Source organism: Podarcis filfolensis (genome assembly GCF_964270895.1).
Source record: "Podarcis filfolensis genome assembly, chromosome: 6".
NCBI lineage: Eukaryota > Metazoa > Chordata > Lepidosauria > Squamata > Lacertidae > Podarcis > Podarcis filfolensis.
Window position 1 is genome coordinate 2,564,028 of NC_139609.1, and position 214,544 is coordinate 2,778,571.

Sequence of the window (214,544 nt, forward strand, 5' to 3'; positions counted from 1 at the left end):
TTTTGGACCATGCCCCACCTAAGCATCTCTAAATCCTGATGCCTCCCCCCCCCCACTGTGACATATAATTCTTATTATTCAAAAAGTGAAATCCTATTCACATGGAGGCAGCCTAAAAGGCCATTCACTGTTAATTAAAAAAAAAAAGTTAAAGGACCCCTAACAGTTAAGTCCAGTCATGAACAACTCTGGGGTTGTGGCGCTCATCTCACTTTACTGGCCGAGGGAGCCGGTGTTTGTCCACAGGCAGTTTTTCCGGATCATGTGGCAGACAGGACTAAGCCGCTTCTGGTGCAATGGAACACCGAAACCAGAGCAGTGCACGGAAATGCCGTTTACCTTCCCGCCAGAGGTGGGATGTGCTTTCGAACTGCTAGGTGGGCAGGAGCAGGGACCGAGCAATGGGAGCTCACTCCATCGCAGGGATTCGAACCGCCGACCTTCTGATCCGCAAGTCCTAGGCTCAGTGGTTTAACCCACAGCGCCACCCGCGTCCTCTCACTGTTAATAACTCACTCTCAAATTGCCCCCCTGTGGGGCGTGTGCCCAGAGCTGTAGGTAGGTGATCTTGCACCCCTGGCAGAACAGTCCAGATTGTGCCCCCTAGCTACAGACAAATTAGCTCTTCTTTCCGCCTCTCCTTCAAAGCCCCCCATTCAATTCACCCTCTATGTAAAACCATTTCTTATGAGGCAATAATCAATATTTATGGACATATTTTTAGCCTATTTTACACACACACCCATCGCCTGCACCCTGGCGGGGCCCCACCTCACCCCCCCCCCCAGCTACGGCCCTGTGTGGGCCCCACCTTGGGAACCATGGCAGTAAACTATTCTCTGACTACATTGTTACAACACAGAGATCACCCTCACAATTAAACAATAATTGGAAAATAAAGACTTCACATTTATCCAGTCAAACTACATGCTAAGTTTATAATATCATTTCCCCAAGTCTACGGGACCCACAAAATACAAGAACAGCTCCAGTGCGTGTGCCTGACTCTCTGCACATGGCTTCTCTGGGTCATGAGTAATTTTTCAAGACTGGTGTGACCAGGCATTGTGAACAATGCTTAACCCACTAAACATGAGACGAATTTAATACACTCCATCCATTTGTTCTTGGTAGCCATGCAGGAGGTGGGTATTTAAGAATGATCAAGGCAGCCCCCAGAAATATGGGCAGGGCAAGGGCTTTAAGCCAGTGGGGAACTGTAGCAGGTCGGGGAGAGTCTTCTACGACCCGTGTCTTCAGGGGCTTTAGAACTCGGTCCCACTGGGTCAGGATTGCACCTCTGGCTTCCCTCCACTTTCCAGGTCCAGTCAGGCGGTACTGATAAGAAGTGCAGGGGCCAAAGAAGACCATCCAGGCTAGTTTGGGGTCTGATAGGAAAAGCAATGGCACATTGGGCTTCACACCTAGGCAAGCAGCAATTTCATCCATGTAGGAGACGAATCTTATCCTGGTTTTGTCTTTCTTGCTGGAAATATCAGTAATACCCCTAAAGTGGAAAAGAAATGGGAAGAGTGTCAAGCTTCTAAGGCCCAGTAAGCACAATTCACCTGTCTTGTAGCCCCCCCCCCCCCCCGCGGAGGTGACTGTAGTACTACACAGTCTGATCACGTGAGCCTGCAAGATACCTAGGGGGTGGGGGGGTGCATGGACCAGCTCTGCCCCCTTGTATCCTGCGCACCAGGTAGGCCCTCTCCTCTCCTCTGATGCTTCCTTGCTTTAGTGTGGAGGCTGGAGGCAGTTTGAAGCCTACTCAAGACTGGGAACTTGGGTAATGTAACACAAAGGCTTCTAACTATTTAGCCAAATGTGGTTAGAAGCCCCTTTTAGACTTTTGAGCCAAACACCGGAATGTTGGGGGCAGAAGAGGCAGGGCACAGTGTCATGGGGGGCTGGAGGTGGGGGCAACATGCTGGAGAACCTTACTTGTCATTTTTTCTAGTAGTTAGGCTGAAAGGAGCAACTTGCCCATTGCCTTGATGGCTGAGGAAATGATTTGAACCCAGGTGCTCACCAACAAATTTCAACAGCCTAGCATTATGCCAAGTATTTTCCAATTTGACCTTTGTCTCAAAAATAGCAATTTTAGAAGGCTGTTTTTTCAGCCTATGCTGTTGCTTCAATGACTGCTATCTCTCTTTATCATTCCTTCTCTAGTTATCCTAGTTAATCAGAGACCACTGCTAAATGTAATCATGTTAGGATGCCATGGAGCTAATCAGACATGCTGCTGATATCATAGAATCAAAAAAGGATGAAAACACTGGCATCAAATGGAACCCAGAGGTCCACCAGTTTATTGAATTCTTTTCTAATTCAATGGGGTAAGTAAAGCCCATTAGCGCAGGGGCAATGCTGAAGCCCCTGGCTTGCTTTTGATGAAGCTTTTTTTTTTACCTCCCTCTTTTGGTTCTGCAGTATTCCAGCTGCTCACCCAGTGAGCTTCCTGGCCTCTCAGGTCCTAGTCCAACACTCTAACCACGACAGCACACTGGCTCCGTACAGTACTTCTGCTATGAGGCAGCTATATAAATTAAGTAGGTAAATAAATACAGGGAAAGCAAAATGTCTCTTGGAGAAGGATCTGAAAGATTTTCCTTGAAGCTTGAATTTGTTTTATACTGGATTGTTTTATTTGATGCTCTAATGTATTAAATGTGCATAAACTTTGAGATTTTTTCTTTAAAATATAAAGCGGTATAGAAATGAAATTATTATTTTTATTATTAGTAGTAGTAGTAGTGGTGGTGGTGGTAGTAGTAACCCTCCATGGTAAGAAAACTGGGGGGGGGACGGGATGCTTTAAGTAAGTCAGAAATTAGATCATCATAACAAAAGAAAGAAATCTCTATGGAAAACCGTGTTTTAAAATTTTCTGCTCTCTGGTGCCATCTGGTGTAGTATGTTTATAGCACATTCAAATCACTGTATCTTTACTAATGTAGGTGAGTCCCAGGTCACATAAGCAAATACTCAGAATATTGCTCAGAAGTATAGTGCGAAGGGCTGGGGCAGGTTTAACAGAGCTGCCCAGACTGTCCCAGTGGCCCAGTTTGTGAGGGTGCAGCTTGAATGCCTTTCTGATATATGTCTGAACAGCAAATGAACTTCTTCCTGTTTGATGCCAAATGTAGTTCACTGCATTAGGTTCAGCATCTGTGTTCAGGTGAGAAGTCTGGTCATCTGTTTCTTGGAATGGAATAATGGAATTATTGATAATGCTGCCATTCCCCCATTTCTCACCCACAACATTTTAGCATAAAGGAATCGAAAAAGGAAAGGAGAGGAGAGGAGAGGAGAGGAGAGGAGAGGAGAGGAGAGGAGAGGAAGACCATTTGTACAATCTGCTCTTTTTTCTCATCTTGCTCCTGACAAAAAAATTACTGCTCCTTATGGCGAAATCCGGCACAAGGATGATAATGATGACCATGTATTTTCTGCTCAGTGGTCGGACAAAGACTGGGAATTCAAGTGTGGTGGAAACTCTTCTTTAACCACACGATGGCACTATTTTCATGGATGAAAAACTTCTAGAGAGCAGCCAATCAGAGCAGGAGCAGCAAAAAGTGAAGGAGGTCTCCTTAACCACCTGAAGGTTTCTAAAAATTTAACCCATGTTGTATGGGACCATAGCATGTTGTTTCTGAAAATGGGTAAATGGGGTAGCAGCAAATATCTGGGGAGGAAGGTGCCTGATATCCTTCACTACTCATAGAATCATAGAATCCTAGAGTTGGAAGAGACCACAAGGGCCATCGAGTCCAACCCCCTGCCAAGCAGGAAACACCATCAGAGCACTCCTGACATATGGTTGTCAAGCCTCTGCTTAAAGACCTCCAAAGAAGGAGACTCCACCACACTCCTTGGCAGCAAATTCCACTGTCAAACAGCTCTTACTGTCAGGAAGTTCTTCCTAATGTTTAGGTGGAATCTTCTTTCTTGTAGTTTGGATCCATTGCTCCGTGTCCGCTTCTCTGGAGCAGCAGAAAACAACCTTTCTCCCTCCTCTATGTGACATCCTTTTATATATTTGAACATGGCTATCATATCACGCCTTAACCTCCTCTTCTCCAGGCTAAACATGCCCAGCTCCCTTAGCCGTTCCTCATAAGGCATCGTTTCCAGGCCTTTGACCATTTTGGTTGACTCTTTGAAGTCATCTCTGAACCTGCCAAAAGCATGAGCAAAGCACTCCACAGGCTTATGGCATCTTCTTCTTTTCTGCCATTAAATTATCAGTTCTGTATATTTCCCCCCGCTCAGGGCTCTTCTAGAGTGCTGCTGTTTTTTTATTCAGACACATATCAGCAAATTCAGGTAGTGCAATTAAAGTTGATTGGGAAACAAACAAGTCTTTCTCCACTCCCAAAATCAAGCCATTGTTTTAAGGTGTGCCATTCTTAGATTTTGTTAGATTTGCAAGTTAAAGTGTTCATTATGTGCATATTGCCTCTGATGGGTTATGGATCCAAAAAATGGACTATGACATAGAGAAACATGAGCAGCTTAAGAACAACACAGCAGGCCATGGTTTTGTGCAATGGTAGGAATATCATTAAAAGGTAGAAAAACTAGTAATTGGATACAACAAAAATCAAAAGTTATAGATGTAGGGGCCAATGGAATAAAGCAATGTTAGTTTGGAGGCTCTACAATTTTAAAAGACCAAGGGGATGACCACTTTTGTGGTCCACTTGCCTTTCCTCCACTCTTTCCAGGCCTGCAAAAACCTGCTCTTTAAAGCTCAATTGGAGCAAACAGCAATCCATGGAAAACCCAGATTGACGTTTGCCCTGATTCAGCTTTAAAGAGCAGGTTTTTTTGGGGGGGGGAGGAAAACGCTTGCACGCAGAGCATTAAAGCATGGACCTTTGTGTGGAAAAAGCACAGCAAAAGGTAAGTGTGGATAAGCCCTGAATGATTACAGTCATACAACATGCACAATAATATATAGCATTTCATACTTTTTAAGGAGTGCGTTCTTCCTTTTAGCAACTTCACTGATCAGTCTGCTCATTGGAGGGAGCTCACTTGACCCTGAGTATGAGAAAGAAAATGACAAATATGAACTTCTGTATTTCAGCCAATAAAAGGAAAGTACACTTGCTGCTTTGATTCAAGTTGCCTTTAGTGAGAGATGGCCTGTCAGGCTTGAGGAATCTAAAGTCCACACTGGGATGGTTGTGTAACTCTGAGATGAATCCTAATTAGATGTTGTGGTAGCATAAAGTCCATATATGACATCATCCACACACATGCAAAAAAAATTGTCTGCAGCTCTGAGGGGAACCCAAGGTTTGCAGAAGTACAAACAAATTAGACGGGGGGTGGGATTCAAAATGCCTTTCTGGCCACCACAACTCCCAACCCCAGTCTAGCAAATTTTAGAAACTCTTCAAAAGACTTTGAAGAAATTCTGTTCTATAGGAGGAATGCAACCTAACTTTTGAAAAACTGCTGAAGCCTTATATACTGTAACTTTTGGTGACAGTGTTGTGCATGGAGATGAAAAGGACTGATCTATGCTCTACCCCTGTACCAGTTGCTGTTGCACCCAGGTCCTACCTGTGAGCTTCTCGTGGGCGTCTGGTTGGCCACTGTGGGAACAGGATGTTGGACCAGATGAGTCCTTGGTTCAACCCAGCAGGGTTCTTATTTGAGTTTGAGTTTTTAATCTGGCACACATGAAACTATTTAAAGGCCAAATTACTCCAATTAATACCCCTATGTCTACCCCATCCTTATGCAAAGCAGGAGGGGTGCCCGATCTGATGTTCGCCTCAGCAGGTCACAGCGTAGGAGGAGTGCCAACCATTTCCTCTCCTTCGTTCCTTCTTACAATTGCTGTTTCATTGTTAAATGTTGTTGTGCTTCCCCTTGGTGTAAACTGGAAAATGACAATAAAATTATTCATTCATACCATTAAATACCCTTGTGATCCAACGTGCCTGAAGTTCCACTGCTGGCAGAATGGGTCCAGCTAATGCTATAAAGCCAACGAAAGCCAACGTGGGCTTTTCTAGGTGAGGAGGAAAGATGTGCTTATACAGAGATGTGCTGCTCCTGCAAGCATCACGCAGAGACTCTTCCAGGAAGGGAAATGTGGCAGAGTAGCCAGTTGTAAAGATGACCGTGTCTATATTCTCTTCTACTGTTTCATCTTCAAAGATGGCAGAGGTGTCCGTAAACCTCTTCACATTTGCTTTTACTGTCACAGTTCCACAAAGGATACAGCTAGGCAGCTCCTCATTCAAAATTAAAGATGTCCCTGAATTGCTAAATAGCGGAAAGTGGAAAGAAACACCATTAGTCCATATGTGACTACCAGCTGTCCCTCTTTACCAAGGACAATTCCTACTATGCCACTGAGATATGATAGGCATGCCTGTTAAATATGTTGTTGGTGTGTACAAGCATTCTTCTGGTTTCCTCCCTACCCCTGACCTCTACAAGTTGAATCTCTCATACCCTCCAACATTTATCCAAAAAAATAGGGACATCCTAAGGAAAAGTGTGACATTCTGGGACCCAATCAGAAACCAGGACGGCTTCTCTAAATCAGGGATGTCTCCGGGAAATATGGACACTTGGAGGGTCTGATCTCTGAGAAGGAAGGAGCAGATACATGGAATTTATTTATTTCTTTGTTAGAATTGCATATCACCCTTTATCTGAAGATCGCAGGGCGGCTCACAGCATAAAAATACAAAATGAGAATACAAAAGATATAATAAAACAAAATAAACCAATAGTGCCCCACAAACATATTTAAAGACCATAGATTGTCTAGTCAGCTCAAGGCCTGGTTATGGGGAGCCAGAGGGACATTGATGCTGCTGCCGTGTGTACAGTAGAAGGACCTGCTCCCTGCTGCAAGGTCCATTTCCCCCTGGCCTGGAGGGTGGGGCCCACACGTATCCTGAACAGCCCAAAGAGGCTCCTGGGAAGCCAGAGGGACATTGCTGGAACAACTTGGGTTGGAGCAATTTGGCTAAAATGTTTTAAACAGTTTTAATTTGGGGTCCTGTTTGGGTTGGGGTTGGTTAAATGTTTAGTTGGGGTTGGCAGTTATTTTAATTTGGGCCTAACTGTAAACTGTTGTTGTTATTATTATTATAGATGAATGTTTTCACCTCCCGCCTTAAGATATATGATGCAGCCGCCAGGCAACTGGGTGGAAGAGGTGAATGCCCGTAGTCGATAAGTTCTCATAAAACCTGAATTGGTGGGAGCTCTCGGCAGCCAGCCAAGCTGAGGTCAGCGTCTATTTGGGCTTTTGGCAGCATCTTGTTCCATTGCTCAGCCTACTGAGATTTAAGTGTAAGTGTTTGTGTTAATTAGCTGTATAAGATAGTGTTTCTTGTTTTCTTACCTTCTGAGCCATTTTTATCTGTGTAATTATTTGAAGTTTTCTCTCTTGTATAGTTTTGTTTTTTGTAAAGTGTGTGTATGATTTTATGAAATTTGTTCTGGTCTGAGTTCCTGGACCCTTTAATTTTAGCCCCGCCTTTCGGAGCAAGGGTCATCCACCACAGCAGGTATCCCTGTTTGGGATTTGATGGTTCAGTAGAGGCAGATGCTGCCAGGCCGCCACCTTCCCCAGTTACCATAAATATTTTGATAGTAAAACTGCCTGACACTTTTTGCTAAATGCTGCTGCTTGGACCTGCTTTGTGAAGCACTTTACATTCTTCGACTCACTGTTGGACTTTCCTTGGAGTGATACTTGCGGGAAAGAAAGGACTGGTAAGCACTCTGTGGTACCTTCATGAGAACATGGAGGGGAAAGACTCATTCTAAGGGGTTGGAGGAAAGGCTGTGCCTGTGCCTGAGGCGGGGTCCTCTGCATGCCTTTCTCACGGCTTACAAGAAGCCAGTGCTCCTTTCGCACTGGCTCTAACACTCATTCTTGACCTATGAAGCTTTGCTGGATTTTCGTGTCCAAGGCACTGAAGGGTACTTCAACGCCTTAGACACGAAAATCCAGCAAAGCTTCGTATGACAAGAATCACACTCTAGCGTATAGATAGTTACGGTGCACTGTTGCAGTTACAGTGAGCTTTCAGCAAAATGATCTTCTTTGTAGAAGTAACTCATAGAAACAAGAAGTGAGCTCCTTGACAATATGTATGTGCCTTGACAACTGTGGCTAGTGATGCTGAAGAAGAGAAATTTGCTCAAAATGCATTGGGAAATGAATCCCCCCTCCCAATAGATACTGTCCACCCATTGAGGTTAATTACTACTTAAGAATGCTAATCTCAAAAACTTCAGTTTCTGTAAGCAGGCCATTCTTGTCTGCACATTCTTAATTCAGAAGATTACCTTTTAACAGGGATCAAGCCATAGTTCTCATGGTTAAACCATCGATTCATCTTCTTTGCCATTAGCTTGTTTATGGTGCCTTCTGGAAGCAGCTTTTCAATTAACCCATAAAAGCGAGTTGTCCAGGCCATGTCAACGGGCCAGCCAGCTTCTGAAATGCGACTCACCACCCATGCTCCGCTTCTGGTGCTGAGGAAGACCTGCAGGGGATTCAAAGTGAAGAAGCATATCCTTAGGGTGCTGCCGACTGCCTGGCAGATGATTTGAGAGCGTGTGAGAACTGGTCTGATGGAGTGGCAAAGAGACCAAGGCCCAAAGGCTGGCCAGCTCCTTTTGATATTGCTCACACAATATCATTACCTTAACAGCAAAAGTAACTCCTCAGGAAATAGCCATGAGATGATGAAGCAGGAGACCAAGATCATACCAAGAGCCATTCCATATGTTCTTTTCATTGTGCATTCATGAGTGTTTGTGCTCCTGATAGTATGGGGCAGTTATATGTCATCCTGCTTTCAATACTGTTTGTTCCTGAAGAAGTTTCAGGGTGGAAAACCACATTTCCAATCAGTGCATGTCCCGTAATTTCCTGCTGAAATCCTTCAACTTTTTATAGCACAAATGTTGAAATGCAAATGCCCCTCTAGAGGGCAATAATGCAACAACATTGGCACTAAAAGTGGAAGGGTGTGCAGACTAGGGAATGCAACAAATGGGCTCTCTACAGACCCCTTAAAGTGGCAGAAGCACCAGAGGGCTGGGGAGAGGCTCAGAGACCACCTTTCTCCTCTTAGCTACCCCACCAACAAAAATCAAGCCAAGAGCACATTCCATCTGGCCTCTGTGAGGAGAAGCATCACATCTGGTGCTTCCTGACATGATACTTAAGGACAGTGGTGGAAGCAGTACCAGAGTGCAGAAGATCATGTCCCACCACCAAGACCCTTCCAGAGTTGTGTATGAATTGCATACTCTGCTGTAAGCTGATCAACATCCCATACCCTTTTAAAATGTGGATCTTTTGGGGGAGGTATTATTGGGTTATTGTTTTTATTTTATATACTGTGATATTTTTATGTGAACTGCCCTGATACCTTTGGGTATAGGGCAGTATATAATTTCTAACAACAACAAGCTGCCTTGAAGATCATTTAGATCAGCCATCCCCAACTTAGTGACCTCCAGCCAACATTTGCACCATACAAGAAAAGCACATGGCTCCCCACAAAGGATCCTGGGAACTGTAGCTTCACAGAGCTATGATTCCCAGCACCCTTAAGAAACAAGCTGTGGTGTGGACATGGCCACTGGTCATAGTGGCTGGTCTGAAGGGAGTTGTAGTCCATAATACCTGGAAGGCACTAAGCTGGGGGAGGCTGATCAAGATCAAAATACAGAGTGTAAGGGCCAAGGGAAACTCCATTTCCTTATGTGAACACTATTAACAAGTACTTTTAAAAAGGATGTAAATAGCTCTAGGGTTGGGTTGGAAGTTTGAGATGGACCACAGGGAATGGGGAGGGAGAGATTAATCCTCCCCTCCCCCATGCTATGTTCCAAATGAAAATTTCCCTCCCCAGCTTCTATCTACATCAGCTGAGAGGTAAAAAAGTTAAAGATTAAGTGGTGTCATCCCATCACACAGATCTGAACTGGCAAGCTCAAGAGGCTTGGTGACTTAGACTACAGCGCCACCTGCATCTTATCAGCTGAGAAGCTTCCATTGGCACCAATGCAAGCTTCCCTCCCAATGCAGTTTCTGGGTGGGGACAGGATGGGACAAATATTTCTCAATGGGAAAGGGCTGAATTTGCCATAATCATAACAAGCCTTGGCCCCGAGTGGTAGTGATGACTAAAATTTGAAGTATATGCACATTCCGGACAATGCAATGGTTGGCTGTGAAGCACAGTGGCTAAGAGATGGGAACCGTCATGAATCAAGGAGTCCCTGGTTAAAATCTTGCCTTTACCACAAACCCACTAAGTAGACTTAAGCAAGCTGCTTCTTTCAACCTCAACACACCTATTCCCATTTGTAACGTGGGAATAATAATAATAATGATCTACCTTACAAGGCTGTTAGTTAGTCCCCCCCCCTAAAATTTCTACAGCACTTGATTGTAAAAACAACTACCACCACCACCGCCCTCAAAGCAGTTTACAAAAACACAAAAACAACAAAATTATTGGTAAAAATAATTAAAAACCACCTTAAAAGGGCTGTTGTAAGGGCTAAACTTGAAAGCACTCTATAAATACGTTATTCTTGTTATTGCTCCAGGGTGATGATGTGATTTATCTCCCACTCAAGACTGAAATAAGCTCAGCACTTATTTGTCCATAAAGGATGGTGGTACCTTTGCAGCTGTGCGGCTGATCTCCACCGCAAGGTCCCCTCCAGTGTTGCCAGCACCAACTACAAGGACTTTTTGCCCTTCAAACCCTTTTTGATCTCTGTATTCCCAGCTATGGAAGTAGCGACCTTTGAAGTTTTCAATCCCTGAGGGGGGAAAGAAGGAAATGATTTTATACCCTTATATCGCAAGAGATTTCCCACTGGATAATAGGTCCCCCCCCCCTCTCCTTAGCTGCTGCTCAGCACAGTGCCGGATGTATACTGCCATCTTATTATATCCTTGTATCAAAGGCTGTCAGCTGTGAGAGCTAAGGGGAAACTCCAAGGCAAAATACCTCTGAGTACCATCTGAATTCAACTATCCAGATTTTTGGGCTGATGGAACAAGGAGATTCTCAAGTTCTCATAGAGGATTTAAAAAAAAAAAAAAACAATCCACGGTCTGTCAATAGCTATCGTCCATAAAAGCTAAATGGAACCTTCATGTTCAGATGCAGTATAACTCGGACTGCTGCATGCTGGGGATAAAAAAAGGGTTAGGAAATACTGTATTACAGTATTTTAATATTTTTTTGGGAAGCTGCCCAGAGTGGCTGGGGAAGCCCAGCCAGCAGATGGGTGGGGTATAAATAATAAATTATTTATTATTATTATTATTATTATTATTATTATTATTACTTTAAGCTCATGCCCTGTTTGTGAGTTTTTCAGAGACTGTTGGAAACAATAGAAACATTTTCAAATTTACCAACAGAAACATCAAATCTTCTCAGATGTAATGGGGAGTCTTAATTCAAATGGCAACTTTCTCCTTGCAATTGCAATGACCAGCTGTTTGTGATTATTTCATTGGGGCTTGTATGGGAGAACTTCCCTGTTGATGGTGCCCTGTGGGTCAGGTGTGCCTTCTGTTCTGCCACCCTTCATGGCCTTCAAATTCCACTGCCTGGTAACAGGCCAACCACTGGTACCAATCAGACATGGCAACTCTTGTCTATCAGTGATTTAAGATAAAAGTTTCATGGCACGGTTAATTCCTTTGACTGAAGGTACCAGATATTCTGAGATTTTAGTACACATCTCTTTTGCCTGAGGAGAGAGGGAACACAATCATGCTAGCTTATGTGCTGTTTCAGGTAATGCATTCAAAACGCACCTGGGAAAGAATCCAGTGGAAGATCGATCTCTGCATAGTGGCCACTGCAAACCATTACGCCATCAAAGATTTCTGATGTCTGCCCCCCATTAGTCTCAGTATGAACCACCCATTGTCCAGTGGCTGTGAAATGGGGGTGTTTTCTGATGCTGCATACGGTGGTCTTGTAAAAGCAAAAAAACAACAACAACACACAACAGAATAAAGCAACTCAAATGACACACGCTAGGCTTGTCCACACTTTTGCTTGTTCTGTGCCTAGAAAGCACGGGTCAAAGTGGTTTTCCTCTTGAAGTGTGGTGTTGTGATAGCTTGCATGGCATTAAATCACTAACAGATAATTACATATGAAGGAAGGAGGGAGGGAGCAGTCAATGATTTGAAGTTCTATATTTGTTGTGCAATTCTATCTATGTGATAATTCTTGTAAAATGAGAAAATTAAAAAGAAAATTTAAAAAGAAAACAGGGTGCAAAAACAATCTGTTTTATGTAAGCACAGAATCAAGATTAGAACTGTAGAGTTGGAAGGGTTAAATGCGATACTGTATATAGAAACCAAAAAGCTAAAATCATAATAAATAATGAGTTATCCGAAATGTTTATTATTTCTAAAGACACCAGGCAAGGATGTCTGCTATCACCGCTTCTATTTATTACAATACTGGAAACATTATTAAAAGCAACTAGAGAGGAGTCAAAAATAAAAGGAATTAGGTTGAGCAGCAGATCTTACCAATTAAAAGCTTTTGCTGATGATTTAATCATAACGACAGAAAACCCAACAGAAAGTATAATAGAAACACTGGTAAAATTAAGCGAATTTGGTCAGGTCTTAGGTTTTAAATTAAACAAAGATAAAATCAAATTATTAGTGAAAAATATGGCAGAACAAGAAAGACTAGAGTTAGAAAAGATGACAGGGTGAAAAATAACAAACAAAGCAAAATATCTAGGAATCTGGATTACAGCAAAGAATATAAACTTATACAACAATAATTATACCAAAACATGGAAGGAAATAAAAAAAGAATTAGAAATTTGGGGGAGGCTAAATTTGTCCTTATGGGGAAGAATAGCCACAATTAAGATGACCATGATGCCAAAAATGTTGTACCTCTTTCAAACAATATCAATAATAAATGGGTTAAATTGTTTGAAAGATTGGCAGAAAGATCTGGCAAGATTTATTTGGCAGGGTAAAAAGCTGAGGATTAAGTTTAAATTGTTAACGGAAGTAAAAGATAGAGGAGGGTTCACTCTGCCAGACCTTAAATTATATTACGTGGCTGCATGTCTAGTATGGCTCAAAGAATGGATAATATTAAAAACTGCCAATATACTAGACATTGAAAACTGGGACAATAGGTTTGGCTGGCATGGTTATTTAGGATACGATAAAGTCAAAATGCATAGAGGATTCCTTAACCATATAATAAGGAGATCGCTTTTTGCAGTATGGAAAAGAAATAAAAAACTATTAGAACCAAAAACCCCTTGGTGGTTGTCTCTCTTAGAGGCAATTGCAGTGAAAAAGAAAAATATGGAAACTAATTGGCCTACCTATAAAAAAATAATAGAAGAAGAAAATAACCAATTAAAACTTTTACCACCTAAATGAAATACCGTATTTTTTGCTCTATAAGACTCACTTTTTCCCTCCTAAAATGTAAGGGGAAATGTGTGTGCGTCTTATGGAGCGAATGCAGGCTGCACAGCTATCCCAGAAGCCAGAACAGCAAGAGGGATTGCTGCTTTCACTGCCCAGCGATCCCTCTTGCTGTTCTGGCTTCTGAGATTCAGAATATTTTTTTTCTTGTTTTCCTCCTCCCAAAACTAGGTGCATTTTGTGGTCTGGTGCGTCTTATAGAGCAAAAAATACGGTAATTAAATCTGATTAAAAAATAAATGGATTGGATACAAAGATAACAGATCTAGAAAAAGAATTAATATTAAATAATAGAAAGACACGATCAAAAACATAGACTATTATTAGATTGGAATCTGAAAGATGAATAAGTAAAGGAAGTGATGGTGAAATGGGCTCAATATTTTGGCTACCCAACTGAAATAGAAAAATGGGCAGAATTATGGCAAAAAGATTTAAAATTTACAGCGTTCTATCTGATTAAAGAGAACTTTATGTAAATGACCCCATCCAAATTAGCTAAAATCAATAAAAATAATAACAAGTGTTGGAGGTTTAAACAAAATATAGGAACCTTCTTCCACATGTGGTGAACTTGTCCTCAAATTAAACAATTTTGGGACATTATATATGAAGAACTAAAAAAAAATGCTAAAACAAATGTTTCTAAAGAAACCAGAACCATTTTTATTAGGCATTTTAACAGTAAACATTCCAAAAGAAAATAAAAGAGTGCAACAACACTCTTTATGCAACAACAGCAGCCAGAATATTAATAGCTAAATATTGGAAAAATGAGTCAATATCAACTAAAAACGAAGGGCAAATTAAGCTGTGTGAATACCTTGAATTGGCCAAGATGACAGACTTAATAAGAAACCACTTGGGAGATAAGGTCAAAAAAGAATGGGACTGTTTTAAAAATATAAAATATGGTTTGTAGTCCAGAAATGATTCTGTGTAATGGAAAAATATTTGTTGTTTGTGTTTTTTCTTTATTTCTTTTCTTTTTCTCTCTTTTCTCTTTTTTTCTTTCCTTTGTCATTTTTTTGTGGAGCTTATATTTTTATTTTCCATTATTTATATTTGTTTTGGTTATGGATTTTTTTTATTTGTAAAATGAATAAAGCAATTTAAATTAAAAAAAGAAAAGGAAGGGACCCAAGGGTCATCTAGTCCAACCCCCTGCAATGCAGGAGGAGAGCCTTAGAACAGATGGAGCACTCTCTGGCCCTGTGCCTTGCAAAATGTCTGCCTGTTAGTTTCCCCCTCACCTGGAAGCGTATGCAGTCAAGAAGGCAGAAATGCTTCGCATACGCCCTGAGGTACTCCAGGAGCGCAGAGTGGCGCAGGTAGTTGGGGCAATCCTCCGGGAACGGAAAATCACTGAAGCAGGTCATTTCCTTGGAGGTGTTGGTCATAACCGATCTATAAACACCAATTCTTCCCTTTTGAGGCGTTTCCTGTGTGGCAGTAGCAGTTACTCAGTAAGTAAGATGCCAGAGTAAATCATTTACACTGCGAAATTACACTGGTTTCAACACTAACTTTACAAGGGGAAGGGTCAGAGAATAGTGGCCGTCTGCTTTGCCTACAGAAGGCCTGACATCTGAGAACTGTTGCCAATCTCTGCAGAAAATACTGACATAGATGGACCAAGGTTCTCACTTTGTATAAAGCAGCTTCCTAGGCTCTTAGTATCAACCAAAAAACCCACCTTCTGTGGGTGATAGTTTTGACAGGGTGTTGATAACTTTCTGTTAGCAATCCTTGGCTATAAGGTGGGTCAGTGATGCCACCAGATTACGATACAATACGATACGATACAATATCTTTATTGTCATTGTCCCATGCAGAACAATGAAATTGAAAAACCAGTGGCGTAGCGTGGGGGGTGCAGGGGGGGCCGGCTGCACCGGGTGCAACATCTGGGGGGGCGCTCGCACTCGCAGCTCTCTAGTGGAAGAGACTCGAGTGCTAAAATCCACGGGTTAGGGGGCGCAAATTACTTGCCTTGCCCCGGGTGCTGACAACCCACGCTACGCCACTGTGAAAAACTACATAAAACTACATAAAAACTGCAAAAAACTACTACATAACTACATAAAACTACCACAAAACTATATAAAACATTCAAAAACCACTAAAAACTCTGAAACCCCATTTTAAAATACACTATACTGTAGAGAGGGACGCGGGTGGTGCTGTGGGTTAAACCACAGAGCCTAGGACTTGCCGATCAGAAGGTCGGCAGTTCGAATCCCCGCGACGGGGTGAACTCCGGTTGCTCGGTCCCTGCTCCTGCCAACTTAGCAGTTCGAAAGCACGTCAAAGTGCAAGTAGATAAATAGGTACCGCTCCAGCGGGAAGGTAAACGGCGTTTCCGTGCACTGCTCTGGTTCGCCACATGCTGGCCACATGACCCGGAAGCTGTACGCCGGCTCCCTTGGCCAATAAAGCGAGATGAGTGCCGCAACCCTAGAGTTGGTCACGACTGGACCTAATGGTCAGGGGTCCCTTTACCCTTTATACTATAGAGACCCCTTATGCTGCATTTAGAACCAGAATTGCATTTGCATAGAAACTGTTTCTCAGGCGGCTAGTCCTGGCCTTTATAACCCTATACCTTCTTCCAGAAGGCAGAAGCTGAAAGAGATCATTTCCGGGATGCGTACTGTCCTGCGCTATCTCTGCCACTTTCTTATGGCACCTGGCAGCATAGATTTGATCTAAGGTGGGAAGAGTGCACCCAGTTATTCTCTCTGCAGTCTTTACAACCCTGGATAGCATTGTTTTTCCCCTGACCCTGCAACTCCCAAACCACACACACCATAAGTTAATACGCTCTCCACAGTGCAATGGTAAAATGCCATCAACAGGTCCTTTGAGAGATTGTTTTTCCAGAGGATTCTCAGAAAATATAACCTCTATTCCAACTTGTTAGGACTTTGCAAAGCCAGTGTCTGCTGAAAGGAAGCACAAAACAGGATTCCTCTGATTCTGGTGGAGAACAAAAGATTGTACATGCATTTTCATGCATTCAAAATGTGTAGCTGAATGAAGTTTGGGTGGGGGAGGAAGCAGGGTTATTCAAACTGTTCTTGCCCCTAATTTGCACATTCGGGGTGTCAATAGAACTTACGCAAGTACAACTATTCTTTTACAGAGTTCCCAGCTGTGTGGAAAGTACCGGTAACTTACCAGCACTCTCCGTTCTGACCTTCAGATGAATGCATGTAAATGAAAGGTGGGAACTGTGCATACAGTCCAGTTTCCCCACATGGTCAGTCTACACAGGGGGAGAGTATGAAAAGCCTAATGTCAAAACAAAATGTGGAAACATGCTTCCACAGCAGGTTTACCACACTAGTGATGCACACCTGTACCCACTTTGAAGCAAGGCCACTGTCTCTTGCCTGGCTTTGGGCATGCATTTCAGCAGCAGAATGCCATCACTTTCTTTAAAGCTTTAAATTGAGTTTATGCCACTTACTGTGAATTGCCACAGTCCTCCGATGCCATCACTCTTCTCAAAGCAGGTTGGCTCCAGCCCTTCATCCAGGCAGCATTTGATGGAGGCCAGTCCACTCACACCTGCTCCAACAATCGCCACTCTTCGCACCATGACTCAGTCTGGTGTCTGGAAATAAACTTCTCGACACACTTACTTCTACAGGAGGAAGTTAGCTAGCAAGTTATTTCTTCCGCATACAAGGAAAGTGCAAAGGTCATGCTTCCTGTAAATCACAGGGTTGTTGCATAAGCTGGTATTTCCCAATCCCAGTAACTGTTCCCACGTGTATGTATTTGTCAATCCTGGTAGTGAAGTTAACAAAGCAGCAGCATTCACTTTGGTGTGCTTGAGTGCTGTGTATTTCCCATTGCTACCAAGCAATCTGACTCTTCCCTTCCCCCAGAATGTTCACACTACTCACTGTGACTGAGCAACACACTTCCATAAATTATGAGACATGAGGAATAACGAATATTCAGCAAAATATATCAAGCAGTTAAAATAAGCACAAGCAAATAACATTCATGTCCCAAAGTATGCATTTCTATGCCTAGCTCTTCTATGCCTACCAAAGGGGAAGACAAAAAAGAGGCTTTTTGTTAAGTTGTGGGTGAACATATCAGACGACACAGCGATTCTTCAAACAGCTCTTGCTTATTCACAGGCCAGAACAGAACTGAAGTGAAGGGTTCAGCCAACCAGCTTATATAGAGCTCAACTACAAAGCAACAGTAACCATTTTCTTTAACTATCCAATCACTGAACGTCACTTTCAATTCCTTATTTGCATATGCAGACCTGAGTGAAAACTATCTACAGTATCCCCCTGCTGGCCCAGGGTGAGAACTTCAGTACATAACACTTTTTGCTGTGGTTATTACTGTTTCCAAGAAAATGTACTCGCAACAGTGGAAAGTTTGGAAATGTCCTGAATGCAGCTGAGAGCAGGCGCCTTCCGGAGGCGGCGCCAGACTTCCGGAGGCGGCGCCATCGGTAATGGCGGATTCCCTCTGACTGGGAGGGAGAAGCCCCGCAGAAATCGGGTCCACCGCTACAGCGAAGCGGGGGACCCTTTTGAAAACCCACAAGCGGGAGAAGCCTGCGGCCGTGGGACTCGGCGGGCACTTTTTGCGCCCCCCCGAACTGTCAAAGGAGCCCTGTAAGGGGCTTCGGAGCGGGACGGGAGAGCGCTGTGCTGAGAGTCGATCGCTACTTCTGCGGAGCGAAGCTGCACAGCAGTTACTGGAGAGCGCTGACCTTTTTCCTGTGAAACTTCGATTGGAAACATCTACCCGTGAGTAGGAACTTGGGAAAGACTGAAAGGATCAAAGGAATAAGACCTTGATTGACTGGTATTTGAACTTGAATTTGGCACTTTGATCGATACTTTGAACTTGAATTCGGACCTGAAACGGTAAGGCGCAAACAGGAAGTCCGCCTTTCCGGTCTTGTAAATAGAAAGAAAGCAAAGACTAAAGGAACTGTGAACTGTAAAAAACGACTTTAAAGGATCTAAATTTCACTGTCAAATAGAAAAACCCTCTCCTAAGTTGTGGAGGGGGGAGAAAAACCATCGCTCAATCCTTGATGTCGGACTGCTTTAAACAACATAAAGGGCACAGTAAGTGACGCATCGCCTAAAGATATTGTAATCTTTTGTGATCTCTGTAAGGAAAATGGTAACTTTTTAAGGAAACCCTCAAGTTTGCTACAGTTTCTTACTACTGAAGTAATTGGAAAGGTTGTGGGTTTGTGAGATACTTTCAGAAAATAAGTACTGTTGAAATAATTTGAAACAAATTGCTACTCTGCTCCCCTAGAGGAACATTGTGTTATAACTGGGGACTTTCCACTGCAGCTGTTATTTTTCACTGCAAAACAAACTTGAAACTTTGAGGTGACCTTGGTTCTCAGAGGCAAAGTAATGGATCAAGACAAACCGCAAGATAAACCCCAGGAAAAATCAACAAGGATCAAAACCAGACAACAGCAGCAATTGCAGCAACAGCAGCAATTGCCACAACGAAGACCGTCACTGGCAGCCCTACCTGCCCCACTAGCCCCAGAAAGGGAAGAAATAAAAGGAACAGACTCTGCAACATTAGACAAAATACTTGCAGCTTTACAAAATCTGACAGTCAAAATTGATGTAAATACTACAACTGTAAATGACCTGGGGCAGAAAGTAAATTCTAATACTCAGGCTATCGATAGGTTGCTGCAGGAATCTAAAGAGACAAAAAAGACTGCAGAGGAAGTGAAGGAGAGGGTATTGGCGGTAGAAGAAAGGATACCACCAATTAATAAACAACTTGAGGACTATAGGTCACAATTTTCTATGATCGAACTTAAGGAAAAACAGGCTAATCTGAGAGTCAGAGTGGTACCAGAATCGGAAGAAGGGGATTTGAGGACTTTTGGGATCTTGATCCAGGAAAACAAGAATTTAAGATAGTGAGTGCCTTCCGACTTGGAAGAGTCAGAAGGAAAAACAGAGTGAGAGACTGCTTGATTGCTTTTAAGTCAAAAGAGGAGAGAGACAAAATATTGAGTCTCCATTACCAGAAAGCACTGGAAATAGAGGGTTCAAGAATTGAAATTTTTAAAGATATCCCTAAACATCTATTGGATCTCAGGGCTAACTACGGAGACCTAGTGGGCCTGTTAAGAAGAAACAATATTTTATTCAGGTGGGAATTTCCTCAGGGTCTGTCGTTCACATTCAGAGGGAAAAAAGTAAAGATAAGATCAGAGGAAGATAAATTGAGATTCCTGAGAGACCACGAGGAAGACCTGCAAAAAGAGACCGAAACAAAAGAACTGAAAGCATCGAGATCGGGAGCACCAGACCCAGGAAGATACCCCTTGGGATTGGATAAACCAGAGAAAGAGACACTGCCGTCAGAACAGGAACAGCTTCAGGGAGCAGTCGGAGGGATTGCAAAATAATCACAACATGTCTCTGCAGATATTAACTTGGAATATTAGGGGTCTAAACTCCCCGGACAAGAGGAAAAGAGTCTTTCATTTATTGAAAAAGGAACAATTGGACCTGATTTGTTTGCAAGAAACCCATGTAACCAGACTTCACAGGAAAGTATTGATAAATAAAAGGTTAGGCCAAGAATTTATCTCATCAGACAAAGTTAAAAAGAGAGGGGTTGTGATCTATGCAAAAGAAAAACTATCACCAAAATTTATCTTTAAAGATGAACAGGGACGATTTGTGGCAATTGAAATACAATTTCAAGGAGAGAGACTTCTGATAGTAGGAGTCTATGCACCAAATGAGGGGAAATCGGAATTTTACAAGAAACTGCATGAGACATTGTTGGATTTTATGGACTATAATATCATTTTGATGGGAGATATGAATGGCGTAGTGTCGACAAACATGGATAAATCTGAAAGACAGGTAGTGACAAAAGATGGAAGACTACCGAAAACCTTTTTTGAAATGACAGACAATATGGACTTAATTGATACTTGGAGAACTAAGAACCCCCTAGGTAGAGAGGGGACTTTCTTCTCTGAAGCTAAAATGACTTGGACAAGAATTGGCCAAATCTGGATAACCAGAGGAATGACTCCTAAGATTCAAAAAGTGGAAATTTGCCCTAAAACTTGCTCCGACCATAACCCTGTGAAAATGGAAATGAAATTAACACAGATTGGTTCCTTCAGATGGAGGATGAATGACACCTTGTTTAGAGATCCGGGAATTACCAAGAAGGCCCAAAAAATTATGAAAGATTACTTTGAAATAAATTTGAAGACTACAGTGGAAAAGAGAGTAATCTGGGACGCAAGCAAAGCTGTAATGAGAGGATTTTTGATTCAACAGAATGCAATAAAAAGGAGAATTCAAGGGGAGAAAAAAGAAAAGATTTTGGAGAAAATTAGAGAAGGAGAGAAGAAGCTTAGAACTAAACCAAAGTCACAGGAAATCCTGAGAGAAATTAAGTTATATCAAGTACAATATACTAAAATGATAAATCAGGACATAGAATGGAAGATTAAACAGATGAGACAAAAAACTTTCGAATCAGCCAATAAATGTGGAAAGCTGCTAGCATGGCAGTTGAAGAAGAGACAAAAACTAAATACTGTTACAAACCTTGAAGTGGATGGCAAGAATATACAGAATCCACAGGAAATCAAAAGCTGCTTCCAGAGATATTTTAAACAATTGTATGCACAAGGGCCACAGAATGAGACCAAGATCAACCAATTTTTGGAAATCAATGGATTACAAAAAATTTCACAAGAAAATAAATTATTATTGAATTACAAAATATCTGAACAAGAGGTGGAAGGTGCCATTCAGAATATGCAATTGGGCAAGTCTCCAGGGCCGGATGGGTTAACCTCCAAATATTACAGAACTATGAAAGACTATTTAATTCAACCGTTAAAGGAGGTTTGTAATGAAATTTTGGAGGGGAAAAAAGCGCCAGAGTCGTGGAAAGAAGCCTTCATCACACTTATACCGAAAAATGAGTCTGAAAAGACACAACTTAGAAACTACCGCCCCATATCCCTGCTTAATGTGGATTATAAAATTTTTGCTGATATTTTAGCGAAGAGATTGAAAAAAGTATTGGCAGAGATGATACATAAAGACCAAGCTGGCTTTCTCCCTGGTAGACATCTATCAGACAATACAAGGAATATAATTAATATTTTGGAAAAGCTACAAGTGAATATAAATTCAAAAGCAGTTTTGATATTTATAGATGCAGAGAAAGCTTTCGACAACATTTCTTGGAATTTTATGAAGAAGAATCTTCAGGGGATGGGAGTGGGGGGAAAATTTGAAAATGGTATAGGTGTGATTTATTCAGAACAAAAGGCTAAATTAATAGTTAATAATGTGGTGACAGAAGAGGTTAAAATTGAGAAAGGGACACGACAAGGCTGCCCAATTTCCCCATTGCTTTTTATTTCGGTCCTGGAGGTGTTGCTGAATATGATTAGAAGGGACCAACAGATCCAAGGTATCCAGGTCGGAGAGAAACAATATAAACTTAAAGCTTTTGCAGATGACCTAGTTTTGACATTGCAGGAGCCAGTTTCTAGCACTAAAAGGGCCTTGGAATTGATCCAGGAATTTGGTCAGGTAGCAGGCTTTAAACTGAATAAGTTAAAAACTAAGGTCTTGGAAAAAAATTTAACGCCAATTGAGAAAGAGAAGTTTCTGAAGGAGACAGATTTATTATTGGTAAAGAAAGTAAAATACCTGGGGGTGAATATGACTTCTAAAAATGTTAACTTGTTTAAAGATAATTATGAGAAGTGTTGGACAGAAGTGAAAAAAGATCTTGAAATTTGGTCAAATTTGAAGCTTTCCTTACTGGGCCGAATTGCAGTCATTAAGATGAATGTATTGCCGAGAATGTTGTTTTTGTTTCAATCATTGCAGATCATAGACAAGTTGGACTGTTTCAAGAGGTGGCAAAGAGATATTTCTAGATTTGTCTGGCAGGGCAAAAAACCCAGAATAAAATTTAAGATACTTACGGACACAAAAGATAGAGGGGGATTTGCCCTGCCGGACTTTAAGTTGTACTATGAAGCAGCAGCTTTTTGCTGGCTGAAAGAATGGCTACTTCTTGAGAACACGGATATTCTAGATTTGGAAGGGTATAATAATGTATTTGGGTGGCATGCATACTTGTGGTATGGTAAGGTTAAAGCACATAAGGCATTTAAAAATCATATTGTCAGGAAAGCATTATTTAATGTCTGGATTAAATATAAAGATCTATTGGAGAATAAAACTCCAAGGTGGTTATCGCCTATGGAAGCAAAGGCCCTGAAAAGACTTAACATGGAGACTAATTGGCCAAAATATTGGGAAATTTTGGAGCAGGAGGGTGATAAATTGAAATTGCAGAGTTATGAGAAACTTAAAGATAAGGTGCGAGATTGGTTACATTACTTTCAAGTAAGAGAGGCCTATAACTTGGATAAAAAAATTGGATTCCAGGTGGAAAAATCAAAATTAGAAACAGAACTGTTAGAACCCAATGCCAAGATACTGTCAAGAATGTATAACTTGTTGTTGAAATGGAATACTGAGGATGAAACGGTAAAATCTGCTATGATAAAATGGGCACAAGATGTCGGACATAACATTATGTTTGCTGACTGGGAACAGTTATAGACCACTGGAATTAAATTTACGGCATGTAATGCCTTAAGAGAGAATATTATGAAAATGATGTACAGGTGGTACATGACCCCAGTCAAGCTTGCAAAAATTTATCATTTGCCCGATAATAAATGTTGGAAATGTAAAGAAACTGAAGGTACATTTTTTCACCTTTGGTGGACGTGGCCAAGGATTAAGGCCTTCTGGGAGATGATTTATAATGAAATGAAAAAGGTATTTAAGTATACCTTCCTGAAGAAACCAGAGGCTTTCCTCCTGGGCATGGTCGACCAATTGGTGTTAAAAAAGGATAGGACTTTCTTTATGTACGCCACAGCAGCAGCAAGAATACTTATTGCAAAGCATTGGAAGACACAAGATCTACCCACCTTGGAAGAATGGCAGATGCAAGTAATGGACTACATGGAAATGGCAGAAATGACTGGCAGAATACGAGATCAAGGAGAAGAGCGGGTGGAGGAGGACTGGATGAAGTTTAAAATCTATTTACAAAAACACTGTAAAATCCTTGAATGCTGATGACATTGAAATGAAATGAAGGGGTTCTAGTAAATAAGGATTGGGAAAGTATAATACGTGAGGGAAATTGTTTAAGGATAAAACTAATAAGAATGAATTTGCTGATCAATTTTAAAGTGGAATACAAGAAAGGGAGGCGGGTGGAAGTCAGGAAAATAAGGTAATGAATGATAAGAATTTGAAAAGAGGTCTTTTTCTTCTTCTTTTTTTTCCTTCTTTCTTTTTTGTTAAATTTTTTAATATCCTTTTTCTTTTTAATTGTTGGTATTTGTTGATGTTTTAATATGTATTGTTCTTTTTTGTATGGCTTTTTTATTTTTTCCTGTAAAATTTAATAAAATATTTATATATATATATATATATATATATATATATATATATATATATATAACATCCCTGTTTAATTCCTCCGTCTCCTGCTCATCAGTCTACAGCTCTTTAGTTGGCTCTAAGGTTACAACATTTGTGGCTTTTTAAGTTGAGTAAAACAAAAAGGAAGTGGGGACATGGTAGAGGTCTATTAAATTATGTGCTATTCTCCCAACAATGATCTATCTGCTGTGCATTTTAGGTGACTTTGACACAGGTGGGAGTGTCACCGCAAATTCCTTCTCTAGCTCCCTGCCCTCCCAAAGGGTAAGGAGAGGTCATGGACAGCGTGTGGTCTGATTTGTGTGTCTGAGGTTTTGATAATCTCTCCTCATGTTGCAGGTGGGAGCCTTCTGGGTTGTGGGTGGGCAGGCAAGGGAGATGGGAGCAGAGCAGGGCTATCTATGAGTCGGGGGGAGAGAGTATTTGTGAGTGGACTAAAGCTCCTCTCACTTGCTGCTTTAATCCTGACTGCAGGGAGAGGGGCAATCTGAATCTAAGGGAACTTCAGCTCAGGCCTAAAAGAGGTACCTGATAATCTTGAATCAGTGCTTGACGTTAGTGGTTTCTTTTCTTTTTCTTTTTCCCCTCTCTCTAAAAAAAGTGAGGCCGTCTGCTTTGGAATCTGTGCTGTTTAACCCTAAGCATGTGGGGACAGGTTGCAGCTGTTGGTGAGCAGAGGAATAGACTCTGCACATGCTTAGGTGCTGCTATCCTTACTGCCTAAATTTCAAGCCCTGCTGTTGAATGTGTGGCACGTCTGTGTATGTGGCACCCTTGTGTGTTTGCATCTGGGTGTGTGTTTCCACGTGTGATACCTGGGTGTCATGACCTGGCCCAGGAAGTATGTCAGAACCCGTAGAACGCACCCCTATGCTCTCACCCTCTGTCAAAGACATGTTTCTGATACACAGCCTGCTAAGTGCTGAGTCTGCATAAACATGTTCTCACAGTAACAACCACAAAGTGTCTGTGTCATTGTCCTGTATAAAAGCAGATACCTAGCTAACCAGAGCTTTTTAATGCAATTGTTTTACACACTTAACCTAATGCTCGTTAAGTCCCAAAGCCAGAAATGTCCAGAATCAATCAGATAATCTCTGTCAAGTGAGTCAGGGAAGGATTGTGACCCCATTTGTGTTCTTACACTGTAGAGTCAGAAACACAGACTTGGAAGTTTAAACTATTTTTCTCTTCTCCGTGCACCCCCACCTATGAATAGAAGATGCATTTTTGTATTTTGCTAGCAAGCAGAGCCTCTCTTATCAGCTTTGCATAGCAGAAAGAAAGTGGCCTTGAAGAGACTAATGTTCCAAAGAATACTCAGACTGACCGCTTCATGTAACAGACTACCCAAAATGCAACACTTTGCAGGAGACAGAAGAATGGATGGATTTATAGCTTCATTTTAAAATTATGTGTTGTTATAATAGTGTATAATAGGTAGAAGCACATTTTTGTAGACCAATGAAAAGTAAGCACAGGGTGTTCTCAAGCTGTCCATGCAGCTAGGCGGGGCCAGGCTTCACGGTGGTTGTTGGGCTTCTTGGGGGCTGCCCATGGGCAAAGCCACTGGGTGTTCCCCAAAATGCTGGTCCTCCCCAGACGCCAGCAGGGGTTGCTATGCCGCTGTCCTTGGAAAAGATCGTTCACGAGCTAATCATGTAAAGAGAATGTTATAAAAGTGTCTTGAATTTTGTATTTGGGGTCCATAATTTGGAGAATTCCTCTGGACCATTTTATGCTTTCTGCAGACTGCAATAAATATATAAATATATAACAGGTGTCCCTACCCCGACATTCATCCCTCTCATGCCACTGTGACAGAGCATAGGATATGTTGTAACTCAAAACCTTAACAAAGCACACTCGCACCCAGAGTCTATAAAGAACAGGAAGAACTTAACACCGAAAATAGGGTGTGTTGTCTGGGTTCATATCTCTCATGCACATCTAGAGATCACAAGTGGAAACTTGTGATGGGAAGTTATGAAGAAAGGGCACAGAACATAAGGGGGGCACTAGGACACAGCATCATAGCACTCCTAGGAGCTTGAGCATATTGCTAACACTTCTCCATGTAGAACCCTCACCATATCAAACACTCAACACCAAACCACATCCCAGATCACTCCACACCACACAAGTAAGGAACAGTGAGGGTACACATCTTGTTATATATAACTGCAGAAACTGGTAAGGAAAATTTGGCTTTGGCTTTTACAGCCCAACTCCCCATCAAGGGACTCTGTGTCCCGGACTTCCGGGGTGGCGCCATCGGAAAATGGCTGATTCCCCTTAAACGGAGGGGACTGGCTCCGCGGAAACTGGGGTTCTTACCGCTACGGCGCAGCGGGGACCCGTAAAAACCACAGGCGGGTGAAGCCTGTGGCCGTGGGACTCGGCAGGCACCTTTTTGCGCCCCCCCAATTGGCAAAGGAGCCCAGTTTTGGGTCCCGGAGCTGAGCGGGGAATTGGCGCTGTGCTGTGAGTCGTCTGCTTGTTCCGTGGAGTGAAGCCGCTAAGCCGTTGCCGGAGAGCGCTGCCTTCTTCCTTGAAAATTGAAACCAAGACCAACGATCCGTGAGTAGGTCTAATTCGGCAATTAAAGGAATTGATTTGAAAGACTTGGCACCGAAGGCGGAGAGGTATAAAAAGGAAGTCTGCCTCCCGTTTTTTGTAAAGAAGTAAAGCAATGAAGTTGTAAACAGGAACTTCAAAGGACGTTGTTAAAGTTTACAATCCGAACATTAAACAAGTTTCAGCCCCCCTCTGATGCAGGGGGAGGAGGGGGGAAAGATTTGAACAGTTTTTCCCTGTAAAAAGAAAGAAAAAAGCAGCTAAATCCACTGCTCAAACCCCTGAGACCGGTTGCTGTGAACTGCAAATATTGCTTGGGGAAGTGTGTTGTCGCTGAAAGTATCTCTTCCTTGCAACAATTAACTCTGCATTTGAGGATACAACTAAGATACATTTTTATTGACTGGTTTCTCCTGATTTTAAAGTAACATTTAACAAATAAATTGAAACAAAAAAGCGTTGCCTTTTGGAGACCGGGGGATGAAAAGGAAAGTAAGTGACTTTAAAAACATTATTGGCTGCTGTTAACATTGTGTCCCCCTAGAGGAACTTTGAATTTGCTGCAACTGCAGCTGGATTAAGGGAATTTTCCATTTCAAAATAAGCTTTGTTTCTGAGTGTGGGACTGACCTTGATAGACTCTGACCCTGATTTTGAATGCGTAACTGACCTTGGCTTCTATTTGGAGGTTATGGCTGATGGGAAAGACAAATTAGAGTCTCAACAAGCAACCAGATCTGGGAAAGTATTGCGTACAGATATTGGACTGCAAAGGAGAGGCTCGGTACCCAGTTCCTCTGGTTTGCCAACAACAACAACAATCCCATTGGCACAATCTAAACCTAAAGGTATGGCAGCTGATGATGCCTTGGCTCAGGCTCTGAGTAAAATAAATGAGTCTTTGGACAAAATAAGTAGACAACTCGCTGAAACATCGAATAAAATTGATCAGAACACCACAAGTATTAATCAGAATACTACAAGTATTAATAACTTGGGTCAGAAAGTAAATATCAATACCGAGACCATCCAGAGATTAGTTCAGGAATCATCTTCAATACGAAAGACAGCTGATGAGGCAAAAGAAATTGCAACCTACACAGCTACTGTGGTAGAAGAGAAGATACCACCAATACATAGACAATTACAGGATCATAAATCAACTCTTTCTATGTTTGAACTGAGAGAGAAAAAGACAAATTTAAGGGCCAGGGCGATCCCTGAATTGGAGAAGAATAATTTGATTGAATTCCTTACAAAAGAATTTGCAGATTTTTGGAATCCAGATTTAGAGAAGGACAGTTTCAAGATAGTGAGTGCTTTCAGACTGGGGAAAGGAGGGAGAAAGAACAAAGTAAGAGACTGCCTGATTACCCTTCGAACTAAAGAGGAGCGGGATAAAATTTTGAGCCTGCACGTCCAGAAAACCTTGGAAATACATCAGTCAAGAGTGGAACTATTCAAGGATATTCCGAAACATCTTTTGGACCTTAGGTCCAATTATAAAGACCTGACTGCTCTGCTGAGAAGTAACGGAATCTTCTTTAGGTGGGAATTTCCTCAAGGTCTGTCTTTCAGTTATAAAGGCAAGAAGATAAGAATAAAATCAGAGGACGACAAAACAAAATTTTGGAGAGACCACGGAGAAGACCTGCAGAAGAAAGCTCAAGGAGAGCTAAGAACACTTGTAAGTGAAACCTTGGATATACCAGATCTCCCTCCTGAATTAAAAGAGCGGCTGAAGAAGGTGATACAACCAACAGAACAGGAACAGGCACTGGGTGCAGTTGGAGGATGGAGTACCTACATCATGGCTCTGCAACTATTAAGTTGGAATTGCAATGGTCTAAACTCCCCTCAGAAGAGGAGATCTGTGTTTCATTTATTTAAAAAGGAGCAATTGGATTTGATTTATCTACAAGAAACCCATATAACAAGATCACACAGGAAATTATTGGTTAACAAAAGACTTGGTCAGGAGTTTATTTCATCGGATAAAGTGAAAAAAAGAGGAGTTGTTATATATGTAAAAGAAAGATTGCAACCGAAATTTATATTTAAAGATGACCAAGGAAGAATTCTCGCAGTCGAAATTCAAATACAGGGAGAGAAATTTTTGATAGTAGGTATTTATGCTCCAAATGAGGGGAAATCTGAATTTTTTAAAAGGTTGCACAAGACCCTGATGGACTATATGGATTACAATCTCGTTTTGCTGGGAGACATGAATGGAGTGGTATCTACACATATGGACAAGGCACAAAAACAGGTAGTCACCAAGGATGGTAGACTACCGAAGACCTTTTTTGAGATGACAGACAACTTGGATTTAGTGGACATTTGGAGAATAAGGAACCCCTTGGCTAAGGAGGGAACCTTCTTTTCTGAAGCCAAAATGACATGGACTAGAATTGACCAAATATGGGTAACTAGAGGTATGGCACCAAAGATTAAGAAAGTGGAAATCTGCCCTAAAACCTGCTCTGACCATAATGCTGTTAAGATGGAGATGAAATTGATATTAACTGGCTCCTTCAGATGGAGGATGAATGACACCTTGTTTAGAGATGAAGAAATCTTAAAGAAGGCCCAAAAAACCTTGAGAGACTATTTTGAGATAAATATGAATACTGATGTGGAAAAAAGAGTAATCTGGGATGCTAGCAAGGCGGTGATGAGAGGGTTCTTGATACAACAGAATGCACTAAAAAAGAGAATCCAGAATGAGAAGAGGGAAAAAATTTTGGAGAAAATAAAAGAAGGCGAAAAAAATTTGAGAGCTAAACCCAAGTCGCAGGAGATATTGAGAGAAATAAAGTTATACCAAGTGGAACTCATGAAAATGATGAATCAAGAGATTGAATGGAAAATTAAACAAATGAGACAAAAGACATTTGAGTCAGCCAATAAGTGTGGGAAACTCCTGGCTTGGCAAATGAAAAAAAGACAAAAACAAAACACAATTACAAACTTAGAAGTGGAAGGAAGGAATATACAGAACCCAGCTGAAATTAGAAATTGCTTCCAGAGGTATTTTAAACAATTATATACACAAGGGCCACAGAGAGAAACTGATTTAGACCAATTTTTGGTGAAAAATGGATTACAAAAAATCTCTCAAGAAAATAAACTAATGTTGAGTGATAAAATAACTGAACAGGAGATAGAAGGTGCCATCCAGAATATGCAATTGGGCAAATCTCCAGGACCGGATGGACTGACTTCTAGATACTACAGATCTTTAAAGGAATGGTTAGTGCAACCTCTGAAAGAAGTCTGTAATGAAATAATGCAGGGGAAAATGGCACCAGAGTCGTGGAAAGAAGCATATATTACACTTGTACCGAAAACAGAGACTGAAAAGACTCAGCTCAAGAACTACCGTCCCATATCACTGCTTAATGTGGATTATAAAATATTTGCTGACATTCTAGCAAAAAGACTAAAAAAGGTGTTAGGGGAAGTGATACATAAAGATCAAGCAGGCTTTCTCCCAGGAAGACATCTTTCTGATAATGTGAGAAACATAATTAACATCATAGAGAAACTGCAAGAGAATATAAACACTAAGGCAGTTTTGATATTTGTAGATGCGGAGAAAGCCTTTGACAATATTTCTTGGACTTTTATGAAAAAGAACCTACAGGGTATGGGGGTAGGCCAGGGTTTTGAAAATGGTATAAGTGCAATATATTTAGAACAAAAGGCAAAATTAATTGTGAATAATGTGGTGACGGAAGAATTTAAAATAGAAAAAGGGACACGACAAGGTTGCCCAATCTCCCCATTGCTTTTTATATCGGTTCTAGAGGTTTTGCTGAATATGATCAGAAGGGATCAGTTGGTTAAAGGTATACAGGTCGGAGTTAGACAGTACAAACTGAGAGCATTCGCAGATGACCTGTTTTGACTCTACTGGAGCCAGAATCTAGTGCTAAAAGGGTTTTAGAGTTGATACAAGAATTTGGTCAGGTTGCAGGGTTTAAACTGAACAAGTCAAAAACCAAGGTTTTAGAGAAAAATTTAACACAAACCGAGAGAGAGAGGTTTCAGAATATGACAGGTTTAACAGTGGTTAAGAAAGTTAAATACCTGGGGATCAATATGACAGCAAAAAATGGGAATTTATTTAAAGATAACTATGAAAAATGCTGGGGTGAAGTGAAAAAAGATCTAGAAATATGGTCAAATTTGAAACTTTCTTTGCTGGGCCGTATCGCAGCTATAAAAATGAATGTATTGCCGAGAATGCTGTTTTTGTTTCAGGCATTGCAAATTGTGGACAAGATGGATTGTTTCAAGAAGTGGCAGAGAGATATTTCAAGATTTGTCTGGCAGGGCAAGAAGCCTAGAATAAAATTTAAAATATTAACGGATGCAAAGGAAAGAGGCGGATTTGCCCTGCCGGACTTTAAACTTTATTATGAATCAGCAGCTTTCTGCTGGTTGAAAGAATGGCTACTTCTTGAAAACACAGACATTTTGGATTTGGAAGGGTTCAATAATGTATTTGGATGGCATGCATATCTGTGGTATGATAAGGTCAAAGCGCATAAAGCATTTAAAAACCATATTGTTAGGAAAGCATTATTTAATGTTTGGATAAGGTATAAAGATCTATTGGAAAATAAAACCCCAAGGTGGTTGTCACCGATGGAAGCAAAAGCTCAGAAAAAGCTCAATATGGAGGCTAAATGGCCGAAATATTGGGAAATTTTGGAACAAGATGGAGACAGATTAAAATTGCAGAGTTTTGAGAAACTAAAGAATAAAGTGCAAGATTGGCTCCATTATTACCAGATAATGGAGGCATATAATTTGGACAAGAAAATTGGCTTCCAGGTGGAAAAATCAAAATTAGAAACAGAATTGCTAGACCCCAAAATTAAGGTACTTTCAAGAATGTATAACTTGCTGTTAAAATGGAATACGCAGGATGAAACGGTTAAATCTGCAATGATCAAATGGGCACAAGATGTTGGACATGACATAATGTTTGCTGACTGGGAACAGTTGTGGACCACAGGTATGAAATTCACGGCATGTAGTGCCTTAAGAGAGAATATTATGAAAATGATTTATAGGTGGTACATGACCCCGGTCAAGCTTGCGAAAATTTATCATTTGCCCGATAATAAATGTTGGAAATGTAAAGAAAATGAAGGCACATTCTTTCACCTTTGGTGGACGTGCCCAAGGATTAAGGCTTTCTGGGAGACGATATATAATGAATTGAAAAAAGTATTTAAATATACCTTCTTGAAGAAACCAGAGGCCTTTCTTCTGGGCATAGTTGATCAATCGGTGTTAAAGAAGGATAGAACTTTCTTTATGTACGCCACAACAGCAGCAAGAATACTTATTGCAAAATATTGGAAGACACAAGATTTACCCACTTTGGAAGAATGGCAGATGAAGGTGATGGACTATATGGAACTGGCAGAAATGACCGGCAGGATCCGAGACCAGGGGGAAGAGTCAGTGGAAAAAGATTGGAAGAAATTTAAAGAGTATCTACAGAGACATTGTAAAATTAATGAAATTTAGAATAATGTTGGATTAAAATTAAGAGGTTTCTAGCTGTAATGGGTTAAAAGAATATGAAAAAAAATGGGTTTATCAAAGCAAAATATTAAGAACACAACAATTTAAGAATGAAGATTTGGGTAGAATAAAGAGGGAAACAAATTGCTGAGCTAATAAATTGAATTGGAATACGAAAAAGAGAGGTATGAGGAGGTCCAAGAAACAAGTAAATGAAAAATAATGTGATGGAAAGATTTTTTTTTTCTTTTTCTGTTTGTTTTTATTTTTTGTAATGTAAAAATCTTAATAAAAATCTTATAAAAAAAAAGGGACTCTGTGTCCCTTAAGTCCATTACTGGTCAGAGAAGAATTCATGGAGGCAGGAACCAGTCAAAGCAAGTCAAGTCTTTATTTTTCTGTTGCAGCAGAGTCCTTCCCCCTTCCCGTCTTGCATGGAGGTGAGGACCCAGAAAAAGTATGTAAGAAATTGCCCAACCCACCCCCCACCAAAGGCCATCTTACAAGCATCATACCAGCATCACAGAAAGAGGAGGTCTACAACAGAAATGTGAAAGAGTGGCTTCCCTCCTGCCTGTCAAGATACCTGATAATGCTTGCTGGTCACCTTATCCTGGTCTGTCTGGGTCATTCTTTTGAAATAGTAAATACCTTAGTTCTTGAATCCATTGTCCCAGATCTCCCCTATTCATTTGAGGTCTATGGAGAGTCATGATGGCTTCAGGATGTACTTATGTATGTGCACTTATGAACATTCATTTCATTTATGACACCTTGGCATTCTAATAACACAACCAGCTCTCTTGTGTCCTGATAGTATTCCCTTTGCCATGTCTGAACACCGCACATACTGCTCTGACACTCTTCTCCTGGACAGCCAGGGAGCAGGGCACGGGGGAAGGCAGGAAGGAACTAATTTCTACTGTTTTCCACTAGATCTTCTTCTGTATTCTTTCTCCCTCATTCCTCATGAGCCATATCCAGCACCACCTCCTTGCCCTTACTTTTCAAGCTGCCTCAGGTGCAGCCGAGAGGTCCACAAAGTGATGGAAACCTCTTGGATCCGCCTTGTGAATTCAGCCCTCCTGTTTAGAGGCGCGCAGCAGCACAGCCCCGCTGCCGTTCCCGAGGCGCCCCGTAGGTGGCGCCGCCGCACTCCCAGCTCTGGCGTCTGCAAGGGAAGGCGGGCGGCGGCGGCCAGAGCGCCGAAGCCCCAGGGTCACGTGGGGCTGGCCGCCGCGTGCGTGCGCGGTGAGGTCAGACGCTCGCGAGGCGCCGCCGGCTTGGCTACCCGCCCGCCATCTTGGCCCCGCTGTGTGTGGAGGCGACGGCAGGCGCTTGCTTCGGCCTCGGTGAGTGCGCGCCTGAGGCGGCTCCGCGCGGGGCTAACGGGAGGCGGGGAGGGGGCGCGGGGCCGGAGGGCGACGCCGGGGAGGAGCGGGCGCGTCAAGCCGGCGGCCGTGGGAGGCTTCGCCCTCAGCACCCGGCGCGGGGAGGCCGCCGCCGCATGAGGGGGCAGTTGCGGGGCCTGAGGCGAGGGCGGCGGGCCGGAGTGAGAGAAAGAGGAGCGGCTCGGGTCTCCTCCTCCTCCTCCCGCTTCTGAATGGGGCAGGGATGCCGCTGCGCTTGGTGGCGGAGGAACGAGGAGAGGGGGCGCGGGGGGGGCGGAGGAATTGGGGCCGCGGCCTTGTTTTATTTCCCCGTCTCTTGCGCATCCTGCCCTTTCCCACTTTGAAGGCTTTCCGGCGCCATTCTTTCGTCCCCGCTTCCCTTTTCACGCGTAAGCTTCCGGCGCGTCCCTTTCCCCTCGCCCTCCTCCTCTTCCCCAGATTCCTTCCCTGGGTGAGGAAAAATGAATAACTTTCTCCTGACTAATCCAGGCCTAGGCTGCTGCGGATCCTTTATTACGTGGGGATGCACCACCACCGCCCGATTTAATTCGTTTCGTCAGGCAGGGTGAGATTTTGCAGCAGCCCCCTCGGGGATACATTTAGCTGGCTGGTGGTTGTAAAAAAATGTCCACCCCAGCCTACCCCCTGAAGGGCTCTGCAGGGCGGCTAGCAGTCTATAAAACCTGATGAAAACCCTATCTGGTAATTGAAATCTCAGCAATAAAACCGGTAATGCCTAAAAGTACCTTCCGCTTCCAGAGGCCTAGACAAATACGAACGCCTTCAGAATTTGCCGGAACGTGGCTAAGGAAGGGCCTGCCTGACCTCCCGCTCAAGGGAGTTCCATCAGAGGTGGAGAAAGGCCTCTCTCCCACTTTCACCCTCAACTGCACTCTAAAGTGTTGGTTGGGCTGTATGGAGAAAGGTGCACCTTCAAGTACTTTGGTCCCAGAACCATGAGATGGTGGATGCCAGTGTAGGGGGGTTGATTGGGGAAGAAAAAGTGATTTATTTGCCATCTGAGGATAGCACCTCAGTGGGCTCCAATTCACAGTTACCTACTCTCCTACCAGCCTTCCTAAACATGGGAGTTCTTCACTGGAGTCATTGTGCTGAGAAAATATAAACTTACTCATTGGTTCACATGTTTGCAATATTTCTAGCAACTTGAAGACACAAGAACTGGTACAAATTAGTTATTGACATTTGCAGGCTGGTAATCATTGTCATATATTAAAGTTGGGGCATCTTCCCTAGGAGAGACTATGGTTGTATTGCCATTGTTTGGCTACCACACATTTGGTGGTGTTTAAGGAGAGGAAGGCTGTTTAAGCCTAGTCTATATGACAGTATGAAATTGGTGAGGAAGAGGAAAAACTTGGGCGGGGGAGATAAAGTGAATAAGTCCCATACAGGCCATTGCTTGATATAAATAGCCACCATCCTAGCCTCTTTAAACCATCTTGTATTAGCTTAAAATATGTCCTAATGGTGTTCCTGCAACAAATTTTTGCTTGCTTTGGTGGCCAAGCTGGATATTGTGGTCTTTGGGACCCTGTCACTCCCCTTGTCACTGACCTCAAGCTGCACCTCTGTGTTCCGGACAATCCTTGGATCCTCTCTCCACTACCAAGTTTGGAGCTAGAAATGATTCCCTTCATCAGTCCAGGGGGTCTCATCAATGCAGTTTCCAATAAGGCCTCTGCCACCTTTCCTGCTCTGGAGAAGCTGAGTGGACTGGTGGAGAAGCAACCAAGTGCCCCATTCCTCATTTACACTCACCATAGAAAGCAAGCAAGCTGCTATAGGAGGGAACTCCAGCATTCAAAATCTGCCAAGTGCATTTTGCACCTGACTATTGGCCGCTTGTGACCATGTGAAGATGGCCAGGCACCAGGATGGCGCCTGACGTTTCCACCATCTAAAGGTTCATGCCTGAGGATCCTTGCCTGTTTTCACACACTATCCATTGTATTTTATCTGCACACTCAGGATGAATTTCAGGAACCAAAAAATCATATTGAAAAATACGACTTTTGAGCTGTCTGGCCCCAAAATGGCAACTAGGCATTCTGCTTTGGTGACTAACCTGACTTAAGGAGCCATTTGGTGCCTAGCTTATATATCTGAGTTTTTAACACTGCAAGATGGGCTAGACATATTTTTCAATACATCTTTTTGGTTAAAAAATATAACTGATAGAATTCTACAGGATGTGCAGTTCCAAAGTTGCCTGCTGTGGGTTACCATGCATACCAGAGGGCAGTGTCATGGCATGTATGAAAAGCAAAATGTGGAATTCTGGTCAAATAATAAAGGTAGCTGTACTTGAGGTTGGGGAAAGTATGGTCTGGAGTTCAGCTTGTCCAGCTACCATGCTGGCTGGGACTGGTAGAAGTTGGAGAACTACAGGGTCTCCTTCCTACTTTTAAGTCAATTCTGAAATTTTTAAAGTAAGATCACAGCCATTTCTTATTTCTTTACCTATACAGTGGGACCTCGGGTTACATACGCTTCAGGTTACGGACTCCACTAACCCAGAAATAGTACCTCAGGTTAAGAACTTTGCTTCAAGATGAGAACAGAAATTGTGCTGCGGCAGCAGGAAGCCCCATTAGCTAAAGTGGTACCTCAGGTTAAGAAATGTTTCAGGTTAAGAACAGACCTCCAGAACGAATTAAGTTCTTAACCAGAGGTACCACTGTACTTCTGTCTTGTCAGGATTCAACCTCAATCTATTAGCAGCCATCCATCCTCCAACCACCACCAGACACTCACACAGGACCTTCACTGCCTTCACTGGTTCCAATTTAAAGGAGAGGTAGTGCTGGGTATCATCCGCATACTGGTGAACACCCAGCCCAAACCTCTTGGTGATCTATCACAATGGCTTCATAAAGATGTTGAAAAGCATGAGGGAGAGGATAGAGCCCTGAAGCACCCCACAAGTGAGAGCCCAGAGGTCTGAACACTCCTCCAACACCACTCTCTGGACACGGCCCAGGAGGAAGGAGTGGAACCACTGCATAACGGGGCCCCCAGCTCCCAAGTCCTCTGGGCAATCCTCCCCATAGCAGTCCCCCAACTTTGGGCAATCCTTCCCTTCCACCCACACTCCACCTCCCTCCAATGACAATGGGTAGATCACTGCCAGTTTTTTTATACTGGGAGTAGAGCACAGTCTCTTGGGAGTTGGATGTGCCTGATTTAAATCATTAGGAAAGGAAACCAACTCAAATGATAGCTTTAAATGGACTTATTCATTTATATTATTCATATTTTTACAAAACAATGTTGCTCATCTGACCAGACCAGAAGCCGTGTTAATTCATAACTACATAAGAGTATTATTATTAATACTGTTATTTCATTCTTACATCAAAAGCTTACATCTTTGTCGCATATTATTTTGATGTCACATTTTGCATATTTTCTTTTTTTACCTATAGAGGGAATCAGTGTTAGAAACTCAGATATACAAGCTAGGGGTCAAATGGCTCCTGAAACCAAAGTTACAGTCTCCGAAACGGAATGTCTAGTTCCCTTTTTTGGGCAAGTCTTATTTTTCAAATGATGGACTGATTGTGATAGATTATCAGTTAAACATTTGGATAGTTCAGATGATAACATTGAGCTATGTTAAGAATTGTGAGAAATTAAAGAAGAAAAGTCACTTTATCCAGGGATACAGTGATCCCCCATGCATGCACCTCCAGATGGAGATGTCAGGCACCACCTTGCCTCCCAGACATCTTCACTTGGTCGCAAGTGGCCTGCTAAATGTGCCTGCTAATTTCAAACACTGGAGAGAATGTCTTTAAAATATCCTCATATAAGGTTAGTCTGGCCAGCAGCTCTCACAGTTTCTGAGGCCAAGCATGGGATTATAGGAACCTGCACACAGCACAGTTTTGTCAAATTTCCAATGTTGCTTCACTCTGCCATGGTGTAGCCAAAGCATCACAAAAGAAAGCGGCAAACAAAATGAAATTCCAATGACCAATAGGAATAAGATCTGATCGTTAGTTGGGAAACTAGAAATGTATTTTATCAGCGTTTTATTTTATCAGTATTTTATTTACATGAAAAGATTTGCATAATTACAATAAAGCCGTACACAATAAATAAAACACAACAAAAAGTACACAACAAAATTGAACACTTTCTACATATTTCTAAATATAGTGGAACCTTGGTTTTTGAATGTAATCAGTTCTGGAAGTCTGTTCGACTTGCAAAACGTTTGAAAACAGAAAATCAAAGGGCTTGTCAGCAAAGTGAATGGTGAAAATGGAAAAATGCGCTGTGGAAGCTGTTTGACTTCTGAGGCGTGTTCAAAAATGGAAGCATTCACTTCAGGGTTTTCGGCGTTCAGCAGCTGTGACATTCGAAAACCAAGGTTTGACTGTATAAAGATAGAAAATAATATCAATAACAGCCAAACACCCCTCCATACAATACCCCAGTCCAAGAGCCTGTTCAGGAGCCTCAGCTTTTATAGCTGGAGTCAATCAGCTACATAATTTATATCCAAATGATTTAATATTTATCTAGTTATTATTTAAGAGAAATTTCTATTTACCATGTCATGTTGTCCGAACCCAACAAACCGTAGTTTATCTAAAAAGGAAACTTCCAATCTCAGTCCCCCACCTTCCGCTAGTGGAAGAGATGAACAAGTAGGCACTGCTAGCCTCACTATTCCTTAGCCAGGGAATGCCATGAGGTTGCTAGCTCTTCCCTTCCTTTAGGATAGAGAACAGAATTCCACATCTGTCATCGGTCTGGCAAATGCACCAAGGTTTACTGGCTGTGTAGTCTTTCTACTTAGTTTTCTGAACTGCCCGAAAGACAAGAGAACTGTAATTCATTGCAATGTGGTATACAGTCATGCCTTGGATCTCAAACATCTTTGCTCCTAAACAAATCGGTCCAGAGCAATCGAAACCCAGAAGTAAGTGTTCTGGTTTTTGAATGATTTTCAGAACTCAACATCCAGCGCGGCTTCCAGTTGGCTGCAGGACATTTCTGCAGCCAGTCAGAAGCCACACCTTGGTTTTCGAATGGTTCCAAGAGTCTAACGACTCCCAGAACGCATTGTGTTTAAGAGCCAAGGTATATTGGCTTTATATTGATAGAACATTTTTTAAAACTGGAAATGTTAATGTATTGAGCTGTCAGTAACTGGATTCCCCTGGCTGGTTTAAAAAATACATTTTACCTAGTAACCATCATCCCGGTAAACTTCTTGACCGCAAGCCAGGCATACTGGCAGATGTGGAAACCTATTTCTTTCATTTTCCTATGCTTTGATGAGAGTATGAATGATTCAGCAGATGCTGACATATGCCATTTGTAATCTGGCATATATTGATAGTCAGAACTGTTACATCTCCTCTTTAGTTTGTGATTACATACCACTTGAAACCAGGTAACAGTTGACTCTGCATACCATATACAGCTGTGGCCTTTTTTGCATTATTGGAATCAGAAGGGGGGGGCAATTTTTTTTTATTTTTTTTTTAGTGTTGGGCCTTCACAACATCACAGATGTCATATGCAGCTAGTATAGAATGTGGTCGCTAGCTTGCTTGTGAGTGAATACTACTGCCACCAAACCCCAATGTAAGATGTGATGATACTGTACTTGGAGCATAATTGTATTACAAAAAGTGAAAATCCTGTTTGATTGACTACATATAGGCTGCACAGTCTATAGATGTATGTGATGGTTTACTGAGAAAAATGTTGTAGAAAACAAAAGAATATGGAAGCAATATTTCAGCAAGTGATGTTAGTGGGAGTTTTTTAGAAACTTTGAATTGGATTTTTTCCAGTAAATTTTTGACTCCCTTAAGTTAACAGAGTTCTGATTTAGTATGTTTAATTTATATTTAGTAAACAAAACTTCTAAAAGTATTGTTATGAGGTGTTAACTTTTCAAATATTGATACAGAATAGAAGAATTTCTCAGTAGTCAAAAATAACAGAACACAATTTTTTTTACTACGTCAGCAAAGTATGTGATGTTACTCAAAGAGTTAAATTCTTTTAAAATGCCTGTAAATATTTTAAGGTATCATAATTCATAGAATACATTTCTCTTTCATTATTTAGATTTTAATGTGATGTGGTGAAGACACTGAAAACTGTTAACATAACAAGTTTTGCATACCTGTAGAGTTGTTTGCATAAATATATTGACTTCCTAGGGATCAGCAATTATAGCTTTGATTTTGTTTTCCATTCTAGCCATAAGGTTTGCTATTTCCTTTATTTAATATTGCTCTTCAAAAAATTATAGAACTTGAGCGATTCAGTGGAAAATGTAACATGACATGACATGATCTTAGCTAAGAATGCAGTTTGGGATGACTGTTGTTAGTATTAGTACATCTGAGCAGCAAGCCATATGATCTTGTGCAGATTAGATTTGTGTGGTGGTAGTTTTTGGTGGAAGACAAACTGCAACAGGAAACATGCCATATTTCCTCAGCAACACATTGGTGTTTCAGTTGTGTCCATGGAACTTGTATATTTGTTTGACTGCAGGGCATGTATAATATACCCGAGGAATGATCAGTTCCCTTAATTTGCCCTGTGATGGTCAGTTTCTTTAACATGCCTACCAGGCCTTCCCGTTTGGCCCACAAGTCAGATGTGGGGCAGATAAAGACATGGCTCAACTGTAAGGAGTTTTTCAAGCTTATTGGCAGCACCTCCAAAACCCTGTGCAAAGGGGTTCCACAGGATCTAACTTATCAGCTGATTTTCTGGTCATGTGGAGTACTTTGCTTTGGACTGCATGAGACCCAACAGGCAGCTGAAAGTTTTGCAGGCTGTTCATTCATTTGCCTGTACATGCAGGCAAAAAAGGGTCACCTGATGTCATTGTGATGTCAAGTGATAGGTGGCTGTCCCAATTCATCTCTCACATTTGGTCCATGGCAGTGGAGAGCCAGATCCAGCTTCCCACCCCGATTTAAATATAACATTTAAATCACATAAAGTGTTTTACTGAATTATTTTTCTTTTCACATACTTCAGGTCAAATACCTTTAGCTGTTGGGGAAACACAACACGGAAAATTAACCTGACATACTTTTTGGATTTAGTTTAATTTACTAAATATGTTAACATCCTAACTAATTTCCGGGGGAAATCAGAACAAAAAAAGTTCTAAATTTTCTGGAAAATCAATATCATGGATTGTGAAATTGTTTTAATGACGAATGCATGTCAGCATCTCAACAACAGTCTTTCAGCAGCATTGTTTCAATGCAGTGTTGCAGTTCATCTGACCACTGCCTGTGCTGTGGCAGTATCTTGAGCCAAGTATTCCTATACTCTGGTAGGAGAGCCCATCCTGTTACATTATCCATTGTAATATGCAATAGGCAGAGCTACAACATTTGCAGCAGCACCTTTCTTTCTGAGTGCCTCTTTTCTCAAAGAAGCTATGTCACTTTCACTGGTTAACATGTCTATTTATTTATTGTCTAATGAGTTTTCCTTTCATTTTGAGGGGGTGAGCAAGGAGGCTCTAGCTCAATGAACTGAAATGTCTGAAAAGTCAGGACAGAACACAAAAGCAAAGGATGGAAAAACCAAGTATGCAACACTTAGTCTGTTTAATACTTATAAAGGAAAGACTCTGGAAACACAGAAAGCTACAGGTATGTAAAGTAATATGAGCGGCTACTGCTTGAGAAATACTCATTGCTGATAGCTTTGTTTGCATTATTAAAGTATCTCATCTAAATTTAATAAGCTGTTTATAGTTGGCTACCATTTTGAGTTATATCAATGATGTCCACCCACTTGCGCAAGAGGACTGCTGATTCTCTCCGCCTCCAGTCCCTCCCATGCTCTCCAGATCTGCTCTGGAGGGTCCTGGATGCCCTTGGAGGAGGAAGGCAGGATATGAATTTAACAAATAAATAAATCTAAATAATGTGTTTAGTTTACTACTGTTGAACACACTATTGAGGGAGGCCTATCTTGCATTCTTTCTTTAGGCCTTCTGTGAGCCTAAAGAGCCTGTATTTCTCTTTTGGCAGGCATTTTGCCTACTAAGTAGTGTACTTGTTTCAGACTTCCCTAGCATTTTATCCTTAACTTGTTGTCTGCCATCTATGATTGTTTTGTGCATTTTGAATTTTATTTTTTTATTAGGCTGTTAGTGTGCTTGAACCTTTTTTAAATAGAACCATAGAATTGTAGAGATGGGAGCAACCCGAAGGGTTATCTCGTCCAACCACCTGCAATTCAGGAATTACAGCTAAAAGGCGGGAATCACATCTAAAATATCAGAAGCCCCACTCCACAGTCATTCAGAGTAGGGTCTTCAGTGTGGCTGCCCCTCTCCTGTGGAACAAAATGAAGGAACCCACTGTGTGAAAGCATGCACCAATAGAAAAAACAGATTCAGGCCAAAATATAAAAACACAATACGTAACAAACAAAGTTCAACGAATATATTCATCACAATGCACTCGCTATTACAAGGCATACGATACATACAAAGTGGTACTCCAATACGAGTGGAGAAAAAATCCTTCAGCCTGTAAGTTAACAAAGTCCCACACCAGGTACAAGTTGAAGCTTCTGCTGTATACTGGCTAGAGCCAGTTCGCTTTGATACTGGGATCACCAGGCTGCAGTCCTGATTACTACAGCTGCTCCATCACTTTCAATAATTTCTTTGCATTGGAGATAAGAAAATACATCATTAATTGTAACTCTATTCACTTCGATGTTTTTGGAGTACCGCTTGTATGTCTTGTATGCCTTGTAATAGCGGGTACATTGTGACGAATACATTCATTGTACTTTGTTTGCTACATACTGTGTTTTTATATTTTGGCCTGAACCCTTGTTTTTTCTATTGATGCATCCTCTCCTGTGGAACAGCATCCTGGTTGAGATATGAGAGGCACCCATTTTATGGAAACAATGGAAGTCATATTTGTCTCAATAGAAGGACAGGGTACACATAGAATACATACCAAAGCAATCCTAACTTGGGATCTAGGAGCAATGGATTCGCAGATCTTCCAAGTTCTACTTAGAATCATATTTCTTTGATAAATCTGTACATTTCTATGACAGTCAGCTGTTAAAAATGTCTTTTCTTGATGCAGTTACAACACGCCATGGATTACAGAGTCTTGGGAAAGTTGCCATTTCACGAAGGATGCCGCCTCCTGCTAATCTCCCCAGTCTTAAGGCAGAAAACAAAGGCAATGATCCTAATATAAACATTGTGCCTAAGGATGGCACAGGGTGGGCTTCTAAACAAGAGCAACACGAGGAAGAAAAGTAAGTTAAAGGTCATACTGTAAATTCTCATTAAGCATAGTGGTATAAAGTTTTGGCATATGCCACAAGAGCACTTTGCAAGATCCATGGCAAACACTTTATTTAATGATCCAAGAGTCTGAATTCTCTGTCTTCTATAAGTAACATCCTCTTTCAACCCCTGCTAAAACATTTGTGCTAACAGGATTGCTTCTTCACATTTCTTATGGTTTCAGACCGCCGGAAGTGCCACAGACCCAGCCAAAGCCTGCAGTTCCTGCTCCTCAAGAAGCGCCTCCCGTTGCCAAATCATGGGCCAATACCAAGCAAGGTGGGCAGGGTGATGGTAAGTGGAGGTGGGCCGGCCTTGTTGGGCTAGCGGTTCCGCTTTGCATTGCCATCTTAGGACAGTTGGTCTTAATTTTTTGAGGCAGCCAAAATTGATAGCAATGTAGAAGCATTGTTCTTGGCTGTACTGTGCTTTCATTCAAGGAAACCTCATGTCTTTTGCAGTTTTATTCTGATGAGAAATTTAGCATAGATCACTTGATAGAAAAGTGAGTAATGATTTTATATCGTAAAACATTTTAGAGAAAACAAAAGCCCTAAACATCTAGTTTCCCCAAAAGTTTAAATCTTCTGTCATCCATTTCTTTCTCTCTCTCTCTCTCTCTCTCTCTCTCTCTCTCTCTCTCTCTGTGTGTGTGTGTGTGTGTGTGTGTTTGTAGTTTAAATTAATAGCTTTGAAGGTTGAGTGGTATGATTCATGTCAGCTCTCTCATAAGATACTGATAGGCTTCTTTTGGGCCTTTTTACTGCTTTCATTAAGGATTTTCATTCCAGTCTGGTAAACATCCTCTGCTTCTTGCATTTGTCTTCTCCTATTAGACTCTTCTTCAGTTTCACAGAAGCCCCACTTTTGATAAGCCTTGTCATTGTAGGTTGTTGCACATCAGAGTCTACCATCTTCCCTCCCATCTGCAGTACATTCTGAGTATTCCTTCTCCAGAAAAATAAAGGGGAAGTAGCATCGCTCACCATCTGCAGTTCCTCCAGTGGCTGTCAAAACTGCTTTTTGTGCTTTTACCTCTCCCAAATCCTTATTTAATAGGGATGACAGTTCTAGAGAATTTAACTCCTCCAAAGTTCTTTCCTTTTCCTCCTTTTGGCTTCTGAAACACTCTCCATCTTCAATGTGAGACTGGTTCTTCAGAGTCAATGAAGATCTGACCTGCTACCACATGGGTTCCAGTTGAATGCTCTTTCACCTGTTCCTCAGAAGGCAAGGCTGTCTTTGATTCAAAAGGCTCCTCTTGAATTCCTTCTTCATCAGCAGCAACAAGGCCCAGAGCCTCTAACAACAGCGCCACTGTGGCCCACAGTAGTAGCAGTCACCGCGGCACAACCCGCCTGGCCTGCTCTATCCCTGTTGCCCAGGGTTCCTTCCCCTGCCGCAAGAAGAGACACCAACACCCAAGTAAATGCAGCTGAAAATGATAGCTTTACATAAGGTTGGGTCAGTAGTGGGTGTTTTATATGTGGGAGATTTCTTATCCATTATGTGTCACAGCTATCCTACCTGTAAGGGACTAACTGTACAGTTACTTTTAACTACACATCTGCCAACTATTTCTGGTCAGCTTGGCTAGACATTTTGTTGGGCCTCTTACATAAAACCCATACTGGTCAGTGCCCAAACTCAAGTTACAGCAATATTCCCTCATAACTTTGAGCTGTACTTTGAGCTGCTCATGGTGCAACTTCAAAATGATAGTGCTGTTCTTAATAATTGGAGTGGGGAGAGAATTGGTGTTGCACAGGGCATCTTGCTCTGGCCATATGCATATGCATACCACTTAGCAGCAGGATATTTTGAGATTCATTTCAGCCTGCCTCACAACGCACACTTTGTGAATTACAGTATTACAGGGCTGAGAGGTTCTAAAATGTCACTGCAGATCAGTTGATTTCAGCGTTCTTCGTTGCAGTGTTTTTCTTAGACATCTCCAATTAATTTCAGTAACTGAATAGAATTTGGGTTTAATAACTTATATCATAATGTCATCTGGGTCATATTAATTAATTAATTAATCAATCAATCAATCTTAATAGTTGCTTGTCATCCAAAGGTCTCCAAGCAACCTATAGCAATACATTATGCACACATGCTTAATACCATAAGGAAAGACGGGGGGGGGCTGTCATACAAATTCATCAATATATTAGCTAACATAACATGTAAAAACAAAAACAACACATCTACCATATAAATAATAACGAAAGGCATAACTATACACTAATAATAAACAAAGAAGATTCCCACCACTAATTAGATAACTATTCTCCCACTCTCTTTTTGGACCACCCTGCCCAAAAGTCTGCTTTCAAGTCAGCTGTCACAAGTCCATTGTCCTCCAGGGATGGTCTGGCATCACTCCTCCTTTCGGGGGAGTTGTAGCAGGCAAAGCAGGAAGATGATAGCATAAGTTTTACCTGCTTTGCACTTGATTTGGCTACTGCTCCTCTTCTGCTGCTGGTGGTAGGGGTGCAAGACAAGCTTCATAGAAGCTAGGTCTTAATGCTTTCGTGGGACAAATAGTGTTGGGGTGGCAATGCCTGATTTTGTTGTTACTCTGATTTTCCCCTCAATTCTTAAAGAGAAGAATTTCACTTCCAGCGTTAGAACTAAAAAACGTTTTCTTCTGACAAATTTATTATAATTAATTGAATTTGTTTACCGCTTGGTCTACAGAGAGTTGAAGGATATATCTATCTATCTATCTATCTATCTATCTATCTATCTATCTATCTATCTCCCCATCCAACTAATTATTTCAAGGTGCATTTAGAGTATACCTGATGACAGCTGTCAGCTTCCATGACTTTCATGGAACCTGGTCCATAGATGGATATAATAAACTTGGACTAAGTGGGCACTGGCATAGTGGAACACGCAGTTATTTAAACATGTTGTTTGGGAAAGCTTCTGTTGCAGTAGTGAGCTGCCTTAAGCCTTGCATGGTCTGTTATTTACCAGAACATCAATGCTTCACCCTCAAACTCTATTTCTTTTCTTTTTTTTTTTTTGCAGTTAAGGCAAGGTGGTCCAACGCATGGCCCAAGCACCATGTGTGCCCCTCATGGCATTTTTTGGCAGCCCTCAGCAACATTTGACTCCCCACCCCAGTCTTTGCACTGCCTTCCCAAAGTTGGGTAAGCAAGGTGCTAGGCTTTGGAAAGGAGGCATAAGGGCTCTGACAGGGTCCTATAATTCTTCCACCTACTTCTTAAAGCTTAGTTAGCATTTTTCCAGCTTTGGGAAGGTGTAGGAAGGGCTCTAGGATCCTGCTTGAGCCTGCCGCCTCTTTCTCAAAGCCTGGCCCCTTGCTTACCTGGCTTTGGGAAGACAGGGCTGGAATGAGGGCACCAGATTTTGGCTTTGCTCCCCATCCATGTGGGACAATGCAGTGTTGTGGCCCATGTGTTCCATGGTGAAGTACTCTTGTGGCCCACTTAATGTGAAAAGTTGGGCCACCCTGAGTTAAGGTATAGCAAATGTAGCTTATGTGATCTTCAGTTTGCCCTTTTGTTTAGGAACATAAGAAGGATCTTGTGGAATAAGAACAAGGCCCATCAGTAATCAGCAAACACTACATGGTCCTACATGAACATTAGCTGGTGACCTGCTTATGTACAGTGTTTCTATACTCAGCCCATCCTTGATCTGTTGCTTGGATTACCCAGCTGCTTATGCTTGGGGTTTCCTGTTTAAAGTGTGCCTGCAACTCTTTCCCACTTACTGGGAAAAATGAAGTAATTATTTTTGCATGGCTTATTTTGTACATCCTTTCAACACTTCTGATGGCATTTCTCTGACAGGGCATCTTAACCCACCCCTTATTTATTTTGCCCTTTTTACACAACATTCTTCTAGATATCATTTTGGCCATTATTTTTTAAATAAAATACAAATCCAAAAATCATAAAACGAAAGCAGTTTAACGTAAGGGGATTTTATGTATTATGTGTTTTGGATGCTTCCAAATTACATTCTGAAACCCATCCTGGCTTTTAATGTACAAATGCTAGACAGCAGTTTTCTTTTTTCTTCTTCTTTTTTAAATAAGTTTTTATTGTTAAAATAGTTCATCATTAATACACATATACAAGCATACAAACATACATTTCATACAATTCTTAAAAGTGTTCAAACATACTTACACTCAATCCCACAAATAATTCCTTTCCCCATCCCCATCCACCACCCCTCACCCCACCTTTGTGTTTGACTTCCAATCTACTCAATTACAATTTCTTTCCACTTCTATTACTTTTCTTTCACACACCTTTAGCCTAATTTCATACTTCTTTTTCTATTACACATTGTTATCTATCTTATTTGATATTTCAGTATTTGAAACGGAACTTGTTTATTCTAATAGGAGTTCTGATTTTTCGATATGATTTTGCAAGTATCTTTTAAACACCTTCCAGTCCCTATCTATCTTTTCTTTTGAAATCCTTCCAATTTCTTCCATTCTTTTGGATATATTGTAATACTCCAATAATTTGGCAAGCCACTCTGTTTTTGTCGGTATTATACCACTTTTCCAGTTTTTCGCAATCAATAGCCTTGCTGCTACTGTTGTGTATAAATATAAGGTCAGCAGTTTTCATTGTGTGAAAAGTTTATGATCAAAAGGATGTCCAAAGGTGCATGTATAAGAAAATTGATCTAGAATATTTTTCTCCCTAATATCTGACCCTCCTGATGCTTCTGGACTACAGCTCCCATTATCCCTGACCACTGGCCATGCTGCTTTGAGCTGAAAGGAGTTGGAGTACATGGTCATATTGGGTTGTTCCTCACCAGCAGAGCTGGACTGGGCAGGACAATTCTGCTTCATTCAAAGCCTCTCGAGCGTGGCAGGTTGAGGGTTTAGATTGCTCTATTGTACAATTGTTAATATTATCACAGAAGAACCAAAAACTATCTTCTGGCATCATTTATGTAGTGTGTTCTTAAAGCAGGTTTCTAGGCTATGTTCAAATGAGCCTCTGGTTATGTTAAAGCTAGTGATCACAAGTCGCTGCCATTATAGTTCTGGAAAACCTTTCTATAAGTAAGATATTCATATGCTATATATTTAAACAGAGCAGACTACTCTTTGCTCCTTGGTATAGCTTCTTACCATAAGGAAGGCAATTGATCCAGTAGTGGTACTTGAAGTACCAGAATCTCTTATGGAAGAAGTATTTCTTATTTGAAATTGGAGACTAAAATAAAAACTTATTACGTTCCACATTGCAGATTTGGATTTTCTGAACTCTTAATTACTGACTTGCATTTTTTACAACTATCTCAGGTCCTGGAGTTCAAATAAATAGCTATTTCCAGCAAGAGTTTCCTAGTCTGCAGGCAGCTGGTGATCAGGAGAAGACTAAAGAGAAGGATGCAGCTGAAGAGCCTTATGGTCCTGGGCCCAGTTTACGACCACAAAGTAAGTATACATAAAATGTAATAATAGTTTTGAATACAGTTTTAATTAGATTTTAGCCCATGTTACCATTCCTAAAGTAATATGCAAATGAATTCTACCAGCTCTTGAAGAAACACTTGTTCACGTAGACATTTGCTTGATCTCTTGACCTAAATTAAATATTAGTCAATGAAGCTGACAATAAGCACAGACTCAGATGCTCTAGCTTCCTCCTCTGCATCAGATGTAATTGGAAAAAAGCATTTTTTTCCGGTTTTATATCCAAACCGAGCCCAGTAGTTTGCCCTTCTTCTACAAATAACATAAAAATTCTGACATGGTTTGCATTCATGGTAGTTGAGATCAGGGACGGGAAACTTGTGGCTCTCTGGATGTTGTTAGACAACAACTTCCATCCTTGGCCATGTTGGCCAGGGCTGATGTGAGTTTGAGTCCAACAGCACCTGCAAGGCCACTAGTTCCTCATTCAAACCCACAATCAAATCATGACTGCTGCTTGTCTACAGTCATTTTCCACCTGATCTGTTATCCAGGCTGTAGCCTTTAGAAATGGAGCAAGTGGTGTAACTGGAATGTCCGTTAATACATAATGCCAACCATAATTAGCACAAACTACAGTTTGCAAACCCACTTCAAAATGTGGTTTCTGATTGGGTTTTGCCAGACGGTTGCATATTGTGGTTAACCAATTCAAACACTACATTAAACTTTAATTCAGCTTCTTTAACCACTGTTTAGTATAGTGCCTTAATTGAGCCAGTGATAGCCCTATATAAAACAGCAACTGCTGAATGTTCTCGGTTATAGAGAGCTTGAATTGATCAAGTTAAACAATTTCTCTGGCTAAAGTGGACTAATTCTTGGTGGTGTCACAGCTCAAGTAGGCTGAGATGACAGTTTTGTCACTGAAGGTCCTTTTTGGGGTGTGTGGGGTGGATGAAGCTGGTGAGAAATATACCAAGCACTTTTTGCACAACACAAAATAAATGGTGTTCAGAAATCTGTTTAGAATATAACCTCCCCTATCCCATTGCAGATGTTGCTAGCTGGCGAGAAGGTGGAGGCAGGAATCTGAACTCTCCAAATTCTCCAACTGATCAAGAAGCAAAACCTGTTGCTCAAGAAGACGCTAATGTGCCTGGACCAGTAGAACAGAGTGATGGCCCCAAAGTACCAGAGAAGAGGGATATAAGGATAGCACTGCCACCTGCTCCCAAGCTTAATGGTCAGCAACAGCCTGGGATCATATCTCAGTACAGAGCAATGATACCACCCTATGTAAGTCATGTCCATAAATATCTTGTAGACTTCTTTCTCTTGAGGGATCTGAAGGGAGGGAAACTTTCCTTTGAAGTGGAATTGCTAAGCTTTTTGCAGCTATGCTGTTTATATTCCTGTTGCTGTTAATTGCTAACTGAGAGCCCTTTTCTCCTAGCAAGTGATGTGATTGAGAAATCATAGAGCACCAAGGGACTTGCAAAAAGGCACACACCTAAATAACTTAACTGTATAAAGTTGTCAATTTAAGAGTTTGTTAATTTTAGGTAGACTTCAGTTTTTATTTATGGTATATTATATAAACGCTCACTTTCCAATTTATGATTTTGGCATTTAATTAAAATACAATGTTTACATAGATGGTGTTTTGTTTTCTCCTTAGATGTTTAACCAGTACCCCAAATTGGCATATCCTCAAATGCCAGGTCCCAGCAGGTTCCCTGCTCCATCTGAGGCTTCCAGGTAAAAATACCAATTACATGCATGATTTGATTACTGCTCTTAAAACCTTTTGATATCACAACTATATTTGCATAATGTGTATATAGTCTTATTTAACATAATTTTAAAACCATGATTATTTTAAACTTTAAAGAGGATGCAACAATGCAAAGCATAAAATTACTAAAGCAGCAGTGGTGCATAGTCCAATGTTAGCAAAACATCAGTAGTCAACCTACAGGTGCATGTTTTTGCAGTTTTCCCTTATTCATAACATTGGACCCTGTACCGTTGATATTTTTGTATAGCTTTTAAAACTCTGTTGTCCATTGATGATATATATTGTTGTGTGTCTTTGGTATATATTAAATTGTCTCTGTATTCTTTCAGCAGCACTGGGGAAACCTCAGACACCCAAGCACTTAAAATGTCAGCACCTAGAACTTTTTTCCTTTCTGATTCTTTAACATTTGATTCTGACATCTAGTAACTGAAAATAGTTCCCTTTGTTAATTAAACTTGCTGTTTGTAAACAAGTATCTACTTTTTTCAGTATTGAGCTTAAACTAATCTTAAGTCTCTTCAGTAACTTAACTGTGAAATACTGATATATAAACCCTACATGATAGATTGCTTTCTTTTTCTAGAGGACCAAGGGGTAGAGGGCCCTCTTCATGGAGCTCAGAAACTGTAGAACGCCCAGCCATCCTAAGTGCGAATGAGCTCAAAGAACTTGACAAGTTTGATAATTTGGATGCTGAAGCTGATGAAGGCTGGGCTGGTAAGAACATTAATATCAGTGAACATTTAACTGGTTGCATGTAGAAAAGTGTTTTGCAGTGCTGACCTACAATTCTTTATTATTCTAGGAGCCCAGAGTGAGGTAGATTATACTGAACAGTTGAACTTCAGTGATGATGATGACCAAGGAAGTAACCAGAAAGAACAGTATAGCAGGTGATTTATAAAACACACACACACACACAAAATATTCATGTTTAGAAATTTGAAACAATCAGCTAGTATTTGTACTACATTTGTAAAATGCCCTCGAGAGACTGAGAGTTATGTAGTAGCTAGAGTTTTGGATGTGGGAAACACAGCTATAAATTGCATATAAATTGCAACTTGAGAAGATTAACATAATCTTCATAATTAACATAAAAAGCATGTTTGATGTAAAAAGGGTGGTATGCAAAATATGACCTTTTATGATCCCCTTCATGCAGTAATGAACCTACAAAAGATGTGGAGAAGAAAGATTCAGAAGAACATAAATCATCTGCTCCTTTGCAGTCAGTTGGTTCCAAAGTGCCATATAATAAAAGCAACTACTTTGATCAGGTATTTTTATCTAATCACTTTTCTCTCCTGATGTATAAGTTACAATTTAGGTGTGCATTATCCAGATACTATTGTGATAGAACTAGTTAAGTGCTGGCATGCCTCTCCAACCAGTGTTAATGAAAGTGTAAATGAAGTAATGAAACATGCTTTGGAGGGGACTTTACATAAAATAAGGGTGTTGTGTTGGGTTTTTTAGGGTTTTTTACCCCAATTACTCTTATCATAGCTTCCCTTCTGACTGAGCTGCATTTTGCATCCCAACAAGTTATAGCCTCTCTTTTTGAGGTAACCACTTGGTGTATTGAATTGGTTAGTACCTTTTAAACCTATCATTGATTAAGTGGGGTTAAAGGTGATGGAATCCAACAGTACAGTGGTTCCTTGGGGTACAGATGCTTCAGGTTACAGACGTCACTAAACCAGAAATAGTACCTTGGGTTAAGAACTTTGCTTCAGGGTGGGAACAGAAATCGCGGGGGGGGGGCGGCGCAGCAGCAGCGGGAGGCCCCATTAGCTAAAGTGCTACCTCAGGTTAAGAACAGCTTCAGGTTAAGAACGGACCTCCAGAACGAATTAAGTTCTTAACCCGAGGTAACACTGTAGTCAAAAGACCTAGTCTGTCCATTTCCATTTGGAACATTCTGCACATATCTGATCTGCCATATATGTGATTGTTGACAAAACAAAGGGTTTTTTGGATGAACTGAAAAAAGACTTTCTTTCTGAGATAGCAAGCCTGTGTTTATGTGTTCATGTAATTGAATGCTCATGCAGATTGAAAGATTCTTTCTAAATAGAGAATTAGCATTATTTAACTTTCTGTGCAGCTAAGTGCTCCTGCAAAAGACAGGTACCTAGTCTCTGTGCTGACATGGAAACTGACTGGAGACTGCATGCCCCTTACGTTGGCACTGAGATGTTTTGAGACCGTTGTAGTCTGAAGCCTTTAGCACATTTGAACTCCAGTTATCAGAGACACTGAGCAGATTTGTGGTTTGGCTGATTTAAGAATGTTTGATTCTGTCGCTGGGTATTTTGGGGATTTTAGTGTTGGCATAGAAGGATGAATCCTAACCCAGGACCCTGGCCTTGGGGATGATGGAAGTGCTGGAGCCAAATCCTTGCCAGCTTCTGTTGGCCAGGACAGGAAGGTCACATTTTTTGTTCTGGTTTGCATATTGTTATGCTGCACCATGTTGCTGCAACAGAAAGGCCTGGATCAAGCCCCTGGCCTGTCACTGGGCCCGTTTAGGATCCAGCAGCTCCCTGGCTGACACTATTCCACCCACTCAAAACAACCCTTTTGGGGGTGTTGTGCCAGCCACTGCCAGTGGGAACATGGCTGGTGTTAACTCCCAAACAGTGCCACACCTTCAGTGACCACATTGCCATCAATAGCCAGCAGCACCTCTGCCCTTTTTCCCTTCAGGAGCACGAAGATGTGTGTGTTAAGAATGATTCCTAAGTGAGTAATTACATGTTGTGTACATCATACTGAGTACATCCAACTGAAAGGGAACTAGTAAAGGATTAAATCAACAGCATTCGGTTTGTTTCACAAGAATATTTACAGTTGTGCTTTTTAATCCAATAGGAACGCAGTCTGACACCAGCCCAGTCTTTAGTGCTTGAGAGGGGCAGTTCTGGGCTTCAGCCAAAATCTGTTCAGGTATGAGCAAAATTCACCTCTGGGCCCATCCTTAACTTTCTCTCTTTAAAGGTAAAGGTAAAGGTACCCCTGCCTGTACGGGCCAGTCTTGACAGACTCTAGGGTTGTGCGCTCATCTCACTCTAGAGGCCGGGAGCCAGCGCTGTCCGCAGACACTTCCAGGTCACGTGGCCAGCGTGACGAAGCTGCTCTGGTGAGCCGGCACCAGCGCAGCACACGGAAACGCCGTTTACCTTCCCACTATAAAGCGGTACCTATTTATCTACTTGCACTTAAGGGTGCTTTTGAACTGCTAGGTGGGCAGGAGCTGGGACCGAAAGACGGGAGCTCACCCCGCCGCGGGGATTCGAACCGCCGACCATACGATCGGCAAGTCCTAGGCGCTGAGGTTTTACCCACAGCGCCACCCGCGTCCCTGTTCTCTCTTTAATTTTTTAGTAAAATGTAAGATTATGCTTTGCATAGTAGTCATGCAGTGCACATTGTAATACATGGAAGACCAGCTGATTTTTTCATTCCGTTGTTTTTTCCTTTAAATGACTTTGTAGAATTCAAAGAGGCCTTTGGATGTGTAGCAATGCATGTCCAGGGAGTGATTTCCCCCTTCAAGCTACAGTCCCACACATCACATCAAATGCTGCTCCAAGGGCCTGATCCTTAGCAGTGCCATAGTAAGGCAGAGGAGGTATATGCTCTGTATGGAAGGGAATAAATCCCTGGTGCCTATGTTTAATACCTATGCACAATCTTCTGGATCCCGGCTGCAATACTTTGCAGTAAATTACTTTCAGTTGAGAGATTAAAACAGGCTTCTCCACTCCTTACAATACACATTTTTAAAATGTAGTAATTCCATAAAATACAGCACAGGGAATTGAACTGTGGTCTGCAAACTTCATTCAGGTGGCCCACAGCATGTCTTTGAAGAGCATGTAACAATTTTAATTCTGTGGAATTCAAATTGTGATGACTCAGCTTACACTTGAGTTACACTTGAGACACAGGTGACTCAGCTGACACTTGAGTTACATTCCGGGGATAACACCTAAAACCAAAATGACGTATGGTCGAAACACATTAGGTTCAGTGGGCGGGTGCGATTGCCAAAGTCTTTCCCCCCAGACACTCACCACCTTTCCATCCCTTTTAAAATCTTAAAAGAAATTTTGCCAGGTGCATAAAGCTGAATGCGCAAAAGTTAAATGTGCACAAGTTACAATTAACATGTGCAATAAAATACCTATAAACAGTGTTAGAAACTCAAATATATAAACTAATTGCCAGGTCGCAACTTAAACCTAGGTTATGGATGCCACAACGGAATGTCTAGGAGCCCTTTTTCCCAATGAAATTTAGTAGTGGTAGTATTCATTTCATTTCTATACTGCTTTATATTTTAATGAAAAAATCTCAAAGCTTTTACAGCATTAAAACATCAAATTAAATAATACAGAATAAAACAAGTTCAAGCCTCAAGGAAAATGTTTCAGATTCTTCTCCAATTGACATTTTGCTTCCCCCTTATTTATTTACCCACTTAATTTATATAGCTTGCCCCATAGCAGAAGTACTGTAGGGAGCCAGCAGTGTGGTATAGTGGTTAGAGTATTGGACTTGGACCTTGGAGGACAGGGTCAAATCCCCACTCAGTCATGAAGCTCACTGGGTGACCTTGGGCCAGTCACAGCCTCTTAACCTATGTCACAGGGTCATTGTAGGGATTAACTGAGGAGGAGGGTGATCCATGTACTCCTTGGAGAAAAAGGTGGGATATAAACACAATAAATAAGTTCTTCTGCTTAGCTTCTTAAGGACCCAACCAGATGGGGATGTCATTTGCCAGCCCGGCATACAGAGATCTCCACATGGTTGCAGTTGGGAATTTCTAACACTGCATATAAGAAATAAAAGAAGCAATAATATATTTAAAAATTCTGCAGCACCCTGCACAGCGCATTACAATTGCTACAACAGGCAGAAAAATAATTAAGTGTTCTGCCAAGACCCTTTGCAATTTTCCAAGTGGTCCATGGGTGGGAGGAGTTTGGAAACCACTGTTGGCAAATATTTATTGCAGCTTTTTCTTTATTCTTTGCTTGTCAGTTTACAACAAATTGAAAAGATGCTTTTAGAGTAGTAGGTGTTTGCAGTGCCTTTAGCCCTGGCATTATTCTCTGTTAAGATAAAGTTTTCTTCCTCCTTACAACTTTTAATTGAGGCCCATTCTTCTGCACAGCTGCCCAACTAGGGGGAAATAAATAGAACTCAGGGATTTCTAGCAGAATTGCACATTTCTAGTTTGCATTGCTTGTGATCAGCACTTCACTTGTTAGGCCTAACTTTAGTGTGAGACCTTCTGACAGCTCATAGATTGAAGACCCCTGTTTCAGAGTTGCTAAAAGAACCATAGAATCACTTTGCATATACACTTCTGTAGTGGGTCTAAAACTGCCTTTGTTTGAGACTTTTGCACTTTTTTATTTCAAAAAACATAGCATCCACTTCCAGATCGCTTGGCAGGGCCAGGAAAGCAAGGTCCCTTTCCTCCTAGGCCAACACCAGATGAGGATGAGATTTGGAAACAGAGGCGAAGACAGCAAGCAGAAGTATCTGCAGCTGTAGAACGAGCCCGTAAAAGGCGAGAGGAAGAGGAGCGAAGAATGGAAGAGCAAAGAAAAGCAGCATGTGCCGAAAAGCTAAAACGGTTAAATGAGAAATTTGGCTGTGTAACAAAACCACCCCGAGAAGACCCACTGAAAGAAAAAGAAAAGGAAAAGGAAAAGGAGAAGGAGAAGGATACTGATAAGGAGAGGGGAAAAGTAAGTGAAAAGGAAAAAGAGACAGTGATAGAAAAGGAAAAGGAAGAAAAAGAAAACCAAGAGAGAGAAAAGGAAGCCGAGAAGGAAAGGGAAAAAGTGGAGAGGGAAGAAGCAGAAGAGAAACCAAAAGCTGAAGTGTCTGAACCTCAAGAGCCAATCACTCCATCTGTTACAGTTGAAAAGCCACAAGAAAGTGAAAGCAGCAGTAAAGAGGAGAGAGGTTTGTACCAGTTACTTTGTTTGTTTAAAGTAAGCAACCTGCTGTCTGTAACTAGAATCCTAACTATAGCACTGCCTAAGAACTGTACAGTGGTACCTCGGGTTACAAACACTTTGGGTTACAAACACCTCGGGTTACAGACTCAGCTAACCTGGAAGTAGTACCTCGGGTTAAGAACTTTACCTCAGAATGAGAACAGAAATTGCGCGGCCGCGGGAGGCCCCATTAGCTAAAGTGGTACCTCAGGTTAAGAACAGTTTCAGGTTAAGAACGGACCTCCGGAACAAATTAAGTTCGTAACCAGAGGTACCACTGTACTACTTTTAGTTTTGGATATATTGAAGGAAATGTCGTAAATTGTTTCAGAATGCCTCATGGGAAGCAATTCATAAATGAGATAAATAGCAACTGCATTCAGCATCTTGTAAACTAAGGCTAGAAGACAAAGCTTACTTGGTTGTGATTACATGTGCCTAGATCAGTGATTTTCAACCAGTGTGTCATGGCACACTGTGGTGCCTTGAATTATGGGTCAGGGGTGCTGCAGGCAACACTGGCCTCTGTCCCTCTTTCCTTCCCTCCCTCCCTCCCTCCTCTGGTGCCCTCTCAAGTCTCTGCCTCCTAAAGGCTTTCACAGCTGTTTGTTGCAGCAGCGCTGACTACAAGCTCTCCAGGTGAATGGTGCCACTGGTGGCCAGGGGGTGCTGGTTGCCAGGAGCTGAGGCGGCCTTGGAATAAGCAAGCAAGTGGGCAAGGGAAGCCAGCCAGCCAGCCAGTCCTCCCCAGCCCTTGCTGTTGAGAATAGACAAACAAGTGGGAGTCTGGGCAGGCAGGCACTGCGCTCGCCTTTCTGGTGCTTGCTGTGTGCAAGGCCTGCCTAGAAGCTGAGTGCCTAGTGCTGATAGGGAGCCTTTCCACCATGCAGGCCCTGCAGCACCCACTGCTGCTTCCCCTGTGGGGCAGTGTGAGGAGGCACCTCTCCTTGGGGCAGGGTGGTGCAGATCGGAGACCAGGACCAGCAGCAGCAACTGCCTGGATGACTCTCAAGGAGAGGAGAGAAGAAAGGAGGCTGCGGGAACACTCCACGAGAGACGGTGTTCGAAAAAGGATGAGAGGCTGCCAGCTCTGCAGACAAGGGGTGACATAACTGGGCTCCTGAACCCCACAGGGTGCTGCAGAAATAATGTAGTTGGTCAAGGAAGCCGTGAACTCAAAAAGGTTGAAAACCTCTGGCCTAGATTATAAAGTAGCATTTGTAATATCTGAAATAATAAGTCTTCTGACAGAAAATTTATAAGGTGGGTTTAAAACAAACCATCCTGATGAATGCCCGAAAGGTCAGGAGCAGGATGCATTTGCAAGTTTTGTCTAATCAATTTTGAACAGTATGTGCCACAGTGCAGATAAATATGTGTATTAAAAACATTGCTTCAATCCTGCATGCGTTAAAGTTAATGGGGTTTTAGTTGCATGACTGTCACCAGGATTGCGGCCAATGTACACATTGCTAAAAAAGCAAGCTGTCACTTACGTTTATTAACAGAGTGCTTAATTTGCAGTGGGAGCTGCTTCAGTGACAGCTTCCAAAAAGCCTCTAAAAACACATGGTTTTAATCTGCACATCTATTCCAGATTTATGGAGATGGAATTCTTGTTTAAGGTGAGATTTCTAAACCGTTTGTAGATCAGGAGCATAATAGGTAACGGCCTCTGTTTATTACAAGGTGTCCTGAACTGTGGTCTGTGCACTTTCCATAGCTTACATACCTATTTCCATGGGGTGTGCTTTCAAGGTAACATTTTCTTACCTGTGCCACATTTGTGTAGTTCCTGCCTCTCCTATTCCCCTGTTTCAGCATTGCTTTGTCATGATGTCCAATAAGTCTTTTAAAAAACCCACCTACATTAATAGCCCTGTTCAGGGAAGTTTTTAACGTGTGATATTTTAGTGTATTTTTGGTTTCTATGGAAGCCGCCCAGAGTGGCTGGGGAGGCCCAGCCAGATGGCCGGGGTATAAATAATAAATTATTATTATTATTATTTAAGATAATTGGAGTGGTTTTTGAGTTTGAACTTGTTATCATCCATGGTGCTAATGTTATTTTTCTCTTGCATTCCCCACCCCTGGACAGTGTGTCAAGCTATTTCCACCACTCAAGAAAGCAATCATAGTGAAAGAGAAAGTTCTCACGAAAGCGAGACTGATTCTGGTGCTCAGCCTCGTCCTGCTATTTCTTCTGGCTATTCAAAACAGTTTCAGAAATCATTGCCACCAAGGTTTCAGAGACAACAGGTAAAAGGATAGCACTTTGAGATTAATACATATAGTTATTAAATTGTGGGAGATGAAGTTATGGGTTGGTTTGGTGTTTTCCCCTTGCTTTTATTATGTATTTATTTACTTTGCATTTCTGCACTTTGAACTGCTGTGAGATCTTCAAATGAAGGATGGTATACAAAATTAATTAATTAATAGTATAAATTTGCATTCTCAAGGTGAATAATCTTAAAACTTTTTTTGGGGGGGGGAATTGTGATTTGTGGTTAAGGGGAGACACCAGACAAGTAACTAAACTTTAAGATGTGGGTAACATGCAGTAGTTGGCAAGTAATAACTTCCCGTATTCATAAGTGTTTTGTAACCTTTGCTGTTATTCCATGATCTGTCAGCCATAGCTTGCCATCTATCATATTTAAGATTTGCAAATGTTACCATGCATTCAAATTACTGTGCCAGATGATTCATCCACAGTGCTAAGATAGGCTTGTCTTCCCCATCCAGGTTTTTCCAATAATGGTCCTCCTTGTTTCCTTCTTTTTGTCCTCAGCGACCTAGTACAGTCATAATACTTCCAAATGCTAATCCCTCCTGTCCTTATTATTAACCATGGCTAAGGTTTATGTCTGTTGTCTTGGCCATATCTAGCAAACATTAATCTCATAATCAGAGCTTGAAGCTTAAGAGCATTATGTGTGTACCAATGAATTATTGGGTTCAATTGGAATTGGAGCATCACCAAAAAAGCTCTGAAATAAGGTGCCTAAAACATTTTTAGAGGAAAAACTTGTTTAAAAGCAATTTGCTATAGCTTATCAAAATTTTCATATTTTCTCTTGCTTTATAGGAGCAGATGAAACAGCAACAGTGGCAGCAGCAGCAGCAAGGGGTCCTACCACAGTCTACACCTTCTCAGCCTTCTGCTGGCCCTGTTCCCCCACCACAACATAGACCGCTCTATCAGCCCATGCAGCCACACCCCCCACATTTGGCTTCTATGGGCTTTGATCCACGGTGGCTCATGATGCAATCTTATGTGGATCCACGAATGATGTCAGGAAGGCCTGCTATGGATATGCCACCCATGCATCCAGGTACAAATCTCACCTATACTAAAGGTGTTTAGTTGGCTCTCAATTTGTTGCTCGACACAATTCAGAGTGCTTCTTTAGAGTTCTAAAGCCCTAAATGGTTTGGGACGAAGGTCCCTAATGGTTTGCCTACTCTAATGTGAATCGGTATGGCAATTGAGATCCTCCTTTGGTTGGCTCATTTTAGACTGATGGCTACTGAAGAAGTTGCTTCTGTATTTGCATCCAGCTAGTGGAACTCCTTCTTAAAAGAGATGCATCTTACACCTTTGTTATATCCTAGCAAAACCTGTTCTGTTTGTGTGGAATTATGGTACTCTAATTTTGGCGACTTAATTTATTGTCGTATGTGGTGTGTTTCACTACAATTGGCTGCCCAGTTTATTTAGTAGATGTTTACTGACTGCTAAATTAGAGAGTTGCTGTATTGTTGCTGTTTTCAAAAGGGGTGGTTTATGTCTGTTTGCTGTTATCCCAGTGGTCCAAACATATTTTCTTCTATGACTACATGATGGCTGATCTCTAGGGATACCTCCTACCTCCCTAAAGTCTTTTCTCCTGCCTTTATAGTGAACGAGTTCCAAGTCTGCACTGTTCTGCTGATTTTTATCTGATTTGTGCAAGGTTCCTCTTTTGTAGGCAAGGGAGAGAAAGGAGACAGCAGTAGTGAACACTGTTCTTTCCAGGCTGAGCTTATTCCTGGCCCACAGTTCTTAGGACTGTGAGCAAGCCTCACAGCTGCGTTTCATTCCCCTTCCCCTTTGCAAATAATTCAACAGAGGCAGGAGGGGTGGATAAGTGCATTTAGGCTTGCTTTTACAACCTTTGTTCAGGCTCATTGAGCTCTTCAATGCAGGGTGTGGGTCCCAGTCCCTGCTACCTTTTTTCATCTGATCTTTTCCTCCTCTTGGGGTTTCTGCATGTTTATTTCTCCTCCGTCAGCTGAACCCATTCTTTGAGGGGCATATAGGATTAAGTGTGGGCAAAGTCCCATTATACATTCCTTTGAAATGTTTTTTCGGTGATGCACAGTGGAATCCTACTACCTGACCTGTTCCTGGCATGATTAAGATACAGTGGTACCTTGGTAGTCGATTGCCTTAGTTGTCAGGGAAAAATCGGCTCCCAAGCGTTGCAAACGCAGAAGTGAGTGTTCTGGTTTGCAAATGTTTTTTGGAAGTCGAACATATGATGTGGCTTCCTATTGAGTGCGGGAAGCTCCTGCAGCCAATTGGAAGCCGCACCTTGGTTTTTGAACTGTTCCGGGAGTCGAATGGACTCCTGGAACAGATTAAATTCAAGAAACAAGGTACCACTGTAATTCCAGAGGCTTCTTCCTGTTCCCAACCCCTCTCTGTGGGCTTAAGGCACTTTATTGGGGTTCTATCCAGCTTAGGAAAGCTCTCTAGAAATTGCATTGTCCTTGGGCACAGTCTATCAAGAAAATTGCTATGTAAGTTTTACTTGTGATGGCATAGTTGTTGCTCATTTCAGAGGAGTTTGGCTAAGATATCTCTTTGACAGACAGCAGAAAGCTGCAGGTGCTTTTTTGTTTTTGTTTTATTTTAAGCTCTGTTACAAATAGGAAATTGCTGAATACCAGCATCAGTAATTAGTAACATTACTAAACATTACATCAAATGCTGCCAGTTGTACTCTGTTACCTTTAGGCCTTTTCTTTCCACGGAACATATTCAAAAGTCAGGATATGCCATGGTGAAGAGGCGAGGGATCTTAAGAGGCTTTCAAAATGTGCTGCTATGTTTTTTAATGGGCAAGCAGGAAGGTTCTAGCCTTTGTAGAGTTTTGTGCTAGGCACAGATTCTAAGTACTGTGATGTTGTATGCTAGTGAGTCTGTCACAGTACTTCATGAAGAAAACTTTACAAGCTTTAGAAAAGTCACTCCACAACAAAATTTCTTTGTGAGAGGAATTTTTTTATTAACAGCTTCTAAATTTAAAAATTCCATTTGTAAGATCATCTTGATGCGTAGGGTTCTGACACAACGGAACAATGTGACGAGTGCCAGAGTGCACGGAAACTCCATTTACCTTCCCATAGCAGCGGTATGCTTTCAAACTGCTAGGCTGGCAGAAGCTGGGACAGAGCAATGGGAACTCACCTCGTCACATAGATTTGAACCACTGACCTTTCAGTTACTTTTTTGAGCTGTATGGTTTAACTTCTTAATTTCAATATCTCCGTTATAGGAATAATACCTCCTAAGCCACTTCTAAGAAGGGACCAGATGGAAGGGGCAGGAACTGCTGCGGACTCTTTTGATCATGTCACTCGATCAGCAAGGGAGCATGCTATTCCTCTGTCAGAACCACGCATGGTGTGGGGGTCAGAACCATATCCTCTTGCAGAGCCTCAGCAGACTAGCAATCCCCCCAAAATCCTAGAAGACACTGAAGATCTAAGGTAAGCTTTGGGATTCTCTTACTGTATTCTGTTTATCTTTTTCTGCATTATCCTATTGCATCTTGTGCATTTCACATACCGTAAAACAGGCCTAGGGAATATCTGGCTCATGGGCCAAGTTAGATCCATCTAGGGTTCTAATTTGGCCCACAAGATCGTTTCCCCAAACCACTTCCTGTTGCCTAATACCAGACATATGTGATGCCAGTTGATGTATAGGTAAGGATGCAGCTGCAAAGGAACAATTATGAGCTTAAAATGGGCTCCCACTTGTTCTTTTACAAGGATAGCTCACTGTTAAGGAATCTCACTGGGATGTGTTGCACTAGGGAGTTCTTGATGGGTGCACCTGAGGGGTCTGAAGCTGAAAGCAAGACCTTTGAATGTGTACTTTCAGCTGTTTGGTGTTCACAGTGCAAAGGGACTCACTTTCAGTGTGGCCTTTTGAAGTTGTTACCTGATGTCAGCTGTCAAAGTGGCCTTTGGGGGAGGTTGGGATCTGGCCTGCGGACAAAGCTTATGATAGTCCAAGCGTGTTGAGCATAAAATCCAGTAACCAATTGCAAGGGGCAATGCTGTTGTGTGCAAATAACAAATGCCTTGCTTCAAGTTGTAAGACTATATTAGGGACACATTTGGGGGCACAAAAGATATTTCTCAAATGGGTAGTTTGTGTTCTCTCTCTAGGGATTCATTAATCCACAGTATGCAAGGTTGGACTCTGACCATAATCTTGGTAACTGCTCTGGCTTTGTACACTTTCAAATATGAAGGTATACAGCGAGCTGAGTTTTTTGCATGGTAGACCTTCAGTAATACAGCTAGAATGTTCAGTGTACCTCATATATTTTATTGAATCTGAAGTGACCGGCAGAATGATTCTTCCTAATTGGCTGCTTCAGGGGTTTGTTAGTGCAATTTGGGGGTGGGTGGTGGGCACGGACACCATTGGCATGGCCAATTGTCAGGGCAGGGGTGATGAGAGTTGTAATCTAGCAACATCTGGAGGCCAAAGGCTAGCCACCTCTGTTTTAGCCTTGTCCCTCACCACAAGTTCATTGGCTAAAATGCTCTCCAGAAATGATTTTCTGTCTCTTGTGAACATTGTATGGGCTAATCCTACAGCAGTTGTCCTGCATTCTTTTTATCATGTTTAATATATAGAGACTTCGATAGGAATTCAACTTAAATTGTGGCTTCCTTCTTTTAGGCCTGAGGCACTTCTGGATCAAGAACACATAGCTGTTCAAGAGGTTTACGCAGCAGAACAGATTCATTTGGACTCTCAGACAAAGGTGGACTTCTTCAAAGAACCCAGTGAAATGAGTGTACAGAAGACTTCAGTCAGGACTTTAGAAGATGCTCAGCCTCACCAAACTGACACACCTGCTCCCGCGCTGAGTTTTGAAGTAAATGCAGAAAATGTCTCCCAGATCTCCAAGGAAGAAGAAATGCTTGTAGAAGAGAGCAATACTTCCCTGAAGAGCATTTCTCATGGGTCAAGCCATTCTCTGAAATCTGAAGACCAAGCAAATGATTCACAATCAAATGTTTCCAAAGTCAGCAGCAGACACATTGAGCCAAAAGAACCAGTTCTTGAAAGAATAGATAGTAAACTGAAAAAAGAAGTGTTTGTAACTAATAGGCTGTCTGAAGGACCAAAGCCTGAAAAACCCTTTAAGCCTAAATCTGAAACTAGGTGGGGTCCAAGACCAGGTTATGGGAGAAGAGAGGAAGGTAGTGATAGGCCAGTGAGAAGGTCTGGTCCTATTAAAAAGCCTATCCTTCGAGATATGAAAGAAGAGCGTGAGCAAAGAGAAGAGCGTGAACAAAAGAAGGAAAGGGAAGGAGAAAAACTGACAAATGAGAGAGCTAGCAAGATTGAGAAAAAGGAACAGTCTCAGGTTCCACCTCCCAGGCTAGAACCAGAGAAGACCATCACTGGTGGTAAAAAGGCATTGCAAAGCACACCACAAGCTTCAGACTGCGCAGATGCTCCTGTGCAGTCCACAGTTACACCTGCTGTGCAGCAGCCTCTCATTGTCCAGCAGCCTGCAATCGTACCACCAGTGTCTCAGCAGCCACCTGCAGTACAGACATCTCCACCCATAGCTCCACAACTGCCTAGTCCACAAATTACTGTTGAGCTTCCATCCCTTACTATCCAGCAGCTACCAGTTCAGCAGCCTGTCAGCACAACAAAGGAAGAAAAGCAGCCAGAGAAAGTAATCAACAAAGAACGAACTGTAGAGAGACCTCGTATGGAAACTAGACCTGTGAAAAGAGAACCTGGTTTGCCTCCCAGAACATACTGGAAAGAAGCTAGGGATAGGGACTGGTTTCCAGACCAAGGATACAGAGGCAGAGGACGTGGAGAATATTATTCTAGAGGACGAAGCTACAGAGGTTCTTATGGAGGCAGGGGTCGAGGTGGGAGAGGCCACAATAGAGACTATCCACATTACAGAGACACTAAGCCTCGTGTGGAGCACGTGCCTTCTGGTCCTCTTAGGCAGAGAGAAGAGAGTGAAACCCGTAGTGAGAGCTCTGATTTTGAAGTAGTTCCAAAACGGCGAAGACAGAGAGGCTCAGAAACTGACTCTGACAGTGAAGTGCATGAAAGTGCAAGTGACACCCTTCTTTCAGACAAGGACAGCTTAAGCAAAGGCAGACACCCAAAGAGAGAAGAAAAGACAGATGTCAAAAAGCCTGCAAAAGCCATATTGTCTTATAAACCTGAACATAATATCCGAGGGGACAATAGGGTTTTAGACAAAACTTACGGGAGGGAAGATGAGAATAAACCCAAACCAGGATTTCTTCCTAAAGGAGAACCTTCTAGACGTGGCAGGGGGGGCATGTTCAGACGTGGGGGTAGAGATCCAGTTGGCCGTCCACCTCGGCCATCTACTCTTAGGAAACCAGGATACAGAGAGAATCAGTGGAACCCGAGGCAGATGGAACCCCCCAAACTTGAAGATGGGGAGCCCCCACAAAGGCATGACCATTATGGTTCTATGTCACTGGATAAAAGGCCACCTGCGAAGTTTGAGAGAAAATTTGATCCTACTCGGGAAAGGCCTCGTAGGCAAAGACCTGCACGACCTCCCAGGCAAGATAAGCCACCACGCTTTAGGCGTCTAAAAGAGAGAGAGGCAGCATCAAAAATAAGTGAAGCCACAACCAGCTCATCATCAAGTGCTGCAATGAGTAGCGCAGTTAATGAACAGCCAAGCACTACTTTGGAGGTGTCAGGAAGTAAGACACCAGACTTGTCCAATCAGAACTCCTCAGACCAAGCAAATGAAGAGTGGGAAACTGCTTCAGAAAGTAGTGATTTCAATGAGAGGCGTGAGAGGGATGAAAAAAAAATAGCAGATGTTACAGCACAGGTAGCTGTTAAGAGTGGGGAAAGCACGCTAGCCCCAAAAAGGGAAATAGCCAAGAGAAGTTTTTCCAGTCAGCGGCCTGGGATTGATCGGCAAAATCGTCGTGGAAATTGTGGACCACCCAAATCTGGACGGAACTTCTCAGGGCCAAGAAATGAAAGGAGAAGTGGCCCTCCAACAAGAACTGGGAAAAGGGGGTAAGTGTGTTTGCCACTGGAAGATTGATGCAGAAAGTCCATTCAATTACTGAGTTCACTGGAAACTTAAAAATAGATTCACTTAACCAAATTGGTTTAAAGAGCTATGACCTTTCAGTGGGTAGTGTTTCGAGTTAACTAGCTTTGATAAGTGGTATCTAATGATTGCAAAATAAATGGAAAATTGAGGTGATAATTATGGATAGAGACAGAAAGCTGTGAGAACAAACCACCATCCAGCAATGATGCTTGCCCCAAATTATTCTTGTCTCCGGCAGCTGTAACCCCAACTGCTTTTTACCTTTTTAAAGTTTATTTCCTCATATACAAGTTGTGGAATTGACTCACTTACTCTTTTGTGTTAAAGTCTGGTGAGGAAGTATAATTTTCTGCACCAGTTCCAGGAGTTTTCCCAAACACCTTACTAAAACAGAATCTCTTTAGCTAACCAAATTGAACCTTGATCAGTCCTTGTAGCTCAGTGTAGGCAGAGGAAAAACAAATTTGTGGGTCATATCCAATTAAATTATACTCAGATTAGACCCACTGAAATTAATAGTTCTAAACCATTCATAGTCAAATTATTCAGAGTAGGACTAGCACTGCCTACAACCCTGAAACAGCAACTCCTCCAGTAGGTGTTTCAAGCATCTACAAATTTGCCTTTAGAAGTTGTTGGGAGAAGTGTTTCATCAGATACTTTTTCCTATACTGTATCTGAATCAAAACATCTAGAGATCCCTTTCTTGCCGTTAAAATAGGCTATGCTCAAAACAAATGTATACGTCTGTAGGGACAAAGATACCTGTCTTATGCAGAGTCAGACTGTTGGTCCATCTAACCTAAACAGACAGACAGCTGCTCCAAGGCTTTTAGGCGGGACTCTTGCACAGCTGTATCTACCAGGACATGTCAGGGCATGCAAGTCATGTATTCTACCACCAGGTTTGTGCCCCCCCCCCCCCGGTAAAATCCCCACTTTTGGTATTTTCAGGGAAATATCAGTAGCACTCCTGTAGTTAAGTTCTACCTCTAAATTATTGTTGAACAATTTCACCCACTTAAGTTTTGAACTAGACCAAATGCAACTCCCATTAGTTTTTCTTCTACAACTTGGTTATAGGCTCTTTGCCATCTTTCTATTTCCTTTGTCATTTCTCAGTATCTTTTCTGAATTCATTGTGATGCACAGAATGGAGCGTGTTAGCTTCAACTAAAGTCTTATTAAAGTTCTATGTAGCTCTGCCTCTCCCTTCTCCTCCACCTTTTGCTATACAAAGCTATCTCATTTTGTGTTTATGATACAGACCATTTGAAGAACAAGCTGCAGTTGTGATTAGTGCTGAAACAGTTGGGAGCAGTTTACATCCAGAAGAAAGTGGGAACAGCGCTGCTGCCCTGAAAGGTTCCAAAGATCCCAACATCAAGAAGCGAGAAGAGCCCAAAGCTGGTCCAAAGAAACCGAAAGAGAAAGTGGATGCAATTTCTCAATTTGACCTTAACAACTATGCAAGTATGTACTGGAAGTTCCTCTTCAGAATCTTAAATGTATTACAGGCGCGCGTGCACACACACACACTTACATGGGGGTTATGTTCCGAGGCACTGCACACATCAGTGAAATTGTGTATATTTGAAACACCATTGGAAAAAGCCTGCAAACCCCCCATTCCACCACGCCCTACTCTGCCTCTTGTGTGACTTTTTGGATCACTTCCGGGTTTGGCGTATGCACACATACTGAACGTGCATAAATGGGTCTGCAGTATAATAGTATTTTATTTTGTTTTTTTCTGCCATTTGAATCAACCCCAGAGATGATGGCTTCATTTATTTGAATAGGGGTTAATTTTAACTAAATTTCGGACGTTCATTACAGGTGTTGTGATTATTGATGACCACCCTGAAGTGACAGTAGTTGAAGATTCCCAGTCCAATTTGAACAATGATGGTTTTACTGAAGTGGTATCAAAAAAGCAACAAAAACGCCTGCAAGATGAAGAACGCAGGAAGAAGGAAGAGCAAACAGTGCAGGTTTAGTATCATATGTATCATCTCTCTCTGTCCCAGGCATCTTTTTTGTACACATTATTTAATATGTGCATATGCAGTGCATTCCTGCCCTCCATTGTGAGCTCACACTTGCATGAGTAACTCAGTAGCAAGAGTTCTCTAAAAGCATTGTTCACTTGAGCTGGTTACTTTCTGAAATAGTCTTACTCCATGGTGTCAGCCTGTCAGGCTACCCACAAGCTCCAGTTCTCACAGAAGGATGCTGAGTTGCTCAGTTTTGTATGATGCAGTTATTTATTTATTTTTTAATGTAGTGAATTTCTTATTTATTTGACAGGAACCCTGATTTATTTATTTATTTATTTATTTATTTGCTGGCCCTTTGGTGGAGACTGAAACAGAATAAATAAATAAACTTTCTTCAAAAATGTCAAAACCTGTGGTGGAATTTGTAAACCTAACCTTTCATGGCAACACATTTCAGTCTTTATTCTTGCTTACCCATATTCATTGGTCTTATTTGGGAAGTCGCTTAAATTCCAGTTAGCTCTAACAGTGCTTCCTGATAGTCATTGAAGGTCTGGCGTTCCAGCTCTGAGCAACACGTGCTGCTTGCAGTTCATGGCAGATTTCTCAATACAGCTCTAAGATCAAATCCTTTGCTTGAGCAGCTGAGTGTTCTCTGGACTGAGGGCTTCTCCACACTTCCTCTTATCCTGCTGCTTTCCCATGTAGAAAACCTCAAACAGTCCTTTGGCACTAAAATGGAGCAAACGACAATTTGGGGTTTCTCCGATTTAGCACTAAAAACTGGGTTTTCCCTGGGAAAAGGAGCAGGGCAAAAAGATATTTCTAAATATATTTGGCAAGGGAAAAAACCGAACATAAAATATAAAATATTGATGCAAAAGAGAGAGGAGGTTGTTCCCTGCCGGATATGAGACTATACTGTGAAGCATCTTACCTTTGTTGGTTGAAGGATTGGATGACATTAGAGAATTCATGCATTCTAGACTTAGAAGGTCATGATAGTATTTTTGGTTGGCACACTTATTTATGATATGAAAAGTGAAAGTACATAAAGGATTTACAAATTATATAATTAGGAAAAATATGTGTAGAGTATGGGATAAATGCAAAAATCTATTAGAGGTTAAAACACCACTTTGGCTCTCACTGTTGGAAGCTATAGCGGTAAAGAAAAAATATGATAGAAGAGTGGACAACTTATAGAAATTTATTAAAATGAGGGAGGAGAGTATCAATTAAAAGAATTTAAGAAATTATTAGGAAAATTAACAGCATGGATACAATATCATCATTTGAATGATGTATTTAAGAAAGATAGGATACGAGGGTTTGGGGAACAAATATTACAACTGGAGAGTGACCTGATGGAATGTAATGTAAAAGTGCTGTCTAAAATGTATAAGATATTATTGGAATGGGAGCCAAAGGATGAGCAAGTAAAATCCTTAATGATAAATTGAGCAATAGATATTGGTCACAATATAGATATGGAGCAAGGGAACAATTGTGGAATATGGATATAAAATTTACAGCATGTTATGTCTAAGAGAAAATTGTATGAAAATGATATATTGATGGTACCTAACACCGAGTAGACTGGCAAAAATGTATAAATCTCAATCAAATAAGTGCTGAAAATGTAAAGCGAAAGAAGGTTCTTTTTATCATATGTGGTGGTTTTGTAGTAAGATTAAAGCTTACTGGGAAATGATATATAATGAATTGAAAAGGATGTTTTAAATCGGGGGTCGGCAACCTTAGGCCCATGGGCCGGAAGCGGCCCACGGAGGCCGTTTAACTGGCCCATGAGCTGCCTCCGAACCGAGCCGCCTGCTCAGCGAGTCCCCACGCATTGCGCTAAACCGGCACAGCACAGCATGGGGACTCTCTTCCGTGGCTCCGGAATTCGCTTCTGCGCATGTCCGCAGCACTGGAAATCGCTTCTGAGCAGGTGCACTTTTTGGCATCTGGGCAGGCACAGAAGGGATTTCTGGCGTCGCACTGCGCCGATAAGCCTTGCCGACCCCTGCTTTAAATAATGTTTGTTTAAAAAAAGCAGAAGCTTTCTTTTTGGGAATTATAGGGACAGAACTACCCAAACTATATTGAAATTTATTCATGTATGTGACTACAGCTGCAAGAATGTTACTTGCCCAAAAATGGAAAGAAGTCCCAGCAAAAGAAGAATGGATACAAAAACTTACCGGAAAAACATGAAAATGGAAATAGTTTGTTGAATATTTACAAACAAACTGTAAACAGATACGAACATTGGCAGAATTATTGTAATAACCCGCAGTTTTATAAGAGTATATATTTAAGGGAGATGAATAAATGAACAAATTAAGTTAATTTAGATATGCAGAAAATATAAAAAATAAATTTAAAGAACTGCAGAAAGAGAAAGAAGGAAGTCAAGTTTTGATATGTTAAAATGGCTGTAAAATTATTGAAATGTACAAAATTGAAAACCAGAAATAATATATATATAAAGGAAAGGAACAGGACAAGGGGAAAACCACTCAGACCTGTGCTTTCTAAGCAAGGGACGAGTGGAAGTGTGGACGAACCCTGACTGACCACCAGAGTGCCTCAGGAGTTCACAATCAGGATATTATGAGAATTGAGCCCACTGCTATATTGGCACTGAAAATAAGGAATCAGTTTTGCAACTAGTACTAGCCAATTGATGTAATGTCATCCATGAGTTCATCCAATCTTTAATTTAGAGTGCCTTAATGCTAGTGGATACCATATCAGTGGCAATAAGTTCCATAGGTTAAATTGTATATTGTTTGCAAAAAGTACTTCACCTTGAATGTGCTTCTTGTCAATTTTAGTGGATGGCCATTTTATATTGAGTGTAAATCAGTGTTCCTGCATACTTTCTCCATATGTCTTGTGATTTAATAAACCTTTCATAAAACCTTCATTTTCCCTATTGTAGCTTAAAAAAGCCCAACTGATGTATATGGGAAAACAAAATATCTAACAGTTCTTTGGAGCAGAGTTTCCATTTCAGTTGTTCTGGGCAGGTAAACTGCAAGCTCTCTTAACAATCTTACATATTTTTAGGTCTGGACCAAAAAGAGTTCAAATGAAAAAGGAAGGTGTCCAAATTCCAAACTACCACCCAGGTTTGCCAAAAAGCAACAGCAGGCGACAGCAGCAGCCGCAGCTGCCACTCAGCAGGTTCAGGCTCAACCGCAACTCCCTCTGCAGTGTGTGTCTCAGATTCCAAGTCCACAGACTTCAGTTCAGCTGCAACCACAGGCAACCTGTGCAGCAAACAGCAGCACCGAGTATACAGCAACAAGCAAAACTCTTCAGAACACACCATCTCATAACGCTGTAGGAACCGAATTATGGGATAATAAAGTGCCACCTACAACAGTCCTCAATGACATCTCAAAAAAATGTAAGCAAGCCATTTTTTTCCCTCCTGGTAAGACATGCAAGAAAAAAAAAGTGTGCTTGAAATCTTGAGTAACAGACAGCCTTTCCTGGGCACCTCAGTTACTCTTGGGTTGATGCTTTGGAACCTCCACGTAGATAAGCTGTCCTGTGAAGTGATTTATAATGATGGAGAGCTCCAAGGCTTGTCCGCATATACCCATTCTCAGTCCTCCTTTCTCTGACCTCACTGTTCTTATGTATGGGTAGGACTACCCATTTACTGCCTGCCATTTGCCTTTCATGTGGACACTTTTTAAAAGGGAATTGTTGAGAATTATTTACTGCTTTGACATATCTTTGTTCATTTGCATTGCAGGGGGTTGGACTAGATTACCCTCAGAGTCCTTTGCAACTCTACAATTCTATGAGCTTTTTTTTTACCTAGGCTAATGCCAGTAGGTATTTTTAGGCATTTCAGCTTTAACCAAAAATGAAAAGCTTATTTGATCTTCCCACACATGCCATCCACCTGAACTTTTGATTTATTTTCATTGGCCTCTACTACTTGAGAGGAGGATGTAGATAATATAGAAATCAATCTAGAAGCAATAGAATTGCTGAACTCCTAGCACACACTTTATTAATGTGTTCTTTGTGAGCAGATAACTGGGATACTTTGTCCTGAATGTTCTCTTACCATTTCATGCAAAGTGTTAAAATATTTTGAATTCTTAGCAAGCAGCATGCTGCCTTGCACTAATTTTATGTAAGGGGGGGAAATCATAGTTAGTTTTCAATTAGCACTTATACTATCAAATTTTGTTCTAATTCCACCTTGTTCTCTGGACTTTTAGTGGGACCCATTAGCCCTCCCCAGCCTCCTTCAGTCAGTGCATGGAACAAGCCTTTGACATCATTTGGATCAGCTCCATCTCCAGAGGTAATGAACAGACATGTTCTCATCTATTGTTAGCTGTGTTCTAATTTGTCAGTGGCTAGAAGTGAAAAGGCAAAACACATTATCCATTTTGTCAAATGGGTAACTAGTTTTCACAGGTAAAACAGCCATTACTCGTTAGTAGGTAGCTAGCTTACAGGTGTTAACATCTTCAAACCAATATCTGATAGCTTAAATAAAACCTGATTGATATGAAATATAATCTTTAATGGTTATAATATAAATTTGCTGTTAACATTAGAGCTATGGTGAATTACTTAATTGAATGTTGCAGTATGGAACAAAAGTGTGCCTGTGTTAAACTAAACTTTCTGGGATCCTTACTAGGGAACAACAGTTGGGCAAGAAAGTGGAATTGATTTGGGAATAGAAACTATTCAGTTTGGTGCTCCAGCATCTAGTGGGAGTGACAGTGAAGTTGGCCCAGTTTCAGAGAAGACCTCAGAGAAGCTTCTTGAACCAAAGGAGCAAAGGCAAAAGCAGCCCCGGGCAGGACCTATAAAAGCACAGAAGGTAAGTGAAACCCTCCAACTTTCATGAACTACAGAAGCATTTTAGAAGCTGCATTTTTGTGCCCATGTGTTCCAGCAAGAGGAAATCTAATCAAACTTCTATGATTATGTATCCTGGTTAACATATTTCTGATTATTTGGGGGGGGGAGAGAATTGAATATTTATGTGGGATGCTCACAAAATCAACTGCCACATGTTAAAAACTGCTGTGATTGCTTGTTGATATAACTGAAACAAATTAACTCACTCCAAAGTCTATACATTTATCTAGGAGAATCAAAAATACAACTTAAGACACTGGAGCATCAAGAATACCTAAATAAGTAATTAATAGAAGAAGAAAAATAGACAATAATTAAAAATTTATAAGGCACCAGAGATTGCTGCATTTCCAGGATAATAAAAATTGAAACATACTTTCTTACATTGTTTATTGGAATAATGAATTGCAATCCAGTACTTCACTCCTGGAAAAAATGAATTATAACAATTCCCAAAACTAGCAAAAAACGTAGGATATGTGGATTCCTGTAGATCCCAGTGCAAATCTGACCTAACAGAGGTACAGATACATAGCTCCACCTACCATGTGGCAGTGGCAAAGAGATCACTGAATGCCCAGCAGAGCTTTATAGAATAGTAAATTGACTGGTCCAGGCCGGTATTGTTTCATTAACCATTCAATAGCTTACTGTGAGAGATTTGTGAATCCCTTTTTGGGCGAAATCACTCGGATCTATGTCAGACTTTATGCCAGAGCACCATCATGTTACAGCCTGTGGGATAAGTTTCTGTTGTTGTAGCCTGAGGACATGGACAGGACACAGTAGTGAGGTTGATTGTGTGCCCTCTTGATCTCTGCCCGTGACTGGTAAAATCTAGTAGCAGGGATTGACTAGACTGGGGGAGTGGTCAAAGCCTTCCCCCAAAGGGAATTATGTGAAGCATCTTGAAAGAGGCAGTGGTGCAACCCTTTTTAAACCTTCCTGGATCCAGAAGCTTTAGAAACTACCACCCAGTCTCTTCATATTCCATTCATGGCAAGGTGACTTAAGAGAGTCACCCTCACCTTGCCGTGCTGACCAGCCAGCTGCAGTTTGACTAGAGGAAGCAGTTATAGAGATCTAATGGTGTCTGGTTTCAGGCCCACTTGTAGTTGTAACTAAAGTTTATACTTTAGTTTTAACTGTATTTTCTCATGTTTGTGTTTGCCGCCCATTGCTGCCTTGGGAGAAAGCAATGCTATTTTTCTAGAAAAAGAGGTGCCAGAGCTCACCAGGAACACTTCCCTTGTTCTCTTTTAATGGTAATGTGGTGGTGCCCACCTGAGATGTGCTAGAACTGTGTTCTGGCAAGTTCTGGCTGAAAAAAAGCCGAGGGAGGAAGGATGGAATATAGGTTATATAATAACAAACATAATAAACGAAGAGGCAATAATCTTTTAATACATTGCATAGCTTTCAGATTTGAGTCCAGTAGAAAACAAAGAGTACAAGCCTGGTCCCATTGGGAAAGAACGGTCATTAAAGAACAAGAAAGTAAAAGAGGCTCAGCAAGGGGACCCTGAGGGGCAAGAGAAATCAAGCCCTACTGCAGTCAGAAGTCCAGACCCTGTTACTTCTAAAGAAGGCAAAGCAGCTGCTGAACTTGGTACTGAAATAGGAACAATGATATCCGTGACTGCTTCAGATTTTGGAGCAACCCAAAAGGTAAGAATCAAATGGAATGGCTACTTAAGTTAACTAATCAGTGCTGAATGGGTGGAATTTAGATATACCTGAGTGGAATATTTATAAATACGATAAATATTCATATATAGTGCATATTCATAAATATGGAGAAGCTGGCTTCAGTAGAGCTCTTTCTATGGCCTTCGTCCTAGAAGTTTGCAGTACCCATTTTTAAAAAATGGCTATGAGTAAGTGAAGGCATCCAAGCATTAGGTTCTTGCTCAGATATTGCGCCATGCAGCTTTTATGGAGATTTGCTTTAGTAGAAAAGTAACAATAGCTACAAGTTTCTGAAATAAGCGGAAACAGCTTAAAGCTTTGTTTCCTCATACTTTTCCTAGTTCCAGAATGAAGTAATAGGGTAGAAACATCAGCATAAGACAAAGAACAGGGTTGTGTTTTCTGCATTGCTTTCGCTCAGTTTCCTTTGTTTTTTATTTGAAGACTTTTAAAGAACTGTCCAAAATGTATGGTTTCATAGGCTCATGGATTCTGGTACACACAAAAATGAAGCCAAACCATGGCTAAGCATGAATGATTGAACATGTGGGTACATGGAGAGAAAAATGTGGATGCTTTGCTCCTCCCATAGTCATGTTGCTGCCATGCTCCCCAAAGCTAAGCCATTGTTTCACCTAGCATTGCATCCAAACCTAATGACAGGGCCAAAGTTTCCCCACCTCTGCTCCATATGGGAGAAGTCCTCTTACTTTCTTCTCAGTTGATGCATGTGGAAATATTCTTTCAGGCAATGTCTTGCCTTACAATAATCAAGTATTTGAGCATCAGTTAGTCATGTAGCTAATGTTTCCTAAACCTATTCAACTGATCAAGGAAAACAGCCTGGAACTTCAAAGCATGTTGTTGTTGTTGTTGTTGTTGTTGTTGTTGTTGTTAATAATAATAATAATACCCCGCCCATCTGGCTGGGCTTCCCCAGCCACTCTGGGCGGCTTCCAAAAAATATTAAAATACTATAATACATCAAACATTATAAACTTCCCTAAACAGGGCTGCCTTCAGATGTCTTCTGAAAGTCTGGTAGTTGTTATTCTCTTTGACATCTGGTGGGAGGGCGTTCCACAGGGAAGGCGCCACTACCGAGAAGGCCCTCTGCCTGGTTCCCTGTAACTTGGCTTCTCGCAGTGAGGGAGCCGCCAGAAGGCCCTCGGTGCTGGACCTCAGTGTCCGGGTATGTTCCATGTCATGTTGTTTTAAATATTTTAGTATTTTCCCAAATAGTCTTGTTCGGACTTCAGAAGAAGAAGAAGAAAAATTGGCTTTTAACAGTCACCTCTATCCACCCTTGGAAAGTCAATACACATTTGTATGTTTAAACTAAAATATTAAAGGAGGCCATTTTAGATCCTATGGCTTCGGACAATTATTGTCCACTTTCATATTGGCTATTTTGGGTCATGGTGTTGGAGTGGAATGTGGTATATCAACTCCAGGTAGCTTAGGAAGATGCTGATTATTTGGATCCACCCCAGTTACTATTATTTGTTTGTTTATTAAATTTGTATACCACCATTCATGTGAATATCCCAGTTCAGCTTCAGCCTGGATTTGGGACAGAAACAACCTTGATTGGCCTAGTGAATAGCTTATGCCAAACAATGTTCTGGATCTTTCAAATTTTATGGTCTGTTTTAGTGCTCAGCGATTTTTCAATATATTGGCCAAAATCTCTTTTGAAATCGCACCGCAATCACGATTTTGACCTGGCAATACACAGCAATATATTGCTCCTCATACGAGGGAGAACAGGACAGCCAATTTCAAGGGACCGCCAATATCACATGATGATCTCACCCTACCTGCGCGATCTCCATGGCTGCTCCTTCCCTCATCCCCACGCCTGATCTCCAATTTCAGACATTGTGATATATCAGAATATCGTGATGTTTAGCTGCTGATATATCACTATGTTAAAAACCAGGTATCACTCAGCCCTGGTCTGTTTTTTTCAGTATCCCTAAAATCCTTTGCTTATTAGGGACTACCCCACATTTTGTTCAGAACATTGCTTTGCAGAGGTAACTACCATAGAGTTATCAAAATTTTCAAAAGTAGGGGGTTCGTGGCTTGGCTTTTGAAAAATAGGGGGCACTCAGTAATTCGTAATTAAACATTTCCAGTTCCTCCTTGAGGAGCATTTTCAGAAGGTGGTTGAGGAGGACTTCCAGTTCTCCCCATGGTGCCTTGTGGAGTGCCTCAAGGGTCTGTCTTGTCCCCCATGCTTTTTACCATCTGCATAAAACTGCTGGGGGACATCAGCTGGATGTTTTGGCAGCAATGTCTAGCTTGCAGATGACACTCAAATCTACCCCTCCTTTTTGTCCTCTGATTTCAGGGGGGCTGTAGAGTTCCTAAACTGGTATCTAGATGCTTTCTTTGGACTGATGGGGGTAAACAAGCTAAAATTAAATTCAGATAAGATTGAAATCTGTAGGTAGGAAGATCACATGCTCCTTACAACTGATCTTAGATGGAGTTGCCCTCCCACTAAAGAACCAAGTACACACTTTCTGAGTTCTTGTGTACTATACACTAACAGGCAAAGCACAGGTGATGGTGGCCAGGAGCTCATTTTATCAGCTTCAGCTGGTGTACCTATTAGAGAGGTCAAATGTGGCCACAGTTATTAATGCTCTAGTCACATCCAGGCTGGACTCCTTGTGGGGTTTCCTTTAAAGACAGTTTTAAAATTTCAACTGGTTTAGCATGCAACTGTCAGTGTCTTGATGGGAGCTAGGTGGTCAGTCCATGTGAAGCTTTGAAACTGCACTTGGTTGCTAGTGTGTTTCTGAGCCTAATTTAAAGTGCTGCTGGTGACATTTAAAAGAACCATTGGCCCTCCAGATGTTGCCGGTCCACAATTTGCATCATTGCTGGCCATTTGCCATCCATGCAGGGGCTGATGAGAGTTATAGTTCAGCAACAGCTGGAGGGCCAATGGTTGGATTTGAGGTTTTTGGTGTGTTTTTTAAAGGCCTGCCCCCATACCAGTCTGCCCATACTTCCAGTGTTGGCAATGGAGGCCATCTTACCTGCCAACCTTCAAGAAAATTGGCAGGCATTTTCTGTAGTACCTTCATGGTTCTGGATTTCAGTACCAGTAGGGCTTTGTCCAGCCACATCTCCTTAGGTCCTTAGGGAGGCATTAAGAGCTTGCCTGGTTTTGATGGCCTTCACTTGAATGTTGTTTTAATCCATTTGCTGCTGATGCTTTAGGTTATAGCTATATTGGGGGGGCTGGATATTTGCTTATTACTGCTGGTTTCATTAATGTTTGGTATTCTGAAAGTATTGCATTGTTCTATTATTGTGGAAATTACCTTGAGAGAGTTTGGTCTTTAAGGTGGCCTATAATTTATCTTAAGTAAAAAGAAGTGTATTCATGTACCTTTTTTGTGGATTATGAAGTTATGTAAAGTTATTTATGATGCTTTATTGTTATGACAGTTTAGTGAATGAAGTTGTGAATGGAGAGATTATTTTAGCTTTTTCATCTCTTTAAAGCTCTCTTTTTTACAGGGTATTGTTATTGTATAGGTCAGCTTCTTCAACTTCTTTTCTTTACAGGAGTCTGTAACAGACTATACAGCACCTTCTTCTCACTCCAGTACAGTGGCTACAAGCAGTGCAAAGATGGAAGAGGCTTTAGTGACAAATGTAAGCTTATTAGTTACTTTAAGCATAGCTTTAAACATAACTCTTATTTTTCATGGCATTTAAAGCTAAAACTCTGCTATACAGATCTTCTGTAATTTTTATTTTGTAGTAATAATGCAAAAATAATGTTAGAGACCTTGTAGATAAAGGCTAGTGGAACATGGGTGATTCATCTTAATGGAATTTTGAGAAGCTTTCAAGAATTGTGGAAAAAATAGTGGTTTGAGCAATCAGTGCTAGCTAGGCTATAGGGTTACAGTGGTACCTCGGGTTACATATGCTTCAGGTTACAGACTCCACTAACCCAAAAATAGTACCTTGGGTTAAGAACTTTGCTTCAGGATAAGAGCAGAAATTGTGCTCCGGCAGCGCGGCAGCAGCTGGAGGCCCCATTAGCTAAAGTGGTGCTTCAGGTTAAGAACAGTTTCAGGTTAAGAACAGACTTCCGAAATGAATTAAGTACTTAACCCGAGGTACCACTATATTAGCATATTTTGTGTGCAGTACCATGTGGTAAGGAAATGCATATTGTTATGGCAATTGAGATTTTCACAAAATAGTTAATTCTAGGTTCATTAAGGCTCTCACTACACATTCAGAAGGATTACTTGGTGTCATCTCTCTTGGGCTTGTCTGATTTCAGAATATACAATACAGGTGAGGTTTGCATAAAATCACCCTCCACACTAAAAATAAACACACACCTCCCTTCCTGTAGAAAGCTGTGTGTTGAGAAGAAATCTGGCCTAGCTCTTCTTTCCAAAGTGCTACCTTCCCAGCTGTAGGTGGGAGAGCATTCAGTCATGACATCTCCAATACGCCAGGAGGGATTTACTTACATAACCCTTTCCACTGCATCATCTGCATGCAGGTTCCGTTCTCCAAACACAATGCATTCCCAGGAAACTGTTTGTGATGTGAGCGTTCGCATAATGAGCTGATGATTTCCATTACTTCCTATGGGAACATTTCTAATTCATGATTTATCCATTCTTCCTCCATGCTTTCTGCCTGAAACTGTTGCAGCCAGTCAGCAAAAGCCAAACAAAGGAAAAATTATTTCTTTGATCTCTCCTGCTCCCTGATTTGTCTGATCTCCCTCCCTCCATCACTTAATGGTTTCTGTCTGAAACTGCTGCAGCTAATCAGCAAAAGCCAAACAAAAGAAAAATTATTTCTTTGATCTCTCCTGCTCCCTGATTTGTCTGATCTCCCTCCATGCTTTGTGCCTGAAATGGCTGCTGCTGTCCAGCAAAACACAACCAAGTAAGGAAATGGGCAAACTTTGACTGTTTGGGTATCTGAATTGGCATCTATGTACCAAGGTTTGGGCATAATTCTTTGTGTTCAGATAACTGAGATTTTGTATAATGAGCATTCCAATAGCAGCACCTGCACATACTTCAGTTTTACTAGAATTTATTTCTATATCAAAATTTCCAATCTGCTATATAACATGAAGTGAACATGTTGAAAAATATGACTCATCACACATGCAGGAAGAATTTTGTTAAGGGTAACTACATCTATATTGCGCAATCCTGAAGATCATATTTGCAATCGTAATATAGTAATAGGGTTTACTCAAGTAATTACTTCGTTGTCTTTCACACACACCCTTCCCACCGTAGCCTTGACATCGGCTTTTTGTGTTATGCTAGTAGGCATTACTCTGGACAAGCATGTAAGTGACAAAACAGACTTTTTGTGCAAGAATATCACTTGCAGAGTAAATTCATATGCCATGGAGCCAGTTGGAGTATCCATTTATGATCACACACTTCTTCCTCTTCTCTACTCCCCCACCCCCATGATTAGTCTGCTCCTTCACCTTCTCTTTCACTGTTTGAGATTACTGTAACAGCTGACAGCTAAATTGGATAATTCAGGTTAGCAGTAACCATAGTGTGTCTGCAAAGTGGAGATTGGAGCCATGCTTTGAAGTGGGTCTAAGTCCCTGGTTTGGACTGATGGCCTGCCCAATTAAAACATTGTGGGAAATTATTTTTCTCTCAAACTCTGAAAAGGATGGAGAAGGCATGCACAAGTTTGAGGGGTGAAAGCATGATACCATGAAGTTGCTTCTGGCTGCCAAATCATGGCTCTGTGAGATATCTCTCTTTAGCCACAGCTACAAGAGGGAAGGCAAGTTTCTGTTCATCTTATAAGGGCTTGAAAAAGCAAAAGCAACACACACAAAATTGAGAAGTGTGTGGGTGATGACCTCTAAATAACGTGGCATACAATGTGAATTGTAACCATTCTGTTTGTGTGTTAGTCTCGTGTTTCTCGGCAAAGTGGTACAGGTCCTCTACAAATGGTTCTTCTGACTAGTATCTTATTTCCTACTGCAATATGTGGACACCTAAATATTCTGTGAATAACTCCGGAAACCATTTGTGGATGCCAAATAAGAGCGAAGCAACCTAGAACTTTAAGAGCAGAATAATGGCAGTGGTTATTGAATTTAAATGCTTTTATCCAATGTACTTTTATTTTTATTTGGTAAGTCTGCAAAGGCTTTGGTTTTGCGTTCTTTGATTGATGGTAAACCTTGGCAAATGCTGTCTGGCAACAGAAAGTGTCCCCTTATGGAATCCTGGTACTTATTATTTTGTTGCTTTGCGACTCCATCTCTGGCGTAACCATGTTGCTTGTGTTTGAAGGAGAGCAGGATTTGAACGACTCTCTAAGAGAGTTTCCAGTTAGTGAATTGTTTCCTATTAAGTATACTTTATGGCGGTGTTTGTGGCTTTCTTTGTCATCCCTTTTGTTCATAAAGTTTTGAAATGTTTGAGGTTGATTATTATGTCCATGATGGAGTACCGTGTAATTCTTGGGTGCTGATGACTTTTGTGTACAGTATTTTTGGAGTTCGATTTACTCCTGGATGTGTGGTTTGAAAATTTCATCTACCTTCATTCTTTAAACTAGCTTAATTCCATTCTGTGGCAGTATCTTGTAAGAATGATTGTAAGAGCACTGATAATGGCCAAGAGTAAGAGAGCATCAATGTCTTTGTTTTGTCTATATTTGAGTCTTCAGGAAAATCTATTGATTGCACTTAGTTAAGTTCAAGTAAAATTGTACTATTCCTGCAGTAGTTTAGTTTTTGTGCACCTGTGACACTATGAAAGGAGGATATTTCTCAACGTTTGAGGACCATCATTCTACTTCTTTAATGAGTCCTGTGAGAATCAGTGTAGGGGAATTACAATAACCTGAATTTAATTTTTGGAATTAAATCCAAAAGGAAATGGTCAACAAGCCATGACTATGAACCAGAAAGTCTTTTCCCCCCACCTGTCAGATCTTTTTTTGTCCTTTTTATGTTAAAGCTTCCCTGCTAAATGCTTGCACCTGAAAGACAATTTAGTTCAGCGGCATTGCTTGAGCTCTTGCTTTTCTTGGGGCTTTTGTTATAGACCTAGCTAGAATGTGATGTGTGTTGCCTGCCTTTCAGGTGCCCCTGCCCCACACCCTTCCCCTCCCTAGGAGGGAGGCTCTACAACAGAGCTCCAGCCTAACTCCAGTTTCTCCCGCTACCGTGGACCTCACCCTCAAGGTATGTACCACATCCCTCTAAGGGTCATTTTCTTGCATGCAGGGGAAAGACTTCATCAAGATCTTGCTGGCAAACTTCAGTGGAGAGACCAAAAAGGCAGTTTTTGCTTTTTAGACCACTAGAACAACAGTTTCTAAGGGGGTTCATTACATTTCTTTGACCCCACTTTGTAACTAACAGCAATTGGCTGACTCTTGCCACCCAAATCCTAGGATACACATCAGAATATCAGATAGGACTTACTAGGGTGATTGTGATTTCCCCCTCCTATAGAGAGTATATGGGAAATGAGCTATGTATAGATAGGTGGTTCCAGATGCCTTTCTGTGAAATAGCTTGTATTGTTTTGAGCAATTATTGTTGAGGTTAGCAATATGTAATGTATATTGGCTGGCTGATGCAGCACACTTTGTGCAGGAGACTGGCAGTGTTAGAATTTACTGATAGCTTAATATTTTCTATTAAGTGTTAACTGGTGTGACCTTTTTAGTGATGGTGTGAGGTATGTGTGTGAAGGCAGCCAGGTAGTGTTCATAGGTGACAGTGTTCATTTGGACTATATTGTGCATCTCATGCTGCAAAGTGAGTCTCAGTAGCATTATTTACAGATTGATTCCAGTTCTTCTCAGTTCTGCAAAGTGGTAGAACATGTGTTTGCATAACTCAGTTAAATAGAGCTTTTGTGAGAGAGGTTCCAAATAGGAACATGCCTCCTATGATTACAGATTTTAGAGGGTGTTTCTTGTCTTATTGACATACATCATATGTATATACTAGTAACTCTCTTAATCAGCTGAGACTAGACTGGATTTTTGAAGACCTGGCCCACATTTCAAAATACTTATGAAAATTGTCCAACAGACATAGCACTGGGCTGAAAGCAACTTGTAAAGTAAATGTGCACAACAGAGCTTACACTCAACAATTATTGCAGTTGTTGCTTAGATTGACATGGCTGTGCTGCCTTTTTCCTCTCTGATCTGTTTCATGTTGACGTATCATTTAAGCTTCACTATTGTGCCTCTGTGGATGTATTCAGCTGAAAGCATTTCTGTGATAAAATAATGTACCTTTTTGTTCTGTTTAGTCTGAGGAACTATTTGGGTATTTGGTATAAAGTTTGCATGTAATTTGTTGTTGTGAATGTGGACAGGCAGGACGATAGGAAGGTAGATAAAGGCACGTGCCATGTTCTTATACAGCACTTGTATTATGAACAGCATCTAATGTCTTGTTATGGATTCTTATCATGCTATTGTCTTCGTTAAAATAGGTTTTACATTTGAACCTTTTGTGTTCTGCAATGAAGATTTGATATTTCTGTGCAGTATTTGGAATATTTTACACCTAGGGATATAATTTTATATTAAACTTAATGGGGGGGGAGGCTTCAAATGCCATAAAATACGCTTAATAACCAGTACATAGTTTTGTCTGGGTTAATTTCCAGTAAGATGCTAATTTGAAGCATGCATTGTAGCTGAAAACAGTTGCATTAGAAAATAGGGTTGATTTTAAACGGATACATATAATACATAATCGCGTGATCAAAAGTGGTTATCCATAAAAATTGTCTAGCATAGACAACTACAAGTCCTGTGGCATCTGAAGACTGACTTATTGTTACTTTTCTGAAAGCCATAGCAGGGATAAGCAACATTTTCCCCTGAGGACCACACACTAGTGGGCAAAAATGTTTCCTACAGTTTGTGGGGGGCAAAACCAGCATGCCTCTCATAACACACAATAATCTTGGCTATCTTGGCACAATAATCTTGGCTGGATTGTTGCAATTGCCAGGTTGCAGGGCGTGGTTACACATACAATGGGTTGTCTTCAGTATTCTCCTAATTGTCCTATGCAGGTTTGAAGAGCATGCTGTATTTTGAAATTGCACTCTCTGTCTGCATATCCTACTGGTGTTAGAAGGATTGTTGGGGCAATGGCAAGGGTTATCAGGACAGGACAGGCTGTAGCTCAAAGGCAGGCAAGAGGCCACAGTTGTGGGTGACCTGCCATTTTCTGCACCAAACTCAACCATCCTCTCTCACTAAAAGGAAGAGCAGTGGTGGCAGTCATTCAGTACTCACTGTGTGGCACAAGAGCGCAAAGCAGATGATTAAACACCAGGAAGGAAGGAAGTAAATACCAGGGTTTTTTAGGCTGAACTTTTAAGCTGAAATTGATAGTCAGCAGGGTAATTTTGGCAGCTGCTCGAAGCAACCAACTGATCGCATGGGAGAAGGGTGAGGGCAACATACAGGGCATGGGTTGCCTTTAAGTGCCATAACATCTTGGAAGTGATTCAAAGAAGGCAACGGTAATGAAGATCAAGCTATATTTCTTCCATAATTTAAGAAGCACAGTATACAGTTGCAATCAAAATTATTCAACCCCCGTTGCAAATCAGGTTTATTATCAAAATTTACAGACTTTCAGCTGTTTGCAATAAGCAAATCAAACAAAAGCAATTGAAATAGCTCAACACAATGGATGCTGCAAGTGGTTTCTCCAAATTCAGCTCAAATTGCAACTTATACTGGCTTCTCCCATCTCACTATTATTCAACCCCCCTGAATAGAATCCTTCACAACAGCACAAATACAACAGGTGTTGTCTCAAGCACACCTTATGTAGCTGAACAAGGGCTTCATTAGTTGCAACAGGTGTGCTTGAGCCAAAACACATGAAATACCTGAGCTGGCTAGGTGTTTGCTGAGTGTCAAATTTGGCTGCATGTTAGAAATAGGTCATGTTAGAAATATGAATTTCTTGGAGAATGGTCCAAGAAGATAAGAGAGGATACCATCGCCCTTCACAAACAAGGAGCAAGATTCAAGAAGATAGCAAAAGCACTGCATGTTCCCAGAAACACTGTTGAAAGCATAATTCACAAGTTAAAAGTTAAAAGGAACAGTGGTTACACTACTTGGACAGGGCAGAAAATGGAAGCTATCTGAGGCAGCAACCACAATACCAAGAAGGCAGGCTGGGAGAAACCTTCAAGTGACTGCAAAAGAGCTGCAGTAAGTCTTGATGACAGCAGGCACTGATGTTTCAGTGAGCACAGTAAGGCGCCTTACTAAGTGCAGAAGGTTTTCATGCCAGAACTCCAAGACGTTCACCACTACTGAACCAAAAGCACAAGAAAACTCAGCTCCAGTATACTCAAAATCATACAAATAAGCCACAGAAGTTTTGGGATACTGTTCTGTGGAGTGATGAAACAGAATTGGAACTTTTTGGCCCCATGGATCAGCACTATGTCTGGAGGAAGAAGAATGAAAAGACCACTCTGCTCTGGGGCTGCTTTGCATCCTCTGACACTTGCAGCATGTGGAAGGCAGGATGGATTCATTGAAGTATCAGGAAATCTTAGAAGAAAACATGCTGTCCGTGAGGAAGCTGGAGCCAGGGCATCACTGGACCTTCCCACAGGATAATGATCCCAAGCACACCTCAAATTCCACCAAGGCTTGGTTGCAGAAGTAGTCCTGGAAGGTTCTACAGTGGCCATCACAGTTACCTGACTTGAACCCCATAGAAAACCTCTGGTGGATTTGAAGAAGGCGGTTGCAGCACACAACCCCAAGAGGATTACTGAAGTGGAGACCATTGCTCATAGGAATGGGCTAAGATTCCTCAGGAACACTGCCAGAAGCTGCTGTCTGGCTATGCATCTCATTTGCAGCAGGACATAGCATTAAAAGGCTGCTCTACTAAGATGCTTGCCATGAAGGGGTTGGATAATAGTGAGACTGGAGAAGCCAGTATAAGCTGCAATGTGAGCTGAATTTGGAGAAACCACTTGAAGCATCCATTGTGTTGAGCTATTTCAATTGCTTTTGTTTGATTTGCTCATTGCAAACAGCTGAAAGTCTGTAAATTTTGATAATAAACCTGATTTGCAACGGGGGTTGAATAATTTTGATTGCAACTGTATATTTTCATCACCTGTTTCTGTATTCAATCACTGCAAAAATATAATACAACTTCCAGAGAAGTAACAATCTGTTCAATTTTATGATGCCTCATTAGGTATAAGTACTATTAATATGGTGGTTTATGCATTTTTCAGGACTGCTCAGAGATGCTGAGGTGGTAGGTTCAATATAGAACCATGAAGAGTTGACACGTGTCTTGGGCACATTTTTATACTTGAAAGCAAGCCCAGTGATAGCAGTTAATGAAAATGTAGTTGCAAATCTCTTCTTTGACTTTTTCCACTATAGCCCAGCTTACTTAAACCTATTTAATCCTGGTTTTGGTTACTGGCAAATTCTAAACTGTGGTATAAAAAGCAAACGTTTCGCCGGGGTTTTCAAAAACTGTATTATGGTCAATGTGCAGGATTGTGCTACATTTGGCTTAGTTCATATTGCATACTTGTGGGTCCCTGAGATTCAGATCTAGAGTGTAAAACGTGTTAGATTAATGGTGCCATTAATGTAATTTTAATATGTGGATTAAATAGCTGGGGAATACTTCTAAAAGGTTTTCTTGAGAAAAGATTTTTTTAATGTATCAAAGCTAGTAATGATTCACACTTGGCTCTAACCTTTGCTGTATGCTTGCCCCATGTTTTTTGAAAATGTTAAACAATTTATACCTCTAATATTCTAAAACAATTCAGTTTCCCTGGCAGCTAACTAGAGGAGTATGGATGCTATCTAGAGAGAGAAAGTGAAAATAAGACACTGTGAAAATTAAATGGGCTAAATTTGTATTTCAAAGTGGAACCATTTCCTTTTTCTGACTAGATGGAGTCTGCTCGCAAAGCATGGGAGAATTCACCAAATGTCGGGGAGAAGAATTCACCAGCTACATCATCAGCATCTCCAGTAGGCGGTAGTAGTGGTAGCAGCAGTGGCAGCGGAAGCAGCAGCAGTAGCAGTGGACCAACCAGTGGTACATACAGCTCTTTCTCAAGTGCATCAATGCCTCCCATTCCTGTGGCTTCAGTTACACCTACAACTTCATTGTCAGGTATAAACTTTTGGACTACAGCCTTGTTGTTGTTGTTGTTGTTGTTGTTGTTGTTGTTGTTGTTGTTGTTGTTGTTACGCAGTCTGTCTGACTGGGTTGCACCAGCCACTCTAGGTGGCTTCCAACATATATAAAAGCATAATTAAACATTATAAAGCTTCCCGATACAGGGCTGCTTTCAGATGTCTTCTAAAGGTTATATAGTTACTCATCTCCTTGAACGTTTCATAGTCCTTCAGTCTAAAAGACTGCCAGAACGGCTTGCGTACAGTCCTTTGAAACAAGGCAAGACAGCCCCTGGCCACAGTCTAAAAGACATGACACTAAAGGGATAGGGAGGGAAGAGGGTAAAAGCAAACTCAGGTTCCAGTTCTGTTTAACTCTCTGCATTATTCAACTCTATTCTAAAAGCAACACACATAGCTAGCTTGTTCTCAGCTTGTCTGCTCTGGTTAGTTTACCTTGACTATAGAGATATCGTAATTAAACCATAATACAGGTGGCAACCATTTTGCACGTGTTCACATTACACGCAATCACCGATGAGCATGTCATTTTGAACCTGGAAGAGGGTGGGGGATAGTAGGGTGGGCTGACAGGCGCTCCACTGACCCGTGTGAATGCCTGGAATGCAAACAGAGAGTTGCCTGGAACTGAAAGTTTCCAAGATTTCCTCCTCCGCCTAAGACGCTCAGATAAGGTTTTACTACAGTACATGAATTTCACTGGAAAGCCCATTAATTATGGATCAAGCTTTAATACAACTGAATGTTGGGGAAGAAAATCAGTATTTAGTTTCAAGCGCGTCTACAAATCTAGCACAGGGGTTCAGGTAGCTCTTTGGCACTTGAAGTAGTATTTGTCCAGTAGATTGTTGGTCAATTTTTAAGAAAGTTTAACACGTGATGTGTAATTTTAAGCACATAAGAACATTGGTATATTCAGAAGGAAACAACTGTGAACATGCTACTTAATCCAGAACAGGGATGGGAAGGGGCAGGGCTAAAATGATCGCACAAAATTGTCGTAGCCTGTACATCAGAGTCCAAATCACTCACTCTGGATGCTGTTTATGCCTGTTCATTGACCGAATAAAGCCTCCTTGAAGTGGCATAATGGAGTGAAAGATGAGAGGACTTACATTTTCATGACATACTTCACCCCTTCTCAAGTACAAAAGTGTCTCCCAGGAAACATTTAAAGAATCATTGCTCTAAAGCAGTTGATGATACTGAAAAAAGTTAACTGCAGTCTAAAAGAGTGGTTTAAAACTCATGTCAGGGAATTATGCATGTAACCAGGGCTTGCTTGATTTTTACTAGTGCAACTCCCACAACAGCTGAGACTGCTTCTTCATTCAGGGAGCGGGGAGGGAAACAATTTGCTCCCTCATTTATAGAAGAAGCAGTCCTGAAAACTGCAAAGGAAACTCTGGCTATATGTATCATTCTCTTGTATATGTCCTATGGTGGTGTATCATTTTTATCATCATCATCATCATTTTTAATTTGTTTACAATCTTTCACCCTCATGTTCCTGGGTGGGACACTATGTGTGAATATTATACTGACCCTAATGATGGCATAGAATGCCAGCTGAGTAAAGGGACCTTGTGAGACTTCAAAAGATGCTAGTCCTTAGCAAGTCTCCAGGAAATGTGACCCTATAAGAATGAGCGGCCACCATTATTACCAACACATCCCTCTGTTATACAGACTTGGGGGCCAACTAGGGCCATCACATACAGGAAGAAGTAATCTGTGAAGCTACTTTAGGCAAATCCTCCTGTAGGCACCCTTCAGTTGGCATGGAAGGTCCTGTTAGTGTTGTTCTGTCTGGGTGTTGCCTGGTTGGCGATGATCCATGACAAGACCTCCCAAGCATTTGATGACTGAAATATACTGTTCTCGGCAACCTTGAAAGTATTACCTGTAAGAATACATTAACTGTGTTTGAATGTTTCTAGGTGTTCTTAATGTTTTTAAAATTTTTGATGATATTTTGCTGCTTTGTTGTTAGCTTTCCTGGTCTTCTTTGGAAAGAAGGTTGGGACAGAAATTAATTAAATAAATAAATAATACAGAAGTAGAATGTTTGAATAAAGTACTGCAGTACTTAGCAACTTGCATTTTTACTTAGGGTACACCAAATTTATGACTAGCTTACTGAAGCATGTTAGATTTTAGTAACTATTAAAGCAGTGTTTTGCTGGTTGTAATTTTAGGAGCTGGAACATACACTACCTCTTCACTGAGTACAAAAACAACCACAACCTCTGATCCACCCAACATTTGTAAAGTGAAGCCACAGCAGTTACAGACAAGTAATTTGGCATCTGCTGGTCACTTTTCCCAGCTAAGCTGTATGCCATCGCTAATTGCTCAGCAGCAGCAGAGTCCACAGGTCTATGTGTCTCAGTCGGCAGCAGGTAATATACGAGGTAGTCTCTTTGCATTGTATCTGGGTATAAATGGTTCCTCTTTCTATTTAAAGGTAGGGGTGACTAAATTTAAGCTCAGTGTTTCTTAAATCTTCTGGTTACTTTCATGATTGCAACTTTGTAGTCTATTCATTTCTCCCAACAATTGTATTGAATGTTGTAGTATTTGTAAACAAAACACAAATGCTCTTTTTGAAAGTTTACATCAGTCTTTTTTTCTTGCCTTTGAAATGTGCCCCCCTCCAAGCATTTGTTTAGCAGCTAGGCATATCAATTACCTTTACTTTTTAGTTAACTCATGCGCCGTCCTACTGATTTTTTTCTCTTATGACTATGTAGCTCAAATTCCGGCTTTCTACATGGATACAAGCCATCTCTTTGGTACCCAGCATGCACGACTGGCTCCTCCATCACTGGCCCAACAGCAGGGATTTCAGCCAGGGCTCTCACAGGTACTATGGGGATTGACTGGGTGGCATATTTGCTTTTTAATAACAATACAAATGTTGACTCTTGTATTCCAAATCAGAGTTCAACCATTCTCCATTTTGAATGTCCTTGTCCAGCTAAACCATTGAGTTGTGGTCACAGCTGGTGGCTCATACTGGAACATTTTTAACTGTGTATTCAAAGAGGAGAGGCATCCTACTCTGAAAGATTATGCTCATCAGCTGCAAGAACTGGGGTACCTTCTGTAATCTGCAGTTCCTGCAAGCCAAATGTCTTGCACAGAATCTGTAGGTACTTCCCACTCCTTTGATATTTTTAGCAGCTAGTGAGATGCACACACCATTATTAGTTCAGGTATCATAGGTCAGTGTCAGAGCACTTTGTGAGTAAAAACTCCCAGTTTCAATCCACAGCATCTATAGTTAAAGGATTTCAAGAAGCAGGTTGAAAAGGCATCCTTTTAACTGAGAACTTTGAGAGCCACCTCAAGAGAATAGAATTGCTAGACGGACTGAGCACAAGGCAGTTTCTGATGTTTGTTTGCTTGCTTGGATATCTAATTAATTATATTCCTTACAGCCTACATCAGTTCAGCAGATACCAATCCCTATATATGCACCTCTGCAAGGGCAGCATCAAGCTCAGTTGGGTTTAGGAGCAGCACCTGCTGTTTCCCAAGCCCAGGAATTGTTTAATTCATCATTGCAGCCTTATAGGTAAGTAGAAAGCAACACCTCTTGGTTAACATTTTGTTTCTAGTTCTAGTCTCTTAACTATGTCACACATTTTTTCCATTTGTATTCATTGGTGTAAGAATTGTGAAAACTGCACTGTTTTATGAAATGTTCTGAAAATGTCCAGAAAATGTTCTGAAATTAAACAGTCCACATTAAAATTTAAAAATTTATGCAAAGTAAGTTCATTCATTTTTAAATTTTTGTGTGCTTTAGGGATAAGTGTAGAAAATGTTAGACTAAAAGGAGGCTTAGAATTTCTGAGGTGGGAGTAGGATAGATGTGGTATGTGAAGTATCATTTCTCTGCCTGTTCAGAATCTTGCCAGTCCTTTGTGTTTGTCCAGTTTAGGTTTCCTCTGCAATTCTGAGCAGAATTGCTTGAAATATTGTAAATTTGATGCTCTTACAACTTGTGTGGTGCATTTTTGTGCTAGATTTTGAAATAATCTGTTTCTCTGGCTATGACACTTTTATTCAACTGCTGGCGAAGTGGCTTTAAGTCATGTGTTACAGTTTCTAGAAAGAACCATTCTTACAGTTCTGTAAACAAGAACAAAAAAAGTCTAAAATTAATGTCAATTTTGAGTATTTGCATGGATTCCCCCCTTAGTAATCTTTTTCTTGTAATAAGGGGGTGTATGATATGTTTGAGTGTTTCTCCTTGTTTTATGCCTAGTGCACATTAAAACTTTAATCATGAAACCAGTTTTTGTAGTTTAACGTTTTATTAACTTAACTAATTCAGGGCACTATTGTTTTATAGATCCCAGCAGGCATTTATGCAAAGTGGCCTGTCTCAGCCGTCACCAGTGGTTCTTTCTGGCACAGCCTTACACAACTTCCCAGCAGTGCAGCATCAGGAACTTGCCAAGGCACAGTCAAGCCTTGCATTTCAGCAGACATCTAATACTCAACCTATTCCTATCTTGTATGAGCATCAACTGAGTCAAGCTTCAGGACTAGGAGGCTCCCAGCTTATTGATACGCATCTTCTCCAGGTCAGAGTCAGACCTCCCCAGAAAAGTAACTGAAGAGTTGGAATCGCCTCTTTAATACAACAAAATGGAATGGTTGTGCTGCTTCTGAGTGTATATAAAAGGGAAATTAATCTGCATTATGAGACAATGAGTACCTGGCTCTGCAGGCGCAAGGGGTGACATAACTGGACTTCTGAGGCTCAGAATGTGTTTCCCCACAGGAGAGCCACAGAAAGCATGTAGTTGGTCAAGGGAGCCGTGAACTCAAAAAGGTTGAAAACCTCTGAGCTACAGGGTAATGTTACCCTTTCTGTCACAGGCACTCGCTGCCCTATCATGCAAACAGCCTTCCCAGTTTTTGTGATGTGCATTTATTTAATTGTGCCCTGTCATCTGAGTGTTGGAAGCTGCCTTCTACTGAGTCAGGCCAGTGGTTCACTATCTGGCAGCGGCTCTGCAGCATTTCAGATTCCGACAGGGGTCTCTCCCAGCCCCACTGGAGGATGCCAGGGATTGAACTTGGAATCTTCTGCGTGCAAAGCAGATTCTCTGCCACTGAGCTACAGCCCAACTCGTGTGTATTATTATACATAGTGCTTCAGTTGTTTGAGGCACCATACTGTTGAACACTTGCTGTACTGGGCTGGTGTCAACAGCCAGCATTCCCATGCAGCTGGGTCTGCAGCCTTTGTTTCATTTACACACAGTGACGCTCCAGGACGTTGTGAGTAATTAATGGTAGGTGACTCATAGACACCTGGGACAGATCACAATGTTACCCACACTTGAAGGGACCCCATCAAACCCTGGATATGATTCCCCAAATACACCTCTTCTCCCCACCCCCTTCTTTCCAAACTGTAGCAGGGAGGAAGGAAAACTGGAACAGAGAGATAGCGTGCAGGTTTCAGGTAATTTCAGACCGATGTATGGAAGAGTCCTGCACACCCTGATGCAGTCCTGATTCACCCATTAAAACTTACACTTTTTATAGAACCTTGTTCCCATATTTGGCAGTGATGTATTTCAGCTGTTTTGAATATAGATTATACATAGCAGCAGTTATGTGTCCAATTAAATCTGGGACATATTTTATCCACGCTTGCTGCTTTTCCAAATGTGGAAATGTTTATAGCAGGAGTGGAGAACCTGTGACCCTCCAGGTGTCCTTGGACTTCAGCTCTCACCATTGGGCATGCTGGCTGGGGCTGATGGGAATTAAAGTTCAGCAACATTCCTGCTGCAGCGTACAGAGAAGAGTAAATCTAAAATGAAATGGTCATACAACTGTTCTGTTCTTCAGATTAAATTAACCTTGCGTAGCTAGTCACCTAGAAAATGTTAACCTCTCTCTTCTCAGGCCAGAGCTACTCTTACCCAGGCCTCAAATTTGTATTCTGGACAGGTTCAGCAACCAGGTCAGACTAGCTTCTATAACACTGCGCCGTCTCCCAGTGCTCTCCAGCAGGTAAACTATGGCACGGTAAATTGCTTTCAATTATATTTAATATGTGTTTGTTTGTGTGCTTGTGGTGCATGTAGTACCATTGTCTCCTGACAGGAGAATGTTCTTTTGAGAACATAGTTTGTGTTCTTTTATAGAGAAGTTGCTGTCTCTCTCAATATAGCAGTCCAAAACAGTTCTAACACAAAACTTTCTTTTTTAAAAAACAATATAGTGCTCTTTTTCTTTTTTTCTTCAGAAGTGTTGCTCTAAAAAAATCAAGCCACCTTTTGTCTAGAGATGACTGTGATGTTTACTGTGGTCCTTACCCTACTCCAGTTAAACTTCTTATGATCCTAGAGTCAACAACTAGGAAGTTGATCTTCCATTATGCAAAACCATAATGTGGTTTCCGAGAATAGTTTTCTCCAAGATCAGGTGATAAATACTCAAGACCATAGTGCTTCTGCTGGGGATTTGTTAGAAAAATCCTGTGCATGCTGTTCATGGCATCTAAACATTAGCAAGATGGTGCAGATCTGTAAACTACATAGGCATTTCTTCTACATAGAGTACATAGAAATGAATAGGAGCACTAGATAAATGTCTGCACACAATTCCCATTCAGTTCAGTTTGTTCAGTGATGTGCTGATCTTCTATAGAGGCGAACATCCTAAAAGTATTTCATAAGCTTGCCTCTTTTGAATAATGGCTACTTGGTATATTACATTAGATCATACTGCGGTATGACCCCAAACCATGGCTCAGCAGTCAATGGTGGCATTGGAGGCCAGCACTGTTGCTAGGCAAGAGGTAAATCTTTAAATTAGGCTGGTGGGACAATAATAAAAAAGAGGTCATCCCTTTTGGATCAAGAATGGAGGCTCTATTTTATTGCAGAGTTGCAAGGGGAATTGGGCATAGTATGTATGTTTACCAGAATTTCCCTGCTCTAAAGACAGAAGTCTCTACATGAGAGCAGAGAATGGTTGCTTCTGAGTAAGAAAGGTAATATCAGAATAAGGTATTTAGATAAGGTCTGCAACTGGAGTGGATAAATTAAGAACTACGCTTGTGCCTGTTGTAGCCAGGAGCAATTTCCCCTTCATGTTATGTGATATTTTGGTATATTGTTTGGTGGAGGGTGTAGTTTGTCTTCTAACTATGTTGCCACTGATACTGCTATCTTATTTTATGCACATAGCACTTTAAATTTTGGTATTTTGTATCTAATTGTCTAGTTATCCAGTGAGGACACCATCACTGAAGTCATTACAGACACACAAGAGAGGTTGCAATGGGGGCTGGACAGAACAGATGAGGGGTTAGAAATATACTGCTAAGCCTCTTCTCAGTCCTTCCCTTTGAATGTGTGGACCCTAGATGCCACACCAATTTAATAGTGGATTTTCAGCATCCATAGTGAGCTCATCTTTGGTGTCTCAGGACTTCACGGCTACTATGACAACAATAGAGCTGTCACAATATGTTATGATCCCACCCTGAGGCAGGTAACACTCTGGATCGGAACAGGGTATAGGTTTGGTGCTTTAGATGAGGAGATTTTTTTAAATAGCGCACTTGTCTTAAGCTCATTTCCTGGTGAGATTTACATTTCTCGCGTTCCTGTTTCTCTGCACAGAGTAGGGGACACATTAAGATGGTCTCCCACCACAGAAGCTGATGGATTCATATGGATTCTTGAGAGTTCTTGGAACATTTCCAGTCGATATGGCTGGTGTTCCTATTGGTGCTCTGGCCACTTGGTGGAACCTGTTTGACACAATCCCTAAGTGTACTCTCCCTAGGTAGAGTCCATATACCTCCGTGGCTTACTTGAGGATTAGGGGCAGAGAAATGGCTGGGCCATGATTAAAACACCAGGTGGGGGGTGTGTGGAATTTTAGCAAATCTACCCCGCACAAATAAGATGGCTATAAAGAAACTACATCTCTTCCACTATTGTGTCCTCACAGTGTTGTCCTTTTGAGCCTGTATGGGGCATGTCTTCTCCATCAGGGCCAAGAAATAAATGCTTTCAGTTACTGCTTTCTGCACCACAAAACCCAATTCCTGCTTCTGAAACCTCAGTTTTACAGGGAATAATGAGGGAGATAGGGAAAACATAAGTTACAGGAGAAGGACAGGGAGGGAATTCTGTTTACTAAGAACCATGTCCTACTCTGGCTTGCTTTCTGAATCATCACATGCTGCCCATATGTTTTCAGGTTTATAACTCCAAACGATAAAAATGTGTATATTCTTTCTGTTCAGATGCACTAAAGGTACAAATTATATTAGCTGTACATAGAGAGCAACACATGTATATTTCTCGACAGTATTCAGAAGTGGCAATTTAATCATGATGCACTTTAGCTATTGAAGCATCTGTGTGTCTAAATCATTCTTGCGTTTTTCTCCAGGTGACAGTACCTATACCAGGATCACAACTTTCTTTGCCCAACTTTGGATCAGCAGGCCAGCCTTTAATTGCTCTTCCACAGTCCCTTCAGCCTCCTTTACAGCACACACCACCACAGCCTCAGACTCAGAATCTGAGTCGGCCAGCACAAGTCGGCCAGCCTTTCAGAGGACTAATTCCAGCTGGAGCTCAACACAGCATTATAACTGGGAAGGTAAATGTGACTGTGTCTTAAATCTTGCTGAATGGCAGCAGGAAAGCATGAACAAATGCACATCATATCCAGGCATGTCATGGTTATTGTATAGCAATCATTCCAAAGGGATAACTGTTGAATCAAGCCTTGTCGGTCAGAGGAATTTAGCACTCTCCAGGTGCCCGGCTTTGATTCCATGTTGACCTCCCCGTCAGCGACTCCCGGCAAGACAAGGCGAGGTCTTTATCGGCCGATTCTCCTCAACGTGAGAAGAACACAACCATCCCTCCTCCCTCACTCCCAGGGAGGGGAGAGAGACAGACAGAAATGTATTTACATGCCTTTATTTCTGTCTTTCCAGTAGTGCAGAGAAACGTGTCTGCACCCTCTCACATCAGCAGCCAGAGAGAGAAAAAAACTCCACCCATGTACTTCCAGTACAGGGTCATGTGACACTCTGAGCTAACATCCGGTGCTCAGTGCACATAATAGACTGTCCTTTGTTGCCACGGTACAGTCCCATAACATCAACATCCTGTTTGGCTTTCCAGCCATCTGGAGCACTCAGCAGCATTGCTCCTTTTTCGTAACTTAGTCCTTATAGCACCATAACCAGTTTATGAGGAAATAGCAAATGGAAGAGATTGAACATGGATGGAATTGGTTTAGAATTAAACTAATTCAACCAAAGTTCCCCGGCACATACCCTGCAGGGAAACACCCTGGCAAAACAGCAGCCAGAAGCATTGAACTCTCTCTCCCCATCAGCTGACATCACCCAGTGTTGTCAGCTGGTGGACAAGTGAGTAGTTTGAGGGAAATAGCCTCATGGGCCAAATTGGACCCCCTGGTAAGCTAAGGTTGGCGCACAGGCTGGAGGTTTTGTATCCTATGGTGGTTCACATTCACAGTCAAATGCTTGACTTTTGGCTACTTAGTGAGTGTACCTCCCCCAAGCATCCTTATACTCTGAACCACAGTTGTGTTGTTTCTCCAGCTGTGAGGCAATGGCATCACTGAGTAGCACTAAAAATAGTAGACCCATAAGCAAAAAAGGGAAGAAAGATCATGTTTCCAAAGGGGTGGGGATGGCGTGTTAGAAACTTCTGTTCTTTTTATACTACTGAAAATTACCTGGGAGTACTAGAGGAAGCCCACTTTGGAAAATAGTGGAGGAAAGTGTTTGGTGAGGTCACTATTTTTTATTTTTAAAAAGCCACTGATTTTCCACTGAATTGTTGGGGCTCCCTATAGACCACCGAAAATCTTGGTGTGCAATATGCAAGTCTCGGGTTTGCCACCCACGCTCTGCACAGCTGACTGAGGTAGGCTGAGCAGACAGAGTTTGTGCTCAGGGGCTCATGTTGTGCACATAGCTTTCTGGAGGACTCAGCCAAATACTGGAACACCATAGCAATACATTTACTTAGACCATTTGACACTATCCAGTAAGTGCTTCTGAGTCCCATAGAGACCAAGCAAATGCTCAGTGACTCCTTCATCTGTTACGCATAAGTCTTTTGGTGAGATTCACTGAGTATTGGTAGAGAGTGCTTAAGAACTTTCAGTTTGCCTAGCTGAGGATTTTAATTATTTATGTCACATGGAATATGAGAGTATGAACCGTAACATGTCAACAGCTCCCCCCCCCCCCAAGAGATTTTGGAGTAGGTGTGGAACTTGTTTCCTAGCTCCTATTGCCATTGTAAAGATGATTAAATGAGTATGGCAGGGTCCTTCATGAAAGTAAAGGTAAAGGGGCCCCTGACCATTAGTTCCAGTCGTGGCCGACTCTGGGGTTGCGGCGCTCATCTCGCTTTATTGGCCGAGGGAGCCAGCGTACAGCTTCCAGGTCATGTGGCCAGCATGACTAAGCCGCTTCTGGCGAACCAGAGCAGCACACGGAAACGCCATTTACCTTCCCGCTGGAGCGGTACCTATTTATCTACTTGCACTTTTGACGTGCTTTCGAACTGCAAGGTGGGCAGGAGCAGGGACCAAGCAACAGGAGCTCACCCCGTCGCAGGGATTCGAGCCGCCAACCTTCTGATCAGCAAGCCCTAGGTTCAGTGGTTTAGACCACAGCGCCACCCGTGTCCCATGAAAGTATTAGTGTGTAATTTTGTGTCCTTTGTAAGTTGGTTGGGTTTCTTTGCTTCAGATGTCAGAAATGGACCTGAAAGCTTTTGGAAGTGGCATTGATGTTAAACCAGGCACACCTCCAGTCACCGGACGAAGCACCACTCCAACGTCTAGTCCCTTCCGGTAAGCAAGTCTTTACAAACAAGTTAGCAGCATAGATTTGTGATGAAGCCCACTTACAGAAATAGTACTTATTAAGCATTAGTGTAAGGGTGCCACTCTGGTAGCCAGCTGTGAAGTGGCATAGAAATGTTTAATAAATAAATAAGGGCTAATGCAGTTTGGAGAAAGATATGTGCAGAACATTGACTTGGGACATGATATTTTATATGGACATGCTTCTAACAACACAGAATATGGACCACGCCTCCCATCTTAAAACTGCTAAAATATTGTTATATTTTATATTTTATTTTATTTTTTTAAAGTGAATGTAATAAATGGGGTTATGTGGGAATGGGTTGGCTGGCATGGAATATTTATGTTTTAATTAAGCCATTAACAGGCATTCTGGCCTCTTTTTGCAGTCAGTCATTTCAGATTGCTTTTTGGTATTTCCTCTACTTTGTAGTAAGGAGACAGTGTCAGTAATTGTGTGGCTGGAGGGCTCAACTAACTGAGCTGCTCAGGACTGAGATGAAAAAGGAAACATATTTGGAAACAGGGCAATTTATTTTGCAGGAAATATGAAGACAGAATGACTGCATACTTGCCCAATTCCCATTTATTTCAGCAGAGCTTGCACAGGTGTGTTTCCATAGGATTGTGTTTCATATATATATGACAACAATCAATATGACTATGATTTGGATACTGTACTCATGTCAGTGAATACTGCTATTTGATTAAATGTTCTGAATTTTATGAAGAGTGCTCCTTAGAATTTATTTTCATTTCCTTGTACATTTTTCTGCATAGCCCCAATATTATCTATGCAATAATAGGGATTCAGCAATAACAGAGCAAGAAGAAATACTTTTTATTAGTGCCATGTAGTTTTTGGTCTTCAGTTGGAGAAGGAAGAACTTGCAGATTTGAGCTACAGCCAGCACTTAGGGTTTCAAATTACTCAAAAGTCACTCATATTACTCAAATTGAAAAGTAAGGTGACTTGTAAGAAGACTCTTTTTAGTATTATTTTGAATGCTTAGTTGAAGAACACAAATTGAGAGGCGAGATCAAAACATAGAAGGCTGGGGACCAAATATAGGCTTCGGCTCACGCAATAAGCTTGCACTCGTCCGTTAGAATGTTTTTTCCCCTTTGAAATGCTGACCACCGTACCAAACCACTGAAATTCTCCTCAGCTTTAAAAGCAGGTTCCCATTCAGGTTTTTCCCTCTCAGTTTGGAGGGCTAACACAACTCACTTCATAGTACATTGGATCCTGATCAGAGCTGGAGATTGATTTTGAAAGCAGTACTGAGCACAAAATCAGTGGAAGTCTAAACAAGATGATTTGGAAAGCTAAATTTTGTGCTTCCCTTAAAATAAAGCCCCCAGCTGAGAGCTATTTGGGAGTTTCCCAAAATCTGAAGACATGTTTTTAATAGAAGCATTTAGCCATAATGATTACCCCAGTCAGGTGTGGCAGCAGCTCAGGAGATTAAACGACCAGTATCACATAGGAATGTTTGCTGGGTGCCAGAAGAAAGCAAAGGTCTCATGGTTCTGTTTGAAAGAACAGAACAGTGTTAAATCCTCCTGCTGTATTACAGGGTTTCTAAAGACATTGTGCACTGCCTATTGAATTCAGAATACCACAATTTATAGTTAATCTTAATTTCTCCCTTTGTGTGGGGTGGTGGTAGTAAATTAAGCTTTAATTTTAGCATCTCTCTTATTTCATATTACTGTACAATAAACTCCTGTTTCCTTGTGTTCGCTACAAACAGCATTTACTAAATAATGGCCAGTTTTCTTCTGGATTCAAGGTAGCACATGAAAAGTGTAATAAAAGGTTTCTCTGGTGCTTATGATATCCAATATATTAACTTACTTAAAATGTTTTCTCTCTAAGGGTTGCTTCCACAAGTCCGAACAGTCAGGCCAATAAAATGAATACCATCGTCTACCAGAAGCAGTTTCAGTCGGCAGCTGTGAGAATGACGCAACCATTTCCTCCTCAGTTTGCACCCCAGGTGGGCAGCAGCTGCTATACTGCCAGTGGTCTGAGATTTTCTATCTTCAGCTTATTTCAAATGGAAGAACCCCTATATGCAGGAATATCTATCAAATATTTCCTTAAATAATTTATAAATCAAATATATATAAACATTCTGTATCTTGCTTTCAGTAACATCTGTGCTCCTAAAGTTGAGAGATTGGACAGCTCTAATGCAGGCAGGTGACCACAGGCTTCTCCGCACAGCTCTTGCTACATTTGAGTGTTAAACATTTAAAGGGAGAGGGGAAAATAGTGTCTGAGAGAAGGGTCCCAGTGTGCGGCTTAAAGCAGACATCATCAAGTGCACAATACAACAGGAATGTCTCTTGTGCTGGCTCTGCTGAGAATTGCATATGCCTCCACCTCTACTCATTTTATTGGTGCTTGTGCAGAAATTCCTGGTGAATTGTGTGCTCTTAGCCACTTACCTGAAATGCAGCTGTAAAGCAGTCTTCCAAACAGTCAGCTACAAATAAAAAACTGAGCATCCTTTAAAAGGGGGAGTACTTTCAGAGTGCTGTTGCTATAAAGTATATGATATGGAGACATGTGGTGTGTACTTTTGATTCTAAAAATGTCTTGTATATTGCACTTCAAATTTGAAATTGCCAGATTCTGTTTGAATACATAAACCTATCTGTTGCCAATCCCTGCATCTTGACATATATTTTGAGGAACCCCTTCCCCCTTTTGGTTTTCAAATGTGCTAAGACAATTTTTAAGCACACTTCCTACCTTAAATCCCCCCCCCTTAGAATTCTCCAAACATGGCCAATCTTAATAGAAAAAATGCACCCACTACAAGGCACTGATTGGTGGCGGAGGCGGGCTCTCTGCAGAGAAGCCACCATGTGATCAGGTTGGCATTATGCTAACAGCTAAATGTCTCTCTTTTTGTTGTTGTTTTTCCCCCACTTAGATCCTCTCTCAGCCTAACCTGGTCCCTCCATTGGTAAGAGCCCCACATACTAACACCTTCCCAGCGCCTGTTCAGAGGCCGCCAGTGGCACTGGCTAGTCAGATGCCACCTCAGATGACCACAGGCCTTATGAGCCACCCTCGTTTGCCACATATGGCCAGGGGTCCTTGTGGATCACTCTCTGGAGTCAGAGGCAATCAGGCCCAGACTGCGATGAAGGCTGAACAAGACATGAAGGTTAGTATTTTTGGATGGCCATGCTGTGTTAACCACAGTTCAGTCTTAACAGCTTGCAAGGCAAAATACTACTATTAAAATGCCTCTCGATCCTTCAGATACCCCTTTCTGCAGTGGCCACAGAGAATAGAAACCCAAATATTGATTTCAGGTAGCACATGTTAGTAAAAGCACAATCCCAGGGAATGTGATTTCAACGCTTAAGGGTTTGCCTGCTTTTATTGCAGTCCGCTGCCTGGTGGATTGCACCCATTCCCTTTGCCTTTCTCTTATTTTAAATGTACAAAACCGTTACTAAATAGCTAGAATCTCCCATCAATAGCTGCATTTCACTGCATGACATTATTTGAAGAGCACTTGGAGACCCTTCTGAATGAAACAAGACACTTTCCTTTCGATGTGAGCTGTGTGGGGATACCATAAGATTAAATGAACTCAGAAATCAGTGCACCCAATCAATTGTTAAAAAGGACAGAAGTTCCTTATTATTTTCAGTTGTGTACAAGGACAAAAGAGTGGTTCCCTGAGACAATCTACAGGGTTTTTGTGATTTTCAAATGGTTTGGTCAGTATAATAGGCAATGCCTCTGATAAATGAGTTCTGCTATTGGTACAAATTATGGTTGGCTGCCTTGAGGGTGGATGGGAGGAGTGCATATGTTGTTAAGTTTTAATATTAAAATTAAAACTTATCAGGCAACTTACAAGAAAAAACAGTATCAAATCCCAATAGAACTAAATTACTAAATCAGTAGGACCAGTAAAAACATGACAGACTAATTAAACTAGAATCAGTATAAATTTCCAGTTAAAAACATCTTCAATCACATATTGGAAGGCTTGGGCAAATAAAAATATATTTGCCTGACATTGGATTTGGAGTCCCCCATTTTAGACAACACAGTCACAAAGTCACCTCTCTTGGAGGAGGACCTCTGAGAAAGACTCAAGGTGGTTCTTTAGATAACCTGTGTCCCAGATCATGTAGGGCAAATATACTGCAGATGGTAGTGAACATCCACCTGAATTATTTTGCTCTCATTGCTGTCCTTTTTCTGTCCCAAGGCAAGTAGCAGCTTTCTCAGCCAAAGTTTTCATTATTACATTTGGAGAAAATGTTTAAAAATATATATTTGACTTGAGGAAGGCTAACAACAGGCATAGGCAAACTCGGCCCTCCAGATGTTTTGGGACTACAACTCCCATCATCCCTAGCTAACAGGACCATGATCAGGGATGATGGGAATTGTAGTCCCCAAACATCTGGAGGGCTGAGTTTGCCTATGCAGGGCCAACAATAACCAGGTGTAATGATACCTAGAATAAAGCCTTTCCCGTTGCCATGTTACCATCTATCATTTTGTTTAAAAGAAGAAGACATTGTTATACCATTTGGAAAGTTTGTGCTACAAAAAGATACTTTGAATTGTTACAGGCATGCATGCTTTTTCAATTCCAGTTACCATTTCCGATGATAGCGCTCAGGGATCCCATATCCCATCTTGAAAAATTGTGGAAATGCACAGTTGAATTGTGAAGAGGAAATGGCACTTTCAGTTGTTGTCCACCCCTTCTTCTCCTTAATTTCCAGGTCTATACAATGAACTGGATGCCTGTTTCATGGAAGCAGAATCCTTTTCTCTTGAGTAAAATTATTTGCAGGGTCTGATTGTGCAGAATTTTTTATGGTGCTTGTGACTAACTGCAGCTTAATCACACAACCTTTGGGTGGAAGGGTATGAGAAGAGACTTTCCTCTTGGCAAGCCCTGATGGTATTATAATAATTCTTCTCAGGCGGTTTGCTTGTAATTCTGACTTCTCTTTAAACTCAAACGGTATGTTTAAATTTTCTACCTTTTAGTAACGTCAGCCTAGTGGCTACAGTTCCAAGAAAGTGTTTGCAATATTTATACAAGCATGTGAGAAAAATGGATTTTGACCCTTGCAAAATCACGAATATTACAATGTGCAACCCAATAATCAAATGTTACTCCTGTGAAAAAGATGTTGCACATTTTTGCAGATGGAAGATAGCAACAAGTGTGATACATTGAGCTCATGCATATACCATGTTTACTCAAATCTATCGCTTCTCGGCCTTTTGGCTAAGATCAAGTGCATATTTATTCAAATCTAATACCCACCTTTTTTGGCCAAATTGCGTTGCAAAAATTAGGGTGTACATTAGTTTCTGTGGCGCATTACATCCAAGTAAATAGGGTAGTTTTGCAGGCCATCGGCCTCCTGCAGCTTGACTTCCTCCAGGAGGCTTGTGTTCCCCCCCAGCTCCCCCTGCTACCCAAAGTCCACTGGCACCAAGCCACTTTCTGTTGTGTTTTTCTCGCGAGGCAGTGACTCTTGAGCCCTAGCAGTAGAGGGCTGCTCGCACGGAAGAGGCAGCAGTGGGATGCCAGTGGTAGGCGCCTGATCCTCAGACATTGTGGTTGCTGCCAAGGTGCCCCAAGACCCTCTAACCCCCTGCTGCTGCCACCGCGGCCACCTTCTCCTCCCTTCCTCCCTCTTGTCAGACGAAACTGCCCCGCCACCAGATTTGCTGCTTCGTCTTTCGGCAGCCTCCCTCTTGCTCAGAGCTCCATGAGCTGCAATCGGCTGTGGCCAACAGTAGCCCTCTCTCACATGCAGACTTCCCTCCTTGCATTCCCAGCCTCAAACCCCCAAAAAAGTGAGTGTGAGAGAGAGAGAGAGAGAGAGAGAGAGAAAAGAAGAAGAAGAAGAAGAAGAAGAAGAAGAAGAAGAAGAAGAAGAAGAAGAAGAAGATTGGTTCCCTCATGCCCCTTAGCCAAGCCAGCCTTCCTTCCCCAGTCCTAGAGCAGCTGCTGCCGGGCGCTCATCCTTTCCCTTCAAGGCAAAGAAAGCAGCACACAAATCCTGGCTGCTTTGCCTCATCACTCAGCACATTGCAAAAAGAAGCGTCTTTTTAAAAAAAGAAAGACGGAAATGAACTACTCGGTCTGTGTTCTCTTCCTCCAACCTCCTTAGTTAAAAGGAGGTGGAACGGTCATCAGTAGTGGGCAGCAGCTGCAAAATGCAACACTGCCTGCTCACTAAAGAAAGCGTCTTTTATCTCAATAAGCCAGCTCCCAGAAGCCTAAGACCAGGAGAGAGTTGCTAGTCATTCATCCTTACAAACCATGCTTTGGAGAAACAGAACTTTGTGGGAAATAGTCTTTAAACTTCTATAAGTGGTAAATGTTACTTGCAAAAATGTTTTTACTGGAAATGAAAAACGAAATAAAGAAGTGCCTCTTCTTAGGGACACCCCATTTTTTGTCACTTTTATTGGCAGCGAGGACGGGGGGGAGGCAGTAAACAGCATCCTCCAAGCCCCGTCCTGCTACTCCTAGGGCTGTCCCTATTGGCTGTGAGGGCTGGGGCGTCCAAGCTCTAGCCCAGAGAGAAATACACCTATGCATGATTTTGGAAATGCCTTTAAGACTGTTTAGTTAAATGTCCCCGCTTTTGGCTTCCTCACTAACACACACAGTCTTTCTCTCTCTGCGTGTCACTGGAGGCAAGCTGTTCCTTGCCATCAGAGAACATTTGTAGAGGGGAAACACTGAGGGACACTGAAGTCAGGTTTGTGTGAACTGTACACTCAAGGTGAGTGTGTCTGCCATCAGTTGTGTAGGCCTGTATTGTGTTAGTTGTTGTGCTAGAAAATTAGATGTATTATGAAGGAAAGGGGGTGCAGGGAGAATCCAGAGCCTGTCTGCAGAGTGGAAGGAAAGGAGGACCTTTTTCTGCCTCCCCACTTCCAGCCATTCCCTGAAGACTGGAGAAGGGGCCCACATAAGAGTGCTAGGAGGGCAGGCAGGGGAAGCATGGCTTTGCTTTTTCGGTCTTCTGATGTGGATGAGACCATATGAAAAATGAACATAAGGTTTTAGCTGCTGTTCATTCATTTTCAGCTTTGTGTTCTTGTTATAAAGAGTCCAGATTGTTGTAAAGAGTGCACTTTTTGCTGATGCACATTAAATTTGTGAGCAAATACCTTTTTTTGGTTTCAACGTTTTGAAAATTGAGGTGCGCATTAAATTCAATAGCACGTTAGACTCAGAAATACGGTAGAACTTCTGTACAAGAACATATGCCGCTGAGGAAATCTGACCAAGCCAAAACATGTTTGGCATTTGAAGGGTCTATAGAACTTCACTGAAGAATATTGATTATTTTCTTGATTGCACTGAGTTTTTACACATGCTGACATACTACTATTATTTATAGTTTATGAAGTCAGCATCTGAAGTTTTTGACTTGTATGCAAAGCTGTACTTTTATACTTCTGTATCCTTGCTTTTAATCTTTGTACTTGTCAGGTCACATTCCATTCTTACCACATGCTTGTATAAATTTTGATGACATGTTTTTGGCACTGTAGCCTTTAGGTTGACTTTATAAAAAGGTGGAAATACAGTGTATTCCTTGACTTTTGTGGTGTTTGTAGCCTTTCTGCTTACCACAAACTGGAATGTGTTTGAGAGGAAGAAGCATGGTCATGGCTTGCGCAAGGAGACTGACCTAAATGTCACTCCGGCTCCTTTTAATTCCTGTAGTACTACTAGTAGGCTCCAGGTTAGGGAGTTGAGTGACAACTCCTAGCAACATCTGGAGAACTGCAGGTTCGCTGGATCTCCAGAGAAATGCAAAGTGCCAAGCATGACAGGAAGTGATTTTGTCTTGGCATTCAAACGACAATGTGGAAGAAATTTCAAGGTGTGTGAGTCACTATTGTAGGCGCTAACAGGAGAACTCTGAATCCCTCAGATCCTGAACACACAGAATAAGCAGTTTCTTTCAGGCCTGTGCTCTTATTTAACTCACTTTCTTTCTTATTAAGGCAAAGCAGAGAGCAGAAGTCCTTCAGTCAACACAGAGATTCTTCTCTGAACAGCAGCAGGCCAAGCCACCTGGAAGCAAAATGCAGAAAGTGAGTGACGGTGGGAGTAAAGCGGCTGAGGCAATGGCAGACTCCTCTCCAGGAGTATGTCAGGACAAAGTGGTGGAGAAACCAAGCCCTGCACCTACAACAGCCCCCAAGCCTGTTAGAACTGGACCAATCAAACCTCAGGCTATCAAGACAGAGGAAACAAAATCCTAAGTGTGGTGCCCATCTCTTTCAATTGGGGAGTGAAATGCCACTGGCAAAACCTGTAGCCAAAGGGCAAAGCATGTCCCTTCAAGGCTGTGAATGGCATAAATAGACACAGTTGCTAATTAGCCTTGGCAGACATGAATGGTAACATGCTTTAAAGGTCTGGAGATCTTGGGGCTTGTAGCTTCCAGGCCACCACATGAATTGAGCGTAATCTGTCTGTATAGGGGGGCACCTGTTTTTCTGAGGATGCAAAATGAAAAATAATGCTGCTGAAGCATGTTATTAACCAGTGGTAAATGCTCTTCTGTTTGCTGTTTCATTTTGAAAAGAAAGGCAGATTGAAGAAGGCTATGCTGGACAGAAATGAAATTGGTTTTATGTTGCTCAGGGTCCTAAGAGGATGCTGTTATTTAATAATGAAACAAGAGAATTTAAGGCAATTGAGAAGTCACACGGAGCAACTTACCCTCAGCCTTCCTCATTTTCCCCACCAACACACACTTCATTCTGTGATGCTCTACATCAGATAGCCCTAAAAGGCAGGCTATAGCTGCTCCTATGGTTTGATATGGTGCTGAATTAACTGGGGAAGATGCGAATTGACTCCCATGTTCATACCAAAAGTGCAGAGTTTAGAATACTCCCATTTAGGAGTTGTATTGCCAGTCACATTGAGCTCTGGCTCAGTAGTACTTGGGGGAACGAATCCTTTGGCCTTCAAACTGTTTTCAGCTTATGTCTGTACAGAGCAACAAGCACGTAACCTGCTGCAAGACAGCATCCTCTGAAACAATGCATTCTTATATCAAAGCTACTCCTTCCTGCTCACTGTGTGCTGGGAAATAGAATCAAGTCAAATAATGCCTTCTTAATTGTATCCTTCTAGTAGTATAGCTGTAGGAGAGTACTGTATGATAACTTCTGTGAATGTAAAATACTCCATACCTGCTTATATGTAGTTGTGACTGTGCTATAGTAGAGCTGTTTTAATGACGTTACTGAAGACTTTTTCAGGCAATGATTGGAAGTTAATAAGAGAGCACCACGTACCATAGCAATTGCAGAATTGACTGTTTTCTCTGAGAATTTCTTCTTCCCCTTCCCAACATTTTTTTGGAACGAAGAGTGAGCTAAAAGTCTAATGTGTATAATTTTGTTCAGATGACAGCAGAAGCTGGAAAAGTCTGTTGCTGCTATTGATGCCTAGTGAAATGCTATTGGTTATCTTTTTATATAAATATTATAATTTGAATTTTTGGAAACTTAGCTGTGATGTCAGCTTTGGGGGAAAGATATCCACTTGTACTGTGAGTTGGCATTGTACAGAAATTAACAGCCATATTGGTCTAGAAATGTTTAAACTTTTTTTTCATTTGTACAGGGGTAACACTGTATTAAATATGTAAGGTCTTATTTACATGGGTTTGATTACAGAAACTAATAAAAAATATTCTCTACATAAAGTGTCTGGGAATGCCATGCTTTGCCACCCACCGCACCTTTAAAGAATGGCCTCTATTGAAGAACTTAGAACACCATCAGGTTCATATGGAGACAAGTACCCCTTCGGGTCCCCTAATCCCAAGCCAAAAAATGCTTTAAAGATTAAAACCTGCACCCTGAATTGAGGCTTGGAAACTAACGAGGACCCAGGGCAGCTGGAATTCTCTAGTTGCTTCTGAGGCAGCTGGAGGAGACTGTCCTGAGTTAAGTCTGCATTGCAGGTGCTAAAGTTGGAAGTGTTGCTTGGCTACCTAGAATAGGAGTTTGGGTTGAAAGCAGCACCTGGCACCTCCTTTAATGTATCAGAGCTATAATGTGCTAGTTAGATACAAACAGAGCAATTTAGTACAATTTCAGACTGAGATGAAAACAATAAGGGGAAACTGCTGAAGATGGAAGTTACTCATCTCTTTCAAGATTGAACTCTTCAGCTAGAGTTGTTAGATGTGTTCTTGGGCTCTTTTAAGTTGGAAAAGCAGCTTGTGGTTGCTGCACAAAGAAACCTCAGGCTGTACAACGTTCATTTGACTTTGGCCACTGGGAGCAAATAGCATTTCAGTTTTAATTTAGAAGCCTTTCAGGTTCTTTCCTGTTTGATGTAAAGTTATGAAATATGGTCCATAAAAAGAAGCCAGAATACCAGTCCTCAACATATTGATTAAAAATAGTGGTTCTTAACTCACAACAACTTGCACTAAATTAATTTGCAGTTATTCGAGAGTACTGTAGAAGAACTAGATCAGCAAATTTATCCATGATAAATGCTGTAAGAAATTACTATTGCAAGTCAGCTCACCCACCTATATTGTAAGAGGAGGTGCATTCTGCAGCTCCAGAATCCATCTCTGCAGTGATGTTGCTCAGACATACAAAGCAGAAGAGAGGCGTGACAAAAGCCAAGGTCACAGGAAGAGGGGAAGGAAATATGAAAAGACCAAGAAAGAGATCTAATGCAATGACCATTAATTTATGATGCCCTGGAAAGGCCAGCCCTGTTCAAACTTGGCACACATTCCTATTACCCAGAAAAGGCAAGGTAGCTGTCTGGAATAGCAGGTGTGGGAGTCCGGTCAATTTGGGCTAGCTGTTCCACATGAGGTGGGGAACCTTGTTCCCTTGGATACACAGCAACAAGAACTGGTGGCACATTATTAGAGAATCGGTGGCCACCTTCATTTTGCAAATAGCTCGAGGAAACAGGTGATGAGTAAATGATATAATGCATTGGAAGAGAAGGAGCACAGCATCCATGTTGGCATGTCGGGTTCAGACTTCTTGTATCAAGGGAGTAGACAGCACAGCTTCCAGGTGTCGGTTGATGCTCTGCTAGATCAGTTGCTTTGCACACAGGGTCTTTGGAGTGCGCAGCCCAGCTGCCTACAAGAGGTGGTGTGCCACTCCCATCTATCCGGCATGTAAGCCACAATGGGGGAGAACAGAGACATCTTTCAGGACAGGTGATGTTTCGACTTCTTCGTGCACAGGCTGGAGAGCTTGGGTTAATGAGGCTCTGGTCATTGGTGGAAAATACCCAGTTGTCTGAGAGCTGCTGCATGCAGCCCTGTCTGAGACAGCATGGAAGACCTTGGCGAAACGTTGCAGAGTGGCACTGGCATCTGCAGGGTTGTTCCCCTGGCTCAGGAGGGGATGAGTTGTGGACATTTCTGGGGGAAGCAGGAGAGGCATCTAAAAAGCAGGGACTTAATGGAGCCATGCAAAAACATCTCACATCCATCCCTCTGTGCTGCTGGGTGATAGTCCATTGATGCCTGACCTGTGGAGTGGGAAACGAGTCATTCAAGCGGCTGGAACTTGAGCTTAGCTGCTTTGCCAAAACACAAGTGTTACTTGAGTTAGGCCAGTGCCAAGGCACCCTGCCCAGTTTGGCGTACTGAACAGTCACATGCTAGTTTTTATAGCAATTTCTATAGATTTTGTGTGTATATAGTAATTATCTTATTGGAATTTGCACTTACAAATACTCTAGTCAATTCACTTTACAGGCTGGGTACTAACTAAAATTTGGCCAAGCTAGCCCGGGATTTGAACCCCCGTTTCATCAGTTCAAGAGCCTGTCCTCTGCTGTGCCACACTGTCTCTCCTAAGTCTACCTAAGTAAACCTGCACTGCGTGGCCCCTGCTTCTAGAGACCTGCACAGGAGTCCTGGCAGGCCATGGCCATGGCTTTGACTCTCAGGGTGATTTTGACCATTTCAGGGCATCCCACATCTGCAGCCTCCTCTCACAGTATAGGCATATCTGCCTGTTAAATGAAGTTTAGAACCTAAAATGGATGATTATGATTACTGTAAATAAAGACATGCTTAACTGCTGTAAGTAGAAAACACCTGCTCCAAAGACAGCAAATCAGAGCAGGATACAGTTCTCACATCCAGTTGCCTTTCTGCTGAGGATGTCTGTCATTCCAGGCACAGTACAAACACATCCTTGTATTCAGAACCCTCCCTGAATTTGTCCCTTGCCCCTTTCTCGACACCCTCTCATCCAAAACTATTTATCCAGCGTCATCCTGAGACATCTGCAAGGATCTTTTGTCCCTTGTGCCTAGAAGTCCCCTTGTTCGCTTCCTTCAAATCCCTCTTCAAAACTTGTTTCCATGGGGCCTTTGGTCAAGCACATTTCACACACACAGAGAGAGAAACTAAACAGAAGGCTGCGTGACTGAACCACTTTACTGTAGTCAAAGCTCAACAGCTTTGCAACACCCCCCCAAAAAAAAAAAATAGGCCAACAACTTTAGTGTTCGGATTTTCACTTTTTGAAATATGGCACCTCTAAAACAAATTGACCCCCAACTCACTGCAGTGTCAAAATTCTGTCACAGGTGGACTGTTGTTGGATGCCCTTTAAATCCACCATCACATCACGTCGCTGTAGTTCAGATGTTAAATTCTATTAACTTCAGCAGAGAGGCTTCAGAGCAGACCTGGTGTCCATCCTGATCCATTATGTGTGGATTTGTCATCAGTCTTTCAATCTGATTGGATAAGTAGGAGTCCTTGATGATGTCACGCTTGTGTAATAAGCCCTCTTAGTTTTTATGAAGGCGTTGCCAGGTTAATTCCATCAGAACAAAAGCATATTAATGCTCTCTTGCTATAAGTATTAAAGAAAGGAGTGTCAGATATCCTAGGGCAGTGAGATGCTGAGATTCAGAAGAGCCTAGGAGCAAAAAGGTGCTGCCAGGCAGATCAGGGATTGGAGGCGAGTGGTAAATACATGGTGTGGGCAGATGAGTGGAAGGACAAATGGCAAAAACTCTCATCACCCCTAGTTGCAAGGAGCTGTTTCTTTCAAAACCTGTGATGTGGCACAAAGAAGACAACATTCCTGTCCTCATAGGGACACTTAGTTAAATCAAATGCAGGACAGCAGCACAGTAACTGCCAGAGTATCAACAGAGTGGCAAGAGCAGGGTTTACAGTGCACACTGTTGACATATGGCATGTGCCAAATGTGTGCAGCCCTCCAAGCGTGTAGCTTCGTGGCAGTGCATCTTGTGCTGGAAGAAATACAGTCAGACTCCAACTTTTCACTCAGTTCCATCCTTTACTGACAGGTCCAAAGCATTACGGCAGTTTCACTATATACATAAAGTACAGGCTTCCACCAGATCCCTAGCAGGCTTCAAATGCAAAGCATACATACAGCACAGAGTTCAGTGATTTGTCTGTCCTTTTGCTTGGTCTCTATATGTTCAGATGCCTCTTAGGATATCATCACCAAATTTGACGCAATAGTTACCAAGGTGGGATGTCAGACTACGTCATTATTTGGATGCTAGGCATGACTTTGAATGAAGATGGCAAACCAAAACATCACTTTGGCATGACTTGGCACATTTTTTGACATAGGTTCAACTGGCACTCTAGATATCATTGCTAAACTCAGCATGAGGGTTCCTGAGGTTGGGGTGGGGGTGTCTCTGTTGATGTCTGGATGCCAAGAGCCATTTTGAATTAATATGGCAGGCTGAAATGTGAGTTTGGTGTGACTTCACCCAATTTTTGTTGTGATGGGTCTCAAACCACAAATTGCACTATTTATTTAAAAAGAACCTTTTTTGTTGTTTCTAAGAAGTCCCAGGCAGTGCCAGGCACACCCCATTAATTTTTTGGGGGAAGGGCTGTATAGCAAATAGAGTGCCTCAAGAAACATTGCAGAAAAGAAATGACTGCACCGATAAGACTGGTTGGAGGGTTAATTGTTTATTGACTTCCATACAGGAGTCTCCTGCTGCTGCTGCTGCAACCAGCTCCCTTCACCCCTGGTATCCTAGAACACGCAGAGCAATGAAACAGGCAGAGGAGAGGTGCCGTGGTGCGCAGATGCAGCCTGACATTGTGTGGGAAAGACCCTGGAGATGAGAAGTCCTAGTGGGCACTGGGAAGGCAGGGACCTTCAGTCCTCGCAACTGACCTCCTAGAAAGAGTTGCCGAGGCCACTGGGCAAGAGCTGCGGTTTGTTTCCTTCACTGGCCTCAGATGATTTATTGTTTTGTTGCTGACCTCTTCCTGTCTCCAGCCCTGACCATCAGGGATGATGGGAGCTGCATGTCCAAAAACATCTAGAGGGTCACAGGTTCCCCAGTCTCAACAGACCTTGCAAAGCCTAAATGGAATTTAGACTGCAAGCCTGCAGGCAGGGACTGCTCTGAATTTTTATTCACTTACTGCACTTCTTAGATTTATAATTCTGACAAATTCTACTCCTCTGAAATGTCTCTCAATTGCTTTTACTACACCAGTACACTGGACCCCTGTTTGTTTCTAACACACACAGAAAACTTCAACCTGGAACTTTGACCTGCCAGGAGGAAGCAGTTTAAGACAAGCTTCAGGCAAAAATAAGTGGGCGAGAAAGGGTTAAGCAGCCCCTTCCCCACCACAAAGTGGTGCTAAGTTCTCTGCAGTGAAGAGGCAGCCACCAGGCTGTTATAGGCAAGCTGGGCTTTACAATGAAGCCAAATATAATAAAGGCAACTTTACACTTATGTAATGAATGCACCATTGTCAGGTCCACAGAAGAGAGCGAAAGAGATTACTTCAGTCCTGCTTGTCAACCAGCAGTGCTGAATCCTTTGGCCAGGCTAAGCAGAGAGCTCCAGAGGCAATGGGTCTGTGTCATTTTGAAGGCTGCATGCATTTGTGTTCCAGGTCTAATTAGGAAAGACTACCCTGTGCAGAGACATTTGGAGCAAATGGCAGTGGCTGCCCATCAAGGGCAGTGAACTGGGGTACAATCCATGGGAAGTTCTCCTTCCTAAACTCCACTGAAATGAATAGCAGCTGCACAAGAGCACAGCCACTAAGCACAGGGGTGAGCTTGCACACAGCTCCTGTTCCCTCAGTAGAGCTTGGTCAGGAGAACTTTGGCATGATTTGTGTGCCCCATATTGTAGCTAGTCAAAGTAATGGTGGTTATGTGGACTTCCTGCTCCAAGCCTCCCTTGGAAATGAGCCTCGCTGGCAGGTGGCATCTTCTCACTCTCTCCAAGTAGATCACATATTGGAAAGCTTGATATCATAGGCAACCATATTGAAGTTGTCCCAAGCCAAGAGTTTTCTTTCTGTGGGATTGTAATCTACCATGCTGCTGTATCTGTAGCGGTTCTCAAAGCGGATGTTCAGTGGTGCACTCGTTCCTGTCTTAGTGGAGTAGATGAAATTCACAGTGGCCTCAGGGGATGAGTAGCTGCTGATGGTGTACAAGGAGCCACAAATCATGAAGGCGTTTGCCACTGACTGCTTGCGGATGTTGGTTTCCCATGTTTGTTCAATCTCTATGGTCTCTGGGTCCAGTTTAGAAAGCACAATGGCCCCCTTTACCTTTTCAGTGCTGTAAATTACCCACAGCCCCATCTCATCAACTGCAAAGTCAATGTCTGTATATCCACCCCATGAGTAGGGAAACTGTCCGTGGTAGCCGGCATTGGGTAGCTCCTTTTGGACCGTAATAACTTCTGTCTTCAGGTCATATTTTGCCATTATTCTAGACTTGCGCATCTGAAAGTAGAGGGAACCCCGATAAACAACAGCTCCAGTGCTCTCCATGGATCGGGGCAGCACATGTACTTTGGAAGGGTGGCCTTTGGTGAACTGATCCACATTGTTGTACTCAAAGACTTGGCGGACATCTGAACCAACGGTATCAACTCTCCAAGTTGTCTCTCGGCTGTAGGGAGAGATGGGTTCTGGGTCCCTCATCCACACGCCATACTTGCCAGCAATGGTCTCTGCCCTGCGGAAGGTCACTGGTTCACCAACTGATATGAGCACTCCACAGCCTGTTCCAGGAAATAAGTAAGCCAGTTACTTCACCCCACGGCAGAATTTGAACTTGAGATTGGGGGGGGAGGGGGACTACTCTTCAAATATGCTATTTTACAGTGTGCCCCAATCCAAAAAAAAAAAAAAATTACCTCAACTTTCTAAGCATCTGAGCAGGCTTCACTAACAGGAATGTTGTAGGAAGGGGGTTCCAAAGTGCAGGTGCTGCCACACTCAACAATCACATTCTTACCAATGGGGAAGAGGTGCTACGTGTCAATTCCACTGATCGAAGCCATCAAGTGGGAGCATGTGGGGGAAGCTAATCTCGTAGGTAAACTGCTCCCTTAGCATTCAAGGGCTTTATATGCTGATAATACCTTGAACTTGGCCCAGCAGCAAATCGGTAACCGGTGCAGAGCTCTGAGCCAGCTGGGTGTGATGCTGACCAGGCCTCACTCCTCTTGGTAATTGGGCTGAAGAATTCTGCCCCAGCTGTAGCTTGGGGGCCAGACCCACAAAGAGAGCATTTTGCCAACCTCTGGCTGTGCCTCTCTACCAGACGGCATCCACAGGTGATCACTCTAACTTGGAAGGCAGTCATCTTTTTACCAGTGGAGAGCATGAATGGATGTCTATAGTTGCCTTAGACCAACCTGGGTGGGTTATCTATTAAATGGCTTAATATTTCAAGAATCTCCATGTTTAAACATCATTAAAACAAATACTGGTTTTTTTAAAAAAATATATTCTACTTTCACGGCCAGCAGCTTTCCAAAGCCTCTTTCTCATTCCTGCTACTTAAAAATGTATGCAAAAGCCTGGATATAAATTCCCCCAAAATACAAAAAATAATAATTAGAGAGTTGGGAAAGGCTGAATCTGGGAATTTCTGCCTCTTGCCGCTGATTATTCTACTTAGCAATGGGATGGAGAATGAGGAATAAGAGATAAGTTCCCCTAGGTTTTGAAACTGCATGAGAAAGCTGTGTCTCAAAATCAAAACCTTTTCATTTTAAAAGTTCTGAATAAATTTGTAGTGGTGTCAGTTGGAGGTGGCTGCCTCTAATTTAGTGAATATCCTTCAATTTTGCTTCCACTTCCCCCACAAAAAATGGTTTGGGACTTTGTATATCAGCTTTCTTGTTCTTGTTCTTAAATGGGTGTAACATTTCAACATTTTGTTCTGATGAAGAATAGCCATAATTATTTTCTGGCTATGTGTCCTCCAACTTTCTAAGGAGACTCAAAATAGATGCTCACTCTGATTTTGGGTTCCATGTAGTGTTCCACACACAGGCCAGGTTTGTTTATAAAGGAAGGAAACAGGTAATATATGGGAGTCTGGCAGTCAGAGGTGGTTTTTCAGGACTAGCTGGCACTTCTGAAGGGGCAAACTGACAAGGGAGAGTTTCACTTTGGACTGGTGGAAAGCTGGCTGAAAGGGAGGCTGTCCCAAACAAGGTGTTTTGGGCGAGATTCTTTCACTAGTGCTACAAAGATGGGCAGGAGCCAGCACTGAGCAAAGCAAGGGAAACCAGCACCTGCCCAAGAGAGCTCTGTACCTGATTCTTCCCCCTCTGCGCTGGGGAGGCCAGGCGAGGGGCTTCCCTGAAAGAGGCGGGATGCAGGAACCTCCACCAGCTCCGATTTGAGCTCTTGGTAGTCCAGAGTGTCTGTGTTCCCCTTCGACTCTGCAGAGGAAAGCAGGGAAGGAGAGAGCAAGAAGAAAAATTAACACCCTGAAGGCCAAGGGGACGGAAAGGAGGAGTCTGCCATGAAGGAGCTTTGAAACAAAGGTTTTCCTGATGATAACATTGCATGTAAAGAATATAGGAAACGAAGAGAAAATTTAGGGGAGCAGCCCCCCTTAGCCCCCCTCCAGCTATAGGCCTACAGGGCTGGGGGAGGAGAGGAGAGAGAAGGGAAGAGAAGTTCTCTGAGCAGTCAAAAGTCCTTGTGGGTCACTGAAGTTATTCAAGGGGAGATTAAATTATGTCAGCTATTTACTGAACATTGCTTCTGATTTGTGAGGCATTGAATCAAACAAGTGGTGTCCTACCACTTTCCTTGGCCAGATTCATTTAAAGCAGTCTTTCTCCACTTTAAAGGGACTAGCAGGGGGTTCAAGCAACCAATTTATTTCTTACTGCCAAGGTAAGAAAAAGGAGAGGTGAAGCCTTGCTGCTTCCTGAAATGTGGAAGCTCAGAAAGGCCACTTGGTGTTGATGAAATTTTAAGCTTGTGTCCAATATAGCATTAATTTTTTTGTTAGTGCATAAATCCTTGCACTCATATAGTGAGGGCATTGGATACCAGCCACTCTCCAAATGCGCTCAGATGTACTTCATATCTCTCTCTCTCTCTCTCTCTCTCTCTCTCTCTCTCTCTCTCTCTCTCTCTCTCTCTTTTCCTGCTATTAATAAATCCCTTATTAGAGATTTCATTCATTTTTTACTTCAATTAAACAAAATCAGCAGCGGTTGAAGTTCCAGTGGTTTCATTGTCATTTCAGTTATCCCCTCACCCCGAATAATAATAAAAATAGAAGTGTAGCATTGGAAGGGATCACGAGGGTCATCTAGTCTAACCCCCGGCAATGCGGGCTCAAACCCACAACCCTGAAATTAAGAGTCTCACTGAGCTATCTGCTCTTCTGGAAACTACCCCCAGAACCAAACAAAAAGGCTAGCTGGGCCTCTCTTTTCTTTCTGTAGTCATTGGCATGTCTCCTAATCTCAGGTACCCTTCCTCCGAGGAGCCATAAGCTTTTTGGCCTGATGGAAACTGTTGCTCATGAGTAGCATAATTATTTTCCAGCTTGCTGACTGATATGTCCTGAAATGCTAATGATGCTCTACTTTTGCTCCGGAGGCATCCCACTCTAAAAATATTCCCTGACAGACACCAGATCCCAGCTTCTATATTCATTCCACCCCCACCCCCCTATTTCTGCCGCCCTGTGATAGGGGCAACGGTGCAAAGGCCTGTAAAAAGCCCAGCCTTGTGCTAAGCAGGTCTGTGCTAAGCAAACCTGGAAAGAGGCCCATGAGAAGCATTCAGCCTCATTCAGATACCTTCTTGAGGTCACCCATGGAATACTCTGCCACTGGGGGAACATGACTCAATGGGACAGGCCTTTCTGCAAAGCACAGGGCATTTAGCAGCACCAACAGGGTGACACACTGCTGGCAGGTAGCCTTTAATGCTTGGGGCTGCTGCTATTCCATTCGTGAGATGGGAATGTTCATTGATGCTCCCTGGCATTTCGTCTGTTGAAAGAAGTGGAGACAAGTGGGAAGGGCATGGCTCTGTGCCAGGGACAGGCGAGAAGCACCTAGGCCCCACGATTTCTCATCTCTAAGTAACCATCACTCACATTTTGTATAGATGTCTGTCACTGCAGTAAACATACTCCATCCAGGACTAGACCAGGAGGTCTGACTGCAGAGGCTCAGGAAGAGTTGAGAAACAGATTGAACACAAAACAACATGCCATAAAAACCTCAGATGAAATGCGATTGAGGCTAGGCAGGCCTGGTTACCTCCCCTCCCCTCCAGCTCACAAAATGGCATCCCACTGCAGTTGGGAAAGGTCAATTAAAATTACGAAGGGTTTCAAGCTTCCTTCCTTCCTATGAGGAAAGGCTAAAAGGCACGCATTTTGATTTAGGAAAAAAGGGTGACTGAGCGGGGGGGGGGGGCTTTAATTTCTACAGTACCTTGAAGGGAGTCCCTGCTGGGTGCCTCTCCAGCCTGGGGACAGTGGCTGACTCTCAGCCGCTCCACCTCCCGCATGGTGTTCTCCAACCTCCTTCCCAGCTCATTCCTCTCTTCCTCCAGCCACTTCTTATCTTCTTGCAAGTCAGACTTGTCTTGGAGCAGGTTGCTGATGGTGTACTCCAACCTGCTGACCTGTGTGTCCCTCTGGGCTTGTTCTCTCTTCAGACTCTCTACCTCTTTTTGAAGCAAACTCACCACAGAGAAGGAGGAACTCCTTGCTGCTTGGTTTCCATGCAGCTGGCTGACCAGGGTCTCCAGGAGACTGAGCCTTGCTTTGGAGGACTCCAGTTCCAGGCGCTGGCTGTTGCTTTCCCTCTGGAGATCCCTGATAATGGCCATCACTTCCCCAGGGTCAGTGCAGCTGGCTTCATTTGCACTGGGGACTGTGAAGGAATAGATGCATCTGCCATCCTGGTTGTTTGCTTTGTGGAGGCGAGCAGTGCTCCCGGCTGCTTCCCATACCATCCAAGCTGAGAGCAACCAAGTCACCAGCTCCTTCATGGCTTCACTGCTGCCTCCAAGCCCACACAGCCTTCCTGAGAAGCACAGTGTGCAAGTAGCATTCACCAGCTCTCACTCGTTCTGAAACTGAGCTCCCAGTGACCTCAATTTTATACAGCTGAGAACCAGGGAGGTGCAGGAGAGGGTCGCTTTGCCAGAAGCTACGGCGGCAGCAGCAGCACAGACTTAATGGGAATCAACTCTCTTAAAGGGATCGTGTTTCATTTACGATTCCATGGGAATATGAACCCAGTGCCCATTCTTGGGATCCTTATTCTCAACACATACAAAATGCGTAGAGGCAGATCTGCCGCCCGTGTGTGTCTGCGGAGGGCATGGCTTTATGAGTCTGTGCATCCGGCAGTGGGGCAAGTTCAGGGTCAGGGAAGCAATTGCTCTGGAGCAGTGAAGTTTTAAAAGTTTGCCTGCCAAAGATAGTTGGGATTCTACACCATAAATATGCAACCATTCAACCATTTAGAAATGTGTTATTATGGAAATAAGTACTACAAAATATTATGTTAAGGGTTATGCCCACTCATGATTTAGTCTGGAATGTGAGGCATGGGTGTTTTGTTCACTCACTCCTTACAGAGCCTAAGGGTATACACACATTATTGCCTACTCCACATCCAGTGTGCTCCCTCTTCTAGTTTTTGAAACTGCATACGTATGATGTTAGCCACAATCCATATCCATCCTGTAGTTTCTTGAGGAAAATCTGCCTTTAGATGCATTTTTTCCTCAACCCAGCTACAATCCAACTAAATTTTTTTAGCTGCATTCACTTTGTACCTGAACCAGGTTTGAGACAGTCAGAGCAGATGACCGCTTCCTGACTAGGGGTGGGTTGCAGGGGAAGGGAAACCCAAAAGGTCTTATGTGTCAGCTGAAGAAGCCCTCACACCCCTCTCTGATGAGGACAGCACTGCAAAGTGCAGTGGGCAGGTTGGGGGGGGGCAAAGGCTTTGCTGTATTTCAAGCTCCTGTTTGCATACCCTAAATTTCATTGTTTTCCAGGGTGTTTACACATCTTCCCATAAGTTAACTGTTCATCCCACATTTTTCAATGTACTTCCCTGCCACTTTGCAAACTGCAAAAAATTGTGGCTCCCCATCCCTGGTCATCCCATGGATTTATTGCACTAGGGTGACAGGCACTTAACTCACTTTAAATGTTCAAGTCTAAAGTTCCAACATGCACTTGAATCCCTCCTGCAAAATAGTGACAGTCTGAAGGCACTCTAAATATTCTATTCAGTGAAAGGAAGAATGTTCCTAAATTCTGTTCCTAAAGCCCATTGAGACTTAGGCTGTTGGCACCTTTTCCCCTCCGCAGAGACGGGGGACCTATTAGGAAGCTCCTCCCTTGGAGGCTGATGGATCCAGTGGGATTACAAATGGCTCTAGGACCTCTGGAACATCTGAATGTTTGCCCCTGAGCACTCTCACCAACTTTGTGGAGCCCGACTGGCCCCCCTGGTATACTCCAGAGCTTAGGGCGAGGAAACAAGCTGGGAGACGGCTTGAATGCAAGTGGAGGAAAGATCCAAATGAATGCAACCAAACACTGGTAAGAGCTCATTATGGAGCCTCCCTAGTGGCAGTGAAGACAGCAAAATAGCCTCCATTGCATCCTCATCATGTCGTCCGGCAGAACTTTTCCAGACTGGACGGGGCCTTTTCCAGGCTGGCCCAGAGGAGGTGGCGGGACCAACAGTAGCTGATGTGAATTGTTTGCAAAACATTTTGAGGATAAAATTGCTTGCATCCACCAAGACCTTGACTCTGCTGTTATAGGGGATGAATCCCATGGGGTGTCCAGAGCACAGTCTAGTCCTGTTGTGGTGGATGAGTTTCAGTTGGTAAGGCTCAACGATATGGACAAGGTGCTGCGACCACTTGCACTCCAGACCCTTGCCCCTCTTGGCTGATAAAAACCAGCAGGGAGGGAACAGCTGGCTGGGCCAGGGAGGTGATCAGTGCCTCTTTACGAGAGGGGTGGTCCCTGCCTGTTTGAAGGAGGCAGTGGTAAAACCACTCCTTAAGAAACCTTCCCTGGACTCAGAAAATCCAACTAACTACTGGCCAGTTGCTAATCTCCTTTTCCTGGGCAAGGTTCTGGAGTGAGTAGTCGCAGACCAGATCCAGGCACTTTTGGAAGAAACTGATTTTCTGGATCCATTTCAATCAGGGTTTAGGCCCGGTTTTGGGCACAGAAACTGCTTTGGTCACCCTGTATGATGACCTCTGTCGAGACAGAGACAGGGGAAATGTGCCCCTGTTAATTCTCCTCAACCTGTCAGCCAGTGGCGTAGCGTGGGTTGTCAGCACCCGGGGCAAGGCAAGTAATTTGCGCCCCCTAACCCGTGGATTTGCGCCCCCTAACCTGTGGATTTGCGCCCCCTAACCCTAACGCCCAGATGTTGCGCCCGGTGCGGCTGGCCCCCCCTGCACCCCCCACGCTACGCCACTGCTGTCAGCGGCTTTTGACCACTGACCATGGTATCCTTCTGGAGCAGCTGTCTGAGTTAGGGGTGGGTGGCACCACTTTGCAGTGGTTCTGGGCCTACTTGAGTGGTCGTTCCCTGAGGGTCAGTCCTGTGGAACCTTCAGTGTGGAGTTCCTCAGGGCTCAATCCTATCCCCTATGCTGTTCAACATCTACAGGAAACCACTGGGTGGGGTTATTCAGAGATTTGGAGTACGTTGTCAGCGGTATGCTGATGACACTCAGCCCTACTTCTCCTTTACATCTGCAGGTGAGGCAGTGGAAATGCTGGACTTGATAATGGACTGGATGAGAGCCAACACTGAAGCTCAATCCAGATCAGACTGAGGCACTGTTAGTGGGTGGTTCCCTAGACCGGATGGGCTGAAAGGCTGTCTGCTCTTGATGGGGTTACACTTCCTCTGAAGGGGCAGGTTCACAGCTTGGGGGTACACCTTGATCCTTTTGCTGTCGCTTGAGGCTGAGGTCTCAGTGGCCTGGAGTGCCTTCCATCAGCTTCGGCTGGTGGCCCAGCTACGTCCTTATCTGGACAGAGATAGCCTAACTACTGTTGTATATGCTCTGGTAACCTCAAGGTTAGATTACTGCAATGTGTTATATGTAGGGCTGCCTCTGATTATTGTTCAAAAACTTCAGGTAGTGCAGAATTCAGCGGCCAGGTTGCTCATTGGAGCAAGACGGTTTGAGAATATTTCACTGATTCTGGTCAGACTGCACTGACTACCAATTAGTTTCCAGGCCCAATTCAAAGTGCTGGCTTTGACCTATAAAGCCTTAGATGGCTCAGGAGTACAATACCTCAAGGACCTCCTCTTCCCACATGAACCTACCCGGACCCTGAGATCATCTTCTGAGGCCCTTCTTTGTGTGCCTCCTCCTCAAGAGGTCCGGAGGGTGGCAACACAAGAACGGGCCTTCTCTGTAGTGGCTCCCCGTCTGTGGAATGCTCTCCCCTGGCACTTTCATTATATACCTTTTAAAGCTGGCCATTGGTTGATTTGATTGACATCCTATGCCCTTTTAAAATATCTCCTGGGGGGTGTTATTGGGTTGTTTTTATTTTGATTATATTTTTTGTGGTTTTATATTTTGATTTTGTTCTGTGAACTGCCCTGAGACCTCCAGGTATAGGGCAATACAGTGGTACCTCAGGTTACATACGCGTCAGGTTACATACGCTTCAGGTTACAGGCTCCGCTAACCCAGAAATAGTACAAGGAAATAACTGCTCACTTGCTTGCATCCCCTTTCTAGGTTTGGCTGTTCAAGCAGAAGCCCGAGTTGCTGGACCCCCTGGTGAAATTTCACAGCTGCACCACATTATTTGGGAAGAACTACGTTGAGATCCGCAAGGTAAGTAGACCCCTTCGTGTGCATTGTGTTGTCACGAGTACAGTGGTACCTCAGGTTACATACGCTTCAGGTTATAGACTCCACTAACCCAGAAATAGTGCTTCAGGTTAAGAACTTTGCTTCAGGATGAGAACAGAAATCGTGCAGCAGCAGTGCAGTGGCAGCAGGAGGCCCCATTAGCTAAAGTGGTGCTTCAGGTTAAGAACAGTTTCAGGTTAAGAACAGACCTCCAGAATGAATTAAGTTCTTAACCCGAGGTACCACTGTATATAAATTCAACTATTATTATTATTATTATTAGTTCCCAATTCAAAATCTAGTTCCTGCTAACATAGGGCCCCTGGACACTGCGGGCCATGCAGTCGGGGGCCCAGTGTAACTACTGTACCTGCCAAGCCTCAAAGCTCTGGGGCCTGAGTTGCCTCCTCAACTGAATGGAAGCTATTCAGGGATGTTGAATGCAAGGCCTGACATGCTTTATTCTGAGCCACTTGGAATTCCAGATATTTCCCTAGAAATCCCATCCATCCCAAAGGCTGCAGTCTGCTAGTCTACCACACTAACCTAAAATGCTGGTTTTGCCTTCTCCTATAACCTCCACACAGCTCCATTACCAGACACTGCTTGCTACACACCATGTAAATAATCACCTACACAACACACTCCATACGTGATGCACCAATGTTTTCAAGATTATCCACAAAAAATTAAAGTTCTTGCCACACTCACGTCACATCAGTAAATGGTATCACAGAAAGTTTATTGTTAATTTATAGCCAAATCTGCAAGTCCCCATTTGCTGAAATCAGTAGCAGAAATCAGACACTTCCAGGAATGACTTCAATAAATGAAGAGCTGCTCATTCTCTTTCTCTCACTCACTCATACACACACACTCATAAACATAATCTGCCATATATATATGATTGTATCTTTAGCAGCGTTTCACTGTTATCTTTTTGCTACTCAGTATTCTGATCACAAGAATACCAAATTATACAAATTACAGCAGTGCACAGAATAATCATTTATTATTTCTCTCTTTCCCTTTCAGAAATGGACAGGACTTGGCTGTTTTCACACCAGTCCTTTACTGGGGATATAATCTGCCACACAGCACTTGTCCAAGGCAACACAATGGCCGTGGCTCAGTGGCCAAGCTCATGCATGGAGCAGGTAGGAAGATCCAGGCTCAATCCCTGGTGGCCCAGGTAGGAAGGCTGGGAAAGACCCGTGTCTGGAGACCTTGGAGAGCTTCTGCCAGCCAGAGTGAACAATACTGGACACTATTCAGACTGATATGCTCCCATGGAGGGAGTGTCAACAGGCCACGGATTGGATTCCAATACTATTACGCCACTCTTTCCCAAAGAGGAAAAAGTAAAGAACCAAGGGCTTTTACATTTAGAGGGAACAAACTATGAGGGGTTTAGAGAAGCAGTGGGGAACTTTCAGTCCTGGGCCACATTTAGCCAGGCCCACCCTATCTTGGCCCACAAGGCTGTTTTCCCCAAACTACACTCACCTGCCCTACACCTGACATAACAGGTGGCATCAAGTGTGGGGACAGTGGAGAAGCGGCTGATTGGGCCGTGCAACCAACTTCCCCATGGAGAACTTGACCACACAGCCAATCCCTGCAGAAAGCAGGGCTGAAGTCACCCCACACCAGCTGATAAAATTATATTATCATGCAGTGTGGAGAGTGTGAACAGCTTCACATTTTTAAAGCAACTTTGTTACATCAGTTCTTAGTATAACTGAAAGTATAGCTCATTGACAGAAGACAAATTCAGGATGTAAAACCAGCTCCAAAAATAAATAATTACATAAACAACATTTTGCATTATTGTTATTTGCAGGCGTGTTAATCTCTCTATACTTATTGCCTGCAAAATACAGGGGCAATATTTCTTTTCTAGGATTTAGTATAGAGAACAAATTTCAGCTATAGAAACCCACAAAGAGGATCGATGTGACTTCTCTTCTTTTTCTAACTTCTGTTCATCTGTACTGTACTTGGGAAAACAGACTGTTGCCTGATTCCCTATGCACAATATGCACAATAATATACACAATATTCATATGCACAAAAGGAAGGATTTGAAACACTCCACTACTAATTACTGTTTCCTCTTCATAGTGAAATTATTTGCACATTTGGCTTCAGAATTTCAATTTTAAAAAGCAGAAAGGTGACAAAGTCCTCAAGTTACAGTTGTGCTTGGAAGTTAATTCCACTTAAACCAGATTTTTTTTCTCAGTAGAAAGCCAGAATTGGGTCATGCTGTGCTACCTGGAGACTGTACTACTTACGCCAAAATGGGTGGCTTTATTTCTTCTTCTTTTAAGACTGCAAGTACAAATTACCACTCAACAACAAGTGCTTCAAAGGCCAGTGGAAACAATGCTCCACCTTTTGTACAACTGTCCCAGCTTGAGTTGGCAGCTTTCCTGAAGCTCAGCCCCACGTGCAGGTGCCTTGGTGTGGGGCCTGGTGAATGGCATCAGAGGGCGGACCAAACGGCTAATGCTCTTAAGTCAAGCAGAAAATAGGCTGCCACCCAGGTCCTGAGATTTGTACTCCTTCCCCTTAAACAGTTTGCAACACTAACCTCTCTGCCAGGAAAGGCAAGAAGGTGGTCACATGGGAATGGGCCTTTTCAGTGGTGACTCCCCATTTCGAGAATGCTCTCTCCAGGGAAACATGCCTGGCAACATCACTGTTTCTAATGTCAGGCAAAAGCCAGGCTTTGGGGCTTTATTTTTCTGCTAATTTTTTGTGGAGTGGGCTGAGCTGGATCTGCTCTTTTGTACATATTATCATTGCTTTCATTCTTGTTTCTACACTTGTTCCTAATGCTTGTTTCTAAAGTTGCTTGAAGTTCACCTTTGTGGAAAAGCAACTAATAAATATAACATTAGCTCTCCCAGAGAATTCTCACAAAACTGCAAATCTCTAGGTAGTGTAGAAGCCCCTGTGACAGCTCATTTTTGCAGAGCAGCCTGCAAGATACAAAAATCAAAAGGTAAAACGATTCATTAGCCTAATTTCTTTTGGCGAAAAACTGTAAAAAATATAAAAATATTTTAACACCAATTGTTTTTAAAACTGAAGTTCCATGCACACTTACTTGGAAAAAGGTGTTACTGAACTTAGTTGTGCTTAGTTCTGTGCTTAGGCTGCATAGGCACGCACAGACTCAACTTGTAGCAAACATTTGTTTAACAAAGGCTCTTCTTCAGCCAGCTAAAATGCAATCTGTAGCTTTTGCCTAGAAATGCAAATAATATTGAAAAGAAGTGTCACCACATAAAGAACCAGTCTCAAGTAGTTCCTCAAAGAGAAGGCATGGTTCTTTTCTTCACCCTGCTTTATTTCACGGGTATTCAGTCCCCTGGAATTCAAGCTAGTAATTTAAAATGTTGTAAGTGCATTGTTGCAAAAAGGCTGCAGACTGAACAAAAAGCTCAATCTCCATACCTCACCTGTCTTAAAGCCAGAAGCCCTGCTTAGTCTGACCTTAGTTAAACCTAAGCTGCACTGTCCTAGGCAATGGTATCCCTCCCTTTTTGCTCCTGCACTAACTGATGACTAACATTGGCAATGTATCATCATCTGCTGCCCTGATCTTGCATCTGGTGGGCTGAAGCCTGACCCAAGGGGGGGTCACAACAGGAGCACCACCCCCATGCAAATACATGGCAAGAGATTAAGAAATGGGTCCTCAAATGCATGTTCGGGTTAAAAGTGGATTGTGGGTCTGGAAACATTGAACATACCAGGGCACCTGAGGGCAGCAGGCTAGTCTGTGGTGTGACACACACAGCGCCATCGCCACATCTTGCTGCTGCTCCCCACTGCCTTGCACCTGCATCATTGGCAGGGAGGTCCTAATACTACCAGGTGGGATGGGTGTGGGTGCATTTTATAATTAAGTAGTGTGCGTGTGTATGTGCATCTATATTATCTATATCTGTATCTGTATCTATATCTATTCAAATAAATAAATAAATAAATAAATACCCAGAGGAGTAGATGTGAACAGACACTTATTATGTTATAGTAACATAATTTATAACCTGTCTTTATGTAGTCATTTTGGTGCAGTTGTCCTGTGACTAAAACGAAAAGAAAAACTTGAAGTCCCTGGAAGTCTCAAAGCTGCTCCTCACGTTTTGGTAAAAAGTCAGACCAGATGTAGGGTGAATGAAGTTTAAATGTGAACCTCCTCACATATTCTTAACCTGAACTTACTTGCATCTGACTAGCCAAGTATACTAAGGTATAGGTAGGAGACTATTTTTTTTTTCTAAAAATGGTTGAAACGTAAATAGCCTGACCCCTTTTTTTAAAAGGAGGCATGTAAACTTGCTTACTCTTAATTATTTGGCAGCAAAACACATGCATGGTTTGGGTTGCACTTGCACAGACCAAAAGGTGTCTCCTTTTCTTTTGTGTGTCTTCATTCAAGTAAACAGTGTTTCCTTTTCTTCAATAATTTACTAGGAGCTACATAGTTACAGTTAAAAATAGTTTTTTTACTGGAATGCTTTTATGTCACATCCATAAGCAACAGCGAGAACATGGAGCTTCTGGGTCCCTTAACAAGTACAGAAAGTCTCCTTGCAAAATCGTGGTTTTTTAAATATGAGAAAGTGGCATCTTCACAGTTATTCATCTAAATATGTCTCTAAACAATGATATAGAGTTTATACACTGCATCCCTCCCTTATTCTTCCTCCATTGTCCTCTGTCAGAAGTAATAAGAAATTCTGTAAATTATAAATAACATCATTACCAGTTAGCAATAAGTATCTGACTCCAAACTGAGCTTCCTTCCAGGGAGCAACAATGGGGGTTTGGGTTAGATATTGACACTAGAATGAGTTCTTGGCTGAAAAGGATGATTTGCTGGATCCTCTGAATGCTCTTTCTGGAGCTAGTCTGGTGCCTCCAAGGGAGAAGGGGGGACACACTTCAAAGCTATATACATATTGTGTTCCACAGAAGTCACACAGCTGCCTCCTATGCTGTCATCCTGAAGCCACCACAATATCCACCAGCAAGTCAAGTGTGGTATTTGAGGATGAGGGGAACTGTAAAAGACAGAAAAGAGGCATCTTTAAAAACACACACAAAATGAATTGCCAACCAACCAGCTTGGGCTCTACATATTTAAGACTCTTGTCTCAGCAGTGACCCAGCACCAATCTCAATCCACAACACCCTTCTAAGAATGCCATTTGTGCAACAAATGTATCACTGACGCCTGGGTGGGTGAGAAAGGGGCTTTGGTCTCACCCAGCAGGGGGTACTCAGCACAGCATCAGGGTGGACCTGAGGGTGGGGATGGGGAGTTGTGTCCTTCCTAATTCTCCCTGACCTCTCAGTGACCTTCAGTGCCAATGAACATGGAGCGGAGGTCCAAGTTATGGGTGGCATCACTTTACGCTGTTTCCGGTCCTACTTGTAGGGACATGTCCAGAGGGTGATGCTTGGGCCCTGTGGGGCCTTCAGTGTGGGGTTCCTCAGGGCTTGGTTTTATCCCCCATGCCGTCTAACATCTACATGAAACCGCTGAGTGGGGTCATCCAGAGTTTTGGAGTACATTGTCAACAATATGTTGATGACACTCAGCTCTACTCCTTTACACCTGCAGATGTAGCAGTGGATGTGCTAGACTGTGGTCTTACCTCAGTAATGGACTGGATGAGGGCCAATGAACTGAAGCTCAATCCAAGTAAGACTGAAGCACTCTTAGTGGACGATTCCCAAGACCGGGCGTATGGGAGGATGCCTCCTCTTCAGAGGGGTTCACTCCCTCTGAAGGAGCAGGATCTAGCTTGGGGAAACTTCTGGATTCCTTGCGGTCACTTGAGGCTCATTTGGCCTCAGAGGCACAGAGTGCCTTGCATCAGCTTCAGCTGGTGGTCCAGCTGCACCTCTATCTGGACAGGAATAGCCTAACTTCTGTTGTCTATACTCTGGTAACCTCTAGGCTGGATTACTGCAATGCTTTGTACATATGGCTGATTCTGCCCTAGACCCTGCCCTTCTTCAAGAGCCTCCATGGGAGGGCCTTTTCTGCAGTGGCTCCCCATTTGTGAATTGCTCTCCCCAAGGTTGCTTATGTGGTGCCTTTGTTACATATCTCTAGGCACCAGGAAAAAACATTCCTCTTATCCCAGCCTTTGATTTTTTAATTGTTTCTTGTTTCTTAATATGTTATGTATTTTTATGTTTTTTATATTGTAAATCCCCCTGTGATCCTCAGCTGAAGGGTAGTACAGACATGTAAAAAATAAAGATAAAAATAAAGTGACTGACTGACTGAATAAATAAATAAAATAGCTAACTAGGTTAACACAATCCCTGGTATTCCTCAGCATTCAAAGCCCAGCCCCTAAGTTTTGGCACAACATATGCATTTCCCAAATAGTGATCCAACTGGGACAGGACAACTAAGTGGATAGGACAACTATTTTTGCAGTAATATAAAGTTTTCATAATAGGCTCGGTTTTTAAGAACATTATCTATTCCCTTGAAAGGAAAAATACTTACCATCTCAGCTGGAGTCTGGAAGGGGGAAAGTTTATTTCCCGTCAAAATTGCTTTACTGAACATCCTGTTTCCATCTCTTTCCAATCCTCAAGTCAAAGCAGATGGGATTTTCCACGAATATCATCTCTCAGTTATCCCACTTTTAAGAAGAGCAGGCATGTCTTCCAGCTCACACCCTTCAAGTACATGTGAGCAGGAAGCAAGAAACTCCCTTGACAGTGTGTGGCTGATCTTTTGGGAAAGCTATGTTTGCTGCGTGCACAGACACCAAATGCATCTGGCTTCTGGAATGTCATGAATGGGACAACTTCTGGCCCTACTCTCGTCATGCACCTCAGTAGCAAACCTGGCTCAAAGTCAGGCTGCCGGGTTAAGCTGCAATTCCCTTCATCCTTTCCCTGGATCCTTCTCCAAAATGGTTACACTGGCCACCTTCCAGTCCTTGGATACAAAGACACATGCATATTTTTAGAAGATTGAGCAATTTCTCAGTTTGATACCAGCCAGTGTTAATTTTTAATTTGTTGATAATTTGCTAATCAGCATAATTTGTCTCAGTTCTTCAGAATGCCTTCCTGCAGTATGCTCCTCAAATTAGTTTTTTGCATTGCTTCTTCTTAGGTTGCATTTTCTTTGCAAAGTTTGTGTTTCTTTTTGCTATCATTTGGGAAAGACTTCCATTTTCTTATGGAGGTTTTCTGGTATCCAAAAGCACCGCCAACTTCCAGAAGCATGGTGATTGCTTTTTTCACATTGTGCTGAGATGGAAAATAATGTCCTATTTTCAGGACTTGAACTTGGCTCCCATTCTTGAGATGATAAAATCAACTCATCCCTAATTGGAAAATGCATAGAGTCCCATGTCGAATTATGTTTTGAGTCTTCCACGTTTTGGATTCATAAACAACAGAAAGCCATCCTACCTAGTCTATCCATTCCTTTATCCTCCCACAGACAGGGAGCTAGCTCCCAATCTCCATCACATCAACAACACTTTCAAGTTTTCCTATAGGTGTGCATAAAGTACAACACTCTTGTGACAAAGGAATTGCCACCATGTTCTAAACTATAAAGAATTACTGAGTTCCTGTTTAAATCTCTCCAATTAAAATCAATCTTAGAAATGCTCAATTTTGGCTAGATTATATTGATTTCTTCTTTAAAAGGACCCACAAACATTAAAGCTATTTCAATCCCACAATCCTCTAGTACTAGGGGCACTCAAAAGTTAATGGCAATATTCTGGGCAACTCCTAAGCTAACAACTCAATAGTACGTCATCCATTAGCCCAAGCAAGAAGACCTGAAGTAGTGTATGTGTCAGAGACCAGGCTGAGGAGTTCTGCTCTGATGAGGAATGGTGAGAGCCTCTCCCTCCCCCTGCTCCTGACCAGGATCCTGAAGCTGCCCAGAAGCAGTGGAGCAGTATAGATTTGGAACAGTGGTTTGCAGAGTGGCATAGTTCTGAAGACAAAAGTTGGGGTGAAGAAGAACTGGAAGAGAGAGAGCTAACAGACTCACTCTCGCTGGAAACCATCCAGCCTATCGGTCCAAGGTCACGGAGAGCAGAAAAGTTGGCTACACAAAAAGCACCGTGGTGTGGAAATGAATAGGGGGGAAGTGGGTGGAAACGTTAATTGGGAACACCTTCATTCCGAGAATGGCTGCTCTGCTCTTTTGCTGTGGTGATTAAAGCCTCTTTAAATCAGGGGTCAGCAAACTTTTTCAGCAGGGGGCCGGTCCACTGTCCCTCAGACCTGGTTGGGGGCTGGACTATATATTTTTTTTTGGGGGGGTGAATGAATTCCTATGCCCCACAAATAACCCAGAGATGCATTTTAAATAAAAGGACACCTTCTACTCATGTAAAAACATGCTGATTCCTGGACCGTCTGCGGGCCTGATTTAGAAGGCGATTGGGCCGGATCTGGCCCCCGGGCCTTAGTTTGCCTACCCATGCTTTAAATGGTAAGCGACTCTTTTTGCTTTTTGCTGCTTATCCTAGGCTGAAGGGGAGGAGGAAGCAGAGTCCCCGAAGCCTGACAGTATGATTTCTCTTAAGGCTGCAATTCAAGGATGTCTATTTGTTCTACATCTTGCCACTTCACAGAATTTTTACAACAAAGAACTTCAGAAAGCACTTACCAATAATCACTAGCAGGACACCAACAGCAACCAAAGCCACAATTACCTTCATCTGCAGAAGGAAACACAAGTCAAGCCAAGACATTACTTCCTTATTGCCTACAGAGACTTATTTAAACCAAGCTAGTATGACTCCTTTCTTCACAATAATGGTGAAAGCTTGCAGAATCAGCTGAACAATTCAAAATGCCTCCAGTCATGTCTTCCATCCACATTTTCAAAATACGGGCATAACGTGGACACTGTAGCAGAGTGGGTAAAGAATTTGGAGGTCATTCAGCCATGAAGCTCATCAAACTTTTTTACTGGAGTAAAAACACCAGTCTTCAGAGTGTGCACCCACACCCACACATGTCCCCATAGATACCAACCTACATTGATTTGATCCAGGCACGTCCAACTCCCAAGAAACTGTGATCTACTCCCAGTATAAAAAAACTGGCAATGATCTACCTGTTGTCATTGGAGGGACGAGGATCTTGCGTGGTGTGGTGTGTGGAAGGTGGAGGCAAAGGGAGCCACGCAGATCCCAATCATGCCTGCCCTCCCTCCGCCCCCCCGGCGCCACGAAGACCCGGCGGGTGACATTCTTTGCGCTTGCTGCCTGTTCCGACCGTCCCGGCGGCAGGACTCAGTGTGGCGGGGGGGGGGGGCGCGACATTCCTTGTGTTTGCTGCCTGGCCTTCCCAGCGGTGTCAGAGGAACCCAGTGCTGGGGCCTCCGCTGCAGCAGTGAAGGCTGGGCAACAAGTGCAAGAAATGTCACCCAACCCTGCCTTCCCAGCGGCTGCGGAGGGATCCAGCAGCGGGGCTGCCCTTGCAGCAGTGAAGGCTGGGCCAGACAACATTCCTTGCGCTTGCCGCTCAGCCCAGCCTTCCCTGCGGCGACATTCCTTGCCCACTTTATTTAATGCTGTGATCGATCAGGATCACTCTGGTGATCGACCGGTTGATTGCGGTCGACCAGTTGAACATGTCTGATCTAATCTGATTACTTTGGAAAAAGGATAGAAGAAAGAATCTGGCCTCCTGTGGCAAACACAGCCCATTCTTAACTGCCGTGTGGGGGAAAGTGTTAGCACTCAGTTCCCAATATTGTGTATACACTTCATGTTTACACACGTTCACTCTGCCCTTGTGACCTTAATAGGCCTGCTTTTTTAAAAAGTCAACAAATAAATTCCTCTCTGGGACCTCACCTTGCAGCCTCGCCACCACATTTGCCGTCGGAGCTGTTTGGATCGGCTGCTAAAAGCTGTTGCATTGTCAGATAAGCTCTCTGTGCCAGAAAGAGAACATTTATTTTTATTATTCATCACATTTATATCCCGCCTTTTCCTCCAAGAAGCTCAATGGTGTCCCCCTCCTCACCTAATCCCTTTGACAACCCTGTGAGGCAGGTTAGGCTGAGAGGCAGTGACTGGCCCAAGGTTACCCAGTGAACTTAATGGCCAAGTGGAGATTTGATCCCTTCCGTCTCCTAGATCCTAGTCCAACACTCTAACCACAACGCGACACTGGCTCCCTCATGAACTGAACCTGCTGCAATACATGTGAGAAAGCTTTCCATCCTAGCATGCATGTCTGTATTTATACATGCAAGCATATGCAAAGAGGTAATGATCAGGTATTCTTGCAGAGGTACAGTGAATTCCATGTGATTTGTTTCTAAAAGAAGAACATTAGGAATGCAGCCAACATTGTGGTTCATACAAATTCCACCCACATAATTACTTAAGTTTTCTAACTGTGTTTGGAAATTGTAATACAATATGTTCATTAAGAAATGAGCCCGTGCTGTGCAGGAAGAAGCAAACATAAAAGTGGCAGAAGTACAAATGATACAAGTTATCTAGCCTACTGCACTCTGCTATGAAGGGACAGGAAATGGTCCTCTGATGTACATCCAAGCCAGGATATGCAAGCCTATATCTCTGCATAACTAGGCAGATTCTGATCACACAAGAGGGCCTGTGTACACGACCTGCCTCTTTATCTTCTCCATGCATGCAATGGCAAAGACTCAGTTAACAAGAGTAAGCAATGGGATGAAAAAAGGCTGGGAACATCATTCAAGTGACATAATGTACATCCTCATGGGCGGGAGGCTCTGCCTATAGACCACATCTACCACATCATTAAGACAGTAACATTTTGAGGTAAAAATGACAGCAGTGCTTGGGAACTTTCAAAACATTCGTAAAGGGCAGTCAAGTACTTTGCTATTAAGATTTAAACCACACACTGGGTGAGTTAAGATGCAATGGTAAACTAGTTTGGCTTACAAGGCTATTTTTCCCAAACTACTTCCACATGCCTCCTACCTAATGTAATATGAAATAACAGGTGTGGGACAAGTTAGAACTGCAGAGGTCAACATGAGAGAGCAATTGTTCATTTGCAAGCAGGGCTCACCAGCAGCAAGAACCATTAAAGGTGTGCTATCAGCACCAATCAACTGTTTGGTGTTAAAAGTGCACCTTCAAAGGCACTAGCATTCAGTGAAAAGCCATTTGATAAGCACTGACAGCAGGCCCCTTTGAACTTATCACCCAATGGCAAAATGGCCCATGGGTGGGAGAGAAAGGCTGGGATTTAGTTTGCCAGCTGGAAAAGTTTCCTCACCCATCACTTAATGTCATGTGAATGTGCTTTGGGCTCATGTACTCCCCAGTGGAGCCATGAGGAGAGCCAAAACCTTTTAAAACTAACCAGGGTTCTGTGTTTTATCTGAACTTGGGGAAACTGGTTAGATTAAAATTATAGTCAGTGAATAAGCCAGGATAATAAACTATAGTTCAATCCTGGCTTGTTTGGACTAAGCTTTCCTGAGTTTGGTAGTAACAAGGAACTCTGGTTATTATAAAAGCAGAAGCTTTTGATTTCCATCTCATGGCTGTGCCAGAGAACAGTGGTCTGGGAATGAACAAGATTGAAACTTATTTATGTTACATCTAAAAAGGACTATTGCATTAGTAAGTAAATATATATATTGGGACTGTATGTACATACAAAAGAGACTAAATTCAATATTAGGAATACAATTATAAAGACTAAGGAAAAGGGATGTACTTATTTTGTACAATTAATTATTCTAAGATTGAATGGTTTAGAAATATTTTTGGTAAGGATGGATTCTGTATGCAGGACAGCAAGAACCTTTTAAATCTCTAGTTGCCAGAACATTTTAGGAGTCTGTTTCAGGTTTGTGTTCTAGGCAGGGGATGCCAACGTGGTGCCCACAGGCACAATGAGACCCTTGATATCCTTCCCTGGCACCAACAAAGCACCTGAGTCACACACAAACCGTCATGAAGTGGCTGCTACCTTCTCCCTTGCAGAGCAGATAGCAGGTCTCTCCTACTTCTTTTCAAGGGTCAGATTAATTCTACTCAATCCAACGTTTTCTCAGATCCCTGGAAAAAGTGCAGCATGTATGCATACTCTTTCTCTCTTCTCTTAAGAGGGATTGGCACCCACAGCACTCCCTCAAAAATCCAAAATGTTAGGCAACTCCTGGCATAGGGGGGAAAGCAAACACTCATAGGTGATCATGTTTGGGATATTCTCAGACTATGCACAGAGCTCACAACACACTGGATTTAGTACTCTTGAGGACCCTCTTCTGAGGCTGCAAGGGAAAAAAAGAGGCCCAACTGTTCCTACCTGACTTATCCTGCAAGTCATCTAGTCGTTCTCCCCTTTCTATCACCTTGGTGATGTTTTCTTGCATGACATCAATAACTTCATCAACCTGGTTTTGGACACTGGAAAACAGAGCAGGGTGTGGAGGAAGAATCATATTACCCAATGATTTGTCACGAGTGGCAGCAAATGCAGTTGATTATTGGATTCAAAAAAATATGATTTTCTTAAGAATGAAGTGTTCATGTATGGTTTTCCAAATATTTTTTTCAAGAACTGGGTTGCCCAAGGCTACCCAGGAAGTAATGGCTAAGGCAAGACTTGAATTGACAGTAGCAGTCTTATGCATGCAAACTTTACATCTCAATTAATTGACTGTGAAACTTCTAAGTAAACATGAATAGAGCATACATCAAAATATTGGTCTCAAAACCCAAAGTACACTAATTGGCTGTCATTTTTATGCCACATTTATATCCTCACAGACTTTATAACATGGCTTTGGGTCAGACTGCATTCTGAATTTAAGAGTTACTGGAAGCTCTACCACACTGAAGAATTCCAGAAAAATTGCAACACAATTTTAAATGAAAACTTGAGAAAGTTGTGGCATCAAAGTCACTGAGAACACACTCTCCACCCCCGCTTTGCATTCATACCCACCTAGTACATGAAGAACAGGCAGCTTTCAAACAAAATGAGACACAGAATTGAGGGAAATGGATGTATTCCTACCAGTCGCACTCTGTGTGTGTGTGTAAAACATTTTTAAAAATACCAATTAAAATATGAAACTAGCAAACAAGTTATTAAAACATTTAAAATTTAAAATGAAAGCAATAATGTTAAAAATGCTTTACTTGCTAAAACTACATGCCTGGGTAGGCTGTGCTTTAACAAAAACATTTTAGCAGGTGTCAAAAACAAGTCAAGGAGAAAGGAGAGTAACCAGGAGGAAAAGTATTTTGAAGGAAAGAAACAGGTAAAGGGAGGAAAGTGACCAGGGAGAGAAGGGCAGAATGTGTATCTTGCAGTTCCTAATTTCTTTCTTTCTTTGAGATAAGGGGGGGAAGGTCTTTGTTTTGTTTCCCACTCTCTCAGAAAGCTTGGGGCCCTGACTTCGAATCTAAACTTCAGTTCATGGCTTGTTCTAATCCTGGAAATCCCACACAGTACCAGATTTTTCTCCAATACAAACAGCTCTTTAATAAGAGTAGGCTTTTAAAGAGAAGCCAAAGCAAGCTCAATTTTCCAGCTAATTACATACCCAAAGGTTTAAGCTAGAAAAGGGAAGGAAAGGGAAATTTCTATGATTTTTTTTGGAGCAGGTGTTGTTTTTGTTATCTGCCCTAAGCCAGGGACTGGCTGTGCAGTCTAAATAACATGAAGTAATGAGGCAATGACAGCCTTGACTTGCATACTGCTCTCAAAAGGTGTTCCGTCAAACATTTAGCCATCATGAGTAAGTAGAGCACATAAAGGGAATGATAATACCGACCTACTTTACAGGGGTGTTGGAAAGATTATATGCTTTGAACCTACTTGCATCTTAGGGAGTTAGGAAGGTCCACTCCCCTTGCTCTTTCTTACTTCTTCCCTCCCCACTCCTTTTTTCCTTCTGTAAAGGTGCTCATCTTGCTTTATTGGCCGAGGGAGCCGGCATACAGCTTCCGGGTCATGTGGCCAGCATGACTAAGCCGCTTCTGGCGAACCAAAGCAGCGCACGGAAACGCCGTTTACCTTCCCGATGGAGTGGTACCTATTTATCTCCTTGCACTTGACGTGCTTTCGAACTGTTAGGTTGGCAGGAGCAGGGACCGAGCAACGGGAGCTCACCCCGTCGCAGGGATCTGAACCACCGACCTCCTGATCGGCAAGTCCTAGGCTCTGTGGTTTAACCCACAGCGCCACCCTTTTGTACCATGTCTCAAATTGTAACCCACTCATTATTATGAAGTCTACGGCTTCTGCAGTGCTTAGGCAGAAGGCAGCATCAGGGATGTGGAACTTGTGGCCCTTCCAGATGTTGTTGGACTCAAATTCCCATCAGCCCCAGCCAGTGTGGCTGGAGGTCAGGGACAAGGGGTCCTGCAGACCAACAGCACCTGGAGGACCACAGGTTCCCAATTCCTGCAATACAGAAATGCTAGTTGTATTCTTATATGCCCTATTAAATGATGACCTAGTTTTCCTCATGGAGATGGTCAACCTATAGATCATCCAGATTCACTTCAGACTGCAGGTGGATGCTCACATGATAGAATGTTCCTCCTTTAAAAAAAAAACCCAACAACCTAGGCATGCCTAGCTTAGCCTTAATATGTTAAGTTTACTATGAGCAGGGGTTTTGAAAAACATTTTTTAAGGAAGTGGTTTGGCATAGTTTATCTTGTGGCAACTAGGCCAAAATGTGCCACTGTTTAGGGTTGCAGCATTCCAAGTGACTTCATTTCAATGGAAGCCAAATTGCAAAGCCATTTATCCTCTCACCCCCAGCAGTGATTAGACCAAACAAAGGAAATGGATGTACACCCTGTTAATTAGGATTACAATTAATCTCCAGTGCCCCAATTACACTAAAGTTGTTATGACAGGCTGTCAAGCTGGAAGATTGGGGAAAGAGCCTGAGAGGTTGCAGGGCAGTGGGAGGAGAAATACAGGTCTGGCGCAGTCGTCCGCTTTGATCCTTGTCCTTCAACAGCTATGTACATGGGAGCACATGTCAAGAAGTCATTTCCTTTGCCTTGTCTGAGGACTACAGTGGGCATGGGGCTAAGATGGAAACAAAGAAGTTATTGTGGTTTTGCAGTCTTGATATGATGGACAATCCTCACTTCCTGCTCTTGTTACACTTCCTCTACACTTCTTCCACTCTTCCTCTAAAGTCGCGTTTCCGAACCTTTTTCTGACCTTGTTTCCTCCTTCACCACTGTCGCTGAAATGGCGGGTCTGTTTGTGTCCTTGGGAGGAGCGTCCTGGGTGGGCTTGGCTTTGGCGTGGGGCGGGGTGGCTCTCCCCTCCCTGCGACCCGCCTTTGGGAGAAGCTATGGCACGGGGACGTCCCCGACCGGCGAGAAAGTTACGCACACGGGACAGGTTTTTGAGGAAACTGACTACAGGCGGGCTCGGTTTTCTGGTCGACAGAAAGAGGTGAATGAAAGCTTCGCAATCGATTTGATCGCTCAGCAGCCTGTGAGTGAAGTTGAAACCAGAGTGATATCCTGCGATGGTGGCGGCGGAGCTCTGGGACACCCTAAAGTGTATATAAACTTGGACAAAGATACAAAAACAGGAACATGTGGCTACTGTGGACTCCAGTTTAAGCGCAGCACCATCACTGAAAATTTTCTTTATTATACTATGTTATAGTATTAAATATATATTTAAAAGACAAAAACAAAAACAACAAAAAAACAGATTCATACAGACAAACCCCCAAGGGAGGGAGACCGAGGCGTTATTTGTTTAGTCATGGGTATGTTGATCTTTGATTCGTATGACTACTGAAAGAAACTTTGCCACGGCCACTGTGATATCATTGGACTTGTCGTCCAGAAGATACACACAAATAAAATAAGCAGGTAAAAGAAAAGGAAAATGAAGGAAGAAACCCATACCAACTAAAACATTACCCCCAACCTCAATAAAACAATCAACAAACAGGATAAAATCTGACACACAACCAGCATAATGGTGGCGCCAGAGTGTGCCAATGCCCATATCCCTACCCCAACAAACCAATAATGTTGTTAGTAACACTGACAACACTACTTATAAACCTTATACCCAACACATGCATCACAAATGTGCTTAACACCATCTCATTGACCACTCCCTATCCAAAATGACTGGGAGGACAGGCTGTTCCCAAACAAGGTCCTCCATGCCAGCTGAGACCCAGGACCAACCAGCTGAAGGCCAGATTATCCTGGGTACCCCAAATAAACACCTATAGGCTACTTTCTGTAATCCACTCCCCACTCTTTAACCCAAATCTAATTCTAAACCCCCTCTTCCCCCACCCATCACACGTTATGTCAGCGCAACTTAATAAGTTTGATAGACAACATAAGGTGAGAAACTCAGGACAACCCAGACGGGTTGGCAGGGAATGATCCTATAAAGCAGATAAGCAGAATTGGGACGGATTGGGAACGGACACCTATATAACTACATATAGGCTACTTTCTGTCATCCACTCCCCACTCTTTAACCCAAATCTAATTCTAAACCCCCTCTTCCCCCACCCATCACACGTTATGTCAGCGCAACTTAATAAGTTTGATAGACAACATAAGGTGAGAGACTCAGGACAACCCAGACGGGTTGGCAGGGAATGATCCTATAAAGCAGATAAGCAGAATGACGGATTGGGAAACCCTATCAAAAGAAAATGCATCACCTAATATGTAAACACCATGACACCACACATTGCCTTCCTACAAGAAATACACAATCCACCCAAAGGAAGCAAACTCCTGAGCAAACCCCACTTCAGTCAACAATGGGTTGTACCTGGCTCAGGAAAGGCCCATGGAGCAACCATAATACTTAGCAGAGACCTGAACTTCAAAGCCACGGCAGTGCTAAAGAGGCAGATTAATTTTCACTAAAGGGACACTGAGTGGCAAAACTAAACAGACCATTGGCTCCATATATGCCCCAAACTCGAAACAACTAGAGTTCATCCAGAAAACACTAAATTAGTTCCTCTCCTTCTCTGAAGGCGAAGCAATTCTGGGAAGTAACTTCAACCTAAATATGAGAGGCATATACCTGAAAGACATCCACCCTACAACCCCATGGGCAACCTTCCATGGAAGGAAACCCCAAATAATTAAGAACTCTTACAAATTGCTAAAAATGCTTAAAAACAGAGGTCCCTATGACATATGGAGCAAAGAAAACCTGGGAGACACCAGCCACACATTCCAGTCCGGGAGCTATGGCACAGTGTCCAGACTAGATAGCATTCTGCTCACACAAGGTCTGATACCCTTGGTTGAATCAACGAACATAGGTAGGATTAAAATCGCAGAAGAAATGTGAACTACCCCCTCATGGTCCTTCAGTCCCATCCTAACCACAAATAAACTAATTAGAGAGTCTCACAAAGACTCTCCAAAACACTGCAAAGAAAATGATGTAGACAATACAGTGGTACCTTGGTTTACAACCATAATCCATTCTGGAGGTCCGTTTGTAAACTAAAACAGGTTGTAACCCAAGGTGTGCTTTCGCCAATGCCCCCCTCCCCACAAAAGGGTTGTAATCCAAAAAAAGTTTGCAAACCGGGACATATACTTCCAGGTTTGACATGTTTGTAATCCAAAATGTATGCAAACCAGGCTGTTTGTAAACCAAGGTACCACCTGTACAAAAAAAACCCCTCCTTTGGGACACAATGAAGGCGGTCACCAGAGGAGCTTGCATAAAAGAGAAAGCATCCCTTAAAAAATAAAGCTCCTCAAAAATTAGCAAAATAGAACAAGACATCACAGCACTCTCATCACACTACAAACAAACAGGAGCTGAAAAACTCCTTAAACTTATAGAATAAAAAAGGAAGGAACTAGACTCACTAGAAATCAACAAAACAATGATCAACATTCTATACTCAAAACAATGCTTCTACAAGTACGGGGGAAAATCACTCAAAACAAGAATAAACTGCATCAACAAAAAAGACGGCAACATAATCTTCTCCAAAGAAATAACCTCAGAATTTGTTGAATTTTACACTGACCTATACACCTCCAGCAACCCACCTGAACAGGAAATCAGAAAATTCCTAGCTGAACTGACCTTTCCAACCTTAACTGATGAGGAACAGGAATTCCTGGACAGTCCTATCACCCTGGAGAAAATAGATACGCTCCTCAAAAACCTGAAACCACTAAAAGCCCAGACAGCTTTACAGCAGAATTCTATAAGAAATTCAAGGAATCCCAGATGACGCCTATTCAACCACATCATAAAAGGGGGCCCCATTCCTAAAACCTGGACCTCCTCCAAGATAGTCTCTACAGTGGTACCTCGGTTTAAGAACAGTCCTGTTTAAGAACGATTCAGTTTACGAACTCCGTAAAACCAGAAATAAGTGTCCCAGTTTGAGAACCTTACCTCAGTCTAAGAACGGAATCTGAACGGAGGAAGGGCACCAGCGGCAGGAAGCCTCGTTAGCACCTCGGTTTAAGAATGGTTAAGAATGGTGGGGGGCCACCAGGTGGCGCATTGGAAGATGGCCGACAATAACATCTCTCCGACCCACACGAGGTAATTAAGAGGCTGCTATGGAAAGTATGCAGTCTTCCCCCCCCCCAAGGATATGGGGGGGACTGCCTTGCCAGCGGTGGCTACAATGCACCCCCAGATTCGAGAGATGATGGGAGTTGCAGTCCCAAAACATCTGGAGGGCCGAGTTTGCCTATGCCTACTCTAAAGGACACAGATGGGATAGTGTTTGGTTCCTGGATGGTCTCCACAACTATATTTGCACACACACTTTTGTCAGTACTGTCTAAACACAGCTTTAGATCACATCATTTTTAAAAATCATTATTTTGCTCTCCTAACAGAAGTGTGTTTAGGGGTAGTCATAACTGGTTTCTGTTCCATTTTACTCATGGCTCTGTTGTCTGCCAGTTTTCTAAGATAATTTCACACAGGAATGCAAGTAAAACAAAACAAGAGAATCTTATGACTGTTCACCTCACCCTGACCACCTCCCCTTGACAGCCTTGTCTCCAAAGTGTTGGCTTTAGCAAAAACAAGTCTCAGCCAAGCCATACCAACAAGCAAGGTCACTGGCCCCTTAATCAAATTAATAATGATTTTTGTACTTGAGGTGCTGCCCTTCTGATGATACACCAAGATTTCCTCCCCTTCACAGGAACACTCAGGAAAAATATTCCTACCAGGTTGATTACAGTGTTTCCAATGTAAAGGACCCTTAAGCAAGCCACCCAGATCCATGCAACCTGCACCCCATTTGCTACAGCATAAGTGTGCAGGAGAGGTTATTACTTCATATGGCAAAATCACTTAATCCATCTCACTCCCACCGTCTACCCTGGAATACTCAACTCTGGATTGCACTGCTGCCTCCTTGCTCTCCTAGAACGCAGTGACATCAGCACATGGCAGAGAGAAGTGTGTGAAAAGGTCTCTCTCTACCACTTGCTATGAGTACAAAGGGCTACTTTCTTAATGTCTGGCCAGTGTTCAAAACTTCCCATTGTTCTAGGTGCATTTTGCGACAGGGAGTTTGATTAGCATGAGCAGTTTGAGCTCTGGGTGCAGTACTGTGCCTAAGATTTCAGATTAAAACTGCAAAGTGGAAGGAAAGGAGGACTTTTTTCTGCTTCTCCACTTCCAGCTACTCTCTGTAGAAAAGACCCTCTTAAGAATATTGGGGGGGGGGGACAGGGGAAGGACTAGACCATGTGAAAAATGAAACATAATATTTAGCTGCAGTTCATTCATTTTCAGCTTTGTACTCTTGTTATAAAAAAGGACGTCTAGACATTCCGTTGTTGCGTCCATAACCTAGGTTTAAGGTGCCCTTTAGCTCCTAGCTTTCATATATCAGATTCTAACAGTGTCTGACATGAACTTCTCAAGAGCCAAAGCTTGCACTTAAAGAAAAAACAAAGGTGCCCAGTCTGCTTTCAACTACCACTGATCACAAGAACAATCAACAAGTTAGGAAAAAACCTGAAAAATGTTCTATAGTTCATAACTAACTAAATTCGCTACCACAATGTGTGTTGAAGGCCACTAGCACAGATGTGCTTAGAAAGTGATTAGGCAAATTCATGGAGAATAATCTATCAACTGGTATTCGCCACAATAACTAGATAGCAACTCTGTCAAGAGGCTATATATTTCTGTACCAAATGTTGGGACCTAAAAATGGGGATGGCTTTTTCTTTGCAAGTTTCCATAAGCACTTAGATGGCTGTTAGAAACAGAATGGTCAACAAAATGCCCTCAGTTAGAAGAACTTAAGAACTACACTTCTCAAGGAACAGTAGTCAGGGTCTCAGTTGTAGCAAACTTTCAACATATCATAGCCGTTTCCTGCGTAAGAAGGTGGATGACCATGAACTTCACATCCCAACAGATTTCAAGCCTAGAATTTGCAGACATAAACGCTGCTTGCCTCTGTGCCCCAGAGAAGAGGAGCATGATGACATGGTTATCAGGTAGCCGCAAGACCCCAGACCTAAATACAGAGCTGACAGAGCCTCAGGAAGTGAGCAATTTCCTCACTGGCTGCCCTGACTTAGCAGACAATTCCAAGAAAGAATTTAAAGGCATACCAAAAGTCAAGCTGGAAAGAAATGCTGTCCTCAACTTTAAGCTCTCCAAACATTCCAATTACAGACTTCCAAAAACTGTTCTACAGTTTCTTTCCAACTTTCTATAATCTGCCATTTTATATTGGTATTTCAATCCAGGGTGGATCACTTTACTGTGTCTGCAAGGAATAAACTCATACACAGCTTCCCCCAGCAAATAGTCAGCCTCTACTAATCAGTTCTAGAGACTACAATAATAATCTCTATCCCTCCCCATAAATGAGCACTAATTTTGAGTTCTTTTAAAGGCTTTTTGTAGTTCAAGACATGAGCGCCTATTATTCGTTCCTCTCCAAATGAATGTTTCAACTGATAGAAAATCACATAGTCCCAGTATTCAAACTGCAACCATTGCTGGGAAAATGACATTCTTTCTAAACCTTACTATTACTATTTGCACAGCTGCCTGCAGTAGTTCTGGGAGAGTATAGCTGTTGGGTTTTTTTTTTGGTGCACTTCTGCTCTACCCCAGTCCCCCTTTGCAGACTGAGCAGGTGCCTCACCTCTTGCCTATAACAGCACACAACTTTTAACAGAGAGAACAGAGCCGGACAGCTGCTCCCTTATTTCAACTGCAGCAAGGATTCCTACCTACAATCCTACCCAGTTTGCATGTGTCAGAGCTACCCTAGGTCCCAGCTCACAAAGGACCAACGCTGCTTCGTTGTTAAGTATAAAAGTCTTTATTGAAGTTCAGTTTCACTTCCAGAGCCGCAGCGCGCAGCCCCACGTCTAAAGTGTCAGACCACTGATGCTCCGTCTGAGTCTCCTCCCCCTTGACACCAATTTAAGATTCTAGCCTTGCTCCACCTTCTCCGCTGCTCCTTCCTCCTCTGGGTCCGCCTGCCCGCCGGGGTTCCGCCCTTTCTAGCCTCTTCTCCCGCTGATTCCCCTGAGCCTTCTCCCTCCCTCCGGCGGGCTTTAGGAGCTGGTTCCCCATCCGGGTCTCCTGCTGTTCCGCGCGCCTGCACATTTGAACTTGGCGCGCGCGCGCAGCCAGCAGCTTTCCTCCTGACCGTTCCACTGCTGCTGTCACTGCTTCCCCCATCGGGGGGGCTAGTTGCAACTGACCTCCCCTCCGTTGGAGGCGTGGTCAGCCCTGACTCCCTCTCTGGAGGAGACACTTCCCCTGACACATGTGACTCCTCCCCCCCACTACGCTCTGGTGGGGAAACTGGTCCCGATCCTCCACTGCTGCTTTGGGGTTCCCCTCTGGCTCCTTGTTTCTGGTGCGTCCTCCCTGGGACCCCCCTTGCCCTGACCATCGGCGCCCCCTTCTGGGAATCTTCTGATTCGCTGGAGAAGCTCATGGAATCTCTCGGGCCACTGTCATACTCCCCTACGCTGCCCTCGGATTCTTCCCCTTCGCTCTCCCAATTCTCTCTCCCCAGTGCTCCTGCTCCTGATTCCCTGACAGCATGTGATATGCCTTTGAATGGAACACTATTCCACAAATGCTTCTGGGGTAGACACACTCTTTGAATTGAACCTCCAAGCAGAATGCTTTTGAACAACAGAAGATGAACTTTAGAGCTTCAGAACATATTCAGATACATCAAGACACACACATCGCTTTTCTTTTGGTGATATATGTAATAAATGATGAAAGAAAAGAATTACACATGGTGCAGTAAAATTTCAGAGAGATGGACACAAAACAGACAAGTGTACAGGTTTGACCATCCTAATAAAATCCTAGGATACAAGTTTCCAACCCACAGTCAATTGCTATGATGAGCTGCCTCCAAAGTTCTTGTCCTGAAAGCCAACACTAATAAACTGAGGGGATCTATTTCTTTAGGATTAATGCTTCTGTACTGGAATGTGGGGTATATGCAGGATCACCATGGGTTTTAAGCAAGTTAACTGAACTGAACTGGTATCTGAGTGAAGAAGGGGGTTGCCTCCTCCTCCTCCTCCTCCAGGGAACCATTGGATAAGGATGTCAAAGCTAGAGCTTAAGCCTCTTAGTACAAATTGCTCCTGGAAGGTGTCCAAGGTTTGTCTTCTTTCCTATTGTTTTGGTACAGTTGGTGATTACTAGCCAAGTTTTAATTGCTTCCAATTTGCTCAGTGGCTTTGAACCTAATTCTGCTCTCCAGGAGGTCTTACAAATCTCTAGGCTGTCAACATGGTGGAAGATGGATCATTTCGCCCACAGTACAGAAAAATCAAAACACAGCAATGACGTTTACTGGTCTATAGCAAAAGGTCTTAGTGCCTTGGAAACAACTACAGTGCTAGATTCAACACAAATGCTGCAAAAACCTTAACTAAGACTGCGGCAATTTTATATGAAAAAGAAACACAAGCCAAGGAAAGACCCATTTTCAAATGCCACAAAATACTTACTGCCTGATCTTGTCATTCTTGGGTCCAAACCTTGGACCTGATGGCCCTCTCCTGGAAAGACATAACACAAGCTTATTAACAGATCAAACCTGAGGACACAGTTGCTATTCATCTACTTGAGTGAATGAGCGGCATCACATGGCAGATTAACAGGGAGATATTTGGAGGCTGAAAGTATTACACCAGGCATAGGCAAACTTGGCCCTCCAGATGTTTTGGGACTACAACTCCCATCATCCCTAGCTAATAGGACCAGTGGTCAGGGATGATAGGAGTTGTAGTCCCAAAACATCTGGAGGGCCAAGTTTGCCTATGCCTGTTACACAATACATTGATGGCAAAAATACTTCAAGAAGACTAGTACAGCCCCCAAGGCTGAAGGAAGGGGCTGGCAAGGCGAGTCCTCAATCTTACACTGCAAAGTTCACAGGAGGTGCTGTTGGCAAGGGTTCCAGTGAATCTTGCAATACTTCACCTTGCTTTGAAGCTGAACACCTGATATTGTATCACGTTACATTGGCAAAGCCAGTGCTATACACAACAGAGGTGGGGCCCCATACCGGAGAAGGGAAGAGCAAGCATTAAGAGATCCTCCCCAAAGGTTGTTCAGGTATCCCTGCTTCAGTCTTAGAGATACTTACAAGAAAAAGTCCTCCTCTTCATCTGAATCTTCCTCTAGGAGGTTCCTCTGCAAACATAAAAGATAGATAAGCTCAACAAGAAATACATGTCTTTCTTGTCCACCGCTAGAAGGCGGCTAGGTCTTTCTTGAGATGCATCTTGTTAGCTGCAATCAGCACACCAGTTCTGCTTTAAGTTCTCTGGAGTCCAAATTAAAAGAAAATTTAACAACAAATCCATAATTCATAAAGGAAACAAGCACTTCTGAAAAATGGAAGATTGCTCATCATTCACACATCTCAATGAAGTACCTCACAGACACCCACGTTCTCTTATTCAGTGCAAGGAGGGATCAACATTCTTATGTCCTCACCCCCCAAAAAGACAAAATTGTGCTCAAGATAGCCACCAAGTCAACCTCCTAAAACTGAGCCTTCTTCACAGTGTTCTATCTCATACTTGGGAATATAGTCCTGGAACATCCATTACCTAATTATGTATAAGAATATTTATAGGCTTGGGGACATCAGTTTCATCTTAATATGATCTTGACTCAAAAACATGGGAAAGGAGGACACAAACAGGCACAGAGACCCTTCTCAGGGCTAGTTCAAGAATTTCCTTATCCACTTCTCTGTATCATGCTAAATATAGAGCCACGTGTAAAATGCTTGCCTTAAACTTTCCAGAGGTTGGCAGCAGAAACCTACCCTGGGAATCATGAAGACAAGAGAGAATCAATTTGATCTGGAAAACCAAGAGAGTATATCTAAAAGGGGCACTGCCACAAAAAGTCCTATCACACATACAACTTTCCATAGGCTTGAAACCACAGAGAAGTGAGACTCTGGCCCTCACGCCTCACTCTGCAAAAACCTAACATGCCCACCAGTGTGGCTACTTCTTATTTTTAACAAAACTACTACAGGTAACTTACATCTTACGCTTATTATACTAACAATATTATATTATACTTATATATTATACTTATGCAATTGCAACTTTACATGACAGGTGGCAATAAACAAACAAACAAAGAGCCAGAAAAACCTGCCATGGACAATCTGAGGGTCCTGCTCCTGCCTCACTCCGTCGGGCCTAGGGCATGGCAAGAAAGGCTACAAAAGGACTGCCCAGCAGAGAACACTGTTTTAAAGCTGCTGTTAATTGTTTTAATAATTTTAAATTGGTTTTGTAAGGGTGCTTTGGGGGATGTGCCTAGGGGGAGAAGAGTGGGGGAGAACAAGGGGGAGCCCAATAACAGTGGTTCAGGGTAGCAGGAGGTATGGCATGGGACATGGGGCACACCAGGTAAGGGGCACATGGCACAGGCCAAGGCAACAAAGGAGTGGCTCAAGAAGAAGCACATTAAGGTCCTGGAGTGGCCTAGCCAGTCTCCAGACCTTAATCCCATCGAAAATCTGTGGAAGGAGCTAAAGGTTTGAGTAGCTACACATCAGCCTTGAAATCTTACTGACTTGGAGAAGATCTGCAAAGAGGAGTAGGACAAAATACCTCCTGAGATGTGTGCAAACCTGGTGGCCACCTACAAGAAACGTCTTGACCTCTGTAATTGCCAATACTAAGTCATCTTTTGCAGAGGGATCAAGTACTTATTTCACTCATAATAATGCACATCAATCTCTGACTTTTGCCTTCTGGGTTCCTGGGGTTTCCCCTGTTGCTGTTCTGTCTCTCACAGCCACAATAAACCTACCATTAAAATAATGGACTGGTCATTTCTTCATCAGAGGGCAAACGGGCAAATTTAGCAGGGGATCAAATACTTTTCCCCCTCACTGTATCTCTATCTCCAGGCTCTGTCCAGTCAGAGGGGAATCAAGAGTGTGTCCTCCTAGTTTGCCACCTGCCTCACTGCCCAGCAGTGTCCCTGTCTGAGCTGACAGAGCTGTTGGGGTCTTTAACATCCATGCCGAGGCAACTGGCTCTGGGGCAGCTCAGGACATTGTGGCCACCGTGACAGCCATGGGGCTGTCCCAACATGTTACTGATGTCAGGGACTGACTGGATGAGGAAGACTGGTGGCAGCCAGTAGTCCAGGAGGCACCTGAGGGGCAAGGGGACTTTGAATCAAGTTCAGACTGGTGGGACAGGGAGGAATCATCCGCAGAGGGTGAGGATGAAGGAGAGAGGCTTGAGGTAGCCACAGACGCTGAGAGAGAAGGAGCAGGGGCTGTGTCTCCTGCTCTGCAATGCAGCCCTGATTCCACCCCTTCCCCTCCCCCACTCTCAGTGCAGGAAAGAAGGGTTGAGAAAAGGCTAGAACAATTAAGAAACACTGAATCACAGCAAAAAAAATGCACGGAGGGAGGTATAAATAAGGCGGAGGGGACAGAACTTTAGCTTCTGCAACTGATGTGCCAGGTACTGACTTCCTGATTACTGAGCAATGAAGTTTGCAAGTACTGTGCCGGATTCTGTTTACGTGTTGGACAACAGATGGAGGGGCTTTTCTGACAGCCTGACACCCAACACACATGGCAGGCTATATTCTGGACCTTCCTTTCTCAACTAGGCAGGAAGAGGGTGATTTGAAAGTGAGTGGGGGACAGTGACATTAGTCCCTTGTCATGGTCAAATCACTTTCTGTTGAGGCTAATCTCCCTTTCCTAGGCAAGACTCTAGGGTGGGTGGTCGTAGACCAGATCCAGGCGCTTTTGGAAGAAACTGATTTTCTGGATCTATTTCAATTGGGGTTTAGGCCCGGTTTTGGCACATAAACTGCTCTGATCACCCTGTATGATGACCTCTGTTGAGACAGAGATAGGGGAAATGTGTCCCTGATAATTCTCCTCAACCTGTCAGCGGCTTTTGACCACTGACCATGGTATCCTTCTGGAGCAGCTGTCTTGAGTTAGGGGTGGGTGGCACCACTTTGCAGTGGTTCTGGGCCTACTTGAGTGGTCGTTCCCTGAGGGTCAGTCCTGTGGAACCTTCAACGTGGAGTTCCTCAGGGCTCAATCCTATTCCCTATGCTGTTCAACATCTACATGAAACTGCTGGGTGGGGTTATTCAGAGCTTTGGAGTACGTTGTCAGCGGTATGCTGATGACACTCAGCCCTACTTCTCCTTTACATCTGTGGGTGAGGCAGTGGAAATGCCTTGATAATGGACTGGATGAGAGCCAACAAACTTAAACTCAATCCAGATCAGATTGAGTCACTGTTAGTGGGTGGTTCCCTAGAGCGGATGGGCTGGAAGGCTGTCTGCTCTTGATGGGGTTACACTTCCTCTGAAGGAGCAGGTTCGTAGCTTGGGGGTACTCATAGCTTAGATCCTTTTCTGTCGCTCGAGGCTCAGGTGGCCTCAGTGCCCTGGTGTGCCTTCCAACAGCTTTGGCTGGTCATCCAGCTACGCCCTTATCTGGATACTGCTGCCTATGCTCTGGTAACCTTTAGGTTAGATTATGTGGGGATGCCTCTGAAGATTGTTTGAAAACTTCAGTTAGCGCAGAATTCAGTGGCCAGGTTGCTCACCAGGGCAAGACGGTTTGAGCATATTACACCGATCCTGGTCTAACTGTACTGGCTACCAATTAGTTTCTGGACCCAATTCAAAGTGCTGGTTCTGACCTACAAAGCCTTAGATGGCTCAGGACCACAATACCTCAAGGACCACCTCCTTCCACTTGATCCTACCCAGACCCTGAGATCATCTTCTGAGGCCCTTCTTTGTGTGCCTCCTCCATGGGAGGTCGGAAGGTGGCAACATGAGCATGGGCTTTTTCTGCAGTAGCTCCCCATTTGTGGATGCTCTCCACAAGGAGGTTTGCCTGGCGCCTTCATTACACACCTCTAGGTGCTAGGCAAAAACATTCTTCTTTAACCAGGCCTTTGGTTGACTGACATTCAATGCCCTTTTGAAATGGGGGGGTGGGGCGTTATTGGGTTGTTCTTATTTTTTGAATATGTATTCTGTGCTTTTATATCCTATATCCTGTGAACCGCCCTCAGACCCGCAGGTAGAGGGTGGAATACAAATTTAATAATACTAATAAATAGCCTCTTACTGGTCTCTGGGAAGGTTGCATAAGGGCCCTGGGGCCAGCTAGCAGAGCAGAGGGCTCGAAAAGCTCTTTCCACAGGGGATTTTCCCTGCTCTCCATTTGTATTTTCCTGCTACCTGCAGTAAAATATGTCACAGAAAACTATTCCTGGACAAAGTCTGATAGTACTGAGCACAGGCATACTGGCGAAATGACCAGTTAAGTATTGGTAAACATGCCTGATGGACTTGACAACTTTTTCTTGCAAGTCACCAAGATTATGGCGATGGTTTCATTGTGCAACTGCCTATGGAGTTTGGACTGGTCTAATAAACATTCCAGAATATATCATTGATTAATGTACATTTAAGGATATATACTTAGACGATTATTGCCAATATCTTTACAATATTAGCTGAAGAAAACCTGTTCTATAATATGGAGAGAAAACTCCATATTGTAAAGATATTGGCAAATAATCATCTAAGTATATATCCTTAAATGTACATTAATCAATGATATATTCTGGAATGTTTATTAGACCAGTCCAAACTCCATAGGCAGTTGCACAATGAAACCATCACCATAATCTTGGTGACTTGCAAGAAAAAGTTGTCAAGTCCATCAGACATGTTTACCATCTTATCTTTTTATACTATAGCCTGTTCTTCTCTGGGAAAACTAAGAGTATTTTACATGGGACTATCATGCAGCTTCCCATCCATCTACTAACAAGAGCTAAACCATGACATAATAGCACCATATAACTTCACCCTCAGTGACTTAAAAGCAATTATTCTACAGATGGATTTGAACATGCAAAGAAAGCCATTGCCCTCAAGCACTTACCCTCTCACTTTTTACTGACCCAGTAACATCATCATCATTGAGGTGGCGCTTGAATTTTGGAGGCATATTTTCATAAACGTGTTGCTTTTACTTGCCCAATACAAGGAGATGAGGGGAGCCCCACTTCCTAGGAAGAGAGATGGGGTGAAAAAAAATCAATTTCGTTGGGGTTCCATTCTCAGTCACAAAGACTGGCCACAGTGATGCCTGTATGGAAAATAATACAAATCATTAGAATTGTCCAATGCCTTTTATAACACTATGTTATAATCTCTACTCTGCATGCATTATTTTGTATTTGAGCCCATTGCACAAAAATGCTCAAGACAGGCTTTTAAAATGCATCCTTCTTTCAACCACATTATCAAAAGGGGTGTGCTTGGGCTTTTGAAATTCTCCCAGTTCATTAAAGCCAACCTTAAAAGCCAAGGTTTTTTAAGGTGGCAAAGAGGATTTAGGATTTTTACTATTATCGGAATTGGTCATAAGACTGGCAAAGGAACAGGTAAAGGTATTTAAATACTATAACTACAGTCATACCTCGGGTTACAGACGCTTCAGGTTGTGTTTTTTCAGGTTACAAATGCGCCGAAACCCAGAAGTACCGGAAAGGATTACTTCCGGGGTTTGGCGGTCGCACATGCGCAGAAGCGGTAAATCGTGCTTTGCACATGCACAGAAGGGCCGAATCGCAACCCGTGTGTGCACAGATGCGCCGCTGCGGGTTGCGAGCATGCATCCCGCACGGATCACGTTCGCAACCCGAGCGTCCACTGTATTATCCCATAAAGAAGGTAATGAGCAGCAATTCCTTTTTAATCATTGACATTTCTAGAAAGGTGGCTAAAAAGAATGGCCACAATCCCACAATTTCAAAAACCTAAAACAGCAAGATCTATTTGAGTAGAACCCTTGGGGTTGTATCCAATGGTGTAGCTAAACTAATGGGTCCCCCAACCCTCCAGAGCATGTCTGAGGATGGGAAGAGCATGGGGCTGTGGGTGGGAAGAAGAATTGATAGATTCCTTCCTATCAGCTGGGTAACAGTGTTGGACAGAACCCACTGTTACTTCTGTACCCACAAATATTTGAAGCTTCCAAGAACAAGAGCAGTGCTTTTTGACCATGGATTCCTCTGCCCCAGCACTCCATTTCCAGCATACGTCCAGGAAGACCCCAAGCAAGGCATGAGAGTCACAACCCTCCTGCCCAATTACTGATGTGCCCTCAGCAATAAATATTCAGAAGATTATTCCTTTGAACCTAGTACAGTCAAACCTTGGTTTTCGAACATCTTGGCTGCCGAATGTTTCATAAGTTGAACGCAAAAACCCCGGAAGTGAATGCTTCTGTTTTCGAAGGCGCCTCAGAAGCTGAATGGCTTCCAAGGCGCATTTCTTCATTTTTTCAGAGGATTTTGCTGCCAGCCCTTTGATCCTTGGTTTTCAAACCTTTTGGAAATTGAACAGACTTCCAGAACCGAGTACGTTCGAAAACCGAGGTTTCACTGTAATGAAACTCCCAGGTCCTCCTTTCAGGCTTCCCAGAGGCATCTGGTTGGTCACTGTAAGAACAGGATGCTGAACTGAATGGGCCTTCAGCCTGATTCAGCAGGCTCTTCTTACATTCTTAAATGTATTCCAACACATTAACCACATATGTTAGGGGCGGAGAACATTTGCTTTGCCTTCTGGATAACCTTCTGGGAGCTGCATGCCAGTTATGGGCATGGCCAGAGGAAAAAAAGGGGTGGAATAATGGATGTGACTCTTAGTAGTTTAAGTAGGTGAACTACATACCACAACCTTCCTCAACCTACACTCTTCAGAGGACTTCTAAACCATTCCCCTTCTACACACACCTTTCTCGTCCTATATCACCCACTTCATCTCCCTTTTATGCAATCTCAAAGAATCCCATTTCCCTATTTAAATAGGAGGACTGCCCGTCTTTGACTGATTCAAGGGCCTCACAGCACCTCTTCTTTCAACAGCTTGTTTATTTACTGCATTTCTATTCCACCTGTCCTTCAAGGAGCTCAACATGGCTCTATCCTCACAACAGCCCTGGGAGGTAGGTTAGGCTAAGAGGCAGTGAATGGCCCAAGGTTGCCCAGTGAGCTTCATGGGGTGCCAAGTGGGGAGATTTGAAGCCCAGTCTCTCCCAGGTCCTAGTACAACACTAACCACTGCACCAAACCCACCTCCCGTTCCCAAGTCACCTACAGCCTTGCTTTTAACTCTTTTCCCATTTCCCTAATCGTTGATTTTTTTAAAAAAAGGGTCCCTGTTGTAAAACTTCAAATAGGGCAGCTGCAGCAGAATTGGCACTACTACAGGTGCCCCTTCAACTTGATCTCATTTAGTGTGGCACTGCCTGCACTCTGGAACTCCCTGCCAATTGAAAAAACATTCCTGTTTATACAAGAACTACCCAGATGCTTAGAAAGTCGAAGTGATTCTAATCTGTTTCAGCATTTTAAACTCTTGTATGCTTTTAAAGTAGGGCTGCGGATTTTACTGTAAACCAATTTTTGTGTGAAGCGCTGAGGCTTTCCCCCCTTTTCTTCCTTTCCAGTCAAGTGGTGTACATATTTCGCAAAACAAACCAATAAAGAAGGCGTGGGGTTTTTTGTTATTGACGTTTTCAGTTGCGACTGTCGGGTGACGGACGGTGTACAAATGCAATAAATAATAAAGCAGCGTTTCCCCTCCCCTCGCTAGGGATGGCCGAGCGCTTCTCCCCCGGCGCCGGCAGGCCCCTCATCCCGCCCGGCTCCGCCAACGGCCCTCGCCTCGCCGCCGCCTCCTCTTCGGAGGGTTTACCTCAGCGCCCCTTCCCATCCTTCCTCGCAGAGCCTCCTCCCTCAGAGGCCCCGCAGGCCTCCCCAGCCCCACGACGCCCCTGCCCGCTTCTCACCTGCTTCCTTTCCAGGGCCGGCGCGGAAATGACCGCGAGGAGGAGGAGGAGGAGGAGGAGGAGGAGGAGGAGGAAGAAGCGCCGTCAGGGGCTGTCCCATCGAGCAACTCGGCGCTCCTGACACGGGCGGGGAGCCGAGCGCCGAGCACGTCGTTGGAAAACAACTGCCGCAGCGGGGCGTTTGGACCCTGCCGGCTGCCGTACCCGCCCATCCCCGCCCCCAGCACGTCGGGTTCCCAGGGCGGGGGCGGGGCCAGTGCCCAAGGGGGCGGAGCCCTTGAGAAAGGCTTGCTCGTTCCTGCTTCAGGTATTAGTCCGATTTCTCTGTTTTTTTTTCTTTTTTGAATAAATTTTTATTAAATTTTCCACCGTAATAACACAAACTACAAAGCAAAATGATACACAAAACCAGAATTTTTTCTATTGTAATCTTTCTGTGTCGTTGCAAATGTGTTGTGGGTTACTAGTTTGTCTTCTTCTTGCTCTTGTTTTTTATTATGCATTTTATGTTTTCCTTTTGTATCTTTTTCCTGTGAACCGCCCTGTGATTCTCCAGTGAAGCCATCCTCGCTTAGCTAAATAAAACAGATAAGTAGATAAGCAAACGCTGGGCTTCCCCGTTATTTTACTGTTTTGCTCTCACGCCTAAGGGGAGCAAATTGCCTCCTGGCCTTCTCTTTCTCCCCTGTCTGTCTCCTCGCTCTGAAACCATCCTCTCCCGAAGACCAAGGTTGGTTTCTGATTCCCAGCTCCCTTCTGGAAAAGCCAGGCATGCCTCCAACCATTGGAGATGCTGGCCAAACACCTGCAAACGTCTCTGCCTTCCCTTGGGAGGAATGGTGCCTGGCTTGGCACCATCTGTGAGTTTCAGAGCCAGTTCTTTTCTTTTGGCTGAGATGGATTCAAAGGGAGGTTTAGACCACATTCTAGTCCATGGGGTGAAGCTAATCTCATAGCCTATGTCGTCCTCCCATTGTTTTTTGATTGCGCCGAGGGGTTTTATGGGGTTTTGCAATAGTATTTTGTATATTGATGTGAATATCTTGTAGTCTTGGTTTATCAATGAGATTGGGCGGGATGATTCTTCTATGAGATGGAGACTATTTTGGAAGAGCAGGGTGAGGAGGGAAGGCCTCTCCGCCTCCCTTCCCAAGTTAAAAAAAAAAGGTTTGTTCAGGACACAGCCACACAGGGCTCAGACACTGCTTCCCGGCCCAAAGCTCACCCTGCCCACTTGCGGGAGGCACTCACCCAGTTGCTTGCTGGTGCCAGAGCAGCCCTCCAATGGTGCGCTCCTAGTCAGCTGGGCTTCACTAGGATGCTGTTCCACTTTCGCGGGTCCTGGCCTCTGCCACATAGCTATCTGGCTCCGGCGGCCTCTGTGGTCCCTCCTGGCTTTCTCCTAGCAGCAGCAGTGGCAGGGATGTCGCCACATTGCCGCACTGGAAATTCCAGAATTCTCCTTTTATCATACCATATTTGTTTTTCCTTTTACCAAGTAAAAGCTTGCACATGCCCCAAACATGGGCATTACACACTATTGCTTCTCAGTTTTGTGACAGTGCTGCTTCTGCCTGGGCTGGTGAAATAATTCTGGAAGAGTTGGCAGAATGAGTAACAGACACATGGAATAGTTGTATACAAGTTGTTAAGTCTTCTTTTGTTTACTTGATAATAGCGGGGAGGTGATTATTCCCTGAATGCCTTCATACTTAAAACAGTAGGTGGGATTCAGTGTTTACTCTGACCCATTGAAATAATCAACCAAAGTTTGTCAAAACCATTAATTTCAATGGGTCTACTCTGAGTAAAATCTAGTTGAATCTAACCCAGTATCTGAAAAGGGGAGCCTACACTCCTTTAATATGTTGCACTGAGCATGCAGGTATTAGGTGCTTGATCTCAGGATAGGCGTCAGCTTGGGTGTTTAGCCTACACGTTGGTGACTTTGTGAACAGGACTAGTGTGTTGTGTGTGCCCGTGTTGTAGAAAAGAAAGCTATTGGCAGTTTGACTGTAGGGAGGAGGGTGACAGAATTGGGAGTAAGCTGGGCATTAAGCAGGGGCTAGCTAAACTAGAAGCAACCGTGTAGGGTTCTGAGAGGTGTGCGCTGCTCTTTATGGTTCAACTTTCCCTGCTTGCAGGCCAATTACATAGAAAAAGGGATACTGAGTAAGATTACCTCTACTGTCAGACTAAAGGTCATTGTGATTCCCTGTCCCCACTATGCACTCTGGAAGTACCTACCTACTTGCTGTGTACTTTATTAATTTTCTTTGCATTAATTATATTTTTGCATGAGTTAATTATTAATTTACCACAGCAGATTTATTATTATTAACAACTTAAGGAAGCTGAGTCTACTTCTGTTCATTATAGAGTAGTTGCAGGCTATTCATTCATTGCTAGGTGGTTACCAGAGGTGGCGAGTGCAGGGTCATATTGTCTCTTTGTGTGTGCATTTACACACAAGATAGAACAAGCTGTGATATTTATCTTCTGGAGATCTGGGCAGAAGGCTGAAGCATAAGGAATTCTAGTGCACGTGTGTCTAGTGCATTTTAAACCTCTCCCCTGAGGGAGGCAGGGTAGAAGGTCTTCCTCATGGGCAAAACATGGACAGGAGCTAGAAGAGAAGTACAGAAGCCAGGGCAATTGAAGCATATGAAAGTTTCTCTGTTTACCTAATTGTGATGAAGCAGATATTAGAAAACCTGTGTGAACCTCTCACTTTCATTTCATGAAAACAAGATTCTATAGAGGGGCTACCTCGGGAATTTTCTAAATTGGGGAAAAATTGCTGAGTATATTTTTGTAATGGCATTATAGAAAATGATATCAACTGATTAAGTTATTGCTTTTAACATATGGTTGGTAACTGGGTTCTCCACAGGATTGCCTGCTTCATAATCTTCCCATTTTGTTTTCTTATAACATTGACAAAATAATTCTGTTCTTGGAAAGAAAACATAGCTATGGAGGGAAGGATTAATGTAGGATTAGGGACTCTGTGAACCTCTTAAGTGAGCTATGCAAAAATCCAAGTGGAGATTTGCAGCCTGGGTAGGATTCAGTGTGTTCTCTGTTCCCAACAAAACAACCTGGAGCAGCAGGAGTTCATTATTACCCATTATTACCCATTAGCTGACATTTATGGCATGAGGTTGCAACATTGTTTTGACTTGGGTCACTAGCAGCTTTCTACAAGGATGTATGAAAATATATTGAATTTCCCCTCTTCTAGTTTTTCTCTACAAGTAAACACCATAGTCCGTGCTTCATGAAGTTAGGAAGAGTTTTGTAGAGTGTCTGGGGAAATCTCATGTTGGATCTAGGAGTCCTGGTTTGAAGACTGTAGACTCAGAGGTTCCCAACCCCCTTTTGTAGCAGATTTATTGTGAGTCTGTGGGCAAGTTACTACAGGTCATTTTTGCTTTTCTTGCTCTTCATGGGAATAATTTAGTGCCCCTCCTCACAGAGTGGTTATGAGAGCAAATGTAATCATGCTTAAACTATTGGTAGCTGTTTACAGATAAGTAGCCATGTTGGTCTGCCGTAGTTGAAACAAAATTTAAAAAATCCTCCCAGTGGCACCTTAGGGACCAACTAAGTTTGTTAACTAAGTCGTGTGCATGCACACTTCTTCTTCTTCTTCTGGTATCTGAAGAAGTGTGCATGCACACGAAAGCTCATACCAATAACAAACTTAGTTGGTCTCTACGGTGCTACTGGAAGGATTTTTTTTATTGATAGCTGCGTTGCTTCAGCAGAGCAAAAAGAGAGAGAAAAATGGATTAATATGTACTTTAAATCAGAAGTGCTCAGGTACAGAGCAAGGGCTTCAACAGACCAGCACTGACAACGGTAACTTCTTCTTTTTTCAATTTTTTTTATTGATTTTCCAAAATTTAAAACAGACAAACAAACAAACATACATACATCCTGTTTAAATCTTGGTAACATTATTAAGTGACTTCCTCAAATCCCCTTGGTTGAATTTCATTATATATCATTTCAACCGTTTTCCAAAATGACAACAGTAACTTCTGGTTCAGTGATGGGGAACCTGTGACCTTCTGGATGTTGAAGTAGAACTTCCCATCTATCCCTGACCAGTCACTGGGCCATGCGTCCCAGCAGGCCTAAATGCTCCTGCCTCCCATCCACCCCCCACCTGACTGCCTCACAGTAGCATCCTGTTGGTAGGCAAGGAAAAATATAGGTATAAAAGGAAAATTCGCTGGATGCCTAGATCTAGGTTTGGGGCAAGTTTGGTGAGACAACCCCAGCACAGCTTTAAAATATGCAGAATTAAAAAAAATAGAAATATTACCAAGAACAATTTCAGATCATAATCCAGTAATACTGCAACTACGAGAGGGAAATGACTCCACTCGTAGATGGAGATTGAATAAGGAGTTGTTAGATGATCATAAACTTTTAGAAAAAGCAGAGAAAATATTAGGAGTTTATTTTGAATTAAATTTAAATAGAGAAAGAAAATTACAGGTGGTTTGGGATGCCAGTAAGGCGGTCAGGAGAGGTCTGTAGATACAACAAAATACATATAATAAGAAATTGAGAGAACAGAAGAAAAAGGAAATTTTAGAGGCCTTGACAAAAAAGGAAAAATAATTAATACAGAAACCCAACAAAGAAACTATAAAGCAAACTATTAAGTTATTACAAATTCAATGATCAATAAATTCAATGATCAATAAATAAATAAATTCAATAAAGAAAAAAAATGAAACAGAAGTACTTCGAACATGCAAAAAAATCAGGAAGGTTGCTGGTGTAGCAACTGAAGAAAAAAGGAAACTCAAAATATTATATCTAAAATCAAAGATAAAGGAAAATTGATAAACAACCCAAAGGACATCAGGAAAGCACCCGACAGCTGGAGGAGAGAGCTGACCGCTTGATGGTGGCTGCAAGGCTCCCAGGTGCGGTGGAAGATCCAACCGATGTTGCCTTCTTGCCTCCAGCAGAAACACATGGTGTGGGGGCAAACTTCCTCCCCGATGAGACTAGAGGAAGCCTGCATCAGTAAGGTCTGCTCCTCCTAGCTCCACCCCCCGGACCGCCGCAGATTGGCTGATTCAAACAGCTGGGTTCCGGCAGGAACTCGGAGGTGGTGACACCAGGAGGCAGAGCAACGGCCACGGGAGCAGTGTGGCTCCGAGATGGTGGTGCAATGCGCCAGGCTGCAAATGTCGCCCACCACCGGGACATGATGAGCGGTCATGAATGTTTCCTTGTCCTCCTGGGGAAAAGTGACAAGTTGGGTGACAAGTGACAAGCAAACAAAATGAATTTCAATAGGGAATCATGTCAGGTTCTACACTTAGGCAGCAAGAACCAGATTCACTAAGATGGGATGGGGGACACCTGGCTTTCTAGCAGTACAGGTGGAAAAGATCTAAGGGTCTTGGTGGACCAAAAGCTTAACAGGAGTCAACAGCGTGATGCAGCAGCAAAAGAAAGCTATCACTATTCTAGTCTGCCTCAGCAGAAGTCTAGTGTCGAGATCAAGGGAGGTAATAGTACCACTCGATTCTGCCTTGGTCAGAACACACTTGGAATACTGTGTCCAGTTCTGGGCACCACAGTTTAAGAAGGATGCTGACAAGCTGGACCATGTGCAGAGGAGGGTGACCAAGATGATTGAGGGTCTGGAAACGAAGCCTTACGATGAATGCTCGAAGGAGCTGGGTATGTTTAGCCTGGAAAAGAGGAGACTGAGAGGAGATCTTCAGCTATCTTAGAGGCTGTCACATGGAAGAGGGAGGATGCTTCTTTTATCCTGCTCTGGACAGGAGGACTCGGACAGATGGCTTCAAGTTCAAATAAAGGAGATTCTGACTAAACATTCGTGAAAACCTTTCAGAGCAGTAAGAGCTGTTTGGCAGTCGAACAGACTCCCTTGGAAGGTGGTGGACTCTCCTTCCTTGGAGGTTTCTAACCAGAGGCTGGATGGCCATCTGTCAGGGATGCTGTCGCTGAAATTCCTGCATTGCAGGGGGTTGGACTAGATGACCCTTGGCTCCCTTCCAACTCTAAGATTCCATGATTCTATGAAATGGATCTGAACTCATGACAGCCACCCACCATTTTCATATTCAAAACTGCTTCCCACCCCAACCCCTTCTTGATTACTATATATAAATAATACACTAAAGTAGACAAATAATAACTTACAAAAAGGATCAATAAATGTCTCACCCATTGTCTATAAACCTTGATCAGAATCCCATGTCAGGTTTTCTTTTGTGAATGGAATAAAATGGTTTCAACCAGTTTTTAGTAACCAAGAATCCAATGTACAGCTTGGGGTACATTTAAACATAATACTGGACAGATTTCTACAGGGTGTGGAGAGGGGTTATTTTGAACTATGAAGTGAGAAACAGCAGCCGTAGTCGAGGCCAGAAGTGCTTTCCCTTGGTGACCCCACCGTGTTGAAAAGGGGGGGGGTGTTCGCAAGGGATTTCCTGTCCTGTCCAGAAATGCACCGGGCTGGATGAAGCCAGCTCGATATCCTTTCTAAATAAATGGAATAAAACCGCTTAACCCACTGAAAGATAGATTTGAAAAGTGAATGTGAAGGGGAACAATGTCCGTTATTAAGCAAGATAGCTAAAGTAACGGGGTCATGTCCTCCATTGTGACACGTCCCCCTGCTGAGTGACTTGGCTGAGCACTTTGGGAAGAGCAACCATTTGAGGATAGCTAGTGAGGGAGAACAGAGATGTTGTGGGAGAGATTTCAGAGACTCTCTTCGTCTCAAGTGTAAGTAGGATTTCTCCTTCTTGGTGCCCCAAATCCAGCACAGAGATCTCTAGAACCCATTTCCTCACTGTTTCCTCTTCTTCACTAGGTTCTGAAGTCTGAGGAGGCTCCGCGGGCTGCTGGTCTCCTGCTGCCGGTTGCCCAAGATACATCCCCTGGTCTGCCAGAAGGAGGAAGGAGATGAGTGGAAGGAGGAGGTAAACGTCATGAAAGACGGAAAGGAGAAGGTGAAGATCTGATCGATTTTTGTGAGACCATGCGACCAGGGGATGGAGTCCACCGATACCAACGTGGATGGTGAGTATTGATCTTTCTTCCTCAGGAACAGGGAGGCCAGAGAAAATGTGGCAGTGGGGCGGAGGGAGCAGAAAGTTGGGTTATCAGCATAAGGATCAATTAAAATATTAAGAATCCTTTCTCTTCTTTTCTCTTCCAGGCAACGGCAGCAGTGAGACCAGCAGCTCGAGCGGAGATCTTACCCCCCTCCCACGCCCAGTTCCCCCCTCCCCACAATTCCAAGTATATAAATAAAGAAATATAGAAATCATTTTTGTATGGATTCAAATAAAGTTTGAAATACAAATATGCTAGTCCTTGATCATGCTTTTATCCCTGGGGGTTCTTTTTCCCAACAGTTGTGAGGATGGGCAAGAAATGGAAAAATTGCCCAAAAATGGAAAGAAGAAGAATATGTCCCAGCGAAAGAAGAATGGATACAAAAACTTATGGAATATGCAGAAATGGCGAAACTTACCGGAAAAATTAGCAAGATAACCAACTATATATAAAAGAATGGAAATGGTTTATTGGATATTTACAAATAAACTGTTAACGGATAAGAATATTGTAATAACCTGCAGTTTTATAAAAGTAAAGGTAAAGTGACCCCTGACCATTAGATCCAGTCGTGACCGACTCTGGGGTTGTGGTGCTCATCTCGCTTTATTGGCCGAGGGAACCGGCATACAGCTTCCGGGTCATGTGGCCAGCATGATTAAGCCACTTCTGGCGAACCAGAGCAGCACACGGAAACGCTGTTTACCTTCCTGCCGTAGCGGTACCTATTTATCTACTTGCACTTTGAGTGCTTTCGAACTGCTAGGTTGGCAGGAGCTGGGACTGAGCAACAGGAGCTCACCCTGTCGCGGAGATTCGAACCGCTGACCTTCTGACCGGCAAGTCCTAGGCTCTGTGGTTTAACCCACAGCGCCACCCGCGTCCCCCATTTATAAGAGTCCCCCCATTTATAAGAGTATATATATTTAATGTAGATGAATAGGTGAGCAAATTCATTCATTTAGATATGCAGAAAACATAAAAATAAATAAATTTAATGAACAGCAGAAAGAGGGGGAAGTCAAGTTTTGAAATGTTAAAATGATTGTAAAATTCTTGGAATGTATAAAACTGAAAATCATAAAGAAGAGAAGGGCAGGGCAGTGAGAGATCACCAGCCTTCCTGTCCGGGAATTCTCTCAAGGGGCACCCCGTACCCAGGCCCGGCCAGCGGAGTCAAGGGCAGCACCTAAAGATCCCATGCTGGCGCAGCACAGATGAGATGACTGTGAAACCATTCAGATATGAATTGTGCAGGGCGAACTGTAGAGTTGGAAGGGAACCCCAGGATCATCCAGTCCAACCCCTGCAAGGCAGAAAGATCCCACTGCCCCCCCATCAGGATCAAACATGCCACCGTGGCCCTATCAGCGCCATGCTTTAACCAGCTGAGCTGACCAGGCACTGAAGAAGATAATTCATGAATGCATGCTCCCACAGAAAAGAGTACCATAGATCATGTGTGAACTAGCCATGCATTGTCACCCCGCATGTGCACGCATGCCTATGACCGCATGACTAATAACTAAGGAACAGGATCCTCCTCTCGTGTTACTGAAAACAGGCTTAGAAGGGGCCCTGGGTCATCTAGCCCAGCCCCCCACATACTGATGCAAAGTAGATTAGCCCAGAGGCCTCTGGCCTCCTTTAAATCTGAGGAGCGGACCAGAGGGAAGCCTGCATCGGTAAGATCTGCTCCTCCTAGTTCCACCCCCCGGACCGCTGCAGATTGGCCGATTCAAACGGCTGGGTTCCGGCGGGAAGTCTGAGGCGGTGACCCCGGGAGGCAGAGCAATGGCCACAGGAGCAGTGTGGCTCTTCCTTGCCCCTCTTCCTCCCAGTAAGCAGCAGTGATGCTGCCGCCATGTAAGTAGCAGCTAAGGCACCTCTTCTATCAAGCTCTTCTCTTCATTTTATTACATTTTTTGGCCCACCTTTCTCTCCAAAGAGTTCAGGGTGGCATACATGGTTCTCCTCATTTAATCCCCATAACAACCCTTTGAAGTAGGTGAGGCTAGACTCATTAAACTCACCCCTCCCTGCCACCCCCCCTTCCTTGCCTCCCTCCCTCCCCTGGTGTGGTCTTCCAGAAGGCCGCTCCTGCCAGTGCCAAGTCTCCCGATGCCTGTTTTGGGGTGCCTCACTCTGGCACAACCAGCACAGGGGAGCAAAATCAGGGCAGTCGATTTTGGGAACAAGGGGTTTGAAAGTGTGGCCCAAGGAAAAAGGCTTGAGAACCACTGTGCTCATTGTTGAGCCTCAAGTTCTGTGCCTCTGCTAATAGTTCTTTATCTTTCAGTTGGGCTTGAGCTGGACAGTCCTTAAAATAGAGAACCGCTTCAGCTAGAAGGCTGTCTTTCTGAAGGTAGCATTGGGCTAGCTGTGCGCTGCAAGCATCTGAATCAGGGAGTTGTGCAAATGTAAGCAGGACTTTGCAGCTTTACATTTCCCTGTAGATTAGAACATGTTGCTACGCTAATAGGTGGATGCAGTGAAATACTGTGTAGAACAATATGATGAAGTATGTTGAAAAAGGAGAAATCTGGGAACTCTCTAAAGGGAGAGTTGTTGAGAGATGTTGAAAAGTGTGTGCGTTTGGCTTCCGGTTTCCAGTTGCCTTAATGGCACAGCTCCCACGATGGCAGAGACCTTTAGCGAAGACAAACAAGGATGATTTGAGGGTAATTATCCTTGAAAGCTCCCCCCAGGGCCCGGGGGGGGGGGGGAGATCGTTTCGATACCTGCCTTTTGTTCTGACATGGAGGTGAGAGGTAGGGAGATGCTGAGTGCAAAAGCACTTCACTTCTTGGTAACCCTCCAATGCTGCCATTAAGAGCAGCAGTTCTTCTGTTCATTAAGAGATTAATTAGGATTAATACACAGACGTGTGACGCTAATGATGGGACAAGATTAAGGACTGCCGAATCGAAACAGCTACAAGGTTGTACAGATTTAAATTGGAAGATGACTTCATTCGAGCAACAAATGGTATGTTTGGGAGGGGGGAGCCAATCACTTCATTATAATTCCTTTGTTACATAAATGACTCGGCAACGCCCCCCCCGAGAATGCCAAAGAAAATAAAGCAAGTTAAGAAGAAAGGAGATGGGAGTACAGATATGGATTATAATGAAAAACAAGACTGTGTGAGGAAAATATTAATATTTGGAATAATTATAAAAAGGGCTTGGAGCCTCTGCAGAGTTAATTTTTTTACTTGCCCCCTCATTGAGGGGAGAAGGGACTGGACTCTGAAGACTTGCCAGAGCTCTGGCAGGGCACCAGATCACTCTTCTATGAATAATTATAATTAATTGCTTCAACAGGACGTGGAGGGGAGAACCTGGAGGCCCACCAGGGCTTTGGCAGGACATTGGGTGACTCCCTGCTTGAAATCGAAAGTGGAATTTCCAGCTGCATCAGAAGAGTTGAGAACAAAGAGAGAGACCTCTCCAGAATAACTTCGAGTCAACACAGCCGTAAGGCACAAAGGAGACTAGGAATAATTAATATAGACATATTTGATAAAGAATTAAAGGAACAATTGATGGAAATTAAAACCTCACACAGGAAGAAGAAAGGAGTAGTTCACTTGCGAAATTACAAATTATTATATGTGTTAATGCAAACTGAAGTTAATTACTGTAGTTGTGGTATAAGGATTTTTATCAAGAATCGATTGTATTTGCTTTGAGCAATAATCTGGAGGTAGAATTAAAGGGACTCTGACCCTGAAGTACAGCACGTGGGAATCCAGATCAGATTTATAATTGGCTATGTAATTGATTTGTACTTGAATTGATATTGCTGTTTAGTATTAATATAATAAGATGAATATTGGATTTTTGTAATCGAAAATTAATAAAAAATATTTAACAAAAATAAGAAAATACAATTTCTGCAAAACTTCCTAGTAAGCCCAAAGAGGCAGGCCCTGGTTAATAACAAATCCCATCATAGTTTTCCAACTCTGATTTTAAAAAGAAATAAATACTACTGAGCACTTTGCATTTTCAATTCACTTAAATCATTGTGGCATCCAGACTAGAGGACTCAAATGCAGACTAGAGGACTCAACTGCTCTACTCTTCAGCACCTTTACTTAGGAATAAACACCATAAAAATAAATATGAAATGGATAATATAACATAATAAAATGAGCACCACTTGCCATTGTGGATTGGCAAATCTGTTGGTTTCAGTTTCTTGTTTTTCAATCTTACATTCTGTCCTCAACAGTTTCACATCAGTTTGCATTTAAAAAAAGATCCCCATAAAAATGTGTCAGCATTTTAGTGTGAATTTGTCCTAACGCACATATCTTTGTATGAAACATTGTCCAATATGCACAGCACTCTCTCATCATATAATGGGAATATCTCATTCTCATTGACAGATGCATTTCTTATGCACACTTAACCTGGTAATATACGTCTGAACATATTACATGACTGCAGAACTGCATTGCAAAATTAAGAGAATGTTGATTACTTACGGATGACTGTGTTCTTGCACCGTTTAGAAAACTGTGGCTTAAAAGCAGGTTCGCCTTTAAATGTGAACTGAATCAAATTTCTTCCCCCTCCTTACTAATGCATATGCCTGGCCAACAACCACTGACGATAAAACATTTAAAAGGAAAAGGAAAAATAATACTCCAGCAACCAGCTGTCACCATAGTGGGCTCCACCATGTCCATGTCAGCCCAGATGTATATGTGGGGCTATTTGATCAGTAGCAGTCTCCAGGAGGAGGGCAGGACTTTCCTACCAACTTGTCAAGTACAGGAGTTCCCCTCTCTCTTTGGGTAGCTCACCAATAAGAATTAACAAGCATTTGGTAGATTTATAGTCTTTTTTTCACAGTATCATGTTGCGAGCAGACAGGCAACTCTCTGCAGGGAAAGCAGATGCTCACTCTAATCCCTCCTCACTTCTGCAGCAAGATGTCCCTCCTCCTCTGCGTCTCCTGTGTTCTCTGACATGCTCGGACCTCCGAATTCAGGGGGAGGGAGGGGTTCCCCCCACTCTCGATGGATGTATCGCCCAGCTGCTCCCTCCCTTCTGGTTGCCTAGCTCCTCTCTCAAAGCTGGGTAGCTCCTCTGAACTGTGCAGCTTCTGTCTCTGCTGGGAATGGGGGGGGGGTATTTCCCCTCCTCTTCTGTTAGGAGCTGATCTCCCTGTGATTGCATTCTCCAATCTTCCAATCCAGATCAGACCGACACAACAGTAACTATCACTGCAACTTACCAGTAGGGAGAAACAATGAGGTCAGCATGGTGCATATGCACTGGCAGAGCCCATCTATCACCCCTGCTAGTGCATTTTCACCACACTAAACTCTTTGCTGTCTCCCCCCGCCCTGAGAAGTCACAGTGACACCACTGAGTGGAGGTTAGGCAAGCCCCCATCATTTCCTGCTATCTGTGTGGTCATTTTGGGGGGCCGTGGGTTTTGGGGCCCCACTTGAGCTGCACCACTGGCTCTAGTCACTTTAGCTTTTGCTTGGAAGAAGGTGCTTTAAGACATTTCTTGTCTCTTTTCAAAATCTGCTCCTGCTCCATTGTTGGTTTGCCTTGGAAATTCAAGGGCCTGTCTTGATAACAAAGCACATCAACCCAGTGTTTATTTTCCTGGTACTTGAACAGTTAATGCTTATTCTTGCATCTTCATTCCTGTATGCTAGTGTATCTTGAATTCTTCTGGTGCTTCTAGTGAAAATCTAAATCCTTCAACACATATTTGACATGCTGCCTTTTGGGAATAATTATTTCACAAGCAAGAAAGCTAGAAACACAGGTCTTTAAAGAAAAGTAAAATTATTGGACATGATCTGTGCAGGCAAGTAAACGTCGATCTCCAACTTCAAATACAATTTTCTGTACAAAAGCCACGGGATCTCATAGACCCAGGCAGGCTAACTGGGACAAGATGTGGCCTCTGTCAAGTTGTGCTCTTGAGAGAAATAGGTAGACAGTTCTTTCAGGGCTTTGTAACGATGAGAGATTGAGTTCTTCACTGACTTGGGTAATTCTGCATAGCTAAGGACAGAAAATGCAACATTATCAAGATAAACTATAATAGTCCACCAATTCTGTAGCAGTTTTTTATTATTACTTTAAATTTGCACACCTCCCAGCCTAAAACACACACTCCTGAATTAGGAATAATTATATTAGGCATGAAGCACTTTGCTTACCCAAGGCAGCCAGATCACATGAGCACTAACCAGAATAGCCAATGGTTAAGAGATTATGCGAACTGCAGTTCATGCCATCTGGAGGACACCATGTTGGCTCTCATTGGAGATCTTGGAATTTCACTGCTGTCAAACTATTGTAATTTCCACTGGACTCCCCCTGACAGTAACTATACAGTAAGCCTATAACTTACACACATTTAACTTGGGCACATTCAGATTTATTTGTTTGGCAAAATAAATAAATAAAGGGTGGGCATCTGGGGGAAAAGACTTGAGCAATCCCATCCATCATTGCACCCAATGTGTTTTGACTATACATGATTTTCATTTTAGACACAATCCTCACTACATAAGTTAACAGGCTTACTGTGTCCACAAAGATTTCAGGGCAGAATTATGATTTCCTTGGGAAATAAACTGCATCTTCTGTAGAACTACAATGTACAAACTAACCAGAGTACAGTGGTACCTCGGGTTACATACGCTTCAGGTTACAGACTCTGCTAACCCAGAAATATTACCTCAGGTTAAGAACTTTGCTTCACAATGAGAACAGAAATCGTGCTCCAGCGGCCCAGCGGCAGCAGGAGGCTCCATTAGCTAAAGTGGTGCTTCAGGTTAAGAATAGTTTCAGGTTAAGAACAGACCTCCAAAACTAATTAAGTACTTAACCCAAGGTACCACTGTATTATTAAAATGTGTATACCTCCCTTCATCTGAAGATCGCAGGACAGTTTACAATAGAAAAGTTCAAAATGAAAATACAAAATACATAATAAAAGAAAAACAAACAAATAATTCCCTTCCCACATATACATTTTAAAAGCTATAGAGCTCTATGAACCCATTTTGGATATTTTACATAACAAAGAGACAAGTAGCAACTTACGTCTTATCATAACCTTCTGGCTGGAAGCATGGATCCCATCCGAAGTCTCTAGGTCCCCTTGGGTCAACTATATGTCCCTATAAGTAAGAGGGTTTTTAAAGAACTCGATTCCCATTCAGTGCCTGGCATAAAAATTAGTGATGTATAAGCCAGGCTCCAACTGTTGAGAATCCTGAAGGTGCTTCAGAAACATGGAGGAAGAGGTGGAAGGCATCAAAGGAAAGGTCCTTTTTCTTTCTTTTAGTAGCTAGTTTCCCCTGTTCATGGATTTATACAAACATTTTACAACTGGCGGCTTTCTTTTTGATCCCTTTCTGAATAACCCCCAACATGAAATTTGTCTTTTTCACAGGTTCCATACACTGGGTCAATGTTTTCATCTAGTTATCTACTATGATCCCAAGATCCCTTTCCTACTCCATCATTGCCAGCTCATATTCCATCAATGCAAAGCTTGCTCAGGACCATTTGGGTGAAGGAATTTGTTAAAGGTTCTTTGAAAGTCCAAGTAAATAATGTTTTATCAAATCATCCCATCCACATGCTTGTCAATACTCTCAAAAAATCCTAAAGCAGAAGCCTACCATATTTACTCAAGTCTAATGCACCATCGAATCTAATGCGCACTTCAATTCTCAGAACCTTGAAACCAAAAAAAGTATTTGCTGGCGAATGTTAACGTGCAAAAAGTGCGCTCTTTATATCAATGAGTTTCAGCCAGCCAAGCAAGGGAGAGGCTCCACCCAGACTACACACCCCTCTCCTTCCCGACTGCCTGCTGCCTGCGCTGTCTTTGGCTTCTCCTGCTCCTCCTCCTCCCCCCGCCCCTCTCGGAGCTTCTGCAAGAAGAGGGAGCTGGTTTTTTAAAAAACACACCACAGAAGCACACACACATTTTTCTCCGCTCCCTGTTGGTCCACCCTCTGCATCAACATTCCAAAACGGAACAGTGCCGGAGCTGTCTTGGGCCCTGATTTGTCAGGCTAGCACTGCCGGTTGCAAACCAGGAGGCGGCGGCGTTGTAATCCAGGTCACCACCGCGGGAGGAAGCAGCTTGTTCTGATCTAATTCCTAACCCATTAACTGCAATGCACAACACAATGCCGAGGGATGCCTTTCCACTGCCTCCCTTGGATGAGGATGCAAGTTTAGAGAGAGGGAGATAAAGGGAAGTAAGTGAAACCTTCTCTGCCTTATGGGGGGCGGGGGATAGAAGAGAATTTTCTATAGAAAGGGGGGGGCACAGAGGGAAGAGATCCACAACAGCCTCTTACCCAGGGGATGGGACCCAAGGATGGGAAAGTAGCCAAGGAGTGGAAAAATTCGAAGTGTGTGAGAGTGAAAGGAGGAACAAAAAGAGTGTGAGAGGGAGAGAGGTGCCTTGGCATCCAGCCTCCCCGCTCACTTCTTCCCCCACACATGATGGGTAATTGTGAGGAGAAAGAAGAGGGGGAGGCAGGAGTGGGTATGGGAAAGGGCATTTCACAGCCCCACTCTCCCACCCCCACCCTGTGTGCGCTTTCCCCTCCTTGCTTCCTTGGGCAGCTTTGCAGGTGGTTTGAGGGCACCGAGGAGGGTGTGAGCTGCCCCCCAAACGTTTATGCAAATCCTAAAAATCACACACAGAGAGATTATACCCCTGGAAATCCAGACATATGGCAAGCCTAACTAAACAGTCTTCCAGCCCTTGCTAGAACAGAGCTTGGACGCCCTCCTCCCTCAGCCCTCGTTGCTGATGGGAGACGGTGCTTGGATAATCTTGCTTGGCAGGCGTGCGCTGAGCGGTCACCACCCTCCTTCGCCCCCTTCTCAACCCAGCCCTTGAGGGCTTGGAGGATCCTGTTTACTGCCTTCCAGTCCTCGCTGGGACAGAGCTTGGATGCCTCCCCCCCCCCAGCCCTCTGATAGGGGACGGGGCTAGAGCTGGATAGGCCCATACTGAGCGGTACTGCCGCCCAGGGATGGGGCTTGGAGGAGTGTGTTCATGTGCACTGAGCCTGTTTACTCAAATGTAATGCACCTTTGAATTTGGCCTAATTTGGCCAAATTATTTGGCCTAATTTGGCCAAAAACGTACATATTAGATTCGAGCAAATATGGTACTTTACCAAATCTCTGAAATAATTATATGTGATGCACTTGAACAGGCCATGGAAAGTATTACTACTGTTATACTGGCAAAACCTAGTTTGCTCAGAGCTTGGGTCCACCCTGCTCCATCATTAATCCAAAACCATCACTGTAGCGAAACCTCTTATACACACCTGAGTCTGGCCTTTGAACAGCTTCACTGGGTCATCTGGATTTCCAGTGCTATAGGCAAAGGTGCAGAGAGCATAAGCAGATTTATCTTCAAATCCTGCTAACAGTTTGTACAGCCCTAGGCCAAAGAAAAAGAAAAAGGAATGTCAGATAATTTCTTCTGGGGAAAGTGTTGCCCAACAAGCAGATACTTATGTAGAAACCAAGAAAACATACACATTTGGAGCATGAACAAGTGTCCCACGCACATCCCATGAATCCTATCATTACTATGAGAACTGTGCACTTCCCTACTGTTGGAAGGCAGGCTGCTCTTTGTGATTCAATCAGTTCTGCACCCATCTCAGCACATATTGCTGCCTTGGTGGCCAAAGGTATTGTTTTCAGTGTTATTATTCTGTAAGACTGAAACGGTCTTTTACACATACTATACCAACGCTAAGGTTGCTGGAAGCTGTAGCCCTGTAAGGACTAAACAAGAGTTTCCAGGATTCTTTTCTTGGGGGGGAGTGGGGGGGGGAGCCCTGTGCTTTAAATGTACAGTGTGTGTGCAGCCAGAAAGAGCAGACAAGGAAAGGGTTAAACACCCTGTTGCCACTTCTCTAATCCTTGCTGCCCCCTCTTTAAGCAGCTTTTCCTGCTTTTTAGAAAGGGGGTACCTTCATCAGCATTTAAGGTCCTGTTAACCATGGTCAATTGTTTACCATTAACAGGCTTAGCTGAATTATTTGTCTCCTACCCACTTGTTCCAGGAAGAAACACATTACAATCCCTGGCTTGGTGCAACTTCCAAGGAAACAAACTATGAACTGACTTAGCATTACAAACCTTGGCTTCAGCTCGTGGCTAGCCGGGAGAGAAACAAACCATAATGCAAACCACAGATGCAGTGCTAAACACCAAGGATCATGGCTTGGGAGGAGCAAGGTGAGCAAGATTTGCTCATGCATGATTGGCCTTTGTTTCTTGCTTACTGTTACATTCAATTGTGGCTGATGTATTGTTAGATAGGAATGGCTAAATCAGGACTAAAATACATATTCAAGCAGAAAATCAGGGCCATTCCTGCCCGACTAATACCTCGGCAGTGAAGTAGATTCATACCCAAAAGTATCATTCAAGGCAGAAATAGAGGGAAAGAGAAGCAGCTCAGGCACTATCTGTTAAGGCAGATTGACTGGCAATGGAGGGAAGGCTAGAAACATTTAGAATGCTGGAACTGTATGCCAAAGTAAATTCTACAGGAAAAGAAAAGCATGACTGCTTAAGAATGGAAAGCCAGGTATGGGACTGAAGGCAGGGCCAGACTACTATGGGAAGTGAGCTAGGTTGCTAGCAATAAGTCTGGTCACTACAAAGCATCACTATACACTGCAGAAAAAAACAGAAAATTTCAGGAGAGGTGCCTCATCACAAAAGGAAGTAGGATGAAATACCAAATTACCTTCTGGTTTCAGCTTCTCTAGGAACCATTTTCTGAAATGAAAATTCAGGTTCAAATAATCTTCATTATTTCAAATAAATAAAAGAAACAGTGAAATAGTATTTGATAAGCATGGAAACCTAAATGCTTTATTTTCAATAAATATTTCAATTATTTATTTAAACCAAAGCGACTGTTGGCCCTCCAGACTAAAAGTCCCATTGTCCTCAACTACTTTGCTGTCTGGGGCTGATGGGAGTTGAAGTCCAATGACACCTGGATGCCACAAATTTCTCACCCCAATGTGATACTGAGAAGCAAAGACAAAAAAGGCAGAAGGTGGCCTCTGAGAAAAAGGGTAAGTAGTTTATGTTGTCCCACAGGTTAGCCAACTCTGATTTGATAACTGTATAGGCTCAGTACAAGATTCCCAGAGTGACATACAGTTTAAAATAATTTATTTTGTAACAACTGAAGTTTCTAGAAGTCTTCAACATCAGTCCCATGCACAACACATTGCAGCAGCCCATTAAAGAGGTTACCAGGGCATAGATTACTGTAATTTCCATTGCTTCTATTCATTTCAATAGAAATGTGCTAAATGGACTTGTGATCTACAGTATAAGTAAAAACTAGTACAGCCAAAGAGGTTAAAGGCACTGCTTACCCCTCTTATTATCAGTTTGTTCTTGTTTGGGGTGCTTTTTGGCCCCCCCAACCAGGAAGAAAAAGAAAACCAATCAGGCTATAAATTTGCCATCCAAGTTCTTACTGAAATACAAGGGACGCTCCGGATTCATGGACTTTGAAGCAGCACAAACTCAGGGCGAAAGGGAGAAACGAGCTAAGAGGAAGGCATGTTTGGCAAACCCTCATCATGATCAACTCTTGCCCAGAAACCTATGTCCCCACTGTGCAAGGATGTGCGGATGCACAATAGCAGCACTCTACTCACGGACTTTTCGGGGTGCGAACGGGACCCCGAAACGGATCGCATTCATAAGTAGAGGTACCACTGTATTTGCTATGCCAGATCAAGTCAATGAAGACTGTTACACAGGAGTAGCCAACATGGTGCTTTCCAGATGTTGTTTGATTACAACTCCCATCACTCCTGACCATTGCCCATGCTTCCTGGGGCTGATAGGAGTTATTTGGGTGACCAATCTAATCCATGTGTCAATGGATTCAAAGAATATTGTTAAACACTTTTTGAAATTTTCCATTTATCAACTATACTCTGAATAAAAGCCTTAATTCTTACTTACATATACGGCCCTGGGAGTCCTCCAAGGGCTTTGAAACACAAACAAGTATCTTCGACAATAACTGGTCCCTGGATCTGTTGGTGAGAATACAGTGACAATTTAATTAGACAGCAGAGTTCCCCCCCCCCAATATTGTAAAGGGGCTTTGTATCCAAAAGTAAAGATAAATCATCTTCCAAAAGAACTTATAAATATCTAATAAATAATAATAATAATATGCAAATTTATTGCAAAAGACACAGCTATGCAGCTGCTACATGGAAATAAGCAACACCCCCACTGTGTTAGGGACTCGGAGAGACTCACTTTCTTCAGGGGATAAGGTTGAGGACTCTGAAGTAGAAAGGAAGGGCATATGAGGGCAGATGCAGAAGTGTTTCCACCAAGCAAGCCGGGAGGGGGGGCAGTGCTTCCTGGCCTGATAATGTGGCACTGCCATCCTTGGACTCTGAAGGCTCCATTGCAGAAGCCCCTGTGAGACCACAGGCTCCCCTGCTCGGTTGCAGTAAGAGGCTCCTGTAATGTGCTGGACCCCATTAATTGAAGATTACCCTTCCAGAGCAGTTGGGACTAATAGCCAAGATGTAGTTGCTGCTATGATATAGAGCTCGGTATCGGTTTATTGCTGACATCTGCTTTCCTTGTCTCCTTGCAGAGTAGGACATTTATGCAATTCAGAAATCCTTGGGAAAAGGCTTCAATACAAATGTGATCGAAGAACAAGTAAGTTGACTTTCATAATTAATCATTCCTGCATTGCGGGGGACCCCTTGGGGTCCCTTTCAACTCAGATTACTAAGAAGTAATCTGAACTGTAAATTTTGTTCATCCTGGGACTTGCCTACAGTATTTTTTGTGTGTGAATATGATCTTTGCATTCTCTTCCGCTGCCTCTATCCAGTATGAAGAACTCCAAGAGAATCTCTCCAAAATGACTTACTGAAACTTGCCCAAATTTAATAAGGTTCAAATAACATGTTCCGTAAATCTTACTATGTATGCAAACTGTCAAGAAAGGAAGGACATACTGGGGCAACAAGAGAAAGTTCTCTGAATATATCAGTTTAATGAGTCCAATCCAGAGAGCCAAGCCTTCAGCGCAGGCAACAAGAGCTTTTTGGCTGACTTTCTAAATCTACAGTGGAAGAGAGTATTTCAGTTTTGTGTGGAAGAGCTACAGATATGGAAATTCAGTCAAAATCACTTATTTCAGTCCAGATGTGTGCACAAAATTTGAGATCAGGCTGCATGCTACAACCAACAAAACACTAATAATATTTTTAGAAAAAGAATAGAAAACAGGAAGCATATAAGGGCATTTTGAAATTTAAAAATGTAGAATTCATTAACACAGGATGTTGCAATGTTAATCAGCACAAACTGGTTTTAGATCCTAACTGAGAACAGGTCTGTTGGTGACTACTAACCACAACAGCCAAAATGAAAGCCTCTATATTACAAGACATTACATCTTCCTTTATTTCTGGATGCTGAAGAAAAGCACCAAAGGACTGAGGAAACCCAGAAACCCAACCAGCCTTTAAAGTTCCCATTCAAGGTATCTAGTTGGACACTTTCAGCAGACAGGCTTAGAACTAGACCACATTGATTTGATAACAGAATAATTATTATATTCCTAGCCATACATTGTTTTGTGTATCCATTATTCAGTTAGTGAATTATATAATACAACTGATATACATAGCATTTTATAAACTCTAAGCGATTAGGTCTTTCCTCTCTGAGGAGCATACAATCAGAATTCAGCACAAAGAACATGAAAGTAAAGGTAAAGGGACCCCTGACCATTAGGTCTAGTCGTGACCGACTCTGGGGTTGCGGCGCTCATCTCGCTTTATTGGCCGAGGGAGCCGGCGTATAGCCAGCATGACTAAGCCGCTTCTGGCGAACCAGAGCAGCACACGGAAACACCGTTTACCTTCCCGCCAGAGCGGTACCTATTTATCTACTTGCACTTTGACGTGCTTTCGAACTGCTAGGTTGGCAGGAGTAGGGTCCGAGCAACGGGAGCTCACCCCATCGCAGGGATTCGAACCGCCAACCTTCTGATTGGCAAGTCCTAGGCTCTGTGGTTTAACCCACAGCGCCACCCGCATCCCGAAGATGAGCATAATATGCATTTATTTCAGAAAGAGTTGTGTGTGGCAAATTTAGAGATGGTACATTCTGAACACACACTTTAAAATGTCTGGCTACTGAAACTAGATGCATTGGATGCAAACAAGCATTCTCTTTAACGACTCATAATGGCTTACAGAACTCCATTGAATATACTTCTGATGACAAACCCAGGTTGGCCACTGTACAATCAGTGAAATGGCACTGAATAATGTTAATGGGAACAGAATACTCTCTGAAAGGCACAAAGCTTGTAATAATTTTAAGTTTTTTCTGGCCTTAGGTTTGTGCAATATTGCCCAAAAAGCTTTCAGAAGTAGAGATCTAGAGGGGGGTGGGGAAAGGACCTGCTTAGCTGCTTCCTGGCACTTCTGGATAGAAATGTCATCAGGTTCCCCTTGGTACTCAGGCACTGCAAAATGAAAAGGTTGCAGTTAGCATATTGCAGGAACACTCAAAAAGTGCACAAAGATGTAGTGAGGCATGAACTTACAGTCTATTTTCTTTGCAACCAGCCTGTATGGAAAGGAGTCACCTAGGATCTGAATCACCTGCAAAGATGAAGAGCACAGTAATCAGACTCCAATACAATACTGATGTAAGGCTGCTTCCACAATGGACATTTGCTGTTAAACAGCTGTGCTTTGTTTGCTCGCTTTTTACATGGCAGCTGCTCAACTCCATAAACAATACACCCCCTCTCATTCCCCCCCTCGTTCAGCTCCCCCCCAATTCGAAAACCCAATTCACTCAGTGTCACAGTTACAGTTATGATTTTTTGTTTTCCTTCGATTGATATGTGGCATCTTGTTGATTTTTTTGAAACTGTATTCTAAAAAATAAATTGATAAACATTTTTAAAAAATAAAAACCCACACCTTTTTTTTTTAACTCAATGGTATAGTTGTGCTATTTCCCCAGATAGAGGCAGCCTATCACACTGCTAGTCTGGCCAGTAATAGCATAAACAGCTGAAGTCCATTCTTTTATTTTCTATGGTCTGTACCTCCTCTTTGGGGATTTATTTTATTTATTAGTTTCATAATATGTAAAAAAAAACCTCAAAGTGGTTTAAAACAGTAAAATCAAGGGGGGGGGAATGCAACTGTACTTTTAAACATACAAAAGTTAAATTACTAAAACTGATTAAAACCACCTCAACTTTCTAAGCATCTTGGCAGGCTTCTCTAAACAGGAATGTTTTCAGCAAGCACTGAAAAGAGTACAGTGAAAGCACTCACTTTCAAGGAAGGCCAGATTTGATGAAGTGAACATGCGTAAGGGTCGACCAAAGACACTGAGCTTTTTTTACAATTTTACCCCAAAGCTATTTTTTAGGATTTTACCCCAGACCATATACTGCCACGGGGGCCAGATTAAATCAAGCGCTGGGCTGGATTGGGCCTCCAAAACGGACTTTGGACATGCCTGACCTACTTGATCTCAACAGGCAAGGAGCTCCAAAGTGTAGGCACTGCCACATTGAACGAATGAGTTCTTATCAATGCAGAAAAGGTCTTATGTGGCACCTGTAGCAGTGCCAATTCCGCCTTTTGAAGTGGTTGAGTGGGCACAGGTGAGGTATGGCAATCTCATAGGTAAACTCAGGTAAATTAGTCCCAATTTGTTAAGGGCTTTATATGCTTGAACGTCAGATAAGCAACCAGTGCAGAACTCTGGCCAGGGTGTTACATGCTGACAAGGCCTCACTCCAGACAGCAATTGTGTTGCAGGAAATTTACCTTTTGTCATCTTGTATTTCCAAATAGTATTGCCTATATATCAAACTCCCCCTCCTCCCCTCTTCCCCAATTGGAGAGGGCTCAGGTATACACCGGGAGTGCTGTAAGGAAAAATGGCCTCCCCCGAATACACAATGTCCTAATGAATACATTCATCTCACACACCACAATGCGTGTCTCAGTATCTCTGCCTTTCTCCTCCCTTTCTCTCTCAAACACACACAGGAGTTAATCTCAGATCAGGCCCCACATTGGATGAAAGATTCCCGCATTTCAGGGGGTTTCAACTGCTTAGAGTCCATGGCCCCCTTCTAAAGTGTTCCCTCAGCCTCCTCTCCTCCTCCTCTGGCCCGCAGCTGCCACAGGCCTGGTCTCTGAGCCGCCGACCCCCTCCAGGGAGAGGTGCTTCCTCACCCCGCCTCCTGGGGGCTGGAAAGAGGAGGCCCCGAGCAGTGGGGGAGCGACCCCTCGGGGGTTTGGGGCGGAGCTGCTCTTTATGGAGAACGTGGCCCACACTTGCCCAGCTGCCTTTCTGAGGGGGGCCTCAGCGCCTGGCACCCAGCCCCCCCGGCCGGCCCCAGAGGCCCCTTCGCCCGCGGAGGCAGAGACGTGAGGGGGCATCCGAGGAGGGAAAGAGGGGCAGGCCAGGGCTGCCGGCCGCACCCCGACCACCCTTCAAGGGCTGGAACCCCCGGACTCGAGAACCTCGGAGCTCCGCCGGGCTGACGGCTCTCTCTCTGTCAGGCCGGAGAGCAATGGCGGCGGCGGCGGCGCCTAAACCACCTGCGCCTTGGGAGCGTTTCCAGAACGCCCTCCCGCCACTTCTCCCACCTCCTCCAGCTTCTTGGCATTGCCGGTGACGAAGACCACGCTCCTCGTCGCCATCGCGGCGCCTCCTCGGCTCCGCCGGCCAATCCCACAGTTGGGGCTCAACGGCCTCCTCCGCCCGCTCGAATTGGGCCAATGAGAGAGACGGTTCTACGGCCGGTGACTAACGGTCGGTTTCTCGGTTGGTTGGTGGGGAGCAGTGACAGACAACTCCGCCAGCATCCAATGAGCTTAGAGAACGGAGGGGGAGGAGCCGTGCGAGAAAGGCGCTTCCGGTGTCTCGTCCCGCCGCGCAGGCGCAGCTTGTCGTCCCCGTCTCGCCATGGCGGCGCTGCGGCTGCTTCCCGGGCGCGCGCGGGACTTCGCCTCGTCCGACTACTGGGAGCGCTTCTTTCGAGAGCGAGGCGGGCGCGCCTTCGAGTGGTACGGCGAGTGGCAGGACCTCCGGGCCTCCCTGGGACGGTACCTGCGGCCGCGGGACTCGGTGAGGCGAGGAGCGGGGCCCGAGGAACTCACTGCCTCTTGATGCGCAGGCGCCTTCGCCGCGCTCTTTGCGTCCCCTGCTGAAAACATCAGTACTATTATGTATTGCATCTTCATCCGAAGATCTCAGGGTGGTTTGAATGAATTGCAATTCCCCTCCCCCTGATTTTATGGTTTTTACCTTTCTGTAAATCACTTTGAAGTTTTATTGTTGTAATCAAGTAGTGTATTAATTTTATTAAATAAGTAAATAAAGGCGTGGAGGGACGGTTAAAATAAGTGTTTTAGAGGATATTGTAGGGTTGTGAAAGGTTCAGAGAAGGGCCAACACAATGATGTTGCGTCTTGCAGTGTTTATAGCATGAAAGCAACACTTGCAGTTCTCTCCCCACCCCCACCCCATTTCCTCCAGTTAAGGAACATCCTATATATGCTGCTGAATGAGAATAGTTGTCATGTTTTAATGCTTTCAAAGGGTATTTAAAACTCATTGCAATGAGCAAATTGGCAGGAAAACTCAGCCCTCTGCCTCCTGTCTTTTTCATTTCAGTGGCCTTTGTATAGTGGAACTTGTTGGTGATTATCTTTTTTATTTGTTTTATTTTCTTCTGACTTCTGCACAACCAATTGCTTTATTTGGGGGTATTTGGTGGTACGTAGCAACTGTAGTTCTGGCTGATAATCCTTCACACGTTCTTGTCTCTGAATTCATGAGATTTCTTGGAATGTCTGTTTTAAGAAACCATTTTGGCTTGCTCACAAGGCATGTGACATTCCTTATGTGTTTTCCCACTAGATTCTTGTGGCTGGCTGTGGGAACTCAGAACTGAGTGAGCAGCTCTACGATGAAGGGTATCAAGATATCACCAATGTGGACATCAGTGAAGTGGTTATCAAGCAGATGCAGGAGCGCAGTGCTCACCTGAGGCCTAAGATGACTTACATGGTCATGGATGTGTTGCAAATGGATTTTCCTGATGAGCGCTTCCAAGTGGTACTGGACAAAGGCACACTTGATGCCCTCCTGACTGATGGGGAAGAGACCACGTTGAGTAGGGCAGAAAGGATGTTTGCTGAAATTAGCCGTGTTCTGCAGTTTGGGGGCCGCTACCTCTGTGTAACCTTGGCCCAAGCACATGTATCGAAGATGGTCATAGAATATTTCTCCCGGGAAGGCTGGATGGTGCGAATACACCAAGTCTCTGGCGACAAAGCAGGAACTTCAGAGGGAGAATTTGCCCTGCCCGTCTTTGTCTATGTAATGACAAAGATTAGGCGTGTCCCAGGCTCAGCTTTATGCATCCTGGAGCTGTGTGCTGAAGCACAGGACAAGCCTATCCGGTTCAAGAGCACTGAGCATCTGATTGAGGCAGTGAAAGAGAGGCAACACTACTCTCTGCTACGGAGCCAGATCAATAAGAACCCCAGTTCAGGCACAGTCTCACTGGACCTTTGCAGCAAGGACACTGGCCAAGCCCGTTACACTTTGCATGTGGTGCACAGCCTGACTGTGAAAGCGTCTTTTGACAATAAATTTGCTATCTTCATTGGTAAGTTTTTATCTCCTTGGCTGGCCAAGGTTGGAAAGTTCAAGTTAATCTAAACAATCCAAGGGTCTCAACTGAGTCTCCCTCCCACATTGCCAGTAATGTTTAAGAAGTGGATATGTTTTATTATTATTAAAGCACCACCACCAAATATACTGAAAAGCAATGTCTTAAGAACAGCAAATGGTCTGTTTACAGCATTATTTTTGCTCTTAGTGAATTTACAAACATTGGTTAAAAATCCCATGTATTTTTTTTGTCCCCATAGTGTAGTTTCTCATTTTCTTACTTCCAAAGGAAAACAGCAAGCCTGAATAGATTAAAAAAGGGTGTGTGTGTGTGGCTTTTACAACTGATTCTAGACATGTCTGCTTTTCCTGTTAAAGTGAAGTAAACAGCATCTGCTGCCAATTCATAGGAGTACAACCCGAGCCCGTAAAAGAATTGTCTTGAGGATATAGTCATGATGTCTGTGCTATTAACATTCTATATTGGAGATGGAGTAGCAGTCTTTGACTTGCTTCAGCAAAGCCCACATAAGATGTTGGAACGCTCTGACTTTGTTCACGTACTTGGACAATTGTTTCTTCATTGTCTATATTTTCCATTTTGCCTCTCCCCAGTACCACAGGGCAGAGAAACTGAGTGGCTCTTTGGGACGGATGAGGGACGGAAGCAGTTGGCTACATGTGCGGGATTCTGGCGTCTAGTAACTGTGGCTTTGCACAGAGATCAACACTATGAAGGTATGGAAGCAATCCAGGCAGAACTGTCGGAAAAGGTGATGGAGCTGGCCCCACCTGGTCTCCCAGCCGGGCAGCAGGTAAACGTTGAGGAGCTTCTAGAATTAGAAATGATTTTTTTCAAGGGCTGCAGAGAATGAAACTATGTTACATTTGCTGATTGCACAAGGCTTTTGCTTAATGTTCTCTCGATGCAGGAGATGATGGTATAGGAACTCCATTGGCCACTCCTGTAGGGAGGTGCTAGATGCCTTTCAACAGCAGCCGTCAAAGACTGCACACTTCAGCCATTCCCCCCCCCCCCGCCTTTTTTTTTGCTGGAAATGAGTGTGTAGAGCTCTCCTAGCTACTGCTGCCAGATGTAGGAGCATTAGAAACATATCAACCACAATTTTGACTTGTATGTATGGGCCTATTCAAGCAAGATAAACTAAATATGTTTTGCAAGATCAGGTGGATCTAGAATTCTTAGAATAAAATTAACATTTTGCCTAAAATCCAAGAGAGCAGATCACAGACAAAACTGAGGCAGACAGGCGAGTGGCCCAACCCACTTGAAGGTAATTTCACATGTGATCTGTTTATTTGTCTGTTTCCATGCTTTTTGATAATGCCTTCTGTAAGGTGGTGGCAACCTCTGACTGTCTTCTCCTGCAGGTGCCTTTTCTGTCAGTGGGAGGTGACATTGGGATCCGCACCATCCAGCATCGTGGAACGAGCCCCCTTAGTGGGGAATATGTTATTGAGGATGTGAAAGGTGATGGGGCCCAGTACTTTCGCCGCCTTATCTTCCTCAGCAACAGGAATGTGGTGCAGTCAGAGGCGAGGCTTTCATTCAGAGGTTCCCACAAAGGTGAAATGAGGTGTGGTGAAGATGAAATGGGGGTGACCTTACTACAAGGAAATGAGGCTTTGCCAAGTAACTGCCAACTATTGACCTGTAAAATGAGGTTGCTGGGAGGTGTGGGAAGTAGAATCATAGGGACTGGGCAAGTGTGGAAACAGCAAGTTGTGGCAAAAGCATGCACGATCTGGAGTAAGTATGTTTCATTTGCAACAGAGGAGGCTTCCACTCCTCTGATTTTTGGAGAGAACTAAACTATGAGTTGTGTGTGTGTATCAAAGCTTGTAAAATAAGAGGGGGTCATGTAGCACTTCCTCTCTGCATTGAGTATGTGCAGGCATCCACAGTTCCACTCACCTGTTCACTAGTTATGAGTGCTGCTTGAAAGGGATTCTGAGGGGTTTTCCCAGATCTGAGCTTTGGGCATGTGAGGACTGCTTTTCCCTCCAGACTGCCCATCTGTGCTTGTTAAATGGCTTGAGGAATTTGCAGTAAGAATTAAATATTATAAACCTCTGTGAATAAATAGGAATCCCTGCTGCTGCTGTCCTGTGCCCCATTGTGTGTCAAGATTGCATGAATTCAGTTTTGGTGCATGAAGTCCTTTTATCTGACCCCTTAGCAGTATTAAGGGAACCTCCTTTATGTATGTACTGAGGGCATAAATAACAGTGGGGAGAATAAATCTTCTGGGTTAATGATTCTAAATAAGCACAACTCTTATTTACAGAACAGGAGCTAGACTGCATGGGTGTGTTTCCTGTCTGCAATCTACCTTTAGAAACCAAGTTACTCAACTCTAAAAGATTCTTATGTATTAAGCCAAAAGGAGCTCTCTTGCTTGTGCAAGGAAAAAATGCTTTCCACATTCTTTGAAGGTAGAGAAGAGAATTGTAGAATTAACAAAGCCATCAGAAGAGGCTGTACTAAAAGAGAAGAGGAGACTACTATATGAAAGAAAAAAAAATATTGAGAGGGCTTAGGTCTAGCAGAGCATTGATTCCACTGGTCAACAACAAATTTGTTGTCTGCGTTTTTTCAGTTGATTTAGGATGAATCTGATGCGCTGAATCCAAAAATCACATTGGTTTTGCTCAATCAGGTCAAGTTTTTGAGCTATGGCCACATGTCGTTTTTTTACGTTTTTGTTCACATGTATGCTTGTGTGGAGCATTTTAGAAGAAGTTGGTGGGGGTAAAATGCCATGTCAAATAATTGTTTTGATTGGAAATGACTATTTTAATGACAGGAAGTATTCAGGTCCGATAGTTCTGGGTGATTATGTCGAAAAGGGATCAGTTTGAAGTCATAAAACCTCGAAATCTTCCATAAATTGGTGCAGCAAAGCATAAAGTTGGGGGATCAAAACTAAGTTAATGGGGCAGCCGCCCCACGAAGTATCCTGATCTTCAATCAGCACGACGTCCTGTAGCTCATTGTGATGAAATTCCAGTGCCTATCTTCGGAGAACTTCCTGACATTAGTGACGAAGATGCCTCCAGTGTTGAAGGACATGAAGAAGAAGAAGTGGTTCTTGAAGATGATGCTCCACATCCATTTTCCCAAAAGGAGTTGAATGATCTAGTTCGTGACCTCAGCTTGTCAAAGGACTCTGCTGAACTGTTGGCATCCAGATTGAAGGAAAAAAACCTCGCATCAGGGCTCGCATCAGCTTCTTCAGCAATAGGCATCAAGAGTACCTCCGTTTTTTCTCAGAAGAGAAGGACTTGGTATACTGTGCAGATATTGCGCAGCTTCTGCTCAAGCTTGGAGTGCCACAGTATGAACCCAAAGATTGGAGACTGTTCATTGACAGCAGCAAGCGATCACTGAAATGTGTTCTGCTACACAACGGCAACCAGTTTGCCTCTATACCCCTGGCTCACTCGAGTACACTGAAGGAGAACTATGAAGCGGTGAAGTATGTGCTGGAGAAAATTGGTTATGATCAGCATAAGTGGTTTATTTGTGTTGACCTGAAGATGGTGAACTTTTTGTTGGGACAACAGTCTGGCTTCACCAAGTACCCATGTTTTCTGTGCATGTGGGATAGTAGGGACCGTGCTCAGCATTACACGAAGAAGGACTGGCCTGTGCGGGAGGAATTGGTGCCTTGCAAAGAAAGGAACGTCATCAACGACCCTCTGGTGGACAGACAGAATACTCTTCCCACCGCTGCACATCAAGCTTGGCTTAATCAAGCAGTTCACCAAGGCTCTGGACAAGGATGGTGACTGCTTCACTTACTTGTGCCAGGCTTTTCCAGGATTGACCATGGAGAAGTTGAAAGCTGGCATCTTTGACGGTCCTCAGATCTGTCAGCTCATCAGAGATCCAGAGTTCAGAAAGTCAATGAACGAAGTGGAACTGGAAGCGTGGAAGGTATTTGTTCTGGTAGTGAAGAACTTTCTTGGCAACAATAAGGCCAGAAACTACGCAGAACTTGTCAACAACATGCTGACTGCTTTCAGAAACCTGGGCTGCAACATGAGCGTCAAGATGCACTGCCTATTTTCACATATGGACCGGTTTCCTGAGAACCTGGGTTCAATGAGTGACGAGCAGGGGGAGAGATTCCATCAGGACATGAAAGAGATGGAGACCAGGTATCAGCGTCGCTGGGACGCAGTCATGATGGCTGACTATTGTTGGACTCTGAAGAGAGACCTCCCTGCCGCTGAGCATTCCAGGAGTTCCAAGAAATGGAAGTTCAAGCCCTGAAGTTTGAAAAATGGTGAAGCAACATGCAATTTACGTGTACTTACCTTTATCAATGCCCACCATTCAGTTTACAGTAAACTTGACCTGATGGAGAGAAACGGATGCCATTTCCTGATTCATCAGTGCAAAAATACCCTAAATCAGTTGTAGAAATCTAGACAACATTCAAAAAGCAAAAAATTGTTGCCCAGTGTTCTTGCTTCGTGCTCAGCTTGAATCTAGTGGGGGGGGGGGGCAGGGACATGCCAGGAGCTATTTGGAGTTGCTGTCTCCTGCCCCAAATGTTTTCAGTGATCACACCTTCTTCCATACTATTTCTGCATGGCAGGAATAGGTTTGCCCATTTAAGTTGTTGTTGTTTTGCTTTCAGGGAATAAGAAGCACAAAAAGAAGAAAAAAACAGCCTCCATTAACTCTGCTGAGCCTGCTGCTGTACCAGCCAGTCAGTCCATCGACAAAACCTATCTGTGTTGTGCTCACCATAGAGCCATGATTGCAGGATTGTGCCTGCTGAAAAATCCTGAGCACCTCCCAGGTAATTAGTAAGATTAACCTAGTTTCCATTTTCACTTGTCATTTGTGTGAGAAGTGTTTGTTAGAGAAATTTGCTAGCTGTTTCACAGCTAAAATGTAGCCTGCACAAAAAGCTTGAGGGAATCCTGCTGCTTCTCTACAGCCAGGCATTTTCAGATTGCTAGCAGTAATTTCACTGATCCATCATGAATGTAGATTGTGAATAAGAAAACAAGAGTCTGGCACCCTAACCATTCCTGAAATCTTCCATAAATTTTCATTGGCTAGAGCCCACTTTGTTAGACTGGAATGAAAAGGAGAGTGGGGACTGTTAGCAGGTATACATATATGAATAAAGGGGGGGTGGAATTAAATTGATGGCGCCAAAAGGCAATAAAATGCACTTGGTAATGGCGTCACATTTCTCTGGGTACACAAGAGGTAGCCTTGTTTGCTAGTACAAATGAATACCACCACTTCTGAGAGACTGTTCAAAATGACTCCATGCAGATGCTGGCTTTATGTTTTAGCTTCCCATAAGATAAGATTGTTACTGCCAGTGTCTAAATCGTCCTCAAGGCCACAGTTCAAATCTGTTAAAGTCCATAATATGCCCTTCAAAATGTGCCAGTAGGAGCACAGCTTCCATTAAGTTCGCAGTTGTAATAGAACCATAGGGGGTTTACATATGTATTGGGGTTTGGTTAGCACTGAGTTGGGTGATATGGTGATATGGATATCTCACACCTCGTAACTGGCAGATACGTCCTATCAGTTACCGTATTTTTCGCCCCATAGGACGCACCGGCCCATAGGACGCATCAAGTTTTTTTGGGGGGAAATAAAGAAAAAAAATTTATTTCCCCCCCAGGTGCTTGTGGGGCGGGCAGCGGGGAGAAGCGCTCTTCTCCCTGCCGCCCGCCTTCAGATCAGGTCCGGGGACAGCGGGGAGACGCGCTGCGCCTCCCAGCTGTCCCCGGAGTTTGCGAGGCAGGCAGCGGGGAGAAGCGCTCTTCTCCCTGCCGCCCGCCTTCAGATCAGGTCCAGGGACAGCGGGGAGACGCGCTGCACCTCCCAGCTGTCCCCGGAGCTTGAGGGGCAGGCAGCGGGGAAAAGTTCTCTTCTCCCTGCCGCCCGCCTTGAAATCAGGTCCGGGGACAGCGGGGAGACGCGCTGCGCCTCCCAGCTGTCCCCGGAGCTTGAGGGGCAGGCAGCGGGGAGAAGTGCTCTTCTCCCTGCCGCCCGCCTTGAAATCAGGTCCGGGGACAGCGGGGAGACGTGCTGCGCCTCCCTGCTGTCCCCGGAGCTTGCGGGGCAGGCAGCGGGGAGAAGCGCACTTCTCCCCGCCGCCCGCCTTCAGATCAGGTCCGGGGACAGCAGGAAGACGCGCTGCGTCTCCTAGCTGTCCCCGGAGCTTGCGGGGCAGGCAGCGGGGAGAAGCGCACTTCTCCCCACCGCCCGCCTTCAGATCAGGTCCGGGGACAGCAGGAAGACGCGCTGCATCTCCCAGCTGTCCCCAGAGCTTGCGGGGCTGGCGGCGGGGTCTCCCCGCCGTCAGCCTCCAAACCACTTCGGGAGACAGCGGGATGGCGGCGTTCCGCCTCCCTCTGTCCTCCGACCTTGTGGGGCTGGCGCTGGGGCTCTCCTGAAGCCTGGAGAGCCAGAGGGGTCGGTGCGCACCGACCCCTCTCGCTCTCCAGGCTTCAGTGAAAGCCTGCATTCGCCCCATAGGACGCACACACATTTCCCCTTCATTTTTGGAGGGGAAAAAGTGCGTCCTATAGGGCGAAAAATACGGTATGCCTGTTGATTCATGCCTGCTTTGTGTGTTGATTGCAGAGGCCCTGATCCGTGTGCTGGTTATTGGCCTGGGTGGTGGCAGCCTGCCCCTCTTCATCCATGACTACTTCTTGCAGTGCTCTATTGATGTAGTGGAAATTGACCCAGCTATGTTGGAAGTGGCTACACGCTGGTTTGGCTTTTCACCTGAAGACAGGCTCAAAGTTCACATTGCAGATGGCTTAGTTTATGTTGACAGCCTTGCAGCAGAAGGTAACCATTTCTCATATAAGCCTGTGTAATCTGTTTGCCTTCCAGAGGCCAAGCGTTTCATGATTCTCTAAAGAATCTCTGTTGTACTCCTGCTTTTTTGTGTTGCCTACATGTCAGAGTTGACCCAAGGGGTTGGGGAGAGGGGTCTGCCCTGGTATATAACTCTTTTTCTTTACTTCCATCTCCCCTTTTGCTTGAGAGATTGGTGGGATGGGGGCTTTTGGGGGCCCTTCTTTGTCACAATATGGGGAAATGTGTTATTCAATATTTTCTCAGATTATTTGTACTCATTATGACTCAACACTGTATTTTGGATTGTCCTGGACCTGAATACAACCATTGGGAAAAGATGCTACACATACTCAGAGGAGAGAAAGAAAATAAGAATAGCTATGATTCTGCTTTCAGCTGCCTCCAAGTCCCAGTTCCCTTGTTCCGTTTGGCAGTGGTTATGGTAGTGAGGGGTCAAAGAGAAGTAAATGCAAAAAAAACCGTAAGGTAGAGTAGTTTCTTTTGAGGGTACCCCAATGTCTAGGGCAGCCTTTTTCAGATGATGATGTACTACAACTTCCCTCATTCCTGACTGCTTGCACTTCTCACAAGGGATGATGGGAGTTGTTGTCCAGCAAAACCTGAGACCCTGGGTTGAAAAAGGCTGGTTTAGGGCATTGCACTTCACTGCACAATTTCTATGGCATTAATGCATGTCAGTACAGTGGTACCTCTGGTTGTGAACGCCTCTGGTTGCGCTTGCTGTGGGTTACGAGCTCTGGTAACCTGGAAGTAGCCGCTCCCGGTTGCAAATTTTGCCCCGGGATGCGAGCGGAAATCGCATGCCAGAGGGAGACACACTTTCGCTAATGGCACCTCAGGTTACAAGCAGTTTCCGGTTATGAACGAACCTCCGGAATGGATTCTGCTCATTACCAGAGGTACCACTGCAGTAAGTGCATTCCTATGGAAACAAATGGGCTTCCTAGACCATCCTTTGCCAATAGTTGTGTTCACTGTGTTCAAAATATCTGGAGGACACTAGGTTTTGGAAGGCTGTACTAGACATCCTTGAGATGGATGGAAATTGTTTCCAAATACCTTGTTGCTAGATAACTGCTGTTTACATAGAGTCCTGTTGGTAAAAGACAGGTTGGTGTGGTCACACTGTTGGCTATTTTAGTTTGACACCAGGGCACTTACATATCCAAACACTTGTTCTGCTTCACCCTATTTCTGTTGATCTCACAGAAACACACTCCTGTTTTTCTTCAGCTTCATCCTCTTATGATGCCATCATGTTCGATGTGGACAGCAAGGACTCTGCCTTGGGTATGAGCTGCCCACCCCCAGCCTTTGTGGAGAAGTCCTTCCTTCAGAAAGTGAGGACCCTTCTGAAGAAGGAAGGTGAGGGTCAATTGGCCTTAAGTGCCCTGGGGCAGATACCTGTCGTTTTCATTGTTTCTGACTAAAAGCCATTACAGATTCATTCACAGATCCAGCAAGTCCATTAAAACCTGTTAAAAGAAATCCAGAGATATACATCCTTTTACAATAAGTCAAATTAATGAATTGCGTGCACAATCTACAGCATTGTCTTTTATATAGCTAGCACGAATACTTTTAGCGGCTTTAGCAAAGAGGGCTGTTTTGTATGGGACAAGCAGATCACAGTCAGATAACAGCAAACATATTTTCACTTCAGGATTCTGTCCCTGTAGCGGTGCCTGTTTATCTTGGTAGCTCAAATGCAATATGGTATCAAGATTTGGGGGATGATAACCTGAAATAATAACCTGAAAGACCTGGAAGTGTGCCAGAATAAGTTCCTAAGGTATCTACTCACACAAAATGCGCCTAGAACAATGGGAATTTTGAACACTCTACCACACACACACACACACACACACACACACACACACACACACACTCCTACCTTGCTACACCTGTCTTGGCCCCTTTTCTCACACCCAGAAGATAAAAACTTTTAAAAACAATCCTCCTTGTCTGCCAGCATTCAAACACCACCCTAGGCTATGGATCAACTACTCAAACTACCCCCACAAATCAATAAACCCCCTCCTACAAACAAATCTAAATGGGTGCTCTGTGATCTCTGACCTCTGCTTTGTAATAATCAAAGTGTCTTATTCCTCTCTGCAGGCCTCTTCATTCTAAATTTGGTGTGTCGAGACACCCAGCTTCACGATACTGTTCTGGCTACCCTAAGAGAGACTTTCCCTTTGCTCTATGTCCGGAGGATTGAGGGGGAGGTAAATGAAATCCTGTTCTGCCAGCAGCAGGCTAAGCACAAGCTACCTCCTGCAGAGCTCCGAGACACAGCTCAGATTCTGGAGAAGGCCCTGCGACAACCTGGTCAAGCATGGGACGCTACTTATGTCCTGGCAGATGTACTGGAAGCAGTAAAACTGCTGTGAAGAAGGATAATTCAGTCCCATATAGTACTTTCTGGAGCGAAGCAGCAGCCTACTGAGGTTTGAGAATAATGCTGCCCATCTGTTGCACTCCCACACTTGTACTGTGGAACGACTGTCCATCTATTCAAAGCATTGTAGGGATAAGATGTTCCTAGACTGCCCTTGAAGGCTGCACAGGTAGCCCTTCTTCATGGAAACGGAGATGTTTAGGATATGTCCTATAAATGGTGCCATGAGCACTTCTCAGGAGTAACTGCTTATTCTGGACGTTCCTGAAAATTGGGGTAATGAAAATTGCCTTTCTCATTCTGTATAGTTTTTAAAAAATCTAACATTAGGTGCAGATAAATCAGTCCCCTTTGCTTAAAATAAAATATCTTTCTATTGTGCAGTAGCTGTTGTAGTGTGAAGCAATAATTAATGATTTCTCCCAACATTTAGAAATAGGCAAGGTGGACCGTGGTATGTACTTAAAAAATGGAATCATTGATGGGTGGGATAGAAACAGTAGCCTTCCTTATAGAAAAGTGTGGTGCATGAGGGAGTCCCTTCAACACTGTGTAAAGGGTTTTGTGACTACAGGGAGGCAAACAGCCTCTTTAGCAACATTGTGAGCACATGACTGACACTCTCTTAGCCCTTCTGTGAAAGTGGGAAAAATTCAAGTCTGCATATTTTAGTTCTACCTCAGTGTGAGTCACCACCAATTAGACAGAAGCTTCCCGGTCTACTGTGGCATGACCTTTTTGTAATGTCTAAAGCTAGTTGCGAAATACCCAAGAGGAGGAAATGAAACTCCCCAGGATTGCCAAAAAATACAACAGAAAGCTCAATGTGGGGCAGGCTGCCAGTGGTCTTCACAATGGAGAGGAAAAACAAGACTGAAAGAACTTAGCAAGTTGTTTTTTAAATGTGTACCATTTGAATTATAAAGCTAGTGTTCTTCCTGGGTGTCAGGTGAGGCAGGAGTTTAATCAGGAATAGTTCTTCCTCTTGGTCACAGGTATGGTCAGAGTGCTGGGATGTTGGGGTGCATGTAGCTTCCCCCAAGAGGCAAGGTGACTTCCTCCTTCTCCCCCCCCCCATTGCCTTGCAAGGAATGAGCGAGTCACAGACAGAATGACTGGCTTTTCCTTCCCTGTCCTGAACAGGAAATAACCTTTCTGAGAGGGTATTTAGGCCTTCCTTCTATTTCTCCTCAGCGGCCACAGAATGGTATCCAACAGCAATATTTAGCAAACTTGTCACCCTTCATAGAGAAAACATCCAAATATGCAGTCTAATCTCTGACTTCAAAACGAGAACTTCCAACATCCTGTACCAAAGTAATTTCAGCCAACGTAAGATTAGTGGTTACAGAACACCAGCTCCATTTGCTGCATTGATCTATGGACAGTCTTGTTACATTTCTAAGAATGAGGTTCTCTAAACATTGATCTGATGCCTGCTGGACACAACATGTCCCAGTGGCACTCAGTGGTCAATGAAGTGGGACCCCCAAAATGGTGACATACAAGACATAAATCTTATGACTGAGGTACAGCATGAGAAATCATTGGCTGCAGAATTTTCGATCCTGGCGGGACAGTAGCAGAAGAAATCTGAATCTCTGTGGCATAAAAAGATCTTTCAGTAACTCGTTGCCATATCTTTGAACCCTAGGTTTGATGACACACATTCACCTTAAATATGCAACTTGCTTTACTAAGACAAAAAATCCTTTAGGTTTTGTATACTGAAAGGGAAGGGGATCAGGATACATCTTGCTAGCCTTGATATCACTACTTCATTTTGAACCTGGTTAAGAGCCCACTTCTCCCCTGCAGACATTTGAGATACTGAACTGACAGAACTGTATTAATGGCAACATCCAAGATTAGGACTCTAAGCAAAACATTGTGCAGAGATGGTGCTTATGGTGCCCTGAGAACCATTAGGCGTTACGGTTTTGTAACAAGTCTTGATCTGGTTTGTATATGTCTGTTTTCAGGGGCTCTTTCTGCCTTCCGGCTTGTACTGCAGAGCAAACATGCCTGCAGAGTGCTCAGATATATTCCTCATTAGGAGAGACAACCTCTTAAACTCCTCATGCTCTGAAACTAGAATAAACTTGTTTCAGGATTTGATTTCACTTCTTCAACCCTATTGACCCCAAAAAAGGCAATGCAATGACCATTATACTCCAACAAATCTAAACCCTGGTTCGATCAGGAATGCCTCGCTGTGAAGCGGTCTTTGTTGGGAAAATACAGGAACTATAGGTCTGCCAATCTACCCTCACTCCCTGCGGAGTGGTTTGAAGCTAAACAAAATTATAAAGCTTTGATCAAAAAGAAAAAGCTTCAGGCCCAAAGGGGAGAGTGGCAATGTTTAATAGAGACCTCTCGAAGGAAAGACTCAGCCACCTTTTGGAAAATAGCAAAAGGATGGCAAGATTCCCCCTCGGAAGTGGAATATACCATCTCTGTTGGGATTTGGGAGTCATACTTCCAATCTTTATACACAACTAGCCAACATCTGTCCCTACCTCTGAGTGATATTGGTGCTGAGTGGCCCCCGGTGTCAATTGAAGAAGCTTGCAAGGCTCATTCAGTCTCTTAAACCTGGCAAAGCTCCTGGTGCAGACAATATTTCACCCGAGCTTCTTAAGGCCAGTGTTGATTTGTGGGCCCCACTGCTTCCTGCCTTGTTCACCAGCATAGATCAATCAGCTACCATCCCAGAGGATTGGGAGTGAGGTCATGGGGAAATATCTAGATATCACTACATTGGTGTCTGTTGCCAACTATCCTTGGCAAAGAAATATCAGTAAAAAAGCCAAAAGAGACCTGATGCCAACTTTTTAAGCTAAGGAACCCATCTTCAGGCATGATCTTCAAACAGTCAATGAAAGTACTAAAGGCAACCAAATTGATGTTCTAGCCTTCCAGAAACATATCAAGGGTTAACTAACAGTTCACAGTTCATTTATTTGGACAGCATGTCTGCAAGGGTTTATGTGAAATCAGAGATTTTTCATTCTCCAACAGGAGGGCCAACAAGGCTACAGTCAAGATAGAGGTCTATCAACCACATTTTCAAATAATTTTCATAGTAGAAATTATATTACCTCAGCAGATACCCCATGTATTCAAACAGGCAGCATTAAACTTAGTTAAAAATAATAATTATTTGCCATTTTCAAAGTAATCTGATTGATTCAAGAATAAATAAAAAGAGGTGTTAACAATGCATTTTGCATAATGTATATAGTTTGTCCTCGAAGGAAGGCCACTGTGCAGTAGCTCCTCTTCAAAAGCATGGATGAAAGCAGAAGCTGAAAAAAAGGAATGAGAATTAGCGGAAGTATAAATACTCAAAAGGGCTTATTTATGTACCGGTATGTTCTCTGTTCCTAATCCTTTTGGCATATTTGATATTGGTATATATTTGAAATGTAACTGAATACAACAAAATATTTCATAACTGGACAAATTCTGGAAATACAAATACTGACACAAAGAAATTAGACATTTCTGTGCTGAAAACTCACTTGGCCAGCATCCTTCCTATTTCATTATTGGTAAACTCCCAAGTTCTTTCTCCAGGGAATGGGCGTTGTGCTGCCCCACCAAGGCTGTAATGATCAGTCATTTAGGTCATTCTGAGACAACTGTCCCTGTGCCTCACCCACACACGTGACGGGACATTAAGTGAGGCATGCTGTGTTGTTTTCAGTGTTGCAGTGTTAGTGATGGGTGGGAGCATAAAGTTCAGACAGGCACTGAAGTTTAAAGATTGCTGCCTGATGCAAAGATGTTCCTTAGATCCGAAATGCCTTCTGGTATTTCATTATAAAGCTACATTTTGGGGGGTCCATTGATGTGTACAGCAGTGAAGGTACATTCCAGACCGAAGAATGCCAAGCACAAAGGTTCAAGGAGAAATTGGGAATAAATAGGTGTAGGGGTTTGAGGCAAGACAAAGCTACAATGTGAGCTGAGAGGCATGTGCAATAAGAATATAGTGACTGGATTAATACCAGAAGTGGCTGTGGAGGGAAGTTTGATATTGCAGAAACTGAATTGGGCACCTGTAGTGTGGAACACAGTGCATGTCAGTGGTGAATAGGTCATGGACATCTTAAGAACTGCAGCCCTCTGAATTTTTGTTTGCTTGACTGGTCCAAATAAAATACGCTAGAAACAAGCCTGCCTGGATATTTCACATGCTGTTGAAGTACTGCCTCCTCCAAAGCATTTTGGAGACTGGTAGTTATTAAGAAGGAGGTAGTTAGTTATTAAGAAGGAGGACTGGATAGTTAAGTCCAGTCACGAATGACTCTGGGGTTGCGGCGCTCATCTCGCTTTACTGGCGAAACTAGAGCAGCGCACGGAAACGCCGTTTACCTTCCCGCTGGAGCGGTACCTATTTATCTACTTGCACTTTGATGTGCTTTCGAACTGCTAGGATGGCAGGAGCTGGGACCGAGCAACGGGAGCTCACCGCATCGCGGGGATTCGAACCGCTGACCTTCCGATCGGCAGGCCCAAGAGGCTCAGTGGTTTAGACCACAGCGCCACCTGCGTCCTGCTAAGAAGGAGGTAGTGTGCTCATATTCAGTTCATGCTCTGTTACTATGATAATTGTTTAACATATTCCAGGGCTGAATTTTTTAAAGGAAAAAATTTATTTGTATAATGTGTACAGTATGTATAAAAAGCGCATCAGGACAAAAAAAGTGCACCCTGAGGAAAACCATACAAAACAGAAAGCAATCAAGAAGCAAAACTACTATAAGAGTTTGAAGGTTTGGCCCCTGTCTGTCTCAGGACTTCACTGTTTGTGAAGTCAAACTGTTGGACCATAGTAGCGCCTGCTGTGGCAGCGGAGACCCATGCAGGAAGGACATGTTTTGTTGCAACTGGGGCAGATTAAGGCCTCCAGTTGTGCTGCTGCTGATGCACCATGACGTTTCTGCTTCGCACTCCTCCCAGTGGGTATTTCTCCTCTGGTCACTGCTGTTGTTATCTAGTCGTTTAGTCATGTCTGACTCTTCGTGACCCTGCTATGGATACACAACTTGATTGCTTGTCTCCAGGCGTTGTGGTTGTCTGCTAGGGATTCCCACATGGCAGGGTTGTTGATGCTGCCAGCCTTCATGTCACAATGGCAAGACATCTTTGTAACACAGAGTTGGACTACCAGTGAGCCTGGTGCTGTAAGTCAGCTTCCCATAAGAGCATGTCCTGGAGTGCCAGCAACTGATACTAGTGGAACAGCAAAGAAAAGGGGTGGGGAGAATTGAATGGGCATGAGAAGACAAAGGGCCAAATAAGTTCAAACATTCTTCCAAGTAAAATCGTACTTCCCATAAGTCAAAAGAGGCTTCCATATGGCCACAAGGCTGAATCTTAACATCCACAATTTTGTGGAAAAATATCAAGTCAACCAGGAAAGTTTCCAAAATCTTAAGGTGCAATCCCTCTGTGTAACAGATATTCAATCCAAGCCGCGAAGGAGTGTGTGCTTTAGCTTAGCAGTAAATTGTACATTGTGTTTTGGTAACCACAACAAAAAATAAAAGGCCTGTTACTTGACAAATAACAGCTCAATTCATGATATTTTAATTTCTCCCTTAAAAATGAATCATTGATCATAAATTTATGCTGCAGATTCTTCCTGATAAATTTATGAACCAGTGGCCCACAAATATATTGGTGTAGGGAGAGTTCACATGTTTAATTTTTGCAAGGGCCCACTTGTTGACTTAGACGTATCATTTTTTAAATTTAAAAAATCATTGTTACACAAAGCAATTTCAAGGCATTATGAAATAAATGCAATAATTCTATACAAAATGATTCCTCTGCCTGCTGCAGTCAGTTGGCGTTCCTCTATTAGCAAACCAGTGGGTCAGTTTATACCTAAAACTGTAAGAGCCGTGTCAAAGAACTCTAAAGAATGATTTATGTTCTTGTTGGCAGCTGGCAGCTCTGCTAGGAAATGAGAGTGGTGGCGCCTCGAGGATAGAAGATTGCAAGTACACCTGTACTGGAGGACTGCTGTCACAAACACAATGGTGTATACAAGAAAGGCATATTGAATTGAAATTGAATTAAAATACTTTATTGTCACTTGTACAACTTGTATACAGTGAGATTACACGAGCACCCCCTACTCAGCTCTCTTAGTCTTAATTCCGCTCGTTTACTGACGCAGACCCACCAAACCCGAAAGTCAGTTGCCCTGTTGTTATCTTTTCATTCAGCAGCCCAACAGCCCACGGATAGAAGCTGTTCTTTACCCTGTTGGTGCGACTAATCCTGCTTCTATATCTTCTGCCCGAGGGCAGGAGATCAAGAAAGTGCTGGCCAGGGTGTGAATCATTCCTGAGAATTTTCCTCACTCTCCTGAGGCAACGTTCTTCCGCTATTTCATCCAGCAGATTCACGGGACAGCCCATAATATCTTGTGCTGTATTCACCACCCTCTGTAGGCACTTCCTATCAGTTGATGTCAACCCAGCATACCACACCGTGATGCAGTATGAAAGGACACTTTCTATTGTGGACCGGTAGAAGAAGATCATCAGACGTTGATTGACATCATTCTTCGCAATACTCTGAGAAGATGCCACACCTCTCTCCACTTGAATACATTCCCTACAACAGTTGAAGGTGGAAAGGGGGACAGACAAAAATAACCCTGCCCCCCCCCCCCCCCGTCCAAGTGTAGGAAAGCAGAAGACGCAGTCACCAAGAAATGACTCTCTACCCAGAGATTATGAGGTGCATATGCTGGTTCTTAGACAGGATTAACTGCATAAATCTAATAGAAATACAAAGGAAGGTTCTCCTACCCCAAACCTGGCTGTAGAAATTCAGCAAAAAAGTGAATGCTGTTTTAGTCTGCAACAACAGAAGTCTAGTGTCCAGATCAAGGGAAGTAATAGTACCACTTGATTCTGCCTTAGTCAGTCCACACCAGTAACCAGTTCTGGGCACCACAATTTATGGTAAGAAGGATGCTGACAAGCTGGAACATGTGCAGAGGAGGGTGACCAAGATGATCAAGGGTCTGGAAACCAAGCCTTATGAGGAATAGTTGAAGGAGCTGGGGATATTTAGCCTGGAAAAGAGGAGCCATCTTCAAATATCTGAAGGACTGTCAAACAGAAGAGGAAGCATGCTTGTTTTCTCCTGCTCTTGAGGGCAGGACTCAAGGCAATGGCTTCAAGTTACAAGAAAGGAGATTCCGACTAAACATTCAGAAAAGCTTGCTGATAATAAGAGGAGTTCAGCAGTGGAACAGACTCCCACAAGACTTGGTGGACTCTCCTTCCTTGGAGGCTTTTAAGCAGAGGTTGGGCAGCCATCTGTCCCGGATGCTTCAGTTGCGATTCCTGCATTGCAGATGGATAGATGAGATGACCCTCAAGGTCTCTTCCAACTCTACAATCCTCCCTTCACGATTACATGATCCGATGATCTCATTCATCTTTACAACTGCCCCAAAGAGCAATAGAATGATCCCCAAGTCCTCACCCCAGTCAGCCATCATGCTGCAGCATTCTGCACCAGCAGGATTGGCGGCAATAGCAACAAATATGGCCATTTTTATTTAATTTTATTCTCTTGCTAATTATGCTGCCTTACTTGTGCATTTTATATTTGACATCCTTTAGTTGTTTTCTTTTGAAAAGTCCCCCTTCCCTCCTGTTAGCTTTGCTCTTGAATGAGCCTTGTGCAGCTGACCACCTTTGTAAACTTTTGTTTTGAAATCTTTAACACAGGATTTCCACTCTCTCTTAATTATGCTGCTTTGAATGTATATGGTACTTTCTGACATTCTTCGGTAATGTTTTATTCTGGACTGTTTTATCTGATGTTTTAATGTGGGTTGTAAACCGTTTTGAGATTTAAATCTTAAAAACGTAAAGCAGTTTCGAAATGAAGTGACTAATAACTATGAAGATTTTAAGAGAAGCGAAGACTCAGCAGACCAGCTTAGGAAGGAAGTCCTGGCCTTGGGGACCACTCCCTAAATAATCTTACGATACTTATTTGGGTGTCATACATTTTATTTGCAGATATGCGTGTTGTAACCCTGTGACTCATGGAAGAAGAGAGGAACCAGGCCTCGCTCATTTCGGGACCGTGACGCCAAAGGGGCCCGTTGCCATAGCAACGACAGGCCGCCCCGCGCAAGGCGCCCTTCCCCTGGCGAGCCCCGCCCCGCCCCGCGCGCCCCGGCGCCCAGCCAATGCCGTCGCGCGGCTCCTCCGGGACCTGGCGTGACGTGGCAGAGGCGCCTCCCCGCCCCGCGGAGCTTGCCATTGGTGGAGGTGGGGGAAGAGGGGCGGGGCTTGCGAAGAGGGCTCCGGCTGGGCTGCTGGTGGGAAGGGAGAAGCGGAGACGGCGCTGCGAGTCGCCGCGGGAGGTGAGCCCGGGAGGGGCGCGGGCGGGCGGGGGGAGAGTCATAAAAACGCACAGAATCTAGCTTCTTGTTCAAGCTGAGCCAGAGCAATGAGTCGCGTTTTCGTTTTTTATAAAGAAAATAACGTGCTAAATTTGAGCAGCCCCAGGAGTGCATTGCAGAGTGGGTTTTATTTGGCTTCTGTCACGGTTAATGCAGTTTTACGGTGCTTTGCAGAGTAGCATAAAAGACAGGCGTCATAAAAGGAGCGCATACTGTACATGTGTGTGTATATACAGTATCTATATATAGAGAGAGATAATGTTATTTTTATAGACCCAGCATATTGATGTTTTCTGTGTCACACCTGGCATCCCCATGGTATAAGGAAGTTACCATAGTCAGTGGCAGAAGTATGATGTGGCTCGATGACACGAGTGAGGCGTTTGTGTGCATGTGTACGAGTCTAGCAAGCTGGTCTGTTTGTTGTAGTAACTCTGGGGTGCTTCAAAAGGGCACATAGATATATGCAGAGAATATATATGTTCTGTAGAGGACATGGGGATAAAAAAAGAAATGGGTGTTGTTATTGGTGTTTATAGTAATATTGGGGGTATGCACTTGTTACTGTTTGTAAAGGGTGTGTGTGTGTATGTGATACTGCTTTTAACTGTTGCGTGATTTATTGCCACCTTGAATTCCGTTTTTGGAAAATAAGATGGGATGTAAGCACTAAAATAAACACAATTTAAAAAAGAACAGCCCTGTTTCAGTATTTGCCTTTACAGATGTGAATTAGGCTATTTTTGCCTCCTTGTGCCAGGAATCTTTCCCCCTGCAGAACTGTTCACTTAGATATCACTGGAATTGAATTCCCCTTCTTAATGATGGCCTTCTTGGATCAAGATTCAGGCCAGCATCCTGCGCATCCTTTTCAACATGTCTTATGTTCTAAATTCCAGTTTTGTAAATCATTCCACAAAAAATAGTGGGCTTCAAATATTTTGATGAGGTTATTAAGAGGCAAGTGGCCTGTAATTCCATGCTAGCCATAGATGAAGATTAGTCACATCCACTGCAGCCAGTATGAAAATGCAAGCTAGTAAGGAAAAGGGAAAGTGCCTTCTAACTATGCCTTTTCTTCTTTTTATTATGTATTTTGTGTTTTTTATCTTGTATTTTTATGTTCTGAACTGCCTTGAGATCTATGGATAAAGAACAGTATCAAAATTTAATAAATAAACAAGGAAGAGGCTTTCTTACTTCTCACTAGCATGGAAACCAAGTAGTTTGGTAAATGTGGGGAGGAGTGACTCACCCATCTCCCAGTCTACTCAATTACCGTATTTTTTTGCACCATAACACTCACTTTTTTCCTCCTAGAAAGTAAGGGGAAATGTCTGTGCGTGTTATGGAGGGAATGCCTACGGGTGGCATGCCTGCGGATTTTCCTCCTCTAAAAACTACGTGCGTGTTATGGTCGGGTGCGTGTTATAGAGCGAAAAATACGGTACTTTCTTGAATCTCACCTATGTGACTACCTGCTTGGCTATGGCTACCTGGTGAATTGTTAAATTCAAGGCTGCTGTAGCTGTACTGTTTTTAATATTCAGTTGGAAGCTGCCCAGAGTGGCTGGGGAAACCCAGCCAGATGGGCGGGGTATAAATAATAAATTATTATTATTATTATTATTAGCTGGGGGAAGTGCAAAGTGTTTTTGGGCTAAGAGTTTCTCAGTGAGTCTTACTGTTCTCTTCTCCTCCATAGGCCATGGACGGGGACAATGAGATCCATGAGCTCCAGCGCTGCTTGGCTGATGCAGGACAGAGCCATCTGCTTCGGTTCTGGGAAGAACTGGATGTGTCAGAGCAGCAAGAGCTGTATAGAGACTTGAAGGACATGAATCTGGGAGAGCTGGGCCAAGCTTTCCAGAAAGCCATGAAGGAAAGCAGCCATTTGCCAGGGCAGGAGAACGTGGATGCCAAAATGGAACCTGTCCCACGTGAAGTGCTAGGGAGTGCGACTCGGGACCAAGCCCAGCTGTCCGCCTGGGAGCAGGAAGGTAACAAGAAGAACCCCACTTGCCACATAGTCAGTTCTAGGAAGCAGACCTGGTCCCTGAAGTGATGCAGACTATGTAAAGAACAACACAGATCGTAGGCTTGCTTCTCTACACTCCTTATATAATATCCACAGTTTGTGAAATATGAAAGCACTCTCCTTTAGAAGGTGTAGGCTGATGTTACGGCAAGCTCAGTTGGGACCCCTTGTAGCAAGGTTTTAGCATGTGCTTTGAGGGAAGTGTGAAGTCTCACAACTTCATAAAGTTTTCTTACAGACCATTATGTAACTATAATAATACAATGGCAATCTATGTATTTTGAGACTAACATTTTAAAAAATGGTTGTGTATGTCTCTAGACTTGTTGAATGCCAAATTATGAATAATTTTAAAGTGGGGAGAACATATCAGTTTCTTGGTTTTCATTCTATTAGTAACAATGCTGAATAGCACTCTTTAGATTAATTTTCTCTGTCTGGTTGTGTTTCTCCGCTTGGTCGTCTTGACTGTATGGAGCCTTGGTGGCCTACATGGGAGTCTGCTATTCCTTTTACTATGTGGCCAAAGGGATTTAGGCCTGAGTGCCCTTTCTTAATATGATCTCTTCCACTAGCAACTGCAGGAAAAGGTAGAAACAGTGGACCCTTCAGCAAGCTGTTTGTGCCAGTTCTCTGGACCGCTGAAGTGCATGTTCGTCCACAAGGACTCTCCTTGTTACCCCAAAGAGCTGTGACCTTTCCCAGTGCTTTCCCCTCAGAGTCAGCTGGAGTCTGACTCTATCATACCGTAGTCGTAAGATCTGTGGGCTTGGAGTATGGTCTGGATTGAAGCAGTGACAGAGAGAGAGAGAAGAAAGAATTAAAGAATTAAAGAAAAAGTAATATCCAGGCTCAAGTCTGATTGCTCTGGACTAGAAAAATAGTAAAACTTGCAAAAGTAGCAGCAGCAGCAGCAGCAGCAGCTGTGTTGCTGTTAAGAAGAGAATAAGCAAGATTTTGCTTTTACTATCTCAATAACTGTTTAAAATGTCATAAAGCATCCTTTTGAGTAATACAGCATTCTTCTCCAGGCCAAGAAAACTTGGTATTGCATATAGGTACTACCGAATATTTGTTAAAGTTAGCTTTGTTCTGCCTTGCTGCTTAGGTTGCTCTTTGCCTGTGTTCCTCATTCACCTATACTGTGTGCCCTTTTTTAATAAAACAAATGCGTAAATAGTTTCAGGCATGTTTCCAAGCAGGAAGTAATCCAGGAAGCAGTTTATCATGGGGAGGCCAAATAAACATTTAACACACAATCTATCTTTAGAAACACCCATATTTGAACTCTTGTGATAATAAAATTATTGATGAGAACCCCAGATTTGCATGCAACATTCTTTCTTGCCATTCCCCCAACCTCATGTCTAGCCAACTTGCCTGGCTTGAGGCAAACCATCAATTTGCCACTTCATCCAAACCAGCAGTCTCTGCTTTTCCTCAAACTTGGAAATTAGGTAAGGAATTAGCAAGTGAGCCTGAGATTCATTCCAGAATTGTACATGTAATGTCAAACACAGGTTGGCATAACCACCGATTCCCCATCTTCCAAGGTCTATTCTGAAAAATGAATGATGTAACTTTTAATGTGCTTGTTCACACATTTTTGATTTTTTGATGTTGAGAAGCAATCAAACCTGAGAGTAGTATTGTAGGATGGGAAAGGCAGTCATACAGAGTACAGATGCTCTACCCCCTTTCCCCCTTAAAAGCAGCAACAAAAATATACTTTAAACAATGCATATATATCTCCAGAACTGTAATTTTCTTGTTCTTAAGTGAAGCTTTTGGTTCAAGATGCAAATTCTAGTGGTGTAGAAGGATGTTAGGGAATTTCTCATTACTCTTGGTTCCAAGTAGCGCATAAAACAGCCTTAGATTAGTAGTAGAGAGGACTGGAGTCTCCAAGGGCACTTTGAGCAGGATACAGAGATTCTAGCTTCATTATGTGACGCACGTCTGTTTGGATCAGTTAGATTCTTTGAGTAATGCCTTGCATGCTTGAAAAAGAGTTGTGTGCAAATCAAATGCTTGCTGTCAATCACTGGAGTAACATTTATTTTTCTTGCTCTTTTCAGGTCTCCGACAGATTTCCCAAAACAAAGTTGCTGTTCTTCTTCTAGCTGGTGGGCAAGGAACAAGGCTGGGTGTCTCGTACCCCAAGGGGATGTATGATGTAGGCCTGCCATCCCACAAAACTCTCTTCCAGATCCAAGCAGAGCGCATCCTGAAACTGCAGCAGCTGGCTGAAAGACAACATGGCCTGAAATGTGTTATTCCATGGTAAGCAACTTGGACACTTCAGTCATTTTATCAGTGTTCTTCAGGAGCAAGTGGAAACAGATGATCCCTGCTAGTGGTCTTTGTTTTGTTGGTTCAGAAGCTTTTGCTGCCTTGCTTTCAGGGCTGTATGGCTACTCAGGGTCGTATCCAGCAGTGGTGTGAGCAGAAGACAGCTTGCCTGCAGAAGACATTCTTTTCCCTTCCTCTACATCATCAACCCCTACACACACTCCACCCCCCAAGAGTACTTTGGGGCCCTTCAACAGTGAGGGGTGTATCTTATAAAGTTGCAGTGCAAGGGTAAAATAGCTATAAGTTGGCATAAGATCTCTTTCCCCAGTTTTGAATTATTTCCTCTGAAGTTTTCTGGCACGTATGGTTTCAGAGCCCATAAGAGAGCTGTGAAATAACACTTGTGAATGCATAGCTTCTTTTGGCCCTTTGGGGAGGAAGGTTCCGACGTATGTCTAGTAGCAAGGAAAGGCCACGAGCTTTGTATCCCATAACAGGTGAACACTTTCATTTTCCAACAGGCTTTGGGAAAGTGACTGGTTTTAGTTAAAAGACTGGTGCCATGCTGATTTTATTATAATTATGTGTATGCTTTAAACAGATTTTATAGATTTATTTAGTTTTAATTCTATTGTTTTTCAATGATAGATTTTTCTATGTTCGTAGCAGTTCTTGTTTTATTTGTAAGCCTCTTTGAGTTCTGATGTGGGGAATGCAGGATATAAATCTATAATATATGATGATGATGATGATGATGATGATATGATATGCTCCCTGTCTTAATTATCTATGATTCTCTTATTTGTGCCATTCAGGTATATCATGACAAGTGGTAGGACAATGGAATTGACTAAAGAATTTTTCCTGAAGCACAAATACTTTGGCTTAAAGAAAGAGAATGTGATCTTCTTCCAGCAAGGGATGCTGCCTGCTATGGACTTTGATGGGAAAATTCTCTTGGAAGAGAAAGGCAAAGTTTCTATGGCACCAGGTGCAACATCTATAGGAACCCTTTCCAAACCCATATTGGCAATTGCCCCTCTTTGCTCTAGCATTCATCAGCTTCTGCTATGTCCGTAATTTGCTTCCTGTGACTTGATGAGAAAAGGTGCTGAGGAAAGGGGCAGCTGGGGCTTCTGCTTAATACCTGAGGCTACCAGCAAGCCTCTTTCCTACTCTCATGTTTTGTTTCCCAGTCGTGTCCCTGAGCAGTCTATGCAAATCCACAGTCTGACATGGCCTCAGTTAAAAATGTCATTTTTTTCCACATTCTTCTTCACCCCCCCATTATGTCTTTCAAAAGCAACTCCTCCCTTTTTATCATTCAAAAAATAGAACAGATTGTGATTATAAAGAAAACAATGTAGAAAATAGGAATATCATACAAAAACCAACAAGACGTAGACTCCCAAACTTCATAGAGAATCATGACAACCAGCAGCTAAGCTTGAATAACACCAGTAACTATAATAAGTGAGACACTAAAAATTTGCCATCTAACTTGTATTTTTGTGGCATTGCATAACAGGGCTCCAAATTTGATTGTTTCATTAGTGACTAAGTTAACAATAATTGTTCTTTTCCAAACTTTGAGCAACCGTTCTTTTTTTATTTTTATGATTGTTCCAAATAAGACCCTTCAGTATCTTCCAAATTCAGAAATTTAACACATAGAAGTTGCTCATGCTTATTCATCTGGTTATTTTTTATTATGTAAGGTAATATGTGAAAATTCGTGAACCATATAACCAGGCCCCAACATCACTTTGCCCTTACACAGTGCCATCTAGGTCATTTTCTCAAAGCGAACATTTTCAGCTTACAGGTACTTCAAGCATGGAAACGCTGAATCTTGAAGACATTTTCTTTCTGATTGAACGCTTGCGTTTAGTGTGAACCTTTATTAAAAAGGAACTGCCCAGCTGGCAGTTAGCTCATCCATAGAGCTGAAATGCTTTTCTATGTGGAGCTCAGTTAATGGTTTTGCTTCTTACCTTTAAAAGCCCTAAAGGGTATGCTACCTCCTTTGTGGACCTCACTGGCCCCTCAGAGTTTTGGACAAGGTCCTGCTGCACCCAGGGTAACATTGGAGGCCATGAAGAAGACAGACTGCCTCAGCTGAAACACCATCACTTGCAGAGCTCTCTCGAGAGGGGGGATGGTTTTCTCTCTCTTTTGTGTGTGGGCAGGACTTAAAAAAAAAATCAAAAGGCATTTGGAATATAAGGTTTTCAGTGATGCTGCTGATATTTTCTGTGTTACCAGTAATGCTGAATTTTTAGGATTTTTACTGACAAACCTTAAGTATGTTAACTTGTCTTTGTGGTGGGTCATGTAAAAAAAAGGTGCACAAAACCTGATGTGAAAAAAATAACTTTTCTGACCTACTGAACTGCTTCCTTTTCTTCTCCCTTCCTAAAGATGGTAATGGTGGTCTCTATCGAGCTCTGGGAGCCCATCATATTGTGGAGGACATGGAAAAGCGAGGCATTGGCAGCATCCATGTCTATTGTGTTGACAATATTTTAGTCAAAGTAGCTGACCCTCGCTTCATTGGCTTCTGTGTACAGAAGGGAGCAGACTGTGGAGCAAAGGTAACCAATATTGATGCAGGCCATAAAGAGGGAGTTGTTAGGTTTGGGAAGGTGACTCTGTAAGACCTTGTGGGGGTGGGGTAGTGTTAGGTGTAACTAACTGCACTCTTATATCTTCTGAATGGCTTCTTCATTGAACTGTCAGACTTTAGTTTGTATTGCCTTTTGATTCCACTGTTTCCCTCCTCTCTACTCATGCATGAATACCAGTAGCTGAAAGCCACAGGGGGGAGAGTTGCTCTTGCGCTCGGATCCTGCTTGCTGGTTTCCTGCCGGTGCCCGCTTGGCCACTGTGAGAACAGGATGCTGGACTCCGTGGGCCTGATCCAGCTGGCTCTTCTTATGTTCATATTATACTGTGCTACCTAAGAGTAGCATCCATGTACGTTCATGCATATGATGAAGCCCACCAAGGTGCATGCTGTAATCAGTTTGTTAGCCTTCTAAGTATAACAAAACTGTTGTTGTTCTTCTATATTAGGTTGTTGAAAAGACCAATCCCACGGAGCCAGTTGGTGTGGTGTGCCGAGTGGGTGGCGTTTACCAAGTGGTGGAGTACAGTGAGATTTCTCTGGCCACAGCGCAGAAAAGGGGTCCTGATGGCCGGCTGCTGTTTAATGCTGGGAACATAGCCAACCACTACTTCACCCTGGAGTTTCTGAAAGACATTGTCAAGTACGGGCATCCTTTAGTCCTGAGATGCACTCCTACAGGAGTGGAATAGCTCTTATTATATATATATTTCCTTCTATCTATCCTCATATATCTGCAGTTGCTACCTTCCTTTTGTGTCACAAATTTTTAGCAAACAATGCCAGTTTATACATGTAGCGGAATCAAGGGGTAAATCTTTTCCTGAACTATGCTACCGTATTTTTCCCTGTGTAAGACTAGGGTTTTTATTTTTTTAAAAAAAGGTTTAAAATTGGGGCTCGTCTTATACACGGGTAGTGCTAAGGGGTGTTTTCTTATTTTGGAGTCCCCCCAAATGGGGGGGGGCATCTTAAACATGAGGGCGTCTTATACACAGAAAAATATGGCACTTCAGGCAGCTGGAGACAGGGAGCTGCATATTTGAATGCACCCCTGGGGGGGAGGGAGAACAGCAAATTCTCGCTTTTTAACAGCAGAATTCAGCTAGATTTGCCTCCTTCAGAACATGATTCTGCAGGAATTAGGAACTTGTGGCCCTGTTCTTAGACTGAAACTCACATAAACCCCAGTCAGTATGGCCAATGGTCAGGGGTGATAGAAGTTGTGATCCAGTAACACCTAAAGCGCCACAGGTTGCATCCCAGCACTATTGTTTTGGGTCCACAGAGATCCGCCCTCGAACCCCTGAATCTGGCGATCATTCTAGCTAGAAAAAGCTTTACCACTTGATTCTGCTTTGTTTATGTCCCTGTGCAGAGTATGTCCCCCTGTTTCAGTTTAAAGGTGGAAATGAATGAGAACTGGGGCACTGGTTAACTGTTCTGAGTTTTGTTTTTTTTTTGGAAGTTCAGTGGCACTTGCTTATGGAAATGGCAAGGCTTTTTAATGGAAGCATTCTGCTAGGCCCACCACAAAGCTCTAACTTCCAGTTTCAATGTTATTTTGTCTCAGTCAGAACAGTAAATGTAGAAAAAAATAATATGCTGATTGTGTCCAAGCCTTAAAGAGAATTGATGAAAGAAAATGGTCCCTAATACGTAGGGACAGAGGTGTTTAGAGCTCCATGTCAATAGCAGAGGACCTGAATTGTGCATTAAAACCATGAAGTTAGTAGTGGAGATTTTGGCATGCTGATGCAGTCTGATTGCACTGAGATTTGTTCTAGTTGCTGCTGGTGGGGTGTGTGAGGTGTGTGTGTAAAAAGTGGTAGTGAGTCCTAACTGCAGATCATCTGTAGAAAATGGCACCTTCTACCTTTGCAGCCAAAAGGTAAAGCAAAGGTGTGGATCAAATATCCTACACTTGGGATAGATGGCTTCTTCTGTGCCAGAATAACTAGATATCAAGCGTCTTCTGCTGGCAATACATTAATATTCAATGGAAACCTAAGAACTGCCTTGTTATATCAAGGTCCATCTCATTCAGTATTGGTTTTCAGCTGCCGTGCAAGTGGTTCACAAGCCTGGCATGAAGGTGATGTCTTTCCCCATTCTCTGCCCCCAACATCTGGTACCTGGAGGCTTCATTTAGCTAATGACCCTAGATTCCCTGTGTGCTTCAGACTCTGCTAACTCTTCCCTTGATGTTTCAGTCTTTACGAGCCTCAGCTACAGCACCACGTAGCCCAAAAGAAGATCCCGTGTATAGATGTAGCCACTGGAAAGCCTCTGAAGCCAGACAAACCAAATGGGATTAAGATGGAGAAATTCGTATTTGACATCTTCCAGTTTGCCAAGTATGTCCTTTTGTTCTGCTCCTCTGCCTAGCCCTGAGGGTGTTATGTGTTACCTGTTGCAACTTCATTTTGGTATGTTAGCTTTACTTTCAAAACAAGAAACCCAATTTTGGATCTTCACAGTTGTAGAAGGTACAAACTATATGAGGCATGTGCGCTGGGAAGCTGAGCTGCCGAGAAACTAGCTGAGATTAGCAAAGAGAGGAACTAAGTTAATCTTGCAGTTTGGAGAGCAGAAAGAAGTACGTTGCATGAGGAGTTGAGAATAGATTTTTACTTATGGGTGAGGAGCATTCTTGCATCCTGAGACTCTTGTGGCAACTGATAGCACAGAGGCAGTCATAGTAGGAAACCAGCAAGAGGGCAGGGCGCCTTCTTGGAGAGGAGCATGTGGCCTGTATACTAAACCTCTGCTATGGTGCCAAGGTGAACTCCCAGGAAGGTCCCTCTTTGCCACAGTGCCTTCAGTTGTCCCTTTGTGTGTAAGATTGGGACTGCCCTCGCAGCCTAGAAAGAGGGAAACTGAAAATCTGCAGTCCATTTCTGAAGACTGGGGAAAGATTCTCTTTGCTTCTTACAAGTCCTTGGCCTTCGCCTTGGAAACTGATGTCCATGCTTGCATGCTTGCGGGGCTGGCCTGTCACAGTAAAATTTGAGGTATTTGGGAACTTTCTTGAACTTTGGCTGGTTTCCTTCTAATTTGATGGATTAAAAAAAAAAAAACAACTTACCAGAGCTGTCTCTGCTTTCTTGCTCTTCTAGAAAATTTGTGGTTTACGAAGTGCTGAGAGAAGACGAGTTCTCTCCTCTGAAGAACGCAGACAGCCAGAATGGGAAAGACAGCCCCACCACTGCACGCCACTCGCTGATGTCACTGCATCACTGTTGGGTTCTCAATGCTGGAGGGCACTTTGTGGATGAAAATGGAAGGCGCCTTTCTGCAATTCCCCGGTAAGCATATTTAGGCATAGCTTTAGCTTTTGCCTTCCGTCCCTGAGTATAGCCTATGGAAGTGGGTGTAGTGGCTGTACATCTGGGAGAGTGTGCAAGGATGCTGGAGGTTCCAGTTGATCGGGTTTCTAGTAATATTCTGCAACAGGCTCCCATGTCCATAATATCTCCCTTTGATTGTAATTAGCATGGCTGAGATAACTACACAGTGTGAGGCAACAATCTTGATTGATGTACTTGATCATCACAGTTGCATCTGTGTCATTGGGGACAAGTGAATGGAACCCCAGCATTTAGGAACCTTCTCCAGCCTTCCATAATTCAAACTGGAGCCAGGATATCCAAGCCTTTTTAGAGAATAGCTGCTTTAGGCTCCCTCTTCTTCAGATGTGGGAAGGTACCAGTGCCTTTGCCCTTTTAGAATAATAGCAGCAAGCAGAAGACAACAATTTGTCTATACCTTGAAGTGTGTTTATAAAATATTTTTACCCCACTCTTTAACTGAAAAGGCTCACACAGTGGCTAACAAATCAATAGAAAAATCCCAGACTTAAAATCTAAAAGGCACAACACACCAGAAACAAAAGATGGAGAGGGAGAAGGTGAATACAAGCACCAGTAGGTTAAAAAGGTAAAGGTAGCTCTGACTGTTAGGTCCAGTTGCAGACGACTCTGGGGTTGTGCTCTCATCTTGCTCTGTAGTCCAAGGGAGCTGGCGTTTGTCCGCAGACAGCTTCTGGGTCACGTGGCCAGCATAACTAAGTCACTTCTGGTGAAACTAGAGCAGTGCACGGAAATGCCATTTACCTTCCCGCCAGAGCGGTACCTATTTATCTACTTGCACTTTGATGTGCTTTCGAACTGCTAGGTGGGCAGGAGCTGGGACCGAACAACAGGAGCTCATTCCGTCGGGGGGTTTCGAACCGCCGACCTTCTGATCGGCAAGCCCTAGGCTCTGTGGTTTAGACCACAACGCCACCCGTGTCCCAGTAGGTTACAGTGTTCTTATAATGACCATCTGGAATGGAAAGACTTCAAAAGAAGAGGAGATAATATTAGCTGGTTTCTCAGCAGAGCTGATGAATTTACCAAGGCCTAGTATCTAATGCAGTCTTTGTCAGTCTTGGGTACCTAGAGGTTGTTGGGCTGCAACTCCCTAGCCAGTGAGGCCAGTGGTCAGGAATGGTGGGAGCTGTTGTTCAAGAACATTGGGGACCCAAGGTTGAGAGAGGCTGCTCTAATGTATGGTTTAGGAAACAGCTGGGATAACAGCTTTATAATGGTTGAATAGAAGCTGCTTGGCAGATGAGCCTTGCTTGTACATACTTGAGTGCCTCAACACATTTGCTCATAGGACTAGAGTGATCATCTCCTCAACTGCGTCCATGCTTGGAGCTGGTGGAATTAAGAGTTTTCTGGCTGGGGGAGTTATGAGGGGTCTTGGAATCATACTGAATTTACATGATCAAGATTAAGTTTGTGGGAGACCGCGTCTCTTGCATAGAAACATCTATGTTGTTCTGAAGAGAGTGGAATTGAGTGAAGTGGTCTACCACACTCATGGCACATGCAAAACAATTTGTTTAGTTAGAAGTAGAATCCTAAATAACGTGCCACTGTCATTCAGCCAGCAGTGGCCTCCAAGGCCCCTTAGGAGTCATATCAATGGAATGAGCCCCACCAACCATTGTACAGTGGTACCTTGGTTGTTGAACCAAACAAAAACCAAGGTGCGGCTTCCGATTGGATGCAGGAGCTTCCTGCACTCAATCGGAAATCGTTTCGGATGTTCGGTTTCCAAAAAAACATTTGCAAACCGGAACACTCACTTCCAGGTTTGCGGCATTCGGGAGCCGATTTGCTTGGGAGCCAAGCCATTTGACAATCAAGGTACCAAGAGACTCAGGAAAGTCTGCTGTTTTGATCTGGCATATTCCCTAGCTTCATTTCCCTTCTCATTAATCCTTTTTCTTCCCATGTGACAGTTGCACTAATGGAAGGTCTGATGCGATCCAGGCGGATGTCAGTCACAAGTAAATATGCTATCCTGGACGGGTGGAGGTGCATGGTGATGGCGCTGCGCTTGGCACTGACTAACAATCCTTTCTGCAGCATGCAGGGTCTCGGTGCTCAGCCTGTTTTCTTTCATTTTTTAAGGGAGTGGGCTGTTGTTTGTTGCTGTGATAAACCTGTCTCTTGGGAAGGGTCTGGCAGCTGAGGTGAATGCTGGGGAAAGGTGCATGCCTTGACTGTGTAGATTCCAGGAGGTGATGACGAGTGAAACTGAAGAGTAACCTGGCCACATTCCTTTGAGAAATCTGTCAATCTGAAAGGCTTAACTGGGAGCTGATGGCATATGACCCTGTGACTGCTTTTATGGTGTACCAAGACAAGAGGTTTCATGAAAATGAGCTGGTAGGGCTCTCAGTTTTGCATGCAGTGTAGTATGCACTGCGTTTTTGCCAGGCTTAGAGTCTGTTTTTAAGTTTGCCAGAAGGCTTGCTTATGTTTTGGAAGGCAGAGTGACACAGTTTAGGTATTGCTTTTACTATGTTTGATCTCTGCTATAGTTCTGTAATTACTGTAAGCTACTGTGCCCATCGGTCATCCTGTTTTCTCACGTAGACTTCATTTCCAGATCCCAATGAGATTCTATTATTATTGCTATTATTGTTCTGTGCCTAAGGGCTCAGTATTTTAAAATGGAGAACACTGTTCACAGGAAGAAATTTCCACACAAAACTTGTGAAAGCCATTTTAAAACAAACTGGCAAGAGGAGAGTCAGCTGAGAATCTAGTGTTTCTGCATAGTTACAAACAGCTCTTCTGACAGATTCAGCTCTATAGTTCATGTGAATTTAAAAACATATACACAGCACCTCTGAGAATTGCAGTGCTCGCGTGCAGCTGCACCGTATTAACAGAACTTTCTAGAGCTGCTGTGCAACGAACTTCCTGCAGCCAATAGGAAGCCATGGCCCCATGCAGAGCAACCGACCGGCGCGGCAGTTTAGCTCCGCACGGGGACTGACCGAGCGGGCGGCAGGGGCTGGAAGCCGGTTTAACGACCCACTCGGCCATATACGGCCCACGGACCGTGGTTTGCCGACCTCTGGTCTTGGTAGTTCTGCAATTTGGAAAGTGCTGGTTTCTCTTGCTGTTTCTTCCCTTTTCCAAAGGGCATCACAAGTGAGAGAGAAATCCTTCTCTGCCAAAGGAGGTGGGCAAGAACATTATTGCAAGCAAGGCTGCTAAGCCAGCCCAAGGCGTGTACACTTTGCTGTCTCCCTTAGATTCTAGAGCCCCATGGCTTGGTGGAGTAAGCAGTGCTGAGCTGGCTAGATGGACCAATAATCAGGTTTCCTTTTGGGTATCATCATACATTCTACTCTACTAATTTTACTGTTAGGACCACAAAATCTAGCAGAATGGATCACTTGCTGGAATTTCTTGTGACTTTTGACCTGAAACAAAGTGCTTATGAATTCCTTGATTGTGAGCCGAAACCTTTATGGGCCACTTAAAATAGCTTTTGTCTAATTTCCAACATGGAAAGCACATGTGCACAGGAGTTTGCAATTGTGCAAGCAGACTTTCATGCCTTGTTTTTGTTCTGAAACCCAAAGGGCTGTCAAACAACTGCCTCTTGTATTCAGTTAAATTGAAATAATTTGCAGTACCAACATTTTCACAAACAGCTACCAGTCATAGTAAGGAAAGACCACATTTTATTAAAAAATGCACTCCATATTATACTAACACCAGAACCAAAATAACACCCGAGAACGTAATGACATTGTCTTAAACTCTGAGCCTTGCTGATTTAAAATTTGTGTCTCTTGGATTAAACAACTAAAGCTTTATAGTTGGTTGAGCTACAATTTTTAAATCCAGAACCCTCATAAATTGTCTGAAGATGGAAGGCACAATGCTTGAAATGATGTACAGTGGTACCTTGGGTTACAAACACCTCAGGTTACAAATACTTCAGGTTACAGACTCCGCTAACCCAGAAGTAGTACCTGGGTTAAGAACTTTACCTCAGGATGAGAACAGAAATTGCTGCAGCAGCGGGAGGCCCCATTAGCTAAAGTGGTACCTCAGGTTGAGAACGGATTCTGGTTAAGAACAGACCTCCGGAATGAATTAAGTTTGTAACCAGAGGTACCACTGTATTAGAGTGGGTTTTTAAAGCAAATGGTCTGCTCAGTTTAATATTGATGCTCATTAATAAGAAGATATGTATGTGAAAGGAGCAGTGAAGTTTTAATTTTTTTACTCCCACTTCTCAATTGCCACTGGTGCGTTGTGTGTGTGTGTGTGTGTGTGTGTGTGTGTGTCTCAGGGCACAAGCTTAACTAACCCCTGTGGATTCAGGTGCTGGAGCGGCTGCTTGGGTGCCATCTTAGTTTCCTTATTGCTGCTGAACCGTTTCCTTGGCAGGAGCTGAGGAAGTGACAAGAGCGACTACCTTCATAATTGAAAGACGTGTATCTTGTCTGATTTGTTTATGTTTTTCTCCCTCACTTTTTTTCTTCAGTCTGAAGGATGCCAGTGATTTCCCAATCCAGTGTGAGATTTCTCCTCTTGTTTCCTACGGGGGTGAAGTAAGTGGATGTGGTGTTCTCTATTTCTCTCCCCACCCCCATCCAGTTTGAATTTGTAATTCCCCTGTCTTAACGCTCAGGGCAGATAGCAAGGCTTGAAGTAAACCACAGGAAGGTATGCTGTGCACGCCTTATACAAATGAGCTGGCGGCTGTCCGTCCTTGGCGCTGTAGCGGAGAAGGGGGAAGAGGGGCCTGGAGAGCTGGCACGAGGAAGTCATCCTGTCTTGTAGATGCAGGCGTGAGTTTATCCGGCCATTCAAACAGTGGTGTAAGTCATGGAAAGGCAAACTAAGGTCCGCAGGCCCAATTGCCTTCTGGATCCGGCCCACTAATGGTCTGGGAATCTCTGTGTGGCTTGCCAGTGCGCATGCTCTTTCCCTCCCGCTCCCTCCCACAGCAGTGGCACCAGCGCCTCCTCCCTCCTGGCTTCTCCCCGCCCTGCCTAGAGGAGGAAGGGGGCTGGGCTTTGTTGGTGCCAGCAGCACCAGTGCTCGAGTGGGTGCCATTTTAAGCAGCCCCTCTTCGGAGCCCTTTTGTGCGCCGCTCATCACCCCTCTGCTGCCAGCCCCTGCCGCTCGCAAGACACAGGTAAGCAGCCACCAGGGCTTGTGGTGCTCTTGCACCATCCCCCCCCCCAAATATAGTCCGGCCCCCCCACAAGGTCTGTCACGAGTCTTGTACTCCCAGCAGGGTCACCCAAGGTGGTAAGGTCAAAGGGGAGGAGCTAGACCTGTGGTTCCCAACGTGGGGCACACCACACGCCCCACAGGGGGGTAATTTGGTTTTTAAGGGGGGCAATTTGAGAATGAATTAGACCAAGTTAATGGCCTTTTAGGTTTCCTCCATGTGAATAGGAGTTCACTTTTTGAATAGTAGGAATTATATGTGACCAGGGGGAGGAGCGTTAGGATTTTAGAGATGCTTAGGTGGGGCATGGCCAAAAAAAAGTTGGGAACCACTGAGCTAGACATAGAATAATCCTAGAAGTCCTCAACGGCAGAACAGGCGGCAGATAAAAAGCGGTATGTTACAACGACTGTGAAGGCGAATGAAGGCTGCAGCAGATAAGACTCTACCGGTCGTTGTGATACTCATGCCATCGGAATAGAGCCTTACTGCGAAGACTGTGCGTTGGTCAGTGTGTACTGATCTGCACACATAAAACAAATTTTTGGAAAGTTGGATAATTATGATAACTAATGGTCTCAGGGGCAGGGGGCACTTTTTTATTTGTATTATTATTACTTTGTTTAAAAAAAAGAAAAAGAAAAGAAATACATCTGCTTCACCTGTGCAAGAGGAATGTCAGAACTTGATTTGGCTTTTCTAGCCACTTGCTCTGTGTTGGACATGGAAGGTGTAAATAATTAATCCGGAGCTTGAAACTGACACAGCTGCCAATTTGTATGTATGCCAATTTGTTACATGCCAAGTGTTTCTGGCATCTTGTTATCTCATTTATTGCCATAACTCCTATGTGGAGATTATAAATAGTTATGCTTACAGGTGGGGAAGTAAAGTTGAATGGTTCTTGGCTGAACAGAAATTTGAACCTGGTGTTCCCAAGTTTAGAGCTGCACTTTGGTTTGCACTGAAGTTTTGACTCCCTAGCCTTTAGTACTACTAAATCTGCTGTGCCCAGTTTCTGAATATCTGTTGCTGCTTTTATTCTCCTAGGGCCTGGAGGAATACGTGAAGGACAAAGAATTCCATGCCCCTTTGATTATCCATGAGTTGGTGAAGAATGGATTGTGAGATCCCCCTGCTCATCTTTCTGGTCTAGAACTTGTTGTGATCCTCGGTTGTCAGACTGTGAATATTCGAATTAAAGTTTCAGTATCACCCTGTGGGTTTTTCACTTAAATTGAATTCCCTCAAAATCCAGGACTTGGCTGCAGTAAGAATGGATGCAGTCCTTTTCACGCTTTTTATCTTGAGGATAGCTATTTATATAACTTGTAATTTAAGGGTAGTAACACTTAAAATAGCAAGGATGCTACATTTCATTCTACAGTACTTCAAGGCATTTTGTATCAAATCCAATGGTATACCTTCAAAAAGGCTTTATGGTACGGGGTTTGAGTTGGACAAAGTTTATTTTTCTCAAATATATGTGACTTTTAAAAAAGTGGTGGGATTTTATGGCTGCCCATATTGTGCTTTTATTAACAGTTGTATCTTGCAAAGGTTGCACAGTTGAAAGAATGCTGAAGGAGTGAAACTGGATTAAATTGTCTCTCCCCCCCCCCATGCTGTGTTTCCTCAAACTTCTTGAACCTGCTTCTGAATTTCCACTCTTTGTGTGGGGCGGGGGCTGACCCTGTACCTCCACATGTTTCACATGAGATTGTATAAATGATCCTTGCATGCAGTTTTGTGCATAGAGCACACTGCTTCTTGTGAAGATACGTGTAAGGTAAAGGTAAAGGTAAAGGTACCCCTGCCCGTAGGGGCCAGTCGTGTCCGACTCTAGGGTTGTGCGCTCATCTCACTTAAGAGGCCGGGGGCCAGCGCTGTCCAGAGACACTTCCGGGTCACGTGGCCAGCGTGACGAAGCTGCTCTGGTGGGCCAGCACCAGCGCAGCACACGGAAACGCCGTTTACCTTCCCGCTATAAAGCGGTACCTATTTATCTACTTGCACTTAGGGGTGCTTTCGAACTGCTAGGTGGGCAGGAGCTGGGACCGAAAGATGGGAGCTCACCCCGCCGCGGGGATTCGAACCGCCGACCATACGATTGGCAAGTCCTAGGCACTGAGGTTTTACCCACAGCGCCACCCGTGTATGTGTACTGGGGTATTAATGCCAAATACCATCAGTTAGAGGAGGGATAGAACAGGATTCCTTGATGGGGTAATGTGGGCGCAATAGGGGATTATGAGGACACTGTCAAGGAGCATTCGGTCCACCCAGAGCTTTG

At 43.2% G+C, this 214,544-nt stretch overlaps 8 protein-coding genes and 1 long non-coding RNA gene across 56 annotated transcripts; 5 read left to right on the forward strand and 4 right to left on the reverse strand.

Annotated features, from left to right (window-relative positions):
• Positions 1-909: 909 nt before the first annotated feature.
• Positions 910-17,206, reverse strand: LOC310765839 (dimethylaniline monooxygenase [N-oxide-forming] 4-like). The gene is made up of 8 exons (XM_083621411.1): positions 16,998-17,206; positions 14,779-14,967; positions 11,858-12,020; positions 10,703-10,845; positions 8,344-8,543; positions 5,939-6,294; positions 4,983-5,055; positions 910-1,507 (listed from the first exon to the last, which is right to left on the reverse strand). The coding sequence occupies exons 1-8, from the start codon at positions 17,127-17,129 to the stop codon at positions 1,087-1,089; spliced, it is 1,677 nt and encodes a 558-aa protein (XP_083477537.1). The 5' UTR covers positions 17,130-17,206; the 3' UTR covers positions 910-1,086.
• Positions 17,207-33,443: 16,237 nt separating this feature from the next.
• Positions 33,444-107,132, forward strand: PRRC2C (proline rich coiled-coil 2C). Of its 41 annotated transcripts, none has more exons than XM_083621310.1 (36): positions 33,444-33,557; positions 41,122-41,272; positions 42,740-42,917; positions 43,133-43,242; positions 48,263-48,397; positions 49,434-49,675; positions 50,058-50,137; positions 50,764-50,897; positions 50,986-51,073; positions 51,346-51,460; positions 53,058-53,132; positions 55,628-56,171; positions 58,305-58,465; positions 59,298-59,544; positions 61,753-61,966; positions 63,177-65,552; positions 66,860-67,065; positions 67,432-67,586; positions 70,671-71,013; positions 71,846-71,931; positions 72,277-72,462; positions 73,920-74,171; positions 77,781-77,870; positions 81,334-81,435; positions 86,196-86,421; positions 88,646-88,849; positions 89,201-89,313; positions 89,891-90,027; positions 90,811-91,045; positions 92,385-92,507; positions 94,893-95,105; positions 97,249-97,352; positions 97,911-97,976; positions 99,250-99,370; positions 100,316-100,552; positions 105,412-107,132. In XM_083621310.1, exons 2-36 carry the CDS (start codon positions 41,158-41,160, stop codon positions 105,670-105,672), a joined length of 8,274 nt encoding a protein of 2,757 aa, XP_083477436.1. In that variant the 5' UTR covers positions 33,444-33,557; positions 41,122-41,157; the 3' UTR covers positions 105,673-107,132. The 41 variants fall into 41 exon arrangements, with proteins under 41 accessions (XP_083477436.1, XP_083477447.1, XP_083477469.1 ...); XM_083621321.1 differs by having other exon boundaries at positions 92,385-92,492; XM_083621343.1 differs by having other exon boundaries at positions 92,430-92,507.
• Positions 105,730-119,607, reverse strand: MYOC (myocilin). Its single transcript, XM_083621428.1, has 4 exons — positions 117,185-119,607; positions 115,028-115,156; positions 109,994-113,479; positions 105,730-108,946 (listed from the first exon to the last, which is right to left on the reverse strand). The coding sequence occupies exons 1-3, from the start codon at positions 117,744-117,746 to the stop codon at positions 112,695-112,697; spliced, it is 1,476 nt and encodes a 491-aa protein (XP_083477554.1). The 5' UTR covers positions 117,747-119,607; the 3' UTR covers positions 105,730-108,946; positions 109,994-112,694.
• Positions 119,608-122,340: 2,733 nt separating this feature from the next.
• Positions 122,341-153,297, reverse strand: VAMP4 (vesicle associated membrane protein 4). Of its 2 annotated transcripts, none has more exons than XM_083621512.1 (8): positions 153,076-153,297; positions 150,157-150,363; positions 145,321-145,367; positions 144,680-144,730; positions 133,986-134,086; positions 131,519-131,598; positions 130,321-130,372; positions 122,341-126,709 (listed from the first exon to the last, which is right to left on the reverse strand). In XM_083621512.1, exons 2-8 carry the CDS (start codon positions 150,220-150,222, stop codon positions 126,681-126,683), a joined length of 426 nt encoding a protein of 141 aa, XP_083477638.1. In that variant the 5' UTR covers positions 150,223-150,363; positions 153,076-153,297; the 3' UTR covers positions 122,341-126,680. The 2 variants fall into 2 exon arrangements, with proteins under 2 accessions (XP_083477638.1, XP_083477639.1); XM_083621513.1 differs by having other exon boundaries at positions 150,157-150,283; positions 153,076-153,253.
• Positions 136,882-137,305, forward strand: LOC310764941 (NADH dehydrogenase [ubiquinone] iron-sulfur protein 6, mitochondrial-like; the record flags this gene model as incomplete). Its single annotated transcript, XM_083619324.1, is given in 2 exon segments — positions 136,882-137,288; positions 137,291-137,305. Coding segments are annotated over 2 exon segments (399 nt in total). The 5' UTR covers positions 136,882-136,904.
• A 1,919-nt stretch (positions 153,298-155,216) lies between the features above and the next one.
• Positions 155,217-160,448, forward strand: LOC310765891. Of its 2 annotated transcripts, none has more exons than XR_014549848.1 (3): positions 155,217-155,314; positions 159,956-160,164; positions 160,304-160,448. It is a non-coding gene; the product is annotated as an uncharacterized lncRNA (long non-coding RNA). The 2 variants fall into 2 exon arrangements; XR_014549849.1 differs by lacking the exon at positions 155,217-155,314 and adding an exon at positions 156,830-159,867.
• A 5,352-nt stretch (positions 160,449-165,800) lies between these two features.
• ITPA (inosine triphosphatase) lies at positions 165,801-177,088 on the reverse strand. Its single transcript, XM_083621494.1, has 8 exons — positions 176,960-177,088; positions 174,880-174,937; positions 174,734-174,798; positions 172,248-172,321; positions 171,001-171,032; positions 169,559-169,674; positions 167,295-167,371; positions 165,801-166,244 (listed from the first exon to the last, which is right to left on the reverse strand). The coding sequence occupies exons 1-8, from the start codon at positions 177,011-177,013 to the stop codon at positions 166,121-166,123; spliced, it is 600 nt and encodes a 199-aa protein (XP_083477620.1). The 5' UTR covers positions 177,014-177,088; the 3' UTR covers positions 165,801-166,120.
• Positions 177,089-177,091: 3 nt separating this feature from the next.
• METTL13 (methyltransferase 13, eEF1A N-terminus and K55) lies at positions 177,092-188,682 on the forward strand (the record flags this gene model as incomplete). 4 transcript variants are annotated; one of them, XM_083621389.1, is made up of 8 exons in its annotated part: positions 177,092-177,379; positions 178,236-178,989; positions 179,610-179,809; positions 180,387-180,648; positions 183,665-183,829; positions 185,647-185,859; positions 187,126-187,257; positions 188,014-188,682. In XM_083621389.1, the coding sequence occupies 8 exons, from the start codon at positions 177,092-177,094 to the stop codon at positions 188,286-188,288; spliced, it is 2,289 nt and encodes a 762-aa protein (XP_083477515.1). In that variant the 3' UTR covers positions 188,289-188,682. The 4 variants fall into 4 exon arrangements, with proteins under 4 accessions (XP_083477515.1, XP_083477516.1, XP_083477517.1 ...); XM_083621390.1 differs by having other exon boundaries at positions 180,387-180,582; XM_083621391.1 differs by having other exon boundaries at positions 177,135-177,440.
• A 7,937-nt stretch (positions 188,683-196,619) lies between these two features.
• UAP1 (UDP-N-acetylglucosamine pyrophosphorylase 1) lies at positions 196,620-213,870 on the forward strand. Of its 3 annotated transcripts, none has more exons than XR_014549834.1 (11): positions 196,620-196,709; positions 198,454-198,748; positions 200,865-201,069; positions 201,897-202,072; positions 203,503-203,675; positions 204,157-204,350; positions 205,921-206,064; positions 206,827-207,015; positions 209,001-209,929; positions 210,195-211,622; positions 213,302-213,870. XR_014549834.1 is itself a non-coding variant. In XM_083621427.1 (11 exons), the coding sequence occupies exons 2-11, from the start codon at positions 198,457-198,459 to the stop codon at positions 213,377-213,379; spliced, it is 1,566 nt and encodes a 521-aa protein (XP_083477553.1). In that variant the 5' UTR covers positions 196,671-196,709; positions 198,454-198,456; the 3' UTR covers positions 213,380-213,870. The 3 variants fall into 3 exon arrangements, 2 of the variants coding, with proteins under 2 accessions (XP_083477552.1, XP_083477553.1); XM_083621427.1 differs by having other exon boundaries at positions 196,671-196,709; positions 209,001-209,048; positions 211,556-211,622; XM_083621426.1 differs by lacking the exon at positions 209,001-209,929 and having other exon boundaries at positions 211,556-211,622.
• Positions 213,871-214,544: the final 674 nt, after the last annotated feature.

Bases quoted from the DNA above. Each gene is read 5' to 3' on its own strand.
- LOC310765839 (XM_083621411.1), bottom strand. From the start codon at position 17,129: ATGGTGCGAAGAGTGGCGATTGTTGGAGCAGGTGTGAGTGGACTGGCC. The intron at 14,968-16,997 runs GTAAGTGGCATA...ACTGCCACACAG, and splicing joins GAGGACTGTGGCAATTCACA to GAAACGCCTCAAAAGGGAAG. The intron at 12,021-14,778 runs GTGAGGGGGAAA...TGCTTTTACAAG, and splicing joins TTGACTGCATACGCTTCCAG to ACCACCGTATGCAGCATCAG.
- PRRC2C (XM_083621310.1), top strand. From the start codon at position 41,158: ATGTCTGAAAAGTCAGGACAGAACACAAAAGCAAAGGATGGAAAAACC. The intron at 61,967-63,176 runs GTAAGCTTTGGG...TCCTTCTTTTAG, and splicing joins GAAGACACTGAAGATCTAAG to GCCTGAGGCACTTCTGGATC. The intron at 99,371-100,315 runs GTGGGCAGCAGC...TCCCCCACTTAG, and splicing joins CTCCTCAGTTTGCACCCCAG to ATCCTCTCTCAGCCTAACCT.
- MYOC (XM_083621428.1), bottom strand. From the start codon at position 117,746: ATGAAGGAGCTGGTGACTTGGTTGCTCTCAGCTTGGATGGTATGGGAA. The intron at 115,157-117,184 runs GTACTGTAGAAA...TTTCCTCTGCAG, and splicing joins CAGCAGGGACTCCCTTCAAG to AGTCGAAGGGGAACACAGAC. The intron at 113,480-115,027 runs GTACAGAGCTCT...TTCCTGGAACAG, and splicing joins CGCAGAGGGGGAAGAATCAG to GCTGTGGAGTGCTCATATCA.
- VAMP4 (XM_083621512.1), bottom strand. From the start codon at position 150,222: ATGCCTCCAAAATTCAAGCGCCACCTCAATGATGATGATGTTACTGGG. The intron at 134,087-144,679 runs GTAAGTATTTTG...TCTGTTTTCCAG, and splicing joins AAGAATGACAAGATCAGGCA to TGTCCAAAACCAGGTTGATG. The intron at 131,599-133,985 runs GTAGGAACAGTT...TTTCTGGCACAG, and splicing joins TGACTTGCAGGATAAGTCAG to AGAGCTTATCTGACAATGCA.
- ITPA (XM_083621494.1), bottom strand. From the start codon at position 177,013: ATGGCGACGAGGAGCGTGGTCTTCGTCACCGGCAATGCCAAGAAGCTG. The intron at 171,033-172,247 runs GTAAGTAAGAAT...TTTTCATTTCAG, and splicing joins GGACTCCCAGGGCCGTATAT to AAAATGGTTCCTAGAGAAGC. The intron at 169,675-171,000 runs GTAATTTGGTAT...TCTTTGGCCTAG, and splicing joins AGAGAAGCTGAAACCAGAAG to GGCTGTACAAACTGTTAGCA.
- UAP1 (XM_083621427.1), top strand. From the start codon at position 198,457: ATGGACGGGGACAATGAGATCCATGAGCTCCAGCGCTGCTTGGCTGAT. The intron at 198,749-200,864 runs GTAACAAGAAGA...TGCTCTTTTCAG, and splicing joins GTCCGCCTGGGAGCAGGAAG to GTCTCCGACAGATTTCCCAA. The intron at 201,070-201,896 runs GTAAGCAACTTG...TGTGCCATTCAG, and splicing joins CTGAAATGTGTTATTCCATG to GTATATCATGACAAGTGGTA.